At 34.6% G+C, this 269687-nt stretch overlaps 8 protein-coding genes and 6 long non-coding RNA genes across 21 annotated transcripts in view; 7 read left to right on the top strand and 7 right to left on the bottom strand.

Moving 5' to 3' along the window:
• The window catches only part of LOC119069705, a 5064-nt gene extending 610 nt beyond the window's left edge, over positions 1 to 4454 (bottom strand). The window contains exon 1 of the mRNA XM_037173828.1: positions 1 to 4454. This exon is cut by the window's left edge and continues 610 nt beyond it. Within this exon, the coding sequence (XP_037029723.1) occupies positions 1 to 4454 (4454 nt within the window).
• Positions 4455 to 34034: 29580 nt separating this feature from the next.
• Positions 34035 to 79684, bottom strand: LOC119069698. The gene is made up of 3 exons (XR_005086380.1): positions 79615 to 79684; positions 37895 to 37905; positions 34035 to 34054 (listed from the first exon to the last, which is right to left on the bottom strand). It is a non-coding gene; the product is annotated as an uncharacterized LOC119069698 (long non-coding RNA).
• Positions 50622 to 178865, top strand: LOC119069688 (acetylcholine receptor subunit alpha-like). Of its 3 annotated transcripts, none has more exons than XM_037173813.1 (12): positions 50622 to 51543; positions 84655 to 84699; positions 86455 to 86564; positions 96286 to 96426; positions 98076 to 98115; positions 145437 to 145552; positions 147667 to 147835; positions 161110 to 161246; positions 168660 to 168803; positions 169054 to 169170; positions 170014 to 170254; positions 177955 to 178865. In XM_037173813.1, the coding sequence occupies exons 1-12, from the start codon at positions 51334 to 51336 to the stop codon at positions 178144 to 178146; spliced, it is 1662 nt and encodes a 553-aa protein (XP_037029708.1). In that variant the 5' UTR covers positions 50622 to 51333; the 3' UTR covers positions 178147 to 178865. The 3 variants fall into 3 exon arrangements, with proteins under 3 accessions (XP_037029708.1, XP_037029707.1, XP_037029709.1); XM_037173812.1 differs by lacking the exon at positions 98076 to 98115 and adding an exon at positions 111099 to 111138; XM_037173814.1 differs by lacking the exons at positions 96286 to 96426; positions 98076 to 98115 and adding exons at positions 110884 to 111024; positions 111099 to 111138.
• Positions 123165 to 142011, bottom strand: LOC119069702. Its single transcript, XR_005086384.1, has 3 exons — positions 141977 to 142011; positions 127653 to 127657; positions 123165 to 123175 (listed from the first exon to the last, which is right to left on the bottom strand). It is a non-coding gene; the product is annotated as an uncharacterized LOC119069702 (long non-coding RNA).
• LOC119069696 lies at positions 150142 to 173700 on the bottom strand. The gene is made up of 3 exons (XR_005086378.1): positions 173448 to 173700; positions 150713 to 150720; positions 150142 to 150152 (listed from the first exon to the last, which is right to left on the bottom strand). It is a non-coding gene; the product is annotated as an uncharacterized LOC119069696 (long non-coding RNA).
• On the top strand, positions 152006 to 152320 carry LOC119069700. Its single transcript, XR_005086382.1, has 3 exons — positions 152006 to 152054; positions 152121 to 152186; positions 152248 to 152320. It is a non-coding gene; the product is annotated as an uncharacterized LOC119069700 (long non-coding RNA).
• A 1588-nt stretch (positions 178866 to 180453) lies between the features above and the next one.
• LOC119069699 lies at positions 180454 to 197813 on the top strand. Its single transcript, XR_005086381.1, has 3 exons — positions 180454 to 180464; positions 182018 to 182019; positions 197745 to 197813. It is a non-coding gene; the product is annotated as an uncharacterized LOC119069699 (long non-coding RNA).
• A 221-nt stretch (positions 197814 to 198034) lies between these two features.
• On the top strand, positions 198035 to 200275 carry LOC119069691 (U3 small nucleolar RNA-interacting protein 2). 2 transcript variants are annotated; one of them, XM_037173818.1, is made up of 6 exons: positions 198035 to 198229; positions 198297 to 198884; positions 199004 to 199197; positions 199278 to 199475; positions 199815 to 199951; positions 200030 to 200275. In XM_037173818.1, exons 1-6 carry the CDS (start codon positions 198176 to 198178, stop codon positions 200260 to 200262), a joined length of 1404 nt encoding a protein of 467 aa, XP_037029713.1. In that variant the 5' UTR covers positions 198035 to 198175; the 3' UTR covers positions 200263 to 200275. The 2 variants fall into 2 exon arrangements, with proteins under 2 accessions (XP_037029713.1, XP_037029712.1); XM_037173817.1 differs by having other exon boundaries at positions 198058 to 198229; positions 200018 to 200275.
• Positions 200276 to 205204: 4929 nt separating this feature from the next.
• On the top strand, positions 205205 to 210588 carry LOC119069694. The gene is made up of 3 exons (XM_037173823.1): positions 205205 to 206292; positions 206358 to 206521; positions 210261 to 210588. Exons 1-3 carry the CDS (start codon positions 205518 to 205520, stop codon positions 210426 to 210428), a joined length of 1107 nt encoding a protein of 368 aa, XP_037029718.1. The 5' UTR covers positions 205205 to 205517; the 3' UTR covers positions 210429 to 210588.
• On the bottom strand, positions 210401 to 212990 carry LOC119069693. Its single transcript, XM_037173822.1, has 6 exons — positions 212834 to 212990; positions 212552 to 212748; positions 211359 to 211578; positions 211085 to 211298; positions 210789 to 211022; positions 210401 to 210721 (listed from the first exon to the last, which is right to left on the bottom strand). Exons 1-6 carry the CDS (start codon positions 212895 to 212897, stop codon positions 210496 to 210498), a joined length of 1155 nt encoding a protein of 384 aa, XP_037029717.1. The 5' UTR covers positions 212898 to 212990; the 3' UTR covers positions 210401 to 210495.
• Positions 212991 to 215817: 2827 nt separating this feature from the next.
• LOC119069690 (mitochondrial-processing peptidase subunit beta-like) lies at positions 215818 to 217846 on the top strand. The gene is made up of 4 exons (XM_037173816.1): positions 215818 to 216025; positions 216211 to 217129; positions 217197 to 217403; positions 217478 to 217846. Exons 1-4 carry the CDS (start codon positions 215957 to 215959, stop codon positions 217705 to 217707), a joined length of 1425 nt encoding a protein of 474 aa, XP_037029711.1. The 5' UTR covers positions 215818 to 215956; the 3' UTR covers positions 217708 to 217846.
• A 5856-nt stretch (positions 217847 to 223702) lies between these two features.
• On the bottom strand, positions 223703 to 239678 carry LOC119069695 (RNA-binding protein squid). 4 transcript variants are annotated; one of them, XR_005086377.1, is made up of 8 exons: positions 239353 to 239621; positions 235460 to 235558; positions 234698 to 234738; positions 233573 to 233847; positions 233265 to 233496; positions 232991 to 233146; positions 227071 to 227213; positions 223703 to 224661 (listed from the first exon to the last, which is right to left on the bottom strand). XR_005086377.1 is itself a non-coding variant. In XM_037173824.1 (8 exons), the coding sequence occupies exons 1-7, from the start codon at positions 239493 to 239495 to the stop codon at positions 227146 to 227148; spliced, it is 996 nt and encodes a 331-aa protein (XP_037029719.1). In that variant the 5' UTR covers positions 239496 to 239632; the 3' UTR covers positions 223703 to 224661; positions 227071 to 227145. The 4 variants fall into 4 exon arrangements, 3 of the variants coding, with proteins under 3 accessions (XP_037029719.1, XP_037029720.1, XP_037029721.1); XM_037173824.1 differs by lacking the exon at positions 235460 to 235558 and adding an exon at positions 228087 to 228167 and having other exon boundaries at positions 239353 to 239632; XM_037173825.1 differs by lacking the exon at positions 235460 to 235558 and having other exon boundaries at positions 239353 to 239678.
• Positions 239679 to 242847: 3169 nt separating this feature from the next.
• LOC119069697 lies at positions 242848 to 262633 on the top strand. The gene is made up of 3 exons (XR_005086379.1): positions 242848 to 242861; positions 249858 to 249862; positions 262502 to 262633. It is a non-coding gene; the product is annotated as an uncharacterized LOC119069697 (long non-coding RNA).
• On the bottom strand, positions 257339 to 261122 carry LOC119069692. Of its 2 annotated transcripts, XM_037173821.1 has the most exons (3): positions 261033 to 261101; positions 258861 to 259045; positions 257339 to 258705 (listed from the first exon to the last, which is right to left on the bottom strand). In XM_037173821.1, the coding sequence occupies exon 3, from the start codon at positions 258701 to 258703 to the stop codon at positions 257354 to 257356; it is 1350 nt and encodes a 449-aa protein (XP_037029716.1). In that variant the 5' UTR covers positions 258704 to 258705; positions 258861 to 259045; positions 261033 to 261101; the 3' UTR covers positions 257339 to 257353. The 2 variants fall into 2 exon arrangements, with proteins under 2 accessions (XP_037029716.1, XP_037029715.1); XM_037173820.1 differs by lacking the exon at positions 258861 to 259045 and having other exon boundaries at positions 261033 to 261122.
• Positions 262634 to 269687: the final 7054 nt, after the last annotated feature.

The following is a 269687-nucleotide window of genomic DNA, read 5'->3' on the forward strand; positions in this document are numbered from 1 at the left end:
AATGCCGTATCCAGTTGAACTTTATTCAACTTATTGTTTCCAAGTATTTTTCGCAGATATTCTTTCAGTGTTCGGACAAGTCTTTCCCAGAAACCACCCCACCATGGTGATGCTGGTGGATTAAAAATCCACTGAATTCGATGAACGTTTGTCGCTTCCTGAATCCTTTTCCAATCTAATTTCCCAAAAAGTGATGCAGCTTTTACAAAATTCGTTCCGTTATCCGAATAAATGATTGCTATTCGACCACAGTGGGAAATGAATCGCGACAATGCCAATATGAATTGCTCGGTGTTAATACTTTCAACACTTTCTATATGTACTGCCCGATAGATTCCACAAGTGAAGATTACCACCCATACCTTGCTGTTATCTTTCAGATATAATGGTCCAGCCAAATCGATTCCTGTGACTTCGAAGACTTTCGCATCCTTTACTCGGTTTTCCGGTAGTGGAGCAATTGGTACGGTTGTTTCTGCTTTTCCGAATCGTTTGCAGACCACACATTTCTTGATTACACGCCGAACTGCTTTTCTCGTTTTTACAATCCAAAATCGTTCTCTTAATTTAGCAATAAGAAACTGTGCTCCTGCGTGACCATGTTGCTTGTGTTCTTCTTCAATGATTTTATCTACTACTGGATGTGTATGAGGAAGTAATAATGGTTGCTTAAATCGTCCCAGGTCTACTCGATTCATGATCTTGGTTTTCACGTAGTATAATTTTTCCTCTTGTTGTTTGACTCGTAAGCCTTCAATGAATTCGGAGTCTTTTGGAAATGACTGTTGCTGTATCATTCGCACCATCGTGATTTCTGCTTGCTGCACTTCGGCCATTGTTAACCATCCGGATCGACGAATCGTATTTTTACTTCGTGCCAGACAGTTATTTTTAAAGCGTTGTACCCAAGCCAGAATTCGTAAATTCAACAGATGAGATTGTCGCTTTGCAAACCATGGATCTTCAATTTTCTCGGTCGTATTACTCATTGTGGCTATATTTGCCGACTTTTTCCTTTCTTCATTTACCTTATCTTCATCGGTTTCAAATTGTTCATTCGGCCATTCGTTTTTCGGTAATTTGAGCCATTCTGGGCCCTCCCACCATCGTGCTTCTAATAGTTCCTTTGGCGTACATCCTCTAGATGGCAGATCGGCTGGGTTTTTTATTCCCGGAACATGAAACCATTGTTGTACGTTTGTTAATCCAATAATTTCTTTAACCCTATTTCCCACGAATGTACCCCACTCGTCGTTTCTTGAAATCCAAGCTAGTGCTGTAGTTGAGTCTGTCCAGTAATAGCACGGAATATTTGTGAAAAGAGTGTCCTTCACTGAATTCATTAGTCGGGTTCCCAAAACGCAAGCCATCAACTCCAGCCTTGGTATGGTTATCTGATTGATTGGTGCTATTCTTGTTTTGGCTTGTATTAACTGGACAGAAATATTTTTGTTTGTCTCTACTCGGAGGAATATCACAGTGGCGTATGCAAATTTACTGGCATCATTGAAAACATGTATTTGCATAGTCGACTCCTCATTGAAATGTTTTCCCTTTATGCATCTAGGAATCTCCACATTCACCAAATATCCAAGTTGCTGATTCCATTTCTTAAATTGAGTCATTAGATCTTGTGGTAATTCATCGTCCCAGTCCAACTTTTTGTCCCAAGATGCTTGAAGAGTCAATTTCGGAAATATCATTGCTGGCGAAAGGAATCCTAATGGATCGAATATCTTGTTGATTGTTGACAACAACGTTCGCTTTGTTAACTGTTCCAATGTGGTGGGTGTAGCCGTACAAGATATCGTGTCACGTTTCTTATTCCATTTCATCCCTAGTACTGCCGAGTATTCGTCCTCACCGGTTTCATCACTGAATTCATCCACAGCGCTATGTTCCCATTCTCTAAGATCCATTTTTGCATCAGCCAATATACGAATAGCTTCTTGTTTATACTTCTCATAATCTTCCCAGTTGTTTACCGATGTTATCGAGTTATCGACATAAAGAGATTTTAGCAATTTTTGAGCGATGTCAGCATCAACTTCTTTTACGTCGTTGAGATGTTTATTAAGGACTGCTGCCAGTATAAACGGGCTTGATTTTACTCCGAAAACCACTCTTTTGTGCTTGTAAACTTTCAGTTTTTTACAAGATGAATCCTCCCACCACAAGAACATCAAATATTTTTGATCTGCTTCTTGTATCTCGATCATTTGAAACGCCTTTCGTATGTCCGATATTGCTCCAATTTTATTCTCCCGAAATTGTAGCATTGATCTTGGAATAAATTCAATCAAGTTTGGCCCTTTCTCCATACATTCGTTTAACGATGGTGACCGACCGACTTTACAGGACGCATCGAAAACAGGTCGTACTGGAGTCGTTTTGCTTTCGGGCTTAAAAACAGCTTGGTGAGGTATAAAATGCCCATTCATTGAACTTATGTCCTCAGCCTTTATTTCCTCGATTATGCCTTCATCTTTCCACTGTTGAAACATATTGTTGTATGCGTCGTACATGTTTCCTTTTATTAACTTTTTTGTAGTGCTGACCAATCTTTTGTATGCGACCTCAAAATTATTCGGAATTGACTGCAAGCCGTTTACCCAAGGCAACGCTACTACATATCTTCCGTCATCATTTCTGGTAACCGTCGTATTGAAATGCTCTTGTGCTTCACGATCTCGGTCCTCTTGTGACTTTTTCGTTGATGGATCCCTGATTCCAATGATTTCTAAATCCCACAAATTTTTGATTCCTTTTTCGGTTATCTCATCCGTTATCATTGAGAGGGTATGTGAATTGACAAAGTTATTTTGTACTGGTACCGGGCCCATTACTGTCCATCCGAATACAGTCTTAACAGCCTTTAATCCACATTTTAAGGTAATGCTTTGATCGGATATTAAAAAGTTCGCCAAATCTGCACCGATGAGCACATCCACATCTTGACCACTTGATTGCATATCGTTAATTTCAATATTTTTCGATTTTAATTCGTCAATCCATGGTCCTTCTGGAATTTTGATAATGTCGCCAGTTAATTTGCTTCTACCGGTAAGTTCCAAGCACCGTTTAATTTTGCCATTCAATGAAACCAGATCCACTCGATAAATAGTTCGTTCTTCAACCTCCGAAAGTATACCTCCAAATAATGTGTTCCTTTCAAAATATCGTCCGTTCTCTTTGCATTTGAAGTATTTCGCTACTTCCGATTTGATATAGCTTTGTTGACTTCCATCATCAAATAACACCCGAATTGTCTTCTTTCCAATTCTTGAGCTGATCGTGACCAAAATAGTTTTGAGCAAAACTTGTTTGACGATGGAATTCACATTTGATGCAGTGTTGACGACTGTTTCTTTATTCTTCGGTGAGTCTGGACACATTACATGAAAGTGTGGTTTCGAACAACCGGTACACTTTATGTACGTTCGGCAGTTCTTCGAGTCATGAACTTTTAGACATTTGTGACAAGCCCCTTTTTTGTTTAGCAATTCTTTCTTTGCCTTGAACGACATTTCCACTGCCTTGCCACAGTTATTTGATGGATGAGTTTTTTCACAGAATAAGCATGAGCTATCATCACCCACATATAAACTTGATGCTGTTGCCACTTTGGATTGAATTTTCTTCAGTGTCTTCTTTTCTTCTAGTTTATTGTAAATCGACCCGAAACCTGTCCGTGCAAGGCTGCGTTGTTGCTCGCTTTCAACTTCTTGTCTCAGGAAACTCATAAGAAAATCCAATTCTGATAGTGGTGGTTGCATTGCACTTCCATCTCTTCCAAAATTAGGACTTCGTTGCCATGCAATTAATATCTCTTCGGGTAATATTGATTCCACCATAGGAAATACAAATTCAGCGGTTTGTTCACCAGTGACCCCTAAGGTTTCCAAAGCTCGTAGATGTGATTCAAGGTTATCGAATAACTTGGATATCGATACCTTGTCCTTGGTACGGACATTGTTCGCAATCATTTTGATTAGTTCGCGAACATAAACTTGCTTAAGAATTTTTGGTTTACCAAAACGTTCTTTTAGTGCTGCTACTACCTTTGGATAGTTTTCGGAAGTTTGCGGATAACTGTTTACCAATTCTTTTGCTCGTGTATTTTCCATTATAGCTTGTGTTAAGTATTGAAACTTATCAGAATTGTGTAAATCATCATCCTTATGTATCTTATCAAATTGTGACCAGAAACTTAACCATTCCAATATTTCACCGTTGAATTTCTTTATCTCGATTTTCGGTAATTTATACGTTCGTTTAGACTTGTCAGCTGCTTCTCTAATCGTTCCGACTATCGACCGATCCTCAGACGGTGGTTTTGTTAATTCTTCAATTTTTAGTAGACGGAGAGTAACCCGATTTCGGTAATTTTCGCAGTCCTCAGCTTCTTTGTCGAGTTCCTCTTCAACCGTGTCTATCTGAATTAATTCGTTCATAATTTGCTGATCTTGATTTTGAACGATGTCAACTAATCGGATCAAATCTTCTCGAAAAGCCAACAATTGTAAACGGTTTGATACTTCTTTATTCAATTCATTGTCAATTTTGTTACAGTTCTTGGTAATGCTTGTTCGAGTTATTTTCCGCGCTTTTATTGCTTTTTCCATGGTGTGATCCTTCCTTTGTTTCGTTTCAACGGTACGTCTCGGAATTCTTCAGCACCTTTTCTTATTGCAAATTCGATTAATTTTGATTCCACACGTCTTGGAATGTTCGCGTAACTTGCTTCGTTCTTTAATGGTATCAGCTTCTTAGGTGTATGTGGTATGGATTTGTTTTCCTTTGCTTTAGCAACAGGATATTTCTTCCTTTTCACTTCGATCGGATTTTCTTTCAAGTTCTTGATTTTATTCTGGAGTTGTTGGAGCAATGGCACAGTATTTTCTGAACAACGCGATTTTCGAATTGAGTTCATATCAATGTAAAAATGACTTATGCTTGATCCAGTTCCTCCAGTAATGATGCTGCCAAGATTTTGAAATCCTTAATGATTTTCTTGAGTCTTTGTATTTCAACTCTAAGACTGCAATTTTCGTCTAACAGGAATTCGTGGTTTTCGATGATTTGGTCTATATTTTCTTGTGGTAGTTCGGATTCCATTGGTCGGGTAAAATTCTATTTCGCAGCTGCCACCACCCAATCCGCACTTTCGTTAAAGCCGACTCCGGGTGGTTCCCCAGCTGTTTTTGTATGATAAAATTTCAGCACGACCAGCCGTAACAACGAATGACCAAAACGTGAATACTGTGACCAGTTTCTTTTGATGACCAACGGATGACCACTTATACCGCAGATGACAAACAACGATTGACGATAACCAATAAATTGCTACGTATGACCACTTGATGACCCACGATTCGCTACTGCTTCAATGACCAACGAACCGAATTTTGTTAGCTAGATGACACCACCCAATCCGCACTTTTTCGTTAAAAAGCCGATTCCGGGTGACTCCTCAACTGTTTTGCTCAACAAAATTCTTTTCCCTTTTAACGTTAATCACCACCCAGGCCGTTCTCTTCGTATCAAACGTTAACACCACACAGGTCGTTTGTACTTAATCGAAACGTTAACACCACCCAGGCCGTTTGATTTAAAACTTAAGCTCCCAAACAAATGTCCACCCGGGGGCGCCAAATGTTGAAAACTCTAAACCAGTCTCGATTTTGGTGGCTTTTGCTAGAGCAACTTTCTTATTTTCCTTTTCTAGAATGTGGTGATTTTATTAGCACCGACGATTCTTGTTCGCTTTCTTCCACAAAGAAATGGGGTGAATTTATTAGCACCGCCGATTTCTAACTACAAAATGAAACTAGAGATGTTACTCGTCTGAGTGTTCAAAATGTTCTCATTTATTTTTCACACAAATTTCTCTATTTAAATGCTTTTTTACAGGCTACTGGATAGTTTTTAATTTAATGGCAAACTTAGATTAACAATTCATTTGACCGGTGTTTTTACAGAATGTATAACTTTCATCCATGGTTTCATCTCCTTTGAGTTTCCTTTGTAAAGCAGCTTCTTTGATGACAAAATCTTCATCTGCTTCAAATAAATGAAATTTTCGTTTACAAACAGTCGAAAATTTCTTACTTGCAACTTTTCCTTCCAAAAGAAATAGTCGAACATTCCGATCTCCACATTTCTGGTTTTACCGAGAGCCCACATGTATATCAGTTCCTCATAAGTCCATGGTTTGAAATAATATTATGTGCCATATTGTGACACTACCCGACACGAAAAAAAAGATTGAATAGTTAAACGTAGGAAGAAGCCATGTGTTACTTTAGCGATTTATAAGAAAAATGAAATTTCATTGACGATGTCTTTAAAAGTTTGTTTGTTTTTTGATAGTTTATAATAAAACGAGCCATCAGAACAGTCGGAGCGTTTGCTGCGACTGAGCCCCGTACAAACCCGTATATCTATTGCGTACGTGACCCTAGTGCGTCTGTCACCCTACTTTGACCGTAAGCCTATTGCGCCGGTTAAAGTAGTTAAAGTAAAATTATTATGTAACGTGTACATCTTAGAAATTGCGCATAGCGCAATTACGAAGCCCCGTACGACGTTCCTTTCAAATAAAACAAAAATTTCAAATAGCCCTAAAATTTTAATTTATTGAGTATAAATACACATAGGGCTTAGTATCGGCCTCAGTCCGAGGATCCAAATCTTTTTTTTTCAACTACATTCTATTCGGCCTTTGATTACCTTCCAAATGAAACAAAAAATACGGAAAACGGATGAAATTTGCTCGAGTTATATGTAAAATACACATAGAGCCCTAGTAGCGGCCTTAGTCCGAGGACCCAAATTTAATTTTTTTCAACAACATTCTATTCGGCCTTTGATTACCTTCCAAATGCAACAAAAAATACGAAAAACGGATGAAATTTGCTCGAGTTATATGTAAAATACACATAGGGCCCTAGTAACGGCCTTAGTCCAAGGACCCAAATTTAATTTTTTTTTTCAACAACATTCTATTCGGTGTTCGATTATCTTTCAAATGAAACAAAAATTACGAAAAACGGATGAAACTTACTCGAGTTGTATGTAAAATACGCATAGGGCCCTAGTAGCGGCCTTAGTCCGAGGACCCAAATTTAATTTTTTTTTCAACAACATTCTATTCGGCCTTTGATTACCTTCCAAATGACACAAAAATTACGAAAAACGAATGAAATTTACTCGAGTTCAATGTAAAATACACATAGGGCCCTAGTAGTGGCCTTAGTCCAAGGACCCAAATTTAATAATTTTTCAACAACTTTCTATTCGGCGTTCGATTACCTTCCAAATGAAACAAAAATTACGAAAAACGGATTAAATTTACTTGAGTTCTATGTAAAATACACATAGGGTCCTAGTAGCTTTTCACTTCTAAGGCCCTAACTCACGGTCCACTCACCCGATTTTAAAACACTTTTTTTTCCTGGATTGACATTGACAATACCTATCATTTGCCGGGTCATTTACATTTCCATCGTTTATTTTGCCATAAATATCACCAAAAGACCTTAAATCACTTAGGTGGCCCTAACTCACGAAGGGCCGACCCGAATATGCCCATCTTCGAACTTAGCCTCACTATTTTGACTATCTTTCAGGGGAAAAAAAATTTTTTGATATCGGATTTGATTTACTCAAGATATCGACGTGACGGACAGACGGACAGACGGCCCAAATTTTTATTGCGGATTCGTCATCTATGAACATAGGCAAACACTTTGCCCTTACCGTCTGCTTCGAATTCCATCAATTACACACGGCATCGTAATCCTATAAGCCCCTTTGTACTTCGTACGGGGCTAAAAACATCATCAGCGGAACTAATGGGAGTTCAACATTAATATTCACCAACTGTTCATAGACTTCAAACAAGCATACGATTGCATAGATAGACAAGCTTTGTTCGATATTTTGAATCAATTTGGCATCCCAACCAAACACATCCGCTTTACCAAAGCGACGCTTACCGATACGAGATGCAAGATCCTGGTCGACAACACGCTTTCCGATGCCTTCTCTATTGAAACAGGACTTAGGCAAGGTGACAAGCTCACAACTATTTTGTTTAACTTGGCGTTAGAGAAGGTTGTGAAAGCCATGTCAATGAACTGGACTGGCACCATCTTCTATACGAGTAATCAGCTAACGGCTTTCGCTGACGATGCTGACCTGATAGGAAGAGGGACACTAGCAGTCAACGAACCTTTCATAGAAATGGAAAGAGAAGCGTGTAAAGTTGGACTCGTGGTAAATGAAGAGAAAACCAAGTATTTGGCATTAGAGCGCAGTCAAGGATCTCGTGTGGGGCAAAACGTGACCATGGATACGTACAATTTTGAAGTCGTGCAGTCATTCTAGTATTTAGGTTCGACATTAAACGTAACCAGTGATATAGATGAGGAGATCAAAATGAGAATTATGCAAGGAAGCAGAAGCTTCTATGCACTGAAACACCTGTTCAAAAGCTCACTTATATCCCGTGCAACAAAACTCCGACTCTATAAAACTGTAGTTCGACCCATCGTCATGTATGGTTGTGAGACGTGGTCCATGACATCCAAACAAGAGCAGATGCTGAACTGCTTTGAAAGAAGAATTTTTAGATCGATATGTGGACCAGTATGTACATGAAGCAGATGGTTGGAGAAGACGAACGAATATGGAATTGACCACGGAAGAGATGGATAGACTGTGTGGTCGAAGATACTAGATCATTGGGGTCGCGGATTGGAGAAGTCTGGCCGAGGACAGGAACGAGTGGAGGAACTTAGTAGAGTCAGCCAAAACCCGCTTGGGTTGACAAAGCCTGCTAAGTAAGTATCAGCGGTACTAAATTAATACAATTTCATTTTTATTATAATTTGCTAATGATAGACGTGTCCCCTTTCTGCAGAAAGGGGACATGTGTCACTTCGTAGAAAATGCAACTTGATGTCAAACTATTTGTCCTAAATGCCGAATTTAATTAAAAAATTTTGTTAAAAGACTGGTCGTGCCAGATAAATTATCGAATAATCAACGTGCTTGGGCCTTGTGGTGATCAAAAGTAAAGGGCTTAGAACAAATCAATTCAACTAAAAGTGTCAAACACAAATCAAACGCAGCGTCGCGGCGTATATGAATGATTCGTAATATTCTCATATCAGAGAGCGTTGAAATTTATTCATTTTGTTCATTCACTGATTCACCCAAAGTGCCAATTCTGAAGCGTACTTTAGGCGACATGTTTTTTTTTGTATTGGGTAATGTAACAACTTGGCATACATTTCAAACCGCGGCCTAATGCGGTACTATGCATGTAGGCTCTCGGTCTTTAACTGATGTTTGGCAACAAAAAAAAAATCAATTGAAACCGAATCGACTAATGGGGTACGACCCTTAGAGCAAAGACTGTTCTCGTTGAGTTGGGAATACACAATCGACAGAATTCAGCGTTCATGAACATTGTCGATTTGTACTCTATATTTCTCATAACAACAATTGCTTTATGTGGTTTGTCCATATCAACAACTAAATCTTAGCTAAACCCTCATCCATTACCTTCGATGTATTCATATCTGTATGTAAAACCCACAATTTCTTCTTTCGAAGACACACATCTCACTTTACCTAAGAGGTTATTTGTAATCGATTTTCGTAGTTTACGACCGAAAATATAAAAATCCCCCTTGCCCCCTTCAGAGGTCGCGTTCAAACAAATCCCTCATCGAGACTTTCAAGAAAGTGCTCAGCGCAAATGTATTTTGTCTCAAATTTGTAGTCTTAGCAAATTTATTTAATTGCTACACATCGACTCACAGCACACAGCTTCAATACTTTGTAGCTTTTTAGCACTTGCTCATACCGTTTCATGTGCTTCTTAACAAACTAATCCAATATTTAATTTTCGAGTTCGATGCTGTTTATTTAGCATTACCTGCACATAAAATCACACAAAATCTGCAATGAAAACAATAACAAACATTGAAGTCAGGAGGAACGCCACCACGTATTATATCCTGTTTTCCGGACTAATAACATTGAAAACACCCAAATTTTCTGGTGACCTCAATAAAAAAATATTGTAAACATGATAAAGCGAAAATCGTAAAATTCCAATTGCATAATCGCTGGCTGTGCTCTCCGTTTCACTGTATAATACTATATGGGATTTCATGTACTTTTAACATTTTTCGGTGGCAGTATATAATACGGTCACACGAATAGTCTCTTCCAAAAACAATGGGAGAACTGTTATATCGAATCGCATCATCGTGTGAAGTTCATTCAATCTACAATTGCACTGATTTTCCTTCCAGTTTAGTTTTCCGTGGCTCTCAACATAAACCTTACCATATTCGCACTGGCATTAGGAGCGTAGCAGGGGGACAAACGACACGGTTTTTCTGAAAATTTAGATCGATGAGATTTATCTCTGCAATCAGTGGAATTGCTTTCTGTTTTCCGCGTTTTTCACATGGAAGTGAATTTCTTAAAACAAATTACGAGAAGTCTCTCCACTAACAGATTGAAAATTCGTTTCCTAAATTTCCCGTCACACATTCCCTTACTACAAACAGCTAAATACACCATTGAGAGCAAAACGCACCTGACGCAAGCGCCCCAATCGTCAAACCACGTGCTACGAATGCCGACAAAGAGTAAAAACCATATTTTGCACATTCCCAACATCCCCACACATTCCGTATCGTTCTAAAATGGGAAATGTAGTTATAATGCAGAGCATCCTTTTCGACTATGGCAATAAAGTATAACACAGAAAAAAAAGCACACACCAAGCACTTCTTGCATTTTATGGAGAACTGAAACTTTAGTGAGAAACTGGAACTTGAATCGTTCAGTTCGGCGTTGCGGTTATAGAACAAATGCACAGAATATTTGGTTTTAAGTTTAATTTTTTGGTGTGTGAAATGTCTCTATGTATAACATTCCTCTGATCTTCTATGTGCCATGTTGTATAAAGGATGTAGGTATCTGTGTTGATATGGTTACATATACGTTACAATGCGGTAAATCGGGTCAGTGTGTTATGTAACAATTAAAAAATAAAATAAAAAAAATTAAAAAAATTAAAATTTAAAATTTAAGCCAAACTCATGATTTTAGTTTAAACCAAAAAATTTATTAAAATTTTTTTTAAATCTGAATCCTTTTAAGGTGATAATTGAATGTGTGCCTAAAATTGTACGGATTAATTTTTCTGGAATTTTTATGGATATGCGGTGCAAGGATCTATATAACACTTTAGGCATTTTATTTATTGTTGATGAATTGCATAAATAATATGAATTTGCAATGCGAGGATTTATTTTAAAATAATAAAATAAAAAGTTGATCTATCCATCACTGCCTGTTCTCATTGTTTTCCATTTCATTTATTTTATGGGACAGAATTTTATAATATTAATTATTAAAAAATTCAGTGGGATTAAACGGAATAAATCTTTCGTAGACTCATCTCAATATTCATGGACATTTGATTGAGTGCACTAATAATATTCATTTATTCGGTTTGCGATTTTTATTATTATTTGCGTTCACATTCACATTGACTCTGTGGCGTACGCATTGAGATTAAAGCGATAAATAATTTATATATTTATTTTTTTGTTGGTTATTTATATACTGTAAATCAACTGGGACGTGCTCAGTGGCAGATAAAATTCATTATCGTGAATAATAAATTAATCGAAATTAATTTTCATGTTGGAAATTTTCAATCATTACATCCATACACACAGACACATCAAATGTATAAATTAATTTTCATAATGTGAGCGGAGATAGAGGCGCGTTTCCGAATTAAAATAAAAATCACCATCACCACCACCATTGACGAAATTTATTCATTTTCTTCTTCAAAAATTTTCTTTTTTTTATTCTTTTCGCAAAAGTATACAGCCAAAGAAAATGGAAGTACGAAAACTATGACTATAACCAACTTACAATGAATAGAGGAGGAAAAGAAATGTCCCGTTTTAATGTGGAAGTCGTTTAAGTCGTCGATCTTACACACACAAAAAAGAAGAAGCGAGTAGCAAAGAGATTATCATAAATAAATTAAAATAATAAAACTTTTGCGAAAAATGTATATCACACAATTCTCGGGGAATTATAATAAACGCTACCCAGCCCACATTTAATGGATGCGGTAAATATACGATACTCAGACTTTGGAAGTTTTCGAGCGAGTCAATTTGATTTCGTACGAGAACAAAAAATTATGATTTTTTTTTCTGTTTATTACGACGAGAAAATCGAAATCGCTCCATTATGTAAAATCAAAAATGTATTTTTCAAACACATTTCGGCCCCAAAAACTTGGCTCAAGGTTCTGCATAAAATTACGTTTTACTCTCCTTCCAGTTTATTTTTTTCGGTTTTCTCCGTTCCTTTAATAAATGTGGGTCAGGTCACGCCACAAATTTATGGGAACTTATCACTGGAAAGAAACTTTTTCGAAAACCCATTTTCAATAAAAATTTTCACTGGATGCTTCTGATATTCTACCGTTTCAAAAACTTTAAAATAAACTTAGAATTACAAGTTAAGTTGCAATAAGGGACAGCAATTTATAAGTTTTCGCCGATTTGCAGAAATTTTACTTTTGCTATACTTTTACTGGCTCTTTCTATTATTATTATTATTATTTTTGCTCTTCGTTTTCTCTGTCCTAAATGGTTTCGTTGGTTTAATAGTGTACGTATATCAGTTATGTGTACTCCACACAGTTTCCCGATGGCGTTAAAAAAATTTGAGATTTTCTTTTTTAATTAAACTTAATCACTTTGCGGTAACGAAAATTTTCGATTGAATTTTTTTTTTTGGTTGCGATTAATAAAATTTGCGCAATTTATTCATTTTATGGCCAAATCCATAAAAATTCGTGATGATAATCGGCTTATGAATTTTCGAATTATTTACTTCTTGATATTGCAGCAAAATGCGAATTATTTTTTTTTAAATATTTTATTAAAACATTCATTGATTAATACTGATAATCGGCTTTGAATGCAATTTCAGTACTGAACCAATTTGGATAGAACATTTTTCTATGTTGACCAATTTTACGATAATTTTTTTATATTTAAATGAGGGTGCAGATTTACGGGAATACAGAGCCATTTAATGAACGAGTGCACATTCAGTCACGTTACTAATAGTTACCCAACTAGTGGACAGGATTGGTATTCTTTGATATATTTTTCATGTTGCTCATATGCGATATTCTGCGACATGTCGAACATTTTAGATGAGTGGTGAGTTTGCTGCTCAGTACTCAGTATATAATTAATCTTCATAATACTATGTCCAAACAGAAAAAAATCTCACAACAAAAGTGTCCGAAAGGCGGTGGTACTTTTACTTACCTTTGATTCCAGAGCCTAATATTTGGAAATCGTTTTTGAGAATTTTTGGGAATTTAGGGATTTTTTGGGAATTTAGGGAATTTTTGGGAATTTATGGGAATTTAGGGAATTTTTGGGAATTTTTGGGAATTTTTAGGAATTTTGGGAATTAATTTCCAAAAATTCCCTAAAATTCCCAAAAATTCCCAAAAAATTTCTTTTTTTTACATTTTTATAATTAAATGCTCGTAAAAGATCAGGAAAAGTTCAAAAACCTTTAAAAACTATGAACAAGCAAAGAAAAAAAAATGGGATTTTTTTTGGAATTTTAGTGAACTTTTGAAAATTGGTTCTCAAATATTATGCTCTGAAGGATATAATTCTCGTCGATGTACTCGCACCAGCCAGGGCGTATACTCTACTTGTAGGTCTCTCCAAAGCCGACATTAGTACAACACTACAATAATTTAAGAGCAATCTACACTCCGACCCCCTATGAAATACATTTTTGATGACAACTTTTTATTCGAATTATTTTTGAAAAAAATGGCCTCATCGTTTGGTGCCAGAACATATAAGGTTTCGATAGCCACTGGAATTGTCCAGATTGATGTAGTGTACTGAGAAAAAACTCAAAACTCCTAAAATTTGTGTTTTTTGTGATATTTTTTGGACTTTTGAGTTTTCTCGGCGTACACTGCATCAATCTTGACAATAAACCGCGAGCCTTTGTCCATATTATTTTTATTTCAATGAACACATCAAAAACACACTGAAAATGTATATTGATATTGGAAAAGTGGAATTTGAAATTTTTAATTTCAGTTTAAAAAGCCGCTCCAATTTTCAAAAAATCTCTCGCTTGAAAAAAAAAACAATTTCGTGACTTAACAAATTGGGATGTTTTATTTGTTGACAGTTTGTTTTAATTGTGATCACCGAGATAACCAAAAAACCAACACTAACAAACAAAATATTCCTATCAGCTGACAGATACCTAATATCCCATTTCCGTTCTTTAGAGTTTCCGTACGTGAGTTCATCATGGCAGTGATTTTTTTAATTAATTTCTAAAAAAAAATATAAAAAGTTTTTATAACAAAAATAAACTTTTATTAAAAAAGGCTCGCGGTTTATTCTGGTGGCTATCGAAACTTTATATGTTGTGGCACCAAACGATGAAACCAATTTTTTCAAAAAATATTCTAATAAGAAGTTATCATCGAAAATGTTTTTCATAGAAGGTCGGAGTGTAGATTGCTCTTAAAATAATTATTTTTGAGTTATAGCCGAAAAAGGGTTTTCGGTACCCTCTGACATGCTTTCACATTTGAACACTTTAACCGAAAATTTAAAAAAATGTTCGAAAAAAATGAAAGATACGATTCTCTAGAATTGAAGACGAATCTATCACTCATTAAAATCGGAGACCACTTGTTCCCCTATCACCATCACCTCCAGTTTTGGCGATATGCCGCTTAAGCTCAATTTACTGAATATATTATAGGGAATTTTAGGGAATTTTTTGGGAATTTTAGGGAATTTTTGGGAATTTAGGGAATTTTTGGGGATTTTTGGGATTTTTGGGAATTTTGGGAATTTAGAGAATTAATTCCCAAATATTAGGCTCTGTTTGATTCACCATCTTTTTAAGACATGAAATTAATGTAAAACATCTCGCTTCGAGAATTCAGTTAAGTGACTCTAACCTTTGTCAGGCGGCACTTAACGTAACGCTCAGAGTCAACCAGAGTAATATCAAAAATTGACTTCAGCTGTCTTACTAGCTGGCCAGCAATTTCCTATTGTTTTTACCTTTCCCGCAACTCGTCCTGATTAAAAATAAATCCTTTCATTTCAACGACAATAAAGCAACTTAAACAAATCGGTTTGTTTTGAATGTAATTCGTTTTCCATTCAGACAATGGATAATTGGAATGAACGAACCGATTCATTGTCGGTTCTCAAGTGAAAATGAAACGAGAGAGTTTTCAGGTTGACTGAAACAATAGCAGACACAGTGTACCACGTAGCGTACGGCCAGAGTTTTCTTTATAAACTTACTGAACGTGCATAATTTTTGCAGAAATCTTTTTGTTGTAATCTTTCTTTACTCTTCACAAAATGCTTTCTTTAAGTAATTAAAGACAATACCAGCAGAAATCGCTTGAAGTTAGAATTAGCAAAAGGAAATTTGAATTTCGAGGGTTTCGAGTAAAACGACTGTTAGGTACAAGTCCGCACACATTAACACTATCGATCGAATCTTTTTTTGGAGGATGTTTGTTTCTCCGCCAAGTTTCAATAGAAAACGGATATTCTCACCAAATAATGTCATTAATTGCCCTTTATTGTTATATATGTTGTTGGATATAATGTGTTCGTCTTACTATGGCAACACACACTGACAACGCAATTATTCGCTTCAACTGACACGAAGAACCACGGATTATCTAAGGTAGATGTTGCGTACAAACAAAATGGAAAACTTGTATAATACAGCTAATCATTCCGGTTACAGAACATCAAAAAAAAAAAACGGAAAAGATTTTTATCATTCCCATTTATCTCGTCCTACCAGTCAGTAGTGTCGGTATACGAACATTTAATTTAACTGATGAGCTGTTAAGTCGATTGGCTTCTAATAATTAATTATTGAAATGTTCGACGCTCTACGGCAAATGTAATCATTCAATTGAACTCAAGAAGTCTTGATCCCAAACAAGTCCATTTATTTTGGATATTTGTGGATTAGTGTTACTGTGGATTCTCGACGACGATTGTGTTGGTGTGCATGTATACGTGGATCGAACACAATGAAATTCTGTTCGAATAATAATTCGACTAATGGAATTCGTTTGCACGTTCATGCAATATGTTGCAGTGTTTCGTTGCGAGACATCACAAATATCAACACAAAAAGAGGAATGTAATAAAAAAGACCTTTTATTGACACTTAAATGATGCCAGTGGTTATATGAAAATCGTTGACATTCTATTTTTCGGCGCCTCATTTCGAGGACACTCACACCGCAATAATTTTTCAGCTGGGGTTGCTGGAATTCGATCCAATATTTCAGCAGCACTTCCATTTATTAAATATATAATTCACATGACACAAAATCACAATTGTTACTGAAAATTGTGCAAACAAAGAGCATAACCCCTAAGTTTTGTCCTCTAAATTGCGGGCAAATAACACAAAAATATCAAATGTCGTCAAACATGAAAAATCGCAACGAAATTGATGCAGGCAAAACGGATGGAAGGGGGGGATGGAAAAGTGGCGAAAGAATAGATTTGTATAAAATATGGCTACGAAGAACCGTACGATTTCATACATCTGCTTTCTGCTTCCCTCATCTGTCTGATTCGATGGACTGATTGAACAAAATTTTATTTCCGTTTCATTGGTAATCTGACGAAAGTAGAAAAGACAAACGAGAATTAGTGAACTGTTCTACAAACTGTTCAAAGGCTGCCATTCGTTTGGGTATCTACATTTGAGGATGAGTTAATAATTTCGTGTTACAAAATTGTCAATAAAATGTTTTTCATTTCAACTGATAAAAGCCGAAAGTGCTGCTGCTGCACGCTAATATATAATGTATTACGACACCAGGGGGTGAGGGATTTTCGATCTGGCATTTTTTTTTGTTTCTACATTTTTAACTGGATGGTAATAGTTTTCCATCGCTCTAGTTATTTCGAAAGCCTGATTTGTAAGATGATAAAAAAGGAAAACTTCCAGAGACTATTTGTAGGAAAACCGGAAAACATTTTCCTAAATTTTCCAGCATTTTCCAGTATTTTTTGCATTTTCCAAATTTTCAAAAAATATTTAGTCAAAAATCCAGGAAAAATTAGAAAAATGTGTGAAAATTCAAGAAAATATAGAAAAAAGCTTTCCGAAAACAGCCACTGAAAAATACTCCCACAATTTTAAGACTTAACTCGGTGGAACGAAAATATTTTCTGTTTGAACATACATTTCAACGGTGTCCTTTGATTTGGTATTCATCACAGTCAGACATTCATTGTGGTGAAAGATTTCCTTTGAATTTTTGTGATTTTAATATTTGCTTTGCAAACAATGATGCAAGTTTCTTTACTCACAAAGTCCCGCGCAAATGAAAATTATCGCCAAGCACCATTAGGTAATGAATCATTTTCGCTGGAAGCTGCGAGTAAAAACAAATTTTGATCTTCGTAGCAGTTTAAAGAAAGTTGTCTTTTCTTTGAACTGTTCACTGTTTTGTTGAAATGAAAAGTGTAACTATGTCAAGTAATATCCTTACTTATAAAACTATGCAAGTTTTTCGTGAAGCAAACTTTATTCCATTGACTGTAAGTCATGGGTCTTACAACAGAAAATACACTGTACGTAACACAATCACTATGATTAAAAATGTATGGAAATGTGATTAAAAACGTATCGGTTCAACCATCGGGAAGTAGTTCAGTTCACAAAAGAAGCCTGTTCTGCTCTTTGTTAGCACAATAGATTGAGTAATTCAAAAAAAAATCGTTTGATGTTAGTCTACATTGTAGCTGCTGCTGCTAAACGAATTTTGGTATCTATTTCAACAGAATTTTTCTTGTTATGTGATGTCGAAGCAGTTCACACCAGTTCAAGGTTTTTTGAAGACATACAGCTTTTTTTCACCGGGGCATTTTATAGACAATAACACTCTAATGTGAGCCTAAAACCAGACCTGTTAGTTCCGACCGTTTCGAAGATTGTCAGTGAAACTAAACAGAATAAAATTATTAATGAGACATTAAGACCGTTCTAGCAATTCTTCTCTAATTGTGTTTTTGTGGCCATCAGAATTACATTTCATTAAAAATTAATCAATAAATCGTTAGCAATACAAAAACTATTGAGACGTTCAGACAGTCAAGGGATCTGATCCATCCAGCAGGTGGGAAATAGGTGGATTAATTGAAGCACTTGTAACTTAACCAATTCGGGTCCGGCTCGTATGGACAGGATTAAGTTAGGTGCTACAAAAATCAACTGTAACTACTACTACTCGTCTACTATTAACTCGTGTATGTATGTATGTATGTATGTTTGTGTCGTCTTTGATTGGTTTGGTGGCACATATTTGTGGACTAATAAATGACAATAACATCCAGTCTTGGGTTCCGTAGGTGGGGTTACTTTATGTTACGTGGAAAAATTACACGGGTTCCAATTAATTAAAAAGTCTACAAAAAAATATTATTTAAAAGAGGAAAATAATTTCTTTTTTTTTAATTGGTAAATAACAGCCGGTTATTTAGTAGGTTGCTCAGAATCCAGTAATTTTTTTATACATTTTTTTGTTGTTGTACCATTTTAAGCATGTTACACTAGAGTATGCAGTATGCATTATATGTATGATCAAATATATATGTATGCGATTTATGAAAACGATTTTGATGATTACATATAATATAGACATACCCTTTCGGTTGCATTTGCTATATTATTTCCATTTCAGCAATTTTTTCACATTTTTTTTTACTCGCTATGAATTGATAATCGGTGGTATAATTTTAAAATCATGTTTAACGTTACAGAGTATGAACTATTCCAATTTGGATGATTGAAATGCTGTTCCCATTAATTTTGTGATTAAATTTTTGCGGTTTTTTTGGGCGTTTCGATTGGATTCTCCGAGGATAGTATATGATATATAAAACAGTAACCGGACCAATTTATTATTTAACAAAAAAAAAGTAATCTCCCCCGTCATAAAGAGTTATTCGATACCGATAACAAACTTAGATTATCGAATTTGTTTAATTTTCGAAATAGTGATTGCAACGATGCTCTAGTCCAGTTGGCCGTACAACGATGAGCCAGCCGCAAAAAGTAATTTCATTTCTAGTTCAATTTCAAATTTCAATGATTGGAATCTTTCTCTCGCTCACTCAAATTGTGTTAATGTTATAGTAAAATGCACTCAGAGATTGGTAGCCAAATTCATTTTGAATGTAAAATTGCCACTTTTGAGGCTTTTATTTCATTTATTGTTGGTTTTGTGATAGGGCGGATCGATTTATTTAGAAATTGTGCAGTGGACAAGTCATTTATTTTATTTAAAGGTAACGTGACCCGTGACGTGGTCAGTCGCTTTGTTATTTCTTTTAAAGAAGATACTGTATTTGACAGATTTTTCGCGAATTTTTATGAATCGCTACAGTCGAAGAAAAATAGATTTCGGTTTTTTCAACGAATCCAAACGATGTTATTTAATCCACATGCGATTTACAAGTTATAATACATATACATACGTAAATATCGTAACATTGGTAATGCATGTGGGATAAATAGCATTGATTGGATGGTATTGCCAGTTTACTTATCACGATTTTGGTGTGGAAATTTGCAAAAATTCATGAAAATTCGTTGCACGATTAAGTATAGTTTCCACTTAAAAAGAGCACTCTGTTTAGTCTCCGTTTACATGACAGTTGTAAAATAGAACAAAAGAACTGTCACGCAAACGGAGTGGAAATTGAATTTATTTCAACTTTTTACTCCGTTTACGTGACAGTTCCTTTGTTCTATTGTACAACTGTCATGTAGACGGAGGCTAAACGGAGTGCTCTTTTTAAGTGGAAACTATACTTTACAGACTCTGATTGATCGCAACGACTGGTCAAAAGTGCACCACCTTTAAAGTTCTGATTCTAGAAAATTTACGATTTTCTACACATTCACCTAAAAACTCTAGACGTTTTGAAGTTTGAGTGAACTTTAGGACTTTAGTAGTACGATGAAATCGCAAGAAATTCACGAAATTACCGACAGAGCTCGAATTTGGATTGATAATTTAACTGTGGACATTTGATATTGATTGTTGTAAAAGCTAACAGAGCAAATTGTTTCGCTGTGATACTAAACCTAGTGGATTTTGAGGTTTTTATTTTTGTATCTTGAAAAGTCATTGGAATAAATAAAAAAATCGCAAGAAAATTTCCATGTGGAATTGACAAGGGAATCGAACCGCGGGATCATTTTGGTTGATAGCTAGTGTGATCCCGTCCACAGAGTGATCCCGTCCGTAATAATGAACCAATTGTTGATCACAATCTGTTGTAGTGCTTGGTTTGTCGTGTGTTGACTAAATTTATCGATGTATATATCGTTAACCATCCAAAGTCGACCGATATGTTGTTCTATGTCGCTCGCTCAATACTCTTTAAATAAGGGCTACGAGAATCCTCAGAAGTTATGGCATCTTGAGAGTTACAGTAACTCAGTAACTACTATCGGAGGGTTACAATTGGTCGAATGACAGACTTTACATTTTTGAGAGATTCCTTCGTAATTTATGCTACAAATACTATCTTTTACCATTACAATGATCTACACACATTGATGGACGATGAAATAACTAAAGAATACAATTAACTGACAAAATGCCAAGTTGATGCACACTAATGGCCAGGAAGACATTCACTATTTTCCTGATACGAAAAGGAAAATAGTTAAGTAACAAAGTTCCTCAATTAAAACGGAGGTTATAAGCAACACAATTTCCAACTTCGAGCATTTCATGCTCCAAGGAATTTAAAACACGAGTACATAACAATTTCTAGGTCTCTTTGTTTTGGGAAACTTTACAATCAACTTTCCGAACAATACAAATGCGAATTGCTGGGTTTCATGTATGAACTCTCGTAAGTGATTACGAACAAATTAATTTTTTTTTCGTTGATTTTTTCGTTTATAATTCATACGGGATTGACAATTAAATCTTTAAGTCTGTGTTGTTTTTAAAGAGGGACAAACATGAGGGATGAATGGATGGATGGATATATTTACATTAAAATAGGTTTTATACCACAGCCAGTGTCTGTGTATTAAAACTCATCGTCAAGTGGTTACAAGATGGCTTTAACGCCTTTCTGATGTCTGCATGGTATAACGAGTTTTCCTTGTAGCCGGAACAAAGTCTTTTTTTTATGTATATCCGAGCAACGAATAATGAGCAAAGTAGAAAAGGAAAAATTTTCGTTGGCAGCTCTGAAAATTTGCATTAACATACAGACTACTAGAATTAGAATTTATGTATTGTTTGAGATATCATTTAGGTCTCGGGTTTCCAACCAGCAGAACTTGGATTTTTTCTCCGAATTGAAATTTTCTAAATAAGTCAGTCGGATCACAACAAGCAAAACAATTTAGTTGAAAATGTCACAGACTGCAATAGTCATATTTGCACATTCGATTCTTGCATAATATGTTGTTACTCTACACTTCATTGTAGGTACGAGAGCTGCACAATTTCCGATATAAACTTACTTCGAGGTCAATAGCCTCCAAAAATTTTCAATAGCTTTCATTATCCAAAAGTTTTGATTAATGTTAATCAACCGGATATTGTCTGCTCCGACAGTTGTTTTAATCTGAGACAAATTATTCTGATGTTTGTAGTGAAAAACAAGAAAATATCCAAGAACTTAACAAACTCTTAAGACTACGTCGTCGCACCACACCAACCTATGAATAATCTTCCACTTTCTTCATCGACAGTTATCTTGTAAATTCATGAGAACAATAACTTTCTTGTTTCGACGACGTGACATCAAATGAAGTCATTTAAACTTTAATGGCTCTCAATCATATCTCCAAAATCTGGCGTCCATAAATTAAATTTGTCTTCTTATAGCATCTTCTAGCTATTTGTTTTCGGTTAAATGGAATGACAACCGCATACTATAGATATCAACGGTTATTCTTGATGTACTGTACGATATGGGGATGTTTATCGAAGTGGACTTTTCAGTTAGTTACTCTGCAATCGTCAGTGATAAAGATGTTTTGGTAGAGTGCTCGCTTCATCGTTCGTACATTGCATAAAGCTCATGGCCGGCTAAGTTATCAGGTCCGGATTGAAGCCAAAGTATTTTTTACGTAAACGGCTCATCGGCCAATTCGGGTCTGGTAAAATTTTAATGTCATATGATATAACTAGGTAGTGTACATGTAGGTAGGTGTGCTGATTCGAATAAGATTTTAGATAGTGAACATGTCTAAAGGTAGCGAATTATAAGAAAAATGTAATTTTGTTCATTTAGTTCCGCCAAACGAAGCTAAATTAATTAAATTTTCTTTTTCTTATAGTTCGCTAATGTGAAAAGTGTCCGTTCTGCATTCCACGTAGAGACTCTAAAGGGAAGCGAAGATAATCAAAATCGGTTCAGAAAACCTTTGACCTCGCCTTTGACACTCAGAAAAAAACGATTTCTAACAATTACGCAATTTATATATACCCAACCGTATATTCAATCATAGCATCTACACTACTCAGTGCTATGATTCAATACATTCATCATTATTACCATTAAAAACTGAATTTAATTTTCACTTGTCTGCTCGAATTCAACAAATTTATTTTTCAAAGAACGAATTATATCGAAGCTTCACAACCATGTATATGTGATAATTACTTTGTTAATTGCATCGTTCAATAAATTGCAAAATGGATTATTATCAATCAATTGGTTTATAATGGTAACTTGAACAGCAATTTCCATTGCGACAATAATCTAATTATCTGAAAAGGATCGACGATCACTTATCTCGACCTATAAATGGTCGATGATAACAACACTGAATGGTTTTCCTGCATCTAGGCATTAATTAAACGAAACCGTTCCTTCATCGAAATACCGAAATTTACGCCATTTAGTGCATCTCGTAACGTTATATGGACCATTTTAAACTCATTGATTTTTATAATTATGTCGGCATTCAGTTGGTATATTTACATTGACTCAAATTATCGTGCAGATGTAGGTGGTTATAGCGTTCAATTGATTTATTCTGCTATAGAGAACAAAACTCTTTCCAATCTTTGAGGACGTCAAGAATATTGGGTATCGTGTCAGATGGAATCGTGGAAGGAAATTCTAAAGAAAAACTTTTAAAAATTGTATAACCAGTATCCTAGTACGAACCTGTGTATACCTACATCATTCGTATGCCTAGTGCGATCCATACAATGTTATACGTATTCATATTCGAATCATTCGTTTATTTTGAAGCTTTTTCTACTCTCTACTTTCCTTTTAGAATCATGCTTCAATGTTCAAACTTTACGAAATAAAGCCTCAATCTTAAAATGGAAACAAAATTCTAGTAAATCCGAAAGTCCTACGGTCGAGAACTGGAATTAACGCCCATTTTCCAGTGAACCAATTTTCGTAAAATTTACATGGACCTTACATTTTCTGCTTTGATAACCGAGCGGACCAAGGAAATTATATACTGATAGAAGGTGGATATCGAACAAGAAATGCGAGATCAACACCTCGGGAGATTTTTGACATTAGGCGAGATAAATCAGCAACGGCGCTACCTTCATACATTCTTAATCAGAGTTTGCTAAAATTTTTAAAATGTGGATAACCAAAACAGACAAACCGACTACTGTTGCCGATTTATCTCGCCTAATGTCAAAAATCTCGCTAGGTGTTGATCTCGCATTTCTTGTTCGATATCCACCTTCTATCAGTATATAATTTCCTTGGAGCGGACGTACGATATTTGTTTTGTGTAAAAGAGCACATTAAACCTACTAGCTTTAGTCCTTCACATGGCGCTAAAAATCTTGAATCTTGTAGTCGGGTAGTCTCCGGTTTTAAAGTCGGGCATTTGCGACCAAAAAAACTCATCTGCTATCGGAAACGACTGCAGGAATAAACTACAAGCACTGCTATAATATACGGTCTTACATAGTACAAATAGAAAATGGATTTTGAGTTTGAAACGACTGTATTTAACAAGTCATTATCAACTCTTGAATCATACTCAATCTCTATTAGTGTTACTAAGATTGTGCGTGTTCGGCTCGAAACAACAACGGTTTATTTCATCTAGTCTTATATAGCTAAAAGTATGTTCAAAAAACTAAATTAAAGATTTGAAATAAATCTCTTAAAAATAACCTAGATCAAATGACGTAACAGATGCGATAGTGAAATTGCTGATAAAGGTTAATGGACACAGGCCCGATTGGGCTTTTTAAAACTTTGGTATTAACGAGTCATAAACGGCTATTCATGTTGTCTAATACCGCGCCTGTCGCGCCGTGAATTCGTTCGATATAAATTGAATCATTGAATATTGTATACTGGGAATGGATAAGTCGTGTGCGCGAAAATCTATCTATCGAAAATTATTGTAAATAGATAAGGAGGGAAATTGATGGACGTGTAAATTAGAACAAATATAAAATGAAGATTTCACAGAGAAAGAATAAGTGAGTTTTTATTCACATGTGTTATCGATAACGACTACAAAAATAATGACAAACTCTGGACAACATTGTCCTTTATATAATGAAATGAATGTTAAAAAAATTGAAGTACAAGATTTGAAATCAACAGATGAAAAATAATTTGATCGATTGAAGTAACAGACCTGATAAAAATACTGGTCATATGCTTGCTGTCTGTAGCGGGTTAAAAATATATTCTTGATAACAGTCTTGGCCAATTATGTAAGACTGCAAGAGTTAATATTCGTAGTTATTTAGGGCAGATGGTTTTTTCATATTTTTCGGTTTTGGATTGCTTCTCAACGGCTGAAACTATTTTTTTTAAAGTGTTTTACGGTTCAATATCTATTGAAACTCACCTAAAACTGTGTCAACGGTTTAGTTCACGTTTTTAGTATCTCACTGAATTTCGTTCGCGTCATTTTCTTTCTTAAAAGGAGTCAATTTTATGATACATGCGATATTAAAATTATCCTGTTCGCGGGGTAAAATTACAAAATTGCCCATACAACTTGTTCAGTCGACAAAGGACGGTTCAGCAAAATATTATCAAAAATTCAAACACAAATCAGGAAAATAACGATTATAATTTATCGGTTCATTGGTTTGATTAGGTCTTCACCCAGAAAAAGAAAACTCATACAATACTCCGGGTATGTGTAAAATTCTTCGGAAAGGTGGAATATACTTCATTAATGTATATGATACATGGACATTGTCTTCCATACGTGGAACACGTTGAAAACGTAGTTACGTATTTCTATTGTCAGTTTTGAATATTCATGTGTTACGTATTGTGGTCGTAGCTAATTACGCGTGCTTTATGAACTTAAATTCAATTTTGTTAAAAAATGACATATCACCATTATTGTGCGCTACGTTATAACGTGCTCGCGTAACTTATACGCCACACACGTTTATGGCTTTCAAAGTACGCTTCAACAATACGAAATGTCCACCAACACTACTGTGCTGCTACATTAGAAAGATCGTTGGCTCACGATTGATAGGTCCCCGGTTCAATTCCCAAAGAAGTCAATTTTTAATTTAAAGTATTGGTTACTGATGACTACTAAAATGTATAATAACACTACTATAAACTGGTTAATATGGTGTAAATCGTAGGTAAATTCAATAAAATTCATATTTTTAAATCTCTGTCAAAGCGAAATACGTCTCCCACGTATTATATTCGAGCCCGCTGTATAACTACCTTACCACACTTTTTAACAGGTGGCACGAATGATATACGCATAGCACGTAAGAAATTTCGCTCAGTGTTGTTCCGCAAAGTATGGATTAAACACTTACAAGCTATGCAGGAATTGGGGTTGCAAAACTACAATGTTATGAATTGATGAGCTTTATTCAGTTTTGCCCGAAGGGCTTTTTTGATCCAGTCTGGCTATGAAAAGAGTAAGAGAAAATTTAAAAAACCAGAGAAATAATTCAAAATTGAACTTACAGTTTATAGCGAAAATTCAGTCATTTTCGGTACAGCGGTCGATTACCCGTCAATAAAAACATATTCTTTATGTCAGAGCCTAATATTTAGAAATTAATTCATCAGGAAAAGTTCAAAAACGTTTAAAAAATATGAACAAATTTTTTTGGGAATTTTTGGGAATTAATTTCTAAATATTATTAGGCTCTGATGCATGTAATTCAATGCATAAAAATTCACAACAAAAAATGTAAGAAATAAAATGAAATGATTCCATAGTGGACTGCCGCTATTTGAGCTTAAAGAGAGCATTAAAAAAAACGGAAACGATTACAAAAATTTATTATTCCCTCAATTTCCATCGAAAGCCACAATTTTATAAAAGTTTTTTTTTGTTGCTATTTGAAAAAAAAAAATGAAACTGCTCATCTCTCGAATAAAAATAAAACGGCATATACAGCCTCAACCACTATTCACATGAACCACACATCCTGACCACAATATTCGTAATTGCAAGTATTCCCCAACTTATAAAAAGATAAGTCCATAAATATTATTGGTCGAGTTTTCATCGGAAAATATTTCAGTTTTCCGTTTTTTTTTTCATCTTCTCATAAAGACCGACTACACATAAGTGTATTTTGTATACAATGTGGGGTCGTCTTCATTTCTATTTTGTATTTGTTCACATTTATATCGCCAGATATATATACGTACATATAAATGGCATATACCAGATGTATTGGGAGTGATACATATATGTACAATGTACGTAAATATGTTTATTGTATTGTGTATCACTGCACGACCTTTTATGCCATCCGAACTATTCAATATAAATTGTACGTACAATTTGATATTTGATATAAAAGAAAATCAGTGATGGAAAAAACATATTCTCTTCTCAGCCATGACCTATTTCCTTATGCGTATGAATGTCGTTATGTTATGTTGGATAAAGTAGGGAAGGAGGGGGAGAAATAAAAGGGTGGGCGCTACAATTTTACATACGTAAAATGAAGAAAATTGAGATATCGGGCACAAAAGGCCTATGTCGCAATAAAAACAAGAAGAAATTGTATCGCATATGTATGAGAAGAGGATCCAAAAATAAATTGGTTGGTTTTGCCAATAAATACATAATGGGCCTATGGGATTGACAATAAAAACATAAAAAAATGTGTTGTGTGTTATGTCGTTTAAAAAATATAAAAGTTCATTCACTTTATTACGTTTTGCGGCGCACGGTATGGTATAACATTAAAACACTTGGGATGGTGAATATTCGATGCATGTAAAGTGTTCGACAAACACTTTTTCTTGTCTCTAAACCCCGTTCAATAAAAACAACATTCGCAATTTATTCTGTGGCCCCCCTATAATAACACCGTTCCAATGAAAACAAACAGACGTATCCGTTGAAGCTTGCGTTTCCATTTCTACTATAAAAATACCCTCAAGTAGATTTAGCAATGCTCCATTGATGTTACAACGATAATCGACCACTTAGTATTAAAATATGTTGCGGTTTCGGTCTCTTGAACGATCTGATATTGGTTAAGATGAAAGTGTAGTGTGGGATTTATCAGATGAAAATCATTTCTGTTGGTCTGTGCATAGGTGATATTTCAAAATACGCAACGAAAGCCAGTCAAAAAAAAATCCAACGGCAAAGAGGTGCCGTTTGTAAAGAGGTACCAGCCACTCGAGAGCGTTACCTGCTCGCCCCTCTTAGGTTAAATATATTATGAATTTTCACGAAGTCTCTTTACAAATTGAGTCGATTTTTCGAAATTTTCATTAAAAATTTTATTTTAAAATTTCTCAGTGACATTGGCTTAGCCATTGGCATTCTAAGTTGGACAGTTGAAAAATCGTACAATGCCTAAAGCTTACTGTTTTTGCTATGGAAAATCTTAGAATTAAAAGTAGGATAGGATAGATGGGCAGAAAAGCTGATGCTTTCCATAACCCGTATCTTAGACTTTTGTTTTATTTAATTGTCAATTGTAAATCATATAATTGATCTATTAGAACATAGGTGTCGCTAGTATTTGATATATTTTTAAATTACTTGTGACTAGTCTTAACCAACATCAGATACTAATCATTTACGATTATGAAAAGCCCTATGAACTATGTCTGACACGGAAGTCGAACCCGTGACATATAGGACGTGAATCCTTAGCTCCACAGATTGAGCTACATGGACCTTTAAAATAAAAGGTAACGTGAGATTTAATTCAATGCGTGGACACTTTACCTCAAATGTTTGAGTAATAGTAGATTATGTCCTTGTTTTGGAACTTTTGATTTTGTCAAGTGTGGTTTGCAGATCCAGTTGAAGACGAGGGATGCAACCACTCAAGACAAAATACAAAGTTCCAAACAATTTCGTAAGTTTTTTTTACTGAGGACACATTTTACTCATAGACGGGGCCACTTTCCCACGAAATGATTTTCCTTTAACTTTCTTTTTGTTTTATTTTTAATTGGCATGCATTTTATCCGAGGCACTTATACAACGTTCAATTAATCATTTGCCATAACGACAAATAAAACCAACATTTCCCTTTTGTTTTGCGGTGTAATTGTAACCATTTTGACTTAGTCATTCAATACGTTAATTGCTAAACAATATCAGTCACATTTGAGTATTTAAACGAAATCTGAAACTAATCTGATTATATGGTATTGTGGACAGCTCACATGGTAAAGGAAATATTTAAGCACACTACGAGTGTAGTATGTGCACACATTTTGTTTAAACCAAATACCTTTGAGGGATAATTTTATGAAATGAAGGTGTATTTACATATTAGAATAATTGTTACCAAGGGAGAAACAAAAAGTTATGTATATGATAATGAACATGCTCAACGATGAGTATAACTGAAGGGTGAAATCAAAAATTTTAGCATTTTTGTTTAAGCAAAGCACTTAGCATAGTAATAGAATATTTGGTATCTCTAACTGTCAGAACTGGCACTTTTATAATAAAATTTTAATTTCTCTGGCAACTTTTAGGACAATTTTTTTTTTCGTTTAGAATAATAATTTACTCCTGTCACAAGCAGGGACTACAGTCTTTAACATCTAAGAACCAGCCACCGACGAGATTTTTAAATTAGTCACATTACACAACGAATTGGCTGAATACTTTAGTTTGGCTTCTATTAAATTCAAATTAATTCATGTATTTTTGTGAAAATATTTTTTCCATATTTTGGCATATTTTCTCGAAATTTCCCGAATTTTCCTCAAAAACGAAATTGTTTGGAATTTTTTTTAAAAATATGACCAGAAAATCAGGGTAAACATTCCTTCTAATTAACCAAAAAATTTTCTAACCTTTTGTCAAAATATAGGTCCCACCTGTTGGGTGGATCAGATCCCTTGACTGTTTGTCTGAGCTTCTCAGTAGTATTTCTATTGGCAATGATTTATTGATTTATTTCAATGAAATGTAATTTTGTATGTTGATGGCCACAAAAACGCATTTAGAAGAAGAACTACTAGAACGGTCTAGTAAATCTCTCATTGCTGATTTAATCCTGTTTAGTTTCACTGAAAATCTTCGAGACTTTGTATATAAAATGCTCCGGTAAAAAATGACGTATGTTTTCAATAAAATTCGCTTCGCTCTGGCCGCAAACTTCACACTCGTTAATATTGTTCTATTTATTCGGTTTTGTTTACAAGGCAAAGTCACATAACAAGAAAAATACTATTTAAATAGATACAAAAATTCTGTTAACAACATCAGCTTGTTCGTAAGATCAACATAATCTATCGTAGAACCAAACCTCAGGAATTAATTCCATTCTCCACCAAACATTTTTTTAGACCCGTACGAAGTACTGGGGTCTTATAGGTTTACGCATACGTTTGTAACACGTCGAATTGGACTCCCTGAGTAAGGGGAAACCTATTGTGGTTGTCTAGAGATGCCAAATCCGCGAAAAAAAAATGTCCGTCTGTCCGTCCGTCCGTCCGTCCGTCTGTCCGTCCGTCTGTCTGTCTGCACGATAACTTGAGTAAAACGCATCCGATTTTGAAAATTCTTTTTTTCCCCGTTTGGTAATGTCAAAAGACAGGCTAAGTTCGAAGATGAGTGATTTTGGATCGACCCCTCCTGAGCTGGGGCCCAATAAGTGCTTTACGGTTTTTCGAAGATATCTCCGGACATTTAAACGTTAAACTTGTAAGTGATACGTCAAATAAAAGGTATTTACAATACCGATCGACAAAAAAAAAGTTTATGGAAATCGGATGACCGACTCGTGAGTTAGACCCCTTGGTGTGGAACAGGCACAGGGCGGCAAGCAGTTTTTGCTTGTAGGTCGGCCACATTTGAACATATTTCGTCTGTTTTAGCTTTATTAGATAGGTATTGACCGTACCAATCAGGGAATTTTTTTTTTATGAAATTATGTTCTCCGGAGCGTGAGCTAGGTCTCTTGGAGTGAGCTCTTATCTGGCTACTCGGAAGTACAGTGAACGTGGTGTATTATGACAATATCTCGAGTAAATTTTGACCGAATTTCATGATTTTTTTTTTGTTTGAAAGGTAATAACGAATGTAAAGCGTCGGTACTATTTCCGGTCTCCTAACAAAATGGCTGCCGGCGGCCATATTGGATTTTAGTAAAATAGAAATATCTTGGGAAAAATGATACTTAGAGAGTTTCTGTTAACATGGAAATAATTTGTTATGTGTGTGGGGTTTCAGGGATTCCATATACGGACATCTATATATACCTATATACAGCTATATTGGGCTATATACAGGCATATAGAGCTATATAATAGCATATATTTATCTGTGAAATGTTTATTTACAGTGAAATATAGTTAAATATAGCGGTATATAGCTGTTTAAATAGGAATTTATGAAATTTGACTTCGTACGGGGCTGTCTATATTGCCTCCGGCAATTTAGTTGTATATGATAACAAGGCAAAGAGTGGATAATGTAAGTGATTTTAAAGGGAGAATAGTTTTTCAGCAGAGAAGAAAATGAAGTAAGAGAAATGAAGAGTTTCACATTAAAGGCTTTTGATACGAATAGGTGTTTCGTACTGGTCGGCGTTAGCTATGTTTTTTAAATCGGTTGAGAATTATTTCAGTTGTCATGTTAACAAAAAGCAGAAAAAGCTTCTTTCGAGTACTACTCCCAGATGGTTGAACCGATGCCAGTCATTTTCGAACTTGACCTGGGAATTTCAATACTTCGTCGAATAAAAAAAAGTTTTTGAAAATCGGTTGAACTTTGCTTCAGTTATTGTGGTAACAAAGAGCAGAAAAGACTTCCTTCGAGAACTACCACCAGATGGTTGAACCGATACCACCCATTTTCGAACTTGACCTGAGGATTGCAATACTTCGTCGATTAAAAAAAAGTTTTTGAAAATCGGTTGAACTTTGTTTCAGTTATTGTGGTAACAAAGAGCAGAAAAGACTTCCTTCGAGAACTACCACCAGATGGTTGAACCGATACCACCCATTTTCGAACTTGACCTGAGGATTGCAATACTTCGTCGATAAAAAAAAAAATTAACATTTAACGTTTTTTGATAACATTTCCATACATTTTTAATCATAGTGAACGTATTACGTACGGATATCCCAAAAAAAGATAAATTTACGCTGCAATTGCGCTACAGAGAAAAGTACCGTTAAGAAAAATTTTAACAAAAGATTTTCCGAAGCCGTTTGTGAGCTTTTCATACAAAGCCAATTGTCGTTGAATTTATCTTTTTTTGGATATCTGTACGGTGTATTTTCTTTTGTAAAACCCATGAACCCCTGTATAACCCTGTTTTTAAAATTTGTTTTTTTATCGTTAAAAAAAAATGAAACCAAAAAAAGGAGAGAATTTACCAAAAAAATTTCTAACCTTTTAACAATTTTCCCATATTTTGTCAAAATATTTCCGGGCAAATATGGAAAAGTGGGATAATTTAAAGAAAGAGGAAGATTTCCCCAAAAATAGTCCCTACAAAAATACTCACCGGACAAAAGGCTTGACAAAACCTCATTTTACACCGAAACCCTTTCGTAAAACCTTAAAATCTACTCTCGAAAATCCTAGGTCGATCTTTTCAGGGTCTAAAAATCCCTTGTGTGTCAGCTAAATTTAAAATTAGAAAATTAAATCCAGTCACACATTTTCTCACATCGCTCGCCCAAAATGTATAATCCCAATGTAAAGCTTACTCCTCACAACGAAATGTGAACGAAATAAACGTTTTTATGATTTATAACGACAAACTTATAAGTACCCCAACAATTTATGTGAATATGGGAAGTGTTTGTGCAGCGCTTTATAGTCTGAATACACGGTCATAATTAGAAGTGATCCCGCACATTGTACCCGAAAATAATTGAATTAAATACTCCCTTCAATTTATCTACCGTTCACCGTAAGTTGAACAATTTATATTATTTTCTTGAAGATTCGTGATAATGTTTGAGGTGTCAATGGAATTCTATTGCATGCACAGAACTTACCATTGAATGGTGGAGCATAAATATATTAACACCTTCAATTTACCCTTGTTTAAATTCACCAAAATACTAAATTGTCTGTAATACCTATTCCATATATTATTAGAAACGTGTGCACGTCGCTTATAAGAGAGATATGATGGGGTGTTCAACTGTACAAATGTTTATATTTATATTTAGACAGGATGTGTATGGTATAATATGGTTGGTAGGTTAGGTACGACTGTGTGTAGGTAGGTATTTATATTCATCTATGAAAGGAGACGTATAAGATACATTACCCATGGGGCTTTATTATGTACATGTAAAACCATGAATAATCCGAAGATTGCTTAATCACAAAACATTAGAATTTGTATTGTGTGTGAAATGTCTGGCTAAAATGGAACGAAGGTTGACTTGAAGCTTGGGTTACAGAGTTACAGTCAAAATGTACTGTTTCATAGAACAGATTACAAGTGTTCGAGCAATCCCTCTGAAGAACATCTGAAATAACGATGAAGGATGTAAATTATTTTTGGCATTCTATCCCGTCAGAAACTATATTTGTACAGCGATTACTATCGGGGGGTAAATTGTTCCGGAAAATCGGGTCATGACATTACGAGACGTAAGACGCATTACAAATTATTGCGGAAATCGTCAGACAGTCGTTACAACAAATCGTCAGAATGTGAGTGCATCGATTGAATGTATAGAAACTGAGTATATTCTTACACAATCGTTAACACAGGGTTCGTTGTATTCATTTGAGGAGAAAGTGATCCCCAAAAGGAACGATAATCGGTTCATCAGGCAATGAAACAAGTTGGGCAGAGGACATTATTTTCCTACAATTTTTATCGTTCTTTACTTGGTTCTTTAGCCTCAGCATGTGTTCACAGTTTTAGTGTCGAAAATTACATTTTTAATTATAATTCGCCAAAACTACGCGTAAAAAAAAATAGTTCCGTTTCAAAATTGCAAAATATTGTCTCGAACGTTTACTAGTCGTTTACCCTATTCGATTTATATCACTTGAGTGCGCATTGTTAATATACCTGAGCCGGAAGTGTTTTGAAAGTACGGACATTGTGATTACAAATTGATTTTTTAGTATAGACCAGACATAGCATTGTACAGGTCATTTCCGTTCGTCGAAATAGCCTTAAAATTCCAGTTCACCCCAAAATGCTTAATCTTTCAATGAAATCTTTTATTCCCATTAGTGTTTCTAAACAAATTTCTTCCAAAGTTTAAATTGATAAGTTTTGACCTTAATCGAATGGTTCTTCGTGTTCTATTCGAGTGTACGTTTATTGGCACATACCGAAACACTTTGTATGTATGCAGCACAAAACGTGCTAAAAGCAATTTGATTTCCTTTCCCAGAGGGCAAAAAGTATTTTTCAAACATCAAAAGATAACGAACTATGAACATTGAACTGTTAAGTTCCCTCCAATGTGTACATTATACGAGAACACAGAGAACGGAGATGTATAAAATACAATATAATATGTGGTGCTTAATGCATGCACACTCGCACATCGATGCATTTAGCATGACCGCACATATATGTGTATAAATTTTCCAATATATTCGTATGCATTGAACAAAATATATTTTGTATACGAGAACACAGCTATGCATAGATTAGAGAAACGTATAGCGTAAATCTGCCAGATACAATCCATATGAAGGATTTTTTTTTAAATTCATTTTTTGTTGCGGCATTTGATACAAAGTATGAAATAACCTAATTATAAATGATATGAGACGGTTGGGATTATACAAAGATGAACACATTCACTAAATTTTAAGTGATTTCCGAAAGTCTATTTAGAGCTTTTGAGATTTTGGTTTTCATCAGGGTGAGAGAGTGCTACGAGCCCAAACAACGTTTATACAATGCTTAGATGGCTCGATATTCCGTTTCCTGCTAGAGCTATTTTGAACTTTTTCTTCCCCTACGTCAAATTTGCTAAAAAACGAGCCATCAGAACAGTCGGAGCGTTTGCTGCGACTGAGCCCCGTACAAACCCGTATATCTATTGCGTACGTGACCCTAGTGCGTCTGTCACCCTACTTTGACCGTAAGCCTATTGCGCCGGTTAATGTAGTTAAAGTAAAATTATTATGTAATATGTACATCTAACAAATTGCGCATAGCGCAATTACGAAGCCCCGTACGACGTTCCTTTCAAATGAAACAAAAATTTCAAATCGCCCTAAAATTTTATTTTTTTGAAGGGCCTAGTATCGGCCTCAGTCCGAGGACCCAAATTTAAAATTTTTTTCAACTACATTCTATTCGGCCTTTGATTACCTCCCAAATGAAACAAAAATTACGAAAAACGGATGAAATTTGCTCGAGTTATATGTAAAATACACATAGGGCCCTAGTATCGGCCTCAGTCCGAGGACCCAAATTTAATTTTTTTTCAACAACATTCTATTCGGCATTCGATTACCTTCCAAATCAAACAAAAATTACGAAAAACGAATGAAATTTACTCGAGTTCTATGTAAAATACACATAGGGCCCTAGTAGCATTTCACTTCTAAGGCCCTAACTCACGGTCCACTCACCCGATTTTAAAAAACTTTTTTTTCCTGGATTGGTATTGACAATACCTATCATTTGCCGTGTCATTTACATTTCCATCGTTTATTTTGCCATAAATATCACCAAAAGACCTTAAATCACTTAGGTGGCCCTAACTCACGAAGGGCCGACCCGAATATGCCCAAGCCCATCTTCGAACTTAGCCTCACTATTTCGACTATCTTTCAGGGAATTTTTTTTTTTAATCGGATTTGATTTACTCAAGATATCGACGTGACAGACGGACAGACAAAATTTTTATTGCAGATTCGTCATCTATGAGCATAGGCAAACACTTTGCCCTTACCGTCTGCTTCGAATTCCATCAATTACACACGGCATCGTAATCCTATAAGCCCCTTTGTACTTCGTACGGGGCTAAAAATATTGAAATTAATTTTCCCACGCTTCAAACCTTCTTTCAAGCGTGGATTAACCAAGGGCTTAACGCCAGGGCCTACCTTTGACAAAGATTTTGTGAAAATAAAGTAATTTGAAGAATATCAGGGAAATTCTAGAAATTAAAGAAATTTCGAGAAAAATCCCTAAATGTTTCATGATTTCCCAAATTATCTTGATTTTCGCGATTCCGAGAAATCTCAAGAAATTGAGAAATTCGAAAAAAATTAAAGGTCCTGCTCAGCAGGGCCAATTTTAAAAATTTGAATTCTGAAAATTACGAGAAATTGCTGAAAAAACCGAATTTTTTTAGAATTTTTCGGAATTTTCAGAATTCAAAATTTTCAAAAATATGCCCTGCTGCAATAAGTTGAAAGGTCAATTTACAGAATGTCTTGGCCAAAAGTAGGTCATTCAGTCTTACTGTTCGTCTAGTTTTCAATCCTTTTCACCAGCCTGTAGTCTAGGACTAGTAATGTTATTCAAAGTACTAGATTCAAATGTTAGTATATTAAATGGTTTCGGTATGCCTTTCAGAAACTTTGACATATATTACTACTAGCAACTGCCGAGATTTCGGAAAAAGAGTGTAATTTAACAACCAATTTTTGTTATTATCCTAGCCATCTACGTATAATATGACGACAGACGTATTGATTTCACATATCAACATTCACTCCTGCTGGAGGTGATTAACATTTAAATTAACATATTATTATAATGAATCGTTCGTTCCCTAGCTGCTCCAGCAGATTAAACCAGTAGAGGCACTTAAAAAAAAGTTTTTTACTATGTGTGCACCCATTTCGTATTATAGTCAACGATAACGATTTCTGTTTTATTATTATGTTGGCTCATTTTTTTCCCCCGCTGTTGTTTCCCCCAGAAAACATTGAAGGAAAGGATTCAAAAGGATGTTATGAATTAACGCACCGTTTGTAAAACCACTGCCACCCACATCCTCCACTCACACCACCTTTATATATTTATAAATGAAATGCATCGTTGAATACAGAAATCGTGTTACAATCTACTCAGTCTTGAAAAATCCATATCATATCTCCGGTTATTTTGCACGGTAATTTAAACGTTCGTTGTTGGAAAGCGTATATTATATGGGGAGAATTATACTTTTTTTTATTTTAGATGTATAGTCTGTTTTAGGTGTCGTATAAAGTATAAAAATGGTCGTTTATGGTTATAAATGGGTTTGAAATTATAGTCTTGCCATAAAAGTTCGAGAAAATATGGTGAAAAATTACATCGTGTGTAAAAGTCTAAATCTTATTGCATGGTGCTGGTGCAAAAATATATCATAACGTTTTCGGGGTAGTTTAAATTAAATTTCGAAAGCAAAGAGAAAAATAATAATTTTTTAATGAACTGAATGGGCGTGCGCTGCAAATGAATGTGAGTGGCTTTGAAGTGGTTGCAGTTATTTTAATAGTAAAGATTTAAGTTGCTTGATGACAACCAATCATATCATATTTGAAAAACGAACTCAGATTCATTCCAATGTAATTACAGCAACATTGAACAGACAGTGTGTGCAAATGAAGTATTGTTGCAGTCGCTTGTATCACACATTTAGTTTAAACAAATGTCATATGAATAGTTAAGGACAGAAAGGGAACGTGTCAAATTAGTGAATTATAATGGAAAATGAAATTTGATTCATTTAGCTCCGTTTCAAATAATAAAAATTGAAATATTCCTGGCGTTGCTCCTTCAAAATCTACTTTCAGAATGATTCAATTGACGTATCTGTTCATATCTATAGTGAATCATAAGCAAAATGAAAATACTTTTAACTCTTTTATCTCTCAGTTTACTTTTTTAGCAATGGAAAGTGGGATCATGCCCGCACGTTAGTAAGCGGGCGTGACGCAAGTCCCCTACCAAAAATGTTTTAACAATTTTTTTTTGAGGACGGTGGAGCATATTAACAGCAACTTTTGGCACTTCCTAACTTCCATCGGATTTTTTGATGGATTTAGGTTTTTTTCGACATGAGTGAGGTGTTCCAAGGTTGGTTCCAAAATTTTGGGATGACAGATGATTCCTCTAGTACTTCCTAACTTCCATCGGATTTTTCGATGGATTTGGGTTATTTTCAATATAAGTGAGGTGTTCCAAGGTTGGTTCCTAAATTTTGGGATTCATACTGATTTCTCTAGCATTTTTTAATTTCCATAAGGTTTTTGATATTCTCGAAATGACATACTTACAAAAGTGGTGGTATCAGTCAAAAAACCCTTGAAGGGTAAATGTGACGCAAGTCCTTTATCTTACTTACAAAATAACTGATATCGCTGAGGGTGACGCATTGTGCGTTGTACGCAAAAGTTTTATCAACAAAAAATTGACTCAAAAAATTTGTGAAAGAAAATTTTACAACAAGAAATTTGCGTCACAAGTAAGATAAAGGACTTGCGTCACATTTACCCTTCAAGGGTTTTTCGACTGATACAATAATGACATTAAATGAATATTTGTCGATTTATTAATGGTTTAAACTTACTGGTGGACGTTATTATTTCATGACCCCTAATGAATGGAATTCAGACTCTAATATCTTCGAGATCCTCTAGTGACTTTTTAATCGAAATTTTATCGGAATGGATCTTTCACCAACTATGATTGGTCCTCTATTTTCGTTTACTTTTATCTTTCTGATCTGTTACATTCACAATAAATGCCCTCTTTCCTGGTTTTATCAGACGTGGCAAACCTATTCTTTTTACCTAAATTACGTCCGACTGAAAGTTGTGTTTACATTTTTGTTGTATTGAATTTCACCGTATACACACAAAATACACAACTTTCATTCCCATTCCCAATTCTATTTTCTTTTTCAACGAAAACTTACATTTCCTATACCTCGACACGTATAAGTACCGTAAGTGTAAGCACAAAACGAACCACACCAGTCACACACCGCTAATAAATCTACCTCACGATATTGCATCCAACGAGTTATAATTCTATTAAATCCCTTGCTGCATGTTTTAACATTGTTTCCAAATAGCAATTACCAAGAGCATTACCTGCACATTTTAATATTACTTTAATTACGTAAAACAATTTTCCATTTTCTCTGCCTGAGTGTACATTATTATAGTGCATATATTGGACAATTACTCGTGACCGGTATACTTACATTAGCAGAAAACATGCATATCCAACAAATAAAATTTCGTTTCGTTTCGGTCAACAAAAAAAAAACGAAAAATAAACTTGAATTTAAAGCTTTCCTCACTTTGCTTTTTTGCATTTTTAATGATCATTTCTTTTCCCATCCGTCCACTTAGAGCGCAAATGTTCAAGCTCAGAATATTGTCCGTAATTAATTATGAACGGTCAGAAACCAGAGAGAGAGAGAGAGAGAGCTTTAATCAAAAAAAAATTTAAACGCAAAAAATAACAACGAAACGTTAATCAGAATCCCTCTGGCTGCACAAACCATTTATAGTGGTACACTACGGGCTGAGATTTAATAATTTTATTATTTTTCACTTTCTACTTCTCCCTCTATCTCTCTCTCTCTGTCCCTCTTCCTGGAAGCATAAATCCGTCGTTCCGTAATGACCGGATATGTTGCTCATGTTCGTCAAGTGTTACACATTAACTTTGTAACATGGAAAAGTTAAATATTCCAAACGTGACATAAATTGTATTCAACTTTATAGCAATTTGCTATTTGACAAAAGTTTGGACTGTAGTACGCGCAGTATGTGCGGAATATATGTATACATACATACGGAATGTTTCGGGCAAATCTCAGAGGATCGTTCAGTTGATAATATAAACTTAACTATGTTACGAATTCACCTAGTTTACGTGTTCATATGGTACCCTGTAAATCGCAGGGCCACAATCGCACACTCACGTAAATATATGTACAGAAAAGTAGCATGAAATCTCTCGCACAACGTATCAAAATTTATGTGGCAGCAGTGAATAATATTAAAACATTGTTTATGGTTTTGAATGATAAGGCCCACATGTACTATTAAACTTCGTTTTACAAATATTACAAAACACAAAACCCAATATTTTCATGTATATAGCAAGCAAGGCACGCAATTGCCGGTTTTTCATAATAGGACACATTATGTGTACCATAATTTATTGCAGTTGTTTGACAGAATAAGCAAAGAGAGTGAGACACAACAACGAAAAAGTTAAGTGAAAAAAAGCTTTCTCTGACTGTTTGTTTAGCTTACAAATGATCGCATACACCGCGGAGAATTCAGAAATCCTGGAGTACTTACTACGCATGTTCCATTAAAATAAGCCAAGCACACAACGTCGACAAATTTTCTTTAAGCGTCAATGCCAAAATGATCATTGCGTTTTCCCAAAGTTCTTTTACTAGACCCCACCTTTCTAGGGTGGGTCGCATTTTCATTTTGTTTTTATTTTAAAAGGCCTGACTCCAGGTTGTACTTAAAATTGAAAATTCAAGAACAGAAAGGAAATGAAGATTAGCCATCAGTCAATTGGTCGATTAGGACTTAGATCCGCTTTATATACGTTCATTTACCAGGTGCTTATAAGCTTGAGTGCAATGCATCAAATATATTTATGAAGATGCTTTACATAGCTGCATTCTCAGCAGAATTCAAAAAGGTATAGGCGTAGATTTCCGTAGACAGGGTACTCATAATTCATAGAGTTGAAAACCAAACTTTTATCATAGTCATGAAATAGTATGTTGTGTTACAAGTATTGTAATGTTGATTTTTTCAGCACGGTCGTGTGCTGAAAAAATCTCATTACAATACGTGTAACACATCATGCTTTGTGCCAACCGAGAATTGAAATAGACAAGAGCACAAAAAATCATAATTTTCATTGTAAACAATCACTCTTCAAATTTGAACGATCACATTACTTTGCATTTTCTCAAACGAATGCTGTAACAACTCATACAAATTCCATATCAACACTGCTTTGAGTGTTGTAATATCACATCAAACGGTTGCTGAAATAAGTCACTTTACAACACTAAAATTAGTGCTGAAAAGAGTCGTATTTCAATTCTCGGTGGCACAATAGCTATTTTGCTAACTAGTTAGTAAATGAGATGTTTTGCGCAATAGATGTTAGCAACAAGACTTTATGTACAGCAGTGGGATCCTCATTTTTTGACAAACGTCAATTTACACACTAGTGCGTAAATATGTATATGAAAATCCATTTACGCACTACGTTGTTGATCGCACTGCTGTACCTAACTTTTAATTTACATGATCTTAAAAGTTTTCTTGATTTTCTCGAATTTTCCATATTTTTTTTCAATTTTTAACAATTTTTTTTACAATCAACAGAATACGAGAAAACTATTCAATATATCTCAATTTTCCAAAAAATTTTCAAGTTTCAAAAAATAAAAATTGACGACAATACTCTCGAGTTTCGTGAATATTTCCTGATTTTCTCGAATTACGGAAATTTTCATCGGTCTTTTTACGAAAATTTACTCAAAGGCAAGGATTTCATGAAGTTTAACGTTATTCAGCCATATTACTCGATGATACTGAACTACCTCCAGCTTATCACAATATATCGGTGACTTATCTGCAGAACCATAAATTCTTTTTGTCAATTTAATTTCGCAGAAAGTCAAAACCGTTCCATAGATTTTAATTCCACATTCAAGTTGAAACTTGAAACGATTCTCTTCACATACCCGAACCCATTCCTTTGCCGATCAAATCTCAACTTTCCATTGGCGTGTATCCCGCAATGCTTTTTTTCCCTTCTTCGAAACATTTTTTTTTTGCTATTCACATCGTACATACATAATGTTGGTTTCCTTTTATGTTTGGTTAAAAAAAGCCTATTTTCGTAATGAATAATTATTTTGTTGGTATAACTTTCTCTCTTTTTTTTAAAGCATAATTTGTGTATCTATATATCAAATGACACAGCACATTTCAATAGATTGGAAACCAAGTTTTTCATTAATGGGAAAAATTTGACGGTCATATCCAACGGCTGTTTTCGCTTGTGACTAAGAAAAAAAGCTTATGAAAATAATTTTTTAAGCGTTAAGTATTCCACTTATTGTTCCATAAAATGTACATAATGTGTTGTACAATATTATATGCACGACGATGATGATGATGCTACACAACATTATATGTATGATACCGTCACAAACAAAAGGGCGGTTGTAGCCATACAATTTCGAAATCATACAATTTAAACATGAAACTGAATTTTTTTTCCCGTACACACATAAAAATGCTTAGCATTGCGGGCGGTTACATCCTTTGCACACAGTGCATGTTTTAGTAGCGGTTTTTGCTTGGAGTTTTTACTCGAATAATTATTAGTTTAATGTGTGGTCGCACAACTAATTAAATCTTAAATTTGTTGCTAGGGGCAATATCCGAATGAATTTCAGACGTTATAGTGGTGCTTGGGTTGTTTGACTTCATGTGAGAGTTAAGTGTTATTAAGTGACAAGTATTATTATCGGGTATTAAGTATTATCAAGTATTATTACTTCCATCGACCAAAGTATTTTTAATTTATTGATTTCAAATCTTGTACTTCAATTTTTAGCCCCGTACGAAGTACTGGGGGCTTATAAGATTAATATGCCGTTTGTAACACGTCGAATTGGAAGCAGACAGTAAGGGCAAAGCATTTGGTTATGTTAATAGATGACGAATCCGCAATAAAAAAAAATGTCCGTCCGTCCGTCCGTCTGTGACCCCTCTAGCTTGAGTAAATCACAACCTTTTTTCAAAATTCTTTTTTCCCCCGATTGGTATCGACAAAAGTAAGGTCAAGTTCGAAAATGGGCATGGTAGGGTCGGCCCTTCCAGAGCTAGAGCCCTATAGGCGTTTTTCAATCTTTCGACGATATCTACTGAAATACGCACGCAATAGCTGCTTGTGATATATCAAATGAAAGGTATTGACGAGTAGCTAAACATTGTTTTTGGGTAAGATGCAACGCGGGCTTGTTGGGAGGGCTCAAAGGTCGTTACTCGGCCCTAAGTGTTTTTTGCACATAAATCGAGTAAATCTCATCCGATTTTGTTAGATTTAGTTTCATTTGAGAGGTAATTGAATTCCGAATAGAATGATGGCAAAAAAAGTTTCAAATTTGGGCCCTTGGACTAAGGCCGCTACTCGGCCCTAAGTGTTTTTTGCACATAAATCGAGTAAATCTCATCCGATTTTGTTAGATTTAGTTTCATTTGAGAGGTAATTGAATTCCGAATAGAATTATGGCAAAAAAAGTTTCAAATTTGGGCCCTTGGACTAAGGCCGCTACTCGGCCCTAAGTGTTTTTTGCACATAAATCGAGTAAATCTCATCCGATTTTGTTAGATTTAGTTTCATTTGAGAGGTAATTGAATTCCGAATAGAATGATGGCAAAAAAAGTTTCAAATTTGGGCCCTTGGACTAAGGCCGCTACTCGGCCCTAAGTGTTTTTTGCACATAAATCGAGTAAATATCATCCGATTTTGTTAGATTTAGTTTCATTTGAGAGGTAATTGAATTCCGAATAGAATGATGGCAAAAAAAGTTTCAAATTTGGGCCCTTGGACTAAGGCCGCTACTCGGCCCTAAGTGTTTTTTGCACATAAATCGAGTAAATATCATCCGATTTTGTTAGATTTAGTTTCATTTGAGAGGTAATTGAATACCCAATGGAAAGTTGGCAAAAAATTTTGGGTTTCTAAAATAATGTCGTAAATTATTGGTTTTATTTGAGAGGTACTTCGTACGGGCTTTCGTAATTGCGCTATGCGCAATTTTAAAAATAAACACTTTCATTAAATTTGACCATGCCCAAATTGACTTGCATTTTGGTAACAAACGCATTAGAGGGTTGTAGACGTATTAGGATTCCGGGCGTATTACGGCTACGGACGTATTATGGTTACGGACGAAATAGGACTACGGGTCGTACGGGGCTAAGTCGCAGCAAACGCTCCGACTGTTCTGATGCCTTGTTTTAACATGCTTTTTGCTATATAAAAGACCATATTACCCAGAGTTTGTCATTATTTTTGTCGTCATTATCGATAACAGATGAATTAAAATTGGGAAAACACAACATCGCATTTATGGAAGTCCTTGAATTCTTTATTTATTTATTTATTTCATTTCATCAATGGCCGAAGCCTCCTGACTACTTACAATTTACAAAGGTTAGAATTAAAAGTTCAGCAATTCAAAAAATAAAAAAATTCATGAACATGACGACATAACGTAATAACATAATAAAATTGACGTTGAATTAGATCGTTCGGTTCGTTTGCGTTGTTTAGCTTGACTGAAGGGATGTATCTAATGATCCACCTGAATAAAGAATGATTAGCGAGAGCCAGTCGACTAGGCTAGCAGAAGTTTGCACAAGTCGAATTGTCCTGGAGTTCTTTTTTCAAAGTCATGAGACTCGATTCGACTAATCAGATTCTGATTAGAGTGAGAACCATTGGTTCAGTAAATCAAACAAAATGAAAACAAAAGAAAAATAACAATTATTCACGTTATCCGCGTCTTAGTTTAATCGGAATTTCGTTCAGGCCAAGTCAAAATTAGAACAACGATAAGTTACTTCTACGAAAAAAAAAGTCGAAATTAAAGATTGAAAATTTATCGGTTCATTAACGTTTCACAGATTCACGAGCTATAATGTTCTCGAGCCACAGTTTAATGTTAACTATAGAGTCAAATGATACAAATGATACAAAATGATCGAAATTGGTTACATAAGCAACCTTATGTGTATGAGCCGGCGCTGAAATATTTCGTGATTGAATTGAATCGTTTTGTGGTTTAACTGCAGAGTTTTCGACTTTAGCGGATGCAGCAACTGACGTTTTGGTCGATATATCGACTGAGAAACTAGAATTCGAGTAATAGACAACAATAGAAAATAGAAAAATTAGTATCAAATGTGCAAGTGGTTCGTCTCTTTTCCACATTAATTATTATCGGCATTTCCGGTCAGGTTGACACTTTAATGAATGTCTCCCGTCGACATCTATTTCGTCTTCTAGTGCATATTGTACACTAGCTTCTGTTCACTTACTTTGTTTTAAAATTTTGCTCATATTTTTGCGAACTGAAATTAAGACTGACCCACCTATGCTGTTTCCAAATCAGATTTTTTTTTTCGTTGAATCATCCGCACGAACATCCACTTAACGCTTGACTAACGTCAGTTTCTCATATCCATTGAATCTCACCCACCTCATTTACCTGATGCTTTAACACACATCAATGTCCCTCCGAATGTTCGAGCAGTGTTTTCCAATTTAACCGATACGATCTTACATAACATTTACCAATCTATTCATTTAACAGGCGATTTCGAGTGAGAAAAAGGGAGAGAAAACTGTAAATCAAAAATGTAAATAAATGACAGAAAGGCAAATTCAACCGGCCCTAAATACACCTAAAAGCATCGACGCAAAAGCTACATTCGACTAAACAAGCCACTTCAACCCCTTTTTTTTCGTCAAATCAAACAGCTTTCGTTGATGGAGTAATAGAAAGGAGAAGAAAAAAAAATTGTTAGAATCATATTATTCAATCATTATTTTTGTTACCCGTTCGCTCTTCCGTATCCACTCCCGCAGTCTTGTACATTTACGAAAATCAACAACAATCACTTTACATTAGACGAGATACACAAAAAAGGAGATCTTTATGTATCCCCCATATATATCGTATAATGCTCGCAGCTAAACATTTATTATGGAGGAAAACTTGTGGTAATGTTACAATATGGAAAACTTAATAATATACACTAAGAGCTCAACGGAATGTCATTAGTCATTCGAACGAAGATGTCTGTGATGTTTGTTTGTTTGTTTTTTTTCGTAATGTATACCGAATGGATTTGTGCTAAATATTGTCACCATGTATAGCATCTTTAGACCGGTACAATCGTACGAATCTTTTGTATTCATTTATTTATTCAAATGCTTTCAATTCATTCAATTTGTTTCAACGTACTCAACCAATTGATGTGTCCTGTGTAGAGAGATGCCCAACAAAAATAATCGAGTATTTTTGACTCAATGTAAAACTTAAGCTCAGACAACGTATAGCAAATAGGATTATCAATTCTACGATTTTGTTGGTATTCAAAGGAAGTCCAACGAACTTTTAAACCATAATACAGACTACAGTCATTGCAGTCACTCAAGTAGTATAAGTAGATAAACTTATAGATGTACTGATGGTTACGATGTTGTGATCTAATAGTCTCGTTTGTATGTGTTTATTGACCTCGGCTCCGCCTCGGATCAACAAAATCCACACGAAAACTTCTCTTTTCATCGTTTTATCCCTTGTCATATTCCTCGACTCATGTAGAATACTATTACATAACTAGGGATAAAAAGTTGACAGGTCGAGTTTTCTGTACTAGGTTAATCTTTGAGTTGAAATTGAGTTAAATAACTTAGAAATTACGAAGAGTTTTCAATCAGAAATTAACACTACATCCCACTTAGTCCCATCAATATGAAATGATATTTGAACATCAGGTTCTTGTACAACCATTGTTAATGGAGATGTACTTGTAGTACAATGAAGCGAAACTTTTTGTCCGTTCAAAGTATTTAACTTTGGACAACACTTTCTAAAAAAAAACCTTTCAAATTGTGGTTCGAAAAAGTATGTTAAGAAATTGGTGTTCACATAGATTTTGCCACCAACATTTCACTTATTCAACAATCAACAATCTCTCACATTGTCGTTGGCAATCGCCAAAAATCTTGTACTTCATTAGTTTTAACATACTGGGGTCTTCATTTGTTTCTGGACACCGTACGTTGGTGGTCTGTTTTCGGCTATATATTCTGCTTGTTTTTATCGTCGCTGTCAAACATAATAAATCTTTCTTCAAAATACTCAAGATTATTACCTTAACTTATGCTACACGTAACCGAATTAATGAATTATCACATTTCGTTTTCAACAGATTCTACATAATTTCTAGATCTACAAATTTAACAGTCTTGATATTGAATAGTTTTTTGGTTTTTATAAAGCCGGAGCATTATAATTTGATCGATTCTACTCATTTAATTCATTTTTAAATAATTGTAGTTTTCGAAGAAATCATTTCGAAAACATTACAGTATAAAAGCTTAGTCACGTGCATCTGAACGGATTACCCGCAGGTATACCGCGAGTAAACAGCTCTAATGCGCATGTGTAAGCTTTTATACTGGAATGTTTTCGAAATGATTTCTTCGAAACTACAATTATTTAAAAATGAATAGAATCGATCAAATTATAATGCTTCGACTTTAACAGTAAACTGTGCGACAAAAATTTCGACTGGGAAAATTCAAAAATTTCGTTCAATACAACAGCTGTCAGAATCTAGGACTAGAAGGATGTAGAAATATCAGATCCTACATTAAACAAAAATGTGGTAATTCCTAATTTTTCATAATTATACTCACAGCATGCAGCAGTACTCCTCAAACTTGACAGTACACTAAAAAAGGATTCAAACAGCCGTGAGATAGTCAAAAGTAATCGGAAATAAATTAAAAAATTAAAATAACCACAAAGGTACAATGGTGACTTGGTGTCGATTTTCAAAACGGCAAAACCGAGGCACCCTAACATGTACTATCCAGTGACTATTTATTTGTAATAATTGAATAAAATATTAAACAAGGTGTTTTGAAGTTAAACGTTAAACCAGGGACTTTTTCGCGTATTTTCCAAATTTTTATAATTTTTTTAAATTTAATGAAAATGAGGTAAAATGTTTTCCCAAAAATAGTCTCTGCTTGTAACTAAGGTTTAGGTGGTTACTAGAATTACTATATTTGACTGGTGTGCGAATAAACTGACGAATAGGCAGGTGCACTAAAATACACTTAACACAATTAACGAATTATCACATTTTCGTTTTCAACAGGTTCTACATAATTTCTAGAACCACAAATTTGACAGTCTTGATATTGAATGGTTTTTTGGTTTTTATCCCAGTAAACTGGTCGTTAAAAATGTGCGACAAAAATTTCGACTGGGAAAAAATTCAAAAATTGCATTCAATATAACAGCTGTCAGAATATGTGGGACTAGTAATTTCAGATCCCACATAAAAAAATATGTGATAATTCGTAAATTATCATAATTGTACAGTCTTCGACATTTCAAATGTCTCACTGTCATTTTTTTCAAAGAATGTCATTGTGTATTCGCAATGACACAATGAAATTCTCAGAAAAATTTGACAGTGAGACATTTGAAATGTCGAAGACTGTAATCGATACGATGTCATTCGAATGTTTTATCGATAAATCTATAAATATCGACTGATAATCGAATTTTCATTCGACATTTGCCGATTATCATTCGATTATTGTTGGATTTGTCGATTATTATTCGATATTTATCGATAATCATTCGATACTTATCGATTATCGATAAATCATTCGTTTGATATTGATTTTTTTTGTGTGGAAAATATTGATAATTGATTTTAAGAAAAAACATGTATTTTGATGATTCCTGAAGCTGAATGTCATTTAAAAAAAAAGAGTTTTTCAATACCCCACACTTGTACGGGTCTCGCGTAGCAATGTCATTTTCTCAAACATTCACATTGACATACGAAAAACCTCATTACATTATTTCTCAGATGTACTTTATGTAATAAAAAAAAATATGGTAAAGAAAACGCGTCCCTCCGGGCGACAAGTCACATTTTCTATATGAATTTTTTTATTTTGCAGATATTTAAAAGAGGTGGCTGACTTAAATAAATGGTAGATAAAACACACATTTTTTTCTTCTCTCGTATGTGTAGCACAGTGACACAAATATACATCTCATCTTTTTCGTTTTTTTTTTACAGAAATATATCAAGATCTTTCTTCATCTCAGACAAAAAAAATATATTGACACCTTCGTTTGGTTCCACCACCATATATTATCTCCTTCAGTTACTGGCTGAAGTTACTGGTGGTACATATAAGAATGTTCTGTTTTATATATATATATAATATTCTACTTCTGTGCTTGCACAATGGAGGTAGTAGAGTCACGTTAATTTTGGTCACGTATTTTGTGAAACGTTTTTTTTTCCTTCCCTACTTTTTCTATATTTTTTTTCCTGATATTATTGGATGGGTATGTATGAAGTGTAGAAGTTAGAATTGTTATAGATGAAAAAGGGGTTTGTATTAAGTCACGCAATTTAAGATTATCTTTGAAAATAAAACTCTCGCTCTCTCGCTATATAATGCGCTGTACAGAAGAATTTATCGTTTTTTATTTTTCATGTGTTTAAGTCGGGCCCTGTGTATTGTGTGCATGGATATATGGTATGGTTTTGTATAAATATAAATAAATATATGGGATTTTGGTACCATCCTGACGGCACGGGATGTGGGGACGGAGAGATTCTTGATGAATTTATTGTACGACGTTTTATCACAATCGCAGATTTTATCACATTTGGGTATATAGGGATTACCAAATGCTAACAACAAGATAAATTACGAAATATTAATGTTATTGAGGCAGACAAATGCGAGTGGAATATTTTATATCAATGATTTCTTTGAATATATCGTTTATTAAGCCGCACAATTTTGGTTGCCATTATTTATTTTGCTCGTTTTATCGATGCACAGACGGTCGTGAACAAACTTTCTGTGTTTAAGATATGTAATCGCGAACTTACAATTATTAAGCTCAAGAGGTACAGAACCACTTCTCGTTTATCGCGATAATTTACCTTTTTGTTTCATTTTATGAATCTAACTCAAGCTAATGGTTCGCGTACCTCTTAATCAACATTTCTTGCTTGAAGGCTTTAAACCGAAAATTTCGTTAAATAAAAGTAAAAGGATTCGGTCAACAAGTGCGTTGGTTCGGTTTAATATATAAACATATAGTTCTCGGTTCCGAGATGTAGTTCAGTTGGCAATACTGATTTAGTTGTCTTAGACACTGAAATTGATCAGAAAAAAATTTACTAAAAAAAATTCTGGGGATTCTCTGAATCACTAAGACCAGAAAAATATGTAACCCGTCCAAAGGTGCTCTTTAAGTCGTGTTAGTAGGCTGGGACATGTATCTTCTCGTTCGGTTTTAACACTTCAATCATAGATCACTTAAAATCCTTCGTAATTGGTCGCTACGTGTAAAACAATACCATCAGGAATAGTTTTATCAACTTCTGCGTTCATGATCCAAGCTGTATTCGTTTCCCTATTGGGCTAACTGAAATTAAATTTCTAAGATAACCAAAATTAAGGCTTATTGTCTCGGGATGTCATTCATACATTTGATTTTTTGTTGAAGTGTCCGCATAGGCCCTTGGTAATTTCTTTTATTAAAATTACGGAAAGTGTCGGAAATTTAGTAAAATTTACCGAAAATTCACCAAATTTGGCGAGAGTTTATCAAATTTTCCAAATTTACCGAAAAAGCTTTTTCTGTAAATTTTGGTAAATTCAGTAAATATTTGGCAAATTTCAATGAATAAAGCTACCAATAGGTATACTGACAGTGACAGTTTCATTTTATTAAATCACTCGATTCACTTCAATTATTTTTTTGTTTAAAGGGAAACTAAATAAATCACTATTGCCATCGGTGAACAGGGCCTATTTTTGGAAAATTGATTTGCTAAATTTGCTATGATTTTGCAAAAATTACTAAGAATTTTCAAACTTTGCTAAAAAATATTTTGACAAATTTTACCAAACTTTGGAAAAACGTAGCAAATCAATTTTCCAAAAATAGGCTCTGCCGAATCAGTGAACGTTCACGTACTGCCATAATTAAACATTAAAAAACATAGTTCAAGCCTAATGAATTATTAGTAGAGATTATTTTACCACACTGACCCAAAACCTTTTATGTAAGCCTAGTCTCGATTCTATATCGTACATATTTTCGATACGAACTTTAAACATTTTTTTTCCCATTATAGGATTCCAGAAAAATTACCAACAAAAATTGATGAAAAGATTCCAGTATCTCCAATCACAACCAAGGAAACAATTTAATTTTGAATATCGACATCTGGTTCAAATCGAAAATTATATCAACTAAATTGGTGCAGTGAAACAATATCGTGGTGGAGAAAATTGCCAAAACTATGTGCACCAGTCGAATTTGTGATTGAAAATTTGTTCAATTTTTAGTGAGTGTGTGTGTGTGGGTTAGTGTGCCCCGAGCAATAAGTGAAACCACAAATAGTAAAATGTAAATTAACTATGACTCAATTCAGTTGCAGTGTTTCATGTGTGGCAATGCCATTGTGTAATGTTCAATCAATAAACAAAGTTGTGTTTTAAGCTCAAAGAGAAAAAAAACCGCCAAGATGTCTACATGGCTTGAAATGCTACCAAACTATAGAAATTATTCGTCAAGTTGTATTTCATCGCATAAACTGGCTGTGATCAGCCGTTGTAGCGATTGGTAAAAAGTGATCGATTTTTTCATTTCGAATAGAATTTTTGCAGAAATAATATATTGGTGCGAAAGAAAGCCGTGCGTTGCAGTAGTTTGCACGAAAATGAACATTTGTAGCATCACATTGGGTGCTAACTAAATGAACGTAGCTGTTCAAAACGTTTTCAATATTGACGATAAAAATGCCGTTAAACACAGTCGAAATTGGATCTAAAATCAAACGATTGGAACATTAACTCAGTACGGTTGGTTTTTTCTATAGCAACAATTTTCGTCAACGACAGAAAAAATGTTTCGAATCGAAGATTACAAACTTTTGCGAGCCTGGATTCTGTCTGCCCTAGTTGTTCAACATGGTGCGGTTGCGGGAAATCCCGATGCAAAGCGGTTATACGACGATTTATTGAGCAATTACAATAAATTAGTACGACCTGTTGTGAATACGTCGGATGTTCTGAAAGTTTGCATCAAATTGAAACTATCGCAGTTAATCGATGTGGTGAGTAAAATCCTTAGATATAAAAACACTTCAACCACACGGGTGAACTTATAGCCATGTATATTGTCGCTGCTTAGTACATTTTTGATTTTTGTACTTTGGCCCTGTTGAATGTCCGTTCAAAATTACGGAATAGTTTTTTAATTTTCTGAATGTTATAGTTTTCGGCAACAACGATTTTCTGTTATATTTAACTTTTAATTGACTTCGGCAATTGCAGGCATTCCACTAACTCACTTTTTCCAACTATTTTCAACATCTGAAAAAGAGAGGCACTATTTGCACCATTTTCCAACATTTTCAACTAATTTCTCTTTTACTCACTTTTTTCAAAATATTATTTACTTAAAAAAAATAAATATCGTCGACAATGTAAGTAAATATTTTTTACAAGTAGAACTTCAAAACGCTCCTGCGACGCTGAAAACGTTTCTTCTTATCTAGTAAACTTAACAATATCGTGGAAAACGATTAATACTTTTGCCAGGACCTCGCATTCTATGAGTGAACTTTTTTTCTATTGACTACTTCATATTGCATATTGCATACATATTGCCAACATTGACAACTAACTTAAATATGGTTTCTGAAAGAACAGGTTAAGACACTTTCGAGTTAATCACGAAGGCGGTGTGATCAAAATTTTTCTGTAGCGTTTGGAAAATTTTATATGACGATTTCAACTTAACAAAAAAAAAATGTTTTCAAGTTGACTTTTCAAACAATATACATGTGTTTCATCCGCCTTCGTAAGTTTCTTAACCTGTTCTTTCAGAACCTTGAAATAATGCACGTTCTATAACCACAAATTGAGTAATTTGGAAATGGTACCATATCAAGAGCAACATCACTAAAGGGCATATCTCAGATATCTTGGATCTACCTTGACCGATTTTGATAAACTTTTCTTCCCTGAAACGTAGTAAAAAGTTATGAATTTTAAACCCGACATTGAGTCCATCGGTCATGTGATTCTTAAAATATTGTCAAAAAACTGAAAAAACAAACTTTTTTCAAAAAATTATAAACTTATTAAAATATTCAACCGATTTTGATTTTAAAAAAAATCCTTGACAAAGGTAGTCAAAAACGTTATAACTTTATAGAAAAGTTCCAAGTTGTAACGTTATCGGTTGAACTTATTGTCTTTTCGTTACAATTCTTAACGTTAAAAAATTCAACCATATCATGTAACGTTATAATGATATTTCTAAAAATCGTTCAGTATTCTGAAACCGTAGTTCTTATATATCGTTACAGGTACAAATAACGTTATACACGGAAAACTCATATATGCACCCCAGACGAAGAAATCGGGAACAGCTTCACGATTATAGAACATTAGTTGTGTGCTGCATATTGATCTGAGGATCATACAATGCCCGCCTAATGAATATTGTTGTTGTGTGCTGGATATTATTTTTCAGCGTGCAGGTCTTAGCTGTATGCCTGTTTTATAATATAAAGTGACGCAATTTTTTCCAATTCAATAAACAACCTAATTTATCGTTTAATAGAAGAAATTGATTTAATTAACTTTATCAATTTTATTTGCGTTAGCAAAAAAAACAAAAAAACGTTTAAAAAAAATTTAATTTTTTTAAATTTTAAATTTTATTATTATTATTTGTTATTAACCGTAGATTTATATTTAAATTCATCATATTAAATTGTTAACAGAATTTTTTTTTATTTTTGCTTACGTTTTTTCCGGTCACCCACCCAAGTACGGACCGCGACCATCGATGCTTAACCTCAGTTTCTGACTGCCAACGACTTTACCACTGCTGCTATACTGCTTGCATATAGTGGCAGTCTTATTTCGAACCGTTGTTACTTTGCTTTATGCAGCACACAGGCATATTTATACCTGCATGCTGAATATTGACTAAATGAATAAAGTCGTGCGTATTTAGAATGGGTTATGCAACAACATTTAATTGAATTTATTTTCTATGAAATGTAGTACTTCTCCCCAATAAGCAATGTCATCGGATATTATTATTTTAATTCTGAGCCTGGTTCTGAATTAGAGGTTTTTTTCAATCGTTCTACAAAAAAACTGTTCACATTAATAGTGAGCATCTATTACGCGAATTAATTGCTGAATACCAACAATTATTTCTGTTAACATTTCAAAAGCCTTTAACACCGCAAATGGATTTGAAAGTTCGTTCGTCAAAATTTCTATTGAAATACATAAATGTAACATTATCATTGCATATTAATTCGGTAAAAATAGAAATAACTTTAAATGAAGGAATAAAATTAGTAATCATCTTTATGCGTATGTTCTTGAGATCTTCCTTTTATTTCATTAAAACAATAAATTTATTGTTGCATATTCCATTCTAAATACAGACGACTTTATTCATTTAGTCAATATTCAGTATGCAGGTATAGTTCGATAGTACAATTTAGTCAATATTCGGCATGCAGGTATAGTTCAGTAATACATCCCACACCTAATTTGAAGATATAATTCAGCACACAGCAAATATATACCTGGGAACCTCACAATATTCCTACGAGCTGAATAAGATTGTTGCCGGAACTATATTTTGAAAATATTCATATTACATGTTTATTGTAATACAGCACCCGGGAACATTATTCAGTCTGCAGCAAATATATGCAGCACACAACAAATGTCGAATTTGCTGAATTTTCCGTGTTCGTTACTGGCGTAACGTTACGAGCTGTAACTTTTAATTTTCGGTTCTGAAAAAACGTTATAAATTGACCGTTTTTGTACCGAACAAAAAAATCACGATAAAAATAACGTTATGCCGGAACCCTGGTCAAAAGTAATAAATTTTGAGCCTGATATGAAGTCAATCGTCATATGGTTCGGAAGATATTGTTGGAAAATTGAATACGACGAAAAATGCTAATTTAACTGAAATTTATGTCGAGCTTTACTACGTTTCAGGGGAAACGAGCCATCAGAACAGTCGGAGCGTTTGCTGCGACTGAGCCCCGTACAAACCCGTATATCTATTGCGTACGTGACCCTAGTGCGTCTGTCACCCTACTTTGACCGTAAGCCTATTGCGCCGGTTAATGTAGTTAAAGTAAAATTATTATGGAATGTGTACATCTTAGAAATTGTGCATAGCGCAATTACGAAGCCCCGTACGACGTTCCTTTCAAATGAAACAAAAATTTCAAATCGCCCTAAAATTTTAGGGCCCTAGTACCGGCCTTAGTCCGAGGACCCAATTTTTTTTTTTTCAACTACATTCTATTCGGCCTTCGATTACCTTCTAAATTAAACAAAAATTACGACAAACGGATGAAATTTACGCGAGTTGTATGTAAAATACACATAGGGCCCTAGTACAGGCCTTAGTCCGAGGACCCAAATTTAATTTTTTTTTCAACAACATTCTATTCGGCCTTTGATTACCTTCCAATTGAAACAAAAATTACGAAAGACTGATGAAATTTACTCGAGATCTATGTAAAATACACATAGGGCCAGAGACACTTTTAAGGATTTTTGAGTACGGGGGACGAGACGAGAGGGGCCCTATTCTTCAAGCTTAGAGGGGCCCTAAGAGTGTGGTCCTTAGACGAACTATATAGTTATAGGCTTGGTCAAGCATTTCTAAAGATTTGCCAATACACACATAAATATGAATATCAAATATTGTGGTTGACGTTTTAGTTCAATTCAAATTGTCAAAAATAATTTTCAGTATTAGAAGTTTACCAGGTTTTTGCCGCGTAGAGAATGTACCTTTGTGGAAAAAAAGAAAAAGTAATCGCAAGCGGAGCGAGCGAGACAATTTTGCAATTTTGTACATAAACAAGCTATATTCATTTGTAATTTCAAAAATTTTCGTTATCTTGTTTTTTCCGCTGGTTAATCTATTTTCAAATACCCCTTATCGGTCCAACGCCTTGGACCTAGTCCATAGGTTAACCGCATTCTGAATTTTGTAGGCCCCTGGCCAGAGTCATCTGAGAGAAGGACCATAAATGGCATAAATTTCATTTGTGTGCTTGAAGCAAATATGGTCTCAGAGGCGATCATTTTTCCGTCTTACTAATAACCAAACCAAGATTCCAAGATTTCCTGCCTGGTCTCCAAAATTTTTCGAGTGGATGTTTCAGCGTAGTACAATACGTGATTGTGTTTTTAGATAAGCTTAGAAGCGAAATCCGTCAGTAATTTGAAGTAAAAACATTGAATATTGAAATATTTCCTAGCTTGGATCGCGAGCGGAGCGAGCTACAATTATTTCTTTCTTTTTTCGGTACATCATATAAGTGTTAGAACATTGTATGATACGTACCATTTACTGAAAGGGAAGACGAAATACCTATTTAAAAACGGGGTAGTTCTCATCAAATGTCGCAGTCATGTTTTTACTTCTTTTTTTTGCTCAGTTTCTCCTAATAATTCCTGACTATTACTCGTACTCGCATGGGTCTAATTCACTAATTAAAAAACAAAATTGTCCACATCCACAGAACGTTTTCTAGAAAACGTCATATCTTTTCAAATTTGCATAATTTCTTAGATTCTCCGTTAAATCCTTACAAAAGACTTACAGAGCAGTTACTTCTGAAGTACAAACTGGTTCTTGACTGAAACCCTGTAAATTGGAACAGAATATTAACTTTTGCAAACGTTTGTGAATTAAACGTCCGCCGGAGGTGAATTTTTTTAAAAGAGAAACAGATTTCTAACCCAGTATAAGCACTAACAACAATATTCAGAGGGATTCTTTTGAAAAACAGCCTACCGAAATAGGACGCATTTTACAGCGGACTTTCTTATATATACCTAGAAAGGACTTCGACCCTAGAAGCCAAAACCACTTCCAAAAAAATTATTCGAAGCTTGTGTGGCTAGTGAGAGGTGACCAAAAACTGAAAACTTGCACTTTTCTTACAAAAATTTCTCCAGTTACACGAACCGTAACACAGGGTCGTGTGGGGTGTCATTAGAAAGGGAATCACATGCACTATTGAGCCGAATAGGGACTTATTGGTTTTAAAATTCAACTACAATGAAATATGTGCAGTTGAAGTTTTTAACTGAAAACTTACACTTTTCTTCAGAAATTTCTCGAGGTACACAAAAGGTACATGGTCGTGTGTAGTATCATTTGAAAGGTAATTTTATGTGCTTTTAAGCCAAATAGGGCTTATGCGGTTTTGGAGCATCTACGATGAACTATAAGAAGGTGAAGTGTTCAAATGCTCATAGTTCATCGTAGATGCTCCCGCAACCGCATAAGACCATATTGGCTCAAAAGCACATAAAATTACCTTTCAAATGATACCCCACACGACCATGTACCTTTTGTGTCACTCGAGAAATTTCTGTAAGAAAAGTGTAAGTTTTCGATTGAAAACTGTAACTGCTCATATTTCATTGTAGATGAATTTTAAAATCAATAAGTCCCTATTCGGCTCAATAGTACATGTGATTACCTTTCTAATGACACCCCACACGACCCTGAACGGTTCGTGTAACTGGAGAAATTTTTGTAAGAAAAGTGCATGTTTTCAGTTTTTGGTCACCTCTCACTAGCCACACAAGCTTCGAAGAATTTTTTTGAAAGTGGTCTTGGCTTCTAGGGTCGAAGCCCTTTCTAGGGACATATCAGAAAGTCCGCTGGAAAATCCGTTCGATTTCGATAGGCTGTTTTTCAAAAGAATCCCTCTCATAGATATTTCCTTTTTCCACAAGTTTTATTCTGAATTGACTGCGGGGGACTGGGGGGGACCAAGATCGACTGGGGGGGACAAGACAGGGGCCTGCGGGGGATTTGTCCCACGAGCTTGTATGTTAAAAGTGTCTCTGCATAGGGCCCTAGTAGCATTTCACTTCTAAGGCCCTAACTCATGGTCCACGCACCCGATTTTAAAAAATTTCTGGATTGGTATTGACAATACCTATCATTTGCCATGTCACTTACATTTCCATCGTTTGTTTTGCCATAAATATCACCAAAAGACCTTAAATCACTTAGGTGGCCCAAACTCACGAAGGGCCGACCCGAATATGCCCATCTTCGAACTTAGCCTCACTATTTCGACTATCTTTCAGGGAAAAAAAAAATTTTTGAAATCGGACGGACAGACGGACAGACAAAATTTTTATTGCGGATTCGTCATCTATGAACATAGGCAAACACTTTGCCCTTACCGTCTGCTTCGAATTCCATCAATTACACACGGCATCGTAATCCTATAAGCCCCTTTGTACTTCGTACGGGGCTAAAAAGTTTATCAAAATCGGTTCAGTAGTTTTGAGATATTGGAAATATGAGTGATGTTTCCCTCGATATAATTATAATAATTATTAAAAAACCCAACTGATTACGTGTTCATGGAGAAAATTTTTAAATATTGTCAGTTCGTACATAAGACTCTCATAAAAATTGGAGTTAGCCAGAAGTGGCAATAATTTGCAATTTATCATTGAACAACCTTTTATTTCCTTTAATTCCTCCAAGACTCTTTATAAGAAAATTTCAAGCTCATTACCATCGCGTGACTAGCGAATTGAAACTCTTCAAGTTAGCGCGGTCCATATGAGATCGTGCGGCTTTTTCATAAAATTTATAATATCAGAAATTAGAATCAATTATGACAACCTTTTGGAAGAAGTAATAAATCCCATTTAGAGCAATCCTTTTATCGACCTTTGTACATCCCATTCAACCTTTGGCTTCAGAACATCGACCGTCAACTACCTTGGTTTGCGTAAATGCCAATTACTTGACAAAGTAGTTGTTTAAGAGTTCGAGGATGAAGAAAGTGAAAGTAACTTGCTCCAATCCTCATAAATATCGATGAAGTTTGATCCTAAGAATTTATGGCTTGATCCCCAGAAAATTGTGGAATAAATTTTGATTTGAAACAAACTTACGCGGTATTTGAAAATTTCGATTGTCTCTAAAGTTAAAATTGATACTATATTCAATGGGGATCGTTAGAAATAGGTTATAAAAGTTGGTGATAACTCACATTTTCCCTACTTTTTCGTTAAAAATCCAACTATTTTCTCTAACTTTACTCACTTTTCGACTGTTTTACTTTAAATTTATCGTGGAACGCCTGTGCCTAAAATCCCTAAAATACCATTTAGATACCATGTAATATCACTATATTGCCTAAATCTCGATTTCTGGAAAAATTAAAAAAAAAACCGGTCTGAACGACATTCGAACAGGGCTGGTTAAAAAAATCAAAAATGGCCAACAAAAAAATTTGCTCTAAGTTTCACCCCTGTTGGTAAAATCATATTTTGAATCATTCATTCTCAATTTTTTGTGTGTTAGACTTTGTGTTTTATGTAATGTGTCTGCACACTATAAATACCGAAAGTTAGATGGAAGTGGAAGGCAGAGTGTCGTGGCAAAAGGAAAATGACTTGAATATTTTATAAGAAATTGGATGGTTTATTTTTTGTGTGTTGGCTGTTGCTGGTAGATCCTAAATATTCAGTAAGAATAATCGATAAAATATGTTTCTCATATGTTAACACGGTACACAGCATCTATAATACACAGGGACTGTTATATATCGTTTATATCGTTTACACGATGTAACTTCAAACTTATCCATTAAAAAAGTCGTTTATCTTCATGCTTGTATACATTTACGACACATAGTTATGTTACACATTGAATAAGACTTCAACATAAATTTTCCCCGTTCAATTTTTTCTTCTTCTTCTTCTCTCGTCTCTCGCTATTCACAATAATGATGTCACTAAAAATTTCGATATACTTTAACTCTGATTCCCAGAAGGAGCTCAGTATAAGTTGGCGAAGAAAAGAAGAAGAAAAAAATAGAATCTCAGAAAAATTCTTCCATTATAACATCTCAATATTTTTACGTAAAATGTTTATGTTTTCCTTTTCACAATACACGATGACATGAGAAACCGCATTAGAGAAACATGATTAAATTTGACAAAATAGAAGATGAAAAAAACAGCTTCGGAGGATGAGTAGAATGTATCACATTGACTGAGTGATAATGCGAGACTCGCACACACACACACACAATAACAATTTTCTATGACAGAAATTTCGTCAGTTTAAAAATTAAGCTGTTTTTTGTTAACCATAGAATTTTCCCCTCAAGCTGAGTATACAGTCAGCGGTGAAATAGAATTTTGACAGAAAGTGTGTGGACTATCTGTCATTATTTCACTGCTAGCGAAAAAAGTGACTGACTATATTCACCTTTAAGCGTAATTGACAGCTCGTGAAAAAGGGTTGTAAAATGATTGAAAAAAGGTTGACAGAAAATGTATGAGTTATGTGTTAAATTTTTACTTATTTATTCATGAATGATGTAAACCTGATGTAAACACCCATTTTGCATGGTCTCCTACACTGTATACGAACTTTAAAGTCTTACGGCAACTACACAGTTCGTGAGATAATTCAAATTGCCTAAAAAATAGCGTTTACATCAGGTTTACATGATCTTTTGGCAGATAACTCATTCATTTTCTGTCAAAAATTTTTTCAACGAACTGTTACCCATCAGATCACAGAAACATTATAATGCCAAATTTATAGCTCGTATTATTGCTGGTTGGCCGCACAACCGTTTCAGAGCAAGGTGTTCAAAGTTTTGGATTCCAACGTTGCTCGAATTTTGATTTAATTTAAACAGCTACTGTGAATCACCTGATATCGATAACAACTTGCCGAATAAACGACCAGCTCTGTTCGATGCTGTCATATGTAGCAAAACGCATGTTAAAAAATTGAAGTAAAAGATTCGTATTGAAAACCGTATCTTGATCAAATGATGTACTAGATCCGACAGTAAAACGGCTTATGTGATGATCACCAACGCACTTCAAGCATGAGTGGGACAGTGTATCAAACTCATTTTGGTGCTGTAAAAAATATTGAAAAACATTTCAAACAAAATAGTACTATATTTGACAGCTGTCACTCCGAACACGTAAACTGATCTAACAAGAAACTGGATTGATCAATGAATCGAAATCATATCTCTGATTAATTCCAAATGTGGATCGTAAGGATCTACTTAATCCTTCGCTTTGAAGCTTCACAGAGCTTACGCCAGTTTAGTTTTTCCATAAAATATTGGCCTTTTTCGATTATTTTCCTTTCATTGTTACACCATTCACTGCACAAAACGTAAGAGACCCCACACAATCTACCTAGTGTGACGCGACTCTGATTATCTGTAAGTGTACATAATAGCGGAATCAAATTCAATTTTCCATATCGATACACACATTTTGAACTTAATGTTGAATATGATTCCATGTTGATGATGATGATGATGCGATGGTGTAAGGAGGGAACAACTAATCAAAAACTGAATAACTCTTACATCGAAGTAGAAACCCACTTTGAGCATAAAAATAAAAATTCATATAAATCATTCAAAACGGGATCAACTAAAACCTGCCTACGGAGGCAATGCTGTTGTCGTACCATTTTGAACGAAAAGTTTTTCCAAACTTTTAAATGTATTAAAGTCGAATCGACCAGGTCACATTACAAATTATGGTCGATTGTTACACTCGGTTGCTGTGTTGTTATGTATATATATATATATGGGTGAATCCACGTAAAGTGTGATAATAGCTTTCTCTTTCACTCTCTTACCAATTGTACATGGTATTGTGAAAAACCGCTCTACAAAATGCATTGTCACAAATGGTAACATAGCTCACGGCATCTTCTTTCTCATTTTGTTTTGATGCATATTCGTAGATCGAGCCAGAAAGAAATATTTTTCAGTAACGTAGCTCACGATGGATTTACCCATATATAGAAGATGGAGTATTTACGGTTTTCATATTCTGGTGGCTGATATAAGCTTTGATTTATGATGCCATAGACATAAACGAGTATAATGATTTTAACGGGGAAAATGTATCAATATCAATCACGACTGAGCGGTTTTTTTTTCTCAACGTAATATTCAAGTCATTTATGCAATAAAAATAAAAAAAATTCCTCGTTTGGGTTCGGCGAAAGATTTTTTTTTGTTGAAAACTGTAAATTGGCTTGTAAATTGGTAAAGCCGGATTTTGATTGTCAGAGCTTTTTTTCGTTCTTTGCGAGGAGCGGGTGTGCAGTACGTTCTTACGTTGTTATATATGCGAGACTCCTTGCAAAAAATCACCTATTTTCACATCGGTTGACCTTCGAGAAGAAACATTCCTCAATTTATTCCCAAACGGTTCAGTTCATTCTGTTCACGAATTGCGTCAAATTTTAATCTAGTGCGTTATTTGTGGGGAGGGACGGATATTAGTAAATTTCACTCACAAAAGCCTATCCAAAGAATCCGCTGAGGAATTTCAACGATTATTTGAGAATTTTTTATGATTTAAAGAGGATTTTCTAGACCGTTCTGAGGATTTCCTAGGTGACTTAACGGTTTTCGGTAGACCTTGGGGCCCTCTATCACCTCCCAAAAGTCCCCCTCGATCCCGGCCCAAAATCTCGAGAAATTCGAGAAAAACCGAAAAATTTGAGGTTAAGTGCAAGCATTTTTTCGTTGTTCGACCAAAAGCTGGGTTTCCAAAAATTTTCTCGAAAATTTATTTTTACCTCATTCCAGATACCCCAAAGTATCGAAAACAAGTTAAAACCAGAAAAAAAATTTTTTTACTCACGAGATAAGAATTTTCGAAGTCAAAATTTCATGAAAAAATCGACTTCCGTGAAACCAAACTTTGACTTTATATCGAAAGTCCGTATCTCTAAATTTTTGCGGAAAGTAGCTTAAAAACATCTTTGGACTATCCTGAACATTCTATAAGCAGCATGTCATAACTTTTTTTCAGAAACAAAAAAGTTTCTCGCATGTCGAAAATTTGCTTACACGCTGAAAAACGGCCGACTCAAAGAATATTCCATGCAAATTTGTCGATAATTTTGTTCGAAGATTTTTGTTAAAATGAGTGAATATCGGTTGCAAATGAATTATAATTGTTTAATAACTAATAAAAAGTAGTTTTGAAAGGTTTTTGTGGAAAATAGGTAGTAAATTTAGGCCAATTTCCCGAATTTTTATATTTCTTGGTAAATTTCCATACAAAATTCGAATGAAAAGCTTTCTTTATGGGCGGTCGGAAATAGTATTTTTCCTGACGCATGCTAAGAGGCTTTTTAGAGAACGAGAGGTTTCCAGCAAGAGCCGGAGGCTGAAAAAAAGTTATGACATGCTGCTTATAAAATGTTCAGGATAGTCCAAAGATGTTTTTAAGCTACTTTCCGCAAAAATTTAGAGATACGGACTTTCGATATGGCGGTATAAAGTCAAAGTTTGGTTTCACGGAAGTCGATTTTTTCATGAAATTTTGACTTCGAAAATTCTTATCTCGTGAGAAAAAAAATATTTTTTCTGGTTTTAACTTGTTTTCGATACTTTGGGGTGTCTGGAATGAGGTAAAAATAAAATTTCGAGAAAATTTTTGGAAACCCAGCTTTTGGTCGAACAACGAAAAAATGCTTGCACTTAACCTCAAATTGTTGAACCAGAGGATTGGTTGTTGTTTTGCTTACCTCCACGACCAAGAATGAAAAATTTTTCGGTTTCGGTTTTTCTCGAATTTCTCGAGATTTTGGGCCGGGATCGAGGGGGACTTTTGGGAGGTGATAGAGGGCCCCAAGGTCTACCGAAAACCGTTAAGTCCCCTTTTTGTCCTAATTTTTGCAACCTCTTCCATATAAAAATTTCTAATATGATTACACTATTGGTTTTTTTTTCGTTGTTTGAGGATTTTCTGATCAAATTATTTTCTAGTTTTCGAAACGTTTCTAAGGATTCGAAATCTTTCACTTTAATAGCTTTAAGATTTAAGTTTCGCTGCTTTGAACTACAGTGAGCTTTTTAGTTCGGAAGATTTCTAAGAGTTGTAAAAGTCATCGATGTTGCCAGTCAATAAAATGTCTCCAGGTTATGATATTTTGGCACAAAATCATGACGCAAGCCCGCTCACACTAAAAAATTTAATAAAAAAAACCGCTGGACTGATACACAAACTTTTTGACTTTTCCCCTTTTGCTCTAACTGTCCCAAGGTATTTAATTAGGGTTCCCAGATCGAAAATTTCAAAAAGAGGACATTTTTGACTTGAAAAAGAGTACAAAAGAGTACGGTTGATAAAGTAGGAAAAAATCAATAAGAAATCTTTTTTCAGTAATAGCTTTGTACTTAATTCTATTTGGACGAAGTATAACATCATTTTAGGCTTTAATGACTTAGCATTTGTTGATGATTACCACAAACGTTTCTATTTCTCAAACAAAAGTTACCACCTCTTGACATCTATAAATGTACTTTGTCCAAAAAGAATGTGAGTACAAAGTTATCATCGAAAATATAAATTTTTTGCGCATATGTTCAGGCTTCAATTTAGCAGTCAAATGATTGCTCTTAACTGTAGAGGGATTCTTTTGAAAAACAGCCTACCGAAATCGGACGCATTTTCTATTGGAATTTTTTATATGTGCCTAGAAAGGACTTTGACCCTAGTGGCCAAAACCACTTTCAAAAAAATTCTTTGAAGTTTGTGTGGCTGGTCAAAGGTGAGCAAAAACCGAAAAATTGCAATTTTCTTACAAAAATTGCTCCAGTTACACGAGCCGTACAGGGTCGTGTGGGGTGTCATTAGAAAGGTAATCACATGTACTATTGAGCCGAATAGGGTCTTATTGGGTTTAAAATTCATCCACACTGAAATATGTGCAGATAAAGTTTTTAACCGAAGACGTACACTGTTCTTACTGAAATTTCTCGAGGTACACAAAATGTACATGGTCGTGTGCGGTATCATTTGAAAGGTAATTTTATGAGCTTTTGAGCCAAATAGAGTTTTATGTGGTTTGGATACATATGCGATGAAAAAGAAGTTGAAATGTTTAAGTGTCCATATTTCATCATAGATGCATCCAAACCACATTAGTCTCTATTTGGCTCAAAAGCACATAAAATTACCTTTCAAATGATACCCCACACGACCATGTACACACCTCGAGAAATTTCAGTAAGAACAGTGTACGTCTTCGGTTAAAAACTTTATCTGCACATATTTCAGTGTGGATGAATTTTAAACCCAATAAGACCCTATTCGGCTCAATAGTACATGTGATTACCTTTCTAATGACACCCCACACGACCCTGTACGGGTCGTGTAACTGGAGCAATTTTTGTAAGAAAATTGCAATTTTTCGGTTTTTGCTCACCTTTGACCAGCCACACAAACTTCGAAGAATTTTTTTGACAGTGGTTTTGGCTTCTAGGGTCGAAGTCCTTTCTAGGCACATATAAATAATTCCAATAGAAAATGCGTCCGATTTCGGTAGGCTGTTTTTCAAAAGAATCCCTCTGTAACAATATTTCAAGTGTTTTAATTGCCATCAAAACGACACTTAGATTACTATAATTCGAATTTTCTCAATTGAAGCCATTATTTCAACTACTAACATAAATGCCGTTGTTCTGCTGTACAAATTAGGTGTTTGCAAAACCAACTTTGCATCAAAAATTTCAAATCGTTCCCGACATTTTGAAATAAAGTGTTCTTTGCCCCCTTCAATATCTTACTAAAAGAAATCTCAAGTGAAACTTGTAAAATTACTTTAGTTAAAAAGTGATTCTATTGCCACGCAGCGAAACTTGTTTTTCACCTTTTAAAGCCTAGTATAGCCGGTGAAATGAAATTTTGACACAAAATGTATGTCAGAATTTTCAACTAGTGCGGTAAAGTATACAAGAATTTCACTTCCCTGCTGAAAAAGAGTACGAAGAGTGCAGAATCAATGAAATAGTAGCAGGCTAGCCGCAGTCGGTAAAAGTAGTTGCGAGGTCGAAAAAGAGTACATGTACTCTAAAAAGAGTACGTCTGGGAACCTTATATTTAATTTATGACTCATAGCCTATGAGTATTTTTACCGTAAGTTATGTTAGCAAATATGGCAGTTATAAAGTTCGGTTTAAAGGGAATGTTATAGAGTTTTGTATTTTAGTCGACACGTGCTTAAGGGTTTTTCAAAAAAGTCGCTGTTTTTATTGTGTTATACCAAATTCGATTTAAAAATCCCCTAGCGAATTCAAATTTTGTGCCAAAATATCACTTAACTGATGGGAACGTCGATGACCTTTAAAACTCTGATAAATCTAAAATTGTGTTTTCGGAAGGTGAACAAACTGTATTTACCCCCACACACCTCATCGTTAATAACAGACCACCAACCGTTCCTAAAATGTTAATATTCATTATCCTATATATTATCATATTCTCTCTATTCTCTTGTTTCGCTATGCATTTAATTTAAACTTGCAAAATTAAATCTATTTGCTAACTGTAGAACAATCAGAATGATTCTGTCACACAAACAATAGAAACAAAAGTTAACATTTAAATCAAATAATTAAAAAAAAATGTATTTGAAATCTGTACGTTCAATCGTACAACGTTTTTAAATGACGAAAACAAATATATTCGAAACTGCAAATATAGTTTTCAAAGAATACCTATATATACTGTGTCGCGACTGTATCGGAATGGGAATATAAAATAATGTTGTTGCTGACACTTTTGAATAAATAAAGAAAATTTATTACTATCAACTACAGCTGGGTATGCATAATGCATCATCACGAATATTTCCTTTTCAATTTTTTATTTTTCACCGTACATATTCGGCAAAATCAATATAAATCCACAGTGATGATTCAATGAGACTCCAATTTTGCACGAATGTCAGCTGTTGACATTAAAAAAAATCAGTTTGAGGTGCAGGTGACGCAAGTTCTTAAGTTGGGGTTGGGGTGCACTTACGTCACCAGGAATCGCTGATATATTTCTTTCCGGTAAAAATCAATTTTTTACTGAATTACCGTTATTATTTCCCGATATTTGTCGAAATCTAGGGAGGCATTCTTTTGAAAAACAGCCTACCGAAATCGGACGCATTTTCCGGTGGACTTTTTTATATGTGCCTAAAAAGTTATTCGACCCTAGAAGCCAAAACCACTTTCAAAAAAATTCTTCGAAGTTTGTGTAGCTGGTGAAAGGTGATCAAAAACCGAAAATTTGCACTTTTCAAAAATTTCTCCAGTTACACGAGCCGTACAGGGTCGTGTGGGGTGTCATTTGAAAGGTAATCACATGTACTATTGAGCCGAATAGGGACTTGATGGTTTTAAAATTCATCCACACTGAAATATGTCCAGTTGAAGTTTTCAACCGAAGACGCAAACTGTTCTTACTGAAATTTCTCGAGTTACACAAAACGTACATGGTCGTGTAGGGTGTCATTTGACAGGTAATTTAATCATGTCCGGAGCGTTAGCGGAGGACTTGACGCAGTCTAACTTCCAAAAAAAGAACGAAGAAATTTTTTGAGACGCGGCAACTATATATAGGCGAGAATTTAAGTTTCTTTCCTTTGGCCTGTATCACCACAAATCCTATTTTATCTTATTCGCGCTTCAAATACGAGCAAAACGAGCTATCACTCGACTATGTAACTTTAAAATTGCCGGAGATACATCGTTTTGAAGTTGGTCATTTTGATAGAAAATGCACCAAATTAACGTTTTCCAAACAATCAAAATCTTTCAACTTACTCTGTATGTTTCTATCTATCTGTCTATCTGTCTATCTGTCTATCTGTCTATCTGTCTATCTGTCTATCTGTCTATCTGTCTATCTGTCTATCTGTCTATCTGTCTATCTATCGACGGTCGATCTCGGAAACTAGTCAGCCAATCTCCTTTAATTTTGCAGGAACCTCAGGGTGGGCATAAAAATGAAAATGTGATACGCCATTACCCCAGGAAAAACCAGAATTTTGTTTTATTGGCCTCGAAGTGGTTTCTGAGTGTGGTTTTCGAGGGTCGGGAACGCGTTTTCGGCTGTAGCTTAGCTGTATTGAAACCTACAGAGGCGTGTGACCCATCAAATGAAAGGTATTCGTAACACGATTCGAACAAAAAAGTAATTTAAAAAATCGGGGCAGATTCGTTTGAGCTAGAGTGATTAGAGTGACCAAATTTTGAGCTACTCGAGCGTAGGATGAAAGGACTAATATTTTTTTGGGTTATGAGAGATAGAGAGTTACATTCTTCTGCAAAGTCTCAGAGTTTTACGAGTAGAACATAGGGGCATATGTAAAAAATGTCGAAAGTTAGAAATGGGTGGGTCAATTAGGGTTTTAGAGTTATTTTGTGAATGGTGGCAGATAGAGAGTTACTTTCTTCGGCAAAGTCTCAGAGTTTTACGAGTAGAACAGAGGGGCACATGTGAAAAATGTCGAAAGTTGGAAATGGGTGGGTCAATTGGGGTTTTGGAGATATTTCTTGAATGGTGGCAGATAGAGAGTTACTTTCGTCAAATTTTCGATTTTCGTCAAATTTTCTGAATTTCGTCAGATTTTGGAATTTCGTCAAATTTTCGATTTTTGTCAAATTTTCAAATTTCGTCAAATTTCGTCAAATTTTCGAATTTCGTCAAATTTCGTTAAATTTTCAAATTTCGTCAAATTTTCGAATTTCGTCAAATTTCGTCAAATTTTTGAATTTCGTCAAATTTCGTCAAATTTTCGAATTTCGTCAAATTTTCGAATTTCGTCAAATTTTCGAATTTCGTCAAATTTTCGAATTTCGTCAAATTTTCGAATTTCGTCAAATTTTTGAATTAAAACTGTAAACTGTTATAAAAAGCAGTGTTGACTACACTTCTAAAACGACTGATATCCCTACAAAAATCTCTTCGAGAAAAGTGTGACGCAGTCTTTGAAATACAATTTCTAAAATGAATGATATCGCTAGAGTTGACGCTTTCAGCTTCGTTACGCAAAAATTAAATTTTTAAAATTAAATAATTTTTACAAAAAAAATTTAGACTGGAGACAACCAAAATTTTACCAAAAAAATCTGCGTCGCATGTGGCAGATAAATTTTCTTGCTGGTCTGTTCCTGAACATCTGCCACTTTGCGACGCAGATTTTTTTGGTAAAATTTTGGTTGTTTCCAGTCTAAATTTTTTTTGTAAAAATTATTTAATTTTAAAAATTTAATTTTTGCGTAACGAAGCTGAAAGCGTCAACTCTAGCGATATCATTCATTTTAGAAATTGTATTTCAAAGACTGCGTCACACTTTTCTCGAAGAGATTTTTGTAGGGATGTGCTTTTGGGCCAAATAGGATCTCATGAAGTTTGGATGCATCTATGATGAAATATGCACACCTAAATATTTCAACTTCTATCTACCGTCTTTAAGATTAAATTTGTGTGCGCGAGATTGTGAAAACTTGATTTTAAAACGTGTCTTTTTTATGCTTTGTGAGCCAGGTTCCCTTCTTCTTATAGGTTTTTTTTTGGTTATTTAACACGTTGCCGGTTATTGCAACTTGACAACTTAAGGCACACCTGAAAGTGCTAGGCGAGTCGAGTAAAGCCTCCAAATAAATTTCTAAAAATCAAAAATTTGCATTATGCACGGCAAGCATATGATCAGTATTATTATTGGGTCTATTACTTCCATAGAAGTATTCAAAGTATTTCAAAGTATTTTTAATCGATTAATTTAAAATCTTGTACTTCAATTTTTTTTAACATTCATTAAACTGTATAAAGGATCAAATTACCCAGATCTTGTCATTATTTTTGTTGTCGTTATCGATAACAGATGAATAGCCGTATGTGACAGGTTAAAACCAGTATAAGTTTAATGTTCATTTCAGCGTAAAACTCGGTCTTGTTTCTTACGCTCTTTATTTTTTGATCCCAAAAAGTTTGTTTTTGAAGAATTGAATTACCAAAACCTCTCTAAAAGCTAAACCTCTCTGTGAAAGCTATCGATAATCGTCTTATTTTGATACAACTTCATGATCAAATGAGTGTCGACTCTGTATTCTAATCGATAAGTTTCAAACGTCTTTCAATAGTGAAGAAAGTTGCGGTTTTAATCATAGCGAGGATAACTGGCCTACTGAATTTGCAACTTTGTTTTTACTCATGCATTTCGGTGATTTTTCCCTCAGATTCTGTCATCGCTAGAGCCAATTTTCGACTAATTGAAATTTTCCAAAAATTTGTAGAATCCAAAGGAAGTTTAGAGAAATCATTCGCAGAAAATAGACAAGACTGTGGGTTTCAATATGAAAATTACATTTCAATGGGACACATTTCAGAAATTGATTTTCGTTTGAAATTCGTTGAATCAAGCCCAAGGCAAGGCGTTTCTTGTGTTTTTTGTGTGTTAGGTGGAAACCTTCCACCTCATCATATTGCTGATTTCATTTCTAAATTATTTCCAAAAACGGGGCCGGCGAAAATCTATTTTTGAGGCCGTTTCCGGATTATTTATATTTGTGAAAGTGAAAGACTATCAGCTACAATCCTCTTTTACGAATGTATATATATAATATAGGCAACACACACCACACAGTTACAACCCAATTTCGTGTATTTCACTTTATATAAAAAAAAACTTTTTTTTTGTGTAGAACCCGTAGAACCGTACGATTCCCGAATTTATTTTTGCATGAATTTTTTATGCGAATTTGAAAATGATATTGTTGGGTTGTGGATATTGGATATATATTGTTCTTTTCCTGTGACAGTCAACGTGTCAGGAAAATGTGATTTTTATTGTTTAGTGAAAAGTTGTTGTCAAAAATAGCGAATTTATGTAGCAGTAATATTGAATTGGGGTGGAAAAAAAACCATTCTTCAGAGACTTTACATTGTACACAATTTCTGTTATCAATTTTTTGTTCTCTCCAATATTTTGTAGCGTTAATTGGTACGTTTTTGAGCGTTTCGTTTTAGGTGAGGTCACACTTCAAAAAAAAAAAAATTTATCTGAGTAAATTGGTCTCCGTTGTTATAATCTTAGGCTGGGCGCATACACGTACTTGTTCGCATATTCTTCTTTAATTGATAAACTTATTTATGAATGAAAGAACAATATGTGTCCAACTTCTCGAATATATCCGAATTTGGTACCACCAACCTATTTGTTTGCGAAGGTGATTTCTATCGAAAACCAACTGAATCTTTATAACTGACTTTGTGACTTCTCCCAAACACATTTTATTGAAACCAATTTACTGTCGTCCCACCTCTTAAAAGACAACACAAACCGTCAACGGGCTTTTCGCCTAACTGACTGAATGACATTACCAACAAACAATTACATGTAACAGAAAGAGACGTTATCAGTACTAAATCCATGACGCAACCCAATAACCGATTCAATCAGATGTCATTATTGTGGACAACAACCTGATGAAACGAATTTTATTTGTGTTGCGGTTGAGTTTCGAACCCACAACTAGCAATTCAATAATTCATTTTTAAGTGTCGACTCACTTACTGTGCTATTGAGTTGTTAACAGAGTCTTAACAAAGGACATTTAAAAAACCGGGACAGTTGAATTATTTCACAAAGTATGATTTGATGATGAACAGTTGACGTCAGTTAAATTTAGACATGAATTTGCTTCACCTGTTTTTCAGCTGATCATAGCTTCTACTACGTTTTTATAAAGGTAAAAAGTTACATGCACGCGCGTGATAGTGGTAAAACTGCGTATAAAGACGGGTAAGCAATTTTGTTTTTATGAGTGGAATAACAGCTGAAGCATATTCATGTCTAAACACTGATGCATCGTACACTTTTCGTAAAGACTTTTCGCTTTAGATATTCGTGTAGAAATACAAGACAGTATAGGGAGTACCAGATAAAGTGAAGGCTACATGTATTTGCAATAAGCCTTAAAAAAATCTTCAATTTATTATTCCCCGCCCATCCAGTATTATGAGATGTTACTAGCGTACTCTCTCTTTCCAGAGGTAAAAAAGTTAGGATCCAAAACCGAAGGCAAGGGATATAATCCCTAGAGAACGGTATTGACGTAGTCGCGGAATCTCCAAATACACAGTAAAATCTCTGCTTCTCGACATAGATCGCTCTTACCAATCCAGTTACCAGATTCTGCATTATGAAGAGGTGTAAAAAAAAATACATTTTGAGAAAACTAGGTTATGACTGTGACCAGTTTCATTCATAAAGTCTCCCACGCCCGTCTCTTGGTGCTAAAACCAAAAAATAAAATTCCGGCCAAAAAAATCTCATTAAAGGTCGCTTATTAAATGCGCATCGATTCCACTAAACGAAACGTATACCTAAACAAGTTAAGTGTTGAGATGTCGAACAAATATTTTCTTCTTCGTCCATTGTTCTATTGTAGCGCATTAAGTAAATAGATGTAATAATCCCCTTACATAAGAAATGTGGCACACAAAAGAATCTGAACCGAACATTGGAAAATAAATCGCTACGATAGCAAAATATTTCCACTTACAGCTACTTTCATTATAAAAGTTTTATTTTAACAAAAAAAAAAATTGTAGAGAGAGTCTGATGGGTCCATTCCATTTATATTCTATTATTCGATTTTCATGGAAGAATAATAGTTTTTCCTTGATTGATTATTGATTTATTTCTATTTTATAGCATAGCCGCTGTGTTCGTTATGTATATATGTTAATGCTTCTATATGATCATCATATAGATCCATTACCAATGTCGCGGGCATGCGAGGGATTATATGTAATAGTATAGTATGTATCGTCAAACAATGCATATGAAGACTAATTATTGTGTTATACTGCATAAACATTGTGTGACAGGTTGTATACTATTATGTATATGCAAAGATTAAGTAGAACTAAGGAGTTCTACGGCTGGGAGTATGTTAGTGCTTGCATTGAATAAGTCTATGCAAGCATTGGTATATTACGGACATATGAAATCGTATACGCAGCAACGGAATACTCGATTATATAGTGCACTCAATGATGCGCAGGTATAGTGCGCATGTATCACAATGCTATGCAAATAATATGCAATATGCTATTGATGCGCAAGTATATAGCAGTGATATACAACTAATATGCAGCGTGCTGTATGATATTTGTTTTATTGCTGTGTATCATAGTAATTAAGAATGGACATAATTGTTATAGTATGATTCATCTTGATGCACATGCAGGATGCGCATGTCAATCATTCTAGAAGTTAATGACTTACGTAGGATTAAGATGAACCATTAAAGGTAATGTACTAATGAATCAATTACGTAGGTTGATTCATTAACATCTCTTTATTTACATTAAGTTCTTTGTTATATTTTAGTATAAATACTGTAAAGTTTGATTGAATAAAGACAGTTATTAACATCAACTCAACGAGCTTGTTTCTATTACATTTCTCCGAGCTCAGGAGAATTACTTCTACTCTAAGACTGTACCAATGTGTAAGAATGCGGTTTTAGCAGAAGGCTAAACAAAATGGTGACCCCGACGTGATGTCTTTTTGTAAAAGATATCATCATTGAACGGCTGGGAGTATGTTAGTGCTTGCATTGAATAAGTCTATGCAAGCATTGGTATATTACGGACATATGAAATCGTATACGCAGCAACGGAATACTCGATTATATAGTGCACTCAATGATGCGCAGGTATAGTGCGCATGTATCACAATGCTATGCAAATAATATGCAATATGCTATTGATGCGCAAGTATATAGCAGTGATATACAACTAATATGCAGCGTGCTGTATGATATTTGTTTTATTGCTGTGTATCATAGTAATTAAGAATGGACATAATTGTTATAGTATGATTCATCTTGATGCACATGCAGGATGCGCATGTCAATCATTCTAGAAGTTAATGACTTACGTAGGATTAAGATGAACCATTAAAGGTAATGTACTAATGAATCAATTACGTAGGTTGATTCATTAACATCTCTTTATTTACATTAAGTTCTTTGTTATATTTTAGTATAAATACTGTAAAGTTTGATTGAATAAAGACAGTTATTAACATCAACTCAACGAGCTTGTTTCTATTACATTTCTCCGAGCTCAGGAGAATTACTTCTACTCTAAGACTGTACCAATGTGTAAGAATGCGGTTTTAGCAGAAGGCTGAACAAAATGGTGACCCCGACGTGATGTCTTTTTGTAAAAGATATCATCATTGAACAACGGTCTTAGGGCAGTAGTAGTGTAGTGAATGTCGTGTTAACTTGTCAAAACATTGGTCGTGCATTATGGACATTAAGTGAAGCAGCCCTGAAGGAATTCTTTAAGCGTTTGGACTTGGTTGGCAACCTTAAAACCTCACCTCTAAGGCAGTTATAAGGAACCAGTGAGAGGAGCAGAGGAAAATATTCGGAATTGGTTGGCAGCGGAAAGTCACAGCTCTAAGGCAGTTGCAAAGGGCAACCGAAAAGAGCAACATCCAAGTATTTGGACTTGGTTAAAAACAAAAATAGCAGCTCTAAGGCAGTTACACAGGGTAACCGAAGGGAGCAAAATCCAATCCAGACTTCATTAAAAAAGTCACAACTCTAAGGCAGTTACACAGAGTAACCGAAAGGAGCAAAATCCAAGTATTTGGACTTGGTAAAATTAAAAATCGCAGCTTTAAGGCAGTTACACAAAGTAACTGAAAACAGCAAAATCCAAATCTGGACTTCATTAACAAAAAACAAAAAAAGTGCAGTGGATACAAAAGTCCATTAGGCGACTTTCATTAAAACAATTCAGAAGGAATTGTTCCAGGCTATATAATAGGCCAAATGGTGTTAAGTGTAACACAAAAATAAGTCCATTAGGCGACTTTATGCGCGGATATCCCAAATACTAATTGAGTATTAATATTAAAAAACTGCAGAGTTGGCAGAACACAAGCAACTCTATAGAAATTCTACGACTGCAGATCGGGAATTTCCGAAGTATGAGCCTGAAAATAACCGTGATTTTGGAAGGCAATTGATTGGCAAAGCAACCAAAAAAGTGTGTAGGATATCCACCCAAAAGTATCATAGCAAAGAAATTGGTGAGATTTTTGGATAGCAGACACGATATCTCAAAGAGAAAAATGGTTAAAACGCAGTCCAAAGGAAGAGCTGTTCGTGAATGGAAGCCGTGGAAGGTGGAAGTTGCAGCTGTACAAAGGATTAAACGTTGAGCTGGACACTCAGTTGTGAAAAGTGGAGCAGACAACGTGTTTGATAACCAGAAAATACATAAACTGAAGTAGTCCGATAGGTGACTACTAAAAGAAAGACTGGCGATGCATTGGAGCGTATCGAATGTGGATTCGCAGTTCTTCAAATAATGATAAACCTACGTAGTGCGCAAGTTTTTCAAACTAAACAAAACATAAGGCCATCAATGGTTAAAAATGGCAGAGATCCAGGCGATACCGAAACAGCAAATGAGGATCGGTAGTCATAATGGACAATAGTGCAAACTTATATAAGTATAAAAATAAACTTAAAATTTAAAGTTGTTTGTGCATTGAAACCTAAAGGGGGTGGAGCTGACAGCTTAATGAATTTAAAAGTTGTTTGTGCATTGAAACCTAAAGGGGGTGGAGCTGACAGCTTAGTGAAAAAATAAATTCAATAACATTGAGAGTTGCGAAAGGAGATTTTTGATCTTCACGGAACGTAGAAAATGTGAAAAGTGCAATTTAATAAACAAAATGACTTAAGTAGAAATTGATCTTGCAATGAAATCCATAAAAAAGGAGGGAGCAGTCAATTAATGAAACAATTTGTGAAAGTGCATTTGGGCACTAAATTATATCAAAAAGTGATAGAAAATTTGTTGTAGTAACAGTGTCATGGGAATCGAGCCTTTTGAGTGATAACATGCTTCTCAGCAGATTGAAACCGAGCAGCAGTTTGGACGCAAATTGTTGAACGGGAAATAGGTAATTTGGACGCAAATTACTTATCCTTAATCTGCACTATGAGTTGCATTGAATTCGAGAGATTCGATGAAAATGAGAATGTTACTTGCAATAAATATAATACTGGATTCATGAGGAATCAAGTACAAGGACGCATTGAATCAATATAAAAAAGAGGGTCTTCGGAACAAGATTCAAGATTGGTAACAATTATAATTGATAAAGTTATTACGCATATGTGATGTGTGAGACGAGACCAGTGAGATATTGAAAGAATTCAGAAATATTAATAATCTGTGATGGAATAAATAGAAAAGTAAAACTATTGTTGATAAGTAGCAATTAAGATTGCCTTACTAAAAACACACGTAAAGCATCATCAGTGCATCGTAATGAGTGAAAATTTCATCAGAAAGTGAATAATATAATCGAAAAACAAAAGTAAAATAATGAATTCAGCAAAGAAAATAAATGAAATGAGGTAATGGGACCGTACATAGAGTGGCGCCAGTTTGAGTTGGAGATCAAAATTGTGGCGCGGTAACGAAGGTTCACCCTAAGCAGGAGTTTGGAACGTTCATCCAACAGAAACGTCATCATACCAAATACATCATTTGAAAAACGGTAAACCGCACAATGGTGCGGAAATTTGTAAGTTGTTTTGTTATTTAAAATATTTTAATAATTAATCAAAACGCTGAGACTTACGATTGATGAGGCAAATGAATTTAATAGAAAACAAAAATTCGGCAATTGTATGTTCATATTCAATGATCACACATATTTTAAAAGAATTGATTAAAACTTAGAAATTTGTAAAGTTTTAATGTCCGGGAGACACTTACAGTTATCGATCAACCATAACTGAAAGGTATTTGTTGTTTGTGGAGCTTTCTTTCGTGAAAATAAACAAATATTGCAGAGACGAGGTTCAGAATTGACTAATTAATCAATTGTGTTATTAATTCGTTAGAATAATGGTCGTCAAAAGACATATTTTAATTTTTTTTTTTTTGTGAAACATATTCTAATTTGAATGATTATTGTCAAGTATTTTAGTGACGTGAGTTGCGAAATTGAAGGGACCTCAACTGATTCCACATGAGTATAATGTCGAGTTATTGATTTTGATTTTTAAAATTCATTGAGTATTATGTTCGTTTTTATGAAATCGGATAATTTATTTGAGATTGAAAAAATATTTCTTTTGTTGAAAAAGAAGGTTTTGAATCATAAACTAGAGTAATGATACATGATCTTTAATAATATTTTGTGCTATTCAAATAGAGGGTTCAATAATCATTTTTTGATAAAGGGATCAAATAAATTTTTAAAAGTTATGTTTAATTTTATGTTTTCTGTTTTTCGGATTAAGTTTAAAGTAAATAGTGAAATGAAATCGATATTGAGATAATGATAATCGGTATTGTGTTTGAAATACAGTGTTGGATCAGGTGGGGAAAGTATAAAAGTATTAACGCCGTAAGTGCAGTCGAAATTCAAAATGGAAAGTGCATAATACTTTTTAACGCAGCGTCATTTTAATACAAGGAAGCGTTGGAATGTAGTTTTCCGTTTACTTGGTTATTAAATCGTTCACTTGAAATTCAAATTTTAGGCAAAATTTCAGCAGGAATTATTATCAGGCGTTTGTTAGATTCAGAATTTTGATGGAAATCTTTCAAATGTAATAATACCTTCTGTTAGTAATTAGATGATAATATAGCACCCGTCATTGGTATTACTTCAGCAAATGTAGAAGGTATGTGAATTAAAATCAAGTTAAAAAGAAAATATAAATAAGATAGTCAATTCTTGAATCTGTTTGTGCAATAAGCGGTTCAACCAGTTATTTGAATTAAAAATTTGTATTCAGATAAGTTGTCCGCACAGTAATATTATAGTAACATTGTAAAAAAAAAAAAAAAGAATATGAACATAACGAAAAGCCAGGGTAGCCTAAATAATTTTGATATTAAAAAGGACAATTGGTTCTTAAAATAAAGATGATAAAAAATCCTAGAAAATCATGACTAACAAAAAAGAACAATTGGTTCTTAATTCTGCGTAAAACATAAAACAGTTGAAAAATTAAATCTTGAATATATAATTTTGTCCGGGAGTATACCTTGCCTATAGCAAGTTTAAAGACAGAGCATATACCTATAGCACTTTTGAAATAATTAAATAAATTAAATGAAATAACGCAGAATAGAGTTTGTTGACAATTATTAAATCCTAAACTAGGAGGTGAAAACGTAGTGACAATAGAGAACGGTTTTAAAGTTTCTATGTAACAAATGAATGACCATAAGGGATCATATTCAAAATATTGATTTAAAAAAAAAAAAAATGTTAAAATCTTAAAATATTTCATATACAGGAATTAGAATATTACATACAGACAAAATCAGAATTTAAAGTATTTTATTTGCATTTTTGAAATGTAAAAAAAATAGGATTTGACGCCAAACATTAAAGATAAAATGTATTATTAGATAAAGTAATTTGTTTTCATTTAAATAAAAAACGTATATGAAATTACAAACGGAAGTATTGAACTTTTAGTAAGTAAAAGCCATGTTTATATAATTATTGAATTGTAAAACTTATGGAATTATTGGAAATTATATACAGTAAAAAACATTGTGAAATTATCCATAGTAAAGAACAATAAAGTATTTGAAAGAGCATTGTTAGATCACAATAATCTGTTTCTTGGGAAAATGAGATACTGGAATTAGATATTTCCGAAGCCAGTTGTTTGAAAAATTAAATTGATCAGAATAATTGATTCAATGTCAAAGATAATGAATAATTATTATCTAAATTTATAAACCAGTTGATAAGAATTGTGAGTGTTTAAAGAAAATACGTTGATGAATATTGAGTCATTTACGTAACGATAATGTAATTTAGACATTATTGAAGATTATTGTGATATTTGAGAATATAATTTTGTGAAAAATAATTTAGTGTAAAGCGAACTAAACGATTCAAAGGGACTTAATTGATTTGGCATTAAAAGATCCTTTGAGATCTAATTTGATAATGTGACATATTTATTTTAAATAATTAAACTAAAATTATTAAACTTACTTCGAAATTTAGAAAGCGTTTCACATTGAATCATTTAGGACGCAAAGTAAAAGATCAGTTTTAAAATTATTATATTTAAATATAACAATCTTTAATTGTATGAATTTGATTGATTGTAACATGAATTTAAACATTTTTAGTATTGAACTTCCATTCAATGTATGTTGAAGCTTATATATTTTTGTATTGAACTTAATAGTTCAATGTCCGGGAGTATGTTAATGCTTCTATATGATCATCATATAGATCCATTACCAATGTCGCGGGCATGCGAGGGATTATATGTAATAGTATAGTATGTATCGTCAAACAATGCATATGAAGACTAATTATTGTGTTATACTGCATAAACATTGTGTGACAGGTTGTATACTATTATGTATATGCAAAGATTAAGTAGAACTAAGGAGTTCTACGGCTGGGAGTATGTTAGTGCTTGCATTGAATAAGTCTATGCAAGCATTGGTATATTACGGACATATGAAATCGTATACGCAGCAACGGAATACTCGATTATATAGTGCACTCAATGATGCGCAGGTATAGTGCGCATGTATCACAATGCTATGCAAATAATATGCAATATGCTATTGATGCGCAAGTATATAGCAGTGATATACAACTAATATGCAGCGTGCTGTATGATATTTGTTTTATTGCTGTGTATCATAGTAATTAAGAATGGACATAATTGTTATAGTATGATTCATCTTGATGCACATGCAGGATGCGCATGTCAATCATTCTAGAAGTTAATGACTTACGTAGGATTAAGATGAATCATACTATAACAATTATGTCCATTCTTAATTACTATGATACACAGCAATAAAACAAATATCATACAGCACGCTGCATATTAGTTGTATATCACTGCTATATACTTGCGCATCAATAGCATATTGCATATTATTTGCATAGCATTGTGATACATGCGCACTATACCTGCGCATCATTGAGTGCACTATATAATCGAGTATTCCGTTGCTGCGTATACGATTTCATATGTCCGTAATATACCAATGCTTGCATAGACTTATTCAATGCAAGCACTAACATACTCCCAGCCGTAGAACTCCTTAGTTCTACTTAATCTTTGCATATACATAATAGTATACAACCTGTCACACAATGTTTATGCAGTATAACACAATAATTAGTCTTCATATGCATTGTTTGACGATACATACTATACTATTACATATAATCCCTCGCATGCCCGCGACATTGGTAATGGATCTATATGATGATCATATAGAAGCATTAACAATGCGTAAGAATGCGGTTTTAGCAGAAGGCTGAACAATATACATAATCTGCTGGTAGTCTCTCATAACATAAAGCACATTTATTTATATTTGCACAAAAGGGAAGTAGAAAAGAGCTTATCAAGATTGCATCCATAGCTCAATTTGTCATCAAGACAGCAAAGAAATGTAACATTAAAAGAAAGAAAAAAAGAAATGGTTGGGGAAAAAAAGAAATGTGCTTTTCGTTTGATCGTTCAAACGCTATCGATTGCATAATATTCTTACACTTGCGATAAAAATCGCATTGTTTTTTGTTTGATTGATTCGTCTTTGTGGCATTACAAATATTTGTTGAATTAAAAAAGAATTTCTCACAAAGCAATTTTGTTGTAGCATTAAAAATTATTGATGATACGATACGTTGGATGGACAGAAGCACTTACTTTTGAGAGATTTTTCTTGTACAGGCAATACTGAGGCATCGATGAACAAATTTTGATTCTGAATCCTTTTGATGAAGTCGGACCACAGTCCTGATAGTTTGTAGAAGTAGACGTTTAGATGTCATTCAACAACCAACTTCATTTTTCTATAATTCAACAAGTATTTACATGTAATTGGAATTCATATTATGGTATTTCCTGAGTCAACTGTAAGTGGCTCGTTGTTGATATAAATGGTGTAAACTATATCCAATAAGGAGCTCGGTTCCTTTACACACTCGTACACGGAATTTTTTTATGGTGTTAAAGAACTATTGTACAATACAGCTTGAATATTACGTTCCGCATATATGTACCTTTTACATACTAACCACACTAAGTGCAGTTTTTCGTGGTAGCTGAAGCACAATATAGAAGGGAATGATGCCCTGCTCAACTGAATATGAATGCATTTTAGTTGTAAGTATATACTGCTACGTTACACATTTGTACTTGTCCTGATTCAATGTTCATCTTGGCTGAATACAATTTTTTTTGGGTGTACGGTGATAAAACGTTTCTCCTGTGGCATGTGACTTTGTCTCCAGGTGACATCTGAATTTATTGTAGATAGCCGGAAGACAAAGTTACCAGGTAAGATTTTTCAACACTTTTTGTCAGTGTTCATCAATCAACCTCAATCGTTTTCTAGTCTTATTTTTTAGAGCTGGAATATCTGATCAATCTGATGAAAATTATGTTTACAAACTACATGCGTGGATAAACGTACTTTTCATGTTTCAAGCACTACTGTCGACATCTTAAATATGGAAAATTCGTTACAATAACTCTGCATAAAAATGAAAGGTCTAGTTTTCATGTGTTTATTGACCTCGGCTGATCAACAAAATACTTACAAACAACTACCTATCTTTAAGAAAAGTTTCTCGAATTTTTCTTGTTTTTTCTCTTTTCATGAATATGCCATTCAAATGTTCTAGATTTGCTTCATTTTTCACAATTTTCTCGATTTTATTAAATAAAGTCATGGTAAATTAAAATGATCGATTATGAAGTTGTTCTAGTTCAAGTAGGACTAAATAACGAGCTTCCAAACCATTCTTAAAACATTCACATTGTTTATTCAGGGTATTGAGCTTGCGCGCGAACGTTTATATGCTCAGACGTCGAGCTTATGCTTGTGCATTGGAATTGTGTTTACTGATAAAAAAAACCTTACAAATGTAATAAAAAGTTTTCAAATAGTCGGTATGTAAGACTATAGGTTTGTTCGAAGTGACTGTAAACCCGATTTTTACACTGGCCTAACGAACACTATTTCATCCACAGAGATCGGCCTTCATATAAATATTGATGAGGTTATGTCTCTATGGATGAAATTTGACAATTCGCACTGGCTCTCAAATCACGATACAGTCAGAATCGATCATGTTAATTTGAATTTATTTTAGGTTTTAGGAATTTTTTTTTCGATTTTCTCGAAGTTTCTTGAAAGTTTCTTGACTTTATAAAATTTTCCTAAATTTTTCTGGAGATATGTTTTTCCCTGTGCAGTGTTACAAACGCTTCGTGTCATATTTCCCCTAATAAAGTAATTTCTTCATTTTGTCTCTATGTAAAATCGATACGTCGTTCTTCAGTCTGATTTTCATCTACATTGTAGCCTCCATACACAAGAGCATCAAATAGGAAATAGGACAGACGTAGGAAGGAAATATACACTTAAAATATACCTGACGACTGACGACGTTAATTGTTTCTCGTTTTAAATAACAGGAACAAGTGAAGTAATTGAAAAACTTTAACTTTATGTCGATCGACTTAACAAATTGATTGTAATTTATTCATGGGATTTTTTTTTGGTAAATAGAAATTTAATATCAAAACTTTTAAGAGGAAAACAAATTTTTCTGTTTCGAACGAAAATTGAACATATATCTCTACAATCTTAAACAACCGAATGGAAATGTATGACTTGATATATCCTGGCGGCGTCTATTTGTTTTCCAAAATCTAATGTAGTGTTAAAAAATAAAGTCGATATATCACCGCACATTTTAGCACTTGGTACATTTATGGGACAATAACATTGAAATAAAACATGGAATAAATTTGAAATTATACTTCTCAATAAAATTCACACTAACAATTTATCAACTCCAAGTAGGTTACACATAAAATATACGGCTGTCATAATACAGCTGAAACATCGAACTGAAGAACTCCTTTTTTGATGGAAATTTTTTTTAAGGACTGTCAGCGATTTACAACCTAAAATCTTTTACTTCTTTTGTTGAGACTATTTTTAGGGTTTGATCACCAAATTGAATGGCCCACCACTTTAGAGTGACTCGAGTGACTTTCGAACCACTTTTTCGTCCTGTTTTATGTGAAATTTTCTCAATGTTCAAAAACGAGACACAAGACAATAGTGAGTGGCCTATTGCTGCAAGAGAGTAAAGTTGATTTGTTGTCTTGCGGCCGGAAAATCCGTCATTACTCTCTGGCTCAAAACCGGTTTTTCGCATTTTCTGGGCGCAAGGTAACAAAGTACCGTACTGTTTTGCTAGGACATTTTTCGTTGAGACGTGTGGTATGCATTCCTCGCCTTCGGCTCGAAATTTCCTTCCCACACGCCTCAACAACAGTAATGTACTATTTAAATTATTTCCAAATTGAACACATACATGCCGAATGCAATATTTAACATGTGGCCCATTATACATCCTCAGAGATGGACAAGCTCTTGTCGAAGGTCGTTAAAGACTGTTATAGGTTGGTCATAAAAATGATGAAAATTTATTATGATTTAGAATTGATTCCTTTAAAAGAAAAGGAAGAAACCCATTTCTATACAATCCGCTTTCAGTTTTAATGTGCAGTAAAGCTTGCTGCCATTTTAAAAATACTGCTGACTTGTGAACTCTTTCGATAATGTTTGAAAAAAAAGATTTATTAGACGAAAAGGACACTTTATTGGAGACGGAAGTGCTATAAGATTTTCTTGTCGCTAAGTACACATAAACTCAAATTGTCATTTCCATTTTGGTTCCGATATTAAAAATTGAAATCTCGTGAGAATTAGCAATGAAGTTTTCTTAGAGCCGCAGGCAGCTTATCGTAAAGTTACAGATTCCGATTCGATTTATATTTGAAATTAAATTTTCTTCTGTATTTTCCCTTGAGTAATTGGTTAACCTCCTCCCATTTAATTTTATTAAGAAGCATGATCGATCCAAGCCAATTTACGAGATTTTAACATTTGAAGATACATTTGAACCACTTTTCATCTATGTGGTGTAGGCCTAAATTCTCTGTATCAATTGTGCAAATAAACATTTTACATTGGATGGACGTGTTTAAGTCAGTTGTACATTAGATGGATTACTTGCAATCTCGGCTAATAATTTTTTTCTCCATGCAATGTCTGTAATCGCTCTTTGCTTTATCATATCACTCTCATATTATGGCCTGTTACATTTAGAACTATATAAAAAGATAAATATGAAATTCTATGTAGTTTTGTGCAATGGAAGTATAAACCAGGTATGGTCTGTTCATGGCGATTTTATATAAACAAACTCACCTCTCATATGAGAGATGAATTTGTTTATATAAAATCGCTATGTCCTCCGCTCCATACAAAGTTTGACATTCGACCATACCTTGTATTGACAGACCTTGTATTGACCATAACAGATTGCGTTGCTCATGGTGAGCGTTACGGATAATATTTGTATTTATGCGATGTCTTTAATCTTATTTCCTCCACTCAGAATGCCTTGAAAAATCGTATGAGAAGATATCTGTCAGGTGAAGTGTCATTTTGTTTTTGTTTTCAAAAATAGTGTAACAAAAAGTTGATGAATAGTTGAAAAAATAGAAAATTCTAACTCGAGCCATTCGAAGCACTAGCTTCGTTCGCTCTGGCCGCAAAACTTCCTTCTTGTTGGAATTTCCTATTTTACCCCCTCGGTAAACAAATAACTATTCCAACATTTTCATAAATTTCTAAATATTTTCCTAAATTTTTCCAAGTTTTCCTAAAAAGTATTTTCTGGGAAAATTAAGGAAAATCGAGGAAAATGTGGGAAAATTCACGAAGTTCAGTATTTACAAAACAGTATGAGGAGAAAATGCAATGAAAAAACAATGGAAAGTTTTTCGTGTGCTGTGGATGTAGATTATGCTTTTCAATTATTATTTTTTATGTTAATTGAAAAACTTTCATCTCAACAAACAATAATCCTGCAAAATTAATCACAGCGTTATTGTATATATACATGTTCAGTGAAAACCCATTGACTTTGCATTCGATCGACCATGAAATTATCTACCAAATAGTAATATTATTGCGTGTAAAATGTATATCAATTTTGAATTGTCTGCATTAAACTATTAATTGTGTAAATCTGCATAATCTGTAACCATGACACGGAAACACATTCGATAGAGAGAGAGAGAGAGAGAGAGAGAGAGAGACACATTTTCCAATATCACAGTTTACAATTTATGCCAACTAATTTCGAATATTATTTCTATTTACAGAATTTGAAGAATCAGATCATGACGACCAATCTCTGGGTGGAGCAGGTAATTTATATTATCAATTAATTTAGCTTTTATGACCGTAGCATTGTTTTGCATCTATTTACGACAAAATTCAATTCTGTCTACGTTCCTCCCATGTTTAATCAATATGCATTTAAGACGGAGTTTAAACCGTACATAACCTCACAAACAATCATTTCAATTAATCGCAACGACCTAAATATAGTTTTCTGTTCTGCCATGACTGGGAACATGAATAAAAAAGTCAATTTTAAGAGCTAAGTAATAAGTTAAACACATCCCAATCGATTTCCTGTCCGCATCCTCGTCCAGGACAATGCATGCAGCTGATATGCCTAACATCAATGAAGTCAAAATCGTCGCGCTGCTAGAAAATTATAGCGAATACTTCATTCACCCTCTCCAAGCAGTCATTCCATATTTACTTATAGAAAGTAGCCCTACTCACGTTAAAAAAAAATGTGGTTCAGATCCTTCGGAGAAATGTTGATTTCGTTTCATTATTGGACACTAAAGAATTCTCTAGAATATCATAATTGACAAAGAATTGTTTCTGAGTCGCGCAACGCAATTGAAAATGCATGTGTTTCTATGCGTTACCATGCGTTTCTATGCGTTTTCATGTAAACTTTAAATGCGTTACGCGACTCAGAAACAATTTTGTCAATTATGATGTTCTAGAGAATTGTTTATGCAGAAAGCACACGAGCAATTTTGAATTGACGGGATCGGCAGTTTCGTTGTATTCCGTCGTTTTTATAAAATCGGCAATTGTCAACGCTGATCCTGGAGAAATAGAAATTTTTCTAATTCGCTGCAACTTTTGCACTGACAATTGGTGATTTTGATGAAAATGTTTGATTATTGAACTGAATGTTTTGAAGTGTTGTGATATTTTATCAATTATTTGTGTAATTATTAATGTTATTTTCTTTGTTTATTCAATATTTCAGTTAATTGTGGTAATTTTATGTAAAATAATTATGATATCAATGTGAAAAGCGACTGTTGTGGGATTTAGTGAAAATGTTTTTTATGACAAAAAAAAGTGTTTTGGTTGTTGTGCCACACCTTAGACGTGTTTTTTTTTAAATAAATACAATTATTTTAATGTAACTTGATTGATTCACAAATATGTGTGAACACACCTATTTTCGTCGATCGTTGTATTTTGTTCGTAGATCGTTGACTCTTATGTCACGTAATTGCTAGGATCGGCAATTACAATTGCTCGTGTGCTTCCTGCATTAGTGTCCGATAATGAAACGAAATGGACATTTCTCCGAGAGATCTGAACCAAATTTTTTTAACGTGAGTAGGGCTAAGGGGAGTACGTAAATTAAATATGCAATGTCCTGCTACCGCGACGAGGACGTTTGTGGCCGCAAGCATGAAATAGTTGTTCGCGAGGCTCGTTGCTTAATTGAAATATTTCCACCCAAGATGTGAAATAGTGAACACGAGGTTTAGAACCGAGAAGGGATATTTGTAAATTTCGTTGACAACGGATATTCAAAAAGGAAATTCGTTTTGAAGTTCATTTTCGGTGTATTAGATCCCTTATCTGACGTTTTAAATATGAACCGCTTCTGCCTGGTTTATTTTACTCTGTCGTGCACCAGGCAAGCCGTTGAATGAATCTCGGTGCAAAGTGCCTTGCACTCGATGTCATAAAAGACATAAATCACCTGTGGTGCCTGTTACAAACATGGTGTCCAATGAAATGTGAAAATAGTGATAAAATTGAGATCGTTTGTTTTGTGTTTGTATTTGCAGTCATGGTTTGATTATAAATTACGATGGGACCCAAAAGAATATGGAGGCGTTCAAATGTTGCATGTACCATCGGACCACATCTGGCGACCCGACATTGTGCTTTACAACAAGTAAGTTTTCGTCGCAGCGAATATCATTTAATTAAATTTCTATGCAAATCAGGACCAAAAACAATCTATAAAATATTTTCTTCGCTGGCTTCAAAGAAATTAAAATATTGTTGTACCGTATGTAAATTTCTCCACAGCATAAAATTCTAGTTATAAATCCTTTTTTTTTATGATTTTGAAAATGATTTTGCTTGCACAAAAATACATAAATTAAAATTAAAATTCAAAAGAAATTATATTTTCGAAAATTCATGATAAGAATTTCTTAACCCGATTTGTGTTAAAAACTATTTCTCTCTCTCTCTTTCTCTCTCTCCCGTTCGTCTACATTTTATAGATCACTTCATTCGAAACGTTTTTCTTTCACATTAATCAGACAAACAATCTTTCTATTTTATAAATACGACCAGTATGAACATTCATGCATATACATAGAATTCAACATAATTTTACAAAACATACAAGAAAAAAGAATTTATCTCTAAAAGAAAGCTCAACTCTAAAATTGAATCAGAGAAATTTTCTCCAGTGCACACAGAGACAAGGGACGAGCACAGAGTACTAATTAAATTTAGCAATTTGGTAATTTGTCATCTGAAATGTAAAACTTCTGTCTTTCACTTTATGTTATAAGTCTCTTCGACTGCAATTTTTTTTTTCATTTTTTTGTGTGTGTCTTAGGTCATGGCACTCACTGGTTCATTCGAGTGGATTTTGTTTTTTATACTTTGTTTTGAGTATTTTTTGCAATTTTTTTTTTAAATGAAAGGTATTTCTTGCTCAAATGAATCTACTCTAAAAATATGTGTGCAAAGAGTATGATTACGAATGTTATGCAATACCAACTGTATGGGGTTTCTTTTTAACAACCTCATTATACATACCTATGTTAGGGCGATTCCCACCAAAATATATTAGGGCAACTCCCTACCCGAGTTTAAATTTTTATATTTTAGTCAGATACTGTCTACACCTTGGTCTACACATATCGACGCGAAGGAGACATAATCCAAATTTTTCTTTTGTTTTTTGTCGAGTTTGACAGTATAACAAAAGAAAATTTCTTTCGCGTCGGTATGCGTAGGTACCGTAAGACATAAAGGATAAAATTTTGACAGCACTGGTATATCGATACGCCATTAGTCGTATAAATTTATACGTCAGAGAAAACTTTTTTCTACTTTGTTACGATCTGTCAATTTTTTTTGGACCAAAATGTTTTAAAATGTGTTTGGAATCGATTGACATTCCAAAATAGGGAAAACCACTTAAAACAACAAAGATATCTCACTTTTAGTTTTCATTTCCATACTAAATCGCAAAATAGAAAAACTGACAGATCGTAACAAAGAAAAAAAAGCTCTCTCTGACGTATAAATTTATACTACTAATGGCGTGGATTACCACCAAAGAAAAATCGTGATCCGACCATAATCTTGATTTTACTGATGTCTCTGAAGAGAGAGGCATTGAGCTGGAAAAAATTATTCGCATTTTTAAATAGTTATTACGATCGAAAATGCACTAGGGTACGCCTCTAATGTTCAATGTTAGATGTAAAATCAAACTCTGGCCACACTTTGGTGGTAATTATTATTATCAAATTACTGAACCATTCATCGACATACCAGTTCTGTTAAAATTTTATACTTCATGTCTTACACTCGAGCTCGAGTGCACAAATTTAAGCTCTGGTCGGGAATTGCCTTATTCTTAAATTCAAGTACCAGAATCGCAGCTGAATAATTTGTCTTTCTTTCTTTTCACCGAAAAGACTCAAATTCCAGCCGGAAAATTTTTCACCCCGTTCATATTCCGTGGAAAATGTATATGCCGAATGCATACCGTTTAAGTCGCTCCTAAAACTCTGTGTATATTTTACACATATTACGTGGAAGTGCGACGTGGTGGTACCTATATATAAAGTTATTTTAAACTTTCTTATGTTTTCTGGCATTTTGACACATTGGATTAATTATCACGGCATTATTTGTAGTTATCGCAATAATAAGTTTTCCGAAAATGTTTTTGAGACTATTCAAAGAATGTTGTCTTTTCTGCTCTTTTCAAAGCAGTTGGCAAAATAGTGTTAATTGAGTTGACGAATTATGATTTTCATGAAGTTGGAGATGAAAACGTGGAATGTGAATACATTTTAACGACGGAAAGTTTTCAAGTTATTTTACATTCAGATAAAGTGTGCGATAGTTTGTTGAGATTAAAATTCCTACAGTTTGTGACGTTGAAACTGGGCTGGTCGTACGGGATGGTGTTATGTAGTTTATTTGGTAAGCCTTTTGCGACAAATATATATTTAGCTAAGACCAAGGTTAAGCCTTATGCGACATTACAAACACCGAAATCATCTTCTTGTTTCCATTTCGGCTGCTGTGTCATTCGAAAAAATATCAAGCACTTTTAGCTTTTGTTTTTGTTTCGACCTTAGCTCTAAATTCAAAAACTGATATTGGGTAATCAATTTGGGAACTTTAGGGAATTTCGGGTATTTTTTGGAAATTTCAAAGAATTTGGGAAATTAGTTCTTCAATATTAAGGCCTCTGGTCTCTTAGACTGTATACTAGAAGCATCATTTCACAGTTTAATGTTACTAAAGTGGTAGTATAAGCCTAGTTACTATTATTCTACTACTCTATTCTGTTTTGGCTTGACGTGACAGCCTTTTTGTTGAAATTGTTTCCACAAAGCCTACAAAATCAATGAAAGTGTAAAACAGGTATGGTCTATTGTGCGCCCGGAGGACATAAAAATTTGATTTTCGTACTTAAACGCACTCATTTTCATATTATTTTGACATAAAATGTGAGTGTGTTTAAGACGAATTCCCCGATCGACCATACCTGTTCTAGACTTTCATTGTACAAAATTACCTCAAATTTAGGGACATTACCTCCTCAATCGTGGACGATAAAGCCTTCGTGACTTGTCAATTGATTTACCACATGCATTGTCAAGAGTCTGTATGGAAGATCAATTGATTTTCTAGGAGGGAATTTTCGCCACAGACGAATAAGTATAGCAACTGATGAGACACATACACACCATTTACATCTACTGTTCCGAATAATTTCAATTGTTTCCCTATTAGAAGTCATAGCAAAGGCGGCCTCCGTCTCAGTGGATAATTTGATTTAAGATTTTACCTGTAAATGTGTGAAAAGGGCTCTTACCATTTTCGTTAGAATTACTCGATTTCTTCAGTATAATGAGAAAAATATTTTTTTTAGCGAAAAAACATTTTCATTCCAATTGAAATTGTGTGTGTATGCAAGTGTTTCTCGTACAGGTGTTTGAATCTCCGTCAGAACGAAGAAAAATTCAATCTCCTGTTTTCTTATTGATTCCATTAAATGGAATTATATTTTCCGATAAATAGTTTCTGCAAGTTTTTGCGAATCTTTCTCTTTTTTCTTATTATTTTCAGCACAAAAAACAGTTGCTGGAATTTTTATCGTTTGACTTATATAAAATCGCTGTATATTCCGAATGGAAAAGCTTGCGTTTATGCTATTTAGACATCCATAACGTGAATGCAAGAAAAAAGAAAGAAATTATTTTCATTCTTTAGTTCGTTTGACGAATAACGCTTCAGATGCATTTCTTTCATCCTTGTTAGTTTCCAATAAAATCTTTTCCCATCTTATTATGAAAATCGTATTAAATACAGCGAAAAAAAGTAAAATCAATCTGCGATTGATGCGACGCTAGCAAATACTGTGATATAATAGTTAATATTTACCATTGGCAGAAAATGAAGGAAATAGTATGCGCCAATTGAAGCAAATAGACACACTTTGTTCTAACAATTTCCTGTTATTGACGAGCTGTTACCATCTATTGCCGAATGACGTGTCACTTGTTTTTTAGAGACACCAAAACAAATAGTGAGACAGGATGTGGGTAAGACCTTTCGACCACTGTTTCAATCTGTGAGAAAATTGAAATACGTCTTTCGACATTTTGCATTAATATGCAGTTCAAAAATACCATTTCTCATCAGGCCATGGCGACAGTGGTACTCGATACAGTGCTCTATCGAACACTATACCGATTTGCACAAGAATAAGTCTAGCGAATTATAATTGAAATTTAATTTTAATTCGGTCCTAAACTCAACCACAGTAAGACGGGATGTGTTCGTGTAGTTTTTTGCTCGATTTCAGGGTCTATTTTTAATAAATTTAATTCAATTTAGGCAATTAATTTAATCAACAAATTTAATTAAGTAATTAATTTAATTAACAAATTTAATTTAATTAATTAAATTAACAAATTTAATTTAATTTAATTAATTAAATGTAATAATTAATCAACTAATTTGATTAAAATTGTTTACAATTTAATTGCATTTCAACAAATTTTATAAACCAAACGAAAATCCTCATAAATTTTTTACCAATCTTCTTTTTAAGTCAGACAACTTTAAGTGAAGGTTACAATGGTCTAATCTGCCATCAAAGATTTACAAGAATAAATTGAACTTTCTTCAATATTCTATTCACGCTGATCTCCAACCAAAAAATGTACAGCAATTCCATACAGAAAGCTTTAACTGCAAATTCTATAAGTGTTTGTCAACTAAATATTAAGTTTCTCGAAGAAAGAAAAACTTATGAAGGAAACAAAGTACTGAAAACTTTGAGTGCATAAGGTGTACGTATTATTTCTGTTAATAACTGAAAAATTATATTTGTTTGTTGGAGCACTTAGATTGCCTTGTTCAGCTAAAAACTATAATTTATTCAATATAGAGCTACGTTAATCAACTGGAAGGCTTTGTTGGTAATATTAGAACAAATTCAATTAAACAAAGTATTTTAGTCGAAATTATTAAAAACATCCTGATGTGGTTTCTTACTAGATTTTTTTAAATAAAAATTGTCACACCTTCTTGGCTATGTTATTCTAGAGATCCAAAGACTATTTTTGAGAAAACCGTTTTCCATATTCTCTCAATTCTTCCATGTTTTCCTTAATTTTCTCTAAATTTCCCATTTTTTGTGGAAAAACACAAAAAACCCAAAAAAAGTCCCTGCTTATTCCCCACGAGGGAAAGAGTATTTTATCAAATTTGTCAGGAAACTGCCAATTTTTATAATTTATTTTTATAAATAAAATTTTAGGAAGATAATCCTTCAACAACATATGGAAAAAACGCAATTTTATATTTTTTAAATTGAAATGACAATACACAAAACTCACATCAAATTTAACGTAGCAAGAACAACAATCGGCTATGTTATGACATGGCTCCTATGTGCCTTTGTTCTAAAATCTGTTCTAAAAAACTGACAGTCTCCTGACAGTCTCTTGACAGCCTTTTTGAATTTTTAATAGAAAGTAATGCAAAATCATTAAAATGGTTTTTAAAAATATTTTAATTATCGGAAAACAAATTCTGTAAACGCAGAATCGTTCTATTTTGTATGAAGAAAACAATTAAATTATAAAAATATTGAGTGTTTCCTGACTAATTGTTATACACAGTTACCTTCAAAAAGACCTTGTGAGTTTTGAACTTCACTGGAATTTCCAGCGAAAAATTGAATTTACGTTGGAATGGAATAGCAGCGCAAAACTAACACAGCCATTTGAAAGCTTAATTTGATTGTACCACGTGACACGGCCTAACAACAAAACCCGATCTAATCAATATTTAAATTTGATGCCTTGTTCTGTATTGATAGTTTTTTTTACCCAGTTGTCATATTGCAAATTTACATTCGAAACAATGCAGCTAAAACAGCCGCAATAAAATCACGCTAACAAAACATCGCGCAGGCACACATTGTCGAATGTAATTTATACCGAAAACATCAATTAAAATTATCATAACACCATAACGGATGATCGGTTTAACAATACTAAATAATTTTTTGCATTCTTATTAAATGTGATGTGTTGCCCCAGACTTTGTGTAAACACAAAATCCAGTCGTCCACAGTCCATTTCCAATATACACCGAAAATTGAATTAATAACACCCAGGAATATTCATGAAAGCGTTATATACAGAACCAAAACCGTCGTCGTCTATTATATATATACGGATCCTAATAAACAGGGAATAAATACAATCATAATATCCCATGCATAAAATACCAGGAGCCTCTTTGAATCTATCCGAATATCCGTCGTTATAAACACGTTTATATATCTATCTATATGTGTAAACAACAGAGAGATCCCTCCATTCAAAATCATTCAACACCAAAAGAGAAACAAATTTGAAAATAAATTGGTTAACAAAGTATAACCACTCCTCTTCGCTTTCGGTGTATAAAATAAAATGTTCATATTGTCTGTATGTAAAAGGGTATGGCATAACATTATATTATGCATCCACCGACAATGCTACTATGCTAACTGGTGTGACTAACCTAGAGGTATTGTATTTGTATATGGAAGCGAACCTCAACTAATGCTGAAAAGTTTAAAATTAAACTAATTTGATTTTCTTCTTCCGACAATATAAATACACAAAATAACACAGTAACACACATTGATATACACTTTTCTATACGTTTCTGGCATTATTAGTATTCCACCTATCCCACAAAGATATATACCGATACACAATGGTATAGAAAACATCCTAGGCATCCGAACCAGTTTCTAGGCATTACATAAACAGATAACAATTTTCGGGGAAAAAGTAAGGTAATCTAATTGAATTGAATATGCTCATCTAGCTCTCTTGGATGTATATGTACTTTTCGGGTTATCTTTCGTTTCGTTATTTTTTTTTGTGCGGTAAATATTGCTGCTTGATACACGTAAAATCGATTCTTAAAAGTTTTCTTCTCATTTTTTTTTTTTATTTTTACTTCGGCGTAGGGAAAACCAAATCAAAGTTTGTTTTTATTTCTTCGCCTTTTACTTTTTTTTCGGTTATAGCCCCAGCATTCATGCGTTAATTCAAAATGGATTTATTTGCTGAAAGGAATAAGGATCTGATAATTTAGATGAATGGACTGGTTTTTGGTGCCGATGGAAATACGTGTTTCGTAGAAGTTTCGGATTAGTTCTGAACTTGTCGATCAGTCGAAGAATGTTTTCAGTCACTTTGTTCATATCAAAATTTCATTTTACGACAATCTCTGTTTTTTGGTCCTTTTGGATAATGTCATTCCGACGCGGCGCCTGAGAATGTCACTGCCGATTCACACGATGACACGTTTTCAAAATAACACTAGAACTAACTTTAGGGGAAAGAAATCTTTAAATTTCAGCTAGTGAATATTGAGCAAGAAATGCTACATAGTCCAGAGGTTAAGGTCATCATGATACACAACAGAAACTTTTTCTTTGAAAAAAGTCCTTTTCTACCTGCTCAAAATAACAATTTAAAGTTACTTTGGATGTGATGGATACTCTTAGAATGCTATTGGGTTATTCATGAATGTTATTTATTGTAGGTTGAGCGTTAAAAATAGTTCGATTTACCAGTATTTTCATCAAATTTGACGTTGTTCGAAAACAATTTGAAAGTTAGTTTTGAAAGTTTTGGTGAACTCTATTATTTAACTCCATTTTTACTTCGCCTGGGCATTAGTATAAGATTTTTCCCTTTTTTGTTCTGAGTAAGTCAATAAATTTAAATTTGAATTTGTTCGTCAAAATCTGCATTATTCGAAAAGTAATAGATTCGTTTCAAACCGTGAAAGTTAGAGCTCAACTAGTGAGTTCAAAGAGACAAGTTTTTACAGGAACAAATCATTAGCTGACCTGAATTGACTAGAGCTTAACACTTTGTTTTTTATGTACGTCTCTCTGCCTGTATATATAAATTGTAGCCGCTCCTGCTGTTTTACAGAGAGAAAAATCTGTGGCAAGCTTTTCAGCAGGTGTTAGGGAATCTCGCGCCGCGTCATTCACAATAACTCACAAAGTGACATCTTCCTTATACAAAATGTGTCAAAATGTGAATTATTGTGAATGACGCGGCGCGAGATTCCTAGCAACCTTTCAGCACCCTATGATTCTCGCTATGATTAATAAAAGAAGTGATTTTCGTTTTCCATCCGGCGAAATTTTTAATTAAACTGTGGTGTTGTCTAGGGCAACCTGTAGTATTCGTAGAAATGTTTTCGCGAATTTTCATAAACTTTCGCAAATTTCGCATTTTGACAGGCTCTGTAAGCTACAATTGATCTCTGTGTCTACCACATTTGATGGAGTAACGTAAGATATCTTTTAATTGACAAACTTTGGCAAGCTTTGTAAGCTGCGCTTACATAAGTTTCGTAAAGCTTTTTTTTGCAAATTGTTTTTCAAAATTCAACTTTTTTCTTGAATATTTTATGAAATTTCTAAAATTTGTTAAAATTTTTTGAAATTTTTAAGAGTGTTGGCATTCCACCAACCACTGTTACCCAATGTACGCCGAACATGTAACTAAATTTGTGATGAAATAATTTTCATCCAAATTTTATCACCGCTCGAGTCAACAGAATATTTTCTTAAGAGAGCACACACAAAGACCCAACAACTGCAAAACCAATTCCATTGAAATTGAAATTTTGCCTGTGATTCACAATGTGTGAATAATATTTCGATGATTTAACAGAATCTTGTAATTTTCAAGCGGCAATCATTGCGAATAGTTTCTACCAAAATGTAAATTGGTTTTGATCTCAACGTTCGCTTTGAACGTTCAATTTACCGTCATCGCCATGTAACTTTGTTATATTACCTTTAGACGGTAATAATTATTCGACAGATTTACCGAATTTCGACACTAAAAGTGGCATAAATCCGACAAAAGCAGCAGTAAACACTGGAAAGTAAAAATGATTAACATTTATGTGGGTCACATAACTAAAATACATTGAAAGTTGTTTGTGCATGGTTAATACACTCTGTGTTGGACTTTATTAAGTGTTACGTTCGGCACAGAAAATAGTGTACGTCCGTCTTGAAGGAAAATATTATTTCTTTAAAGAAAATTTTATGAACGAGAATGCAATGAATTCTAAATGCTGACATTTTTCGGAGTCTTAGCAGGAAAAACGAATGAACAAACTGTGCAAGGAAAATTAAAAGAAAATATAAAAATTGTCACCGTCGCCAGTACAGTACGTAATGAGCTAGATAAATGATATCTGTGGAAAATCGTGCTCGTAATTTATGTTTTTTTTTTAATACAGAAAATAGAACGAATTTTGTACTAAAATCTAACGTAAGATTATACTTAACGATTAATACAAAAAGAGATTATTCATACTTAACTGTTACATTATCTTAATAGTATATACATCATCATTGCATATATAAATTTTGTGTTAAATTTTCTTTTCTTTTTTATTCTTTTCATATTTTACTTTCTTTAGGTAAAAGGCATTTACGAAATGCATTTAAGTCTTTGTGATGCGCTGTCTTAGATTACCTGCATTCTCATCGTTTTTGTTTTTTTTTATATAAAAAAATTCTTTTTAGAGTGCAATCTCCTATATATTATTACCTTCCTTACATGCATAACATAAACGCCTAAGCTAAGCAAAAGACATAGAACAATATAAAAGAGTGCGCTACACTTCATACTAAAACTCCATAGAAATTTATAAGAACCTCTCTCTATCTTGCTCTCTCACTCGCTCACTCTTTCTCTCTCTCTCTGAAAAGCTCATCAACAAAATATCGCTTCCCGTCATTTATATTTGTAATCTAGGTCATGACATAAATTTTACATGTAAAACCATAGTGCTGATGGAAACTTCGAGGTGACACTAGCAACCAAGGCAACTATATATTCTCAAGGTTTAGTTGAATGGAAACCTCCTGCCATATACAAATCATCTTGTGAAATAGATGTAGAATATTTTCCATTTGATGAACAAACGTGGTAATAATTATTTTTAAATTTTAATAAAAGCAAAAACAAAAATTTTTTTTATTAACTTTGGTTTTACTGAAAAAAAAAAATAATATTTTTTTAATTTTTTGGTTATTATCAAATTACACTCATCATTTTTGAATGGCAAACCATTCGTCAGATGTTTGATCCGAATTTTTTTTAGTTTTTGTTTTTACTGCTACACGAGACATTTAGACATTTATTATTAAAAAACCATAAATAAATGCCTGGTACACTTAAGAGCAATGATTACTTGAGCTAGGACTCGAACCTACGAGAAATAAAGTCAGTGATTCTCGATTTACTTGTTGTTGAAACAAGCTGTTTATTTTTCGTTAATTACACGGTTTAATCTGTTACAGACGGCAAGCATATGACCAGTATTCGAATCTATTACTTCCACCGATCAAAATATTTTTAATTTGTTGATTTCAAATCTTGTTTTACTAAAACGATCATATTACCCAGAGCTTGCCATTATTTTTGTCGTCGTTATTGATAACAGATGACAGGCCACATGGCCTACTTTTGGAAAATAGATTTGCTAAATTTGCTAAAAATTTGCCCTACTATGCCATACTGTCAAGACGAAATTTTCGTTTTCTGTGATAGAGGTATTATTGGTGGAGACTTTGAACGAGGACAATTCCAAGCCTATTTTGGAGAATTGAAATTAGGGCCTGTTTTAAGGAGTTTAAAATTATCAAATAATTCTTTGCTAATTTTAAGTAATTTTGGTAATTTTGAATTCCTCAATAGGCCCTGCGGTTCGAGCTCAAGTAGTCATTGCTGTTAACAGGACGGTGATTAGAGCTTTGGATCAAGTCAGTAATATGTTTTTGGTAAATTGATTAACCAATGCACTCCAAGCAATAACGTGAGAGACAAAATTGGATTTGTACGGGACACTCGTTTTTCAAGGAGCATCTTCACAGCAATAGGAAAACGAACTGATCCAATTTGTATTTGTAGTTAAAGCCGCACAGAACCTCGTTCACTTGTTTGTTTATTTTGATTAATATACAGACATTATCCTAATTACTCATTTGCGTTGGGACCTATGTGCACATAAAATGGACACAGTTGAGCAGTATATCTGCAAACGCTTCTGTTATTGGCAAAAGAAAATACCTTGATGTCTATTCCATTATCGGATCAGACATTTTGGTAACCTGAAGGCAGCCTTACCTTCATTAGTGAATGTGAAAAAACCATCGTCAACCTATTTGAAACGGAGCTAAAACAATGAAGTTTCATATAATTCGCTAATGTTGCGTGTCCCGTTTCTGTTCATAAGAAGAAAATATTGTAAATTGGAAGCTAATGTTTTCGGAAGCTCATCTCAAACTTGCTTTGGGCATCTTTTCTTGTGCAGTATCTTCGCATCTTGTTGGGAGTGCTTTGGCTAATCGATTTGATTCGTTTATTTTTTCGAATTAACTTTTTTGATTGTAAGATTGTAAGTGCAGACAAATTGTATTACGATTCGTACTTTTGTGTTACATACAACCGAATTGAGAAGTTTACTTTTAATTTTTATCATTTTTGTTTTCCGTTCCGTTTACATTTTCTCTCCACAGTTTAATAAAGCAAAATGTTTAATTTTTATAATTTAATATAAATTAATTTTTTCAAAGTCAAATGAAATTTGGGTCTTGGACATATGATGGTTGTATGGTAAGTGTTTTTCTGGGTTTTTCATTTATTTTACTTTTCGTTTGATTTCGTTTTTAAGTTTTTATTTTTCGTTTTATTTCGTTTTTTTTTCGTTCCCGTTGTTTACTTCACACCAATTTGTTCTATTGTATCGATTTTATATAAATATTATAAATATTTTTGTAAATAAATTTTCCTCTTTTTTATATATTAATACTAACTACACACAAATCACATATTACAAAATAATAATAAAAAAAAATAAAGAAACCACACCACACACATCCCGAATTGAAAGAGAAAAGTAATTCCTCTCTCGTATCGAATCAACATAAAAATTGGAATAGGATTTGCGTTTTCCTTCCTGTTTGTATATATTATACACATTTTGTTTTTGTAATACACAACAACATTGTGCTACAAAAGGAAGACATAATAAAATACAAAAAAACAGCCAAAATTACCCATAAAATTTCCTCAATATAAAACATTTTGTTTCGTATTTCATTTTCTTAAACCTATTCTCATTATTATTGTAATATTACACGCTTTTCTTATGTATATAAAAATTGTTATATCGCACACACGTGGTAGAATAAAACACACTATTCTATTGCACTATTACATCAACTATCATCCACACATATAATGTTAAATGTTTAATACCATAAACTGTGTAGCTGTTTACTTGAACGACTATGAGAGGCAAGCTATAGCAAATATAAATAAAATAAATAAAAAGAGGCGAAACGTAACAATATTTTTCTAAAATATAATTCATTTTTTGTTGTTGGAATCAGATAAATCAAAAAATAAAAATTTTTATCCTTCGTGTGATTTATTTTTATTGACCACTGAATAAATAGACCGGAAAAGTGGAACAATGTTGCAATTTGTCATTTTTACCATATAAAAAACGATTTTTTTTATATTATGAAAAAGAAAAAAAAATGTTTTCTGCTACAAACATACGATGATGGAGGGATGGGGAACCATCAGTAAAAGATTTTGTATTTTACGATTCTTACACTGCAAGACAACAAAAAAAAAATGTTGAAAACTATTACGCCGGACAGGATTTTCTCGAGAGGCAGGACATTGTTATTGGTCAATCATTTTCGCTTTTTGTTTCGTGAACCATTTGATAGATGAATTTCCGCGTCTAATCGATTTCATGATGACTCTAGTGGTACTATGGTAAGGGATAATATAAATCCGAATGTATGTCGAATCGACTTGAATTTAATTTTTTCTCACAGGAAACGTCAGTGAAATTTAGACATAAATTTGGTCTAGCTGTTTTTCAGCTGGTCCCATTCATACAAATGAAAGTGTTTTTGGGTCCTTATACAGGTTTACCAGTACCACGCTCGTTTGTGTAATTATTTAACTATTTATATAAAGACGTATAAACAACTTCGTTTTTATGAGTGTACCAGCTGAAAAGCAGCTGATACAAATACGTGTCTAAATTTCACTGACCACAGGACCTGTTCTTTGTGAAATTTTCCAAATTTATAAAATTAGGGTTTTGCGATATTTAGTTAAATTTCGCAAAATTTCGTTAAATTTCACAAATTTTGTTAAATTTAACGAATTTCGTTAAATTTTACGAATATCGTTAAATTTCACAAATTTCGTTAAATTTCACAAATTTCTCAAAGTTTCGTAGATCGTCGCAAAATTTTCATAAAGCTGATAAAAAAAGCCCCGCGGACTAAGTATAACGAAAATCACAAAACCAAACCAGTGTGTACATTAAAATCTTTTAAAAACCAAAATTTCACTTTCAAAAAGTTTTTCCAATGTCGCAAATATTCGTTAAATTTCACAAATAATAGGCCTTGCTACTGACGTCGACCTCAATTTTCTGTTTCACATGCCTATTGTCTGTCTATTGTAATGATAGGCTTGAATAGCTTCTTTTTCATTCTCAAAAAAGTAGAGTTTCCAGACACCTGTTCCTCTGAATCTAATAATTGAAAGGAAACTTTGTATCTTTACAAATACCCGACAAAACCGTCCAACACTTTAGTAGCGTGGAAGCAAAAGTGCATATAAACCCACTGACATCTTACTGTTCTCATATTCTGCAATCTATTGCTTGCTACAACCTTCGCACATTGTCGAGCTTTTTTTTAAACTTTAACTCTTTGTGATGTAAATTCCACAATTCGCTGAATGGAGTAGTGGTTAGTTAGCAGAAGTGCTTTTCTACTATGGTAGTCAGTTGTCAGTTCTAAACTCAACGGTTTACAATAGGGTTTTCATATGCGTCCATAAAACACCTAATAACAGCATAAAGTTGGTTAACACTTACAGACAGTGTGTTGAAGCAGTTCCAGAAATTTGTAGTGAGTGGTTGTGTTTTTCACTTTTCGGCAATGATTGTTCTGTTCGTATAAAAAACGCAATTCAAGATTAACAGACCCGTGAAATTGATGTCAGCCTTGACTGTTAGGAACTTTTTGGGTTACCATAAAATTTTTGACATGTTTGTACGTTATTAAATGTTAGGGAAGCCAGGATTGTATTGTCGACATATGTGACCGTTCTACTCACAGCACTTTTAACCATTGAAACTATCTATTGAGTTGACTTGTTTTCCACAGTGTCTTTTCATCATACTTCACAGTCTAAACGTTGCGCAACTGTTACTACACTACACTAATATCCACTATGAAAGCTCAAGCTGCTGAACATTCATAAAGTATCTACAATTATATCTAATGAGATGAGGTGTAACACTTGGACACCAAATCTGTCACCATGACTACTTTTGACGGTGACTTCACAGCTTTGAATAATTGTAATTACACGAACAAAACTTTAAGTCAACATTAATAACTGCGTTTGTGGTGTAATGTGGGGGGGCCTGTTGAAAATTTTATGTGAGAAATGTGTGAGTGTGGATTTAACTTTTTTCCAGTTAGCGAAAAATCATATTTCGGGAAATGAAGTAAGCTCATGAGAGAGCGAAAAAGAAAACTTTTTCAATTAAAATTTACAAAATTCATATTTCTTAACTTATCTTTGAATATTTCTTTCTATAAAGTTGATTAAAAAGTTTTTCGTAAAGTGTACGAAATAGCAAAAAAAAAATGAAATGAAAAAAATCGTCGAACATCTACGAGTTTCGATTTCTCTCGTCTTCTTTTTTGCTCTTTAATTTTTATGTCTTATTCTGCTCCAATCATTTTTTTTTTATCAAACTTATGTTACCAATTACGATGGAACATTTATTTTATTAAATCCTTTTGTAATTTCATTATTTAAACTGAAGTTCGAAGCTGTTCATTTAAATTTGTTTAAGAAACGCTTCCTCCAAACAAAAGTTTAATCATTTCCATTTTAAATACAATTCTCAGTATTTATCTCCCGTTATTTCGATCAATGGGGCGTTTTTCAGTCCTGTTCGAACCATAGGGGGCTATTGGATTTCTTCTGCTATTTTCAAGACATTCTAAAAATAATCTTGATATTTTTCGGTGAAGAATGTTGGTACTGGCTTTGTAATAACATTGAGCAATTTCTAGATCTATAATGTTACCAAGGATGTTTATTAATTTTCCCACAGAGTAAGATATGGAATCGGATAACCGTTTAAGTAACAAACTTTTTTTTTGAATCCTCAGATTTTCTTGGACAAATATTTTCTTCAACTTTTGGCATCCTGGACATTTTTGGAAAGTCAATGAACTTGAGATTTTCCAAAAGATTTTCTTTCAGAGTTTACCTGGGGATTTACCCTCTGGGATAAACAGATTCCTAACATCGGTATTTTTCTTAAAGGTTAGATGTATCTGTTGGAAACGAAAGTGACATTTCAAACGTCAAAAAAATTATAGAGTGTTATGATCAGAGCGAGAAAACCGAAGAACATTTAATTATAACTGGCTTTGGGGTACTTGTCATAGTATTTGCTTCTCTTTAAACATGTTCTGATGTGAGTGAGAAGACCGAAGACCAGTTTATTATAATTTGCCTTGGGGTACAAAATATTTCTTTCTCTTTCATCATAACACTCTATTGTAAGTGATTCTTCATTGATTCGGTTACAAAGTCAAAGCAGATAACTTGTACTGTTTCCTCATATGTCTGCTTTTGACGTTTAAAACGTCACTGTGACTGTTTGAAAATACCGAATTTGGTCCCGTAGCAGTTGCCATTATTAAATAAATTATCCTACGGGCCTAACGACGCGCTTGCTGTATCTTAATTGACTTACTTTTTTCCTTAATTTTCATCGTTTTGTTATAAATTTATAGAAATTAATTATAAAATTTTGGTTGGAAAAGATCTGATTTTCCAATATTCATACAATAACCTAAAGCTAAAATAATGTCTTAGAAATCGAGTAATATTCGAACAAATGGTTAGATAATATTGAGCTTTTGTTCCCATTCTGGGGCTATAATCTATAAAACCCACATCTACCACATTCACAAAAAGCGAGAGTTTGCCATTGAGTTTTCCCTTCAATTATAATTTTGTTTGTTTCCATATTGTTCATAATAAATAATACAACAACTTCAGATGAATGGTTAATTAAGGGGTTGAATGGGAAGCAATGTTATTGTGGAATGGAAAGTGCTCCGAATAAAACTTGACTGCGTTGTAAGAAAAAATAGAATGTAGATTAAACATAAACAACGATACCTATACACAACGATGAAATTTATGGTAAAATAAGTGCGCTCGGAAAAATAGAATTGCAATAAATCAAACATTAAACATTTGAATGGTGTGACAATCGGCAAAGTGATTTTTTTTTCGTAATTGAATTATTTTTGAACAATTGGTTCAATTAATAGCAAAATTGCAAATAAATCCAAAATGACATCATATTCGTAGTGGATAGAATGGGCTGGATATTAGTGTGTATACACATGTAGGGACTGCAATTCGTTTCTTTTTTTTTGTTTGTGAATTTTGCGTGCATAATAGTTTTGGTAATTGATTAGAGTTTGGGTTTGGAATTCGAATTTCGTGGACAGATATCAAATGCATATGCGGCATACAATAAACTATCGTATCGCGGTTCTATTCGGAATAAAATTGGACATAGATTACACGATTCACATCAATTTACTCATCTAAAAAGTACACTGTAAAATGGGTGATTTGTAAAAAAAATCCGAAAATCTTATCGATTGTTCGATCAACGCACTTCAAGCATGAGTGATAATAGTGGTCAGATGCCGAAAGTACTTTATTTTACATGAAAAAATGTTTCTATGATACACTGTCCAGTTTCAGTACCCTATTTAGAGGACCACTTCTGCTTGAAGTGCGTTGGTTCGATACATTTTCGAGGAATGAACAATTTTTAACTCGGAATTATGTAAATTGTCTTTTGTGTTGACATGTAAGTTCAGCTTAGTTCCTGCGAATTCAGATATTTTCCATAAAATTTTAAGATTGGAAACCATTCCAACTAGTCATTAAGAAGTAAATGGACTCAGGTCTGAAATGGCAACTAAAGTGTGTGTCGAACATTCTGCTTGAAGTGCTTTCAAACTTAGCCAAGCCAGGAAGTTCCACCCGGAAGGAATGTCAATATAGGAATTTTAAGTAAAAAAGACAATGGACTCAGGTCTGAAATGGCAACTAAAGTGTGTGTCGAACAATTTGCTTGAAGTGCTTTCAAACTTAGCCAAGCCAGGAAGTTCCACCCGGAAGGAATGTCAATATAGGAATTTTAAGTAAAAAAGACAAGGGCGCAAAAGGAGTCTGAATGGACGTTTAACTGTTTTTATTTCTTGTTCGTCCCTGACTCGATTTTTTAACCCGAACTGCTAATTTGTACTACCTTGAAAATAAAATGAGTTTAGGGCAAAATATTCGGAATTTTTTCCATTTTTTTTTGTTAAATTTAAGAATTTTTCAGAATTAATTCTTTAGGTCAGGTTATGGCCGTAGACGTCGCAAATGTTTACATTGCCGTGTAAACGAGCGTAATCTGTCCGAAAATTCTTAAGTTTTACCAATTTTTAAAGAATTTAGACTAAATAGAATAACAAGCCCTGAAATAGTCTGCAAAACTGGCAGATCGATAAGACTCGTTGATTGAAGTTATTCTCGCATTTCGATATTGTGTGCAAAAACTATGGTTTCGTTCAGCTACATAATATCCTAATTGCCAATTCATATTTTTGGCCGTAGAATACCAATCATTCTGCTTCTCAAAACAAAAGCAAACAATAAATGAAAATGCATCTAATGTCGAAAGTTGGATGGAAAATTAGTAAATAGAAAAAGAGAAAAGAGGAAAACAAAAATTTTTAATAGAACGATGATAGTGCAATGTTTTTGTTTAAAGGATGCAACACTTGTTGTTGATCATAACGAACGGAAACTTTTTTAATTAGAAATCACAGATCTGAACAAAGTGTACCGAATTATAGCTTCACTCGTATATAGTGCTCACTGTTTTGATAGTCGCTTGGGTTTTGTGTTTTCTGTTGCTGCAACTATCAATTAGTTTCACTAAACTAAGCAAATATGAAAAGAAACTGCTACAAATAATCATTTCTCATACAGCTCTCCAAGTGCATAATTACATTTGAATATTAAACTTTGCTTTCGTGTACGGTTCAATACAATACATACAAACTAAAACGGCAGGAATTGGCTGTGATTGTAAATTGTTTCATTGTTATGCGGTCGTCTATATGAAAGTGGTTAGCTATTTATTATGATGTGGTCTGGTGGTCAAGTTTCAATCCAGTCTTTTCGTTGCTCGAAATTTATTCATTCATAGTATATCGCTCACAGCTGTAAACATTGTGTCCGAAAATATTTATTTATATTCAATTGTCACTCCACTTCCACTTGAAATTTATTCATACTCTTAACAGATTACCATTTGATAGCCGATAAATACGGCTTTACCAATCCGTGTGACTATAATACCAGGGGGACATAAGCTTCGCAAAGGTCTGGTATGAAATTGTATACTTGATGAATATTTGAGTAGAGATAAACACACGGGGTCTGGTCAAATATTCATAGAAGAAAGTCAGCACAGGTTGTTTCGGTTTTCATTTTCTTTTTATTTGTCGAGGAAATTCTGTTGTTAACCATTTGGGATAAATGGCTAGGTAAAATCAAATCTTCTTGGTTTTTTGAACCAATTGTTGAAGATTTTGAGTTGGGTCGGGTTGGCCGGTACGTACAAATGATCGGACATTTCACTCTGAATGAATGGACATTAGGTTTCACTCCAAACAACGCACTACTAGCGAAAGTTGCTTCGAGTCACAGGTCACATGAAAAGAAATTCCATTTTTTTTACTCTGTCAAAATTTGTATGATACACTGTCCAGTTTCAGTACTCTATTGTAGAGAGTTCATGTTCGAAACGCGTTGCTCCTAAAAATAATTTCTATATTTACCGGTAAATCTGGTGCTGTTAATTTTATCGTCAACCTCAACTACTGTCGATACTCACACTCAAGAAAGAAAATAGAAATGGCCCTGCTGGGATTACTTGTCTTGTACTTGTCTACGGGAATTCAAATTAAAAAATTTCTTAGAAAATCCTCTGCGCCTATTCCAATAAAATTTGAGTCAATAATAAGTAGGGATGGGAGGTGTTCAAAATTATCGATAATATCAATCGAAAGAAATTATCGATAATCGATTAATCATATCGTTATCGATAATTTAATAATTATCGATAATTATCAAAATATCGAAATTCGATAATTATCAAAATATCGATATTTTGATATTTATCCGAAAATTCATGATAATATACCGATATATCGAAATATATCGATAAATATCGGATTTTCGGACCGAAATATCGATATATCGAATTATTGATATCTTGATAATTATCAAAATATCAATAATTATCGATTATCGATATATTTTTGATAATTTTCGATTAAAAAGGTCGATAATTATCGATTATCGATAATTGATAATTACAGCGAACGACATCTCAAATGTCTCACTGTCAAATTTTTCTGAGAATTTTATTGTGTCATTGCAAATTCACAATGACATTCTCTGAAAAAAAATGACAGTGAGACATTTGAGATGTCGTTCACTGTATCGATAATCATTATCATTATCGCCCATGCCTAACAATTAACCAAATTCTTCCTTTCCGAAAATTCGGAATTCCTTCGGAAAAAGAACAAAAGCAAATAATAAGCCCTAATAAACAACTAGCTAAACAAACGAGACTTTTGAATGTATAGAGTTGGTCTACCTGAAATTTAGAGAATATTGTTACGTTTCACCACATGCATTTAATAATTTGTGTTTGAAAAATGATTTTTTCTAAATCCATAAACTTTTGCCAGAACTGACAATTTTCTCAGGTGTTCACGTACTTTACATAACCTCACAATTAAATGTAGTTGTAATGAATAAAATTTACGGCGGTAAGTAAATTATATTTTAGATTATATCAGTTCTTTATAGCTGTGGACCTATTACGGCTTTTTTTAATTTTTCATCTACACACTTAATCACTTTTATTCGCTGTCCCTATTTGGAAAGGTGAAGTTACATTTACGGTCACACAGGAAGCGGTCATTACATGATTTCCTTCATTTTTACCTATTTTACCTACCTACCAAATTCAACAAATGAAGTAAAACATTTGAAATCAATTTTTCAAAGTAATAACATCAAATGAAGTAGTAGATCCAATAGTAAAACATACTGTGAATATGACTGCCGTCCCTGAAACGTTGAACATTCTGGATGGAACAGTAAATAAAATAGACAATGGATGCTGTGAATCAATCAATACTCGTTTGTATTCAAACAGCTTGCTTTTTGGAAACTGTTATTTCGACACGTGTAGTTGTATATTTCGGCTACGGCTCGGTTACCCAGACCCTACACTCGCCGAAAAAAAATCAGTTTCCAATCCAAAGCTTGTTGCTCAAAAGCAGACCTGCGAGTTTAGATCATGAAGTATCTTTTGACCTGTTACAGACGGCTGTCATCTGTTATCGACAACGACAGTAATATTAAACGACAAGCTCTGACTAAAGAGGTATTATATAGCAAAAATCATGTTCAAAACAAATGAAGTAAAAGAATTCTGAAATGAATATATAAAAATCTTCGATCAAATGAAGTAATAGATCAGATAGTAAAACTGTTACTATGTTTGCCGTCTGTGACAGGTTAAAAAAGTTTTCCGACCTGAGTCACATTCCACATTACTGCGATTGAATAAACGAAAACTTTTTTTTAATAAATAAATAAAAATAGAAATAAGGTGATAATACCGACGTTTATGGACGTGTGACCGTAGAGAACATCAAAATTGAACCAATTTTGACCAGATTTTTGTCGTTAAATTGGCGTCGAAACTTTTTCTGAAATCTATTTTCCGACTCCAATCCCTAAGATTAGTATCACTTAACAATTACATTAAATTTACCACCATCACTATTGATTTCGCTCTTACTTCACTATGAGTCATAATATAACATAACAATTAAACTGGATAAGCAAGAATCTAATTTTGCTGTTTACAATTTATAATTCATGTATATCAATTTCACTTTGCATAATTTAATGTAATACCGAGCGCTATATGGATCTATGTGTACATTTGATAAATGAGAAGTTTTAATTAAATCAAACAATTTAATGTGTGGTAATACTTAATGGAGGCTTTCACTTTCAAAAGGATTATGCAGGAATTTTTCTTTTTTTTTCCTTTTTCCCTCGCTAATAATCGAGTTCGTCGGGACCTATCTTAGAGAATTTTGGTAATGAAAAATGTTTGCAATTTTTTTTAACGAAAAATATTAAGCAACAAGAATTTTTACGGTTTTCAAGGGCGTTGAATCTATTAAAGCAGTCACTTGTATTGATGCATTCATAACACGAGTTACGTATACGAAATACGAAAACATATTTTACGTAATTTATCGAACATACTTCAATTTGAACGGCATTACAACTTTTGATAACGATACCAATGTTTCATTTTGCGTCATGCATGCCATATTACGTACGTAACTAGACTGCCGGTTCAGTAAAACGTATTCGAGAAAATTATGTATAGGTGAGCGGCAGAACGACTTACTGTTTGTAAACTCATACATTTCGTGCAGCAAATCCTTAATATAAAATTTATGATGACTATAAAGCAGCTTAAGAGAGTCATGAATGAATTTAAGTGGTACAGCACCAAAGCTGACATATATTTTTATATATAAATAAAGCGAGGAAGACCATCCAATTAAGTACTTCGCAACACTCGCATGCCTTCGCACAGCTTTCTATTCCTCACTGTGTGTGATGTAGTAGTACATCTACATACAACTTCAATAAACGGCGAATCAAATTAGCTTGTTCACCATTCATAGTTTCGCGTGTCTTTTAGCCAATGGGTCGCACCGTCTCCAGTCCTTTGCCTTCCATTCCTCCTCCCTACGTGCACTCAGAAAGCAGAATAGACAGAACGGTTTCCATTAAAACATAATAATTCAAGCAGAGAGACATCTAAAATTGCCAGGAAAGCAAAGTCATCAAATAATTTGAATGTTGCAATATTTTGTGATTTACATATTGTGTGGAGTATGTCGCTTGCATTTGATATAGACAAATGGAAGGCAGTTTTAAATCAATCGTCTCTGTCTCTGCATGTTATGGCAGGAAGAGATCTTTTTTTTACATAAACGCTTGAAGGCATATTAGCTGTTGTTTTGTGCTATTTTACAATGGTGTCTGAGTTTAGCGCGGAATACGCATTCAGTTGTTTCATTTGTTTGTCACCTTCTTTTTATGTCTCGTTCAGCATTCCGCCTATAAAATGTTCACTCGTTAAAGAAGAAAGGAATTAGCTGAAACGTTGTCACGGATCATTACAATGAGACAGGGGGGAAAATGTTCGAGATGCACTTGCTAAGAGTCGACCAAAAGTCCGTCCGTTCCTTGTTCCATTTGAGTTTGATTGATTCGTTTGAAAGCTTCAGTGCAGTTATCAAAATCAAGGGAGCAGTAAATCTAAATCAGAATCAAACGAACTTTCATACGGCGGGTACGTTGAACTTGTACCCCAAAAAAATTACTTCCATCAGATACTTTAAAGGGTAACCGAAAAATCTGCCATGAGCAATAATCGATATACAGCTAGACTTGAGCGATGCAACAGTTAGTCTAACGACACATAAGACTTCCTCATGACAGCATTTTTAGTATTGGCCAATGTATTTGCGTAGAGATGGCGCTCTTTTTTATACTCCGCTCCGGAAAGATGGTTGTACGCCTATTTTTATTAGCTAAACTTTTGCTGATGATAAAATCCATCAGTATCGCTGATGCCTACAGTAAGCCTCGGTGAAATTTAGTCATGAATTTGCTTCAGCTATTTTTAAGTTGGCCCATTCATACAAACAAGAGTACTCAAACGTCTTTATACGCTCTTACAACTACACTACCACACGTGCTGCCGCTATTATTTATCCCTTATAAAGATGTATAACCACTTTTGTTTGTATGAGTGGACCAGCTGAAAAACAGTTGAAGTAATTGCATGTCTAAATCTCACTGACATCGGCTGTATTTTGGAGAATTTAAAATTTTTTGAAAATTCTCGAAAAGATGTTCTGTTGATGTACTTAGAACCTTGGAACATTTCATTGCCAAAAACTGTATCAAGAAAACAGTGAACAATTTTACGATCTGTTTTCTATATTAATTGATTTTACTGATTCATCTACATCCGGCGAACTAAGGTAATTGTGAGGTTATGCAATGTAAGTCTAATGTAATGACAAAAATGTCTATAATCAACAGCACAAGAAAAAAAAATGGCCTCACTTTGTTCCATAAATTGAGATCAACCCTTTACAATAGAGAATTGAATTTAACAGAAAAAAACACAGCAACTTGCAACCCATCTCTTTAAGTAACATTTACATTATGTACATTAAACAACACAAAAAAAAGAGCAGCAGCAATTTTGTTCTTTGTGACGCTTTTATATTCGCCGTCGTTCACATCATATATTTATTTTTGCAAACAATGTAGACAAAAACATCATTGTTAGTTTATCGTAAGCTTATTTCTTTTTATTATATGAGCAACATTCTGTTTGTGCTTTAGTGTTTGTTTTAGCGGTATTATATCTTCACTTTTATGTAACGAAACATTTTTTTTTCTTCTCTCTTTTCACCTTAATTTACGAAATAAAAATATAGAAAAAAAAACTTTGAAGAACTCTTTTTGTTCGCCCATTCCTTACTTAAATATAAAACCAAAACTTAAAACGAAAACGAAAAAAATTATTTATATTTAATAAAAACGAAACTTTTATTTACAGTTGGCCGATATATACTTAGCATAAGAAAGTCCCTGAACTGAGAAAAAAAATGAAATAAACAAATAAAAAATAACACTTTGAGCACAAGAAGTTTTGTGAGATGTGGCGGTAGCTTTTTGACTCGACAAAATTTTGTAACAAAAAAAAATTGAAAGAAACTTTTGTATTTTTCCTGAATTATGAAACAACAACAACCAAACCAAACCAAAACCGAAATGTTGAGAAAACAACCAAAAAAAAAACTTATTTTTTTTCGTTTCGAAATTATTTATTTTAAGTTTAACATATCGAAAATTGTCGTTTTTCATTCGAGAAAATTCGATTTGTATTCGATAAAAGAAAACTAAAAAAAAAGGTTCCAAAAGTACACAACAAAAAAAATTAATAATTTTTCTCACCATTAAACTTCTCCAATCCATCCACCCCCACCCTCAAAAACATTACTAACAAATCATAGAACTTATCAAATTTGTTTACAGCGCTGATGGTAACTACGAAGTAACGCTTATGACAAAAGCTACAGTCTATAACACAGGCCTAGTTATATGGCAACCCCCAGCTGTTTATAAATCTTCATGTTTCATTGACGTTGAATATTTTCCGTATGATGTGCAGACTTGGTATTTATTATTATTTTATCAAACATTTGATTTATTATTATTAATTTTATAAAAATTAATTATGACAAAAAAAGTAGAATGAAGCTCGGTTCTTGGACGTATGACGGGTTTCAGGTAAGGTGTTTTCATTTTGGTTGGCTACACAAATTCGATTAATCATTTTTTTTTTAAATACCAAAAAATTATACCAATAATGTTTCTTGTTACTGAAATAAATATATATTTCGTTGTGTAGTGCCAAAGGTGCCAGAAAAAAATATGAATATCTGACTGGAAACGGAATGTTCAGTTTTAGATTAGAATTGATTCGGTAATTTTATCATCATCACATAAAAAAAAACAATTAACTAAGATCTATTATGATTGTTTTCCACGTCATCTTTTAAATGTTTTCCCGTTTTAATTTTCTTTTTCCTGTTCGTTTTCTGATGAACATAAATTGCAAATCTCTTTGGATTCATGTTGGCATAAATAAACAAATTTTTTAAGTGAATTGTATATTCGATAAATCGGATAAATTCCCCCGGTAATGTTCCAAGGCATAATCTTGATGTGATTTTGATATTTTTACCGCAATATTTTTTTTTTAATTTTTTGTTTTCTTTCTTTTGTTAAAAAATCGATTGGGATGTTGTTGTACTTAGCATAACAGAAAACAAATTATTTTTTTTTCCTCTTCATTTGTATTTCTTTGAATAATTTTTTTTTTGTTTCTCGTTTCGTTTCTTTGATTTCTGAGATTGTCATGCAGTGTTTTCGATGCTAATCTCAATTTTTTTTATTTTTTTTCATTTTCGTCTCCATATTTTGTTTCTTTTGAATTACTTTCCAATTGATGCATTTTTCGAAAAAGAAAGTTTATTATAAGATTCTGTGTTGTAATTTCATTCTTTTTTCATTGATACCAAAAAAATATATATCGCACGTTCGTGGTGAAGGAATAAGCAATTTTGATCTTCAATTTGCTTGATAAGCTCTTTTGTTCTAAGTGTTTTTTATACGTGTTTTTTCTTCGAATGCATTTTTTTGGGCACACGATGCAGTTTTTGCTCAAATATCTACGAAAATTGATCATTCAAAATACACTACAGTCAGCATATGGTTCTTGGGAGCTTGATGGTTCGTCGATTGAAACAGATTCTGCACTGCAGACATTTCTGATAGAATTGTTAACCTTTCACAGACGGAATTTCAACATTTTGTTTCGTAAGTTATTTCGACAAATAATTGAAAAATCTTGTACTTCAATAGTTTCAGCATACTCAGGTCTTCCTTTTGTATAGCTATTTCGAGTTAGCGGTCTGTGAAAGGTTTAACTAAATATGAAACACAAGTGTCAGTTGTTAATCGCATCCAAAAGTGTTTGCAATTAGTTTTTCGAAATAATACAGCAAAAATTGCAACCATCTCGCTATTTCTTTCGAGACAAGTGTAAATGACACAAACTGTGTCAGATTTTTACAGTGTACTTAGCATAAGACATTATCTATAAAACGTTTGGCTGTAGTTATTGTAAATATGAGGACGCGAGGGAGCAAAGCACCTATCACAGTTATAGAATATTGTTCGTGTCTAATGAGTAATATATTAAGAGTCTGTACCGTCTAATTTGTCATTTTTACACTGTTTCAAGGCAATGTTGTTAGTGTAAATATTACTCTATTGAACATACTGCTAAATAGGTGCTTTTGTTGGAAAATATGTGGACAACATTGTCTCTTCTGTACGAACTATTTTTCAGTTCTCTTGCCATGTCATTTTTTCTGTGCTGTTCGTATGAATGCATATTTAAGGAGCTGTTTTTTGATCGACGAACCATCGACCTCTTCCCCTAACGCAATGCAAATTAATTTGTTTGTCATTATTTTGTACTTTTCAAAATAATTCCGTAGTTAACTCTGGTATCTTTACCAAATAAAGTGCTTATAGTAAGACAGTTTTTAGTCTTCCTATGGTCATTGTCTCTTCGCTTCGGATATAATCGTAGAATTCATTACTCGTTACGAAAGAAAAGAAATGTTCCATAAAATTCTATGAATATAATGAAGTGAAAGACAAGCTAGATTATCATGAACCAAAATTTGTTCATCGAAAAACTTTACGACCTGTTTCTCAGATTTCTTTCTAATTCCTTCAATATTTTTGCAAGCCACAAATGCCGTACTTCTACATTCCAATTGTGTTCGATTCAGTGTTTGTTTTATATTTTTTGTGTGCATAAAACCGTAGAAACGTTAAAAATTGGCAGTATTGCATCTGAACCGTACTGAATGACCATGAAAGAATCCAGTTGCACGTTTAAAATAACCCTCTTTGGACATTTTAGCAGATTGAGTAAAAAGAAAAATATTTTTTTTTAGTTGAAACAATTTTTCTCGGTGTTCGGCCACAAACTAATTAAAATATCAAACGCATCATAACACCCAAAGTCATTCTATGAAAATCGTTATTAATAGCGAAAAGAAAAAACAGGAAACCAGCATAACAAATGCACTCCACCTTGCAAAAGTTCTGAATTTATTGCGTTTGTTTGTGCACATTTTCGGCGAGAGATACGAAGTTACACTTGAGAAAAGACTGCATTTATGGTGGTGCTTATATTTTACACAACATTACACTTATTACTTCTCGTTAGTGGTATTACACCAGATCAGACGAGTTTGTCCACTTAATTTTTGGCACGATTTCTAGGTAATTTGAAGGTTACATCCTACAAAAGAACAGGTTTAAAACCCCTTTTTTGTAGACTTGAGCGTTTCATTCTTTTTTGCTCCAACGGCAATTACACTTTTCGCCCATATTAGAAAGGATGCCCTGGACAAGCTAGGAATTATCTCTCAATAGACAGTGTCGCACTGAACAAGCACTTGCGATAAGATCCAAGTTCAAATGTTTAAGAGCTAATTATCTCCACTACGGCTCGGTATGGAATATCCAGTCGGCACAAGAACCCTGATGACTGAACAAGCACTTGCGATAAGATCCAAGTTCAAATGTTTAAGAGCTTATTATCTCCACTACGGCTCGGTATGGAGTATCCACTCGAAGTACGACCTCTTCGAACAGTAACGAACCAGTGAAAGCCAGACTCGTCAGTATATAAGCACAACAAACCCATAACTGCAGTCTAGGTGCTTCACTCCTATCTAAGTTAGGCTAGGTAATGCAGAACACTCCGTCTTTTTTAAAGTGAAGGAGACGAAATATGTACAAGATGACCAAGGACTCAATTTTATGTTATTTTTTTCGAAAAAATTCTGAGAAACGAGACTAATTTCAATGACTACTATTATAATGACAATTAAAAAAAGCCGAGGAAAAAACCATCATCATAACTTTCCAGAATCACACCATTTAATTAATTAGCTTATATCGAATCCCACGGACGTGTTCATTTTGTTTGAGTTATGAATAAATATTGTGAAAAATTTTCATATTTTTTGTGTGGCAGCCTCGTTTTTATTATTATTATCATTAATTATTATTATTATGATCAATTAATTTACATGTTATGCTATTGTGAAACGCATATTATATTCATAGTTACCAAAAAACAAAACAAAAAATTAATCAATTTAAAACAAAATGAAAATTAACTTAATTTCATTTTTTCTTTTTTTTTAGTTTTTTTAATTTTAATTATAATAACCGAAAAATGTTTTGGAAGTCGTCAGTAAAATATTAATATTTTAAAGTGGCGATGATGGATACGAAATACATATCTACCGTTTCGCCGGACCATTAATATTCACAAAATTGTGAATAGTAATTTCAGAATAAAATCCACCGCTATTTGCCGTAGTGCCTATAATAGTATTGAGGGAGTTGCGGGAATTGCGCTGATAACATAACTTTAAAAATGATATTCTCATCGTTCGTTCTTTCCTTGATTCTTATGTAATTCCCATGGTTTTGAAAATTTAACTTGATAGAAATGAAGTGTAACATATGAAAGTATCGGTCAGACACGATATACTAGATTTTGATGATCAAAAATTGAACAATCAGTGTGACAACAATTGCTTCAATTGCCTCGCATTTAAAAGGTTATAGTGAAGTCACTTTTACACGCAAAGTACTGTTTCCAATTAACGGAATTCTTCCGAACTTAAAATCGGATGTCCTTCGGAAATACGAACAATAGGTCGTTATTGTTCGTTTTTCCGAAGTACAGCCGATTTCAAGATCGGAAGAATTCGGTTAATTGGATTATGGATCAGGGCTGATTCATGGGAATTTTAATTCTGAAAAATTCCGAAAAAAAACTCTGAAAATTTCGGATTTTTTTCTGCATTTTTCAGAATTAAAATTCCCAAAAATAATCCCTGCTCTGGATGGATGTTATGCGATATGTAATCATAGCATAGACGAATTACATATATAGACCGGAAAACACGAACAAAATTACGTAAAAATTGTGTCCCCGACATGAAAAACGTAATATTTGATAGTGTGAGAATTGGTGGGCAAAATTGCTGGGCAAATTAGCGCGAACAATTCGAATTTTTTTACCACACAGATCTTTTGAATTTAAAAAAAATAAATATTGGAACGATTACCTTGGGGATGAAGTTGGAAACTTTCAAAGACCGGAAATGTACTCTAAGAAGAGTGATGTTTTCCAATGGATTAATAGATACGCGAAAGGTTTTCGTGAAAAATATTTTCGAATTCACTCAATCTTGACACAATTCATAAAAAAAACACTCGAAAGTTGAGACCTTTTCTTGTCTCCTAAAGCACATTCGAAAAAACGCGTCTGCACATTATTTTTACGGTACATTAATGATAAATTGTCCTGATTATTCAATAAAAACAAAACTTTACATTCGCAAAACTGAATTTTCAAAATACTAAACTGACAACTACCAAAAATGTCAACGCCTACATCACACCCCCCCTGAACCAAAATAAAGTTTTACCGAAAATGCACCCAAAAATTGATTGCTGTTCTAAATAGAGGGACCCTAGGGGAGTTCAAAACGATGGTCCGTTAAGCTGGACCAGATGCTTCCCCATCCCATATATTTTTTTTCTTAGTTGTATGGGGTTGGGGTAGCATCTGGTCCAGCTTAACGGACCATCGTTTTGAACTCCCCTAGGGTCCCTCTATTGAGAACAGCAATCAATTTTTGGGTGCATTTTCATCAAACCTTTATTTTGGTTCAGGGGGACCGTGACATGTGTTGGTGTAAAATTCTACGTAAAATCGTACGAAATATGCATCTAATACAAACCGATGTTGGAAACACAATACCGTACCGTACGAAATACCTGTCTAGGAATAATTCGTCTAAGAATCATAGGCACAGCCACAGACTTCAGTATCGCGATTACGGGAAAATTCGTGTACGACGTCACCTCATACGAGTACAATAGTACAAAAAACCGTTTGAAAGCTTGAACTTGACTTTGTCCTATACGACCAAAACAAAAGTCGGTGCCTCTGTAGTCAATATGTTGATTGCTGTGGCTACCCATTGATGACTCTAAATTTGACCGAATTTTCTGTTTCCTAAAATACTCCTTTTAATGAATTTTAAATCTGACTTTGTGCTGGGTCCATCATAACACATATCCCCTTGGTTTTTCGTTTTTTTCCCCGCCACTCTGCTGTGCTAAAATGATTTCGGCGATATTTACATTTACATGTAAAATGCAAGCAACACGTATGCTGCCACGTCCTTCACAAAATGTTGAATAAATTTCCCTCAACTTAGTGAATTTAATAAAATAACTCAATTATGGTCGGACCGCAAAGCATATAACATTATCAACTCAGAGCGGTTTTATTATGGACGATACGAAATGATAGAATGTTGTATGACTAAATGGTTAAATGGAATATGTGTGAAGCATTACTAGATTATTAATGCAGAAAATTTGTACTCTAACGATTCTAATAGAGTTCGGCTCTCGGCGGCTGGAATAATTAGAATCAGAATAAAATCGACAGTCTCTGGAAACATTGTATTAATGGACGGAGCAGGCCCGTAGCCAGAAACCGATTTTGAAGCTCGCCAGGGTGGGCTCAGAGCCGATAAAAATAATTTTTTATGGAGAAATTTAATAAAAACCGGTTTTTTCGAAATCTCAGGGTGGGCTCAGACCACCCTAGCCCACCCGTAGCTACGGGCCTGGACGGAGGAGTTGGAGTTGGGAATGAAAATCGCTCTATAACGGGTTGTTCTGTAAATATTGAGTCGCCACGCCACGTCAGAAAATATTGTCTTGAAAACATTCTCTACGACTGTAATTCAACCTTTTTTTACCCAGACCCCACATTGAGCAAATTAAATGCCAGTCCTTCTATCCCACATGTCGTAGCTAGCTAGTTTCATTTTCGATCAGACATATTTTTCTACCAGCAATGATTACACTGTCGAAAGACATGAAAGTTTTGCTGCTAAACCATTTTCGAGTGCAACAATGTGGATGCTGTACATTATGAACTGATTACATTCTTTACCAGCGTGTCTCGTCCGCATTTTCATGGCTTTATTCAAAACTTTGTGCCACTGAACTTATTAATGTAGCCGGGGTATATGGCTGCGAGATGCACTGAAGTGGAAACGTTTTCCATTTTGCGAATAGTGAAAAACAAGAATTTTGTATTGTATGGAGACACTGCAGCTCGATTCTGTTATCAATGTGTCTGGTAGCGTCTGGTGAGTTGTACATTTTGAAAAGGGTGTTGTCCCAAAATATGTCAGCTCCGTTATCCGAACGCAAAATACCGATACCAATGTCCAATTGGAAATTATTTGATAAATCTGATTGTTTTCCGAAAAAGACGAAACAGAAAATTGATAGAGATTCTGAAAGCGAATGAATGCCAATATCGCATGTATGAATCACTGACATTGTCGTGAATTTGTTCTGTTGCGATGACATGAAACACAGTCCCTAATGTTATTTGAACTCAGGCCCGCACTATCTATATTGTCAGGTATTTAGTCCGGCTTTGCTTAAACTTATCGTTACTGAGTTGATACCGCGTTAAAATTAGTTTTCTTTTAGACACTGTAGGACCAAGGCATTTCCCATATTTCATATATTCCATTTATTCTCCGATGGAGCAGATATGAACGATAGAAATATTTAATCTGCCCCTGAATTGTCAACCAATCGAGAAGCCTAGTTCCACCAAGATAATAACAACATCGTTTTGGTAGAACATCATCATACACTCGAAAATGAAGAGCTTTGCTGGCAATGAGCGCTACATTTTTAAACAGCTATGTGTGTAGCAAAACTAACAGCTCGCATCCTTCTGCATCATTTGTTCTCGTCCGAATAGCTAAATTTTCTCACCTAAAACCGACATTCATTGAAGGTGTAAGTATCAACATACAACGAGAGAAAAACCCTTTCTGCCTTGTCGATAGTCGTCCGATTTCGAGTTGGATGATCCCCTGGTCATAATAATAGGAACAGCAGAGGAGAAGTACCAGATTTATTTACCTGTAATGAATATGTCTGTCTATAAGGTTTAGAGAATTGTGTGGGAGTACTGTGTATGAAGAACATTTTTTCCGTTAATTCAGATGTCTAGAAAGTCCTTTGACTTAAACTATTCCCTCAATTTCCAATTTCGTTTTTTTTTTGTGGAAAATTTTCAATTTCGAATCAGAAAATCAATTGCTTTGTTTCCAGATACGTACAACGAATTGAATGAATAAACTTTTCGACTTGATTGACATTATTAAAATGTTTTCATCGATTCGAGTAGCAATTATGTGGAACAAAAAAATGGCCCTTGATTGATTGAAAGTAAATATAACCAACAACCAGCATTTCCCGTCATCGAACATTAAATTCAATACATAATTTCGATAAAATTGATCCTTTAAAATTCTGCATATAAATTCCCATTTTGCCTATTAATGCACATAAATGACCGATTACCCTGGTATATGCATACATATCCCCATATCAATATTATTTCTCTCTCTATACATTTTACAAAATTGTCCAATCCTCCCCCCGATTCGATACACCGGATAATCAAGATGATTTTATGTGTACGATGGTAGTTATTATAACCTCACGATCGATGTCAATAATCCCACATAATGGCATAACAAAAACGAATCAAATTCATGAAATAAAATTAGTTTCACTTGATGAAACTTTGCAATAGGGAAAATCTAATTGATTTTCAGGCGAATCAACGATCAAAGACATTTTAATCGAGTGTGGAATTTTGCGAAAAGAAAATTCAATTCGTTGGATTCGATGGCCGATGAAGTGGAAAATTTAATAATTGATTTTGTGAAAAATGAAAATTTATGGAAAATTGTAGGAATGACCATATGAACGATAGTCCCAATGGGCTCAAACAAATGTCTTATGAGGACTTTCTCCAGGGTCGACATCTTTTCGACCGGAAATTTCAGAAGCATTGAGTATCAACGAGAGGTCGTGACATGCAAGAATGATTGAAACTCTAGTGAATTACCAGAATTAGAAAGAGTGGTAGGCAGGACCTATTTCTGGAAATTTTTAGCAAAATAATTTTCCAAAAATAGACTTTGAGCTACATCTTCACATCAACGACAATTTAAGTTATCTAATGGAAAGAACTAATTCTCTACATTAGAAGGAACGCATACTACCTCAGGAGAAAGCGTCAAAGTCCAGGTTTTTCAATTCTTTTGTCGGCAACATTATGGAGAGTTAAGGTGGTTGAACAACCAGTACATTCTCTTTGAACGCTTTTATCCACCTTTCGAGCGGTCGCTGTAGCATACATTCACTGAACGCTATTCAAAAGAATCAAATTTTTAACTTACGTGAATCGCAAACGATCATTAAATGCACAGTCAAAAATTCAAATCTCCGCGCAATGTCATTTATAACAATTTGTAATGGATTTTTAATAGCTGTTTATGTATAATTTGAGTATTGCTCTGTCTGTACCCCAGCGAAACTACTGCTACTATTCAATCTGAAAACACCCATCTTTATCGCTATTTTAAGACCAATTTTCCATATTTAACAAGTTCTTCATATTGCATGTTATAACGATGCATTGCAAAACTAACAGACATCATAAAAACGTTCATAAAAATCGTCTTTATAACTGAAGTTAGCGGCGATTAAATACGAAATTATATTTTCGCATTAAAGTGTCACGACCGGGATGGGGATGTGTGTGGAAGATAATATCACCTTTGTAACACACAAATCGGTGCCGTTATAATTTCATCATCATGTCGTCGCATAAAAATATAAGCAAAATTGAGTTCAGTGTCAGGTCCACATTTCGAGTGGATTTTTTCCACCTCATTCCATTGAAACAAGAAGAAAACTGATTTTATTTTCGCCGAATATTTTTTTTCATTATAAAAGCGACACTTAGCGACGTGCTTTGGCCTCGATTTTCCACACTTTAAAAATATGTTTTCCGAAGGATTTTATGCAGCTAAACGTTTATGGGTTTACATGATGAAGCAATTTTTGTGCTTTATTTTCACTTGACGATAAACAGAGCCATAAAATGTTATGATTTATTGGCAATATTTTTCAATTTCAATTTTTAATGTTTTTATTGTTTCAATATCAAAGTTTCCACACTGTGAATTAGACTCATTAGACAGTGAAGAGAGAAACGGGTAATTTAGGAGGGATCGTATTGAATGACAGACGAAAATTCAAAAATTATTAAAAATGAAAATTTTGAAAAATGAAAACTTTGTTGAATTTTCGATTTTTTTATCTGAAATCATCAGCAAACCTCAGAATATATCAGGTCTACCCGAACCTAGCCTGAAAGCCTAGTAATCAGATCAACCCTGACAGGCTAGCCCAAACGTTTGTAAGAGAATTTCAGATTACCTGAGACTGTATCTGATCCTGTACAATTACGTCACTTTTTTCTACCGCGAGACTATGGTCGGCATATTACGCGATCTCTATCAAAAATTAAATTTAGCAAAAATTCTTGCACTAATTTTCATCAAAGCTCCCTTCCGGAGCACTGCATCTAAATTCCCAGCACAGAACGATTGAAAGTATTGTGTCAGCTTACAGCAAATAAATAAAATGAAAATTTCTGTTGTGTTGGTAGTCTCCAAATCCGCAGATAAAACCTTGTCTTGATTATATTCGTTTTCGTTTATGCGGAAAATGTTTGCTTTCCTTGTGAATGAAAGAAGTAGAGAAAAAAAAAAATTCGTACAAAAAATGATTATTGTTCTTTGTCGGCATATTCCGTACATTTTCCATCATTCTTTAAATATGATTCCATTCGGGTAGGCTATATAATGTATAAATGTAGAATTATTTGTAAAAGGGATGCTTCGATGCCAAGTGTTGGGTGGTATATATTTATATAAAATTTGTACGAAAAAGAAAACATTTTCCCGAAATAAAACCTCAAAATTTATTCATTACAGAGTTTTATGAAAAAGCTCATTTGCCGTAATTTAATAACATTATTTTCGTACACTCTTTTCTCAGGATATTCGCTGTGAGTCGTACAAAGCCAAAAGCTTTGCGGAAAAGAAAGAAGAAATTTAAGCAAATTCACTTAAACAAATTTATTACAATTCCACAGTTATGAACGAACAAGTGGAAAATTGTGTGGAGAAAATGCTTCTGATGATTTGGTTTTTTAAACAAGTTTTTATCCCGATATTTAGTGTGTGCCGTAGCGCGGAAGCATTTCTTTTTCCCGCATTCTCGTTTTTTTTTTGCTGAAACTTGGGTTTCCATAATTGCTTTGGCATCATTTTCGAATTGATGTGAAATAATGTAGAGAGATTAATTTTATTCCATTTCGGTGTACGTTGCGCAAACGATTGTTGAACCTTTAATGTCCGTTTTAAACAGATCATTTCATCACCACTCGACGTTTCTGAAAATTCTATCCAACTCGTAACAAATGAGTTACATGCACACGAATCAAATCTAACATTTTCGAAACTATTGTTTTGATTTCATTTTCATATTCTAATTTTATTGCGCCGAAATACAGTTTTCGCTTTCAAACATACATTTGCAAAATGAACAGCCAACAAATCAGTAGACTGAACTTTACGCAAATGTTCACATCTGGCGACTCATTGGACAAAATGAAATAAGCTTTCATATGTGAGAAATGTCATTTGTGATTGTATTGTTAACTCTCGAAAGCTAGTACGAGCGCTGGGCTGATTTTGAATTGTTGGTGTTTCTACTCGATAGCAAATACTGACCTCATCAAAAATTATAATTTCTGATTCACAATACAACTGAGACCTTTAAACCATTTTCAACATAAAAGTCCGAATATAATCGGAATGCATTCCTCGGCAATACGAACAACAACGACAATACGAACAATAATTTTATTTTGTTAGGCTTCGGCTGAATGCTCTACCACATAAATTTCGTATGGATAACATTGTCCGAGAGGGAAGCTTTGCGGTCGGTAAGTTGCATGATGAAATATTTTTTTTCGATCTCTCGGGAGAAATAGTGACTTAGCCTTACTAGTTAGTAGATTTATCCGATTGGGACAATCGGGCGATCACGAAACATAGACCTAATGATCATTCGTTTCTTTTTTTTCCGTTCCAGAGCATTAACACTGTGTTATTTCGTAGCATTACCCCCTGATTGATTTGTTACGGGTATTGCTCTCCATCTTGTAATCGTATCCTTCACTCATTCAACGATTTATGGAGCAATCCATGTAGAACATAAAATCAAATATGCCAAACTGCTTTTACATTTTCCAAAACACGTCAAAACAATCATTAAGAAGCAGTACAAGCATATAATTCAGTTGGGACTATAGTCCGTTGAGTTAATGTGCAATAAATAAATAAGTACCCAAACGTATGAACCGAATGCATTAACACATAATGAATAGCTAAATGCAGAAACGGGACATGTAACATTGGTGAATCATAAGAAAATTTCAATTTCATTCGTTTAGCTCCATTTTGGAGTGTCTGGCGTAGACATTCTTTTAAAGTTTCTAGGAGAAAAAAAACCGTCGTCAGACGAAACGAAGTTAGACAAACTTAATTTCATTTTTCTTATAATTCGCTAATGTTGTTTGTTTTATAGCGATTCTTGTCTTGATGTGTTTTCATAGTATTTACCAAGGATAAAGCTTCAGTAACTACAGCACAGTATCCAAATTTATCTGGGATGTCCACTAATTTTCCACGATTTTGTTTTTGAAAAATGTGGGCTTTGTTAATAAGTCCAGGATTTCCACCTGAAATAGCTGCGAGTTCGGTCTGTATCTGTTGCCTTCACTTTACACTGTGTCGGTACCATAAAAAGTTTGCGAATATTCGAAAAATCCATCAACGTTCATTAATATTGTTTAAATTTGAACAATGCTCAGTGAACATGTAATTAAACATTTACTTTTAACTAACGGAATAATGGGAAAAAAGTGCTAACAACTTCCAAAACTTTTTCGACCAAATTTTTTTTTATTTAAATCGGTGAATAAATAAATAAATTAAAAATTAAAACAAAAAAATTAAATTGAAATCTAACAAAAAATCTCATAAGCGAATTGTTAACATAGTCAATATCACTATAATAGCTAGTGATTGTCGTTTATTAAATACCATACCAGCACAATTTTGGACAGTGATGGGAATTAACTTATTGACGGGAAAGGTATAAAATTAAAAAAAAAACCAAAAAGTAAAAATTGTTAATTTAACTAAAATGAAAACGGAAAATATTCATAATGTCACCTTGTCTGTGTTGAAAAGAAGAAAATATAATTTTTTTATTTGTTAGTCTGATATACAAATAAACTCTCTCTCTCTCTCTCATTATATATTTACGTAAAAAAAAGAAAATTAAGAAAGGAAAAAAAATTAGACGGAAACCACCTAAACCAGCATTAATTAGTCGAACGTTTCTTTTCGTTTGGCGCTTAAATAATAACTCGTCGATGAATAATTTTTACTTTTTTATTTAACCAGATCTTAACGGATTAAAAGCATCTGAGTTCATAAAATGAACTGAGAAAGTTTTTGCATCTTAGAAAAACACAACGCAAAAATTTTTGCTATCAACGATAAAATAACGGCATTTAATGAGTGTTTCATGTACGAAAATATTTAATAATTTTACACAAACTTTTCACACAAAAATAGTGAAAGTTCTGATCGAAAGTTTTATTTAAAAAAAGAAGAGAAAAACAAAAACCATCCTCTCCGAATAAAAACACTTATGTACAATTTGGGATAATGTGTTTTATAATAAGCAAAACGAGTCTAGCAAATTCTATCTTATATACACACTCTTGAATTTTAATGAAAACATCTTCTTTCCATCCGCGATTTGAACCTAAAATTGAATGAGCAATAATTCAATTTTGTGTAATGTGGAGTGAGCTTGTTCAGTTCAATTAAATGAGACACTATGAGTTTTAAGCAGCTCCCGAATTATATAAAAGGGTTTCCATTATTGACTAATGAAAGAAAAACAGAAAACAGAACAAAAAAAATTGTTTTCAAATTTATTTATTTGTTTATATTTCGAGGGGTGAATAAGCGTGAGATTTTGAGAGGATTTTTTTTCGAGCGGAAGGAGAGTTTTTTTTTATTGCTGAAAAATTTAATTGTGGATTTTACAGAAATCTTTAATTCAAATATTTGTACCTAAAATTTTCTGACATTTACCTAAATTTACTGAACTTACCGAAAGGTTTTTCGATAAATTTAGGTAAACCTTCGGTTAATAGGCCATGTTAAGTTTTGATGAAAGTTGTTCAGATTGATATACAGCATACCTCGAAAATGTACCGTTGATTTTATATTAATTTTAAAGGCATCAACAAACACATCGCAATGTCATCCCAAAGCCATCCCAAACAACAAACTTTTTTTGATTTTTTTTTTTGGAAAATCATCAAGATTTCGTTACAAATCTTATAAAATGATTTTATAAAGCCCACTTTGTGATGAAATAATAATATTTTGTTAGGAAATCTGTACGAATTGGTGAAAATAAGTTGCTGCAAACAAACAACAAACACGCAGCAAACACGTTTCAAATATGCTTAATATTTATGTGTAAATTCAACGGTGCATTTTAGAGATATGGTGTAGAACGATTAATTGCTTAAAATATCATTCTGAATCGATTAAAAATAATTTGTCGATAGTTAACACGGTCTATTGCTGAAATTTACTGAAATAAATGCAAATGGTCGGCAATTTTTAGCCTGTATTTAACAAAAATCTATTGAAGTTACATTTATTTACCGGAAATTCACCTAAATAGTTTGAACGGTAAATTATGTAAATTTCAGAAAATTTTCGCTAAAGTTTCGGCAAATTTTCATTAATTAAATTCCCAATGACAGGCGAGCATGAGAATTTAAAACTAAAATTAATCGTTACTCTCCAATGAAATATTTAAAAATCGATCATTTCCGTTGGTTTACAAACGGAAATGATTGGCGGTAATTTTCAAATTCTGACGATTTCTTTCGCGAGTTAAATAACCTATGTAACTGTTGTGAAATTTTATATTGTGACTGGTGGTACTATTGACCTTGCCTTCAGCAAAGGCTACAAACGTTCCACTCGTCCAAATAAAAATGGCAAAACAAGGACATAATCTACAGTGTAGATTCTACACAATGCAACATCATTTGTTTTTCCGTTTATCCACCCCTCGGTTTATTTATTTATATTTCGTTTTTAGTTCACAAAGTTTTTACGGACTCATAACAAAAAAATGCAAAATTTAATAACTAAAATAGCAAAACTGTTTCACCTTCACTCTATTTCTCACGAAAGTTATCTCATAAGCTTTAAAAATTTTACCAAACATAATTTCGAAAAGATTTATCAAAAAGAAAACACATATTCCCAAATGTAAATATTACTGAAATGCAAATAATTTATTTAAAAGTTCACACAAATTTTTCTGTACATAATTTGAACGCGTGTTAAGCATGCCGACAAAAGTAAATGGAAACGTACAAATCATAAAATTCCTTTGATTTTCATATTAAACACTATGCTGGAATAACTCCACCATTAAATAGCGTACTTTAAGGCGGTACTCTACTCGACATAACCTCACAATTGATTTTTGATTAAATAGATTCGCAGGTTGTTAGTGTACTTATTTGGTATATTCGCAATGTGATTGCAATCGCAACGTACGCACGCATATATACTCTCTAATTTTGCGTGCGATGTGGGGGTCTAAAATTTATTATTTTTCGCGTGTGTGGTATCTGAGTACCTTTACGCTTTCTGTTAAGCACTCCTTCAACGGTTCTAATTTGGTTAAACGGAGGATTCTCTACTAGAGAATCTCTACTGGTCCATTACACACAGATTTCATTTCATTTTACTTTAATTTTTGTTTCAAATGAAATTGTGAGGTTATGTGAAGTAACTCACCGCCTGAAAGTAGATAACTTTGTTTTTCTTTTGTTTTACATTTTGTTTTAGCTGCTCTATGGTTCGATCACTTGTAGATTAAATTTTATAAATGTTATCACTTCATCACACCTCATAACTTACATAATACAACGCTAGTGAGCATAATTATCAAAAACAGGAAATCGCCAGGTTATAGTAGCGTGGCATAAAATTAACTTCGCCGGCTGATAATTTTCTATTTTGGCTCTCATATTATGAGAGAAACTTTTCACATTTGTCCTGTCACATTTCGTATTCTTTCCCTGTATTTCCGCATTACCACAACTTGTGGTCCACCACAATTTACCTCCTAGAATAAAACTCTTCTGACAATTATGTTAATACAGTGTAATTAACAGTGTAATTTTGCGAATTCAACGGACACTACATTGTATAATCATCTAATGAAGTGAACGACCCTCTTCAAAACAAAGATTTTGTGACGACTGTATTTAAAGATCTCTAAAATCAATAAAAGTGTTCGAGGACTGGATAACGAGACACTTTCAAATAAAGACGGTGAGCAAATGTGAAAAATTCAATTAGTTTTGTAAATTTTGTCATTGCGACAAGCAGTTAGAAGGATTTTGAGGGCGCTGCAGCAGTGCCAAATTTTATAAAGTTAATTTCCTAACATTTAAAACATCTTAGATTTCTTTCTGAAAATAGACCCGCAGCGCTGACAATTTTCCGAAACGAAACTCGTAAACTTATTAGCTTCATAAAATTGCGAAAGTTTTCCATTTTTTAATCTAACATCTTCAACGTAACTTTTCTATTATAACCATAGGATGAGATTTTAATTAAATTTCAATAGCAAGAAATTTTAATTTTTTTTTTGTGTGCACAAGCAAGACATGTCTATATGCGTCCTATCGTCTACGATAAATTTAATTAACGTTCAGCTTTGGATTAAGTTGCGCCTTATTGTTCCATTCCATATTCTATCTTGGAAAAACGAAGGAAAAAAATGTTTCCGACTGGTGAGAGCTCAGTTGCAACATTAAAGACTTATCCATTAACAGGCAAAAAAAACGTCCATGGCATATTATGCATTGGCATGGCATAATGAAACCTATATAAATTAGTGTTCTTAAGAAACCGCAACCGGAAAATTTGCTCATCCGGCAAATTCCTCATTATTTCTACTTTCCAGCTGAACTCTCTCAGGTTAGAGAGAGCGATTCAGACTAAATTTTGATAAAAAATTTGAAATTGTACCTTTTCTGGCTGGCTTTTTTATTGGCATCTAATCCATTTCCGGATTCTGGACTCACTTCACTACAAATGTCCCTATAAACAGAGTTGGGGAATTAGCATGCATCTGCAAATAAGATTATTTATGTGCCTAATGATTTGCTGACAATCGTTTTGATTGTTGCACACAAAACCATTTGGCTGCATTATTCTATTCATGTCACAGTTCCCACAAGCACTTTTCACTTTAAATATTCAGTCATCCTCTTATCGAAAATACTTGTACAGACATGTCGTCGGTACTTTGGCAACAAAATATTTTATGGTTTGCATTGCAAGGGCATGGGCTTTAAATTTTGTGCATATTGCACTATTTTGTCGCATAATCTTTATATAAGGAATATAGCCCACCATGGAGAGGATTCAATGGATCTAATTTGTGAAACTGTATTAGAGAAATTATAGAATTGTTATAATTATTTAGATTCAACTCATTTCACAAAATTAAGCAAAAAAAAAAGTGCGTAAAGGAAACAGAAGATATCGATGGAAAATATCTTCAAAAGTGCTTCTGTGCAGTCTGTAGTCAATCATCGTGAATATCTTTATCATAGGATTTAGGATTTAAAACTTTTAGAAAAATCTCTAATTTCCTTTCATTCTTTTCCAACGTATTTTCAGACTAGCTTTCAAGTATATCACGCCGAGTCGGATTTTATTTCAATTAAATTCAAGTTTTTCTTTGTCTGAATATTTCTCCAGTAATTCTGATGCATACGCGGATTTCCTGCAATATTCCCAAGCAGTTTTCGAGCTAGTGAAAATATATTGAAAACGAAACGTTGGAAATCCGTTCGATACAGGGTCTGTTTTGGTGAAATAAAATGCTAGTTTCATTACAGTAATTTTGAGGTGACCAAGAGTAGGAATTACTTAGTGGAATTTTTGGTGCACCATATTTGAAATGTTTCGTACGAGAAAGGGAATTTCAACTGGATTTCTGGAATTTGTGCTACAAATCTTAACTATAGTTGAGTATATTCGGATGAATATATTATATTTGTAAGTTCGATGGTCAGCCTTCTTTACTGCTGTAGGGAATATACAAAAAACAATCATTCATAATTAGTCTAATTAAATTAGATAACTGTACTGTACCCGGCTAAATTATTCCAGTAAACTGAACCACAACTTCATCAATACACCAATTTTCTCATTTGAGGAACATTATTGTAACTTTGATTTAATTGAAAATCTTCTTTCACTCAGTCTCAACAGTCTCAGAAAACATCTCAAAAAGACGCCCAATATCTAAAAAAAAAATGTTGTCTCTGTTGCTCTCAACGTTATATAGTTTCGTCTACATAGTTTCACTTCATTGAAACGCAGTCACTTTTTCGACTCTTCATTTAACAAAATGAGAAAATTAACTTACACTTGTAGTTTAAAATCAAAGCGTACACATCATATTCATCCAGCATCATTTTTGTAAATAAGTTACCAAATAATGTAACTACAGTCAACAAAATTACGTTTGATTTTTTTGAATTTTTGATAATATACGTGAAGTACTAGATTATGCCATGAAATTGTTACGAAATTCTTAATAAATTAAGTGATTATCAACGATTCAATTGTGCTATAATCCTCCTCTACGTGTGGAATTGTTGAAGAAGAAAAAATGAAAGAACATCTAACGTAGTTTCGTTGGCTGTACTTACCCATCAAAGCCATTATTTTTTTTTCTATATATATATCTTTCTCTTCCATAAGAAAATTATTATTTTTGTACATATAAATATTGTCAATCCGTTTTTTTTTAATGTAAATATTTTATACCTTTTCCAAATGCGATCAGAAAATTTTTACTTATACGAATGGAATAAGTTTTGCCGTCGTAGAATCGGTTACAAATAAAACAGTTTTTTTATTTTGTAAAAATATTCCGTAAATTGGTAGAAATGTTCCTGACAACATAATAGTCGAATGATAGCTGACTATAATGTGCTGTTGCATATTACGTTACATATTTTAGCAAATGCATTTGAAAATACTAAATTGAACTAACTACATTAACAGATTTTATTTAAACAAAAAAGAAACCAACTAAATCGTCGACGAATAAAAAAAAGACTAAAACTTTACGAAGAAAAAAAACTCTTTTTGTTTTTGCATTTTCAAACATTTTTAGCCTTTTTATGAACTTAGAGTGGAATTGATGAGTTTTGCACGAAATCTATTCGAACGGAACGGCTTTCATTGACCATTGCATGTTTTGATTTTGTCAATGAAATTTAGTTCTTTTTATACGAAGTGATTTTTGAAGACTGACTTTTTTTTGGTTGTAATTGAGCACCGATTTTCATTTCAACGAATCGCTACTTTTGGTTTTGAATTTTTAATTTTTATTTTGAATTAGCGTCGCATTTGATAATAATTTTAGGATTATTTGATAAGTCATGATCCACGAAACATACACTAATCAGCAACATACAATTTATTGATATAAGAAATACCGTTCCGAAGACATTTTAAACTCATATGATCAACACTCTCTCTCCTTTTTTTATTCAAATATAGCAAGCACAACCATCCAGCATCATTAAATCGATGTCATCATCATTCTTTATATTGTTCAATTACAAAACAATACGTAGAGAACGTTTTCTCTCTATAACGAAGAGTCCAGATCATCCAGAACGTTCTTACAGAATGTCTCGGGCCCATAACCTGTACACAAATTTTTATTACGAATTGTGACTCCATTGTCGCTTCGTTATAGAAAGATTTTACTGTTAACATTGGTTTTTGTTGATAGAACGTGAAAATTTATTTTCAAAATTAAAAAAAAAAATCTTTAAAAATTTAGTTTTAACTAATCCAACTAAATTAACAAGCCAGAAAATTGATAAGTGCGCCGTTTAACACAAGTGGTGGAAAGAGAGTATCGAGTCAGTTAAATATGAAACATATTTGTGCAATCAGACTGATCACATTTCAAGTGAAATTCACCAGACACGATAATTTCACCTAATGTGTTTTAACCACGCTAACCGCTTATCTTTTTTCTGTAACCAATAAGTCAACTAAATAAACAAATAAATAAAGATTTGATTTAAATAATTAAAAATTAAAATGAATTAAGGCTCATTCAATACCTAATCGCGAAAATGGTATTTTTCACACAGAAATAAAAAGAGCGTCGTTTAAGGACCCCTGAATTGGTAAAATATATAGAAATTCTCAGAACAGTTTTTCCGACCCATTTATTTAATCGCTAAACAATGTTCGTTTTTGCAACGAGAAAGTCATATTGACACAATTAACAAAATAGTTTTTACAGATCAAGTGGAAAGAAAAATGTACTTTTGCACACCATTTTAAGGATGTTAATATAAGAGAACGGAATCGATCAATGACAGAGGAAGAGCGCGTAGAGTTACATAGATCAAATATTGCTTATGTTACTTACACTGACACTTTGACCTTGAAACAGAGTAAAAATGAAAAAGTATTTGGTACACTGGCGTAATGTAGATATAAGCAATATTCTCCTACTATTGGGTGCTTTGATTTTACACAATTCATACGACACTAACCCACTCTCCGATTTCGTTCTAGATTACTGATTGCTAGGAATCCCTTTATAAACAAATTAATGTGTGACTGGTGTTTAAAATCAGAATAGTCACGTTCCAACTTGAAACTGCATTTTCTTTTCTGTTTATTTAATATCTTATCGAATATTTCGACGAATATATCTCGTCTCTTGCGATGTTATTCATAGTTTTCAATAAGAGTTTTCGTGTGTCATACCAACGTAAGGTTGCAATGTCTTTCACTGTGTACTTCCTTTACTTGGAATGTTTTGATAATAAGGATGAGCAATGTTCAACATTATGAACAGGTGACGTAGAACTCATTTTTAAATGAGTTTTCACATTTAAATTAAGATTTGTAGTATAATTTTTGGATGTAGACTATGATGTACACTCTGATGTAGACTCTGATTTTTCAAGCTTTTTCTTGTATTTCGCTCGGTCTACAATGACTGTGTCCTCATATTTAACATAAGCGAATCACAGTAATTTTTTCTTGCGTTCCCAAATCACGGTCAACTACCCTAAAAACAGAAATATCTGGCTTACAATAATTCCTCTATGCAAAACACAAAGTGAAATGAAATTTTGACCGGCGAGTGAACAACAGTCCACTTCATAAGAAAATTTGTCTTGAAAATTTACCAGATTTTCAATTCTCGAGAGGATAAACTGTGTGGAAAATGCTGTCATTTCTCATGCAAAAGGCGACTCATTTTATAGAGAGATTGATTTTACATATTATTTAAAGGAGGCACCCTGTCACCGACTTCCGCAATACGATTTGAAATCTAAATGGCGAAAGTGTTAAGTGTGTTGATAATTGGATTAATTCAGTAAAACGAACAAGTCGCTTACCCAATGTTCATATTATAAACAATTTTTTGTGTGTGTCGGTTATTTAAAGGCGCGCTTATTCAAAACCAAAGTAAATTATTTAATGTAATCTTTCTGTAGAAGAAAACCATTTATCTATAATGAGATTGATGATATTCAAATATTCAAATGAGAAGGGACGACGCAAAAACAACGGTAGCTGTTAGGATTTTTAAAAGAAAATCTGCTTCGAAGAAGATAGACAGAAGGAACCCTCTTAAAGACGTAGTGTATTACTTAGCTGTTTTTTTTTCTTTTACAAACATTTTAAATGAGAAAAGGAAAAAAAATGTAAAGGAAATGTTGACCTTCATGGTATGTTACCTGCTAAGAAAAAAATGCACAAAATTAATTCAAAAAATTATTTGCGTACCGTTTGTCTCTTCTTCTTCATCCTTTCAAACCATCTTAACAATTTGTTATCGTTCAATATTCGCGGGATGTTCCATTAATTAATTTACGTCTCTTTTCACTGATCCTAGAAATTATTAGAATCGGAAGGGAATTTTATTTCGATTGTGTGAAAAGGAAGGTCGTTCTTCATTTCTACAGTCGACGACTTCGAAATAAAGTGACGCATTTCGATTCAGATTCATACAAACTAAAGTGTTGTTACGTTTTTAAACGATTTTACTACGCACGTGAGTGTAACCATTACACTCAGTGGACTGAGTGACAAAACAACTGTAACAAATTGCGTCACTTATATCAAAATCGACGACTCTATGAATTTATTGAAATGCCAGTTTCAGTGAAAGCGTTTCTCAGTTCTGCTGGAACATTTAAAGATAAAAAAAAATCATTTTTGCGTGTACTCATCCAAAATTTTTACCTCTTCAATATACAGTAAACGTCAGTAAAATTAAGGCATATATTAAGGCGTATAAAGACATATTAGCAGTTTTTTTTAATGAGCGGAACAGCTGAAACAAATTTATGACTTAAGTCGGTCTCACCACACGGTGTGTCTAACCATTCCACCCGTATAAAGACATATACGGACTTTTGTATGTGTGAGTGGACCAGCTGAATATTCATGACAAAATTTCATTGACGTCGACTGTATGTACATCGAAGGAAAATTGCGACGAATAAGTTACGACTATGTTCTGTAACTAATTGAGAGGAAATGATGGAATTTTCCATCCATCTTTCTCGCTGTTGGATCTTCTTTCAATCGTTCGTTATTGATTTGAAATTTCGTATTACCTTATCGATTCGTCAACGTCATGCAGCCACTTAAAGTTGTTTCATTGCATCCAGTAAGAGGAGCTTCGATCACCGGTTTCCATTTGCAATTTTCATCATATTCTACAGTTAAGAAATAATTCATAAACCGAGACATCTTCACGCCATTTTCCTCCCATATCTCTAAATCTTACGATGTGTCAAAGTTTACAGTTCAATACACACCATGCGACTTTATTTCTCATTTTCCAGCATGCAATATTTTCAGAAGACTTACAATATCTTGGTGCTGAGTTACGATTTATAGTGTGAGATTATTTTTAGAATTTTTTTTAATTATCCACCTTCAACATTGAAGGAACTGTACTTTAATCGCTTCACCATAATTTAGGAAGTATATCTGACACTGGTAGATATTTTTCCCATCAGTTTATACAATTTATCAAGTTAAACAAATGGAAATGAAAAATGGAAAATGTTGACTCGATGAAGAATCGGATTATATTGTAACATTACCGTTCGTAGACGCTTCTAATAGAAACATTTCTATTAAAAAAATGGGTAAAAAAACCATATATCGCCATATATATGAAACACTATTGCAGGCCTTAGATTAAGTTCAACCTTGTTTATATTGCATATTGTAGCCTTAAATTATGCAAGCGTGTCTGTCTGTCTAGCGTTTTTTTTTTTGATCCTCTTTCGTAATTTTTAATTGCATTCTTCATAAAGCCCGCTGTACGGCTCCGCAATTAATTCCAATTTAAATTAAGCAAAATAAAAACCACGAAATCCTTTCCATTTAAAAGGAAGCTTTTTTTGTATTGTACGAAGAAAAAAAAATATTTTGAATTTGCATAAATGAATTCCCATTTACAATTTTACCAAAAGTACCATCGAAGTTAGTTGATTTTAGGTCAACTTAACAGCAATAACTGCAACAAATTTGAATCGTTTTGTGTCTACACTTTCAAGTTACTATAAAATTTAGCAAATGAAAGATAAAATTGAAAATCGTTTTATAGAAAAGGTTTTAAAATAAGGAACAAATGTCGAATATGTGTTGCTACTTAGCCGTTAAGAAATGGCTGCATCGTTTGTTACTAACTAAGACAATATTAATAGGCACCGGCACCTAGCTAAAATTGTAGCCTACATTTGCGTGTTTCGTATTTCATTTTTGTTAATATCTTTTCATCAGAATCATTTTTGAAAAATGTACGACCGATATTCCGACCAAGAATCTGTTAGCTTTAAATAAAAATTTGTTTTGCTTGTAGTCGTTTCATCAGCTCTGAGAAAAGTGAGCAGTTTAATGAAATTTTCATAAACGGCTCATAGTTCTCAGAGCTGGTCAAATTGCTACAACCAAATATATTTTCTGTTGAAAGCTAACACATTCGTGGTCGGAATTGCGGTCGTACGTTTTTGAAAAAGGATTCTGGTGGAAAGATATCATCAAAAGTAAACTAAAAGTATTTAAAAATCGCCCTTATGTATGCTTTTCGGCAAAGTACCGGTGCCTCTTAAGCGATAAGTTTGCCAGTGCGTTTGTTTATTCAGAGATCTCACAGTTAATAACAATTTCAGTTTGGTCCATTGGCTTAAGAGCAATGGACTATTTGCAAATTTGTAGCCTACATTTAGGCGATTTTTTTTCTTAAAGTAAAACTAATGGTTTCTAGCAAAAAAGTGGTACTTTTAAAGACAATATGGGTTTGTGGCTTTTACTTCTTCAAAAAAAAATACTTTGGTCCATAGAAATCATCAAAAAACGAATATTTTTCCGCCTAAATCTAGGCTACAAATTTTCGAAACATGTAAATACTATTATCTGAGAAACATAAGGCGCCTAATCGATGTATCGCCTAAATGCAGACTAGAGAGACTTTAGATTTATTCTTTGGGTGCGAATATGATAAAATGATTAAAAAAATGTTGGACAACTATAGGAATCTGAAGATCTTTACTTCATCCCCTAATGCTTAGTGTCACGTTAGTCTAACGTCGTTAGATAGATGCACAAAAATTCATCTTATCAAAACCACTGCAAGTGTTCAAATAATAAAGCGGGAGTGAGCCAATGGGATATATTTGCTAGAAAAACTCAATGTGCAACTGTCTTTCGCGGGAATCATTTGGCAGGCTAGTACGAAACCATCCCGTCCGTGCTGTCTATATTAATAGCAAAATGTGTGTCAAAACTACTGAAGTACCCTGCAAACAGTACTTTGGGGGACATTCACAAAGTACGTAAGATTTCAAAAGAGATGAAAGATCAGACAAAAGCGAAATCTAAGTTTCATATTTTTCTGCGATAATGGTTAAAGAGTTCTTTTTGACTAAAGTGAAACTGTTTCAAATTGCTCCAGAATCTTTTTCAAAGAAAGACCAACTTTTGGTCCACGTACTATAGGAAGGAAGTATAGTTAAAATTATGTAAATAGTAGAACTCCCGAGAGATTACAATAAAAAAAAAACATTTTCAAATTCTAACGGATTACACTTTTGAAACGTTAGCTTGTGAGTCGGATAGACAGCACGATGATCAGATTATGCTACTTAATAAACCACCCCCATTCATAGTAATTCCATTTGTTTTCAAACGTAATCGTATACAACAGATAAGATGGTCCACCCCGTATTAAAGGCTCATCATTTTAATTTTAGTGCAAAAAAGAAATTTCATCTTTCTTTTCGTGTACATAAAAACCGTAAAGCCCCGCCAACATTTAATTACATTAATGGGATATGGAATACGTAAATCAAATTATGTATTCAAAAGTAAAAGTGTTACATTAAACCGACCGCCACGTATTCAATTCATTTATCAATGACACGAAAGAAAATTCATGTTGTTGAGTCAAATTACCAGTAAATATAAAAAAAACACACAGAGTTAGGTAAGACGAATAATAATAATAAATGAATGGAAGAGAGAAGCACAAAAAAAACCATTTTAAGAAAAAGGACCGAGACCCCATAAAAAGTTATCCTTCAGCGGAGAGAGATAATAATAATAAATTTCCATAAATTTCCAAATTTCACGACAAATTTACATATAATTTAGAGGCGAGGAGCATACAATGAACACAGGAAAAAAATATATTTTTCCAACTTTTGCTTTTTATTAAGTTAGACTATTCCAAAATAAAATTTTTATTGTAACGAATGTTGTGCAACTAAAAAAAATACTTTTGAAATGATAAAACTTTTGTTGTGAATTTGCTTCCATATGCTTTACATTTGTATAAATATACATACCAGAGCGACTGACATTATACGCCACATCGAACAAAAAAAAAAAACTAACCCATCCACACACATACTCACACATGGATCAAGAACAACAAGGCATGAAAAATTGTTCAGCATCGCTCCTCCAAATTCATTTCATTTTCCAACTTCAATTTCAAAAATATGTTGTGTGAAAACAGTAGGGTAATATTTATACTAACTTCTCCTACCTATCACCAAAATATAACAACGAAAAAAAGACACCAACAACTCCAGTGGATGTGTTTGTGGAACATTTTGTGATTTATTTGAATTTATACTTTTCGATGAATGTTCCAAACTTTTTTTTTTGAGGGTGAAATTATTTGACCGAATTAAATTCGGTTAATGGAATCGACTCGATTGAAAAACTACACATTGATTCGTGTAACTGGGTGTCCCAATAAAAACTTTTGCTATATTCGGTCGATTCAGATTATGTCAGCAGCAACATCCCAAGTAGCATTTCAGAAAAAATAACTTATTCGTTAAAATAACGTTGTAGCAACGTTGCCACAACGGTTGTGCAACCGTTGTTGCCCGGTTATAGTTTAACCTACGTCAATTAACCGTTGGATAACCGTTAAACAACGAAAAAGTTAAAAATTATAGTTGCTCTACCTTAAATTTTTAACTTTTTCGTTGTTTAACTGTTATCCAACGGTTAATTGACCTAGGTTAAACTATAACCGGGCAACAACGGTTGCAAAACCGTTGTGACAACGTTGCTACAACGTTATTCTAACGAATAAGTTATTTTTTCTGAAATGCTACTTGGGATTTCACTTATTAGCATAGTACTCCTCCTTCCAAGCACTAAGGCGACACATCGCATGCAGTTTTGTATCTATATATGCGTAACATAGACTCCACATTTGTCATATCACATTTGAGTGTTCATTCTTGGAGCTAGAGTGCTATGATATTTCGATGAGGTGTGCGTCAATCAGTACAGATTTTGTCTAGTTTTTCGAAGAATGCACTAAAATTAAAGGACCCCTCGGACAGAGTCATTTTAAGTATATTTCCATATCTTTTTCCACATATTAGACTACAAAAGCAGAGTAGACATCGATTAGCCACTTCTAGTAAAAGCGGATCAGGAGATAAAGTCTTTCGCTGTCGATCGACACGCACACACACTGAATGACTTGTATGACGTAACCCAAAGATGATGAATTTATGTGCATATATCTAGCCTACATTTAGGCGAGATATCAATTCGAAGCTTCTATCTTTCCTCATTGCAGTATTTGCAGAGCGTGGTTCGAAAGTCAAGTTAGAACGATAGACGGAACTTGTTACTGCTGTAAGAGGCTGTAAAGAGATTTATAATAAACTTCACTTGTCTTTGGACAATATTGTAAATGAAAAGTGTCAACCCCTAATAAGCTTGAAATCGTTTAAAGTATCAGGAGTATCCGTGCTCATTATAGTTATTTAGATTTGTAACTGTAGCCTAGCGACAACGTTCCTAAATCGTAAAAAAGTTTAGTAGTAAACACCAACATTAGCAATGTTTGGACAAGCAACGATTCAAGTCTACCCTTGCGTCTACCATTTAAAAATAAGCTATGCTGTCGTAAAAATCAGAGGTACCATCTGCAGTAAGTCCATCTGCTGCACCACTTTGTTTCATACAACGGAAAAATAATGGTAAAGATTTCGTGCTGACTCTATCGTGTGTCTTCTTAACAGAAAACGATTTTCAATTTATTCTTTAATATCTCCTAACGTACTAATGTCGAAAATATGCAAGTCACCAGTAAAATATTGAAGTCATTCCACTAGTAGCATTTAAATGCATGTTTCGCAATTCGTACTTTTTTTCTACCGTTTTCGCAACGAGAAAACATTCCAATCCGGATCAGGTAAATTGCGATGAATGCATGTAAGCGATTGTGTAGCGCAGCATCGGATAATAAACCACCCCCCATGAAGAGCCTCTTCCCATATTTTCGTTTGTTTTTTTTTTCAAATAGGCAAACATTTAATCAATTTATTCATCATTTACAAAATACCCTAAGGTCTAATGAAAATCACGTTAGTCATGAGGAGGGAATCAGATATTCTGCGCTGCAATTTGTTAAAATTGATTTAAATGTATACGGCTACAGGGCATTATATCCACAATCCATCCAATCGTCGCGAAAAAATAGTTTGTACGATTTCTGAGAAATTTGTTTTAGAGAGCACAATTTTAAAATAAACTCTTCCAATCCCATACTCCATCCAATTACCCACAATGGGTATGCACGTCTTCACATTTTACTATATATGGCCGAAAAGAACGTTCTCTAACAAAAGGGGAAAAGATTCGAAAATTCTATTTTATAAAAAGGAACGACTAATGAAATAATCTTCTATAAGTTCCATTAAACATTTTGTATATACGAAAATCTTCACTGTCTTTCTCTGTATATCGTACAAGTCATTTTTTTCGTCGTCTTTTTCGTTTTATTTTTAATTTTTAGTCTGGCAAATTATGCAAACTTTGTATTATCCTCCTCCATTTAATAGCATTCTCTGTGAAAATAAGTTGCTGTGAAATATAAAGTAAATAAATGCTTCGGATCTAATGAGATAAAGCTCTTTTCGTTTTCTCTATTTAACGTATGTACATATTTATCGTAGCAATTTTATGTGTATTTTAAGATGTGTAGAAATACATTGCGAATTACAAATAAAATAATTGTGTTGACTCAGTACGATTGCTTTCCATGTGGATTGAGTTACTTTTCAGATTCCAATTTAAATAATGACTAAACCGAAAATATTATGTACATTCCGGTCGAACTTCAGTAACTTACAGTGAAATGTTGAAGTTTATTAATTTGAGAGCACTGTTGTTCTCTCTGCGAGTACTTTGTCATACAGCCAGGAAGTGGCAATGTTAAAAGTTACGAAATTGCTTATAAGATTCTTTGATATTTCAATGAACTCAGTGTGACATTCACCTCTGTTAACCCTTCTCGGTTCATTTTAGTGAAATATATTCAATGAATCTGTTACTTCTTTTGTTTAAAGTATCGCTGAATGTGTGACACAAAATCTTTCATTTCATCTGTTTTTAGATGATTCATGGTTTATCAGGTCGCTATAGTCAGAGTTCAGTCGACGCGTAGCATTTAACATTTCCCTATGAATTTGGAAAAAATGTCACGTTAAAAGCGATTTCTCGGTTTTTACAACCAAAACAATAGAAAGTATGAAGCAGGGCCTCTTATTTACTGTAATTTAACAACAAATTCCGAAATTTATTGGAATGTTGGTGAAATTAAGCGTAAAATTTCTAAAATTTACCGGAAAATAACTTTACATTTACCTGAAAATTACCTAAAGTTACCGAAAAATTACTTAAATTTACCGGAAAATTAATTAAATTTACCGGAAAATTACTTGAATTTACTTGAAAATTACTTGAATTTACCGGAAAATTAGTTGAATTTACCGGAAAATTACTTGAATTTACCGGAAAATTACTAAATTTTCATCAAAAGACAGAAGACGTATGAGACGACGAATTGAAAACAACAACGAAAATACATAAAACATCTAATCGTGGTGAAACCCCGTCTAATTTTCTAGATTTGAAATAAAATGAAAATGTTTAGTAAATTTTAGTAATTCTTTGGTAAATTACAGTACCCTGGCACGAAGTCGGTAGATGATGTTTCGTTGTTTATTACTGTTAAACATCCAACTCTCTTCATCATTTTTATTCAATTCCGTTCGTTGACTGTGACACTCATCTTCGCTTAAATAAATAAAACTTGCCATTACTTATCTGCTTAGTTTCCGTCACCCTCATCACATTGTGTTACGTTGTTTCACCGAAATTTCGCCATTTTTCAACAGATCAATCAACAAACTCTCTAACAACCCACCAAACTACATTAAACAGATAAATGACACACTTAACACAAAAGACGACACCAAACATAACGAATTTTCAATAAATTAAATTGAACGGCGCGGCACGAACCAACTGACATTAATGAAATAATAATTTGACACTTTTACACTTAAATAACGTTCAATTAAATGTCGGTGTTCACCATCGAAAATGAGGCGAACATGAAAACAGTAAAACGTTTTTAACGGAATTTATTATTCTTGAAAATTTCAACATTACAAAATACGGGTTTTTTTTCATATCAAACATCCCACACACCCACACCCATCAACCCGCCACATTTTCTTCTGTTCCATGGGAAAAACTTTAATAACTTTCTTCGTCTCATACCCCCAGCGCGGCCCCATTCTAATTAACAATATATTAATAAAATGTGGCAACATAAACAGAACCATCAACCGTATTATATGTTATAATACACGATGTGTGTTTTTTCTCATGCTCGGCTAATATTAATGTATTACATTATAGAGGCACATACATACATTGTTGTATTGGCGGAAATGTTTTTCTCAATTTATCGGATTTTATTGCTGTATCTGCGAACGGTATTATTCAATATTAATTAACGACAAACCAGAAACATAATATAATGCTACGAGAATGCTACAATAACTAGGTTGTTATTATAATATAAACATTATGGTCTCTCTCATCGTAAATTTTCACGTACTACACGCATAATATACGTAGTGCACGCAATAAAAATGACTGTATAACCGCGAAACCTCAAAAGGAGCGATAATAAAGAAAAAAAACTTCTTTACCGAATTGACATTTTCCCTTTTTGTTTGTTTGTTTGTTCTTTTCTCCATCCTCTCATTCTTTTTTATACATTAAGTACCATCTTTATAAACACGTGTATATCAATTTTATATACGAAAATAAAAATGTTTCCAAAACGAATAGTGGCACAATACGAAAAAAGTTATGAATCCCACCAAACGAAGAAATGTAACACCAAAGCCAACAACGTTATTTACTGTGAAACGAAAAACTTTCTCGTTTTTCTTTCTTTTCTTTTTATTACATCAAATGATATACGAAATCAATATAAATAAAATAAATATATTTCTTTCTGTTCGTTTGCCATATGTCTCCCGCTTTATGATCGAATTTTACTCGTCAACGATAGATTACTTTGATTGTCAAATCTCATAAGAAATGGTGTTTTTCTTCTGTGACAGGAGAAAAACTTATGTTTGAGAAATTGATTTGGATACACAGCGATGGCAATTCATTGAACACATTTTATTGCATTGAAAAATCACAAGTAGATTCAGTGTGCAGGTGGGTTAGAGATATCACTATTTCGTTACTTGTTTCAAACCAGCTTTTCCGTACATGTGCCTTAACGAGAATTTTCCGCAAAAGGACAACTCACTCGCACCGATTCCAGTAAAATATGTTTTAAAATAGACACATTCTTTGCACTCGGTATACGTACACACCTTGTGTGCATTGGTCTATGTTGAAATGTACTATTATATGACACAAATGTCACTTTTACGCACTAGCTCGTAAATAACTATTTTCAAAACATGTTGAAAATTTTGAGCAATAAATGCGAAGACGAGCTTGACAACAGATCGTTTGGGCACAGTAGTGGAATCCTAATATTTACAAACGTCATTTTTACGCACTGTGTACTGTGCACTGTGTGTAACCCGACTTATATACTACTTCGATCGCATTGTCTTGGTCAAAATTTCATTTCGTTCCGTCATTGTTGTAGATTCAATCTGTCTTGGCTTGGTACTAATTGTTATCACCAAAGTAACACAGATCGTTGTGATTGTGATCTTTCTCTGTCAAATTTGATTAATTTTATCGAAGACCGCAAGCCAACCGTTACTACTTTATTAGATGCACGAGGAAACAATACTTCTGATGATTATATAAAAATATTCATCACGAAAATGATGAGTAATCGTCATAATATCATCAAAAGTTTGGTGTCACCTGCGCTTTTATGAGCATTAACGCTACATCTCTAACGGAATACGTACATTTAAACAACCCAGTTATTAAGGTTATCTAATTCGAAGTACCGTGCTTTAAATTTTTATAATTTTTTATGAAAAAAAAGCATGAAAATTTGATGGATAAAATTCTATGCAGTCCTGTGTTCAGAAAGCATCACCTCCGCTATACGTGTCATATGTAAGTTGTTCAATTTGTAATGCATACTCTGTGTATGACTCGTTTTTTTTTGCAAAAGAAAAAACTGAAAATTTTAAATAAAAGGAAATGGAGACAGAGAAAAAACTCTGGTATGCACATATATGTACACACATGCATGCAGACATACAGATAGAAGAGTCAATTAAACTTAAACTCGTTGCAAATACTCGAACCTCAAACTAGTACATCCATTTGGATAAATAAATAAAAAAAAAAATTAAATAAAAAATCGTATCTATAAAAGCACTCTAAAAGGAGCGTCTGAATAAATAACATTTTGATGTCAGCATACATTTTTAAAAATTTTCAAATCCATTGCATTGGTGCCACTTGCAGTTTAAAGTTAAATAACGCGAAGTGAGTGCAAATGTGTTTAGAAACTTGTATCCCTAACCACGAGCGAGATACAAAACAACAAACAAACAAACAAAGTGATATAGTGGTGCAGAGCAATTGTTTAATTTAAGGATTAGCAATACGAAAATAAAAACGACTCGAAGGAGCTTTGTCGATGCATTGGAACACTGAGCTATAATTTACATAGAAGATTGACGCCGATTAGGATTAAAGATTCACATAGCTCGTATCGATTTTAAAACAGGAATTTGACTGGTAAAAATTCGAAACATTTTAAATTCTTTACGGAATGTGGTTGTTGCTACCACAATGTGTTCGGATGGATATCAGTTACAATTTTCTACATATCAATCGAAATAATGTTAGCAGCTTTAAAGGGTGTGCTTATCAGCAGAATTTTTGATTAGACTAAGTAACACACTGGGGACAAACTGAAAGTTGAATATAGTTTAAATAAAACGTGTCCCGTTGCGTTTAGATATTCCAGGATAAGAGAACCCGATACTCTACCAAAAAGTATCTAGACCGATTAAGTAGGGGGAATTTTTATCGTGGTTTTGTTTGTGGATTTGCTGTCACGACACTGGAGGTGAAAAATCTTACCCAACTTAATCGGCCTACAAAAACTTAAAAATTGCATGTTTTCGCATCCTAAAATGACTTTTTTGTTGATGCTACAGCGACCACATATCTTTTGTTTTTAATTTTTTCCTTTTTAAATTTTCAAATGATTAATGGGGCCTAAACCTTTAGAACCGACGACATAACTAACCAATGAGAAATGGCTACCGTTCTTTTAGTAGGTTTACAAAATAATAATCGTTCTCCAAAAACAGTCTTTTTGGGCGTGTCCAACGAGCCGGACAGTCGTCAAACTGCTAGTGTTCCAAGACGTACTAAAAGAGGCTCTAAAAGACGTACTAAAAGACGTACTAAAAACCGTACTAAAAGACGTACTTGAATTGTTTTTACCGTGTTAGTTGGGAATATATTTTAACATTTTTCCGAATTTTTCCAATTTTTTTTTAATTTAGGGAAATTTAGGAAAATTTGGAAAAATCAAGAAAATGTGACAATATGTTTTTCCAAAAATAGTCTCTGAAAAGGGTCTGTAAGTTTTGAAAGTCGCACGATTATTTTCTCTCAGCATCTTTATGTGGTGATACTAGCTACTAACAGAAGAAGGTTCAATGAAAGTTAGTTGTAAACTTACAATGATTGGTCGTAGTTTACGATTTACCTCAAAATTCCTCGCTGAGAATACGTCACTTCTATTGTGACTTCTATTTGCCCACTTTTCGCCGCCAAACGAATTTGAACAACTTTGAACTCTTTTCGAATTGTTCAATCTGGTGGTGGGGTTTTTGTAGGCGTTGCGTATATTTTAATGGCTCATTGGTCCGTCGGCAATCTTTGTAATTCCTGTAATTCCTTTGTAATTCGAAGTGTAACATTGGTCTGAGTCTCAGGGTCTCTTTTCAGTTTGGAAATTTTCGATTAATATTTCGGCGTTAAGTTCAAAGTCCGAAGTCGGGCTTAGAACAATTGTAAAAACGGTATATTCTCCGACCATGTTATTCTGTGGTCTGATTTGAAATTGTTGCAATTAGATTTAACTTCTCATCACAATTGAGAGTAGTCGAGTTGTCCGTTTCTGCGTTCAATGAAAAATTGAGTTGGAGAATTTATTCTTTCGAATGGTCAAAATTAAACATTGTTTCCAGGTATCTACTTTCCAGCAACATTGTAAATTACACGGTACATCCAGGAACGAATCGATGCCTCAATCACATTTTCGCATATTACAATACTTTCATCAGCACTTTTCTCTCAGAATCTTTTTTTTTTAGTTCGAAGGAGACACGTTTCCTGCTTCTACTTCAATCAACTGAATAAGAAATTCTTCAATTTATTTATTATCAGCGATAACATTTGCGTTTTTATTAATTTTATTTGTTACAGTATCTCGAGGAAAATCATCAAAACATATACCCCCCATGTCCTTCTCTCTCTCTCTCTCCCTGTCTTATTTGTCTATTTCTCGCTCTCTATCTGTTTATTAAATTATCCGTTCTTATATTGTTAAGTTAAACCAATTTCAGGATATATCGCCGAGATAAGCCGGATTTTACCTACTCAGATCCATGCTACACACAGAATATAAAATAAAATGAATGTCTGCATCAAACATTTGTACATACACATAACAGAACATAACATAAAAGCCATAACATAATATATATAAAGCATGCATGAAAAACGCTTTCAGCACTCTTCATACACACAAAACATATAATCTAAATAAATTCATCGTTTTGCTAAAATCTTTACTTTTTTCATATACACACCATCTTCCCGTTCCGTACGCTACGAACCAAAAACCAACATCTCAAAATACCAAAAAAAAAACAGGTCGATTTACGACACATGGATGAAAAATCTGGCAGTAATGTCGTAGATGTAGGTGTAGACTTGTCAGAATTTTATATGTCAGTGGAGTGGGACATCTTGGAGGTGCCGGCTGTGAGGTAATTTGAAATATATATTTTTCTTTCTATTTGTTTGCGTTTTTTTTCCTTCGTCTTCTTCCCTTGCATAAAGAAGTATTTCTTCTGCAGAAGTTTCTTGTTTTTTTTTATATGTTTCTAAATGAGTGATAAAATAAAAAGAATTTTTTCTTTATGTTTATTCGTTGGAAGGTGATTCGAACACGGTGATAGCATAATTTAGTTGCGCTATAATTAGTGTAAATGTTATGCTTACTTACTGTTTTTTTGTAGGGAAAATGTTTCTTGCTGGTTTTACATGCAAATTTTTAGTTTCCTTTTTTATTTCACGTAGAAAAACGTACAATCTGGAAAATGGTAATAAATCTCAGTTGGAAATTGTTTTTTTTCTCTATTTTTCCATTTCTTATTCTTTAAAAAAAAGTTAATTCACCTCGCTTTCGCAGTGACCGACCAAAGTTCGTAAAACTTGTGTGTACAAAAAATTTACATATAAATTCAAATGTGAATTGGTCATTAGTATACCTTGCATAATGGAGGAATGTCACTGCTAAATCTTTTGTTCCCATATATGCTTAACATACGTAAAAAATCAATATGGCAGAGAATTTTCGATTTACCGATGCAACATTAAATTTCGACATTTACCATTTACGTTTGAAGTACTGCTAAAAAAACGAAATTTCGAAAGTTTCATACAACCTCAAAATACTTAGCCACATTCCCACACGTTCGACAGTGTCGAATCGACACGCCTCACATGTTCACATGTTAGTATCTCTCTATACTCTTAACTAAATTTTCGTATTAGAAAATCTCAAGTCCCACACTGTTGGATTTTGTAAGAAAAAATTGGCATTTCGTATTACGTATTTCGTAGCCAGTAAAGTCAGAAAGTACCTAGACCTTATTCCCAAATCCGAAAGTACCGCTCAATACGTGTATCACAAAATTACGTAAATGCCCATTTTATACTAAATCTAACACTTTCGGTCTGGTATCCGAAAAGTTCAGAAAATCGCCAAAAATGACTGACGGGATCTATGGATTTTTCATTGTTGTAAATTGTGTCCACATACACTTTACAACCATTCATCTACACTTTGTCCCAAAATTTCAGACTCTATCTCTTCCGCACACATCGTCAACTTGCAGATCCCTAATTTCAATTTTCATCGTGAAATGTGGAAAAAAAATCCATTTACCTGAATGTCACAAATTTTCTAATGAAAAGTTCGATTAGTAGGTAACACGTCAAGGCAGTAGCGCGTGATTTGACTAGGGACCTGTATTATCTAGTAGCCTTATTTTTTGCGAATAAAATTATTAAATTTATGTCAGTGTTCATTTGAGTTCATTTGCATACAGTGTATTATAGGTCCTTTATTTGACATTTCAAAAATGAACCGCTCCTGTCTGGTTTATTTCACTCTGCCGTGGTAGGTAAATATAGAAAATTCTTTACAAGTAAAAAATATCGCACCCCGACAAGTTTCCAAAAAAAAAAATCATTCAAAAGTTTGAAATTCTCACGATGCTCTCACCTGAATATAGTCACTTTTCTAAGACCGTTAACCAGTAATTTTTTTACTGAGCTTAACAAAAACCGTTAATTTTACCAAGTTTTTCCATTTTTCTTTTATTAAAGAAATTTTTTCACGAACGTCCGTATGACATGCTAATTTAATTGCGGAAACTTGAGAGAATGGTTTTATAATGTACTGGAATATTATGCACTCTTCGTACTTAGGTATCAAGGCACTTAAAAATCTTGATTCTAGAGCAAGAAAATGTTAAACGTGTGGTGAATCGTTATGAGAATGACTGACTCACGAAACTAATTCTCCTCAAAATCAATTGGCCCACTTGAAATCGGATACTGAAATAATTTTAAGAGTAGCAAATTATAATGTTATAGAAGCAACGTACAGCGTTCGTTCTCTAGTCCCTATCAATATAAAATGCAAAGTTTTCTGTGTAAAGTGGTTTTAGCATCGAGTATATACCAGGCAATGAAAAAACTTTTTTTTTATGTTTGTTGTTTTAAAGCACCACATTTTGCTCAACATATTTGATTATTTATGTGGTTTCGATGTACTACACAATTGTATAACCGATAATAATGTCATTTACAGAAATGAAAAATTCTACACATGCTGTGACGAACCCTATTTGGATATTACATTCAATATAACGATGCGAAGGAAAACACTTTTTTATACTGTAAATATAATCATTCCGTGTATGGGAATATCATTTCTGACAGTGCTGACATTTTATTTGCCATCCGACAGCGGTGAGAAGGTAAGGAGAATTTTTTTTTCGTCTTCGTATATTTTAAGATTATTGTTTTTTATCGTGTTTGAAACTTTCCTCCCTTTTTTCACTTGGAAAACAACCGTATGGGGCATTCATAAATGACATCTTCACAGATCTATGTTTTCACAAATTTATTACGTTGTTGAATGTGTTGATGTCCTCGTAGTGTATGTCGGCATTTGAATGTGTTTTAGGGTCTGAGCTCCCGTGCACAATATATTTAAACACGCTCCCATTAGCAGGGTCCAATGGAAGCGTTTAAATAGAACTATTTTGAGATTGTGACAGATAAATGTTAAGCGACACTGTACCTCGATGATAATGTACAAAAACGTTCAAGCCGCGTTACAATTTCGCTAGCCTTACGATGTTCTCATATAAATTTTCAACCATTTGTTGGGAAAGCATTTTTCCAAATTTTCTTTAATTTTCATTAATTTTCCGATATTTCCCTAATTTTCCTTAAAAATATTTGTTTCGGAAAATGTGGTAAACGTAAATATGATAAAATATTTTACCACAAAAATTCACTGGCAAATTTTTCATATTGACCTTAAGAGTGATATCGCGAAATCTTCCAACAACTTTGGGACAAGGGGTCACGGATATTATTGACTTATAGCTCATTCGATTCGTTGAACTGTTGCGAGCAAAACGTGGTACTACGTTTGGTGTCATATATTTTGTTGTCGACGCTCGAGATCATGAAGTAAGGTTCTGCCAAAAGGGGCCAAAATCGTTTTCTCGTGAATAGTTGAGTAAAACAATTTTGGGAAAAAACTTTTTTAGCTAGGCTTGTAGGCGTTGAAGAGACACACATTTTGAGTATACACACCACTAGGTCCATGTTGACCTGTTGGTGATATCAATCATTTTAGGTGAAAAAATAGGTGATTTTCCCAAGCCCCTAACCGGCTGCAGTGACAGAAGTCCGAGACATGGTATGTATTGTGAGAGAGCCCCGCCTCTGTAGTACTCTAACATGTAAAAACATCCTTGGGTAAGTTTCACTGCAAAGGGTTGGAGCGACTTTAGCGGAAGTCCACCCCAAGTCGATGAAATTTTATCAGTTTCTTTCGTTTATTTTTCGCTTTTTTGAGGTTTTTTGTGCGGCTATTCATTGTTTATTGCTGACAAGAGTGAGGTCAACTAAAATAAAGAATTTTTCGATGTATTCACGTGGTTCTTATACTCTTGGAACCCAAATTTCGGTCTATTTGGTCTATTTTCTATATAAAAGTGGGATATGAAGCATTTTTGGACTTTTTTGTGGCTATTCAATATTTATTTTCAACCGAAAATCGCTGTAAAATTTTACCATAATAATTTTCCTTCGGTGTGATTCCACCGAAATAAATTCCACCCAAAAGGCCATGAGAAAAAAGGCGTCATTAGCAAAGCGGCTGCTTATTTTAGATACAACGGTAAAGTGAACGACCGTTGAATTTCGAGTTAAAAGCCATTTTGCTAACGACCCCTAATGACGTTTTCTTATGTCTGATGACGACATTTTCTCCCCTCTTGTTTTGACAGAAGAGAAGATAGAAATTTTAGTTCTGACTGGGGAGAAAAATCAAATTTTCTCCCCGATAATTGGTTCGTTGTTTTTGTTTTGAAATATTGTGTGTAAATTGATGTTTTGTTTCGTGGGAAAAACGGGTAACACCTCGTACATAATAAAAAGCGGTGACGTCTTTTCACAACCTCAGTTTCAGCTGAGGTGAGAAAATGACTGTTTTCTTACCTGCGGTTGTGAAATTTGTGTTAGTATCTATGAAAATCAACATTTTCTTTGCTTTTGTCTATTTTAATTCTTGGTTTTTAGAAAGCGTCTGCAACACAATATAACCAAAATTGTGTCAGCACTATACTCACCGCAGGAAAATTCTATATTCACCACAAATACATTCCACTGATGAATTTTATTGTGGTATCACAACGCTTTCCTTGGGCTAACACAATTTTAAATTGTGACACAAGAACATAAACAATGACATCATGGCGCTTTTCTTGTGCCAGCACAACTTATTCAAAATTGTTGCGTTGTGGCCACATGGAAAATCCAATGAATTTTTTCTGAGCTTCTACAAACGAGAAGTAAAATTATATTCATCTGATAGATTCATCAGTTGTTGTTGTCCTCAATAGAACTCATTCTTCTTTCAGTCCGAGTTTTATTTTACTATCATTCTGTAATTGACATAATGTACCATATACGCCAAATTTATATTGATAGTCACATTCTGTGCATCTCTGCCGAAAATTGTGACTTTAATCAATATTGGTCTCGTCCATTGTCATTCTGTGTCAGTTGTTCTGTGTTAAATACTTATGAGAATTGATGGGGGTAATATAACTGCGATATTTTCCAACTGTGAGTCACAGTATTATTCGAAAAGTTTAAATGTATCCACGGTATGTGTATGTATGTATGGATAATGAAATAACATAGGAGAGAAATGCATAACATTTCAGGCTACATAATACGAAATGAATATAACAAGGAAGGATGTGACATACAAGAATACATTTTCATAACAGACTTTGAGCTACAATCGCTGAATGCATGACATGACAGTTGTCTTCCTTTTATATTGCATTGCAATAGCCTAGAGACATACACACACAGCATGATGTTCAAGTTTTATGACAGGAAATGGATTCCTTGCGTAGCTTTTAACGTCACATATCCTCTGCAATTACGAAAGTGTGAAATTCTCGTTTTATTTCAATTATTACTCGGAAACAAGCAAGACATCATCTCAATATACAAACCTGTTTTCCTGTTTCACCGCAGCGAAAGACCTAACTCTAATTTTCAATTGAACTTCAGTGATTTTGAAGGTACATTTCAAAATGAACCTATTTTACTGCACTAAGCACAGTGGCGGAATGGTGAAATTGGGCGAGTCCGACTGCGCCTTTCACTTTTTCGTTGGAATTTCTATATTTGCCCCTCTTCCGACTAAGGTCTTTCCAATTAGCGACCTATGCGCCGTTTGATAGCTAATCTGACTTTGATGAAGGACACATTACATAGGTGAAACGGACTTTTTTTTTGAATGAATGAATGAATTTTATTCCACCGCCAAAAACTGGCTGAATATTAAATATTATCACAAATATATCACAGTTCGTCATAATTCATGTTAAGTTTTAACAAATACAACAAGCACATCCAATTCACAGTAGAAGAAGAGTTAAATCAACGAATATCTTTTCTGGAAGTGTTGTGCATACGAGACAACCGAAGCATCAAAACCGATTGGTATCACAAGGATACTTGGTCCGGACGCTATTTGAATTTTAAATCGCATTTACCGTCAACGTACAAACGGAACACTGTCACCTTGTTAACTGAGAAGATCTTTTTACTGTCTGAACCGGAATTCCACAATAAGAATTTGGATTTGTTAAGATCAACTTTGGCAAGGAATCTTTACCCAAAAAAGTTGGTAGAAAATTTGATCTTCGCAGCACAAGAAAGGTTCCGTAAACCCAAAAAAGACTCAACGAAAGAAAAAGAAAAATTACCGATTGCTGCTGTACCGTACGTGAAAGGTTTGTTTGAAAAACTCAGAACTGTTTGCAAGGATGACATCATGCTGGTTGGAAAAGGCGAGAATACGCTGAAAAGAACGATTTTCAGTAAACTGAAAGATCCGACACCCAAATTACATCAATCCTTTTTGGTGTATTGCATTCCGTGTACTTGTGGCTATAAATACACTGGACAAACCTTGCAGCTTCTGAAAGACAGGATTTACCAACACAAATACAATGTCAGCATCAAGAACAACAGTCATAGTGCGTTGTGTGATCATGCTATCAACACCGGTCACATACCATTATGGGATGATGTAAAGATTGTGTACCGTGAGACTAACCAAAAGAAAAGAGATATTCTAGAGATGATTGCGGTAAAAAAGACAAATAACAGTCTGAATAAGCAAATGGACTGTGTAATGCTTTCGACTGTTTACAATAACGTCATTTGAAATTCGTGTCTAATCAGATGTAGAAGTTCTTATCATTCAATTTTAGTTGGTATCAATGACTCATTCAGATTTTTCCTTTGTTTAAACTTCTGTCAGTTAATGTTTTGTTTTTGCTAATCGACCGTCGATCTATTATTTTAAATTAATTTATTCAACCGTAGGATTTAACCGATTACTCTGTTTATTCGTGACCACCGATGTTTTAAGTAGGTGACTATTGCTAAGCTAGTGTTTTCATTGAGAATCGTTTTAATTTTTGTTTTGTAATTTAGCATTGGAATGAATTTTGACGAAACACTTATGTGTCAATGGTAGTCCTAAGTTTGTAAACATTCGAGGTAGGATATTGTGCTGTAATTTTCAATGAAAAATGTGTCCTTATTGTAACGATGTTTTCAGCCACTGATGATGACATCAAATTGATGTCGAAATTGATTTGGCATTAAATGAAATTGAATTGAGCAACTCCGAGTTTTCTACAAATTATTGATAAAAAACGCTCATCAAAACCCCTAATTATCATGTTAAGTTCCTTCATAATTTCAATTTTAAAAACCGTCAATAATGTTGCCCTTGAATATGTCGAAGGCAAGCGTGGCATCCGCTACTGTTCGTCGCTTTTCCAAATTTTGCAGTCCAAGTTGTTTACATCGATCTTCGTACGGTGCTAGTCTGTAAGTCGTCGCATTGATCCGGCTTTCCAATAAGTAAATCACGAATTGTTTCTGTATGGATTCGATGTCATCAATGTAAACTTGTGCAGATGGGTTCCAAATAGTCGATGCATATTCAAGGCGTGATCGTACATATGCCATGTAAAGTATCCGTTGTGTTTCTTTTGTGAAGTTTCCATTTGAAAAGTGTTTAATGCAACCAACCATCTGCCGAGCTTTCATCGTCATCTGTTCTATGTGATGTCCAGGATGATACCACTTGTTGAAACGAACGCCAAGATCAGTGATTTCTTCAACTCTTTCGACGACGTAATCACGTAATCCATTGTGTAGTTGACTTGGATAAAACTTGATTCGCTACGGTATGCGCTGAATATGTGGCATTTGTCGTTGTTGAATTGAAGACGATTTGTCTCATTCCAGCTGATCACATTGTCGATATCTCGTTGCATTTTAAGCGTATCTTGAAAGTCACTTATGATTGACGCCAATTTCATGTCATCAGCAAACAATAGCATATGTGCAAATCGTACCACGTCGACCAAGTCATCGATGAAGACGGTGAACATCAACGGTCCCAGTGAGCTGCCAGGTGGTACTCCAGATGGTGACTCGTACAATCTGGACTTTGACTTTCCAATTTGAACAAAATTTGTACGGCCGATCAAGTATTGCCACAACCATCTTGCAGTCTTTTTACCAATTTTGAATCTGGCAAATTTGATGATCAGCACCATAATAACCACTTTGTCGAAAGCGGTCTGATAATCACCAATGAATGTGTCCAGTTGACAATTTCGTTCGAATGCTTGGTGTGCGAGGGTAGTCTGGACTAACAAGTTCGTGACAACTGACTTCTTGTTTTCTGAACCCATGTTGTGCGCTTTTCAATTGAGGCTGGATTATCATGCTGATGTCTTTTTTGACCGCGATATCGTGAATTTTCATGAGCATTGTTTGAATTGCGATGACTCTGTAGTTTTTAACATCAGTTTCACTTTTTCGTTGGAATTCCTATATTTGCCCCTCTTCGGACTAAGGTCCTTGACTTTGATGAAGGACACATAGGTGAAACAAGCTTTCGAATATTTTTCAAGTACAAGTGTCAAAATGAAATTTTATATGAGAAGCTGCATATGCAACAAGTTACTTAATGATTGGGCCTTGTACACTTAATGCAAAAATTGCATCAGGAAGACAGAAGAGGTACAACGCTTTTCGTATGTGGAAGCATGTCCCCTTCTCAGGATGATTTAGAATGAGAGTCTATTCGTTAGAAAAAATTGGTTTATTTTCACAAAGAAAAATGGTTCGTCGGTACGCAACTTACAAGACAACATTCGGCTCACTTAATTGGCGGGTTACTGGGAAAAATGGTCCAGCATTTGTATCTTGTTTGAGGGTAAATTTCAACATCTTCTGCACATTATCCTGTTGTGTTTCTGAAGTTGTACACTTTGCAAAGTTACGAATGCTGTTATTTATAACGAACGATCTTTCAATACCAATCAACAAGAAGAAAAAAAAATAGAAAAAAAACTGTCCAGCTTTCCAGTGGAGCGATATAAACTTTCGGCACAAAGTATCATACCTTCTCATGGGAAATCATGATGAAAATAAAATAAAACTTTTTCATCACTCCATTTTTTCTCGCTCTCTCTCTCTCTCTCTCGTCCGGTCTTCATCTGAGGAATGTTCTGCCACACTAGGAAGAACAAAAAATAACAACAACAAAAAGTTTACGGTATCATATGCGGCACTTTTCTTCCTCTAATGATAATGTCGCAGGAAATGGTTACCATAAATTAATGAAATAACAAAATAAATATCAAAAATTTTGTATACAAACAACATTGTTAGATGTGAGATGTACAACTAACAGACTGGGTATACAATGGAATATATATTTATACAACATAAATACAGTCTTCTTTTGTGCTCTTCATTTACCCGGAGAGATCACTTAATCAAGTACCATCATAATATAAGAATCTAGTTGGGAATGTATATGTATATACAGTGGGACCGATGTACTATATATATATATATGTATATACTATGCACTGTACATGCCAACAAACACCAGACTTATCAAAAAAGGCATTCACCATTTATTTTAAGTGCTGGGTAATATTTCATCAGAAATCCTCATTATACCCTTTTCGATTTGTTTAATCCATACATAAATCAGAAACAGAAATTAGAATCACTTTTTTGAAAAAATATATTCAGATTTCATAAGGCCTAGTGGTATTTATATCTCACGACATTGAAAGCGAACGCGACTCTGGTGGCGTGAAAACATTGGCATAGCGTTTCGCAATCGAATAAACGCGAAATCTTAAAGAGGGTTCGAAACAAAAGACCGAATTTCCAAGAGACGCCTCAATTTATGAGTAGCCAATTTTCGATGAATGACGAATTTAGGAATGTTCAGTTTCGAAATCGATACCGCTGTATCACCTATCAACGTTTCCTCTCAAGTCATGAATAAATTTCGTATGTGTGTAGGTGTTAGCGTCTAACTGTAAATGGGTCCCGTCAAATTCAATATTAACTACATAAAACGGGTAAAAATATGTTAACTGCCACTTTTCGTTCCATAACATTAATTACATTTCGTACTTTGATTGCGAAATGTCAACTATTCATATTCCATTTCGATGTCTTGACTAGTGCCTTATGGTGGGCTTGCCATTTTTTTTTTCTTAAGAACTCTACAAGATTTGAGTTTTTTTTGTATTCCACTGAAATCTTACATTTTTCAAATGGATTCCAAAAAAAGCTCAAAGATTTCGAAATGTGCTACGTTGTGTTGGGCAGGATATCTGTATGTAAGGACCAAACACTTCGCTAATATCGTGGGAGCTAATTAACGTCTCGTACTTTTAAATTGATCCTGTTCGTTAAACGAGCTTTTACCGATAGCCTGTCGTCACACGTTTACCCGGATATTTGATGTTGAAGCGATTGTGAAAGTTTCCTTTTAGTTCTCCTAGAAGTTTATCATTTTTTGCCGCTGGGTGACTGTTGAGATGTGATGTGTTGAACTGCACATTAAAAACGAAACATTTCAAAAAGTGTCATCTAATCATCGCACACATCGAAACATTATTGGCAGAAACCATTTGCTACATTCACTTCGAATGCATGCATCGAAAATAGCTATTTACGAACAGTTGGTCCATGCATAAAACGGAAAATTCTAAATTTCCGGTGGAAAAATAAAATGAAATAAATGTTTTGTTGATTCAGTTTCAAAAACATCAACAGACATTAATTCTGCTCTGTAATGTGTTGTATGTTGTACAGAATTACCATCATTTATGATCTAATGTAGCATGAAACTGGTATGGCACCCAAAACTGTGTAGTACAACTTAACAGTTGTGTGAAAATTTCAATTTTTTTGTTTCAATAAAAATCTGTTAGCTTCGCAAAATTGATTTTTTTTATGTTCGGTTACAAACTCCCCGTCCAAAACGGGCTCTGCGATAGTGCTTAGCTGGCGTTGTAACAAATTAATCATGAGACGGACACAGATGGATAAAAACATTTATGTGAATGATTCGAATTCTAATAAAAACTAATTGGAAGAGCAAACACGAAAAGCTTTCGTACGGAAATATCTCTATTCCGGCTGTGATGTCTAACACATTTTCGTAATGAATGCATGATTTATCACAGTCATAACAGAGACAATTATTCGGTGTTGTTAGTCTTTGTGGAATACACGGAATTTAATGGTGTGAATGGTAAACTTCAGTCTGAAGTCTATTCAAGATCTTTATTAACCATACGTTGAGTCAATGTCATTCATTTAATTCGTCGTTTATTAGATAAAGTGGCAAAAGGATCCAATTATGGCACTGCTTCGGCAAAATGCAATTTTCAAGTGATTAATTCAATTGAATTGAATTTTGAAATAATTTAATGTTAGATGTGAGTTAAACACCATATCAATGCATAAAATCAGGAAAGTTGAGACGCACTACTTCTTTTGATTAAAGTATTTTCGTCAGATTAAACCAAAATCTTTTACTTCACTTGTTTAAACATACACTCTTCTATCCAAGATTGAGTGAGACGGTCGACACCGGGTGATCGTAAGTCGTAAGAACGGTGAATATGCAAATTCCTTTCTTTAAAACAGAAATATTAAAATACATCTCTTATTGACAATGTCGCCGAAGCGGTGAACCTTACAGAAAGAGAAATAAAGTCAAAGTAAAAGGGATTTAGAAAAGCGTCAAAAGCTTCCGTGTCTCGCTATAAATCCATCTTTATGAAGATGGTACTGCAAAAGCTGACAGGAAAACTAAAACTATTTATATACAGATCTTCCATTTAATTCTTTTCTATACATTTTCTGTGCAAAACTATTTGTCAAATTAGCGGACGAATTTATGCAGGAAATTATCTAAAGATCTGCTTAAATCCACAATTGTAATTCCTTATTTCTGGCCGACCTTTTTGACAAAATGTAACGTAACGTTGAACATAATCCGTAACACCATAAATTTCGAATCATGTATGGTGATAAATCTTCGTTTCCGGTTCTACTGGTCTCTTTTTTTTATGCAGTCAACTTTCATTTAATGTTTATCTCTTCTTCAAACTTCAACAAGATTGATTTCCGTAAAACAAATGGTTTTTTCCCTTTTTTTTTCTTTTTCTTCAGATTAGGTTCGTTCTACCACAATGAGTTGTGCCCCATTCATTTTGTTGATAATTAAAAAGAAAATTCTTTACGGAAGTGTAACAAATCTTAACAAATTTTTCCGTATTCATCATCGGTCGTAATAACTTTTTGTTTACGAATTTTCAAAAAAAAATTGTGTAAACCTTGTTATCGCCGATGGAAGATTAATATGGTAGAATGTATGTCGCAACCACAGATAATTTGTAAAGTACATGATCTGTAGTTTCAATGAAGTGAAGTAATAGATTTTGTATCAAACCTAATTGCAAAGCTTCAAGCTTCAAGACTATAAAAAATGTATTGCCGTAGTACCGTTCCAGATGCTCTTCTGGCAGTTGGGCCCTCAGAAAGAAGGAAAAAATCTACATTTTGGCACCAACTTTTTTTTCAAGACTTCTGTAGGCTTGCAGCCCAAAAGTACTGGGTTCATTTATATGTGCAACGATAGTGTGTGAGGCCAGCTACAACACCCCATACTCAGTTCCGTGGTACATCGAAGCTGCAGAGAAGGCGTACTCTCCGAACATTCACTATATTTCTAGTCATAACTCTAGTGGATCAACTAGCACCAAGCGGTGCGTATAATCTACCTGTAGGTCTTTTCAAGGCCGACAATCGTACAACAGTACAACCATTTAAAATAATTTCTTCTTGAGTTATTGCCGAAAAACTGTTTTCGGTACCCTCTGGCATGTCTTCACTTTTGAGCGCTTTTCACAGAAAACAATTTTTTTTAAGAAAATGTGAAAGACACGTGTTTCCTAGAATTGAAAGACGAATCCAACGAGCTATCACTCATTAAAATCGGAGACCGCTTGTTTCCCAATCACCTGAAGATTTGGCGATATCACTCTTAAATTTAAAAAAATCGAAAAACATTTTGATAATTAGAAACTGAAACTTAAAAAACACAACCATGTTACTGGCCCAATCAATGGTTCATTTCAACCGTACTTAGCTGTTCGAAATTACATTCACTCTTCTCAGCAGTTCCTTAGTTCAGCTAGTACGTCTGAGACTGGCAAGTAGGAGGTGCCGGTTCCAAATCCAGTGCAATTTATTTTTTTTTGTTGCTTATTTTCTTGTCAAAAACCATATGATATGATTGTACGGATAAGTAAACCATTGGTCCTATCGTGTTTTTGGGCGATTGAAACGTAGAACTAAAATTGTAGCCTACATTTGTGTGTCTCATATTTCATTTTTGATACCTTTTAATCAGAATCCTTTTTGAAAAATGTACGACCTCATAAACGACCACGAATGTGTTAGCTTTAACTAAAAATTAGTTTTGGCTCTAGTCGTTCGACCAGTTCTGAGAAAAGTCAACAGTTTAACGATACTTGCATAAACTGATCAGTTTTTTCAGAGCTGGTCGAACTGCTACAATCAAATCTATTTTCTGTTGAAAGCTAACCCATTTGTGGTCGTTATTGTTGTCCAATATTTTTGAAAAAGGATTCTGGTTGAAAGATATCATCAAAAATAAACTAAAGTCCAATATTTAAAAAAAACGCCCGAATGTATGCTTTCCTTCGATGTCTCTTAAAGGAAATTTGGAAAATTGTTTAAAAATTCAAGGAAACAAATTTCAATAAATTTTTCGTAAAGTAATCTCCTCAAAGTTTCAAAAATTACATTATCTATGTAACAGTGATTTTGAAGACAGAAAACTTGACTGTTGCAATGCGAAAGCACAACCGACAATCGAGACATCTCAAATCAACCGTCAGTTCTATGGGTGCCGAGTAACGTCAGTGCCACGATGCCAACTCTCTAGTTTAGGTTGTGTGTTACTGATAAAAACAATTTTTGTGTATTGAATACATTGTATTTCCACTGTAAATTGTAAACAAATGTAAAATGAATCGTATGAAAAGGAAAACTTGTTTGGGATGCTATGCGCGTCATAATTTATTTAGTAGCTGAAGTTCCATTTATGTTCTATTCGAATAATTGAAGTAAATCGATTGTAAGGCACTGTAATGAAAAGCACCACCTTCATTCAAAAAGAATGTCAGAAACAACTTTCGGTTATTTTTAACTTTTCCACTTCAGAAAGTTCAGATGTGTATTTTGTTTGGAACTGGTGTAACATTACCCAATGGGACGCTGAATAGACGTGGTGTTTTCAAGAGGAAATTCTCTATGTATATAGAGTTTGTTTGGTGCGAGCTGCCTTTATAGCTTTTAAAATGAGAATGTTGAATGCTGAAACTACAAAGTCTGTCCCGTACTTTTTCTATAATTATTCGGTAGCTACAAAGTATTATTCAGCATAAAAGGAGTTACTCTGACATTCTGTGTATCAGACGTTTTACTTGTTCAAACGGCGGATCGGCATGATGTTTTAATTGAGAAAAAGAAATTAAAATTGTACCATCAAGTGTAAACAAGGAAAAGTGTAGATAACAGCAGGATGGAATCAAAAAAATAAGTAGGAAACTGGCTGACAGTTATTATGTACATAAACGTAATAGATGATCGTTAATTGACCCAGTAGTCCAGTCGTCTTAAATGGTAACTATCATTTACTATGCTGGTGCATGTAATAAGGCTATTACATGTATATGCAATAACCTTTACATCACTCGCATAGTAAAACGTCGTACTACACACCGAAAATAAAGTGATATCTCGTATCACGATGAGTAAAAGTACCTCGGGCTGCCGCCCTCGGATACTTTTTCTCATCTGGATACGAGATATCACTTTACTTCCCTTGCATAGTAATGTTCTATTTTTGAAGTAATTTGTATTCTCAACCTTTCACAGACAGCAAACACATCAGAAGTGAGAAGTATTACTATCGGGTCTATTACTTCATTTGATCTAAGTATTTTTAATAGATCGATTTCATATCTCGTAGCGTTATAAGACCACATTAGGCAGAGCTTGTCGTTTATAAATGAAGTCAATATTGATAACAGAAGAGTAGTATTTCATCCTTTTTGTATACAAAATCATTTTGATTGAAATTTAGGTAAGAAAAATCGACTTTTGGCTTTGAATATTATCTTTTTTCAAATTATCTGTCGCTGGTAAATTGCGGTAAATGCAAAACAGGGTGTCGGCACCACTCTCCGGACATATACTAATAGTCGGATGCTTATTGTTCTTTCATTCATAACAAAATTTGTCAATGAAAGAACAATATGTGTCCAACTACTGGTACTAACCGAGTTACATCTTACTTGAGTTGCTCGATAACAACGTTACTTTCCTTTAACCTACAAATATTGTCCAATTTAATAGCATCGAACTTGAAGTACTAGATTTGTAAGAATGTATTGCTGTGCGTGGTGCCCTATTTTTGCGCTTCAAATTCATAAATAGCGTGTGTGATGTTATTATAACTCTGGAAATGGAAATTGTGGAATTTGTTTTAGCAGAAAAAAGTTTCCCTGGTGGATTTATAAGTTGTATCTCTAGGACTTGTTTTAACATTTTTAATTAAATTTAAAAGCATCGAAGCTATGAGGATGATATGGGTTGATCGTCTTGGCCACAGGTGAGCCTTCTGTGGTTATTTAACACAGTTAACACAATACTGCAAGTAATCTAACACATATATTACCTGCCACAAGCGAAACTAAAAAAAATGAAAAAATTGTCTCCATCTACTCAAAAAGAAAAATGGAAGAATCGTGAAAATGAAAAGTACCTCTGGCTGGTAACTTTCATTTCCTCTATGAGAAATTGTCAAAAATCTTAAAAAAATAACTTGAAATCAATCAAAAAAAAACCGCAACAAAATGAATTTATGTTCCAATCAACGTTCAAGTGTATTTTCCTTCTTGCATCCTCCGTTGCCATTTTTTTTATTTATTTGTTATTTTCTATATTTTTCAACAATCTTTAAATTGCCTTTTCGTTTTTTTTACAGGTGACACTATCTATATCAATTCTTATTAGTCTTCACGTGTTTTTCCTGCTCGTTGTTGAAATAATTCCGCCAACATCATTAGTTGTGCCACTACTGGGGAAATATTTGATATTTGCCATGATTTTAGTATCGATAAGGTAAGTTGACATTTTCACCATTTTCAATATTTCATATTTGCTTTGGTCAGTATTTATTTATGGAATTCAATTTGTGTGTTGACAATACCAATCATTTTGTAGTTTTTATTTATTGTTTTGTAACTCAAATCTATCTCTTTGAATTCACTTTACCATAAAAATTGTCGTAAAATACCATCGATCTTAGGCAATTGCCGAAAGCAATTAAAAGTTATTGTAACAGAAAATCGCTGTTGCCGAAAACTATATAAATTCAGAAAATAAAAAAACGAGTCGATGTTTTGAACTACAGGGCTGGTACAAAAAAAAATGTTTTTAGCAGCGACAATAAAAATTGTTCTAAGTTACACCCCTGTATTATATAACCAACAGTCAGTGTGACAATGAGTTTTGGCTTGATCTGAGAGAGTTTTGCAAAGACTTGCTCGGTAAACTAAACATATTCAGTCGAATTCTCTTCTGAATTCATTCGTTTCTGTAAAACTGATTCGGAAATTAAAAAGAAGAAGAAGAAAAATAAGAATGGAAACAGTTTCGTCGTTCTAGAAGCTGTAGTGGGGATGGAAGTTTAGAAGAAAAAATGGATTAATAGCATGAAATGCAGTTAAGCTGCCAGCGGACTTACTCCGTTTAGATCTCAGTTTACGAACGAACAATGGAAGCTCCTCCCATTTCCTATTGTTAAAAAGTAATCGGAAAGCTAAACGGAGTAAGTGCGATTGCAACTTTAAAATTGCCACGCTACAGTTTTGTCCAATAGAAATCAAAATCTAAGTGGAGTGATAAAACTGAACTGTGTGTCGGGCTTACATCACTTTACTGATTCTTAAGTCACTTTTACTGATTCTTTACTGACCGAGAGACAGAGAGAGATTAGATTTTCATGTCTTTACAGTATTAAAGAGTTCATTTCCATTCGATAACCTGGTAGTCAGTCTATTTGGAAATTGTGAAAAATGCCGATGCTTCCCTAAACACGCACGTAATTATACACTATTTTACACAGTAAAACTCAGATCAAGCACTTCAAATGATAAACACATCAGCATCTCGGACGAAAAGTTGCGCAAATTAAATTACACACAAGGAATTTTGAAAACCGACATTTTCTGTTTCTGTGTTTAGACCCGTACGAAGTACTGGGGTCTTATAGGTTTACGCATACGTTTGTAACACGTCGAATTGGACTCCCTGAGTAAGGGGAAACCTATTGTGGTTGTCTAGAGATGCCAAATCCGCGAAAAAAAAGTCCGTCTGTCTGTCCGTCTGTCCGTCTGTCTGTCTGCACGATAACTTGAGTAAAACGCATCCGATTTTGAAAATTCTTTTTTTTCCCGTTTGGTAATGTCAAAAGACAGGCTAAGTTCGAAGATGAGTGATTTTGGATCGACCCCTCCCGAGCTGTGGCCCAATAAGTGCTTTACGGTTTTTCGAAGATATCTCCGGACATTTAAACGTTAAACTTGTAAGTGATACGTCAAATAAAAGGTATTTACAATACCGATCGACAAAAAAAAGTTTATGGAAATCGGATGTCCGACTCGTGAGTTAGACCCCTTGGTGTGGAACAGGCACAGGGCGGCAAGCAGTTTTTGCTTGTAGGTCGGCCACATTTGAACATATTTCGTCTGTTTTAGCTTTATTAGATAGGTATTGACCGTACCAATCAGGGAAATTTTTTTTTATGAAATTATGTTCTCCGGAGCGTGAGCTAGGTCTCTTGGAGTGAGCTCTTATCTGGCTACTCGGAAGTACAGTGAACGTGGTGTATTTTGACAATATCTCGAATAAATTTTGACCGAATTTCATGAATTTTTTTTTGTTTGAAAGGTATTAACGAATGTAAAGCGTCGGTACTATTTCCGGTCTACTAACAAAATGGCTGCCGGCGGCCATATTGGATTTTAGTAAAACGATATAAAGTGGGAAAAATGATACTTAGAGAGTTTCTGTTAACATGGAAATAATATGTTAAGTGTGAGGGGTTTCAGGGATTCCATATATGGATATCTATATATACCTATATACAGCTATATATTGAGCTATATACAGGCATATAGAGCTATATAATAGCATATATGCCTCCGGCAATTTATTTGTATATGATAACAAGGCAGAGAGTGGATAATGTAAGTGATTTTAAAGGCTTTTGACACGAATAGGTGTTTCGTACGGGTCGACGTTAGCTATGTTTTATTTGAGTTTCTGATTTCTCCATACAAAAATATGCGAGTGTATGGACTGTTGTCTCTAGAAATACGACAGCAGAGCAGAGCACGGTCGTGTTATGCGCAAACATCTTTATCGAAGTTTGTTAGCTTCTAAAATGCAAAAATATGAAGTAGACAGCTTATAAAGGTATTTTTCCCAATGCATGCTGGGTGGCTTTTTGATGCGAATGAAGTTTCAAGGGCGAGCCGTAGACGAGTTCTGTAATAGAATAGGAGCGACGAGGTCGCGATATTTTTCCAGTAGATAAAGAGAGATTAGAAAAGCTTGCAAAAGCTCATCTAATGCTATCCATAAAATGACTAACGAGTTTTTTGTTATAACAACCATAGCAATGTGTCTTTCCTCTTTCAGTCAAAAAATGAAAAATTGTTTGAAGAGAGCAGACTAGACTCCGCTTTATATTTAGAAAAAAAAATAGATGAAAAGGCTCTGTTCAGCCGTATCTATTTAAATGTTTGGATTTTGTGTCGTTGCTAGAGGGAGCAATGGACCAATATGGCACAGCGACCACTTGTTTTTTAGTGTTATTATTCGCCAAATTAAACAATCAACGTGGATAAATTCGCTTAAACCGGTTCGAATTTTGAAATAACGCAATTTTGTGAAAATATTTGTTTTCGAATTTTTATTCACACTAAACGATGTTTCAGCTCAGCTTGAAAAAACATTAAACATTTTTATTCAAACAATGCTACAAAAAAGAGAGAGGTAAAAGCGTTTTTGATATTAAAACTTTCCGTCAATTAATTATATCCGCTTCGTTGTTTTGCTGCAATTTCGTGAATTATAAAATACCATTTTTCTGTTTGTTAGAATAAAAAATAAAAAATAAAACCTGGAGCCTGGAATTAAATCGAAGTACTTGGACAGGTGGGCGTTTATGCTAAGGGTGCGTTCATAAAATACAAAACTCAATCAGTAGGGCCAGAGTTTCGTCTTTTTGGAACAAAGTGTGACAGTGAGAAATGTGGATTAACTAATACTATGTCACATACACATTCTTACCGCCCACAAAAAATTACAATTTCATTACAATTTCATGCATATCAGCCACTGAGCATGAGGATTCCGTTTCGAATACATGCTAAATTGTGACATTTCCCAATTTGAAAAATGTTTTTTCTACTTTTGTTTTTGAGTGCTTGCCCTTTTAACCAAGGCGTGTATATCTCACTCAGCCATGAAACGTTGTAAAAACACACAAATAAATGTCAAAATGAACCAATGAATGCAATTTAATTTTCGTTGACAAGTGATACTATCGCCAAATGTGACCAGCATATCCCCGCTTACGGCAATTTTTTTTAAATTGTTTTTTTTTTAACATTTATTTCGATCTTCTACGACGTGTCACACCACTATGAATTTGAGCCTTTAAATTCTCTTTTGCTAGAATTGAAATCCAATGGTAGGCAACTGTTTTGTCAGAAAATTAATGACCAAAAACCACATATCATCCCACAGCTGGAACGCGAAAATTGAAAATTTACAAATTGAACGCCACTCCTAATTGTACCAACGTTGCTTCTATGTATTCATTTATATTTATTGCCTGTGGACTCCGCTGATGAAATTCTTTGTCAATTTTCTTTCGTTTATTAGGTTAATTCAAACCCCACTGCTGTAATACACGCCCTCTATTCTTCGTTCGAACCGTTCGAACCCTATCTGTTACTTTGTAGCAAATGTAAAAAGGCTTCTTTGGGGTTCATGTGAGCGTTATCGGCTGCTGAAGGAGGAATGCGAGAAGAAACACTCCGGCCAAATTTTTTATGTTTTTTTCCCGGATGGATTCACTAATCAATTCAGCAAACAAACATTTCCCATATGTATTGGAAACGATCAATGTTATAACAACAGCAATTGACCGTCCATTTCGAATATTTAAAATAAAAAAATCTTTGAACAAACAAGCTTGCCGCTATATCATGCATATAATTTCGATTTTAACAGAGCGATAAAACAAACTTTTAATGGTATGCTGAAATGTAAAGCTTAAATTGATGCGAACTCCGCATTTATAATCATTTTCGTGGATTTCTTTTCGTTCGCTAATAGCTGAAACAACATGTTGGTTCTAACATTGTGATTTTTATCAATAATAACAAAGTGTTTGACCGCAGCTGTTTTGAATTTCAATGTATGGTGTGCCCCATGCACACACTAATTTAAAATTCAAATCCAAAATATTGATTCTGTCTTCGGATATGTAAATGTGGAATACGAGAAATTCAAGACACAGAAAATACAATTTAAAATATCCCCGATATCATCTTCCACTCCATTGTCCATGTCCATTCACGAGTCCATTTTCTATTGTAACATTAAAAATTCAAATAAAATTCCGCTTAGACAACAAGAAAAATCGTATTGCATTCATACGCCATTTTCCAATGTATACAAAAGAGAAAATTCTTTTTGTGCCGGTTTTTCTGTTAAAAAGCTCTGTGCAATGGGTTTTACCATGTAGGATTTACATTGGATTCCTTCCTTTTTTTGTAACATAAAATAAAAGGAAAATTGAATTTTGTTTCGGAAAAAATCTCTATACAGTTCTGTGTGGTGGTAGCGACCAACCAACAGCATGTTCATTTTAAGCCATAATCATTGTGGCATGCAAAATTAAAGAAACAAATTTTGTAATGCAAAAAAATCACCAAGTTGCAAGAAGCACAAAAAAAACCGAAAACGAAAATGTCAACACAAACGGTTATAAATGTACAAATGTATTTTGTGCATCGTTGTTGGACCGAATACATCGAATACCAAAAATGTGTACTTATGAAATGAAGCTTTGTGTAGCAAATCGTACACCGTAATAATCGAATCAAATTTATAGCATTTTAGGGTCGAAATATCGCTGAAGGAATTTCTTTTTGTTCTCACAAAAAAAAATGGATTACTTCACAGATATTTATGAATGCCATTCGGCGTTACAATCGATTATGATCCATGAATATTCACGTCGCAGATAGACAAATTATTGAATGATTACTGGCTGAATGTTAGGAGGGATTCTTTTTAAAAACAGCCTACCAAAATCGGGTGTATTTTTCAGTGGAATTTTTTTTATACGTGCCGAGAAGGACATTCGACCCAAGAAGCCAAAACCACTTTCAAAGCTTGCGTGGCTGGTGGGTGGTGATTAAAAACCGAAAAGATTTACTTTTCTTTTGGAAATTTCTCCAGGCATACGAAACTTACAGGGTAGTGTGGGGTGTCATTAGAAAGATAATTTCATGCATTTTCAGTGAAAGTTGGGTCTTATGTGTGTTTCGAAGCATCTAATATGAACTATGAGAAGTTGAAGTGTTTAAGTGATCATATTTTATCGTAGACGCTTCCAAACCCCCATAAGACGCTATTTGCTATGAAAGCACCTTTCTAATGACACCCCATACGACCCTCTACATTTCGTGTAACTGTAAAAATTTCCATAAGAAAAGTGTATGTTTTCAGGCCTTTTTTGGTTGAAAACTTTAACTACTCATATCTCAGCTCAGCGTAGATGTTAATACTTAAACTCCCAAAAGTACATGAAAGTACCTTTCTAATGACACCCCATACGTCTCTGTACGTTTCGTATACCTAGCTCACGATCCACCGATTTTCATGATTTTTTTTTCAGTTTACTACCAATAAAAACACTTAACCTTTTGGAAGCCGCAAGCATATCGCAATACAATAATTAAGTGAAATCTGTTACATCGTTTGAGTAAATTATCTCTTTGTGTTTGGTGCAAACTCTTTTACTTCACTAGTTTTAACAAATATTTTGCCGTATAAAAATTACACGGATCATTCTTCATTTTTGCCGTTGTTGCCAATAACAATTGTATAGCCAATTCTAACACGTCACACATTGATTGCTCCGTTTATTTGAATATTTGAACATTTGAAGCAATGCGGTGATAAGATAGATATATCTAGGGATGGGAGGCGTTCAAAATTATCGATAATATCAATCGAAAGAAATTATCGATAATTGATTAATCATATCGTTATCGATAATTTAATAATTATCGATAATTATCAAAATATCGAAATTCGATAATTATCAAAATATCGATATTTTGATATTTATCTGAAAATTCATGATAATATACCGATATATCGGAATATATCGATAAATATCGGATTTTCGGACCGAAATATCGATATATCGAATTATCGATATCTTGATAATTATCAAAATATCAATAATTATCGATTATCGATATTTTTTTGATAATTTTCGATAAAAAAAGTCGATAATTATCGATTATCGATAATTGATAATTATCGATAATCATTTTCATTATCGCCCATGCCTAGATATATCCAAGATCTTATGTTAAGAGGTAACACTGGCAAAAATTTTGGTACGTTCTGCTATGATTTCCAAACTACGGTTTAGTACAATTTTATTATTCATAATAAAATACAACGAAAAATTCACGCAACCTCTTATTATAACACCTTGGACCACTTCCAAAGTGCGCAATGAAAAAGTTACCTTTAGTCGAAATGTCCATTTCTGCGGAATTATCTAACATTTTCTATGTTGTTATTCTAAATGCACAAAACTTCGTTAAAAACCATAAAAAGAAATAATTTAAATATTTCGGATTCTACTGTCACCAAAAAAACACACGTAGAGAAAGGGAGCCGATATCATTCAACACAACGCCATAACATTGTCATACCTTTAAATTCACCTTAAATACCCTTAAATTTTCATGGAAAATTTCGAAATGCTTTCCAGCAATTTTATACATATTCATGTGGAATCTGTGCATCATTTCGTACAACAAAAAGGTTTTTACTATCTTTGCATCTTAATGCCGTCTGTGGGCAATTTGCTATCAAATTTTAAAATATCTATTCTTTTGGGTGATAAAAATTCCAGCAAAGCTTTTGTCAGGTCACTAGACTACATAACTCATCCCCATACACATGTACATGTTATAATGTAATTGTCTGTTCATATAATGCATGCATACGGAGCACACAAGCCCCATATTTTTTTTTTGTTTATTTAAAATTCACCATACCCGTAAGGGACATTCACCATACTAGCCTCACCGTATGAAATTCACCATAAATACCAATAATACTGTCTGGTCATTGTGTATGCACGAAACGATGAGAGCAAATTTAAATATTTTATTTCTAAATTTCCACAAAAAAAAATTATTTCAGCATATGCGTTACAGTAGTTATACTGAATGTTCACTTTCGCTCGCCCCAAACACACCGAATGGCACCGTGGGTGAAACGAGTATTTATTCAATTTCTACCAAAACTATTATTTATCAAACGACCACAGTATAATTTCGAAACTAGGTACGTATTAAAATGGCATTATAAATTTTGTGTAAATGTAGTCAACTGAATCCAATTCAAAATATTATTATGCAAAAGCAAACTTAGCAAAGATGCTTTGAATACGCTATTTTCCAGTAGATTTGTGGACAGAAAGAGAGCGAGAATTAGATAGAGAGAGTGTGTGTGTGAATCGAATTGTGCAATGTATAAATGCTAAGATTTGAATGCGCGCTATAAAGACATTAATATTTGTATAATTCCACCACAGTAAAAAGCAGCTAAAAGATTCACACGCCTGCTTTTATCCATACTACTCATCAACCCACTTAGATAGAAGTCCACGGTATAGTAGGACGGCATCAAAAGAAGACCTATCACCAACCAGGTAAATTTTTACACAATTTTAAAATTCGCCGCCTTTTTTTCAACAAATCATATCAACACGTGATCAATGAAAAGTGTTTTTCGACTTACTTCAGCTATACAAGACCTAATAGAAAGAGACCTAATTCAAATTTGTCTTTTGCTATCCTGTCAAACTTGACCGAAGAAGAAAAACTTGAATTAGGTCTCCGTCATGTTGCTATGTGTAGATAAAGTAACTCTAGCTACACATATAACGACCCCAAAGAGACCTAATTTAAATTTTTCTTCTGTTTTTCTGTCAAGATTGACAGTATAACAAAAGAAAACATTTGAATTAGGTCTCTTTCGCGTTGCTATGTGTAGCTACAGTTATAGTTTGACTCTAGCACGACACATAGCGAAAGAGACCCAATTAAAATTTTTCTTTTGTTCTTCTGTCAGACGTGCGCGTCGCTATGTGTACATAGCAAGAGTTACTATAGGTGTACACATTACACATAGCAACGCAAAAGAGACCTAATTCAAAATTTCGTTTTGTTATGTTGTCAAAATTGAATTAAGTCTCCTTCACGTCGCTTAGCTAGAGCTATTTATATTGGCTAGGTTTCCATGGGCGATCAAAAATAAATGAAAATTTCCAAAGTGTCGAAACGCACTCGCCGTTTTATAGTCGTCGGACAGATTTCAAACCAATCCGAGTGCTAAACGGAGTGGAAAATTTAATTCTGCGTTTCACGCGCTTAACATCTGTGGCTGATTTTTTGCCTTACTTTTTCACCTTCTTTTTTTGTTATACCTAAACCTAAACACTCTAAAAACCAATCAACCTAATATCGTAAAATCCTATTATGTTCATCCGTAGTTTGACTGGAACGGGACCGTTTGGTGGTAGCTGTCAAATACATGGTCCAATACCATTAACACAATCGGAATCAGAAGATTTGTCTAATTTACCAGACGATAATGGGTGTGACGGCATTAAAAGCCCCATTATCAATAATCCAGCGTTTTCGCACCAACATTGTCCTCCCGAAATACATAGAAGCTGTTTCTGTGTACGTTTTATAGCCGAACATACAAAACTGCAGGAGGATTCGACAAAGGTAAATTTTGTATCAATTTTGTGCTCTTATTTGTAACCCACAAAAAGAAAAACCTCCGAAATGCTGGCACTTTTTCTGTGTGGCAGAGTGTATAATACACCAAGTACCATTCAGCACGTCGTTCAATTTTTACTGGTGTGTATTATACTTCATTGTAGCTTCTTGTCTTATTGAATGGGAAAGGGAGAGAATGGTTTAGATGGGATAAGGAGATAATTCTCATATTTATGTATGAAGTCGTAAAGGATGATATGATTTATATTGATAGCCAAGGGTAAAGGGTTTTCCGGGTGCTCAAACGCAAATATATTTACAGCATCATAACAAAAAGGGACAATGAATTGTCGGGATGACAACACGTGATATTATTAGCGGACAATTAGTAAGTGGAATGACTGATTAGGTAATGAGATCTAATGATGACACAACTGAAAATGTTTCGGTAATTAATTGTTGGAAGAAATGTGGTGCTGGAAATTTAAAGTGACTTTGACTAATTACGGCAAATTACTTAGAGAAGATTGGATTTGTTGGGATAATTTTCTGGATAATTCATTCACTGCGGATTGTTTGTAATTTTTCACTTAATTATTTTCCAATTAATTTTGCACACAAATCACACACAACGAGTGCAATTATTGTCATGCATTTGTTTAGGGTACCTAGAGGGAATGTTCTAAGAAACGATATCTCCGAGGATATATGAAAAAATGTCATCAAATTTAGACTCTAAGAGCCGGAGTGTATTGTTGCTGACGCCAATGTCATAGATTCTGGCACCTAGACTTACAAAACCAATTCTCTCCTGAGAAATACGAAGTTGCCAGAACTGCATGGCATTTTCGGCGCATTTGAACGATAGCTGAGTTTTATGGAATTCATCTACATAAAACAGCTGTTTTTCGCATTGGCAACTTCGCATTTCTCTTATTCACACAAAATCTTTCTTCGACTGTAGTAGTTGCAAAATTTGTAAAAGCAAAAATTTCCCTAGGTTGTTTTCAGCACCTTTCGTTTCTACTTCGAAACACTCAACTCAACTACCCGTCTGAAGGCCTTGCAAAAGTCGTAAAGCGAAAATTCGTTTGTGCGGTTTTTGCAACAACTTTCGCAACGACAAAAGGCGTGCCTTAACCAGCAGGGACTCCGGGGCAAATGACTTAGCCTGGAATGATTATTTTTTATTATTTTACATAGAAAATTTATTTATTTTTTGCGAAAAGTCTTGACGCCTTAGATAGATTGCCCTTTCCTGCGTGCCTTCGTTACGAAAAAGTAATGATGTCACAAGTTTAGTTTCTTCCAGACACACAAGCCACTTGGTGTGGATTTTAAAGTTGGTAAAATCGTTCCACCCTATTGTACCCGAACTTCTCTGACTGAGCTTCCGTATCCGTTCTCTGGTTTAAAAATAAAATCCTTAAGATAGACGCCGACTCTTGGTTGGGCTAAACAACAAAATAACGAAAGTCCCCTTGAGCAAATTTGATCGATGAAAATTGATGATAGAATTCTGAACGATGACTGCCACAATACGCACCACACTTCATGCCAGACCGTATTATCCATCATTCATTTCGAAACATCAATAACAGCTTCTCTCGTATGTTTACTTTTTTCCCGTAAATAACGGAACGATTTTACATTGCAATTAAATCCCGGTTGACTGTGTGCTGTGTATGAACTGGTCACATCTACCACCTCAATGGCAAAGCATACACGAGGGAAATGTCAGATTTTCACATTAAAACTTATCCAGTCGAAGCACGTTTCGTGCGCTTACAGTCATTTTAAGAAAATACGAACAGTCACAGTCACAACACCGGAAAATCTATAAATAATTGCACATCAGTTGAGACTTATCGTTTTGTTGCGTTGTATACATATAATTGTTTAGACGAAATCAAATATTTAACGTCTCTACCCCATAAATACAATAACGCATAGATGTAACACCTCGTTAAGCACTCTTACCAACAGCACACACACCCAAAATATATATAAATATTTCGTTAAATCGACGCATAAGGGTTCTCTGTTTGTATAAAATTCTTTATTTTCTTTAACATTCCGCCAGATCCCCAAAAACCCATGATAATAAACAACTCTCATCCCTGATGAGCGCCCAATGTTGTGCACAATATATTCCTCTTGATGAACATTATTGAAATATTCTCGTTGTTGTTTCTTTTTTCGGGTTCGGCTCTCCATTTCTCCGGAGATTACACTTACAGCACAAACGAAACAACATCAGAGCCCGTAAGTGTTGATGTTGAATCGTTTCAATGAATTTCCATTCATTCATCCAATGTTCGGTTGTGCAATACCATAACAGTTGAACTCTCCTATTTGCACCCCTTAAAGCCATGTATAATAAAACTTATTTCAATGATTTCCAACCCGACGATGCTTGATATGCTTCACTTTGATTTTTTTTTTTGTTATCTATTTACCTGCTTTGAATTAGTGAAAAATGTTTTATATGCGAGCATCGTAATAAAACCATATTCCATTATTGTCTGCGTGCCGTACCAGCGTACCATCGTACAATGGCATCATTTTTTGTAGCATTTTGTAACCATTTCATGTATATATGTTGTATACGGTTGAGCAGATCAGAAGAGCTTGTTGTCAGAGTTGTTAATGAAAATCGATCAAATGTGGATGGCTGTGCAGATTTTTATTAGTTGATTCGATAAATTAATGTGATTTTACCGGGCTTTGTTCCATTTATGAGTTTTTATTTGATGTTTTGCTACGATTTCAATTGATTTCACAAAAATGGAAAGTTGATAGCATGACAAAAAGCATCAATCTGATACTCATCTCCTGTCGATGACTTTATGACATTATGGCATTTTATGGCTTATAAAGCTTATGGCTTCCTATGCATTTATGATGGTTTGCAAATAAAAAATTTGGGCTTGCAACTTTCATCAATTTTAAAATATTGGCTTCTCTGGATGACGGTAGCCATTTCGGAATGTTCTTGTAATAGAAATATCAGTTTTCTGCCACACTTTTTTTGTGGAAAACTTTCTTCCAATTTTCACAGATTTTCTCATTTTACCCAAGTTTTGCTAAACTTTTCAAAAATTTCCCAAATTTTCTTAGATTTTCCCAGATTTTTTGTAAATTTTCACAAATTTGTACAGAAATTTTCACAATAATAGTCTCTGGTCTTTCAGTTGACACGGTATTTAGACCTTAGAGTAATTATACCTAGAGAGGAAATTTGTACGACGAAATGTGGTCCCAACATCAGTTTGTATAAGATAAACATTTCGTATAATTTTAAACCAACACATGTATGCTTTGACGTTTTTTCACTATTGATATTTCAATTTGGCCTCTTAATTAAGAGGGCAAACACACATACCAATAAACATTTCGTATTTTATGTTGGGACCACATATTTTACGTAATTTTGTTCGAAATTTCCTCTCTAGGTATAATTACTCTTAGATTTAGACCTCCTACGCTTTCAAAATCCTCATATTTTATGGATTTGAGGAGGTTTAGGCTTTCATTTTCGGAGAATTGTAGGGACTTTTGTTCGGTAAATTTTTCTTTTTTGCTACGTAAGTTATAAAAAAGGGTTTCAATTGTTTTAAAAGCATTCTCATCCACTGATTTTATTGATTTTAGGTAAGACTCATTTTAGGAGGTTTAGGAGGAGCCACTTATGGTAGTTTGAACGACTCTTTTAATTCACAAAATTTGCCTGGTCGGAATTCATTCAACTTAATCAAAAACTATTTATTATTTCACGCAATGCATATCATGTGTCACGTCACAACAGTTCCTTGAATAACTAAATCACCTCCAGCTAAACGGAGCTAATTATTACATTCTACTTTCCCCATTCTCGTTTCGTTTTTTTTCCTTCATTTATTTCTTGCTCTGCTGTTCATATCTGTTCTTTTTCACCATTATCTCAAGGATATATTGATTGAAACTCCTAATTAAACACCAACGATTGTCCTAGCTAAAGCTATCAATGATAGCTAGAGATATAGTATGACTATTAACCATTTCCACAGAGCTTTTGTAATTAGAAGGGTTTTGGGGGAATACGTCGGTTCGGTTGAATTGCTAACAGATCATGTGAATTTGTTCAGCCATTTTTTATGGTTATTCGAATTTTACATCAAAATTATAACGGAGTCGAGTGTATTATCGACGTTTTATTAATTAATAGGCTCGTTTAGTTTAATGTACCTTTAATGTGGGCTTTTTACATTTTAACTGCTTGTGCACAAATGTCTTCTGTTATATGATGAAAGTCTTCTAATAAGCTGAAAAAATGACTGCCAAAGCGAGTTGAGTCAGCGCTGTCAGTGGCTTATATTTGAATATTTGGAATGAAGCAGGGACTTCCCTTATTTTCAATAAAATATTTTCGGAGGAAACGTAAGAAAATTGTGGAAAAGCTCTCGAAAATGTTGGAAATTTTTTTTAAACTTTCATGTCGTGCTCGCAATTAGGAACGGCTATTTTTCGTGTTCATTTTCTCATTCATAAAAATTCGAATTCATTATTTATCTGGCAAGTAAAAATAAAGACGAACATCCTAACAACTCATCTGCAACGAATTTCTTTCAATTCCTGTCTGTCCTTCAAGCAGTGTTAACGCTGTGCTGACAATCCAAACACATAAAAGTATCTATTTATCGTACAACGAAGGTTCGAATGAATGCGTGAATGGATAAATATAAATGGAAAGGTCAGGCTTCTTTTATTGTGGTGATTTCCATAACATCTTTTTCACTTTATGATGGATGGTAAGATTGGGGCTTTGTTTTGTATAGAGGTCGAAATAGAGTGACATAACGAAAACAATTTGGTAGATGCTATTCGCACCCGGCTACCAATAGTGCCAGTATTATTGTTGGTGTTCAAGAAACAATCCTACCAATTGAATACTACGTCATTCACTGTGTCGAAGAATGTGTTCTCTTTCCAAACGTACCACAAAATATTTGCATACAAGCTATTACATGTTACAAGCTATTCCATTGTAAGCGAATGCATAAGTTGAAAATTCCGATCGTCATATACAGAAACTATATAAAGCTTGGAAGTATGTGGAATCTTTCAGTGACACTGTAATTCATTCATAATTAACCGAGTTTTCATTGTTACGGTTTTGCTAGGTTATGTCATTTGGACTGATCAGTGCCCATCCAATTTCATTTCCACACCGACTCCATCTTCATTGGTCAATAAGCCCACTATCAGTGCGTATGGGGAAATTGTTTCGGAAGCATTACCTGTTTCTTCCTTAAGCACTGCTATTTTAACTATTTTTGGTGTCAACGATCTCCACGATCTCCACTTTCAATCATTGAACAATTCAAAATGTGTATTGAAACATTCAGTAGGTAATGGTTTTAGCATAAAATAATTTCTTTTTCTTTTCAATATTCCTTCATTTGACGTGGTTAATTCTTGTATCCAGAAATCGACTTCTGATGAGTTTTGCGAATGTAACTTTGCCTAATGGGAACTAAAATAAGGACAGCTCTACAGACAAACTCATTATTTCCAAACGTTTGTTACAGTGTTGGGGAACGTCCATAAAGGACGTCCGCGATTTTTATGAATTTTTTGATACCCCCTCCCCCCCCTGTCACAATATGTCCGATTTACCATACCCCCTCCCCCCTGAAGGACGTCCACAAAAAATTCGAAATTGATTCAAATCAAAATTTTATTTAATAAAAACACATCTTCCACAAAACACAATTTACACATCTTCCGACCACTCGTTGTACAAGCAAGTTTCGACAGGCATAACAATATTCCCGTTTGTTGTCTCTTCTTGAGGAATATCAAGACCATCCAGGTCTAGATCTTCCTTTCGATGCCATTCAGCGTCTTCCATTTCATCGTCGTAGTTTATAATTGCCAGGGCTTCCCGCGCTCGAACAGCAGCAATACGCTTCGGTCGCAATTTTCTGATTACAGTTTCGTTCTCGCGCTGGTTTTCGTTTTTATTCAAATTTTTCGCATTCTTTCCGTCCTTTTTATGTATTTTTTTGTGTTCCGTTAAGTATTTCGTAGCACTGAAATACTTAGCACAAACGCTACAGGTCCGATTCTGTATTTTCGATTGAACAGAAGGACAAAATGCATCGAAACTTTTGATTTGGAATTCCTTTTTTAAAACACAATTCAGAAAAAGTGGAGCAAATTGATCGACTTTCAGCTTTTCGTAGTGACAAACAGGAAGTTTCAATTCGCCTTCAATGTTGTTCAATGGTAAAGGTGGAGGAATTTTGCCGTTCTTTAATGTCGTGAACAAAGAACTTCGTCTCGGTTTGCAGCAATTCCGATCATCACATTTGACAATTTGAAGTAAATATTGACCGAATTCGATGTGCGTGTCCCACCAGGAGCAATCCCTTACCATCAAGTCTTCTGCCAACTCAGATTCTGTTTCACTTACAAAATGTGCCACAGTCGGATATTTATCGATCATATTTTCACTCCACACCTCAGCTAGAATCTCGCCAGCTTTGGCAAAGTTTTTCATTTCAAGTTCGATGTCAATAGTCTCATTTTGACTATTCAAATGATTTCCGAATTCATCGTTTGCCTTGTTGTGGAATGTCGACTTGGTTTCTTTAGTATTTCCGTGACTCGGAGGATGACTTGGAGTTACGTCCACTGCTAATTCTTCAAAAGAATTCGATAAATTCAATATTTCGCCAGTATTATTTTGCGGATTCGAGTCTGTCTGCTCATTAGAATTTAATTGGACGGATGCATTGCTTTTGGAGTTCCACAAATGAAATAAATTCGCTTTTGATTTTAGCGATTTCTCTTTGTATTCCACTATTTTCTTGGAAACTAGCTCAGAATAATTTTTTTGTTTCTTTATTTCGTTCCATACTTTGGAAACATCGCACTGATGTTGCTGTTTTGTTTTTAACGGATACGCTTTCGAAAACGCATCCAATAACGATTTAAATAAGGAGTATTTATCCATATTTTCAAACTTAAAAAATATTTTTCACTGACGTCCAATCTAAATTGAACACATGTCACGAAGTCAAACAATTAGAACTTAAACAATAGATCGAAATGTGTGCAATTACTCGGTTGACCTTTACCGACTATAACGTCTCGTACGATAAGAAAAAAAAAATAAAATAAGTGGACGTCCAAACTTTTTTTTGACCCCCTCCCCCCCTGTTTTAGTGGTCACATTTTGTCCGATTTTCAGAAACCCCCCCTCCCCCCCTAAGCGCGGACGTCCTTTATGGACGTTCCCTTGTGTGAATAAAACAACGTAGCTGTTGCGAATAATGTTATCAGAATTCTAGTTTGAGACACGAATTTCAGTATTTCTTAAGGAGCTTCACGAGGAGCTTTTATTTCCCCAAACGCTTCTAGAATATTTATAACGTTCTAACAGGTCATCAGATCAGATAGGGTGGAATAACGATAACAAAGACGTGGATGAAGGTGTACTTGGCTTAACGATCAGTACTGTACTGAACAGTGTATACGGAAGTAGCTAGTTATGACCTCACATTGACCGTCTAAACAAAAGAACGAAGAATTGAGACACTTGTTTTGCACATCCGTAAAAATCTTGCTACGACTTGCGATATTTAAATATGCCCACTTCTAAATCCTAAATGCATTCTGTCCGTTAACATAAAATATGAAACTTTATCTCTCCTATCTAGGTCAAAGAAGACTGGAAGTATGTGGCAATGGTACTAGACCGTTTGTTCCTGTGGATATTTACACTGGCCGTGCTAGCTGGAACAGCCGGCATCATTTTACAGGCACCAACACTATACGACGATCGTATGCCCATCGATAAACGATTTTCGGAATTTGCAACGTCAACAGTCGACCGATGTCCACCACAATAGCAATCCAAGTTTGGTGTAAATGTTTTGTTTCCATTTTTATGCGGTATTGGAATGAGTGCCTGTTTTATAATGTCGAAGGTGAATCACTACTGGGACGATTATTTTAAATTAATAAAAAATGTAACAAATAAGTTCAATACTATGAGGACGAAGGGAAAGCTTGAAATACTTGCGGTAGCGATATATACACACAACACATACAGACCACAGACCCACTCACACACCCACACAACGTATAGTCGTAAGTGGAAAATTATTATGATGAAACTAAACATGAAAAAAAGCTCTCGAAAATTTTTATTTTTATTATGAATTACATTTTAAGGGAACGCATCGCTGAATTTAAAGAGATTTTATCTGAGATTTGTTTTGCTTGCGCAGTCATTTTGTGAAGTTGTGTGTTGCGGATATAATGTGGATGGGAATAGTCATCATAAAATAAAAAATATTGTATCCATTATGCTGGGGAACCTAAAGAGATAACTTTGGCGTTTTGAACATTTTTATTTAAATTTTATTTCGCTTCGAAATGTTTACTCGCGGATACCACTCAAACTCCAAAATATGTACACACTTATGCCATTAAATTACGCACAGGGTAAATCAGTTCGGTTTTTGCTTCTTTGTTTTGTCATTGTTTTTTCATTCAAATTGCTTTTTTATCTGCGATTCAGAAACCGAAACGCTGCATTTATTTAAAAAAAAAAGATCGAATGATTGTTTGAAAGGGACAACTTCTCCGGAAGACCGAAAGATGATTCAAAATGTCGATTGTGCACGCCAAAGAAATGCGAAAAGATCGAAGAGGTCAAATTAAGAAAGACCAATTAGGAAAGACCAATTTACTTCGTCAACTAATTTGGAAAGTCCAAAAATTTGGTAATACGTGCAATGAGTGAGAAGGTTGAATGAAGGCCTGATACTAATTTGGGGGGGCTGAACGATTTATTTTCGTTTCGACGTTTTGTCCACCAAATGTATCGCAATATAATCATTGAATCTATTACTTCTTTTGTTAAAACTATTAGGACAGTTTTTGGGACATTTCCCATAGTTTCTTGAAATTTCCTATTCTTTCCTAGATTTTCCATAGTTTCCTCAAAAAACTATTTTGGCAAAAAGTAGGAAAAATCGTGTCAAAATTTAGGAAAATAGGAAAAACATTTTCCCAAAAATAGTCCTTGAGCGTTTGGTACAAAGTCTTTTACTTCACTCAACATAACAATTTGCTAATACAATAGAACTGTCAAAGTATACGTCGACTTCATGGGCGACCTTCACTATATATTCAGATGACAAGCTTTTTCTGAAGTGTTCGTCGGATTTTTTGGCATCGACATCCATATGCAACCTTCAAAATTCCGTTCGTTTGCTATGGCGAATTTATGGTGGTTTTTATTTATTTATTGAGCACCCTGTTACTGTTCGCCGTGATATATATGCGATCGTAAATTTCTCAGTGGATTTAATTAGTTCATCGTCTAATTGTGGGAATAAAAATTTATATTTTGGTGGCGCGGAATGTGTACAGCATTTTGCGGAGAACATTTCAAGCACACTCTTAAGATTTTATTCACAACATGGGAATATATTTTCGACTAGGTGTGTCCCGTAGCCAACATACCACGATCGACGTGGTCCATCCTTCACAATTTTATTCATAGGACATTTTGGTAGCCAACACCCTATATCATCCATCCTAAGGCACTGCCTTCAGAGCAGAAATAATTTGAGACCGTGGATTGAAACACTATTTCTAATTGCACGATGTTTTTCACGAACGCCAATGACTTCTAGCCACAAAACCTTTGAAACTACTCTAATGATTGATTTTTACTTACTCCGTTTTGCGTCCGTTTAGCTGAACCACGTCGGACTAAGTAGAAATCAAGCATAAGACTTTGTCAGAGAAAGCAATATTCTATCTGCCATAAGTCCAGAGATACAACCGAAAAACGCTGCCGTATTAAGCAAAAACATCGCATGTCTTTTCGCATTAGCTTTTAAAAGCTTTCGAAATTTTTTTTGAGCTTCGAGCTTCTTTTGAATTCCAATGGAATGTTCCACTTTTTGAATGGAATCTAAAAGAAGCTCAAAGCTCACAGTAGCTTTCGAAAGCTCTTAAAAGCTGATGCGAAGAGACATGTGATGTTTTTGGTTAACACAGCAGAACGTCATCCACCATTCTACGCTCTAAGCGACAGGGCCCAATATTGAGAAATATTTCACTAAAAATTTCTCCAAATTTAGTGCTACCTGCTAAGCGCTATAGCCAACTCGACTTATTTGCTCAACTCTCCATTTTTTGTAATTACCGAGTTATGACCAAAAAATTAATCCATCGAAAATTTGACCCTTATTAGGCCATCCCCATAACTTTCTTATTTCCGAGCACAATGGACAATGTTTTCTCCACGTTTCAGACCAGTGCCTACAATGAGAGTGTCCTTTGATGGTAAATTGACCGACCAATGATTGTAGGGTATCGCCAAAAAAGCGATTCGTTGAAAAAAAAACTAGCTCGTCATACCCTGTCGACCCTGTCTATGGCTTATTTCAATGTGATAGAATTTGTATTGCCAATTTTCGTAAATCCGAATATTCCTGAAATTAACAGCCTTATATCTACATCGGCAGACGCTGTGGTATGCGCTTTCACTGGACATTAAGCTTTATTTTATCGAGTTTCCAGGTATTTAACCTTTTCAACACCCTTTATCGCTGATCCATTATACCATTCAATATATGTATCCAGCACTTCGGTGTCTCGATTTTCATTGTACAACATTGTAACTGCACAAAATTTGTAACATATCACACGATTCTTTAAATTACACATATTAAACCACTGGCTGTCGGGTACACTCTCTCATCATCCGAACATATTTCCAGAAAATTGAGTGTTTTCCTACCAACGCACATTTTTGGGCAGTTGCCATAAATCCAAACCATTGAATAACGGTAAATGTTTAAAATGGGCAAAACTTATATTTATATTCCAGAGAAATATATGTTGCCAACACACCGAGCCCAAGGCAATTAAAAAACCATTTCGTTGAGAACGATGGCGCCCGTAAAACGGTTTTTGAAATGAAAGGGAAGAAATTTTTAATTTTTTGTGTATATTTAGCGGTTTAGGTGTAATGGCTCTACAATCATATTATTATTTGAGACAACAACCTTCAGGGTGAATTTGTATACCAACGATGCGCATGGAATATGCTAGCTATACAGACCAGTGTTGAAAAACCAGCGACAATATTTTTGAGGGATTTCTTTGAAAAACAGCCTACAGATACCGGACGTATTTTACATTTAGGATTTTTCACTGGTTTTCTTCTTACAAAGATTTCGGACACATTAATTAAGGAGGGTGATAGGTGTGACCTTAGGGTTATTGAACTAATGACTTCATGTAGCTGTGATTTAGTGTAACCCAAATTAGTGTCTAAAACAGTTAACGTCCTCTCAAGACAATTACTGAAACTACTGTCAGGGTCGGACTGGCTACCCAACGGTCATTCAGTCGCCAATCAGTATGGCCAGACCTAGTTTATGTTCACCACAGTACGATGAAGCCGGAAATATTATTTCAGCTATTATGCTGAGAAGACATGAATTGTTTCACACTATTTTGGGCATGCTGGTTGCCATCGCTAAGCTGAGCGAGAGTTCTTCACGGACAAGCAATAATTTTAACATCTTTTATTGTACTGGGGCCGATGGACGCTGAAAATGTTTTGACCGCAGTTTTGTAAGGAATTACCAAAAAAATTGTTCTAAAGGAAAATACGTTTGATCCTGTATGCGATATTTTTCAAAAGAAAAATCCCTCTCCAACTTCCATAATAAAAATTAAGTTCTTCTATAGTGGTGATGTTAATACGAACACGATGGTGTGATGGCATAATTAAATTCTTAATTTTTTTTTTTATTATTTCAACGCCAAACTTCCTTTTTTAATTCAAATTTAGTTGGCAAAAGTGTACTACCCGGTACAGCAAGCTATTTAAGTGATAGGAAACAGAAGCGCAGAATAATTGCACAACTTTGAAAGACGACCGGACGCGTTATTTATGTAAGCAACGTTAATAAATTTATCAAAGTTAATGACAACCAAGACGGGTAAATTAAAGTAAAGAGTTTGTCTGGATAGAACACTTCGAATAAAAACAACAAACTCGACAACATTATTTGAAATGCAAAAAAACCGTCTTTTTGCAGAACTCCAAAAATGCATTCGATGGAGTTTGTTGCATTATAATGAATGAAGTCAGCGGAAAGACAAATTTTAAGTAAGGAGGTCCTAGCTAAATTCTTTACTTTTTTACTTCTTCAGTTTGGCCGCAAGGTCACGTGTCCAAATTTTCAGAAGAATTTATTCCATAGATAATTGGATCGACGAGGTCTGACGGGGGCTAACAACGATCGCTTAAGTATCTCACAATCAACCACTTTATGTTTGACTTTGGAATCATTTTTACAAAAGATCGAATTTTTATCGACGATTTCAACAGTCAAATTGTTGTGGGATGCATAGACGTAGAGGGAAAAACTGCATTCATGCGTGTTCGTTCATTGTTTAGCTTGAATGCATTTTATGTTGTTGATTTTTGTTGATTGAAAAAATATTTTTTTAAAATCATTTTTCGTAATTGATTTCATTGAATAGGAATGTGAAATAAACTCGAATATGGCTGCACCATTAATTCCGACTGTGCATGTGGCTGCTATGGAATTACATTAGTTGTTTTAGGGTATAGTATCAGAAAGTCTTCAAAGTTCAAATTTCTGCTCATCTCAACTCTCCAAATTCATACCATTGCCAATTGCGTCTAAAACTCAAACAATCATTACGTCTAACGTACTTTCGACATCTTTCGAAATTTAAAAGCTGAACAATAACACATAACATTCAGTGAAAAGGAGTGAGATATATAATGGGAAATGTACACTCGAACCGTATAACAAATGCAATCAACGAAATTCGAAACCATCGATAACCGAAACGATGATGAGAGAATGTAATCAAATTATGTCGGTACGATATTGTAACATGTCTGATTTTGGTGGAAAATGTTAATTTATTTTTTGGATGTTGTTCAGGGCCGTAGCTACTAAGGAGCGAAGGTGTGCTGAGCACACCCTGGAAACTTTTGAGCACACCCTGGACCGACTTGAGTTTAAAAAATAATAATAACAGTAGATTACAGCAGAGCCTATGTGAATGAGTAATACACGTGTGCGATGTTTGCGGCGTGTGAGCCGTCCCTTTGCGTACCTCCGTTTTGTTCATTTACGAAAAAATGATCATACGTTTACTTGACAGATTGGTTTTAAACAATAGCACACATAATAGGCCTTTTATAACACGTGCTCTTTTGTCAAGTAAACGGATGAACCAAACGGACAAGTCTGAATTCAGCTTTAAAAGTAAAATAACGAAAACTGCACATTCTAAGCAGCACATAAATTGCATCAATTTATATGGACGATGGTCTTTTGCGCGGAGAAATGTAATGTTGTGTGCAAGTAAAAATAATAATTTGGAGAAAGAAAGAAAATCAGTTTTATTTGCATACAATATTACATTCTTCGCGCAAAAGTCCATCCTTTATATATACACAAAATGTAGAATTTCCCCGCGCAAAAGTCCATGCTTCATACGCAAAAAAAACAATTCGCTCCTCCGCGCAAAAGTCCATCGACTTTCTACACAAAACGTTCCTCCGCACAAAAGTCCATGCTCCATACGCAAAAAAAAACAATTCGCTCCTCCGCGCAAACGTCCATCGACTTTATACACAAAACGTTCCTCCGCACAAAAGTCCATGCTTCATACGCAAAATGTTGCAAAGCCCATCGTCCATAAATTTCCATCGACCATAATATATACACGGAAGAACACGCAATTATTGTGTGTATAATGTTATGCGTTGTGTTCTTCCGTGTATATATTATGGTCGATGGAAATTTATGGACGATGGGCTTTTGCAACATACTGTGTATAAAGCATGGACTTTTGCGCGGAGAATGTTCCTTTTTTGTGTGTATGAAGCATGGACTTTTGCGCGGAGGAACGAATTGTTTTTTTTTGTGTATGAAGCATGGACTTTTGCGCGGAGAATGTTACTTTTTTGTGTGTATGAAGGATGGACTTTTGCGCGGAGGATACAATTGTGTGTGAGAAAAGTCTATATAAGCCGGTTGCAATATGTATCTGTACTGTAGTTACTCGTTGACTACAGCCCAATCAACTGCTAAAAAAAATTGTTTTCCGTAAATTCAAAGAGTATAACAATGGAGTCACACGAAAGCTGTGACCACAACGTATTTAAAAAACATTGCGAGTCTTGCCGGACCAAAAAATACCTTGAACAAGCCTTTAAGTATTCGAAGGCATAAGAACCAAAGTCGATCTGCACACCGTATGCACATCCGGGAAGACCCACGTTAGACCCTATGAAATCTTACGGCGATACAACCGTGAGATGCCTGATCAATTTGATTGTAATTGCAAAGGAAACTTGATGACCAAACGCAGACGGCAAACATTGAAGCCGTTTTTAAAAGATCGAAGTATGTGGTGGAAGCATGGATTACATCGTCCAAAAAAAGAGAGTTGATCTTACATACCATCTGTCAGTCGATGAATTTATAAACCTTTAATTGAAATCCAGAAACGAAAGATCCAAACCTATTAATTAGTCATGATGTTTGTGTTAGACCCATAATGTTAGACGAATAACTTAACAGGAGGGTATACCATGAATTTGTAAATGTTTTTTTTTCATCTAGGCTGAGCACACCCTGAAAATCGAGTCTAGCTACGGCCCTGATGTTGTTCGACAACCTATTGCGAAAATGAATTTTACCAGACAAGTTCTCTTCCCTTGCCCGTTGACATAAAGCAGTTGAATATTACATTACCGTCTCGATGGGACATTTTTTTTGTTGAGGCGTGTGGGAAGGTTGTATTTCGAGCCGAAGGCAAGGAATGTATCCTACACGCCTCAACAAAAAATGTCCCAGTGAGACAGTACGGTGTTTGGTTGTCTTGCGGCCAGAAAATGCTAGAAACTGGTTTTTGTTTACACGGTAGTATTCTTCGAGTATATACTGGAGAGTCACTCAAATATCGTTTATTTTCGTGTACCACGCAATTTGCCTACTCATACACTCACTACACAAAATTCCGTTTGTTGTTCATTAATCAGCTATAATTGCTCTATAAACTAACTTTTACGTTACGGGCTGAAATTAGCGCACCCAAATTGTAAACACAGCCCCTATACTCTCTATACTGTTCGGAGGGTTTTTTTTTTCAAATTTGAATTGTTAAAATCATTTCAAAATAATAAACGGTGCTTCTCGGAAATGCGAATTTAATTAAAATGTAAAACAACAACAACAACAATGGCAAAAATTATATTCTCTCGAAGGAAACAAGTTCGTCAAGAGGAGTTTCGTTGTGTGTTCAGCATTATAAATAACCACAGAAAATGTTGTTCGAGTGCTTTTTCCATTCAAGTTTAAACTTCAAACTTATTTTAAAATAAACTTAGGCAAAATGCAGATTATTCGCATTCCCCAAACCATTGGAACATACTGCCTCTCTCTCTTTCTCTCCCTCTCACTCTCAATTACAAAGCTATAAATATACACAGCCGAATAACACACTCAAGGATAACAATAAATCTTATAGCCATTGTAAATCTGTTGTCGTAAAGCATCTTAAACAATTCAAAACATTTCTACACCTTCTACTAAAACGCTTATACGGTCTCTGTATAAGTAAATCTGCATATAAATAACCGAAATCCTATGGAAACAGCAAGACACATAATAGCCTCTGTTGTGTATAACACATTCCGAGGAGGTACATACACTACAATACAATCGGTTGAAGACTTGGTTAAAGAAATCGTTGGGCGAACGGAAAAAGAAAAGTTATAAATTGAAAATATAGATTTATGCAATTCACACACCAGGAAATCACAACCTCCCAAGTATAAACCGAAAATATCATAAAATCACTCACTGAAATGTTCTCGTTAAGATTGCGGGACTGCACACGGACTACCGTAACGTTAACGGTACATTATTTTTTCTTGTTTTTCGTATACAAGTTTCGTTGTGTAACCAGACATCATTTATGTTGTCTCCATCCATCCGGGAGGTGTATCATACATAAAACATCAGTTTCATGAAAATTGAATATCTGAAGCAATTTTGAAAATATTTTTCTGATTTTTTATGATTCACAGTTTTTCTGGTCGACAGACGACGGTATATTACAGCACTTTGGCTGTATATTGGGGTCGTCGATCAGAACTTTAGCGATCACTGAAACTGAATTTGTTGCAACTCATTGACCTGATTAAAATTTTATTTGGTTTTATGCATGAGTAAAGCTTCAACGTTCTTCGAGAGAATGCCGTTGGTTGTGTTTGTTGCACAATAACGTCATGAAAACATTAGATTTTACACAAAAAATCCTTTGAAAATGCAACCGAATCCGTGGTCTATAATTCAAAAGTGCGCCACAGAATTTACATTTTGGATGAGTCAATGGATGAACAAACCAATGAAAATATCCTTGATGGGAGTGATTCAACGTTAAGTTATTTCTTCGTTTGTTTATCCTTCGTCCCTTTTCATATTGAATTTTCAAAGGACTTTTCACAGTCATCGACATCTATCGACAGAAATAACCAATGGGTTACAGATAATGTGGTTTTATGTTTACGAAACTGGCCGTTAAACAATTCAATTAAAATATTCTCTTCAGATCAAAAGAAGTAGCAGAAGTAACAATAAAAATTACCAAATTTGAATTCTACATAACACTTACGTGATAAGCTGTCTTACTGGCAATTAGCCATTGATTGATCGAGTTTATTTCGTGGCTACTCTTTTGCTTTTGCCAATTACAGAACTTAGTGCATTTTTTGTTTGAATCCAAACCATTGACCTAAATATTTTTTTTTCCATTTCTACGCACATCGCACTGCGACACACAAATGCAAAAGTAAAACCAGAAAAATCCTCAAACTGTAGATACACAGCATAGTCTCACAATTGACCTATAATGTATGTCGCTCATATTTTGATGTAAAAAAAAGGTTAGCACGAAGTGACTGTATGCACAATAAAAACTTAATGAAGATTGAAGGTACAACAACCGAAATCATAATTATTTAATCTAATTTGACTATTTTTTAGCTTTCTACCAGAAATATATAAAATTTTGATCAAAAAATATTTCCACGGTCTCGATAATGTTTCGATAATTTTAGATCATTATTCGAAATTTAGATTCTCTTCCATCTTCGAAACGGTATTCCTAGTACACTGTAAAATGATGATGATTTCAAGAATGCGATTATTTATCGGTTTGTCAAAAATCAGTATTGAAAGTCAATTGTGAGATCATGTAAATTGTAAAATGAAGCACCACCTGAAAAGAAGTTGTAAAATAACGTGTTTCACAACCAAAAATACAAAAATGAAAAAAAAATTAAATAAAAAATTTAAAATTTGTAATAATTGTGATCGCAGCGACAAAAAAAACTTTAAAAATTGAATCATATAAAAAGAAATGAACAAAAAAATGTTAAATATAATTATTATTATCATAGTCCGAAGGTTAATGAATTGAACTGGAACTAAAAGTAAGAGAATCTGTATTGTCTGCACAATTTAATTGTAAGAATTTTTCTTAACGCGTGAAATTTAGAAGAAATTTTATCTAGTTATCAAGGTTTTACCGCTTCACAAGCTGTACCGGTTCACAAGCTGTACCGGTTCACAAGCTGTACCGGTTCACAAGCTGTACCGGTTCACAAACTGTACCGGTTCACAAACTGTACCGGTTCACAAACTGTATCGGTCCACAAATTGTATCTGTTCACAAACTGCATCGGTACTAGCAGTACAAAGATTGTGCTGGTTCACAAACTGTGCCGATTGACAAGCTTTATCGGTTTACAAGCTGTACTTGTTCACAAGCTGTACTTGTTCACAAGCTGTACTTTTTCACAAGCTGTACTAGCAGTACAAATATTGTGCTGGTTCACAAACTGTGCCGATTGACAAGCTTTATCGGTTTACAAGTTGTATCGGTTTACAAACTGTATCGGTTGACAAGCTGTACTTGTTCACAAGCTGTACTGGTTCACAAATATTGTGCTGGTTCACAAACTGTGCCGATTGACAAGCTTTATCGGTTCACAAACTGTATCGGTTCGCAAACTTTATCGCTTCATAAGCTGTATCGGTTCAAATTGGCAATTTTGTGAAGATGTGTCCGCACTTTCTTACTTTTAGTTTTATTGATCAGAAATAGTTTGTTTTCGCCGGACTGTGGATTGTAAATGTATAGAACTTAACGAGATGTATAAGAAAAGATTTTAAAGAAAATATAAAAAAAAAACGTAATTTTCATATTAAAAGTTTTAAAAAAAAACACAAAAAAAGTAAATAAAACAATAAGTAAAATATAGTTGCGTTGACCAATACGAGAAAGGAAATTAAAAAAGAAAACCGAAAACAAATAGAAGAATTTATGCAAAAGAAAAAAAAAATAGATTATCGGAACGCTCGTCAGCAATTTGTATTATAGAAAATCGAGCGTTGATCTTAAATACTAATCACACTTTAAGCAAACCAAATTAATGAAATCGAGCGTTGTAATTCTAAAGAAAAATTAATTCTGGCAACCAAACGGGACATAAATAACAAAAAATAAGAACGAAAAACGGAAATCTAAGCCGTTTCACAAAAAAAAAATGTTTAATTTTGTCCGTTTAGAATTGTTAGTCAAACGATTTCTCAATTTTTCGGTTGTACAAATTCTGCATTCTGATTTATAAATTAAGTAGCGCGAGGTAGACATTGTAGTTTATAAATCTATCGAAAAGACAAACTTTTTATTTTCATTTTTTTAAATAAAATAATTGAACTCGTCTTCCTATATTTAAAATGTATTCGCAACAAAAAAAAACAATTTCTTATTATTGAGACTATTAAAACAGAGAGCCAGGCAAACGTGTCACACTGTTTAGTTCGTTATGCAAAGCGTGTTTAAACACGTTACAACGAAGTAAACGAACATTTTGTATAAATAGTAATTGTAGATCACCATATAATTGAGGGGAACGATTAAGGCTTGCCGTGATTCCCCTCATATGGAGATATCCTACTTTATTGTGCAAGTGAAAATGTGACAACCAGACGTGGGCAAATGTTCCATGAAAATAATCCGAATAATGTCTGATTTATCTGACTAGTTTAATAAGTAATAGTAACGACATTGCGCGTACACAATAAAGTATTTTAATTACCTAACAAGAACAAATGATTGTAAATTGTTCGATTTTTATACTCGTTTCATTATTAAAAAAAAAACAATTTTTTTTGTAGATGAAAAATGCTCAAGTTTTCCATTCGTTGCTTAGTTAGAGGAAATGTAAGCATGAATTTGCTTCACCCGTTTTCAGTTGATCCATACAAACAATCAACTAAAGCTGATTTTTTTTATAAAAATAATTTTTGATCGTTAAAAATTTGAATTTTGTATGAAGATTCAAATTTTTTTTTCGTTGTTATGTTGGATTTCCATACAAGCCTGTCTGTCAAAATTATTTTTATAAAAAAAATTCAGCTGTACTCTATGCACGTCCGTGCAAAAAAACAGTTTTGATTATATGTGCGGATCCTCGGTGGATCAACTGAAAAACAGCTGAAGCAGTCCAACACAAATATCATTACAGTAAAAAGCGAGGTAAAAAGATTAATGACAGCGAGTGCATCTAAAATTTTGCAAATTTGGCGCATTATGATGCTGAGATGCATAGATGAGATTTTCCTGAACAGTTTTTGCTGGTGTGGCAACACCAATTATTATAATGACATTTGCGTTGATAATGGCATGGCGTTCAATTATTTCATAACTTTTTTTTCTCTAAATTATTTTGGTAGTTGTCAATCGCAAAAAGTATAGTGTGAACCGTGTTGCACTACACTATATTACGTCCCTTTTGTCGATGTCCTTTGGAGTCAATTGACCCAGTTTGATTTTGAATAAGTACACCCATTTGTTCTTCTCTCAAGTCGGTAAATTGATTTCATTATCTGCACGATTTTGATAGTGCTTGAAAGTGTTGGTACTTTTGGTCTCTTTTATTTCGTATATTAAATTGAAATAAATTTGAGATTTATTAGCATTGTTTCGTTCAACCGTTGTTTCTGTTCAAGGTATTTTTTTGAGCTAAAACGCACTATCGACGTATATTATATAAATAGTTAATGTAAAAAGAGTCTTTAAAAGTAAACTATGAATAAAATTTGAAAAAAGAAGAAGGAAAAACGACATTTTAACTGCCATATAAATACAATACCTAAATACTAATTAAATTAATTTACAACAAAAAGAAGAAAAGAAATAAAGAGAAAGAAACGAAGAAGACAAAATTTTTGTAATTTATTACGAGAGTTTTCTCATTGACAAAAAAAATGGTGGTAGCATAAAATACAACAACAACAACAACAACAAATCCAATGAATTAATAGCAAAGTTAACATTTTAGTATTATAAAATAATGATGACAAGTATATTTTAATAATATAAAAACCGAATTACAAAAAAAAAAGAATCGTAACTCTCCGTTTCATAATTCAAGTGCCAACTAGACTGTCTATCATCTAAATGAATTTTGGATATATTTTCTAATTTGAAAAATCATCATCAAACACTCGGTTTAAAGATAAATAGAAAAGAAAATCCTAACTCTAGCTACACATAGCAATGAGACCTATAATTCAAATTTGTCTTCGTTCTCCTGTCCGGTTTGACATTATAACAAAAGAAAAATTTGAATTAGGTCTCCTTTGGGACGCTATGAGTAGCTACAGTAGTTACTCTAGCTACTCAAAACGACACGAAGGAGACCTTATTCAAATTCTTCTTTTGTTATCCTGTCAAATTTGACAGAAGAGCAAAAGAAGAATTTAAATTAGGTCTCTTTCGCATCGGTATGTGTAGCTAGAGTAAGAATGAAGGTTCTACTCTACGCAGATAAGCGAAAAGAAAACCGATGGCAGAATTTTCTTGTATTCTACTGTTAATTTCGCTAGGGGTAACCTAAAAATGTACCTAAAATTTTCTTTGTTCTGTGAGATTACAACCAAGAAAATTTTCGGTAGTTTTGAATTTAGGTGCATTTCCGATGTGTAAATTTACAGTTAAACTAGCAACCTAGTCGATACTTGGTACAAACTTGGGCTGCTTTTGACACTTCTATTTGTTTTGAGTGAATTGTACAAATAGAAAAGCTCATTTTTGCGGTGTATGCAAATTAAAAAACAAATTATCAAAAAGAAGTTTCCGCTTCAACACTTTCCAAACAAAATTGCACAACTTTTCAAAATTCGTTTAAATTTTCATTAATATAAACTTTGATCAGATGTCCTCATTTCGTTCATTTGGGTAAAGTTTTGTGAATTAGTTGTCGAAATTATAACAAATTTTAAATGGATATGCAACTTTCACTTGTTGCAGCCATTAAACTTTTGGTCATTTCCGTTGAAGCGCACACATTATTGTTAACCTTAGGCTTCAGGCAGAAACTGGGAAGAACTTTTTTTTTAAATGCATTGTGCTTTTGCTCAAATATGTGATTACGGACGAGGACAACACTAATGTTGGTGGAACTGAAACGATTCGACGGAGTGATTTTTTTTTCTATTAAAATATGTTAAACGTTCTAACACGACAGAGTAAAGTTAACCAGGCAGGAGCGCTTGTTTGACTAGGGACCTGAATAATCTAGTAGCCCTTGATATTTTGCGAATAAAATTTTTCAATTTGTGTTCATTTGAATTCATTTTCATCCAATGTATTAGGTCCCTTTGACGTTTCGAAAATGAACCGCTCCTGCCTGGTTTATTTTACTATGCCGTGGGTCTAACCATGTAACCAGACCGTCATTAAAATGGATCATAAAACAAACAAAAAAACCTAAACGGCTGTGTTTCATCCCAGTTAAACACTCCAATTTTCGTGATTTTTGATGGATGGATTTCTTTGCAAAATTTCGTGAAGAAGTCACCTTTCCAACAACAATTTGAAAGTCACTGAAATGAAATTTTTAGACATTTTTCCACGAGAGCTGAAACTTATTTTGCTTCAGTAATCAGTAATTTTTTCGCATAAATTTTCTTGAAGTTCTTCAGGGCATTTTTTAGTTAAAATTTAAGTTGAACGAATGAAATCTTTATTAATTTCATCTTGGTTCTGAACAGCTTACGAGTTGATCACTGTGGAGGCCGTTTCAAGTGGCTACTCCTTTGTCTTAGAAGAATACCATTTGTGTGCTGATAATTTTATATAGAAAAAAATCCAGGGAACATATGAACCGTTCACCTATATGAACCTGTTATTTCAGAGTCTAGGAATTCACTTTGGAATTCACTCTGATCGCGTTAACTTATATGTTTTAGAATACAGACAGTCTAGTATCACGTTCTTGATGTCACTCTTATATTTGTTAAGTGCAAAAAAAAACAGATGCAATATACCTACCCTAGAAGGAACACAAAAGCAAAATCCATTCATTAGATTTAATATTAAAAAAAAACAACAACAAACAAACAAGAAAAAAAATTTGTATAAATAGAAGAATGTAGTTAAATTGTAGCAAAGAAATGAATTTATTTGTACTTAAAATATTTTAAAAAACGACAAGAAATTAATTTTTAGTGTCAAATCTCATCCGATTATACAGAAGATGAATGCGACAAAAAAATATGGAAAACCAACGACTTATGAAACAATTTGTAAAAGAATAAACTTAAGTGAAGAAAATTAAATTAAATTAAATTAATGAAAACAACTTGTAAAATGGAAGCAGAAGTTAACTGCTAAACCAGAAAAAAACACTACAATAATTATTGTCTAGTATGTCATTCCATCACTGTAAACTTTAGCACACAAAAAAACTTAGAATGATCACTAGTGGAAATACTGTAGAAATCTATGTTGCAAGAAGGGAAACAACGCCAATTCATTGAAAAAAAGATCATTTTTATTCAATTTATGCCATCAGGTTACACTAATCGAAATCTTTTGTTCGATTCAATTTAAACAATGTCGCTAAAGTACCAAAATGGGACAAGCGGCAAAACGCAAAATGTCGGTAAGTTTCGTTATGTTTTAGTACAAAATTTTGAACCGAACTAGAGCTGAAGTTATGTACTAAAATGCGGCAAAAAGTACTAGTATTAATGCGTTTTCTCCAGAGATCTCCAAAACATCGGAACCAGTCATTTCTAGGCACTTTTTAAGAAAACAGTTGTTCTAAGTATGCATTACTTTAGCGCACCTGGCGCTTTAAAAAGTATCGTTAAGCCTATGGATCACTTACACCTGAGTTTTCCATTTTTACAGTTGAGAGATCTGGATTGGAAAATTTGTTTCTCAGCATTTCGTCAAAGAATTTTCCAACCCAAAATTCTCGACACTATCTCGCTGGGCTCTGATTTATGGTCTCACATCGAACTATCTAAATTCATACTAAGTTAAAATGTTAGTAAGTTCCCTCCATTGTGATTGGCAAATTTATTCCAGACATGCTTGTTGACAGCTCTTATAAATTAGCCCAAATAAAAACTACAAAAATATTGAGAGAGTACATGGGATATCCAAGTAGCTTTAGTGTTAAAAAGCGTTTATGAAAAATTCAGTTTGAAAATCTCAATTGGTAGAAACAATAAAGGACCAATCCAGGACTAGATATTTTCCTTTTGTAAACAAAACATTACGTTTCGTTACGTTACATTGGAAAATCAAAAACGAAGCTTTTATAGGCTTCGAGCTTTAGTTCAATAACATAATGTCTCTGAAAAAACTAGAGACATCTATCTGTCGGTACGCATTATGAATTTCAAATTTTTGTCGAAACAATTTTTTCAATAAAATTCCGCGAAGCTCCCAAGTTTTTTCTAGCAAAAGAATATAGTCAAGTTTTTCTGTTTTTACTTATGATCCTTATGATGCAGGAAGTCATTCCTTGGTACTTTATCTCAATATTAGTAGTTGCTTAAACAGACTGTTTTTAGTGCACCGCTCTGACATTCTGGCATGAAAACAAATTTTGATTTCAGGGACGACTTTTTCCCATATTTTCCTAAATTTTCCAATGTTTTCCTGATTTTTCTAAAAAATGATTTTCAGGAAAATTAAGGAATTAATATGCAGGAAAATGGGAAAATTTAGGAAAATCAGTCTCTTGCTAAACGCAACACCAAAATTAATTTAAATAATTTTGTCAAAGTTAATGGCAATATTAGTTTGTTAACTATTTTAATCTACAATTAAGTAGGCTACGAACATTTGTAAATGTTAGTCAAAATTCCAAAACGCACCATAACTTGCATTTTTTCAGAAAGAAAAAAATGGTAATTTAAATATAAACTCTTTCCAGCAATGATGAACACATCTCTTATTCAATTAATTAAAGAAATGAAAAAAAAAACTAAACATTTTCAATATAAATTATATTTGTAAATAGGAGAGCTAATGAAATTGTAAAAATTAATAAAAAAGAACAATTTAGAAAAGAAATTATGTAAAAAAAAAAATTAAAACAAATTAAATTAAAATAAATTGAAAACCAAAAACCACGTTAAATAAAGATAAATTTATAAAAGAAAAAAAAAGATAAACCAATTAAAACTAAATGTAAAATAGTTCAACGTGAAAACTAATAAAATATTTAAATAAAAAAGAAAATGGAAAAAATATAGAAAAGTATCAAATTGATGTTAAAATTTATTGTTATATACACCCATCATTTGCAGAAATAAAAATATATAATTCGAAAATCGGATGTGCTTTTATTGCTTTCATTTATAACGACTACCGCGGGGATTTAATTTACTTAGAGACCATGGGAAAAAGCTGTTTGGAAACTAGAGCTCAAATGTAATAGATTTGTGTATAATTCTATTACATTTAAAGTACATTGTGTCATTGATAAAAATATTTGTTTCAGCGCCTCTATAGGAGAATGGAGTTTAGAAACTAAGGGTAAAACTGCTGTCACTGAATTATTTTTTCATGAACAAACTTCACTGCTGTGACATTCCATGGGAATGAATCAATGTGAAGTTGTTACACAAAAAAATAGTCCAGTATGATTGAAGTAAAATGTGGCGCCTCTACAGGTCAACCGACTAGGAGAATGTTTTTTTGTGAACCAACCTCAAGTCAGTGACATTCTACAATCGAAAAAAAATGGAGAGCTAAGAAGCACTGACAAACATTGTGGCTCCACAATATGCCAATAGAGGTTTCCTATTCACTACTTCACAAATGATGATTAATTTCACGTATCAGCCACAAGTTCAATAGAGGTAGTTTTTAGTCCTTGATCGTCAAGATTTAGATTTGATTTGTTTAGAGACCTTTGTTTAGAGGGCCAATAACAAAAGTGCAGTCAGAACCACCGACTGAAAGTGACTTCTGGACCACGTCTCGAAGTATGCAAATACATCCTGAGTAAAGTTAAGTACTAATTCTCGGCTAAATTGTAGGCTAGACAAATTCATCGTATTTGGGTTACGTTATACGAGTCATTCAGTGTGTACATCGTTGCAGCCATCAAACACTTAGTGACTACCTAAATTGTGAAGCTTGAGTAAGTTTTCCGACGTCACCAATACTAATAGAAAAAATTCTACATCGAATTGTCAGACAATCGAACCTAGATCATTTTGGTGGTCCGGCCATCATGAGCTAGTCCCGAAATGGGAATTGCATTGGAGAGAGCGATTCAAGTCTCTTTTTGATGATTTGCTATTAGCACAAAAATTCACCTATCACCCCTATCATACACATTTTGAAAAAGTACCTCTACCTCCCCTTTGTCAATGACTCCTTAGAAGCTGAAATCAGCAACCAAAAGGTTAAGACGATTCACTCGGATTATGCAACATAAATTCACTGTGAACATTAGGGGTGTTTTTGAATGCACAATAACTTGATGACGAGTCTCAGCGGATTTTTTTGGCATATCCCTTTGTTCGGCAAAGAAAGAAATTTTAAATGTTCCAAGAAGGGCGATGTTACTTGTTACACCTTTGGTCAGTGATTAATATGTCGAAAGGAAATTTAGGATGTGAGACTCTACATATTTTGAATAACTATTTTTCCATTTGACGAGGAACTAATTGGCTCTAGCGTTCGGAAAGGTAAGGTTGTGTCACCTACAAAGGCAGCTGCTAGCACTCACATTTGATCGATTCAGTGGACTGATTTCCAAATAAACTTTAGTCATTGGACGAATGTAGAGTGGACTCAAGGTACTCCAAGGTGCTCCAATATGTGTACGAATGTATTACGTCATGTATTAAACTTCATGAGAACACGACGAAATTCAGGCTAGGTCGAGGTGTAAGACAGGGTGACACCATCTCACCGAAACTGTTCACATCAGTCCTGGAGAGTGTTTTCAAGAAATTAGACTGGAGCAAAAAGGGAATTGACATAAAAGGAGAATTCCTTAGTCATCTCCGTTTCGCAGATGACATTGTCCTAGTCGCACTAAATCTATACCAAGCACAAGTCATGTTAGAAGAGTTAAATGAAGAGGCTAACAAAGTTGGTCTCAAGATGAACTTATCTAAAACGAAAATCATGACAAACATTGACGACGACAGACAAATAAAAATTGGAGATGCAGTTATTGAAAGAGTCGACAGCTATGTGTACCTTGGTCACAAACTGAAATTAGGTCTAGACAACCAAACTGCAGAAATCAAGCGTTGAATTGGTCTTGGATGGGCAGCTTTCGGGAAACTCAGCCTGATTTTCAAAAGCAAAATGAATAATAGTCTAAAACGGAAAGTTTTCGATAGGTGTGTCCTTCCAGTGTTGACACTTGGAGCAGAAACGTTAACATTAACCAAAGCATCTGAAAATAAGTTGAGAGTGGCACAAAGAGCCATGGAACGAAGTATGCTCAGAGACAAAATGACAAACCAATGGATTCGCCAACAAACAAAAGTCGTTGATGCAGTGCCGGACTGGCTCAAAAAAGCCCTTCGGGCATTGTATAAAGAAATTTTTCAAAAGGCCCTTTGCTGCCCTTTATCCATACAAAAATCAAAAGGCCCTTCGGGAATCGCCCGAACGCCCATAGGGCCAGTCCGGCACTGCGTTGATGTCATGGAAAGAGTTGCGTCTCTAAAGTGGAGTTGGGCAGGACATATTGCAAGAAGGACAGATGACCGTTGGACCAAAGCCATCATGGACTGGAGACCACCCACAACAAGACCTGTCGGAAGACCACCAGAGAGATGGACAAACGGAATAAAGAAATACATCAAAGGTACATATGGACACACGAACTGGCAACAAGTGGCAATGGATCGTACAACATGGAAAAATTTAGGGGAGGCCTACATCCAGCAGTGGATACAAACAGGCTAAAGAAGAAGATTTCTTTAGTAGTAGAAAATTCTCTTCAAAGTTCATGGATGGACGCCAATAGAAAATTTGGGTAAATATTTTTAATTACTAAGCCCCGGAAAATGAGTCGTTCCTTCATTGACATGAGTGTTAAAAAACTCATTTCCCGTGAGCTTAGTGAGTAAAAAAAGTTACGTAACAAGTTACTCACCTTGGGCTCGAGTTGCAAACGCCACTCTTGGCAGAATGAAGGGTTCCAGTAGTGCTAAAGAAAGTCTACCTGTTCAGTGTCCACATACATGTTTATAATACGAAGCAAGTAGTTTAAAAAATGGTTTTGACTTTCGCGCGTTTATCATCAAATGCGACACAACTGAACGGACCTCTTCTGTTTCTGAATAACTTTTTGTGAGTGCATGTGTGTGTGTGTATGACAGAGAGCTGTCATCGAACTGTCTTCCCTTCACTGACTGAAAATAAAGTGTGGTGCTGCACATGTGCTGTTTAGAATAACAACAAAAGTTTTCTTCAAATTTACCAATTTCTCGGCATTCGAAAATGTCGTCGTCATTTTTTCTAAAAGGAAAACCGAAACCAAACAAAAAGCGAAAGGTAAACAACAATTTGACATCATTGTCGCCACTGAACCGGTGCATAATCAGTCGAAAATCTGTTACAGTTCCCCAACGACAAAAAACCGTCGTCCACTAAACAAATCGTAGAAAAATCCGCCAAAGAAGATGATAACGAAGAGATTCCCAGCGATGACGAGGAGGACATCGAACATTCCGAATCGGCACAAAATTTCCAATTCTCCGATGAGGAGGACAACGAAACGCCACAGGATAAGCGTCTGAAGTTGGCCAAAAAATATTTAGAGGAAATCGAAAAGGAAGAACGAAGCCGAGCTGATGACAAGGATGTGCGTCGCGGAATTACAAAACGTTTGGCCAACGAGTATTTGGACAGTGTGGGTAAATTGCGACGCACGGTGGCTGATGAATTGGCTGGCTTTGATGATAGTTGTGTGACGGTGCTTAAGCATAAACTACAAAAAGTTCCGATCACATGCGTGTGCTTGTCAGCGGATGGAAATTTTATGTTTAGTGGCAGCAAGTCGCAGTTCGTCGTTAAATGGAATGTGCAGGACTTGAAACCGGTAGGATTTTTTGATTGCCTGAAAGTGCCAAACACAACTGGTGAATCCAGTAAAAAGCACCGACCGCAAATATGGGCGATGGCTCTGTCGACAGATTTTAAATTTTTGGTAAGTTGAACGTCTCGTAAGTGGCTGTCTGCATTGCTGAAAGCTTTCGAGGCTTGGAATTTAGAGAAATCGTTTTTGGAGAGTTGCCACAATTAACAACGTCCATTTCTACACCACAGGCTGTAGCAGATATGAGTAAATCCATTCACATTTGGTGTCCGAAAGATCTAATCCACCTACATACGTTAACCGGTCATCGGGACACTGTGACTGCCTTAGTTTTTCGAAAAGACTCCCATCAACTGTTCTCTGCGAGCAATGATCGATCGGTGAAAATTTGGTCCGTCGATGAAATGGCATACATTGAGAGCCTGTAAGTACACAACCACCTCGATACATATGCAATTGGGGAGACGTGAAAGTAAATGAATAATGAAAACAAACCCTTCACAGGTTCGGTCATCAGTCACCTGTAACTGGCATTGATGCATCGATACGAGAGCGTGCTATCACATCCGGTGGCCGTGACTGTACGATCCGAATATGGAAAATCACCGAAGAATCACAGTTGATTTACAACGGCCACAAAGGTAGCATTGAAAATGTGAAACTAATCAACGAGGAACATTTTCTGTCATCAGGCGATGATGGGTGAGTGTTGGACCGTTTTGTTTATTTATTCCCATCGCGGCCCATTACTCGCTTGAATGAGAGAATTTTGGAAGAGTCAGCCTCTCTTCCAGTCGGAAATTATAGTGGTTCCGAAGGACCTCCCTTCCAATCGGAAGAAATTTCACTGGAATTGTAGTGCTTCCAACTGACCTCTCTTCCAGATGGAAGAAAATTCACGGTCAATGTAGATTCTTCTGATTGCATAGTTCACTGAAATTAGATGTTCGTTGCCTAGACTATGGTCCGCCTATAAACTGCTAGAATTTCTCCAGCGATTGTCGCATCAACTTACAAAACCTTTCCATTTTCCTCAATCAGATCTCTCTGCATTTGGAGTGGCATGAAAAAGAAACCGCTGTGCGTGAAAGAATTGGCTCACGGTAAAGCGGAAAACGGTGACGCCAATTGGATCAGCTCAATTGCGACCATGTTCAACACAGACGTCATTGCATCAGGTAAATGCCATAATAAAATTTACGGAATGCCGCTGGAAGGCAATTGCCATCACAAATAAAACTTAGCGTCCGTTGTAGGTTCGTGCGATGGTGTGATAAAACTGTGGAAATTGGGCGATCATTATCGGACCATAACGTTGCTGTTCGATGTGCCGGTCAAAGGTTTTGTAAATAGTTTGGCCTTCACAAGCAATGGCGAAAAGTTAATAGCCGCTGTCGGTCAGGAACATCGACTCGGTCGATGGTGGAGAATGAAAGAGGCGGCAAATCGAATTTTGGTTATTTCACTGAATAAAAAGGCAGTCGAGTGAATTGTTTTCCAAAGTTTTGGCTGTTTGTTTTTGTGTGTTGAACGGTAGCAGAAAAGATGAACCCAGTTTGATTCACAAGGGATGGGAGAGCCGCTTAAATTGAGAGAAATTTTTCAATTTGAGCCATGTACGGATGGACTATTTGGTTAGCGATGCATTTTGTATGGCTTGAAATATGCAGATGTTTCGCACTAAGTATACTTTTCGCATCACTAGGTCCCACCTTATGTGTGGATCCGGTTCCTTGTCTGACTGATTTTCTCATTCAATTTTTTCGATTGTTACAAAAATATCATAAAACTGTGTGCATCGATTCTCATGCCATCGTAACCCTAAATATTCGTAGCTTGTCAGTTGTGTGTATAAAATCCCGTAAGAACTGTCAAGTTACGAATTCTTAAAGTCACGAAAATACGAAAATCTGCACCCTGACTTATTTCCAGATAAGATGACCGGTCCGTTGTAGTCCATCTTCGTACTAAATCTGAGGAATTTAATTCCCCTCGAATGAAAAATTGTTTTTGGAAATCCGTGGAGAATTACTCAAGTTATCGTGTTATCAAGGAATGAACAAAGTGTGATAAACATTTCAGAGTGTTCATCATCCTTAAGACCCACGACTTTTAGTCAAGGCAACAATGACACAAAGTGTAAGACTAGGCTGATTAACGAACGAAAGCTGTCTTCATCAAAATTTTATTCTCAATCTAGAATTGTCCTGTCTTGAATCGTTATACAAGGCGGAATTTGAATAGGAAAACAATTTTTTATGCGAATGATTTAACAGGAACAGAATTGAGTCTCATTCTTAACCAGTCACATACGACTATTCATCTGTTATCGATAACGACGACAAAAATAATGGCAAGCTCTGGTTCTTTATATAGTAAAATGCATGTTACAAAAACTGAAGTACAAGATTTGAAATCAACTGATTAAAAAAAAAACTTTGATCGATGGAAGTAATAGACCCGATAATAATACTGGTAAAAAACTAGAAACTAGGGAAGGAATCTTATGAATCTCACTCGCTAAAATCAGCGATGAGCACCTAGATCTTCAACTTATTTTTTCCACATGCGCTCATTCGCATCTCTTTTTCCGGCATGCTCCTCAGACCTATGAAACGTGTTCCAGTTTCAGACAATTGGTTTGACTTTTTCACGTAAAATTTGGCCGGTAAGAGATCTGGTTCAAAATAAAAGTTGAGAAATTCGTTAATCAAGGCTTTAGTCACCATGTTAACTGACCTGTTAACTACGGCAACTAAACTATCGTTCGGAGATGTTAGTACCCCACTCGGCCCCGGATTATTAATTCCTTTGTTGGTTCTGAAATAATAATTTTACGATCGCAGAAGATATCTCGCTGTGAGTTCAAAAGAAGAAGTGCTATTCAGTGGCTGTGTACAAAAAATATTTCCATTTGTTGGCATTTTCTGACTCCCCTCAATCTTGTCTGGACATTTGGACGATTGCAATTTACAATACAAATTGATCTTTCGCAAGACAGCAATATTTTGCACTAGCCTTGACCTTACGCACTTTATCCATAAAATTTCGTTTCCATTTTTGTTAACAAATATTATGAAAAGAGACCTCTTTCAATCGATAAGTCCACCTAAAGTATTTTCTGGTTCTCAGTGCGGTCTGGCCGTAATAGTTATTTATGCAACTAGTTGCGAAAAGTGGTAGTTTTTGTCACAAGATGTGATGTCCACATTGTGTGACAAAAACTACAACTTTTCGCAACGTGTTGCATACAACGTTTTCTGCAACAAGCTGCGAAAAAGTATTTTATTCGAAGGCCGTTACACCACGTTCGATTTGATTTGTTTTAGGTTATTTGGGTGAGTGAACTCGGTGAAAACAGCTTCCCACTTCTCAAAATATTTTCACCATTTTTTCAAGTGATTTTAAGTCAAAATAATTTGTCTTTTTCGAAATCATTTTTATATCTGACTGCCCCAGCTGACGGACCCCGAAAAAACTACTTTTATGACCATATCTCCCTGTAATTTAGGATCATCGACCTCACATGGGACTCAAAATACGCATCTTGTCAACAGCAATTAACTTTGGACTTGCTTATTATATTTACGGAGTTCTGGCTGAGTATTCTCGTATAGATAATAAAATGTTTGAAACAACACGTGAAATAAAAAAAATTGTTTCAAATACTAGGGTGTGTCGATTTCAACATTTTTATTAACTGATTCCCGATTCCGACCTACTGCGGTGCACCTTCGCATTAGCAACAATAATCAGCATTTTTTTAGAACGCAAAATAAGCTTGCACCGCTACTTTTCTAAAAAATTTCGAGCTCAATGAGGTAGCTGTATTATGAGTCCAACACAAAAAATATCTAAAGAACCATTTTTGGGCCTTCCAACAGTGAAATCAAGAAATATTTTAATTTATCTATCGAAACTGTATGTTCGCGGTAGGTCGGAATCGGGAATAAGTTAATAAAAACATAGCTAACGCCGACCCGTACGAAACACCTATTCGTATCAAAAGCCTTTACTGTGAAACTCTTCATTTCTTTTACTTCATTCTCTACTGAATAGCTATTCGCCCTTTAAAATCACTTACATTATCTTTATTTGCCTTGTTAGCATATACAAATAAATTGCCGGAGGCAATATAGACAGCCCCGTACGAAGTCAACTTTCATAAATTCCTATTTAAACAGCTATATACCGCTATATTTAACTATATTTCACTATAAATAAACATTTCACAGATGAATATGCTATTATATAGCTCTATATGCCTGTATATAGCTCAATATAGGTGAATATACATATATATAGATGTCCATATATGGAATGCCTGAAACACCCCACACACATTATTTCCATGTTAACAGAAACACTCTAAGTATCATTTTTCCCAAGATATTTTCATTTTATTAAAATCCAATATGGCCACCGGCAGCCATTTTGTTAGGAGACCGGAAATTTTACCGACGCTTTACATTCGTTAATACCTTTCAAACAAAAAAAAAATCGTGAAATTCGGTCAAAATTTACTCGAGATATTGACAAAATACTCCACGCTCACTGTACGGCCGAGTAGTCAGATAAGAGCTCACTCCAAGAGACCTAGCTCACGCTCCGGAGAACATAATTTCAAAAACTTTTTTTCCCTGATTGGTACGGTCAATACCTAATAAAGCTAAAACAGACGAAATATGTTGAAATGTGGCCGACCTACAAGCAAAAACTGCTTGCCGCCCTGTGCCTGTTTCACACCAAGGGGTCTAACTCACGAGTCGGTCATCCGATTTCCATAAACTTTTTTTTCGTCGATCGGTATTGTAAATACCTTTCATTTGACGTATCACTTACAAGTGTAGCCTTTAAATGGCCAGAGATATCTTCAGAAAACGTTAAATCACTTATGGGGCCCCAGCTCGGTAGGGGTCGACCCAAAATCACTCATCTTCGAATTTAGCCTGTCTTTTGACATTACCAAACGGGAAAAAAAAGAATTTTCAAAATCGGATGCGTTTTACTCAAGTTATCGTGCAGACGGACAGACGGACAGACGGACATTTTTTTTTCACTGATTTGGCATCTCTAGACAACCACAATAGGTTTCCCCTTACTCAGGGAGTCCAATTCGACGTGTTACGGACGTATGCGTAAACGCATAAGACACCAGTACTTCGTACGGGTCCAAAAATCGGCACACCCTATCAAATACTAGGCGATACCCAAACTTGTGATACCCCAGCTAACACTTTTTTTTACTGAATGTTTGTATTGCTGGTCAACATCAACACATTTTTTACGATTTATCAATAAAAGCCCAAAGTGACCCAAAACCAAAGTCAAAATTTTTGTAACCGATGACTCGCTTACCTCTATGGGATAAATGGCTATTTATATGCCAAATATGCGGATATTTCGAAACATTACTCCCATTGCAGCTCATATACTATGATTCCAAACCAATTCCAAAAAGCCAGAATTTTTTTTTCTGTTTCGGTGTCGCTTTTAAATTATTCGCAATCACGATGGACAAACATTGTTTCGAAAAGAGCACACAGGCCATGCTCTATATATTTACACAACTATATACCATGGATGTGCATAGAAACGGTGCGTTTCCCATACATATATTGCAATCCTCTATGCAAACATAGTTTAAATCTGCTGCAAAAGCAATTTCATTTTCTTGTATATTGCATGCATTGCATAATAAGCGTAGTACGTATTTGGTAATGCTGGTTAGGGTGCTCAATTTGTCAATTTTTTTTTAAGTTTCTGAATGAGTACTTTTAGAGAGATATGGCTCTCGAAGTGAGACCAAGTCAGGCTGCTCGGCCGTATAAAACATAACCGATTTTCAAAAAAAAATTGCCCTGATTGGTATAATTCGTTCCGTTCACATTTCTTGGGAATTAATGTTCTCGAAAACACTTAGCGCCGAGCCCCCATACTCGAAAGCTTGTTCCGGAGCCACGAAAATTACACTTCTGAATACCTTTACCAAATTGTCTGCTGTGTACAGTTAAATTGCTCAACAATAAAGTCTTTCCGGTAAAATTCTTTGTACACTTTTCAAGACTGATCTGCCAGTAGAAATTGGTAATTTTGATCAAGAATCGGAAAAAAATCGAAAAATAAATTTCCAACAAACTTAAGCACCCTACTGTTGGTATATGTTATTGAGCGGATGGACATTGCAACACTCAGTGAAATGGCACACTGGACGGTGCTAAAGAAAACTGTACCACAACTGTTTCTTAAGCAACACATTCTGGGAAATTTTACACGATCCGTTACATTGCATCCGTACAATCCCATTCCGTACACATACCTAAAAATTGTTGTGGTTACATCGATGATTCGAGAAAAACAAACACTACGTACTGATCTTGATCGGAAACTGACTAAGTGTGATGCGGATCGGACCCATTTCGACGAAAATCTCTTCAGTGGTAATCTTAATGGCATGGTGCATGGTGCATCATCGCATTAATATGTAAAACAAGAGCACTATAATTCCAATTTCCACAAACATTTCGATCGCCGAAGCGTATAATTTGTAACTGTCGCATCACGCTCTGGAAGCGACAATAATTTTTCTCATAAATTTCAGATTACCAATGTTAATGTGCCAACAGGCAAGATGTTGGAGAATTTAAATTTGATTTTCTTAGTGACAACAAAATCGTCAAGCGCGTATGTGTTCGTTGGTAGCACCTTTGAGAAGATCTTGAAACAATTTTTTTTTTCTTTGAAATGTTTCCGATTCTGTTACTAATAAATGTCGTGCTGTGCGAAGCTGAATGGATAAAAATCTCACAGATTCCAACCAGTGAATTTCAAATGTACACCACTCCATCAACAGTCAATGCTGCCGAGATAGTCAACAGCAATGCGCCCATAAAATATGAAGATTTGGAGCACATTATCGGACCGGGATTCGAAGATGAATTGGAGAAATTCTATCAACGGCACAAATCGGAAGTGGAACGAAAAAGGCCTGACGATAGACCGAAGAACAAAGGCACAGCGACGCGACCAGCTGCTTACGAAGACGATCCGTGGAGTGTGTATGATAATCCGGTACATATCAGTGTGATAAATGAACCGATCAATGTTGCCGATGTCAGTGACACAGAACAAGACGAAAAGACAATGCTGAACGATAAACATCGGTATGAGGAATACGACGAAACTGACCGTGTGAGTGGTGGTTCATCGAATGAAAATCACGAACGCGTGACGATGAGACCGGTTACAAATCGATACGAAGAATATGACGAAACTGATCATGTGAGTGGTTCGTCGAATGAAAATTATGAAAATGTTACCAGGAAACGTGGTACACCTGCGAAAGTGGTTCAAGTGAAATTTGTTAAAGCGACACCGACGGTGGAACCGTTCAGCTTCGGCGGCTTTATCAAATTCTTGAGAGACATCCAATCGACGTTTGTGTCCAAAACAGCGAGAAGCATTAAGGACAAAATTCGAACGCTAGAACAGTTTCGCGATGATATTTTAATCAACATCCGTACGTCGCGAGTGATGTCTTATTTTGCTTACGAAAAGAGTCGTTTTCACCATTTCAAATTCCAGATGACCGCATACAGAATTTATGGTCAGCAACACCAGTCATACGCAGCAAACGTGGAATAATTGATGGTCACCACGGCGGAGGTATGGAGTTTCCATCGTCCGAGGGAGCTTTGATGACAATTTCGTTTCTAACATTTGCTGTTTTCCTAATCAAATTGGTTTTGGTAAGCGAAGTTCTGCCACTAGTGAGACACGTATTCCTGAACTACTTCTTGCTGAGTACTTTCTCTGTCCCATGAACCAGGAATGTCTTTTACGGCTTAACATGATGCTAGACACATTGTTAATGGCATCATCGTTCTCCCTCATTTTTCGTCTTGCGTTGCCGAGAACAAACATAAAAATAGTTTGAGTGCATTACCTTCTGACGAAGCTTATCTTTTGTGGATCTGCTATCTATCAAAGTTTATCAATTTCTCCGCTATCTGAATTACTTAGCAGAGTCGTGTTAGCATTTACAATGAGATTTTTATGGGCATGCTGACATGTAAATAATGTGGTATCCTGGTAGCCTAGTAACCTATTTTAAATTGAGAATAACGGGAAATTGAACCTTTGCTGAATTCAGTTTTGTGTCTTTTGGTTACCAGGAAATTTTGACTCGATTACCGGGAAGAAATGGTTACAGCCATGTTCTGCATGTTAATACGATTCGCGTTGACATTCGGACTTACTGTGTCTACGATCACGCGTAGAGCTAGACTGATGAAACATACGAGAAAAATTCCGAAAGTTATGTCCATGGCATGAATAGTATATTACTGTCTTGCTGGGACATTTTTTGTTGAGGGGTGTGGGAAGGTTGTATTTTGAGTCGAAGGCGAGGAATAAATCCCACACGGCAAAAAATTTACCAGCAAGACAATATTTGTGACCAGAAAATTAGAAAAGCAAGACAGTAATGACGCATTTTCTGGCCGCAAGACAACAAAATACTATTCCATGTCAGAGGTCATGTTTCAAAAATTTTCAATGTCCCCAATACGAATCAGAGCACCTCGCAGAGCACTTTCACGGATCTATAAATCGTCATTGCTTTTCCATCAAACAAAGCGACTTTTAACTGCAACTGGAATATGTGGAAATAGCTGTCCACGACAACAAGCAACGAAATGATATTTTCCTTAGACCAGACCAATACTACCGCGATTGAACAAAACAAAACAGAAGAACAAGAAAAAAGGAGAAAACTTTCGACTCGTTCAGTAAAGGTCGTTCAACTGAACCAGCTGCTTGAACTTATTTTTAGTTGGCAATGTGTTGCTACATTTCCTGTTACAGTTCAATGAAACTAGAAGGGTGCACTGTGTTAGCATTTCTATAACATACCGCAGCATAATATGTCAATCGATGTATGAAAATGGGGTGGTTAGCCAATAGGGTGGGTCGTATTTTCATTTTGTTTTTATTTTAAAAGGCCTGGCCCCAGGCTGTACTCAGAATTGACCAAGGAATCCGAAACAGCAAAATTTTTTTTTTTTAAATTCATTTTTCCCTTGCCTTAGGCTGATTTTTGATTTTTGGGGTAGTAGCATGAAATTGCACACAATGTTGACAGATATCTCGGGGAGTTGGGAACAGAAGACATTGCTGCTAACTGTAGTGAATAGCTGAGGAGTCCAGCTATGAAATACCATAAGAACGTTGTTGTTCTTCGCCTTCACTCGGGCATGGTAACTCTGTCAGTGTTCCCAACTAAGACTTTTCAACCAAAAATTTCAACTGTATTTGCAAATAAAATCGACAAATCACGACATAATACATCGTGTGAGGTATGTCTGAACAGGTAATCTCATAGAGAATCCATTGCAGAGACGTTTTTTGAAAACAAGTTGAAAAACTCACAGGAGCTTTGTTTTTGAAGCCCAAAGTTGGCAATTTTTTGTTAGAATGAAAAAGTTAAATGAACAAAAAAGGTTCTAATCTGGTGAAATTGATAGTTTTATTCACCTAAATAACAATTTTCTGAGCAAATAAACGTAAATTCGTCGATTTTTGTTCATTTGACTTTTTCATTCTACCAAAAAAATTGCCAACTTTTCGCTTCAAAAACAAAGCTCCTGTGAGTTTTTTCAACTTGTTATCAAAGAACTTCTCTGCAATGGATTCTCTATGAGATTACCTGTTCAGACATACCTCACACGATGTATTATGTCGTGGTTTGTCGATTTTATTTGCAAATACAGTTGAAATTTTTGGTTGAAAAGTCTTAGTTGGGAACACTGACAGAGTTCCCTGCCCGAGTGAAGGCGAAGAACAACAACGTTCTTATGGTATTTCACAGCTGGACTCCTCAGCTATTCACTACAGTTAGCAGCAATGTCTTCTGTTCCCAACTGCCCGAGATATCTGTCAACATTGTGAGCAATTTCATGCTACTACCCCAAAAATCAAAAATCAGCCTAGAGGCAAGGGAAAAATGAATTTAAAATTTATTAGACCCGTACGAAGTACTGGGGTCTTATGGGTTTACGCATACGTTTGTAACACGTCGAATTGGACTCCCTGAGTAAGGGGAAACCTATTGTGGTTGTCTAGAGATGCCAAATCCGCGAAAAAAAAAATGTCCGTCTGTCCGTCTGTCCGTCTGTCTGCACGATAACTTGAGTAAAACGCATCCGATTTTGAAAATTCTTTTTTTTCCCGTTTGGTAATGTCAAAAGACAGGCTAAGTTCGAAGATGAGTGATTTTGGATCGACCCCTCCCGAGCTGTGGCCCAATAAGTGCTTTACGGTTTTTCGAAGATATCTCCGGACATTTAAACGTTAAACTTGTAAGTGATACGTCAAATAAAAGGTATTTACAATACCGATCGACAAAAAAAAAGTTTATGGAAATCGGATGACCGACTCGTGAGTTAGACCCCTTGGTGTGGAACAGACACAGGGCGGCAAGCAGTTTTTGCTTGTAGGTCGGCCACATTTGAACATATTTCGTCTGTTTTAGCTTTATTAGATAGGTATTGACCGTACCAATCAGGGAAATTTTTTTTTATGAAATTATTATCTCCGGAGCGTGAGCTAGGTCTCTTGGAGTGAGCTCTTATCTGGCTACTCGGAAGTACAGTGAACGTGGTGTATTTTGACAATATCTCGAGTAAATTTTGACCGAATTTCATGAATTTTTTTTTGTTTGAAAAGTATTAACGAATGTAAAGCGTCGGTACTATTTTCGGTTTCCTAACAAAATGGCTGCCGGCGGCCATATTGGATTTTATTAAAAGTGATATAAAGTGGGAAAAATGATACTTAGAGAGTTTCTGTTAACATGGAAATAATTTGTTATGTGTGTGGGGTTTCAGGGATTCCATATACGGACATCTATATATACCTATATACAGCTATATTGAGCTATATACAGGCATATAGAGCTATATAATAGCATATATTTATCTGTGAAATGTTTATTTATAGTGAAATATAGTTAAATATAGCGGTATATAGCTGTTTAAATAGGAATTTATGAAATTTGACTTCGTACGGGGCTGTCTATATTGCCTCCGGCAATTTAATTGTATATGATAACAAGGCAAAGAGTGGATAATGTAAGTGATTTAAAAGGAAGAATAGTTTTTCAGCAGAGAAGAAAATGAAGTAAGAGAAATGAAGAGTTTCACATTAAAGACTTTTGATACGAATAGGTGTTTCGTACGGGTCGGCGTTAGCTATGTTTTTTTTTGCTGTTTCGGATTCCTTGGTCAATGCTGAGTATAGCCTGGGGCCAGGCCCTTTAAAATAAAAACAAAATGAAAATACGACCCACCCTATTAGCCAACAACATATTTTACCTTAGGCTTCTCTCATATCCCCCTAATTTTCTTTCCCGTTTCTATCGATTAGATTTTCTAACGTCACGACCAGTTTAATTAAAAGGAACAACAATTTTCCAACCAAATCTTTCAGCAAGTCATCAACACCATCAAAAGCAAACATTACTCGATGGACAAAATCAATGGCGCTATGTCGGCTGTTAAAATCAATCGCAATGCCAGATCGTTATCCATGACGCCTGACGATTTGAACGGGATGACGAATATCCTGCGTGCAATTGACAATGTAACAAGAATGTGAATTTTGTCGAATTTGTTTATTGGATTCCAAAAATAAAACTGCTGAAGACTGTGATTCCCGCATGCAATCATTTTTTGGGTGTCGGTGTCTTGGACGGTAGTTGCAGCACTAATTTGTTTGACGTATTTCTGTACTTCACTGCGATGCTGGTGCATATTTTCAGAATGTCCACTTTCGATGACTCCAACGCCTGCATCATTTCATCCATGCTGACTTCCTTCAAATCGGATATGAAGAACGATAGGACGATTATGTAGCTGGATACTTTGTGTACGGTGTACTTGGATTTGCCGCTGGAAGAGCAAAACAAAAGCGAATTAAGCATCTCAATCGACCGGTGGTGTTGCCAAAGAAATTTACAGTTTCTGGTCATGTGGACTGACGAATTTCGATCGGATGTCAGCCTCGACTTTCGTTGTCACAAACGAAAAATCTTCCCGCTTCATGTTGTTCCGCTTTTTGATGCCAGACAGGAAATTGATCAGGGCGTCCAGGTAGATGCAAACTTTTACTTTCGTCAAATTTTGACTGGAATCCGGTTCTTTGGATCTCTTTATCGCATTCAGAGCTTCGATGATGAATGGAATTTTAAAGCTGCAATTTCAACAGGTTACTTATTGCACAAAGAATTTCGCATATCGACGAAGAAATCTCACTCTTCTGTAAAATCCTCGATATTCAAAACTGCTAGCGCCTCCTCGTCCATCCGGCTCAACAGTGACATGTCGATCAAGTCATCAAGTTGATAAATTTCGCTAATTTTCGTCGCCATTTTGTTAACTTTAGGTAACCGCGATTCCAGGAACAGTTCACCCATCATTCTCTTCTTGTCGAATTCGTCTTCCACCTCGGGTTCCTTATTTTGATGTTCTGCAAGCAAAACTCGGTCATCAATTTATCTAAAAAATTTGAAATTTTCGCCGTCCGTACCAGCTAACGTCGCCTCCAACTGATCTTTCACCAAATCGGGATTGTAATTGTTTTTCGCCTTTTGGCCAAACATCCGTTTCGCTCGTTTACTACCAAACGTATCCAGCGACATCTTCTGTATGTCTTCCAAATTGCGACCAGTTATTTGACCCGTTGACGCGGTATACCGATCAAAGTGCTGACTCAGCATTGTGCACTGATTCACTTCGATCAGTCGAACCTGTGAACGAGCAAATTTAATCAGAATTCTTGTCTCTGATCTTCGGTTTTTATGTTGTAACGACAGGCATGACAATGGTAATAAACATTTTTGGATTTGATTTGGGTCATACGAAAACGATTTGCAAATTTTACGCATAGTTTAATGCAACGGTCGGATGATTTTTCTTTTTGCGAAGACATTTGGTATGAGTTTGTATTATGCATAGGAAGGAAGTCGTTGGTAACTTTAACACCCCGATTCGAACCAGAACACATTGATTCACTAGAGCTCTTTCAAAGTCAAAGTTTTCAGGGCAAGAAGTGTTGGAAGAAGTAAGCTTGGACTTTGGTAACGCACCCTTGCATTAGTTTTACTCCTCTGAAATTTTGTTGGACAGTAGCAATGAAAATCAATATTTGAATCTGAAACTCTAAAACTTCATCGGAGACTGTCCCACAACAAAAAGTTCACCCATAAAGTATGGGAATGGACCGCCCTTGGATCATTAAGAAGGTTGATAATGGTAAGTTTTTCAAGAACCAAGGGGCAGAGTGCTGGAGAGACGACTTTAAGCTTCCATAAACGAAGGCATCAGTCGACGGATTACGGTCATGCATTAGAGCCTGGCCCATGATTTCTAATGGTAAAGAAGAAGAATCATAACGGTTAGACCTAGACATCAATGAATGTTGATGCGGAGCTATGCTCATTTGACCGAAGGAAAATTTGAAAGAGACCAACAGTCGCTCGCAGAATCGAAATTTCAACAAAATCTGGACTTCTAATACTTCTAAGGTAGTAAAACTGTTGAGGTCTTCAACTGACCGACAGTTTTCTGTAATAAATCAAGGTTCAACCGATCAAGCACTACGACGAAGTAAAGGTTCATTGCCTTGTGACTATTCGATCAATTACACTGTCCTATGGCTAGATGACTGACTCCCCGATCGAACAGTAATATGAGTCGGATATGTAAGCTCATTTCCCTTACCTTATTCGTCGTTTTATTTCTGATTGCAATAAATGTCCGTTGCAAGTCCGTTGCGAAACCGTGATCTATTTTCCCAAAATAGACATTAGCATCCGTCGTAGCGAGTGCCAGGCGGGAACCGTCGTCCATATTTTCTGCATAGCGACAATTAAAACTTTTGGCTCCCTCCGGAAGAATATCGCCGTGTTCGAAGTAAGCTACAAATTTCGATAGAGAAAATGTCACAACAACATCCACACACACGATAACAATAACCATTTGTTGCGTGACAAAATGCCTTACCGATTGTCGGATTATTTGTGCCCGAACTCAACGGAATGACTTCTTTGATTTTACACGTTGCCATCGCAGTTTTTTCCCAATATTTTGAAAATGAAACTAAGATATCAACACACTCCTCCACCGAACGGTTTTGAGGTTAAACATTATCATTCATAAAGCTTGACAGATGAGATGATGGTGTATGTAGTGTAGTGTGTAGAGTAAAACGTGCTCACACATACACTCGCATGAAAAGTATGTTCCCATTATTCAGTCTGCATGGTCTGCATTGTCTTCATTAGTAAAGTTGTTATAATCCACCATATCTCCAATGAAAGTAAATAGATAGGTATGGCCAAACGTTCAAATTTGTTCTAGCCGGAGCACATACGGATTTGCATGGCGCCACCTCAAACGAACTCATTTCTAGTGCAAATTTCCACTAGAAATGAGTTCGTTTGAGGTGGCGCCATGCAAATCCGTATGTGCTCCGACTTGTATGGACTGGCCATACCTATTTATCTACTTTCATTGCATATCTCAGAGTTAGCTCGGCAGAAATGGTCAGACTTTTGTATACAAGGAAGAATTTGTGCTTGTTTGTTTTCGAAATTTTTCAGTGTATTCCTACAGTTGTATGTGCGACTTTAAGCTCCTTTTTCATCGCACGAACAGCACTGAAACACATTGCCCTTTTTAGATCCTACCATAGCGGACGATTAAGTGTCCACTCCACTCAACAAAAAGTACTCCGTGAGAGAGCGAACTGTCAAATAAACAAAGACAAAATTGAAAAAATTCAATTTTGTCTCTCACGAAGAACTTTTTTGGTAAGAGGAAACTAAGAATTAATACTTCCGAATCGGATCTCAATCACTTGCTGTTACAATTTAGACTGAAGACTGAACATCGTTAGCTTACTTGTTAATTCGTCCATCGCATTTTTGAGTGCAATATTCATTGGTCCAAACTCATCAGATAATCCAGAATTAAAATGTCACGAGCCATTTGTACGGCATTGCGAACCCAATCTCATTCAACTCGGGTAAATGAAATTTGAAATTTTTTTTATTCCCTCTCTGAACAAATGACTATTCACATCAGATCAATGTTTCCGGCGACGAGAGTTAGAATTTTCTATTTTTCCCCGAGGTGAACATATGATGTTTCACTCGTGAGAGGTGAGATTAACGGTTTTTATCTGCGAACCAAACACATTAATTTCCAAAATTATTTGTTAAGAGAAAAAACTCTTGTTCACCCCATTAGGGAAGTAACCAAGGTTCTGAAAGAACCGGTTCTGACATCAAAACATCTCTGTGGCGTCAACTGGGTTTGTGAAAATTTATATGTCGAATTCAAATTGACAAAAAAAAATTGTCTTCAAGTTAACTTTTCCAAGGTGGAGGTAATGCCATTCAGACTCGGCCTAGCATAATACTTCGATGCTAATGACAGCTATGATTTACTTGTATCTCACAAAATGATGTGCCTACCACAAAACAGATGGCTCAGGTTTCAACGCAATTTCTTGATTTTAAAGAAAGGGGAGATACGGAGTTTATAGCGAACTTTCGTGCCACTGCACATCTGATTCGGTTATAATAAGAGCACACTCTGATTATGAATGTATGAAGGTCGCGCTATAATTTTAAAAATGTGGATAACGAAAACAGACAAACTGGACTACCGTTGCCGATTTATCTCGCCTAATGTCGCATTTCTTGTTCGATATCCACCTTCTATCAGTATATAACTTCCTTGGCGTTTAATTTTTTTGGCGTTTTTATTTACTTAGCAAATAACGGGAAATCTGCTTAGCTCAAACTCAATCTGTAAGGCAAATGGCCATGTTTGATTGGTCTGTTTATTTTCGGCACTTGCCTTATGGCAAAAATCAAAAATGTTACACTTGAATTGCCGTCAAAGATAGCGTCAACAAAACTTCATCTTACTGCATTTGAGCGGAGAAAGTAAGGTTATTTTCTGTAAATTTCATTCACAAAATCAGTTGAGCGGTCACTTTCGCATAGGCAAAATTGTTTTTAATTTTGCCAACATATCTTTCCAACGACTTTCCAATAGATTGTTGAATTGTTCGCGTCACTCTCGCAAAAATCAGCGATAGATCTGCCGATTCCAGAGAGTTTCTAATATAACGACTGGGTCGTTTCGACGGAGAGTTGCTAATGCTCAAAACAAACGAGGCATTGAAAACGTGTTTTGGTCCTAGTTTTCATTGACAGATGCAGCAATCGCGATTTTGAATAGAAAAAGTTCTAACTTCATTTGACAGTTTCGAAAATTTCGTCATGAAAAATAGGACCAAAACACGTTTTCAATGCCTCGTTTGTTTTGAGCATTTCATTGACAGATGCAGCAATCGCGATTTTGAATAGAAAAAGTTCTAACTTCATTTGACAGTTTCGAAAATTTCGTCTTGAAAAATAGGACCAAAACACGTTTTCAATGCCTCGTTTGTTTTGAGCATAATATAACGACTGGGTCGTTTCGACGGATAGAGGGAATATGTCGAATGATTTTGAAATTGGTTGAGAGAAAATGTAATGAATTCTCTCTCAAAAACCCACCTGTCATTCGACATTTTCCCTCTATCCGTCGAAACGACCCAGTCGTCATATTAGCATCTCTCTGGCCGATTCGATGTAAATTTTGTGTTGTAGCGCAAGTTCAGCATTTCGGTATGATTTATTATTGAAAAATGTAAAAATCTCGCGTCTATTCAGCACTGGAAACCTTGCATACGTCTTTGTGTAAAAACACAGTAACCAATGAAAGTATAAACCAGGTATGGTCTGTTCACCTCCCATGAGAGGTTTATATGATTTCGCTATGTCCTCCGCTCTATATTTAGTTTGACATTCGACCATACATTGTGTTGACGTTCATTGACAGTAACAACTACTTACACATAATCGAAAAGGCGACAAAGATTTGTGCTAACATTTGAAATCGTTAATTTTTATGTGAACAGTTACTGAATCAAACGAACACACTCTTTGTCACTACACACCACAAAGGCAACAACTTCAGAGTGTACATTTTTTTCTAACATCATCGAATATTGAGAGTCAATCGTCTTGGGAGAAAAATATCTGATTGCAGCAGAAATTTCACCGAGAAATGGCATTCAGATTAGTGAAATTGTCGACAAATTTGCGATCATTGTCTAAGGGAACCAATGTAATCCAAGTGAGTGCTAAATAATTTACGGAAATCATTCTTTTTATACGAAAAATCATGTGTTTTTGTGCAATGTCAATCGACGAAATTACGTAATTTAAAGTCAGAATTTCTGTTCCGAATTCCCAATTGTTGAAACATTTTTTTGTTCATTTCATCTGTCACTGAACTAATTGCTGTGCATTATCTTACAGCGTTTCAAGTCGTCCCATGCCGCCGATTTCAAGGCTGCCTTAGTCAATGTTCCAGCAACTCAATGTACTGCGTTAGACAACGGTTTACGAGTGGCTTCAGAAGATTCGGGAGCACAAACGGCTACTGTTGGTCTTTGGATTGATGCCGGCTCAAGGTATGAGGATGCCTCAAACAATGGTGTTGCCCATTTCTTGGAACATATGGCATTTAAAGGAACAGCGAAACGCTCCCAAACCGACTTGGAATTGGAAGTGGAAAATATGGGCGCACATCTGAACGCTTACACTTCACGGGAACAGACAGTGTTTTACGCAAAGTGTTTGTCCAAGGATGTTCCGAAAGCGGTCGAGATCCTAGCCGACATCATTCAAAACTCGAAGCTCGGCGAGTCCGAAATCGAACGCGAACGCGGTGTCATTCTACGCGAAATGCAAGAGGTGGAAAGCAATTTGCAAGAAGTTGTATTCGATCACCTGCATGCTACCGCTTTCCAAGGTACCCCATTGGGCCAGACCATTCTTGGACCGTCAGCGAATATCAAATCCATCGGCAGATCCGATCTACAAAATTACATCAGCACCCACTACAAGGCAGCTCGTATTGTGTTGGCCGCTGCTGGTGGTGTCAATCACAATGAATTGGTTGGATTGGCCAAGAAGGAATTGGGCAAATTGGACAACACATTCGATGGTCAAAGTCCAGCATTGACTCCATGCCGATTCACCGGTGGTGAAGTTATTGTCCGCGATGACTCGATACCCTTGGCTCATATTGCTATCGCTGTCGAAGGTTGTGGCTGGACCAATCAAGACAATGTTCCGTTGATGGTTGCCAATACGTTGATTGGAGCTTGGGATCGATCACAAGGTGGTGGCGTCAATAACGCATCCAATTTGGCCAGTGCTAGTGCTGAACAAGGTAAGCCTGTCTATTGATCCAGCTGTCGTCTGGCACAACACAGCATTATACTTTAATTCCGTTTCAGGGCTATGCCACAGTTACCAATCCTTCAATACATGCTACAAAGACACCGGCTTGTGGGGCATTTACTATGTCTGCGATCCGATGAAGTGTGCCGATATGTTGGCCAGCGTTCAAAACGAATGGATGCGCATATGTACGATGGCGACTGAAAATGAAGTCGAAAGAGCCAAGAATTTGTTGAAGACCAACCTCCTGTTGCAGTTGGACGGTAGGTTCTTTCTTAATCAGCTTCACATTCAATTTCAATAACACCCTCTCCTTTCCGTCTCTGTTACCGAACAGGTACAACCCCAATCTGCGAAGACATTGGCCGCCAACAGTTGTGCTACAACCGAAGAATTCCATTGCACGAATTAGAACGACGAATCAATAGCGTCACGGCGCAAAATATTCGTGACGTTGGAATGAAATACATTTATGACCGTTGTCCAGCCGTAGCCGCTGTTGGTCCAGTTGAAAATCTTCCGGATTACAACAGAATCCGTGCATCCATGTTCTGGTATCGACTGTAATTTCGATGCACTTGTCAAATACAAAATACAAAACAAAACAAAAAAAAATTAAAAATTCTTGAACCGAAATAAATTCATAAAAATGTCAATGGGACGTTAGATAAATTATTGAAATAAAACCAAACAAAACGAAAACAAATGAATTGGGAAATTTCGATGTCTTGGTCCACGACACTCAACTGCACCGTCGTCATTTTTAAAAACAGGTGTCTCATTCGACATAACTTATCGTTCGAATACCGTTAATTCACTGTTTTGCCGACAAGAAAATAGAGATCGTACGAGTGAAACGCAGTGGGTGATTCGATTTCAAGCAGTCCCTTCTAAAAACTGGAAGTACTGATAGTCCGACATTCTGTACAGATTTTCGGGAAATAACTCTCAGATGGTCACTTATGACATACTACAGAGCGGTTATAAGACGTTGCTTCTTAAATGCAAGAATAAGCAACAAAGTGAATGTAGCAGACAAGCTACGGTAAGTATTCTCTTTTTTAGCCCCGTACGAAGTACGAAGGGGCTTATAGGATTACGATGCCGTGTGTAATTGATGGAATTCGAAGCAGACGGTAAGGGCAAAGTGTTTGCCTATGTTCATAGATAACGAATCCGCAATAAAAATTTTGTCCGTCCGTCTGTCCGTCTGTCCGTCCGTCTGTCACGTCGATATCTTGAGTAAATCAAATCCGATTTCAAATTTTTTTTTTTCCTGAAAGATAGTCAAAATAGTGAGGCTAAGTTCGAAGATGGGCGATTTTGGGTCGACCCTTCCGGAGCTGGGGCCCAATAAATGCCTAACTGTTTTTCGACGATATCTCCAGACATTTAAGCACTACACTTGTAAGTGATACGTCAAATGAAAGGTATTTACAATACCGATCGACAAAAAAAAAGTTTATGAAAATTGGATGACCGACTCGTGAGTTAGACCCCTTGGTGTGAACTAGGTACAGGGCGGCAAGCCGTTTTTGCTTGTAGGCTGGCCAAATTTGAACGTATTTAGATGGATTTTGCTTTATTAGATAGGTATTGACCGTACCAATCAGGGAAAAAATAGTTTATGAAATTCGATTCACCGGAGCGTGAGCTAGGTCTCTTGGAGTGAGCTTATATGTGGCTACTCGGCCGTACAGTGAAGGTGGTGTTTTTTGTTAATATCTCAAGTAAACTTTGACCGAATTTCAAATTTTTGTTTTTGTTTGAAAGGTACTAACAAATGTAAAGCAGCCGTACTACTTTCCACCTCCTAACAAAATGGCCGTCGGCCGCCATTTTGGATTTTTGTAAAATCAATATAAATCGGTGAAAATGATACTTACTTAATTTTAGGTCAATTCGAAATTTGTGTTACATTTGAAAGGAAAGTCGTACGGGGCTTCGTAATTGCGCTATGGGCAATTTTTAAGACGTACACATTTCATAAGAATTATACTTTACCGACGTTTACGGGCGCAGTAGGCTTACGGTAAGAGTAGGGCGACGGACGAACTAGGGTCACGTACGCAATAGATGTACGGGTTTGTACGGGGCTCAGTCGCAGCAAACGCTCCGACTGTTCTGACGGCTCATTTTCCTGTTTTTTCCTGTTGTTGCAAAGCATTCGTTCTGGTTACATCAGATCTCCGACCTATTCTGTCGAATATTTGTGAACGTTTTACCGAGGGACGAACCACTCGATTTGCAACCTTTTTTTTATGCACGCAACCGTTTTTAAAGCCTGCAACTCTTTCCTTATGTAACTCGTTTTCTTCCAAAAAATATTGGGAAAATCAACAAAATTTTGTTCAAATTTAGGAAAAAATGAAACTTTACTGATATCGATGATTCTGAGTACCGGCAAAAATATTCAATAGTGTACCGATGAGCTTTCTAACGATAAACTTTCTACCGATGAAGAGCTAATATCAAGGCAGCAGCTTTGGTAATATGCAATGATTATCGGTAAGCTTATCTAAGAGTATAAGTGAGGAAATGTCGAACAAAATTACGTAAAATATGTGGTCACAACATGAAATACTAAATACTAAATACTAAGTTTGGTAGTATCAGTTTGTGTTTATCCTCCTAATTAAGTGGGCAAATTGCGCTACCAAAAGCGCAATAGAAGTGATGAAATAGAAGTTGAAATGTTTGGGTGTACATATTTCATCATAGATGCATCCAAACTTCATAAGACCCTATTTGACCCAATAGCACATTAAATTACCTTTCAAATGAAACCCCACACGACCATGTACGTTTTGTATACCTCGGGAAATTTCAGTAAGAACAATGTATTCGGTTGAAAACTTCAACTGCACATATTTCAGTGTCGATGAATTTTAAACCCAATGGGTCCTATTCGGCTCAATAGTACATGTGATTACCTTTCTAATGACACCCCACACGACCCTGTACGGCTCATGTAACTGGAGAAAAATGCAAAATTTCGGATTTTGATCACCTTTCACCAGCTACACAAACTTCGAAGAATTTTTTTGAAAGTGGTTTTGGCTTCTAGGGTTGAATATCTTTCTAGGCACATATAAAAAAGTCCACTGGAAAATGCGTCCGATTTCGGTAGGATGTTTTTCAAAAGAATCCCTCAGTACATCATACAGATTTTAGCACATACAAAATAGTACTCTATTTGAAGTGTGTTGATTTGATCAATAATAAAGGTGATTCTCTATTTTAAGTTATCTGAGGGTTAGTTCAAGATCGCTTAAAAAACATTAGAATTTTGTTCTTGAGAAGGCAACTCTTTTTTTTCTCGAATACAACTCTTTAGTCAAACTTGCTTGAGTGAAATAAAGGTAGAGTACACCAAAGAACTTGTAAAAGAAAAAGTCCATTGGTAAAACCAGAAATTCCATTGCTGGAATTCCTGTTAGCTTTTACATAAAATTCAATTTGTTTTGTTACTTATCGTGGATAGACTATCCAGTAAAATGCGTAAAACCTAACATTCATTGGATGTGTAAGTTTATGTGGATGGATAAATAAAATGGACAACAACGTTACAAAAAAGAGCGTCGTCAAAGAGTCCATACCATGTTTGTGTTTCGCCTAAAATTGCAACCTTGACTTAGCACAGACGATCTGCTGGCTATATTCCATTTTCTCGTAGCTCGCAAAGATTTTATTTTAGAAAATTCAATCGTCAAATCAAACATCCAAAAACTTTTCAAACTCATTCTCACAGGAATTTCTTACTAAAGTATGACGACATTTCTAAACTCGGAACAGATCAGTGGTCACTTCAAATGCATCTAATCCGAACTCGATCTGAAAGTTGATTCTACAATTTTCAGCTGATTCTGCCTGAAAAAGAATAAGCTGGCCTGACCCAACCTGAAAGCTTCTGGAGTCACTTGATTTTTTTTAAATTAAAACTTTATTTTGCGTTGAATTTTCCAATTAATATTTTTTTCGATTCAGTTCACGTTCGATCCAATCAGGGATGATGAATTCACATCAGGTCAGATAAGTTTTCGAACTTACAAAATACAGGTCAAGGGATACTTGACCTGTCCCTGTCTTTATAGCTAAGTCTGAAATCCCAATCAAATATTGAAATTCCCAAAATACCTGATCCTGTTCACCTCTTTGTAATGGTCTCCGAATGGAGATGATGAATACGTTATTTTAAAATAATTTTTTGTGTTTAAGTCTTTGTCCTCAAATTTGAAAAATTGGAATTTTCTGGGCCCAAATACCTTTCTTCCTGACACCAATTTGGATTTTGCCCCATCTTTGTTACGGAATTTCTATCAATCAAAGGCAAAAGTCTTAGAAATGTTTTTCGTATCGCGTCGTGTAATAATTGGGAAAGGGCTTTAAGCCAGACGAAACTTGTTATTTGCGGTGAATTTTTAGAATGGAAAATGGATTTTTATAATCTTCGAAACCTCCCCAAGGCCACAAAGGAGAGGTACTAAATAATTTGAACTTGAGTCTACATCAGCTTCCGCTATCAACACTTTTTAACGGGCGACAACGAATTTATTCTACAGATTTCACTTTAAAAAAATGTTGTTCGCTATTTGAACCCAGCGGTTCGTTCATGGTAAATTTTCAAAGCCTTAAAAAATCGTTGATCGCAGACGATAGAGCATAAAAAACTGTGGAACTGTGGAACTGTGGAATCCGTTTACGCCCATTAAAAAATGTTGATAGCGGATATCGTCGTAGAATATGCGTTTAGAAATGCAGACCTTCGCCTCTTGCAATAATGTTGCATGACCAGTTAACTCAGATCAAATTTACAATAAATTCTTCAATAAAATTAGCTGAATGGTGCCCTCAAATCGTTCAGATGAATTTTGTATCGCATTTGTTTAGTGAGAATTCCATAGACCCCTTCATAACTACGGTATCGAACATAGTTCTAAATCCTCCGGTACTCTCAATACAACAAGTTGTATCTTTTTACTTGCAAACCGAACTAAAAATTCAGAGTTTCTTATACCCAACTTGTGCTAGACCTTTAATCCGGGCCACTCACTCGAAAAATACTCACATTCCATTTTATCTCCGTTGTGTACTTATCCCACACGCCTCAATTCTACCATTTGAATACATTTGTTGCGAGTAAAGCGTGCGTGACCAAATCTTTACCACTTTGAAATCCAAAGTTTGGATCCACCAGCTGCTCGAGTGAAACAAAATGTGTCTGCAAATTGTTTTTCTGAGGCAATCACGTCTGTCGTGAATGAAAGATGCGACGGATGAAACGGCAATAAGGGTTATGATGGGAATCTGAATGACAAGGACTGTGATTCGGGCGACAATGTTACTCGCCCGACAATCATTATTGTAAGGCCTAACCGGTGAGACGCAGCTGTCCTCCCAGTGGCTTTCTCTTTGATTTCTGCCCTAAAGATTAGCTGATCATTTTGGTAACTAATCATAGGGATCAGTTTGCTCGCCTGGAGTGGTTCTTGTAGAGTGTAAGGCAATGGGTTGAGAAGGAGATGAGATCCTAAAGGGGGCTTCAAGATATTAATGATGACAGGGTGGCACAAAGGATCCCATGATCTGTGTGCATTGATCAGAAATGATCACCCTAACTGATAAAATCTGATGATGGGAATGAGAGTTTAAGTGAAATAAAAAACGAGATTTTAAATTAAAAAAAAACCTCTATGAAGGTATTTATTATATATAACCATTGTTTGTTTGTTTGTTTTTTCTTTTCTCTTTTTTTTTTAAATAAAAAAATATAAGAAAAAAAATCAGTTTTTCAAGTAAGTTCTCATGTTTTTCCATTTTAAAGTTTTTAAACTATTTTCATTTCATTCAGTTTTCATTGAACATTTACTTTAGTTTTTTTTTAGTTTTTTACTTTTTATTTTGAATAATTTTTCCTTTTTTTTGTGACAATTACATGATCATCGAACAAAAGAAAAAATAAAATTTATTTTTTTTTACAAATGTTTTTCATATTTTCTTCTTTTTTTCCCTTTTGCTAAACTTATATTTTAGATTTTGTTTTATTTAAATTTGTTTTTAAATTAAGTGTTCGTTCATAAGTTTTCTTCTTCTTTTTCTTTCCATTTTTTTCCTCTCTCTCTCTCCCACTCTCACTTTTATGAATCAAAAATAATAAAATTTTCAGTCATAAATTAAGATTAAAAAAAATTAAAAAATAAAACAAATCGACATTCCCATCCGCACAATCGACGGCATTTTACTTTTTCTCTCTTTTCTCCAAAAAAAAAAAATGTTGATTTAATCATCGATTTCTTCTTTCGACTTCCTCCTCCGGGAAATGTGTTTACAATTGTTTTCTGATTTTCAAATGTCTTATGCGAACGGTGTTAAATTGTCTAGATTACGTTTTTGCTATTTAATTTTTTTTTTATATTTCCTTTGTGTGCCTATTGAAATTATGAATGTTTTTAAATGATAATAGAGAATAATTAAATTATTAATTAAGACACGACACACACTAAGATTTTATTTTTATTTATTTTTTTTTGTTTTATTTTTTAGTTTTTTCATTTTTTGTTTGTTTTCTTATTTTTAAATTATTTTTATTCTTTGTACAAACATCATTCGCATTCAAACTTCGTTCTCTTTCACATCAACAAATTCAATACTTTACTCTTTTCGCTTATTATTTCCCAGTTTTTATTTTGTATTTTCGCTTTCTAAATATTTTTTTTTACCACCACATCCACCACTTTTTTAGTTTTGGTTTTTTGTTTGAGGGGGAGGAAGGGCGGGGGCGCACGATGAAGAATTTTAATTATTTTTCGTTTTTTATATAAGTTCCTTTTATGACGTGTAACGGTGTGTGTATCTACTTTTGTTGCAATCATTTGTTTTTGCTTAAAAAAAAAATCAAATTTTCAAGTCCCACGAACAGAAAATAAACTCAATGGAAAGTTTTGTTCAAAAATTTATTGGAAAAAAATTGAAACTTGTTTTTTATGTTGGATTTTGATGTTAATGTTTTCTTTTATTTTTTCTTGCATTCTTATGTATAATTTCCTTTAAAAATACATTATTAATTAATAGATGGTACACGTTGATCATGATGGAGGGACGAATCTTGTTTTTTTTATTGGTTTCTCTTCTTTATTTTTTTGTTTAATAATTTCTACTTTCATAGAAAGTAGTGATGATGTCGAACTTGTAAGACGTATTTTCTTTCGTTCAAAAAAAAAAAAAAATCGTTTCCAGTTTACTGTATTTTGTGTTGGTTGAATATTAGGTTTTGTTGATTGTTTTTCCTTTCAATTTTTTGTTACAATTTTTTTTTTGGTTGTATATTCCGATTACATTTTATGTTGTGTGGTTAATGTTGCTGGTGGTTTTTGCAATGAGTTTTTACAGTAGACACATGGAATGATTTTGTGGTTGACGCGGGTGGGTGAGAAACAATTGTTATTGTTACTCTGTTTCTGACAATGATTGAACGTATATTGAATTATCTTTTGTTTAAATTATGAAAGTCGATGTACGATTCTGAAAAGAAAATTTGGGGGAAAAAAACATTAGTAATGTTATGGTTGAAAGGATTCGATTTTTTTTTGCTTAAATTTCGGCTTCTTCATCAAAGAATCGTTATCAAGGGACTACAATTGCATGTGTGTGTGTATGCTGTCGTGATTATTTCTTAGCTTTACACTTTTTCCGAACGTAATATTTTCACCACGCAGATGAGGTAAAGACTATTCATCTAAAATTTCGGATGCCTCTGTTGCAGACATGAGTCGGTTATCCGAAAAACCGAAAATTTCGGATCGGTTTTGACCGAACCGAATATTTCGGTTCGGTTATGACCGAACCGAAACTTCCGGTTCGGTTTTGACCGAACCGAAAACTTCGGTTTTGACACTAAGCAAGTTAAAATAAAGCTTAATTCGTCGATATCAATTAATTTCGTCATAAACTAACCGAAAATAAGTTTATTGAGTCATTGCATAGAGTTGGTATTGAAATAAAGATTGAGTCAATTACATCTGAGTTTTTTTTGTAGAGCACACCCACCCATTGAATGACTTTATTATCTTAAATTCGGTTAGTTCATGACGAAACTAACTAATTTCGACGAGTTAAGCTTTATTTTAAGTTGTTTCGTGTCAAAACCGAAGTTTTCAGTTCGGTCAAAACCGAACCTGAAGTTTCGGTTCGGTCATAGCCGAACCGAAATATTCAGTTCGGTCAAAACCGATCCGAAATTTTCGGTTTTTCGGATAACCGACTCATGTCTGCTCTGTTGTCAAAATTATGTATTGACATCGGAACCTCGTTAGAAAAGTCATAAACTTCATTTCCTGCGGTGACTGGGTGACACCTTAGGGTAATAAATAACTATAAAACCAGAGGGCGGGAAGTATTAATTGGGTATTTGAAGCAGAACATAGCAACTCATCAGTGAGAAGACGATGCAAGTTGAGAAGACGATGCAAGATTTCTTATATCCGTCCACTTTTCGATTTTCAACCTCACGAATTTTCGGATCATGTGGATCTGAAGACCCATCGGGTCGACGATTTGAACCAATCAAAAAATTAAATGGCTGAACTACAAACGATTGCCATAACACTTGTGGCATCAAGACACATTTCTTTAACAAAGTTGAAAGGAATCTGAAGTTTAGTTATTTTGCTAGAAGATTGTTCTAAAAGTTCTAGAATTTAAGAATTTTAACAACTTTTTAAGAATCGAATTAAAGTTTTTGAGAAATCCTAAAAATTCTTAAAATTCCTAAGTATTCCCGAAAAAGTTCCAAATAATAAGCCCTGGATGATCGTTTGGCCATATTTTAACATGTACAAAAGTGTCCTTGATAAACGATTCCCATTCGAATTAATACTGCTATCGGTAGGATTGTCTTTCTATTTAACATAAACAACATGTTGCTTCGCATGTCATTGACTCAATAAAAAATTTCACTCTTCCTGATTACACTGATCAAAATTTGAAATCATAACAAAATTCTGATGGATGAACGAATCAGGATAAAAAATTCAATTTCGTTACTAAATCGCAATAAACAAATCGTATACACTATCGGGAGTTCTGTGCGCCCGTTCGTTAGATAAACAGTTGTTTCATTTGTTCGTCATCGTATAACCAAAATGTAACAAAACGTTCAAAAAAAAAATTAAAAGAACAACCCGTCTCGATCAATATGAGCTGTGTGTGAGGTGACATCACAATCTTTGTTACCGGAAATAGTTTCAGAAGAGTGTGGCCTACACACCGATACCACTCACACCGCCCAAAAAGTCTGGGACATGGCGATATTACTTCAAAAAAAAAAAAACAAAATTAAAAGAAAAATCCGTGTAAGCGGGTATCGGATCAAAATTCTAAATGTTTACGTTTTGGTATTTGGATGTTTATGAAAGTTGTTCATTGTTTACCAACAATTGGAAACAAATCATTATAACTCACAGCTTTAATAAACACTGACAATTATGCAGTCTTATGTCGTCATACACACGTTGATAATATGAGAGTGAAGTTTACTGAATTGGGACAATCCATGACAGAATTTCAAGCAAATTGGGAACATTTAGGTGAATGAGTTTCCTCGAAAATATTCTTTTATCTTGTGGTTAGTCTGACTTAGAGATTCTTCCTTTGGATTAACGCATGAATTATGACGAATAAATATTTCGGTTAAACGTAACTGGCACCGAGAGCAATGTCTGAATGAGGGAAGAAACACATCCGAAATTGTTTCTTCATTCTTCTTAAAATGTACTTGTGCTGCCAAGTATTTTTTCTATTTTTAAGCGAAATATGGTCGGATGATTCACGAACATTTGTTTCCTATCAATCAAAGTGCGTAATTGTCTATGCGATTTTAAACGAAATCGAAGAAATGAGAAAACCAAAAACAAAAAAAAAATTCTTACTCACCACACACAAACTATTTTTAGTAAAGAAAAAAAATTGACTTTTTCTTATGAACTGTAGTGCTGAGTTTGTTGAGATTTAATACGGTTGATGTCTTGGTTGTCGTCCACCACCACGTGATTTACCGCCCTGTGCGTAGTTGCCACCTATTTATTGTAATTGAGAAAAAAGAGAGAAAGAAGAAAGAGAAATTAGAATGATTTTTGCAAGCCACAAATTTCCGGTCATAATTGCTGTATGACTAGAACAAAGTTAAAGGTAAAAAATGTCGAGTGATTATCAACAAAAAGCACGCATAATTAACATCAGTAAAAATTTAACAATAAAAGTACAGCTCCGAAAAGTAAAGAGGGCGGGGAGATGATAAAATATACTTTAATTTTTGGTGAAGCATAATTTTTGTTCTGTTTATAACTATAATTAAGTAGTTTGGTGGTAATTATGTGATACATGTCTTTTGATGGGTTCGAGGACTGAGAAGGACTGACCAATTGGAAATGGAAGATTTAGGAAGTTTGACCGGGTGGGAAGGGACAAAAATAATTTGTATGAGTAAATTCAACTAATTTTTACAAAAGAAAGACTCGATTATCACATGCAGGTTGGGAAAGTGTATAACTGATTTACAACAACAAAATACACAGGAAAATAAATCAAGTAAAAACCAAAAAAAAACTGATCTAAAATCTAAGCCCTAAAAAATCGAATTCAATTTTCGAATCAATTTTGATTGTGCGCCCCACATAACTTTTGATTTGATTCAATTTTCGAAAATATTTTCTCAATTCTTTTTGATGAAAAAGCAACTGCTAACAATGTAAGGGGAGATCGCGAACGTCTCCATGAACAAAGTCATACTCAAAAGTTGGTGGAGCGTTTAACGTTTTCAGAAGAATTTCAACAACAAAAAAAATCACAAAACCGAAAAACAAAATTTTTTGTGGAAAAAAATTTGATTAATTTTGTTTGAAGGGGGCGGGATAATAGTATAGGTGTGTTATCAATCAGTAGTGCAGTACCTTTGGCGCCTCGTGGACCTCCAGGTCGACCACTGCCTCCATTACCGTATCCACCGTCGTAGTTTCCATATCCACTATAGTCTGGTGAGGGACAGAATATTTGTTTCGTGTTTGGCTTATTTTTGATTTTCAATTTAAAATTTTTAATTTTTTTTTTTTAAATTTCGGAATTAAAATTGTTGGTTAAAAAAAGTTATACTATCCCTGCCTGCATTAACTTGACTACACACTGTCAAAAGTATTTACGATCGTTATTGAGTCTTAAAGTCGGTGGCGTCGCCTTGCGGCAGTTTTATTATTTTTTCAATTGATTTTGTTCAGGAAACTATTGAACCTCACAAATTTTGAGCCTTTCCGTCATCTACACGATTAAACGGTCAGCCTCATAAACTGATTGGAAGTTTGAGTTCTTTAAATATGACTGTGGACACCGATTCACTGGAAGGATAAAAGGGGAGCAGCTCAATCTCGAACAAAGCCACAACATTTTGCATTGCAAAAAATTAACTGATTGGACAACTGAATATATACGGCAATATCAGATCGTTTTCATTTGAATTCGACTTTTACACGTAGCTTCGTGCACAGAATGAATAGGAGAAAATAACCCAATTCATTTTCATTTCGACGGGAACATGTTTAACGTTCTAATTTACTCGCCGTAGCTGCACGAAAGAGCAAAACAATTCATCGAACAACCCCATTCCCCATTCCAAAGACTTGATTCAATAAACTTTCGCTCAACCCTAGTTCGATGTGAATTTTCCATTTCAAACGGACAATCATTGCAGGGTGCTTTAGGGTGCAACATTATCACTACTCGCCAATGAAAATGTGCGAACGAAATTCTACCTATGTTCAATTTGATGAAAGCACAGTTATCGAAGTAAATAGACGAGGGATGGATTTGTTTCCTTCGACGAATGCGCTCAAATAATATCGAGGAGGAGGAGGACTTAGTGGCTGACAATAGGCATTTTCGGATGGTCTTACTCTTGATAGTTCGTGTGAATTCTACCGTTTGCTGTTTGGCTGATATGCGTCGACCGATAAGAAATTGTTCTCGATATGACCGCGTGAAAAATGCTACGTAATGTATACAGTTGAACGTGTAGGTAGATGTGTTGGTGAATCAAATTGTGACAATGATAAGAAATGATTGAGTGCTTTACACGAAACGAAGACAGTAAAAGGTTGAGTCAAAATTGGAGAATACAGCTACATGTGCGAATAAGTCCAATCAGTTTGGAAGTGTTGGAATTGCGCATCGGAAGAAATTATAAGCCAATGGGATGGCAAGTTGAAGCAATTTTAAAATTTTCAATTTTAACCGGCCACGACCGGAATTAATCGGAATTATGATGTCAACTAGATGAACTGTTGTGGTGCGACAATTTCACATTGTGGGATGAAACGTTTTGTCTCGATATTGACTTGATTGCAACGAATTGCTATTCTATCGCAAAACATATCCACGCACGTCCAAAATGAATCGAATGTCTTCAAAGAATTGATTTTGATGCCCAGAAAGAAGCACGGCAAAATAAATCAAAAATTGAAGAGATCTGCGAAAGGACAAGGTGTACACAGCGAACGGACGATACACATTGGGCCAAAACGCTTCGCGGCTGGGACTGTTGCGTAAACGACTTTCGGATATCAAAATCTTTCAATATTTTTAGACATTCAAAAAACCCTTCAGACAAGAATGCATCGACGGCTGTACATGAATCCAATGAATTTTGATCAAAAACAAAACCAAAAAAAAAACTCGAAATGTGACACAGAACGTAAAGAACCGACCAAAAAATCGAGAAGCGGAACTAAAACAACGAAAAAAAAACGAACAGAAGAAGAAGTAGAAGAAGTGGTGGAAGATAAGGATAAATGAATAAATTATATGAGAAACACATTGTTTTATAGGTTTTTCTTAAAAAATCGCTTTATTCAAGCCTCTCAAAAAATCATGTTTCACAATGTATTTCCATATATCTTATTAATTTACCTTATTTTCGACAAATATAAAAAATAGTGGGTCACCTCAATCAAAGTTTGAAAAATGAACAAAAATTTCGCAAAAAGAAAACATTTAAGAGAAAATTTAAATAAATTTGCCAATAAAGTTAAAAATTGAATATTGCCGTCCGGAGTGGCAAAGCAAAAATGACAGGCAAATTTGGAAAAGTAAAAAAAAAAAACAATTTCGATTAAATGTCTGACCGGATTTCGCGGATGAAATTTTTAGTTTTTTGGTTTTGTTTTAACTTTAACGTTAAGAGGAAGTAGATCGAAAGTAATAAAAAAAAATTGTGAGGTGTCCACATTTTCCAATATGAAAATTCGGTATCACAAAAAAATAATTAAAAAATATTTTGAAAAAAACATTGGAAACATGCACAATTTTCACATTTTTTTGTTTTTTGTTAATTAATTTTTTTTTTTAGTAAAATTTTTCGCTTTTTTATCTCAATTTATATTTTGGTTGTTGTTGGTTTATTTAGATGTTGGTTTTTTATTTTCGTTTTTTCTTTTATTCTTTTTGTTTTTTTATCGATTTTAATATTCAAATTTATCATTTTTAGATTTTTCTTATTGAAATTTTTTAATTTTTTTTTTTATTTTAATTTTTTAAATTGTAGAAAACGCTGAAGTCGCTTTTGAAAAATTTCGAAATTATTTTCTTTTTTATATTCAAAAATGTTAAATCTCTTTCTAAAAAAAAGTGTTTTATTGCTTGTGCTATAGGCTATACCTCTGGAGTTTAAATGAAAATCAAATTAATTTTTGTTTTGTTTAAAAAAAAAAACAAAAGATTTTAAACTCAACTAACGAAACTGTCAAGTGTGTGTAGATAAAAAAAATTGTAAAATGTTGTTATATATTGTAACGGTAAAAAAAAACCTTCCCGGAACAATAAAATGAAAAATTATTTTCCGGTGTTTCTCTCTGTCTGTCTCTCTCGCTCGCTCTCTATCTATCTCTATTATCTCTTCTCACGTCGATTGCGCTTTAAAAATATAAAATAAGAAAAAAAAAATCTTCTTCTTTTTTCTCTTCCTGGATTATTATTTATAAACTTCTCAATTGGTGATTCTATTTCAAATCGGGATTGTGTTGTAAATAAATTTTTTATCATAAATTATATATTATGTTAAAAAGCTTAAACGCTAAGAGAACAATATACAACATTATGTACAAATAAGTGTCTATTTTCATCGGGTGTATGTATGTCTCTTCTGTGTGTGTATGTTTGGTTTGCATATTTATGTAAAAGGTACATAAAAGGTAATAAAAGGAAGAATAATAAAAAAAACAATTCGCAAAATAAAGAAAACAAAAAATATTTTCTCTCTTCTCTAACTATTTTTAAGGTATTTTAATAATGCACTTTGTCTGTTGTGATGTTATTATGACAATGCTTTACATTACATTGACATTGACGTTTGTTTCAAATTGACCCCAATAAAGTGAGTCTATATCGGAAGTCACTTTTCGCTGGAAAAAGCTTACGGTGGTCGAAGTTCCGACTCATTTTTCTATTTATCTTTTGAGACAAATACTTCCGACATGGAAATGGATACTAAGATCTCATTTGATTCGATAACCATCGGATGTTAGAAAATTGAAATTTTTGAAGTTGATCGGCGAAAATTGTCTTGTCTTTCCTTGGATTTCACACGTCAAATCGGCTTCAAAACTAAATTCGGTTTCAGTCTCTTTTGGTTTAATCTTGCTGACGTGTCACTTCACCCTTGACCGTTCGCTCAATGGCTCTATTGAATTGCCACTTCGCTTAGCGAATTTTATCGGAATATCAAAACTGAAGAAAAGTCAATGTAAGATATCATGGCAACGTAAAGCACAGCCTTAATACAAAAAAAAAGGGTAATCTCTCTGTGAATTGTTGATTGGATGTGTTTGTTTGGTTTGGTGTTGCATGTGTGTGTGTATGTGGATGTGTTATAAAATACTGAGGCGTGATTGTTTTTTCTTGATTTTATATGTAATAGAAAGGCACCATTACTATTTAACTCCCTAGTGCCACTAAAAACTTGGTATTTTATATGGACAATAAATTTGTTAACATTTTTACATGTTACATTTAGTCAATATGACTCATAAATGCAATGGAAAGTTGTCGTGTGCCGGAAAAAGAGGCAGAAATGATTTTCAAAGAAAGTTTTTTTTCGAATAGAAATGTGAAGGGGAAAAAATATTGAGAAAAATAGAACCGAGAGCCAATAAACGGATTGAAAACCATCGGAAACATTCAACCCGATTCGGCTCATATGTGGAGGAAATGCAATTCCTGTTTGATTAAAAGAACAACTTTCACATTGATTGATGAAATTAATACAAAAAAAAACCCCTGAGCTCAATTAGAATAAATATTTGGCAACAATCTATTTTAATGAGGTATAAAACAAACGAATTACAAAAAAGAAGGAAATCGAGAACAATATTCCCTTCTTCAAGAGTTCTTTCTTTCAAATAAAAGTTTCTTGGTTTCTGAAATTTAAATATTTTTTTTCTCTCAATCCAAAGATCTTGGAATGAATTTCGGATAATATTTTACGTTCCATCTTGTGTTTGTCTTTACGACAAGATCGAGAAAAAAATGAAAATTAATTTTCTTTTTGTTTTGTTTCTTTTTCGTCAAGTTAAAGTAAAAATGAACTCTTCCTGCTAAAACCCAAGCACACTCTTTACGATTATAATAAAAAAAATCAATTCCTAACATCTTCGTTCCCCACAGTGAAGAAAAACCTCTAATCTGATATAATTTTATGCGACAAAAAAAATAAGTAAAAAAAAATTAAAATAAAAAAGAAATTTTTACTGTTGTTGGTTTTGCTGATAATTATTACTCTTTTGTGAATTATGGTTGAGATTGTAGTATTTACCATAGTTTCCATAATTGGCGTAGTCATAATTTCCGTATCCGTAACCTCCATAGTAATCATAACCACCATTTCCATAACTATCATAACCACCGTAACCGGCATACCCTTGTCCGTAACCATAGCCTCCTTGGCTACCCCAGTTCTGATTGTATCCGCCTACATCAGCAACAAAATGAACGAAAAAATATTTTCGTAAATTTCCAACAATTTCAATTCCAAAGTCCAAACGAAAAACCGAAAAGTATTGTCAATAGGAAAAAAAAATATATGTTACCTCGACCACTGCCGCCTCGTCCACCACGTCCGCGGGGTCCTCCGCGCACCATACTCATTGGCATGTTGTCGGGCTTCGGTGTTGCTTTCTTAACATCTACCTCTTTGCCGGAAATAGTCTGTTTCGGAGTCTTCAACAATTCGTTCACCACTTGTTCCGAATCGAATGTAATAAAACAGAATCCTTTGCGTTGGTTCTTTTGCTTGTCGAATGGCAATTCAACCTCAACGATCTGAATCAGAAAACAAAAAAAAAAAACGTTTCAATCTCGCACACCGATCGTTCCGCAAATCTTGCCAAGCACTTACATTGCCGAATTGTCCGAAGAACGTTTTGATCTCATCGTCACTAATGTCTGTAGTCAATCCACCAACGAAGATTTTGCCATGACGAGCTTTCGCTTTTTTCGGATCGACTTTTTTGTTGTTGATCACATGCTCTTCAGCTGCGCTGACACGATCGATTGAATCGGCGGCGGCATAAACGATGAACGCAAATCCACGTGATCGGCCGGTTTGAGGATCGGTTTTCACATTGATACTTTCAATATCACCATATTGACCGAAATGTTCACGGAGTTCCTCTGGAAAAATGGAGAAGTGGAATTTAGAAACGGTCCGGTGTCGGTTTCAGGAAATTGTTTTTAGGAATTAATAAACTGATTTTGCGATTTCAGTAAGCGATAGGACTCTCCAATGTTCGATCTGACATGAAACCATTTTATCATTCTTTACTAAACGGCTCTGCGTTTCAATATTTTCAGAAATATTCCGAAGAAATTCGATCTATAAATGAAAGTGTAACACGTGTATCACGCCGCAGTTACACATGGTCAAATTGTATGTCATCAGACTATGGATTTTAATGATGTGAAAGAGAACACTCAATCGAACTGTACACATTTTTGGTTTCTTTTCATTTCATTGTAACAAGAGCTTGCCAAACAAAAAATGTCTTAGCAAAGCGAGCACTCTAGGGAATGACGTCACGCCTGTAGCGTGTGTTCAAACGGTAGGATCTAACAGATTTAGGTCAATTTAGACTCTTTTTGCGTGAGTTGGGGGATGGAATGTCGAAAATTCCTTAAAATAGCAGGTCATTTGTGAGCGATAAGAGATACGTTACAAAAACTTCATATCAAAATGTCAGTTGTAGGTCAGACATCATCAAATTTATTGGCCTGAGTGGGCAACGTGTTCCCGCGTAAATCGAGGAGAGGAACGAATCGGTAATTTTCTAGGATTCTTTCGGAGTTTTGTTAGGCAAATTTGGAATATTTTTGAGTAAATCTTCGAAAGGTTTCGTTTTGCTCTGAATATAACGAATTTTTTCATTTTTCTTATAATTCGCTAATGTGACACAGGTACTGTTTATTCAAATAGCTCGGATGTCTAACAACAATAAGTGAAAAGAAAATGTTAAATGATACTCACTTTCTGTTGTTTCCCAGCTCAGTCCACCAACGAATAATTTCCTGAAAGTGAAAAAATTGATTAGAACATTTCCAAAGCTATAAATGACATCTCTTATATAAAGAAAATGCAAAACGGCAATAAGTTTTTTCTTCTTCTTTGAAACGTTAAAAAACAATTTACTTAAGAAAAACCATTACTTTAAACAACAGTGTAGTTTACTCTAAAATAGAATTTGTAAAATTTGATCCAAGTATAATGAAATTTAACGAAAACTTTCGTAATTTTCAATAAAAATTGTTTTGTTTTTTTTTCATCAAATTGACAAAAAAAATTTAGAAACTGGAAAACGATCTCTCTGCAAATAAGTTTTAAAAATTGACTGTGTGTGACCTCTTTCTGTAAAAATTCTCTATAAAAAATATAGCAAAAATAAAACGGAAATCAATTGTTTTTCTCACTTTTTATTTTCTTCGATTTTTTTAGTAAATTGATAAATTCGGTTAACAATAAATGCAAAAGTGAAAGAAATGTTGTATGGCCAAAAAAATTTGTATATTTTGAACAAAACTCGATAAGATTTAAACAGACTTCAACTTCAAAGACAACAAAAGCAAACAAATTTTTCTTCTCTTCTTAAATTTGTCATTTTTTTTTTTCATATAATAAACATTTCTCTGATTTACAATTTGTGATGTACAAAACCCTGAGTGTCCATTTACTTTTTTGTTTATTTTCTTTGTTTTTTTGATTTTTTTTTGATTTTTTTTTTGTAATAAATACCATCGTCTTGTCTCGGTTGTTTACAGACAGCCATTGGCCCAAAGCTTAGCAGCCAGCATCCTCTCACAGAAGGGTTCAATGACACATGTTTGCTTTCACCTGCCGGAGAGGAACAAGATTAGTTCACTCTAAACAACAGGAAACCTAGTTTGGTTAATGTGTGTGTTTTAAACAGTTGCCCTGATTTTTTACAACAAAAAAATCTTTTCTTTCTCTCTCAAAACAAACCCATCGTCGTAGCGCAAATCAATATTTTATTGGAATATCATTTTATCAATATACCGGGACAAGGTTCATTCAACGAATCTGTATAGTGTGTGTGTATAGTGTGTGCATATTATTTATGGAATCCATTCGCATAATAATTTTTCCGTTTTCTTTTACATTTTCTATTCATTTTATTATTATTTTTTTTGGTCGTTTCATTACTCTAGTGCATCGGGGTACGTTACGTTTCGATCTCTTTCCGTTTTATAATGAAAGTAAAACAACAATTTGTTATCGCAAGCAAACCGGGGGATGTCAATCTATAGATCTGATTTTGATTTTCTTTTACATGATAGCAACAAAACTGGAAACTTTTGAACATCGCTCTGTCTAAATAGTTTTTTTTATTTATTTTTTGGGGGTGGGAGGGTTTAAAATTCGCCAATCACAAAAATCTGAAATGTTGTTGCTTAACCATTAAAAAAAAGTTGGAAATAAGAAAATTATAAATTAGAAATAGGAAATATATTTTCAATATAAAAAAACAAAATAAATTTAATTTTTTGTTCGTTAAAATTTAGATTTTATTGTAAAAATACTTATCTATTAGAATTTATTATCAGGCAGGCGCATTTGCTTATCGTTGTTGGTATATTTGCATTTTTTTTGATGATTAAAACGAAACGCTCGAATTTCAAAACAAACAAACAAAAAAAAATTGTTATCGGTAGAAATGGTGAATCGGACAGTTTGGTTAATATATAAAAACGGTTTCATTCTCGGTCTGTGTTCGTCGTGTAATCTGGCTGTAAATTTTATCACTTTTTTTATTTAGAACATTTACGCGATTAACGTTATACAACGGATTGAAGTCTCAATTTTTTTTCTCTTTTTTTTTCTTTTAAAACAACTTAGCATCAAATTCAAAAACAAAATAAAAAAGCCATTTCAGAATGTCAAACATAATTTTATTAATTAACAAGTCAAAGAAAATATATATTTTACAAAATCATTTCATCTTAATAACTAAACTCTTTTTTTTCTCGTCTTCTTTAATTCCCCGTATCTCTTGCAGACGTAACGACCATTATGAGTTCTGAGAAGTTTATCAGGCAAAGCATTTCGATAAGATATTTCAATTGAAAACGAAAAAATAAACTCTTTTCCATTAATAGAGACGAACAGCGAGAAGGAGCATTTTCAATTCGATTTTATTTTGATAAACGGGATGTTCTGTCATTCGCAGTAGAAAAACAAGTTTGAAGGATATTTGACACACATTACTTCCGAGATAGATGACGTATGATGCGAGACACATTACCTGCTTATAATGGGCGCGAAAAAAAAACTTCATCGGAAAATTGATATAACGCGGGCGGTATACTCAACACACATTAAATTTTGACGAGGTTCATTTACAAACACCGATTGGTGGTAGGTATTTTTTTTGAAATAACGTCAGTTCCATTTCAACGAAAAGTCTATCGCCAAATGAAAAATGTCACCGAGGAATATTATCTTGTAGGATCGGTGTCCAGGCCGAGAATAATATCTTCGGATTTAAAATAAATGGAAAATGTTGGCTCAAGTTGCAGGCCCTGCAGACACGATATTCCCTGACAACCAAGGTCTAACAAAATTTATTCGTACAGTTACCGACAATACAACAACTAATGACAGCCTTTCAAATCAAAGATTTTGAGGAACTATTAGAAATAAATTAGGTGAATCGTTAGGTTACTCTGAACCTAAAGTGTAATTACGGTCTGAAAGAAGCCTCAAAAGGCGATCGTATAGAAATGGTGGTAAATGACCAATTGTTTTTGAAGGAAAACCAAACGGTTCAAAAAATAGACAGACGTATGTTGTTCATTAGAAGAAAAAATGCTGTCAAAAAAGAGGCCAAATTACGTGTAACCATCAAGCTGGTAAATCGTTAATTAATGGCACTGTAATGTACTATCCGACACGGGTTCGAAAACATTTCGGTACATTTGTGATAATGTCGGTAATGAGCTGAAAGGTATTACCGGTATAGGACAGTTTATATATGGAATTTTAACCTAACAAAAACGAAAAAATCTGCTAGTCGGTCTACCACAAAATTGTGTTCGAAGTAGCATACCCCAGGTGTAACCATCAAGCTGCTAAATCGTCAAATAACGACAAAATAATGACAAACAAAATGGAGTCAAGAGCACACAACATTTGTTTTGAGCATCATTTCACCTCAATTGATAGAAATCGGTAAAGACAACAACAATAACCGAAAAAATTAATTCGATCGAACAGAGCTCTGTAATAGGCGACAAGGAAATTAGGTTGAATTCAATGGCTTGTTCTTCACCAGCACACAATAATTCGGCATTTGACCCGAATTCCATTAATAATATTTTACGTGTGTTTCTCGTGGAGTTTGCTGATTCATAAAATTGATAAAAAAAAAGTTTTTGCTGACTGAAACAAGGGAACGATTGATAATCGAGTTTTTGGATATGTAAATGAGTAAAACTACGTTTGTTATGTATTTGTGTGTGTGTCAACAACATTCGTCTTGTCTTTGGGGTCTTTCATCTTGAGTAAACTATTTCTGAAACTTTTCAAAAATTACCATATTTCTCGGTCGAGCACGCGAATATATTTTTCAGTGAACATTATCAGTATACTCCATTTTGAGTTTAACCGTATTGTAGAAAGTGTATTTTTATATGACCAAATGACATCATTCATCACATGCGCATTATTTTTTTACAATATACAAGAGGTATAGTAGGTACGCGCGTTGTCTTTGCCGGCAAAAAAAAAAAAAACAAATGGCGTATGACGGATCTTTCAGTGCTTCAGTGTATATAATCACGAATTTTAAACTCACGAATTCACTGGATTTATGGTTAGCTTTTTGATTACGAGGCATCATTTATGTTTCAAATACCAAGTTTGTTTGGATTTCTCCCAAACAAACCCACCACGTTATTCACTTCATTTTAATAATTTCCGACAACAAAAACAAAATTCTGTCCAAACATTTCCCGGGCAACATTTTTTTTCTCTTCTGTTTGAAATTAATTTCAGGTGGTACGAATTAATCACAAAATGCAAATGTAGACCAACAAAGCAAACTGTACAGAAACTGGATAGAAGATTTTCTATTGTATTTCTTCCAAACAAAATGTAGCATATAACTTGGCGGCTCCAACAAAATTGCCGGTCATCGTGTGAAAAAAAAAAAAAACTGAGACGCCATTTTGAACGAACTGCAATAAAGCCAATTTCGATCTAATTTTTTCTCTTCATTCTTTTCGTTCAAATTAAATCATCCGACACATTAAACCGATTTTTCACACAATAAATACATTTTCGAACGCATCTTAACATAAATTAATAAAAAAATTGAAAAATACTGCACTTTTGTGGCAATATCTTTAAGATGTAAGAAGATTAAAATCTTTATGTTGTACATTTCAAATCGACGAAAATTCAAATGACGCCATTACGTTATGGGTTTTTTTGCTTTTCGTAACCTTATCAACTGGATTTTAATCTAATTTCTTTTTCAATATATAGAAGAAATCAAGAATGCAAAAACAAAAAAAAAACTATTTTCTAATTTTGTTTCCAAATCAATCATAAACAAACTGGAAAATGCGTTAACACAAGAGAAAAATGAAAAACTATTTGTTAATTACCTGTCATCATCTCGTCCGGGTCCTTCTCCATGATTTCCATTTTCAACATTATGTCCATCACCATTTTCACCATTCATTTGATCATCTCGCACGTCTTGTGAAAAATCTTCACCATTCATATCCAAATCTTGATTATTAGCCATTGTATTTTGTTGTTTGGACTTGATTTCACAAAATTATCTTTTTTTTAGTTAATTAAATTTAACACACTCGTTTTTTAAACCACGCACAGCGAATGCTCCAAAATGAATGAACGACGAAAAGAAATGCCGGAAAGACAATATAGTGCCGGTTGGAGGGGATGTGTGTGTATATGATGCCGATTGACAGTGACAGTTTAATATGTCATTGCCGGTTATGGTTCTTGTGTGTGTTTGTTCAGAGATGTCGCGGAAGGGATATTTTGTAGCAGGGTTGAACAGAATTTATTTGAATTTCGGAAATGTTTTTCTCGATTCTTTTTATCAAGTGTTGCTACGCATAACATTTCTGTATAGCTCGATGGTATGGACGTTTTAATAGTTCTCCAAGTTTATAAAAAATGATTCGTTATTTTCAAGGCACAGTTCGATGAACTAGGAAATGTTATTTAATAAAACTATTCATCGCTGCCTTAGAGGTTGCTCACTTTTGTAGCAATCAATAAAAAATGTCAAATCGTGGCAGTTTCTGCAAGGTTCTGAAAGAACAGGTTAAGACACCCACGAGGGCGGCTGACACACAAATTTTGACAAATAGATGCTATTTATTGAACATACTCATTACAGATTGTTTGAAATGTCAACTTGAAGAAAAAAAATAGTTTTTATCAGGTTGACATTTCAAACAATCTGTATTGAGTATGTTCAATAAATAGCATCTATTTGTCAAATGATATTTGTCAGATGTGCCTTCAAGGCTGTATACTTGGGGAGGTATATGTATAGCAATATGTAAAATCATCAGAAGTGGTGTGTTCCCGCGTATCTAATAAAATGGCGGTCTGCGTGACCTCCCCGAAGTATACAGCCTTGATGTGTCTTAACCTGTTCTTTCAGAACCTTGAGTTTCTGTGGATATGTGACAGCTTTGTAGGCAAAGAACCTTGAGCAGTAATAACGAAAAGTAAATAAAATGAATGAGTTGGGCAGCAACAAAACAAAAATTTGGTGAATTACCGTACCATACCACACATTTACATCATTAAGTCTGGTTCATACCAGGCATGAGCGCCGACGGAGAAACCTCGGCGGCGGCTAGCCGAAAAAAAATTCTCGGCGGCGGCGAAAAAGTCGGCTTGAGCCGGCTAAAACGGCTCAGCTGGAGGTTACTTTTAACTTTTTTTCAAAATAAAAACGTTTAGATAAATTCATGGAAAATGAACTAGTAAGCATGAAAATGAAATTGTACGGAAAGCGAAAATGTAGGTAGATTAGGTTGTTCAAAGTGCAAGTGGAACTGGTCTTGTTACAAGAGACTTGCTAAGTCTAAGGTTCACTAACACGTCAAGTTTTATTGCCTCAAAACTAAATTGAACTAAATGTAAAATCATGCTTCGGTTCACTCATTTAACTCATTAAGAAAATGGTTTTCGAGAAGAAAAGAAAGCTCACGAAAATCAAGTAAAAATTGAAAAGAAAAAAAAATCGAGAAAATTCGCAAAGATCGATAAAGTTTTCTCAAATTTGTGAATTAACTGATTGTGCGCCTTCGGCTCGTTCCGCAAAGATCATACTTGCCAAAACAACAAACTTAGAAGCGAGGACGTAATATACCATTCCGGAAAATTCATGAAAATTCAAGAAAATTTTCAAAATTTTCTTAATTTTGAAGAAAAAAAAAATCAAAAAGTACTTGAGCTGCTTAGGATCAACAGTAATCTCGGTTTTCAAAATTATTTCACACATTCACCTTTCGAAATCTTTATTTCATTTTCCAGCCGTTTCAAGCCGGCTTGAGCCGTGTTTTTGGCACCGCCTCGGCTGCGACGCGGCTTGCTCAAAAATGGCCGGCGGCGGCTTCATCGGCGGCTTATTTTCGGCGGCGCTCATGCCTGGTTCATACATCGACCGGAAATCAAAATTTGACAGAAAATGGATGACCGCTGCGTCATTGTGTGAACAGAAACTTGCCATATATTTTCTGTAAAAATTTTATTTTCTCTCGATGGATCCAGGCTTTATAATCATTTTCATGTGTCGGGGCCGAAAATGAGTAAGTTTTGAGATTTTTCTCTGGTTTTCGACCCCTTACATGATTTTTTTTTGAGTATCTGTTTTGGACGATCACTTCGTTCGGGCTACAACTCGCGAAATTGCCTAAAAACAATCGTCCAAAACAGATACACAAATAACTATGGCATTACTTTATTAAGTTTCCATTCCACTCAACAAAAAGTACTCTGTGAGTACTCTGTCAAATAAATAAAGCAAATATTGAAAAAATTAAATTTTGTCTCTCACACGGAATATACTTTTTTGGTAAGAGGAATTTAAGCATTACTGATGCTTCGTGATGTTTTGTGGTTCATTACACACAAAAAGTCCTATTTAAAGTCGATGGAATTGTTATTTTAATCACAAGGGACGATAGAGAAGAAAGAGTTGCTGCTGGTGTCGAAGGCACTAGAAGCCACATATGATTGATTCTGTGCAAAAGGTTTCGAATCAATTGAATTATGACAAATGTCTAGAGTGTTTGATCTCGACTAATTGATGTATTTTGTCTGCTTCAGTTATGTGCTGTTTAGTATTGAGTCTCGGCGTGTGTTACAGTTGCTAATATACTTTTATTTGGATAATGTGGACTTTCATACACAAAATTCACTTCCCGTGATGAAGTGATACATTTCTCTAATTGTAAAATCGTCAGAAGAAGTGATGTGTTCCCACGTATAAAACGCGATAAAACCGGTCTCTGCCTGACCTCCTCAAAGTTTACAGTCTTGATTTCTTCTATCTAGGTACCAAATTGACTATTGTCGTTCTCTAACTCGGCTTCGCCTTGGGTTGGCGATTTTCTTTCAGCCAAAATGTCATATCTAGACTCAAATTAAGAAATAGTTATTTATCCACCAATAATCGCATAAGAATCCAATGGCAGAAACGATCATCGAAGAAGTTGAATTTTTCTTTTAAATCACAAAAGACTTCGACGAGCCATCACACTTTTTTTTTTAAACTTGTCTCCGCTGTCTCACAGTTTTCATTTTGAATAATTTGATGCTTGACATATTCAAATCGTCGGTGAACTTGGCATGCGTTCTAGTTTTGAAGCAACTAGTGAAGCAAAAAAAACGGCACTTCAAAGGAAGCTTATATTACATTCATCTCCGTTCAATATCCGACCTGGCTTCCTTTTAAAATTTACAAAGACATTTGATAATATATTCAATCTTCACATTACTTCCCTTTAATGGGAAACCGCATCCTCTTTCACTCGTAAAAATGTTTTCTTATCAACATTTCGTATTTGTTCCGTGCATCGGTGCATCCATAATTTTATTGGTTTTTCTGGCAAAAGAAAAATACGTTCTTGCGAAGCTGTAAATACTGCATTAAATATGCTGCTGAGAATCTCAATTCTCGAGAAAATTTATTTTACAAATTTAGTTTTGTGTGTGCCATCCCGTACAAGCTGTAAAAGTAGGTATACCATAATGTATGTTTCGCAAATGCACTATTTTGTTTACATCCCTTACAATATCGTTGTAATCCTTTCTATGGATGCCATGTATTCGTATGTTAACGAGCACGAAAGGCATCTACACTACATGCAAACGGTAATATGGTAATGCGTACTGTCAGCAAAACGTTATACAATCAGCATAAAGTACACACACAACCCATACTAACACATCATACAGGTAAAACTCGACAAAATCCATTGCATATTTTATTGTCTGCACGAAAATAATCTTCGAAAGAGTAATTTGAGTTCATTTCTTACCTGTGTACCAAAATTACAGAGAACGACGATGTTGAAAAGATGACTCTATCAACTGTTTGGATTCGATGATTTAAGAAATTGTTTTAACATTTATTTGAAACGTCGAAAGTAGCTGGAAAATTGTCATTGGTTATCTGGGAAGTCTTTTTTGTCTAAATGTTAGTTTCATATACACGATTAGGTAATTGATAACAACAAGTGACAGTATGGAGCTCATGGAGCTCAGTCTTTTTCTCGAATTCCTCATTGTAAAAGGACTCAAAATATTGAACTTCTTGAAAAGCAGTCATGTAAACGCAATATTAACTATCACGTAGGGGATAATGCTCGAGCAGGCTATCTGTTTTGAAAGCGTGTAGTAGGTCCTGTGATTCGGTTGCGGAAAGATAATGTTTCGGAAGTGTCTATAAAAAGTGCGTCACACTACACATGGCGAATGGGTGCAATTAGGTTAATTGTTTTGTAAATTTCCTTTTGTAAATGACTCGGCCAACAATCAACCAACACATAACAAAGATGTTCACCCCTTGATTATGTTGCGTTTGCCTCGTTTGCCTATGAAAAACGAAAATGTTGTACTTGAAGAGAATGAACACAGATGGCGCCATCGGCGAAAACAACCGACAAGGGAACGTTTCCAGAATATCAAAACTTTGAACCTTTTCTTTTTGAAAACAATGTTCAACTGTAACAAATGACAGGTGTGTAACCCAATAATAAAATCATTAAATTCGACAGGTAATGAGATAATATTTAATACATCACAGTGTGTGCTCATAAAATTGCACATTACAAGAATATTACTGAATGTTTCATATGATAATTAAAAACGCATTGGACTATGCAAAATGCTTTAGAATTAATCATTATCCGCAAACATAACATGAAATAAGTAGACAAATATTGTTTTGCTCATTTATGATTTGTAGTTTAGCACCAAAAAGTGGTCACCAATCGGCATCAGTATGGAAAATTGAAGTACACGCAAAAATTTTAAATTAATTTCGTTGAACATCAGTTTCGGCAGAATCCCAATTTTCATTAGTTGTTCATTTCGATCGTTATTAGATACGTAATAATTATTCCTACACTAGATGTGCATCGTGATTTATATTCGATATAAATCACGGCAAAGTAAACCAGGCAGGAGCGCTTGATTTGACTAAGGACCTGAACAAATCTATTAGCCTTATTTTTTGCGAATAAAATTATTCAATTTATGTCAGTGTTAATTTGAGTTCATTTTCATGCAGTGTATTAGATCCCTTATTTGACGTTTCGAAAATAAACCGCTCCTGCCTGGTTTATTTTACTATGCCGTGATATAACACAATTAATACGAAGCATGTTCGTTAACTCATTCGATTGATAAAAGACAGATTATTTCCTCCTCAGAATCGATTATCGATATTTTCAAAAAAAAATCGATTTCACTCGAATGTTTTATCGATACTTCGATTAGTATTGGCTGGTAATTCGATTACCATGTCAAATTTCTCAAAGATTTCAATATGAAAAAAAAAATCGAAAAATGAAATTTTTCATTTCACATACTTTTAAGGTGCGGATAATTTTGAATTGACATTCTTAGAGGTGGCCTCACAGTCATCCGTTTTGCCTCCGTGTATATACGTACTAGTTGTCATTTCAAACAATGTGCTCTATTGTAAAACTGAGTCGAAATAAAAGCTCTTTGTTGGAAAATATTTGTCTTTTGTCGGATTTCCGCAACATCTTGCAACAAAATGGAATAGAAAGTCGGGCCATCTGTTGTGAGATAGTGAAAATATTTTTGTGACAAGTAAATCGTAGTCAACCATTTAAAAAAAAAGATGTCATTGGCATCGAACTTATGTGCTAGGCCGCGCGTCTGAATGGCATTACCTCCTCACTATATTTTACCTTGGTAGTGACCTTGCTGCAAACAAAATGTCGTGATAAACACTTGTTGTGAGCCATGTATAGCATGTTTGATGTCGTTGTAAAGCTTTTGAAAACATTACAAATATCATTTCACCTAAGAGTCGGGATCCGTATTTTCTCTGAGTCCGCTGTGGATTTGCATTAAATTCAAGTGTTTAAATATATGCTGTAGGTATAAGTTGGGTATGTTTATAAAACCCGTAAATATCCGTATTGATAGTAAAGAAAGCTTCGCTGCTCACGTCAATGAAATCACGAAAAAGTCGTATCAATTGATTGGATTTATCTTTAGAAGTACTCAGAGCTTCAAACGTCCGGCTAGCCTGATCAAGCTTTATAACACGTATGTTCGGAGCAGACTGGAGTACTGTAGTACAATCTGGAACCCCTATTATGTGAAATATAAAGAACAAATCGAGAAGGTGCAACGTAAATTTACGAGGATGCTGTATTATCGTTTCAACTGGATTAAACCCGACTATCAAACTAGACTGGAACACTTGAAAATGAAGTCATTAGAAACCCGTCGCCTTGAGCTAGATGAAATGGTCTTGTACAAACTGGTTCATGGAAGAATTGCCACTAGTCTATCGTCGCGCATCAAACCTCAAGTACCTCAACGGTTTACTCGGCAAAGTCGTCTTCATCTATTCTGCCTTCCTACGCCATCGTCGAACATACAACTTAATTCACCAGTATACCGCATGCAACACCACCATAATATCTATTTCCGGCTCAACGACATTTTCAATTCGTCTTATAACGAATATAAGCCAATGGTTAAGGGACTGTACCCGTTTTAGAATTTCCCCGTCATGTCCATATACTTTTTTTTCAATTTCTAAATTTTTAATTTTCTTCTTAATCTTTTAGATTTTACTGTATCAACTTTCTAGTTATAATTTAACTTTAGTTCAATGTATAATTGGGCTTCGGCCTGTTCGTTGGAACTATAAATAAATAAATAAATAAACAGTTGTCAGCAATAAACGTGATACATTCATGTGTAGAAACATTACGAACTAAAAGTTTTGCGGTTACAGTCAATGTAAATATAGTGAGGAGGTAATGTCATTCAGACGCGCGGCCTAGCACATAAGTTCGATGCCAATGACATCTTTTTTTAAAATGGTTGACTACGATTTACTTGTATTTCACAAAAATATTTTCGCTATCTCACAACAGATGGCCCGACTTTCTATTCCATTTTTTGCTTTCAACGAAGGGATGAGATGGCGTTTGTATCGCGAACTTTCGTGCCACCGCACATCTGATTCGGTTATATATGTCATTACCTCCTCACTATATTTACCTTGGTTACAGTGACCTACGCAATATGATTATGTAATATCGATGTTACATTCACACACAAACACACACACACAATTGCAGCTCAACATACAGGTTTAATACAATGGATTTCCATTGAGCTCTTCAGTTTGTCATCAATCCAAAAATCCTTCTTATTCTTCTTCAGCAGTTCATTTGCATATTAGACTAAAAGGATTATGAGTGATGTGTTGACTTGAGGTATTGTTTGTTCACACGAATAAACCAAAACGAAAGTATATAAACAATGAGACCATCAGGGAATCAAGGTAAATATACATACTGAAGGTAACGTAAACCCTCAGGGAATAACAAGAAATACGGACCTCAAGTTCCGGGGGAATACCAGATTTGTTATGTTGCATCTGTGGTATGTGGCCTAGAATGACTATTGCATAAAGTAAGTCAGACAATGACACTATTTTGATTATGAAGTAATGAGAACACGAAAGTGCAACATAAACGAATATTATTAATTACAATGTTAAACTTCCGTGAAAAGAGTTTTTAAACATGAAAGTGTAACATGAGTTCCACTTGCATAATATCAGAAAAGTTAAGTGTATAAAAGACTGTTTTATTGTAATGATTTTAGTTCCTAATAAAGCGTTGATTGACACGAAGTCTCCGTTCGGCGTTTTATTATACTCATCAGGATCCCTGGGTAACCAGGCAAATCCCACATGGGGGCTCTAAACCGGTCGAATTCCATACAGGGGTTCGATTGGGCCAAAGTTTTTCGAAAGTAGTGAATAAATTAAAGTAGTTCTGTGATTTTAAGTGTGGTTCCGAGAAAAATGACGTGCAAATTACCGACGGTACGAGAATGACGAGAATATTGTTGGCAATGGTGATATTTACAACAGATTACGATGATTACGATGATGATGGTGGATATTTACCAATTCAAGTGCGAGTCACAAACGCACACAAGATGGAATATCAAAACGGAGATTTTGATGCTAGTTTCTGGCTACACTAAATTCACACGCAACGGGAAAAATTCACAAAAACAACGATGGCAAGATATGAATATGGACATGATTAACATGAACGATTCCATATTGATAAAACTACGAGTACGAGACGGTTTGCAATGAGCTGGGTTTAAAGGATGAAGAGCTGCTCACACGATGGAAATCTCAAAGAACAGTTCAAATGATGAAGAGCTGCTCACACGATGGAGATTTTTGGTGGAATCATGATGATAACGAAGAGCAGAGTTCGAACGCTGATGGGAACTCTACTGATCATTTTTGAATTTTACGATGGTGACGAATCACAACACAACAAGAACTTCAATGCCAATTCTACATACGACGACACGACTATGGTATTTGAACAACGATGGTGATTCACAACACGGAGCGAGGTAATTGATTCTTATCGTTCTTTGAGTAGAGAAGTGAAAATTTGATTTGATTGAAGAAAAACGATGAATTATAATTTGAATTTATTTGATGTGTGTGATAATTCCAAATGATTTTGTTTCGATGAAAGTGATTATGGAAACATTTTTGCGAGTAGAAATAAAATGTTTCGTGAGATTCCAATAAGCGAGAAATATTAGTGAAATTGCTAAAATGCAAAAATGATGATTTTAGTTTGATGAAAATAATTTCCGGACGAATTGATATTTTGATGAAATAGTTGAGTAACGATTTTGATCATGTTGAGAAAAATTTTATTTGAAGAATTAGACGAGTTAGAGATTTTGGTCGATAAGTTCGATTTTTTGGATTTTTACAAGGATGAAAAATTTGAAATTAGTGAAATTGTTGGAAGTTATTTTTATAAAAGTTATTTTGATTAAGTTCAGGCTGAGAACAACAATTTTGATGTATGCAAAATTTATAGTTGTTGAGGTTGGCCAATTATTGACAGTACGATTTATATGTATTTGTAGAGTAATGGGAAAACACAACGAGGAAATTCAGTAATATGATCATTTTTATTTGATTTTGATGACGATTTTTTTTTTTTTTTTGATAGACGTGAAAAAAAAAATAGAGATGAAATAGTTCGAATTAATTTTATGTTGATAAAAATTAATAACATTGGGTTTTAGTGAATATTGGACAATTGTTACCTGAAATTGATTATTTGGAAAAATTCGATTTGATGCCTTTGACTATAATAAATAGCTATTTAAAGTATACAAATGGTTTTGAATTAGATGTGAATTATTTTTACGAGAGTGAAGTTTTTTGATGATTGAATTTTAGATTTTGGAATTTGTGAATTACATTCATGAGAATAGAGAAAAAATTATTTCGATGAAGCGACAAGTCTTAATGTTTGGAAAAAAAATTTGTTTAACGTAAAGTAAAAATATGAACATTGTTTACGAAAATAATTACCACACGATTTATAAAATATTTCTTGTTGACGATGAAATTTTTTTTTGGTAATGAAATTTTTGATGCAACAACATAACATATTTAATATGTGAAATTGAAATTTGATGAGAAAGAAAATATGACGACGTGATATTAAACTATAGAAAGAAAATTTTTTACGAGTGACACAAATTTTAGTTTTTGATGTTTTGATTACGATTATATAATTAATGATGCAAATTTATATGATTATAACGAGTATTGTTTTGCTGAGGTTAATGAGTTCAAAATTTTAATTGAATATTATGAAGTAATCTGAAAATGTTGTAAATGAATTGAGAATTTGATATTATGATGATAGATTTTAGTCTAAATTTGTAAAAAAATTTATGAGGAAATGAGACTTTTGATTGTTTAGATGAATCCCACTTCTGACACCAAAGATGAACGAGAATTTGATTTTGATTTTTTGATTTTATTTTGATTTAATTGATTTTTTGTGTCTGTCGAGGGCGACTAGACAGTCGAGTGGCCGAGTGTGGTATGTGGCCTAGAATGACTATTGCATAAAGTAAGTCAGACAATGACACTATTTTGATTATGAAGTAATGAGAACACGAAAGTGCAACATAAACGAATATTATTAATTACAATGTTAAACTTCCGTGAAAAGAGTTTTTAAACATGAAAGTGTAACATGAGTTCCACTTGCATAATATCAGAAAAGTTAAGTGTATAAAAGACTGTTTTATTGTAATGATTTTAGTTCCTAATAAAGCGTTGATTGACAACGAAGTCTCCGTTCGGCGTTTTATTATACTCATCAGGATCCCTGGGTAACCAGGCAAATCCCACACATCCGTGACGTTTGGCGTGATAATGTTGTTGGAAGTGTGTTGTTTAGTATTGAGTTTTGGCATGTGTTGCAACCTAACAAAATAAATTTGACTTGTGTCCAACATTATCAAAACTATATTCACCCGAAAGTAGGGGTCCGTGTGTTCTTGTGGATTTGCGTTACCTTCAGTGTTTATATACTTTGCAGGGAATAGCAAGAAATACGGATCCCGACTTTCGGGTGAATATAAGATTTATAATGTTGCATATGTGATGTTTGGCGTAATAATGTTGTCAGAACTGCGTTGCTAAGTATAAAATTTTCTGTGTTGAGTATTGAGATGCAACCTAACAAAGTGAATTTACTCGATTTTACTTGTGTCCAACGTTAACACAAGGTATGGTCGAATGTCAAACTTTGTATATGTAGCATAAGAGGTGAGTTTATTTATATGAAATCGCTATGTCCTCCGGTTTGTATGAACAGACCATACCTGGTTTGAACATTCATTGTGTTTTTGCGGATCTGTGGTACCTTTAGTGTTTATATACTTTGGAATAAACTCCCTTAGTCTGTTACTTATCTGGCAAATGATTGGTTGGCCCTGGTTGACCAGCAATGGTAGATGCATAGTAAAAGGGGTCAATAACAATTTTCTTAGTTTTTTTGTGTTTGAATAGTAAAATGCAAAAGAATGTGTATCCTTACCGCCGATGGTAAATATAAGCAATGCAATAATTTCAAAAACAAAGAAATATTTTTAATGAGAAAACTTTTGCAGCGAAGCCAAATTAGTGGAACTGAATTAAAACTAGATGCCTTAATGTAAATTAAACTGAAGCGAAGAAGTTAAACAGAGAAAAAGTGGAAAAACAAAATTGAACAGCAAATATCAAACTCAAGCATCCTCGACAAAGTAATTTCGAGTAGAAAGTAGAATTATGACATTTCGTGGATAAAATTAATTAAATGTGTACTGGAAAACCAATGTGCCATTTTCATTGCTTATTCAGAAAAAAAAAACGGTTTTTCATCTGTAAAAATGCTTTTTCGATGATGATGGTTGTGCTCTCGTAGAGTTAAGCTCCGTAGTTTGAAAAAAAAAAAAATATTCCGAAGGGCATGCATTGTTTTATATATTTTGTTCATTCGCTTTTCAATCATGCAGAAGCAAACTGGTAATTAATGGTTCAAGTTGTTGCCGTTGTTTTACCTGCTCTGCTCAATTTTAAAATAGAGCGAGATTATATTGCATGCTATTGAGAATTATTTGAGTGAATGGAAACAAATCTACGTTTTCCAGGAATACTTAAACTTACAGTCGCTGATCTGAAAAGTTTTTCACTGAAAATATTTTTTACATTTTTTGCGCGTAACGGTATTTGCAAAATAGCTGTAAACACCTCCCCAAATCAAGGCGGTAACAAGTTCGTAACATATCAACGCCCGGTAAGTTGTGTTTGATGCGTATGATAGCACGTTATGTAGGCGTCTTGACACCATTAGGACTGCAATTGTAAAGCATTTTACCATCGCTACTGACTGTCATCGTGGAGCAATATACTATTAATTGTAGAAACTTTAAATAGAATGTTTTTCACTTGTGAACGTAGTGAGACCAAAGTGTCCGTTTCATGTGTCGGTGCCGAAAACGGTTTTTTTTTCTCGGGCTATCGGCTACCTTACATGAAAAAGTTGTATACGCTACGCATCTGTTGTGGACGGTTTATTTTAGGAAATTTTTCTCACTTCGTTATGGCTGGTGTGGGGTAATTTGGCACACGGTGCTAAAACAACGCATTTTTTAACTACGTGAACTCGCACACGATTTTTCGATACCAAAATTTTGTAAAAGGAATCATTAAGTCGATGACATGGCTAAACAGCATTTGAAGCAATAAACCTGCGTGTGCGAGTTCACCATTTACGTAGTTTAAAAGTGACTCAATTAAGCCATTAACAGCGGCCAAACTAGGCCATAAAAAGCGTTTCTATTACGAGAGAACGGAAGCAACAATTAATGCTCTCTCTTTCCCTCTCTCATAGAGGTTAGAAAAAGAGCTAACATCGACTTCATTTCGCAGATTTTATTGACTGAAACATGGAACCTTTCTTTAAAATCACAAAATTGCTTAGAAACCTGGGCCATCTGTTATGCGATAGGCACAATATTTTCTGAAACACAAGTAAATCATACACTGACAGAAAAATAAACAGCGGTCACAGGTAATGTACGTCCCCAGGTAATGTATTTTCATAACATTATCTGTGACAGGTAATCTTTTATAAAATTAGCTGTGACTGGTAATGTAAAAGCTTAACTTCGACAGTTAATTTGCAAATAAAAAAAAGTTGCACGCGCTGGATTCGAACCGGGGACCCTCAGATCATGAGTCTAGTGCGTTGTCACTGAGCCATTCAGTACGTAACGTTTCATAGTTTTATTGTGGATATAAGCTAAAACATTACCAGTCACAGCTAATGTAGGTTACCCACCACAGATAATGTACATTACCTGCCACAGCTAACATTTGACGGACACATTATCTGTCACAGGTAATGCTTCACAGATAGCCTACTAACAGGAAACTTTGGGGCACGTTACCAGTCACAGATAATTTATTTCTGTAACATTACCTGTGTCAGCTAACTTTTCGTAACATTACCATCTGCAGGTAATCTTTTTGGAAAGATTATCTGTCACAGGTAATGTGAAAAAATATTTTTTGTCAGTGTAGTCAATCATTTAAAAAAAGGTGTCATTAGCATCGAACTATTGTCCTAGACCTTGCTTTGAATGGCATTACCTCCGCACATATAAGAGAATGATGTTGAGAAACTATAAGAAGAAATGAAATAGAGTTTTCCCCGAGGGGTGACGCACTTCCATTTAATCCATTTAATCCATTAAATCCATTTAATCCATTTAATCCAAAAAAAAATTTTTAGTTTTACCGAAATAATTAGGCTACCGACCTGAAAAATTTGTAAAGTATTTGCGAAAAATAGATTTGCACGATCCCCAGCTCGTTTAAGTACTCGTGAGGTATAGGAAAAAAATTTTTTGTGAAAAATGGTATTAAATTTATTTAATCCATTTAATCCATTTAATCCACTTTACACCAAAAACTCATTCGCTTTTTAACATTGTAGTATGAGTTGTAGTACGTGGTTCGATCAAAATCAACAATTTTTAAGACTTTTACAGTATTTGGTAAAATGAACTTTTTTCCTATTTAATCCATTTAATCCAATTTTTATTCCATTTAATCCATTTAATACCATTTAATCCATTTAATCTAGAAGTGAGTTACCCCTCGGTTTTCCCTTATTTTAGTACATTCTGTCATAAAATTACTGCTGTCACTGCGCTTATTTTCATGCGAACCAACTTCATATGGTGTCATTTGTTCTGTAATGACAAATGTGAAGTTGGTTCACATGAAAATAAGCCGCAGAGAATGAAGTACTATGAAAAAAATGTGGCGCCTCTACACGCCACTGGTCCCATATTTACCTTGTCATTTTCCAAGGCTGTATACTTGGGGAGGTTAGCGGGAACACACCTCTTCTGATGATTTTCCATGTAAATAAAATTCACCACATCATCACGGCGACGACAGTCATCATAGGAGATGAATTTTTGTATGAAATCCTCCATTTTATCATCAACTTTGGTGTGTCACCCGCGTATCTGCATCTGCTTGATACAAGGAAGCGTTAAATTTATTTTTCGGTTCACTTTTTCATCGAATCGTTCACTTGAAATTCAAACTTTACGCACATTTACGGCGTGAATTAGATTTTGTTCTTGGTAAGAATTATGCCCGTGCCACAATCGTACGCACAATGTAGCCAATAGGTTGTGGATTTGAGCACTATTTCACAGGACTCTCAATGATTGACGCTGTCGGCAAGACGGTCACTTCTGTCACTTCATCGAACAATATTTTCATGGACAATGTGATCGAAAATTTAATTTCCTAACAAATGATTTTGATTTTTAAATTTCGTATCTCGAAAGTCCGACTCGAAGGCAGTGCCATCGCTGATTTTTGCGGTAGTGATAATAAGAATTTCCACAATCTATATTTCATACATTTCAACATTCGCAATATTTATTTGACAGTTTATCTGTCAAATCGTATAGCAATGGGTTGTGATGAAAGTTCATGGTTTGGCCGTCGAAACTGATCGCCAGCGCCAATGTCAACATTTTCTTTTTGATTTTTCACTTCAATGATCTATTGAAATTGAGATATAGACTCAATAAACCAATTTATTCAACGTATACTACTATCACAACCCATTTTAGTACGGTGAGTATGTCACGTCGAGGGGTTACCAGGGATATTCGAAAAAAAATATTTTGATCAGTGACTCAATAATTTTGTTTAGCCGATCTAACATGGCTGAAGTGAAGGGAGCCTCGTGAAATTACACTCACACAACGACCAAACTCGTGTAGAGTAGCTGTCAACAATTCAGAAATATTCCTTAAAACTTCAGAAAATTCACAAATTTTATTTGTTCGTGAATCTTAAGAATGATTATTCAAAATTGTTTTTGCTTACACATGGTCGAAAACAGCTTTAATACCAGAAGTTGTTCAATATGTGGCCTTGGAAGTAAATAAGTCAAAAAAATGAATAAGAAATTAATTCCTTAAAATAGGCCCTGGTATGGCAACTCTAATCAATGAATGTACTTGTTAAGCATCATATATGAATGAGAGATGTATACGACATGTAGAAGAAACACATAGGCCAAAAGAACCTCAGTTGGTCACACTGATTTTCAGCTAGTGTTCCTTGTTAAATTTCATAGTTAAATGAAGCTACGCTAGATGACGCTAAATTTTCCACATACAACACTAGCTCAATTTCAGTGTTACCAACACCAATGAACGTCAACACAATGGTTGAATGTCAAACTTTGTATGGAGCGGAGGACATAGCGATTACATATAAACAAACTCACCTCTCATGAGAGGTGAGTTTGTTTATAGGAAATCGCCATGTCCTCCGGTTTGTATGAACAGACCATACCTGGTTTGTACATTCATTGACCAACACAGTCTTTTTTGTCCCACGAATATTCGACTTTGTCGTATATATTACCATATATGAATGAGAGATATATACCAAAGTATTTTAACACTGAGGTAATGCAAATTCAGAGTTACACACGGATCCAAACTTTCAGGTGAACTTTAGCTTCATAATGTTGAACAAAGTATATAAACAGGTGAATTCATTTTCGTATGTTGTCTAACTTAGACTTGTGCAACATTCGTTTGCGTTAAGTTGCATCTAGTGGTGAATTTAGAACGATTTAGCGGCGTTTTGTTGCACAAATACAACATTCGTTTGCATCAAGTTGTATTTAGTGGTGAATTGGAAGGATTTTGCGCCGTCATTTTGCACAAGTCTAAGTTCGACAACATACGAAAATGAATTCACCTGAAAGTTTGGATCCGAAATTTCTCTGATCCGCTGAGGGTCTGCATTACCTTCAGTGTTTATATACTTTGATATGTGACAGTTGGGATCAAAAGTCGGTCTATTCCATCTGTCAAAGTGACGTTTTAAACGTCAAACCAAAATTTTCTAGCCAAATAATTACAAAATCGTTTATTTTTCTATAAGTCTCTTTCACTGAAAGAATTGAGGAAAAATAAGCGACTTCTTATCTATTTGGCAGAAAAATTTTGGTTTGACGTTTAAGACGTCACTTTGATGGAATAGACCGACTTTTGATCCTAACTGTCACATATATACGACATGTAGAAGAAAAACATAGGCTAAAATTTTATGTGTTGGTAGTACCGAATTTGAGCTAGTTAGCTGTCAAAATTTTATGAGACGATGGTGTAGCGATGTGTTGAAGCGCTGTAGGAGCTACAAAGTCTCATACATTTTGACAGCTAACTAGCTCAAATTCGGTACTACCAACACAGGTTTTTTTGTTCCACAAGCATTCAACTTTGTCGCATAAATCACTCTTTGGAGCACCTCTGACAGAAACTGCATCGAAAAGAATTCTGGCGAAAAAGAAAATTGAGCTGTCGACATTGATTGAACGTCTCAGTAATTTGAAACATCACGTCGCTCTCTATATCCTGAAACACTGCTTCACGATACCGGAAAACAAAATGATCCAAAAAGCATGGGACATCATCTCCATTGAAAAAATCGTGAATTCATTAACGCTGTCAACCGAAGAACAAAAAGCACGATACAACGCTTCAATTGCAAAGGAATCTAGTGCCTGGTTAACCGTATTACCATCATGACAAATTGGAAGTCTACTCGACAACAATACTTTTCGTATCTCGGTTGCATTGCGTTTAGGATGTGACATTTGCATACCACACAAGTGCAAATGTGGAGCCCAAGTGGACAAGAATGGAATTCACGGCCTGTCCTGTAAATATAGTGCTGGAAGACACGCCTGTCACAGCGACATGAACAACATTTTGTGCAGAGGTCTTCGATCAGCCAATATCCCAGCAAGACTCGAACAGCAAACTTTCAGAGACAGTGGAAAAAGAGCAGATGGCGTTACTTCGGTCCCATGGTACAATGGTAAAATGCTCGTATGGGATGCTACGATAAGAGATACGCTCGCGCCTTCATACGTACATTCATCATCGTTAAGAACTGGCAGTGTGGCGCGACGAGGAGCAACAGAAAAATGTAATGACTACAAAAAAATCGTTGAAGATAATTACATCTTTTTACCTTTTTCATGTGAAACACTGGGACCATGGTGCGCGGAGGCTTTCGACTTTATTGGAAAATTGGGAAATCTTCTTAAAATGTCAACAGGAGAACCACGATCAAAGCAATACCTGACGCAACGCATAAGCCTCGCAATACAAAGGGCAAATGCTGCCCGTATAATGGGAACATTTGTAAACGATGAACAGTTGGATGAAATATTTTATATTTTATCAAACGATGTTTAATCGAGGGGTAAACCACTCTATTTTTTGACGTGATTAACATGATTAACATGATTAACCAGTGATTAACATGATGACGAATTGCTGATTAACGAACATTTGACCGGGGGAATCGTCGCAAAACTACAAATAAACGTAAAATATAGCGGTTAATCAATGTTAATCACCGATTAACCGTTTGGATTCACAAAACTTATGTTTCTGATTAACAGATTAACTGATTAACCATGTTAATCACAAAATAGTGGTTTACCCCTCGTGTTTAATTTTAAGTTTGTTTTGTTTGATTTTATTAAAAATCTGTATTCGTGGATATCGAATGTGTTGGAACGAGTTGGATTGTAAGCATTGAACACAGGGCTTACGGCTTACTTTAGAGAATTTTAATTCTGAAAAAAGTTACAAGAAATTCGGAAATGATTTTTCGGAATTTTTCAGATATTTTTCGGAATTTCGGCCCTGATTGAACAAGTGACTTCTCAGTTTTCTCGGACTGTTTTATACGACGTGCGTTCTCTGAAATAAATGTTTCCAATAGGATTGGTGTTTTGAAAGCACAGGGCGTTTTAATTTCATTCTTATAAATCTAATAATAACAATATTTACAATATTTACACGAAGCTCAACTACATAAAATAAATAAATTTTTTTAATTTTTCTTAAACTAAACAGCCCGAGTCACAGACTCCTTGGGCATATCACTGCTATGTCGGTTCGTAGCCACAGTTTTTTCTTTATATTTTTAACGTCTTGCAAGGATTTTACGGTTTCAAATTTTGGTAGTATGAACTCAACTTTCGGTCGATGCCAATCGTTCTCTAGAATGTCAGCCATTTCCAAATAAGTCTCAGTCGCCAGCGAATTGCATCCGAATAAACACAGTCGTGCTAATTGCGGCATCAAGTTAAACATGTACAAAATGTCTTCGTCCCTAATGGTACTGTTGGTATAAACGAAGTGTTGAAGTTGAGGTAGAATTTTTGGTATAGCCCTGAAGAACTGGCGTGGCACTGAATTCAAACTGCGGTCCATTTTTAATCTTTTCAGATTCTTGAACTGTTTCAAAGCCTCTATTGTCTGGCTCGAGATGCACACTCTTACAATAAAAAGCTCTTCTATTGCGCTGCCGGTACTGACGTTGGACAGGAATTCGTCCATATCGGTATGTGTGTTGCAATGGAGTCGAAGTGTTCGCAGTTTCTTCAGGCGTGACAGTTGATTAGAATTAATTTCGTTGCAAAAATCTACGGAAAGATCGTCGACGGTGTCGGAGAGGCACTCGATTACATTATCCAGAAAAACGTGCACATTGCCAATGTCGCTCAGCATAACGGATTTGATGTTATTGTTCTCGAAGCAGGCCACTAGCTCCTTTCCCGTCACAACATTTCGACAACGCAACAGTCGCAATTTTTTTAACGATCGAAATCCAGACATATGTAACCGATAATTGCGTCCATTATATGCACAACAATTTGTCACAGCAAGATCTTCCAATGTTTCGTTGTCACCGAAAAAATTATTCAGCGGACACCAGCCCTGCCAATAGCATCCGCTTAACACAAAACGCTTCAACTTTTTAAACATTAGCTTGATCAACGGATCGCATAACAATTGCGGTCGGCTCATTCGTACCGATTCCAAAATAAGCGTATCAATGTGAGTGCATTCCTGTGCCACTAACAGTAAAATTTCATAAAATTCAAAGCTGGACCACGAAGTCAATCTGATTGTCCTGATGTATTTGCCGAAATTTCTAAATACTTCTTCCGATTCCCTGGGTCCGATCGAGTTAACCTCCGACTTCATATAGCGCATCCAATGCACGTTCGTGTGATGTTTCTGAACGTGCGCACAGACGAGGATTTTCAGACGTTTACATGTTGCGAATAGATGTGATAGAGCGATAATGTTTAGATATTTCATAATTGCGAATAGGGCCATGTCATCGAGAAGGAGTAGAGTCGTTTCGGTAATTTGGCAGCATTTTTCGATCGGAGCTAATTTACAAATCTCTTTGCTGTTCATGTCTGGAAAAGAGTTGAAGAAAAGTGGATTTAAAGATATGCCAACAGGACGATCACAATAATTATAAAAGAAATGGATTTTCATAGTGCCCATGACGTGATATGGTAAATAAATGACTGACAATGAATACAGGCGAGGAAAAATAAGAATTTACAACCTTATTCTCCTTATTCAATCCACACACGATGTCCACATCTGATCCACATCAATGTTACGATATTTACGAATGCATATGTATTATAACGTGTAGACTGTATCACAACCTCAATTGTTTCAACTTGTTTATGTTCTCGCACTTGTAATCCGTTTAAAATTCCAATTTCCCATTCCTCCAATGTGTTGCTGCAAGTGGAAACTTGTTAAAGCGCAGATCTGTCAGATCCCTTATTTTCTTGAATATTTCCAAATTTTCGAAAAAATAGTCCCAGGTAGATAATCACCAACGGTGCAAATATTAAGTAGTAAATTTCGAGACGGACAGTAGTTCGAGAAACTCTGTACCATGACTTTGTATGAAGCTGAGTGTCAAGCGAGAGAAAATTCGCGAGCCAATCTTGTTCCACCTACTTCCTATTGGTGACTATTGGCGTCTAATTGTAGCTTTTGACGTCTATTGGTATCTATTTTCGTTTATTTGCTGACGTCTATATTGACGTCTATTAGCAGCTAATCAAAGTTACAGACCACCCGATGGCCGGCTATTGGTATCTTTTGACGGCTATTGTCATCAACAGCAAATCTGCCTGACCCAGTATTTTATAGCCACCAATAGCCGGCAATGGGGTGATCTGCAACTTTAAAATTAACTTGTTACAGACGGCTGTCATATGTGATAGACAACGACAGCACAAATAATCGACAAGCTCTGACTGATGAGAGTCTTATATAGCAAAAAGCATGTTCGAAACAAATGAAGTAAAAGATTTCTGAAAGATTTGATTGATATCTATGTAAATCTTCGATCAAATGAAGTAATAGTTTGAACAGTAAAACTGTTAATATGCTTGCCGTCTGTGACAGGTTAAACGGTCTTACAGGCCATAAATTGTTGTGATCGAAAATGATACGTACAAACAAGTAAAGTGCAAGTTATGAAATATAACTAATGACAGCGCAAATGAACACCCTCTTCACAATGACATTTCATTGATATTATTGTCAGGGTGGAGACATGATTCTTCTTAATTGATAAATAATTTCCAAACAGCCGATATGAATCATTGTTTGCAATACAATCTGTTGACAGATATTTTCGCATATTCAAATAGAAACCTTCGTTGGCCAGTAGAGTGGTCAGTACTTCATTCTTTGTCGCCGTAAAGTATAGTTTCCACTTAAAAAGAGCACTCCGTTTAGCCTCCGTCTACATGACAGTTGTAAAATAGAACAGAAGAACTGTCACGCAAACGGAATGGAAATTGAATTTATTTCAATCTTTTACTCGCCGTTTACAAGACAGTTCCTTTGTTCTATTTTACAACTGTCATGTAGACGGAGGCTAAACGGAGTGCTCTTTTTAAGTGGAAACTATACTTAAGTGTGCTTAAAATTTGAATTTCAAGTGAACGATTTGATGAGAATTTGAACCGGAAAATAAGTTTCAACGCTTCTTTGTATGAAAATGACGCTGCGTTAGAAAGTATGACGTACTTTCTATTTTGAATTTCGACCGTACTTCAGGCGTCAATTGTCTTGTGAAATAATATCACTCTGCCAAAATATCCATGAAATGTCATTGCAGTGAAGTTGGTTAACAAAAAAATAGACGAAATTTACTGTCAACGTATGTAATAGAATCATACAAAAATGTATTACATTTGAGCTTTAGGTTCCAAAGTGCATTTCCCTATTTTCAATTATCAATTAGGAATTTGACACAAGATCAACCGTTTTGTTAAATATCACTCAAATCCATTATCGACGCATCAACTTATAATTAAGTGTCAGTGTCTAGGAAAATATAGTATATTTACCTTGGTCAGGGCCTATGTTTACAAAAAGTTTCAAATTTTTAGCAAATTTTCGAAAATTTTACACCCTCACTCCTCTGATCTACATTTTTAATAGATTGTGGAAATTCGTCACTACTACAAAAATCAGCGATCGAAATATTGTTCGATGAAGTGATAGAAGTGACTGACTTGCCAACAGTGTCAATCATTGAGGTTTCTATGAAATAGTGTTCAAATCCACAATCTATACACTTAGCAGCTTCTACATAACAACACACTTTGATCAAATTAATTGGATCGATTTGATAATTTTATGATTCACCAATGTCGATAGGCTTATTGTAATAAAGAATTTGAAATAATTTTATTGATCTCACCTTAGTAACGAAAAGCTTAATTTAACTTTATTCACTCAGCATACAGAACAAAACGAATCTAACAATCGACTTTATGTTGACAACTGAAATGACTGCAGGCGACTGAAAGTTAAAAGAATAATTTGTTCTAGTGTTCAAGATCTGTCATTTATCTAATGAGTGGGAGGAGTCTGACTTAACGGATTTGTCATAATGGTTTTTTTTTCTTCAAATTATTGAATAGGAAGAGACATAATATAATTAGCTGGCCACATTTTCATTGAAATTTAAACGGCTTTGATGGCGCGACAATACTATTTGTCACTGTATTATGGATTTACCATAATTACCATGCATCTGAGGAAAATCTCTTTTTTTAAATATTTTTTATTCGAAGAGATGAGATAAAGTTAACTTTACTGCACGGATCCAAAATTTTACCTCATGTTTTTCAATTAAATACCAATAGCAATGGGGTGAATGATGGAAATGGTACTTCTTGTGTGTTTACCGACCTCAGCTTAGCCTCGATCGCATAAATTTCGCACATGAAGTACCATTTTCCTCATTTGCCCCATTGGTAAGTAATTTACTATTTTTTTAAGTAAAAGAAAACTATGGATGATAGTGGAGCGAGTGGCGCAAAAACACTAATTTGTCTAATTAGTCTAACGGAAATTTTTCAATAGTAATGTTACATACATTTCCCAAGCAAGTGAGTAATGACTGCCCGAAATTGAATATATGTGTGATTTTATATATCCGATCGTGAATATTTGTGAAACGAGTGCAGCGAAGCGGACCAACTATCTTCACCACACATTCACATTAGTGCCATTTGTCTTACTTAGCTTACTCATTTGGCAAAGATTGTAACTTCACTAATGTTCTATATTCTAAAATCAAACAAATTTTCCATTCTTTATTTCAATTTATTGTCACTATATTGTTTAGTTGACTTCGACGTCACTCTAGTAGCACAAAATTATATACAGACATCGTCTTCATCGTCCGAAAAATAAATTCGTAACAAAATATCGCACACATATCTACTCTATACTACACTGTTACAGGTAATTTCGACTAATTCGCAGATCTTACGCGTTCTGTATTCATCATATATGTACCTGCAATAACGTAATGTTGCTGTGGCGCCAATTTAATTGAAAGCAGTAAACAGTTAATGACCATAAAAAGAGATCATTAGGTAATGTTATCGATATTATATATTATGCACCTGTTGCCAAGATTGATATTTTGACGTGTAGGACATTATTGTCTGGCAATAGGTGCATATCATATTTTATCTGTTGAGATATATCGAGATAAACAAAAACTCCCTAGAGGGATAAGCTCGAGATTATTGTTCTAGACAGATAAAATATTGTGTAGATAAGTAATGTCGTAGCAACTTTATGCGAGGAAATTCCAGCGTAAATGTGACAGAATTTTTTCTCTTTCACTCTCACAACATCACCATTGTATCTTAGCGATGGCGCTCTACAATATGCATAGTCACATTTGGTAACATGACTTACGGTATGTTTTTTCGCATTTTCTTTGGTGCGTATTCGTACATCAAAAAGAGACAAAATTTTATTTGGTAACACGACTTACGCTGGAATTTCCCAATTCGTAACTTACGTTTTGAGAAAGCGCGCGAAATAATGTCATACAAATATTTGAAAATAATTGAAACTCTGTATTTCTCAATTTCCTTTTTCTCTTCGTTTTGTGTTGTGATTCGTATTTTTTGCACTTCTATGTGCGCTGTATTTCCGAAATTTCGTTCTTCTTGTCTCATTATCTACAGTATATTACATCGATGGGTAATGTACGTTTTTGTCCTTTACCTAAAGTGTGAATGAAACAAAAAGAAAGTCTGTTTCAAACAAACTTAAGTGATGGGATTATACAGTTGTAAAGTATAATAGAGTGTGATCAGTTGTACCTTAGTTCAAGGGAAACAGTGCGATAAGACATTTACAGGACTTTCAGGTTCAAGGTGAAGTTAAAAGTTCGGCAAAGCAGTGACTTTTTCCATGTGATATCTCCGTCCTGTTTTATATAGTATTTTACATGACAAATGATAAAAAGATGAAAAGTAGAGTTTTCGTGTGAATTTTGTTGATCCGAGGCGAAGCTGAGGTCAAAAAACACACGAAAACGAGACGTTTCATTTTTATCCCGAGTTATGTAATGGATTTTACATGCTGAGGGCGTCGAAAGACGTGCTTCAAACATGAAAAGTACGGTTTTCGACGCATGTAGCATGTAAAATAAATTAAATCTAGTGAACTAAATCAAGTGAACAATCAATCTTACCAGTCATTTTTGTGTGATGTATATTTTGACGAAGTCATTATGACTGATTAATCTTAGGAATTTAGTTTTTTGTCCCAGCTGTTTAATAAAATCAACGTCAGCGATCTATTTTTTTGTGAAACAACTTCACGGCTGTGACATTTCATAGATATGTACCAGAGTGAAGTTATGTCACTTGAAAATAGAGCGCAAGGAATGAAGTACTTAAAAAAAATTGTGACGCCTCTACAGGCCAACCGAACTTTCCTTATAGGATTCTCAGTGACTGTAATTGGATCAAATCACAATCATCATAGTGCTTCACCTTCACGTCGAAAGAGTATAAAGTGTATCGAACCTGAGTTTATAATTTTCTTTTGTGATCGAGAAGTTGTGATGTAATCGTTATATGTATGTAAATAAGTGTAAATAAGTGTAAATAAGTGTAAATAATAATAAAATAAACCAACACGTAAGAGAAATAAGAAATTTAGAAAAACACGGTCATTTAGAGAGTTTATTACTGTATTGTAACCACTTTTCATAAAAAAGTTTTTCATCTACTTTAACATCTTCAAGGACGTTTGAAATGTCATGCACGTTAAAAAAATCTTATACAAATAAATGACTTAATTGAGATTACGTTCGAGGTTCGATGTATGTAAAAGTGTTGTTTTGATTGTGCTGAACGAGGTGCTGAACCACTTTTGTGACTCACTTAAACCACTGCATTAAAACTCTCAACTAAAATATTTTTTAGACTTACCATCATGACCATCTTTTTAGCTAAGAATTCCATGCTAGGGGGCAAGTTGGTTTTATTCACTTTTTGCACTTCTAAAAGTTTAATATTTGTTTATTCGAATGAATACAATCATAGAATCCATATCAAAAACGGTCGTACATTTGGTACCTTCCCGTTGAAACCGAGTACTCACTGAACTGTTTGCGGCTTTAAAAACAAAGTTTTCATTTTCATTATATTCGTGTTGATGTTGAACGAATTGAATATAATGTATAAAAACAAATTCAACAAGCTCTCAAGAATTTTATTTAAAAAAAATTAAGTTGCTTCAGTTGAATGCCTCTGAAATTTCAAAAATTTTCAAATTTAAGATGCACTCAATTTGTCATTGTCAGGGAACTTTGACGACTCAAGAAATAAAAATTGGCAAGTTTCTTCCGGTTTTCATTTCCGTTGCACTGGACTCTAATTAATAGAAAAAGATTAATGTAGCTAACAAATATCTCAAATAAAACTTTTGGCAGATATCGAAATAGGTGACAGACCGAAAACTTAGCTGACGAAGTAATTATTAACAGATTAAAAGATTTCTATGATAAATTGATTTCAATCTTTGTTCGCTAGAGACCTCATTAAAAGCCATTTACGGCTAATAGATCATCTTCAAGTTCACTTAAGTTTCGTTAAATGTTTCGTTCGTTCATTCATTTGTATGAACTTCTTTTTAACGTGGATGCAACGCACTTCAAGCAAAATTAGTACTCTAAATAGGGTATTGAAACTTGACAGTGCTCCATACAAAATTTTACACTGTAAAAAGAGTGGGGATAAAATTTCATACAAAATAGTACTCTATTTGGCAGCTGTCACTAATAGCACTTTTGCTTGAAAACAAACGAGACATTGAAAACGCGTTTTGGTTCTAGTTTTCATCGACAAATGCAGCAATCGTAATTTTCGATAGAGAAATTTCTAACTTTATTTGACAGTTGCGACAATTTCGTCATGAAAACAAGGACCAAAACATGTTTTGAATGCCTCGTTTGTTTTCAGCATGAGGAAACTTGCGTGCTGAATTGATATCTCGCCTTGATGTAGTCACACAATTTCATCGTACGAATACAAAGTCTATCAACTTTATAGTTGAATATCATCACGGCAGAGTAAAGTAGCCCAGGCAAGAGCAGTCGATTTTGACGAGAGACCTAAATTCATAAGTAGTTTAATTTTGGGGCAAAACGCTTACTAATACAAATGCATGAAACGAATACATGCACGATTATAAGGGGATTTAGATCCCTCCTTTGAATGTATTTTTGTCGTCTGTTCCTGCCTGCTTTACTTTACTCTGTCGTGGTATCATGATTGTATAACATTCTCACTTTCAGGAAGGGAATAAAATCAAAAACATGGATGAAAAAGTTCAGTTCAGTAAGGCTGTGTTTTGCGTTTCATTGATTGAAAACAAGGGGTCAAAGACACCGGAGAATCAAGTCGCAACGTCCGAAAAATAACAAAGAAGTCAAAACCATTGTTCTGTGTAAGAACAATTTAGGAAGTCAGCTACTCCCTGTCGTGACGTTCTGTTTCGGTGTATCAGCTATTTTCTGAAAAGTGACTATGAAGATAACACGATTTTTACACGGATAAAGTCAAATCTTACAATTGCACAGAAACTGTAACAATTCTGCTTGAACATATGTAAGGAAATAAATTTTGAAATTCAACATCAAAAGACTTTGTCAGTGAATGAATGGCTTGAGAAACTATCATTTAACTTTACCATACGCTTCACATATTCTTAAAATACAATTTGATGCTTGAATATTTATAGTCTAACAGACAGAGTTACAACAAAGGTGTTTTAGGTGGGAAAATAATTTCTTAGTGACAGTGGAACAATTATATGTATTTAAACATTGAATTTATTGAGCAAGCTGTCAAATAAACAAAGCAAAAATTGAAAAAAATCAATTTTGTCTCTCAGACGGAGTACTTTTTTGATAAGAGGAAACTAAAGTATAGTTTCCACTTAAAAAGAGCACTTCGTTTAGCCTCCGTTTACATGACAGTTGTAAAATAGAACAAAGGAACTGTCACGTAAACAGAGTAAAAATTTGAAATAAATTCAATTTCCACTCCGTTTGCGTGACAGTTCTTTTGTTCTATTTTACAACTGTGGAAACTATACTTTAACTATACTATACTATACTTTAAGGTGAGTACAAAAAGTAGCTGAAAAGCTACAATTAAACAAATTTTGGACATTTAAAATTCACGGGTTTTTTTCGCAGATACTTCACACATATCATTTCTCAACCGACTTCAGCGAACTTGGATGCTTTTGACTCGTAACAAAAATCTATAAATATTCGAAATATAATTTGTGGTAGTCGTAGTTCCATGGAAGTGGAACAATTTTGGTTTACAATATTCATACCCTATAAAAGTATGGATAAGTATGGATAAAAGTAAGTTCGTAGTGGAAAAATGTACTATTTCTATGCAGAAGATAAACAAGAATAGACATCGGGGTGAAGTTAGCCCAAAGCCAAAATCTGGACTAGTAACAATTTAACCTTATGTGTGTGTGTGTGTGCGCTGTATGTGTGTGTGTGATGTATGTGTATGTGTGTACAGAACAAATCCTATTACATAAAGAGTTATGCTACGGTATTTATATATAACATGTTCTGTTATTTACAACGGATCGTACATTCTACAATCCGATTGTCTGACAAGATATTTAGTCACTCTTGATTGCTGTGTATTTTGGTCGCCCCAATATGTTCAGTACTCTTGACTGGTGTGTATTTTGGTCGGTCCAACATATTCATTTCTCTTGACTGGTGTGTATTTTGGTCGGTCCAACATATTCAGTTCTCTTGAGTGGTGTGTATTTTGGCCGGACCAAAATATTCAGTACTCTTGACGGTTGTGTATTTTGGTCGGTCCAACATATTCAGTTCTCTTGACTGGTGTGTATTTTGGCCGGACCAAGATATTCAGTTCTCCTGACTGGTGTGTATTTTGATCGGTCCAAAATATTCAGTTCTCTTGGCTGGTGTGTATTTTGGCCGGACCAAAATATTCAGTTCTCCTGACTGGTGTGTATTTTGGTCGGTCCAAAATATTCAGTTCTCTTGACTGGTGTGTATTTTGGTCGGTCCAAGATATTCAGTTCTCTTGACTGGTGTGTATTTTGGTCGCCCCAATATGTTCAGTACTCTTGACTGGTGTGTATTTTGGTCGGTCCAACATATTCATTTCTCTTGACTGGTGTGTATTTTGGTCGGTCCAACATATTCAGTTCTCTTGACTGGTGTGTATTTTGGCCGGACCAAAATATTCAGTACTCTTGACGGTTGTGTATTTTGGTCGGACCAAGATATTCAGTTCTCATGGCTGGTATGTATTTTGGTCGGACCTAGATATTCACAAAATCTTGACTGGTGTGTATTTTGGTCGGACCAAAATACACACCAGCCAAGAGAACTGAATGTCTTGGACCGACCAAAATACACACTAGTCAAGAGAACTGAACATATTGGGCCGACCAAAATACACAACAGCCAAGAGAACTGAATATCTTGGTCCGACCAAAATACACACCAGTCAAGATTTTGTGAATATCTTGGTCCGACCAAAATACATACCAGCCATGAGAACTGAATATCTTGGTCCGACCAAAATACACAACCGTCAAGAGTACTGAATATTTTGGTCCGGCCAAAATACACACCAGTCAAGAGAACTGAATATGTTGGACTGACCAAAATACACACCAGTCAAGAGAAATGAATATGTTGGACCGACCAAAATACACACCAGTCAAGAGTACTGAACATATTGGGGCGACCAAAATACACACCAGTCAAGAGAACTGAATATTTTGGACCGACCAAAATACACACCAGTCAAGAGAACTGAATATCTTGGACCGACCAAAATACACACCAGTCAAGAGAACTGAATATCTTGGTCCGGCCAAAATACACACCAGTCAAGAGTACTGAACATATTGGGGCGACCAAAATACACAGCAATCAAGAGTGACTAAATATCTTGTCAGACAATCGGATTATAGAATGTACGATCCGTTGTAAATAACAGAACATGTTATATATAAATACCGTAGCATAACTCTTTATGTAATAGGATTTGTTATGTACACACATACACATACATCACACACACACATACAGCGCACACACACACACACATAAGGTTAAATTGTTACTAGTCCAGATTTTGGCTTTGGGCTAACTTCACCCCGATGAATAGACCGGCTATAAGCCTAGTGAGGTCTTTTTTCTTTCTCTCAATTTTTTCACTTCTCGAGATACCAACTACCAAATACGTGAGTTACAAAAATGGTAAGCAGGAAAAATAGTTTCTTCAGTGGATATCCAGCTGTTGAACAGTAAACATCGCCACCATCGTTCTATCAGTTTCGTAGTCAACTACCAATTTTGTATTCAACTACCAAACTCAACTATTTAGCAACCATTTTGGTATTCAACTACCAGTTTGGTAGTCAACTACCAAAAATTCAAGCTTTAAATAGGCAAGCAGGCAGAATAATTTTGTCAGTCGGTGTGCAGCTCTCGAATAGTAAACATCTCTGCCGAAAATTACGTTTGGTAGTCAATAATAATCTTGGAAGTCAGATACCAACTACAAAATTTTAGAATTGCAATGTTATCTGTGAGCTATCGCGGTTATCAGATAACAAATAATTATTATTTGCCTGGTGTTGATTTGCTCATAGTGACTTTGCAATTTTGAATTTCAGCTGGCAACTACCAAAACTATCAACTACCAAAACTACCACCTACCAAATTTTCGTTTTATAAATCGGCAAGCAGGTAGAATAATTTCGTCAGTCGGTGCGTAGTTCTCGAATAGTAAACATCTCTGCCGAAAATTACGTTCGGTTGTCAGATACCAACTACCAAATTTTCGAATTGCAATGCTAACTATGAACGATCGGTTATCAGATAACAAATAATTATTATTTGCCTGGTGTTGATTTGCTCATAGTGACTTTGCAATTTTGAATTTCAGTTGGCAACTACCAAAACTATCAACTACCAAAACTACCACCTACCAAATTTTCGTTTTATAAATCGGCAAGCAGGTAGAATAATTTCGTCAGTCGGTGCGTAGTTCTCGAATAGTAAACATCTCTGCCGAAAATTACGTTCGGTTGTCAGATACCAACTACCAAATTTTCGAATTGCAATGCTAACTATGAGCGATCGGTTATCAGATAACAAATAATTATTATTTGCCTGGTGTTGATTTGCTCATAGTAGCATTGCAATTTATCATCGTGGTAGCCAACTACCAAATTCTCGAGTTATAAATAGACAAGCAGGCAGAATAATTGTATCAGTCGTTGCGAAGCTCTCGAATAGTAAACATCTCGCTGGTAATTAATTCGGTTGTCAACTATCACCGTGGTAGTCCAACTAGCAACTACCAAATTTTTGAATTGCAATGCCAACTATGAGCGATCGGTTTTCAGATAACAAATAATTATTATTTGCCTAGTGTTGATTTGCTCATAGTAGCATTGCAATTTATCATCGTGGTAGCCAACTACCAAATTCTCGTGTGAAAAT

The sequence above is a fragment of the Bradysia coprophila genome, assembly GCF_014529535.1.
Source record: "Bradysia coprophila strain Holo2 chromosome X unlocalized genomic scaffold, BU_Bcop_v1 contig_39, whole genome shotgun sequence".
NCBI lineage: Eukaryota > Metazoa > Arthropoda > Insecta > Diptera > Sciaridae > Bradysia > Bradysia coprophila.

What these genes read in the sequence shown, in the direction of transcription:
- LOC119069688 (XM_037173813.1), top strand. Translation starts at nt 51,334, where the DNA reads ATGTTTCGAATCGAAGATTACAAACTTTTGCGAGCCTGGATTCTGTCT. An exon ending in GGACATATGATGGTTGTATG is followed by an intron (nt 98,116 to 145,436) that starts GTAAGTGTTTTT and finishes AAAAAAAAACAG; the next exon opens with GTCGATTTACGACACATGGA. An exon ending in CAGTATAATTTCGAAACTAG is followed by an intron (nt 168,804 to 169,053) that starts GTACGTATTAAA and finishes ATTCCACCACAG; the next exon opens with TAAAAAGCAGCTAAAAGATT.
- LOC119069691 (XM_037173817.1), top strand. Translation starts at nt 198,176, where the DNA reads ATGTCGTCGTCATTTTTTCTAAAAGGAAAACCGAAACCAAACAAAAAG. An exon ending in CGACAGATTTTAAATTTTTG is followed by an intron (nt 198,885 to 199,003) that starts GTAAGTTGAACG and finishes TCTACACCACAG; the next exon opens with GCTGTAGCAGATATGAGTAA. An exon ending in CTGTCATCAGGCGATGATGG is followed by an intron (nt 199,476 to 199,814) that starts GTGAGTGTTGGA and finishes TTCCTCAATCAG; the next exon opens with ATCTCTCTGCATTTGGAGTG.
- LOC119069694 (XM_037173823.1), top strand. Translation starts at nt 205,518, where the DNA reads ATGTTTCCGATTCTGTTACTAATAAATGTCGTGCTGTGCGAAGCTGAA. An exon ending in TGATATTTTAATCAACATCC is followed by an intron (nt 206,293 to 206,357) that starts GTACGTCGCGAG and finishes TTCAAATTCCAG; the next exon opens with ATGACCGCATACAGAATTTA. An exon ending in TCCTAATCAAATTGGTTTTG is followed by an intron (nt 206,522 to 210,260) that starts GTAAGCGAAGTT and finishes CAAATCTTTCAG; the next exon opens with CAAGTCATCAACACCATCAA.
- LOC119069693 (XM_037173822.1), bottom strand. Translation starts at nt 212,897, where the DNA reads ATGGCAACGTGTAAAATCAAAGAAGTCATTCCGTTGAGTTCGGGCACA. An exon ending in CACAAATAATCCGACAATCG is followed by an intron (nt 212,749 to 212,833) that starts GTAAGGCATTTT and finishes CGAAATTTGTAG; the next exon opens with CTTACTTCGAACACGGCGAT. An exon ending in GAAATAAAACGACGAATAAG is followed by an intron (nt 211,579 to 212,551) that starts GTAAGGGAAATG and finishes GCTCGTTCACAG; the next exon opens with GTTCGACTGATCGAAGTGAA.
- LOC119069690 (XM_037173816.1), top strand. Translation starts at nt 215,957, where the DNA reads ATGGCATTCAGATTAGTGAAATTGTCGACAAATTTGCGATCATTGTCT. An exon ending in CAGTGCTAGTGCTGAACAAG is followed by an intron (nt 217,130 to 217,196) that starts GTAAGCCTGTCT and finishes ATTCCGTTTCAG; the next exon opens with GGCTATGCCACAGTTACCAA. An exon ending in CCTCCTGTTGCAGTTGGACG is followed by an intron (nt 217,404 to 217,477) that starts GTAGGTTCTTTC and finishes GTTACCGAACAG; the next exon opens with GTACAACCCCAATCTGCGAA.
- LOC119069695 (XM_037173824.1), bottom strand. Translation starts at nt 239,495, where the DNA reads ATGGCTAATAATCAAGATTTGGATATGAATGGTGAAGATTTTTCACAA. An exon ending in CCCGGACGAGATGATGACAG is followed by an intron (nt 234,739 to 239,352) that starts GTAATTAACAAA and finishes TTTCACTTTCAG; the next exon opens with GAAATTATTCGTTGGTGGAC. An exon ending in AGGTCCACGAGGCGCCAAAG is followed by an intron (nt 227,214 to 228,086) that starts GTACTGCACTAC and finishes TACAATAAATAG; the next exon opens with GTGGCAACTACGCACAGGGC.
- LOC119069692 (XM_037173820.1), bottom strand. Translation starts at nt 258,703, where the DNA reads ATGAACAGCAAAGAGATTTGTAAATTAGCTCCGATCGAAAAATGCTGC.